This window comes from Esox lucius, chromosome 19 (genome assembly GCF_011004845.1).
Source record: "Esox lucius isolate fEsoLuc1 chromosome 19, fEsoLuc1.pri, whole genome shotgun sequence".
NCBI lineage: Eukaryota > Metazoa > Chordata > Actinopteri > Esociformes > Esocidae > Esox > Esox lucius.
In genome coordinates, this window is record NC_047587.1 from 8151260 (window position 1) to 8394509 (window position 243250).

Genomic DNA, 243250 nt, shown 5'->3' on the forward strand with positions numbered 1-243250 from the left:
TTATTCCTGATATCCTTACACAGCTCTCTGGTCTTGGCCATTGTGGAGAGGTTGGAGTCTGTTTGATTGAGTGTGTGGACAGGTGTCTTTTATACAGGTAACGAGTTCAAACAGGAGCAGTTAATACAGGTAATGAGTGGAGAACAGGAGGGCTTCTTAAAGAAAAACTAACAGGTCTGTGAGAGCCGGAATTCTTACTGGTTGGTAGGTGATCAAATACTTATGTCATGCAATAAAATGCAAATTAACTATTTAAAAATCATGCAATGTAATTTTCTGGATTTTTGTTTTAGATTCCATCTCTCACAGTTGAAGTGTACCTATGATAAAAATTACAGACCTCTACATGCTCTGTAAGTAAGACCTGCAAAATCGGCAGTGAATCAAATAATTGTTTTCCCCACTGTATATGTGTGTGTGTGTGTGTGTGTGTGTGTGTGTGTGTGTGTGTGTGTGTGTGTGTGTGTGTGTGTGAATTAGAGAGAGAGAGAGAGAGAGAGAGAGAGAAAGAGATAGGTGTTAATAAAATTTCTGAACCTACTGTTTTCATAATTCTTGGTTAAAGCATTAGCAACAAGAAGAAGCACCGCAGTGTGTGTGTACAAAGGAGAGGAGGACACAGCACACATGCAGAAAATGCAAGAAAAACATCTGCAACACACACACACACAGTAAGAGTCATGTGTGTAGACTCATTTATAATTTCCATAAAATACTAAAATCTATCCTTCCAATTTGTTCACATCAAAGCAAAACATCATAGTGATGAAAACCTTGTTTCATTTATATTTGTACAATATAAATATGATGTATTCCACCATGTCTTAAATGCAGTTCATTCTTTTCACAAAAATGTATTGCACTTTTATTGATGAATGGGATAATAGCAGAAGTAAATTGCAAATACTGCTTGTAATTGTGGCTCAAAACAAACATAAAAATATGAAAATGTGAACAAAAATATTTTTACTAAGAAAGGTATGGTTTTAAAATCCACATAATGTTGTACGTCCACCAAACACACAAACATTGAGTGAATGACGAAGATATGAACCCCACACAAGCGTTGAGATCATCTCCAGACACAGGCACACTGATACATTCCAGACTTTCAGGCTAAAAGTTGGTCTCACAAAGCACTGAGGGAAGTGACATCCCCCCCATTGGGAATCTGGGATAATTTACTTTGAAGGAACAGAGAATGTCATAATTTAGTATTCCGATCCACATTGACGGAAGAGAAATAGTGGATACTGGCGGAAGTGTGAAAAAACTATGATGTGAGAGAATTATGGAAATGTTAGGAGTGTTTTTCTGTTTCGGGGACTTCCTTTTGGGAGATGAAGAAGACCTTACCAGTTCACTGGTAGCTACTGTAGTAAATGTACTACAGAAATAACAATGTAAGTGTCAGGGCTGTGCAATCTACAGCTGAGTACGTCACAGCCAGTTAGGTAACCACAGGGTATGAAAAGGACCAGGTCTCAGACTACGATCTAAGTCTACAGTAAATCCAGTATGGGAAAGCAGAACCTGGCTCCTCGAGGAGAGGCTGGTCAATACAAGGCACGACATTACCAAGCAGCACTCTTTTATTAAGGTATAGTATGTTGTATTGACTTGATAACCATTACGAATCTCCAGAGAACCCTCGAGACATAGCAAGGGCCATTACTGTCAAGGCGAGTAAAGCATCAAACTCAAAAACACCTCGTTTTCTTCCATTTGAGCAGGGAACCCGTGAGCTCGGGAACATTTTTTGGTAAGTCATGACTAACTTAGGAGTGCTTGGACTGCCATAAACATATAGAAAACCAACACTATTAAGTCACAAGTGTCTCTCGATTGGTCTTAAGTGCATGGCTATAAGTGCGGGCATATAACACAGCGACTCCTGTGTTGTTGTGCGTACTGAAACATTATCATACACAGTATACATTTGCATAGTATAAATGTGAAATCGTGGAGTTAGTCATTCTTATTTTGCCATCTCGAATCTCACCATAATTGGAAGACGCTTTGAGTCGTCATGTCCTTTCAACTTGCGATGAACAGTCACACCTCAACAGGAGTTGATCGCAAGGCTTCGACGCTGTGGACAGAAGCAAAGCTCTACTGTCCCCTAGTGGAAGTTGGCGTTACCATTCACAACTGTTACAGTATACTTTCCTGACACAAGCCAAAAGAACAGTTTGAAACTGCAACTATAATGATGAGGTTATGAATTGCAAAGTGACACAAGTTATATGCAAATCAGGTTTTTGGGAGTTGTTAACCATGTTAACCAGACATATCATTGATGTTGTTTAATTTACAGCAGACTTACAGAGACGCACAAATGTTCTAGCACAAGCAACCTGTTTTGCACCCTACTTCCAGGTCAAGTTAAACACCTGACTCAATTTCATTATTCAATTGCATTCGTAATTAATCATTAGCCTTTGAAGAGCAAATGTGGTTTTTGGATTCCTAATCCATACAGCACCACAACCTGGACTGTTAACAGGAATTTAATAAGAGTAAAACTAGCAAAACTCTCACACAAAAACACATACATTTACTGGACTGGATACATCTACCATGCCAGGTCATCACAAATAAATTTTTACTCTAGATAATGTGGCGCCACCTACTGGTAGAAACAAGGTAATTTGTGTTGGAATCTCTGACCCTATTGGCAGAAAGCTAACTTAACGGGATAAAAACACATGGAATAACTAGAAGAAATATATTCAGCGGCAGCGTCTGTTCAGAAATTGGTCTGACTTCTTCAATATTTATAACATCTTAGACGTTTTAACCTTTATAGTTTTGTATTTTATCAGGTCTGGAGACGTGTCAAAGGCCCATCTGGATAATATTAGTAGAATTCTCTCTCAGAATAACTTGGACCCAGAGCCTATTGGATCCACAACCTTCTGGAAGCGTCTCACAGAACAACTAACAGACGCCCCTGAAACTAAACCGCAATTCTCTAGGTTCAGAAACTGCAATTTCTGAACCGAATTCTCTCGAAAAAAGGGCAATTTTTTATTCTGACACTTCAAATAAGTCCTATACGCCTGTGTGTGGGTGTGTGTGTGATGTACACTTGGCTGTGGACCCTGCTCTTCCTGAGCATGAACATGGGGCTTGCTCAGAGGTCCACCCAAGAAGCCTTCATGCTTCAGTACTTTGAGAGGAGGATTGCCCAACTTGAGGTAAGAAACCAAACCGAAGTTCTGAGGTTTTTAAACTGAAAGTTTCCTTCATTACACAGCATGAATGTGTTGCTTTGTGCTGAAGTTAACCAACTAATATCCTATAATACACTATTTCCAGGTTATACTCGAACTCATTGTTCAGTATTCTTTGTGTAGCCTATGAATGGTAAATAGGTGGGTGCTTGCATGTGTCCTATTTCACAGAGGTACATGGTGTGTTCCACAGTTTTGGCTTTCCAAGTCATTCATACAGCAACTCTGGAGCTCAACTTGTAAGCTCAGGGATGTGCACTAGCAGCCTGTCAGTTACTTTAGCCCACTTGCCTCCCATTCAGTCTCACGAGGCCATGCATCTGAAGGGATGTTGTTCTTACAGGGAAGCCTGCTTTTCATAGAGGCTGAACAGAAACTATAACGAACAGGCCTAAGGACGCCAATCTCAAAATTAAAGGAACTGGTAAAACATCCTTCTACACTTTAGTGTTGTCGCATCAGACAGTATTTCCCGCCAGTGTTTCCATCCTGATGACTTAGACACTTGAGCTATAGTAGTGATAGAAAAACTCAGTGGTAGAAAAAACACACAGCACAGTGTATCAAAACATCCCCACAAACATAATCTACAGTCAGCTTAGGTCTTTGCGGGCCAATCTTAACATTGGCAGGTAAGCAATACTGTGAAACAGAGCCATTCAACTGTCAACACTATCTATTATGAATGTCTTGTGAAAATAATAGGCAAAAAGTGTAGCATCTTTTAATTGTAAATTATATAGATTATATTATAAATTATATGTTTAGTTGCTTTTTAATAATCTTGGTATTGGATTTTAGATTCAAGTAGCCTAATGTTAGACCTCAGTTTAATGGTCATTAGTTCATGAATTGTTCAAATGGGATTTAAGAGTTTCTATTAACTGATCCTGATCTGTGATCGCTTTCAAACAGCTGTTACACATTAGCAGTAATTGGCAAAACTTTCTTTAGCCCTGCCAAATTGTACTCAGTCTGTGTCCAGTTGCAAGTGATTTGTTTGAATTTACTTGAAGTAGTCCAAAATGTTTAAGCTGTAACGTTTCTCTTTCAAATCTTCTCCCAGAGAGGTGGGTGTACACCTCAAAACTGGTAGGTGTACATCCAAAAACAGGTGCGTGTACACCCAAAAACAGGTTGGTGTACACCCAAAAACAGGTGCGTGTACACCCAGAAACAGGTTGGTGTACACCCAAAAACAGGTAGGTGTACACCCAAAAACAGGTGGGTGTACACACAGAAACAAGTGGGTGTACACCCAAACTGTTTTGTGTTTACATTACCACAAGTAATGTGAACTTCCAGACTGAGGAAGGATACCTTAGCTCAGAGCTACGACAGCTAACCATATAACTTTCTAATACATATTCAAACTGGTTAAATCAGCCTGATTCACTTCATTCCCAGTCTGTCTTACAGATTGTAATTTTTAAAATTAGAAAAAATTTAAATGTCTGCGTGTCTAAGAAATATTTATGGTTCCACCAAAACATCTGGACCTGAAGGCCCAGCAAATAAATCCTCTATGTGGCACCTGTTTCCGTCCAACTCATGTTGATTTGTACCCCTTGGCAAGACAGCCAAGGGCCCACTAGCTTATGATCACACTGTGCATCATGACACACTTCCTCATCTCTTGCACAGGAGCGTCTAATCAAATGCGAGCAAAACACCCTGCGACTGGACCAGAAGATCTACGACGTGTCGACAGAAGTGCGTAGCCAGCTGGCTGGCGTGGAGGTCCACAGGACAGAGATGAAGAGCCAGGTGGACAGTGTAGCCTTGCGAGTGGAGCGGATTGAGAGGGACGTGGAGTATCTGGAGACTAAGATCCCCAACCAGCCACACATCCAGGTGCAAGACGATCTGTTGGAACAGCAGATTAAAGAAGCCCAGAAGAAGAAAGTGAAGTTTACACTGGGGATAGGTACTTGATTATTGCTTGGTTTTCTGTTCCTGACTGAACTACACTGAACAAAATTATTAACGCTTTTGTTTTTGCCCCCATTAATCATGAACTCAAAAGATCTAAGATTTCTCTAATCTGTATAAATCTGTGTCAGTGAGCACTCCTTTGCCGAGATAATCCATCCACCTCACAGGTGTGGCATATCAAGATGCTGATTAGACAGCATGATTATTGCACAGGTGTGCATTAGTCTGGCCACAATAAAAGGCCACTCTTAAATGAGCAGTTCCATCACACAGCACAATGCCACAGAAATGTCGCAAGTTTTGAGGGAGCGTGCAATTGGCATGCTGATTGCAGGAATGTCCACCAGAGCTGTTGCTTATGAGTTGAATGTTCATTTCTCTACCATAAACTGTCTCTAAAGGCGTTTCAGAGAATTACATCCAACCGGCCTCAAAACCGCAGACCACGTGTAACCACACCAGCCCAGGACCTCCACATTCAGCATCTTCACCTCCAAGATCGTCTGAGACCAGCCACCCGGACAGCTGCTGCAACAATCGGTTTGCAGAACCAAATAATTTCTGCAAACTGTCAGAAACCGTCTCAGGGAAGCTCTTCTGCATGCTTGTCATCCTGACTGCAGTTTGTCGTCGTAAGCAACTTGAGTGGACAAATCCTCCCATTCGATTGCGTCTGGCACTTTGGAGAGGTGTTCTCTTCACGGATTAATCCCGGTATTCACTGTACAGGACAGATGGCAGACAGCGTTTATGGCGTTGTGTGGGTGAGCGGTTTGCTGATGTCAACGTTGTGGATCGAGTGGCCCATGGTGGCGGTGGGGTTATGGTATGGGCAGTCCTGTGTTATGGACAACCAACACAGGTGCATTTTATTGATGGCATTTTGAATGCACAGAGACAGAGATACATCGAAACTGCACATTTAAGAGTGGCCTTTTATTGTGGCCAGCCTAAGGCACACCTGTGCAATAATCATACTGTCTAATCAGCATTTTGATATGCCACACCTGTGAGGTGGATGGATTATCTCAGCAAATCAGAAATGCTCACTAACACAGATTTATACATATTTGTGAACAATATTTGAGAGAGAGAAATAGACCTTGTGTGTACATAGGGAAAGTCTTAGATCTTTGAGTCCATCTTATGATAAATTGGGGCAAAAACAAAAGTGTTACGTTTATAATTTTTTTCACGGGGACAGAAACGGGGACAGAAATTATCCTAAACTTTGGTTAAATCAGGAAAAGCTGACCAATCTCGACATGTTTCTGGTCCCTATTTTGAACAAAGTTTTTTTTGCTTAAGTGTTCAGTTTAGGGCAGAAGTTACAATTTCAGTTAGGGCTAGAATTAGGATTAGGCATTACCGTTTAGGATTAGGATTAGTAAAAGTAGGATTTCTTTAATGGCAATTTTGGTGTCCCCATTAATATATCTACGTAAATGTGTGTGTACTGTGTGTGTTTCTAACTTAACTACAGTAAATAATCAGGATGAAAATGTCTATAAACTGTGGTTGAATCAGAAATAGTTGTCGGGAGCAAACATTTTTCATGTCCAAAATTTAAAAAGGGCAATTACATTTTCTTAAGTTGTTTAAGATTAATTTTACAATTGGTGTTAGAGTTAGAATTAGGGTATTTTTAAGGGCAGTAAATGTGTGCCTGTGTTTGTGTATGCTTGTGTGTGTGTGTGTGTGTGTGTGTGTGTGTGTGTGTGTGCCTGTGTGCGTGTGTGTAGGTGGTGGAAAGGAGTATCAAACTGCAGAGGTATGTGGAACTGTGCATGACAGTGTCTGTAATTCATCTGACTCTTGTCTTTTCCCAGACTGCAGCACAACTTTGACTGGTGTTAAATCCATGAAGATAGTGAAGAAAGCAGAGAACGTATATGGATCCTGGCTAAAAGACCCTACAAAAGGCTCCGTCAAAATCTATGTATTCAGCGGGAACAAGAATAACACGTTGTTGGAGTTCAAGTCCCTGAAGAGTGTCATTGAAGGGAGGCCGGCCCAAGCTCGTCAAATCCATCTCCCGTTTCCCTGGCAGGGCTCTGGTCACACTGTTTTCAATGGCTTTGTGTACTATCACAAGGCAGACACACCCAACCAGATCCTAAAGGTGCATCTCCTCAACCGCACGGTGGCTGACAGCATGTTGCTTCCCGGGGCTGGCCGCCTGCCGGTGTACGCCCTCACCACCCACACCTTCCTGGACCTGGCAGTGGACGAGCTGGGTCTGTGGGTCATTTATGCCGACCCAGAGTTAGGGGGAAACCTGGTGATTACCAAGCTGGACCAGAGCAGCCTGGCAGTGGAGCACAGCTGGGACACCTCCTGCAGGAGCCACAACGCAGAGACGGCGTTCATGATCTGCGGAACGCTGTACGTGGTGTACAACTCGCGCCACGGAGGTCGTTCCAGCATCGACTGCCTGTACGATATCCACGACACCATCCACAGCCAGGAGAGCCCCGTCATGTTCTTCCCCAAGCGCTACACCAACCACTACAGCATCCACTACCACCCGAAAGACAAGCTGCTGTACGCCTGGGACGATGGCTTCCAGACCATTTACAAACTGGGTGTCAAGAGCAAGCAAGACTGAGACAAGGCCATTGAACGTAATGTGTTCCGAAGTTGAGCGAGGACACGTTGTTTATCCTCAAGGTTGGATCAGATGTTGTTAGTAAATAATAAAATCGATGAAGTCAAGATGTTTTTAAATCTACAACCATACATGTATCCAGTACAAAAGATAACAAATAAAAATGTGCATATTCTTGCTGAAATATATTTAAGCAGAGGCACGTATTTCCTCATTACCTTCTGCAACATAATATAATAAACTGCATTTTCAAAGTTGTCTGTCTGAACCTTACCTGAAGTGAACTGTGGTATTGTTGGGCATGTTAATTATAAGATAATACAGTTATACTGTGCTGCAATCTTACTTCAATGTTGCTGTAAGTGATGAATTCAACTGAGTAGGTGAGAAAGCTGCACTGGCTCAGCGACACAGTTCCCCACCTCCCTTTCTCCCTCTGCATACCTGTGTCTGTAGCCTCTAAAAGTCATGTCATTAAATGAATACTCTGTTTATATATATATAAAAATATATATTCATATGGTGCCAAAATAGTTTTGAAACTCTCTGTCTCCCTCTCCCTCTCCCCCTCCCCCTCCCTCTCCCTCTCTCTCTCTCTCTCTCTCTCTCTCTCTCTCTCTCTCTCTCTCTCTCTCTCTCTCTCTCTCTCCCTCTCTCTCTCTATATATATATATATATTTATATATATATATATATATAGTTTGTAAACTACAGTGTCCTTTTGTATGGTTTCATGACAAAATATTTTGGTTCAAAAACTACGGATTTCGTCACCAGTAGAATAATGTACACATGCTATTGTCATGTGTGTTCATTTACAGGGAATGTCCCGTAGGAATGCGGGCTACTCTTTGGCTGGAGAAATATCTCGTTTCTGACCCAAAAAAAGGTATGTCACGTCGGAGCTGCAGTCGGCCAAAGCTACACTAATCGCTCCTTAACTCTACTTTTGAGTACACTCAGTACCTGTGAGGTAGTAACTTGTCTAGTGCGTTAAGAAAGAACAGCATCTATATCTACTCACGTGTGTGAACTGTTTTAGTTTGATGGGATGGCACACCCCTGGAATCATATGACAGGTCATTGGATGGAGACACTTCTTTATTTTGAACGCACGTTCGTGCTAGGCGCTGAGCATCACAGCGAACGCAGGAAACATTTTCACTGCAAAGGACATTTTCAAAGTGTGAATAGCGTATTTGGCAAATTGCAGGGAGGGATACCCGTTGAAGGTCAAGTCTCCGAAGTCGAGGAATATTGTAAGTAATATGCCAGAGATCATTTTTTAGGTATTGTTTACGCCGATTTCGAGTTAAGTATTGGTATGCTATTTGCAGGTGGTTATGAAACCAAGAAGATTAGATGTAAATCCTATCTGTATAATATCTCAATAAAAATTATTTAATTTATAATATACTTTATTTCAGAATGTGTTCAATATAATGATTTGCATACGGAACAGGTGTATTAGTGCAGGAAATGTGACTGTAGAGTTCTACAGAATAAAACTTGTCCAAACATGGCTTTGCAGTTTCACTGGTTCGCTTATGTGTCACGTCGTTCCACATGGTTTCACATGTTCTACCGTAGAACCTTATAGCACTAGTCATATAGTACAATAGTCTAATTCAAACAGTAGTCTTTTTATGTACTTGCAGGTTCTTCTACACTTAGTAGTAATATTATATTGTTTTCAGTTTTTCATTATAAGCAATGTACTGTAGTCACAATTCCCGCATTTACATTGCTTTCTGGTGTCTTGACAAAAAGATTGCCGTTAGTGAAGTATCACTGCAATAAGTGGCAATTCAACTGCGTATGACGGCAGTATGTTGCAAATAATGTGCTAAAAACAATATATTTGTACCACTAATTATGCTGATTCTCTGCAATTACTGCACCCAAAATATTACAGTTAATTGCAGTTACTGCATTTTCTTTTACCTGACATATTTTATTATATAGGTCCTGTTTATTAAATAGTAGTTCTGTTGATGTCACTATGGCAGGCAATAGGAACCTGTTTGGGGGGAAACATGCTGCAGCCTATTTACCAGAATTTAATCTCAGACAATCCATTCTGGACTGCATGACAAGCAGCTAAATATTTCTTGCTGTGAAAGACATGCAAATTTCTGAATATCAAGGCTTTAGAGCGCACAGCTGTGTGTGCTTGCCATCAAACAGCATATATGATTCATACAACAGAAACGCTTGAGGGTCTTGAATATCGATTAAGAGTTGGAGGGGACAGGCACCCAGGTTACTGATTGTATTTTGTTGCCATGCTTATCCAAAGTGGAACATAGCCGGTTAATCTGACTATGATTCTCCCTGAACATCAGCGTTTAAATGGTTTCCAAACTAATGTAGAATGCTGTTGTTATGAGTACATTTTATATTCTTAATCCTTTGGGTATACCAATTATTTTGATAACTCAGTTCATGCAATATGCAACCGTGGTGGGCCTTGGATTGGAGTATCAGTTTGGAGTTCAATTTCAAGTGGGAATACACATTTTCCAGGAGAAAAATGCAACATAGAAGTGGTAGGCTACTCAATATTGAGAATGCATACATTTAATGTCGTCCTGCGCAAAGTCTCAGAATGGGAAAGAAAAGACACAAACATAGTAGCAGATCAGGCCATTATACTCTGTTGATCAAAGAGTGAGTTTAATACCAATAGGAGTAGCTCTCCTTCCAGTCCAAGGTTCAGATAATTATTCTGTCAGCTCCAATGGCTGCGCTCCTTTGAGTCATCTGCAGGAGGTAATCCCAGTCAGATACTGGATGTCAGAGAGAGGAGGGAGCTTACTGCTCCCAGGAGGGTTTGACAAATCAAAGAGGATTTCTCAAGTTCTTCAGTGATGATGTAGCACCTTGGAGTTAAGTTATATACTATTTTCTAAATAAAATGGTACATGTTGTTGCTGCTCTGGTTATGCCTCCGTTAATGAATGTTCTACACTCTAGAGCTCCTGGAGGATCTTTTAGGGGTTCCCGTATAAATTATCCTGGAGGATCTTTTAGGGGTCCCCGTATAAATTATCCTGGAGGATCTTTTAGGGGTTCCCGTATAAATTCTCCTGGAGGATCTTTTAGGGGTTCCCGTATAAATTCTCCTGGAGGATCTTTTAGGGATTCCCATATAAATTCGCCTGGAGGATCTTTTAGGGATTCCCATATAAATTCTCCTGGAGGATCTTTTAGGTGTTCCCATATAAATTATCCTGGAGGATCTTTTAGGTGTTCCCATATAAATTATCCGGGAGGATCTGTAAAGGAACCCTGTATGAATTCTTCAAAGAATAATATAAAGGTTTATTTCAAATAACTCGTTTTAAATAACATTTTAGGGCTTTGTTTGAGAGGGAATGTTCTTTAAATGGTTCTTTGAGAGATAAAATTGAGGTGCTATTCAAAATACCCTCTTTGTTTGTGCTTTGAAGGACCAACAGTTTCAACAGAGAAGCCCTAAAGGATCCTCCCTATATACGTATGTCCCTATAGTTGTTTTTAGACGTTACCAGAGTTTGGTCCGTGTGTAATACTCATGGACAGCTCACTGGCTGGCGTATGCGTGGTGTTGCATGGACAGCTCTGTAATAAGATGGCAAATAAGATACCTAGAAAATGAAAAGCCAGTGATCAGCGTCTGTTGTGTTGGTAAACGTAATGTAGTCATTACAGTACATCGGTGGTCCCACAGCTTCAGTGTTAATTTCCCTTGGTAATGAATGTGTTGTAGGCAGACAGAAGAGCTGGGCTCTGTGGATCATGCGCTCAGACAAATGGATAAAGCCCGTTATTTGTCCTCAGCTCTACTTTTTGCCACTCCCCAGACCCATGGGAAACAGTATGTGATTGTATGTCTTTGAGATTACATACCATCCCGAGACCCAGGCCAAATGCATGAACAGACATAGCAATTGTTTAGCAGCTTCCCCCTCGGCACGGCTGGAAATGTTTCATTTCAGCGGGACTTTCATATTTCCACGGGCATTTCGACCGTTGCCTAGGCAGGCGTTCTGTGTGGACGTCATTAAATATCCATGCTGTCTTTTCCTACGCTGAAGTGTCTCGTCTTTTTAACGACAACGTTGTTACGTAAGTTGAATGACACCGGGGTGAGCCAGTGGCGTTGGTTCACTTGTGTGCTACCCCTCCACGGTGATGAGAATTCAGCAGACAGAGGTAATTGACCTCCACTAGGCCAGGACATTTACTCTCTCTCTCTCTCTCTCTCTCTCTCTCCTCGCTTGACAAAAAGGTTTAAAGCTCCTTGGCCAAAAGAAAAAGTCAGAACACAGTCAGCCGGAAGCCAAACAGTGAGTCTTGAAATGAGCATTGTTTTAATCTGACAGAGTAATACGACCGTCGCCTTGGGCAGAGCACGGGAGACTGGAGCGGGGAGCTACTAGGTTATGGGAAAAAACTGTGGGAGTAGTTGGGTGGTTTTCAAAGCAAGTTTGTGGTGTTCCAGTGATCGGTTAGCTCATGAACTAATTAGAGGCCGAGTAAAGAAGTGTACAGGTAAGCCAAGTGAATGTGTAAGTGAGTTTTTCTCGTTGATCTGGTTGTCCTCAGACATTAGAAGATGGCACTATATTGTAATTACGTTGTTTTTAAAGTAATCAGTAACTGACCAGTAACTGAAAAGTTCCTAGATTTTTAGGCAGTTACCCCTTATTTCTCCCAGGCTGTTTCTCTACATCAGTGTCTCCCAACCTTTTTCAGTTACTGTACCCCCAAAATGTTTTTGCACTGCTTTCAGTACCCCTGAAGTACCCCCTCATGTTAATTTCACTAGTAAGTCTATGGTGTCATGAGTGTTTTCAAGTACCCCCTGTGGAGAGACCAAGTACCCCCAGGGGTCCTAGTACCCCTGGTTGGGAACCACTGCTCCACATGATAATGTATTCTCAGTCAATTTACCTGATCAAACAAGCGTAATATTTGCTCAATATGACAGCCACTGCCACCGTGTAAGAACCTGGTAAAGTAATTTCTCGATTTATAGAGATGATTTTCAATTTTTGACGGCTTTGGGAAGCCAGAGGATAAGGTCTCAGTTGCGTGAGCCCCACTCTGCCTGACTCTCAGAGTGGAGTGGAATAGCTTCCTGGCCTTTTGTCTGATGGTTGTGACACACTGATGTGCACCTGGTCGTGGATGACATTTCTCCGGTCCTGCGTCCTGTACTCGCCCTGCGTAACAGCTGCCAGCTGAGTAATGAGCGGGCAGGTGAGCTGTCAGAAAGTCAACCCCATCCAGCTCATTGGACCAGACTCACCACAGTTCAGAGCTCTGGTTTGAAAGACTCACTGAAGATAAGTTGTACCAACCTACAGCTAATGTAAGGACTTCATACTTGCCTTCCATAATATACTCTCTGTATCAGTCTCCTTATATGCTCTTCAAATGTGTTTGACTCCTTGACCCATCCACTTTACAATAGGAGGTACATAAAGTCAGAGTTTAAAAGTGATGTATCCTGGACTAACAGTGCAGCATGTGATGTGCTGATTTAATTTAGTGTTTACCCACCAAACGTTGCCCACCGTTTATGAGACACTTTGCACAGTGTGACTGTAACATCATCCTGTCATTTGAACTGGGTTTGTTCTGGTTGAGCTGGCTTGTGGGTTAAGATTTTGACACCATGTAGCCTTATCATGTTGTGTATCTGGAGTCATGCATTGTATAGAAAGGAGTCCAGTCTGTCAGCCATTTTGAATTAGTTACTGTTGATCTTTAGTTCTTCCAACAAGGCAGAAGCACCAAACACATAAACACTTCGTCTGTCAGTGGCATGTTCGGCCCTCTGCCAGCGCTGTGACAATGAGGCCTCCTCGATTATGCATCAGATCACCTTTCATCACGCATGTGCCCAGTGCCACAGACACAAGACGAGAAGTACTTCTGTTTTGAGGACAGCTTTTCAAGCGCCTGGCCGAAATGGAAGGTTGTGTAAACTGAAGGCCCACAGGCTGCAAGACCCTTCAGATGTTTCATCTTGTCGACTAACACATGACCACATGTAAGTGGCAGAATGGGGCTCTGATAGGACACTGGAGCTGTCAGTGGGGCTCTGGCTTTGATGTGTACATATTAAGCTGTGTTGACATGCTGGTCCTTTTGGTCTGCTTCCTATTGCTGACGCTGGCCTTTGTGCGTGCTGGTTTCACGGCCTCAGGCTTAACTCGGTCCAACATGTCTAAATAATTGTGTGGAAAATGCTGTGCATCAATTTGGCTTTGCTAACCTCTTGCAACATGTTGGCAGAAAGTTGGTGAGAGCGGTTGGAAGTTTCAAACGCGAGATAAATGTTTGTTAGCAAATAATAGATGTTTAGTTTTGATCATAAAAAGGACATTTGGTGTTTTGTCACAGACAATTGTAGTACGCATAGACTGTGATTAAAATACTTTCCTGCTTCTCTGAGGTAGTAAAACCTGAAACCTGCATCTATGTGTCTACACATACTCTCTCAGGGGCCTCTTAAATGTAGAGTATGGTAATAATGATGTACTGTTTATGGCTACTGTTTTTATAGATTTCATTTATAGCACTCAAATCCTAAATATTCCACTGAAAGGAGCAATGCAGTTGTGAGGGGTATAGAATATCACATTTGCTTGACATGGTCTCAGTTCTGATTGTGCTTGATTGCTGATAAGAGGATGACATTGGCTGCCAGGAAGATTATACTCAAGTCGCCCGATGTTGACATTTTGGAGAGCTAACAAAGCTTCGCCAGTGAGGGGAGAGGTGCAATTGGCCAAGGGCATATTAGTCAAGGAAGATATATCTCTTTCCCTAATGTTAGATTTTTTTTTACGTGGGTCACTTGTTCCTCCCCCATGTACTCCTCATAATAAAGTTGTTTATGTTAAGTTTCAAGCGTTACAAGCGGAGTGTGTAAGATACGCAATTTAAAGCTTTTTTTCTGGCTAATAATAATAATTTGGCTCACATTTTCTTTATTTTCAAGGCTTTATCTAACCAGCTTTGCAGGAAATGCTGTGAGGCTTGTTGTGGCTGTGTGAAAATCTGATAGTATTTTAAAGCTATATAAAATGACTGCAGCCCCTGACATAGTCATCATACAGTAGTATGCTGCAGGAGTTTGTACCCTGTTTTCTGACTTTTAACATTAGGAACAAGACACAGAAAAGGTTTTTAGGTAATGTGATTCACATCTTTTTAATGTGTGATGTTATGTCAGTTCATTAGTTCATCAACTGTCTCAGAAATAAATGTTTGTGATGTCTTTGGTGGGGAGACAGACAGGCAGCAGGTTAGGACAGCATGCTGCTGGGTAAAGGCTTTTTTGAAAGCTGAGTTTGTTTTGTTGTGCGCCCAGATTTGATTCAGTTCATTGTTAATTCCTCTTTGACCAGTTTAGTGTTTGTAAATAATGTACGTATTTTTTATCTGACACCTCTGTCTAATGTTTCAGAGGCTATAAGGCTAACACGCTCTTCCCCCTCAATCTAATATTTCAGTGGCTATAAGGCTAACACGCTCTGCCCCCTCAATCTAATGTTTTAGAGGCTCTAAGGCTAACACGCTCTGCCCCCTCAATCTAATGTTTCAGAGACTATAAGGCTAACACGCTCTTCTCCCTCAATCTAATGTTTTAGAGGTTATAAGGCTAACACGCTCTTCTCCCTCAATCTAATGTTTTAGAGGTTATAAGGCTAACACGCTCTGCCCCCTCAATCTAATGTTTTAGAGGCTATAAGGCTAACACGCTCTTCCCCCTCAATCTAATATTTCAGTGGCTATAAGGCTAACATGCTCTGCCCCCTCAATCTAATGTTTTATAGGCTCCAAGGCTAACACGCTCTGCCCCTCTCAATCTAATGTTTCAGAGGCTATAAGGCTAACACGCTCTGCCCCCTCAATCTAATGTTTCAGAGACTATAAGGCTAACACGCTCTGCCCCCTCAATCTAATGTTTCAGAGACTATAAGGCTAACACACTCTTCTCCTTCAATCTAATGTTTAAGAGACTATAAGGCTAACACGCTCTGCCCCCTCAATCTAATGGTTTAGAGGCTCTAAGGCTAACACGCTCTGCCCCCTCAATCTAATGTTTCAGAGACTATAAGGCTAACACGCTCTTCTCCCTCAATCTAATGTTTTAGAGGTTATAAGGCTAACACGCTCTTCTCCCTCAATCTAATGTTTTAGAGGTTATAAGGCTAACACGCTCTGCCCCCTCAATCTAATGTTTTAGAGGCTATAAGGCTAACACGCTCTTCCCCCTCAATCTAATATTTCAGTGGCTATAAGGCTAACATGCTCTGCCCCCTCAATCTAATGTTTTATAGGCTCCAAGGCTAACACGCTCTGCCCCTCTCAATCTAATGTTTCAGAGGCTATAAGGCTAACACGCTCTGCCCCCTCAATCTAATGTTTCAGAGACTATAAGGCTAACACGCTCTGCCCCCTCAATCTAATGTTTCAGAGACTATAAGGCTAACACACTCTTCTCCTTCAATCTAATGTTTAAGAGACTATAGGGCTAACATGCTCTGCTCCCTCAATCTAATGTTTTAGAGGTTATAAGGCTAACACGCTCTGCCCCCTCAATCTAATGTTTCAGAGGCTATAAGGCTAACACGCTCTTCCCCCTCAATCTAATGTTTCAGAGGCTATAAGGCTAACACGCTCTGCCCCCTCAATCTAATGTTTCAGAGGCTATAAGGCTAACACGCGCTTCCCCCTCAATCTAAAAGTTTCAGAGGCTACAAGTCTAACATGCTTTGCCCCTCTCAATCTAATGTATCAGAGGCTATAAGGCTAACACACTCTTCTCCCTCAATCTAATGTTTTAGGGGTTATAAGGCTAACACGCTCTGCCCCCTCAATCTAATGTTTTAGAGGCTCTAAGGCTAACACGCTCTGCCCCCTCAATCTAATGTTTCAGAGGCTATAAGGCTAACACGCTCTTCTCCCTCAATCTAATGTTTTAGAGGCTCTAAGGCTAACACGCTCTGTCCCCTCAATCTAATGTTTCAGAGGCTATAAGGCTAACACGCTCTTCTCCCTCAATCTAATGTTTTAGAGGCTCTAAGGCTAACACGCTCTGCCCCCTCAATCTAATGTTTCAGAGGCTATAAGGCTAACACGCTCTTCTCCCTCAATCTAATGTTTTAGAGGCTCTAAGGCTAACACGCTCTGCCCCCTCAATCTATTGTTTCAGAGGCTATAAGGCTAACACACTCTTCCCCCTCAATTTAATATTTCAGAGACTATAAGGCTAACACGCTCTGCCCCCTCAATCTAATGTTTTAGAGGTTATAAGGCTAACACACTCTGCCCCCTCAGTCTAATGTTTCAGAGGCTACAAGACTCACAATCCTGAATTCCTCTTTCTAATGTTTCAGAGGCTATAGGGGCCACTCTCCAACCCCTCTTTCTAATGTTTCAAAGGACATAGGGGTCACACTCTGACCTCTCTTTCTAATGTTTCAGAGGCTATAGGGGCCACTCTCCAACCCCTCTTTCTATTGTTTCAGAGGACATAGGGGTCACACTCTGACCCCTCTTTCTACTGTTTCAGAGGACATAGGGGCCACTCTCCGACCCCTCTTTCTAATGTTTCAGAGGACATAGGGGTCACACTCTGACCCCTCTTTCTAATGTTTCAGAGGACATAAGGGTCACACTCTGACCCCTCTTTCTACTGTTTCAGAGGACATAGGGGCCACTCTCCGACCCCTCTTTCTAATGTTTCAGAGGACATAGGGGCCACTCTCCGACCCCTCTTTCTAATGTTTCAGAGGACATAGGGGCCACTCTCCGACCCCTCTTTCTAATGTTTCAAGGACATAGGGTTCAGATGCTCCCTCTTTCCAAGATTCAGGTTTAGAAAGTAAAACGGAAATTCATTTTCCCCATACAAATATCAACAATATCGCTGGTTGGAATCATTCCAAAAATTACAATCATGTATATGGCAAACAAAATATTTGCAGCAACTCTGTAGACACAGTGTTGATGACTGTTTTGTAACGTTACCTTTCCCAGATATACTATCAACAACTTCTTTTTACCAAATAGGTTTCTTTATCTATTCAATGTTTGGAAGCATGTGAACAGGCGATGTTTTGGAAATATGTATGGAAATAATGACAGGGCATTTAACTTCCTGACCTGAACCATAGTGAAGCCAGAGCGTGTGAGCACTATTGATGCCACCACAGTAGTTACAACAACACATAACAAAGTTCTACTAAAAGATACAATGAAGTCTAAGGACACTAGTGTTTGACATTATTTGCCCCCCCTCCAAAGCAAAACAAACACAAGGCCAGGGCATGATTTCCCACATGTTGAAAGTAAATCAGTTAACTGAAGGTTAGTTATTTATTTGGTTAGTTATAGAGTAATGTATGTTGTAATCATCTGCCAGACTCCCAAAGGGAGAGTTTCGGTAGGATGTTGTTGTGAAATTTGATAATTGAATGCTCATGACTCATGGTTTTAATTTAACCTGTTGAGGCATATTAAGTGGATGCATGCTTCTGTTGACCTGCAAAGCAAGAGTATCATCTGTCTGTCTGAGGTTTGTGAGGTTTGTCTTTCTATGGTCTGTGGTATATTAACTGTAGGCATTGCGTGGTGTGTGTGTGTATGTGAGTACTTTTTCCCCAATGTAATTTAATGCAGTTGAGGTACAGTATAATTCAGATATTCACACATTTTGAAGGAGCCTTTTTTCCTGTAAGCATTAGTTAGCATGTGAAGGGTCTCGCCAAGTTCAGACACAGGGAAAGGAAAGAAAATCCATAAATGTCAGCGCCGTCATCCTCTGTTCATCTCTTCTTTTGTGGGCTTGATACTTCTGTTTCCTGCTCAACCTCTTATATTTGCATTTATGCCAGGCAGGCCTCCAGGGTGTTCTTTACCAGCATGTTCTGCTAATCCGAACATGCTACTGGAGAGTCTATGAGGGAAAAGATAAACTCACACCCCTCTTCGTATAATGCAAGTTTACATGCTCTGGCATCTCCATCCACATTTACCACCAGACCTATGGTCTGTATGACTACTTAGATACAGACATTGGTGGTCGAACTCCTGAGAATAGAATATAAAATGCTGATAGCTGCATCACACTATTTGATAAATACCTGGGAGGAGATTTAAAGATTCCTGGGCATATTTTAGGAATTGATGCATAAAACAATGCTTGATTTGTGCTGTGCAACCATCTCATCTTAAAACTGTACCACCCAATTAAAACTGGATCATTAGAAGATTCTGATAAGGCCTCTGCATCAACAATCAACATTCATCTGAAATAATCCCTACAAATAGCCCTGTTTAGGGATTTACAAGCCATAGTTAATTGATGAACAACACAATAATACTCTTAGAAAAGGTACATACCTCAAATGTACCTCAGTTTATCAGAAACATTGTGTTGTGTGCAACTGTTTTTACCCTAGTGCAGTATATATAGTACACTACACTAAAAACACGTAAAAGGATTTGCTAAATTAATGAGCGTTCGTTTCTTTAGAACAAAGATACTTCTGTACTCTGAGGAGGTGGATTGCCAACAGGACAGTCAAAAGACAATAACGATAGTGGAACAAGCAGCAGCTCTCCTGGTTGGGTGCTTGTGTGACTTGTTGTCATGTGAAAGAACAAGACACCGACGATGGCTGTAACTCTACCCAGCAGTCCTCTGTTTGTCTGCAGTAAAGCATGACAGGCTGCGGGCCAGGACAACCTGGACAAAAACAGGAGCTTTATCTGTACTGGGACTGCCTGACATCAAGGGGTATAGTACGTTCTGATATTAAAGGTGTCATAAAGGTGTCTTTTATCTAGGAACATTGACAGGATTCTCACTCCTATAGCCTCACCATGAGATAGGGTGCAGGTCAGGCCGCAAGCTGTTAGCCAGCCTGCTAGCATAGTGGAGTCTGTCGATAGCATAGCCAGAGTAGTTAGTACAATTTTACCTATTGTCACTGTGACTCGTTCCAGGCTGAGTAAAGTTAAACAAGGTAGTGCTAACAAAAACAAACTTATTAAGATAAAGCCTTCCTCCACCTCGGTCACAAATAAAAAAAAAAATTACTGTATCACCTCGCATCTCAAAATGGGACTCCTAAATGTTTACTGCAACTGCTCCAAAGGCAGTTACAGTAAATTAATTCATCTATGATCATAAACTAGATGTTATTAGTTTATGTGAAACGTGGCTAAAGCCTGACGAATTCATTGCCCTAAATGAGGCCTCTCCTCCTGGTTATACTATTGATCATATCCCTCGTGCATCCCGAAAAGGAGGGTGTGTTGCTAATATTTATGACAGTAAATATAAATTTAATCTCAAACACATCACTGATTTTCATTCTTTTGAAGTTTTACTCATGAAAGTTAACCAGGCCGATAAATCCTTTTACATAGCTACTATTTACCGGCCCCCCGGGCCATACACAATGTTCCTCAATGAGTTTCCAGAATTCTTGTCTAACCTTGTAGTCATGGCAGATAGTATTCACATTTTTGGCGATTTCAATATTCATATGGAAAAGTCCAATGATCCTCCTCAAAAAGCTTTTGAAGCCATAATTGACTCAGTGGGTTTTATCCAACATGTCTCAGGTCCAACACATTGCCACAATCACACCTTAGATTTAGTCCTGTCACGAGAAATAGATATTGTAGATCTAATAATTTCCCCCCAAAATCCTGGATTATCGGATCACTGTCTTATTACATTTACTGTCAAAACAAGAAATTCACTTGCTCCGCAAACAATGAGTTTTAAAAGCCGTACTATAAATTGTTGTATAAATTGAGGCAAACAAAAACAATCCAAAATGTATCTTTGATACAGTTGCAAAGTTAACAAAAAAACAAAGCTTAGCAAGTGAAGTGGGTCTTCACTTTAGTAATGAATACATGAACTACTTTGATGAAAAGATCATTACCATTAGAAAGCAAATAACTGACCCCTCCTTAAATGGTTATGGTCCTCAAAATCTCAGTTGTCCTAAAAAAGTCCTGAATCGCCCTGACCAGGTGTCAATGGGGACACTTGAATTTTTTGATACCATATCGCTCGACACATTTACTAAATTTATAATGAGTTTTAAACCCACAAACTCTCAGCTAGACCCGATTCCAACAAAATTACTTAAGGAGCTATTTCCTGTGCTAGGTCAGCCAATGTTGAGCATAATAAATTGCTCCCTTTCCTCCGGATGTGTACCAAACTCATAAAAAATTGCGGAATTTAACCCTCTTCTAAAAAAATTATAATCTGGATCCCGACATATTAAACAATTATAGGCCAATATCGAACCTCCTGTTCCTCGCAAAATCTTAGAAAAATGTGTTTCCCAACAACTGAATGCCTTCCTAAAGACAAAAAACATTTAGGAAATACTCCAATCCGGTTTCAGATCCCATCATAGTTCTGAGACTGCATTCGTGAAGGTAACAAATGACCTTCTAATGGCCTCAGACAAAGGTTCTGCATCCGTCCTGTTGCTTCTTGATCTTAGTGCTGCTTTTGACACTATTGATCACTCCCTTCTCTTAGAGAGACTTGAAACCCATATTGGGCTACGTGGACATGTTCTATCCTGGTTTAAATCTTATTTATCTGAAAGATATCAGTTTTTTAGTGTGGATGGCATATCCTCTGACAAGTCAAAAGTATGCTTAGGTGTTCCTCAAGGCTCGGTTCTGGGCCCATTATTGTTCTCACTATATATGCTGCCTCTGGGCGATGTAATCTGAAATCACAATGTATATTTTCACTGTTATGCTGATGACACACAGTTATATATTTCAATGAAGCATGGAGAAGCCCCAAAAGTTGCTACTTTGGAAGCATGCGTTTCAGATATTAGGAAGTGGATGACAGATAATTTCTTGCTCTTAAACTCAAGAAAAACAGAAATGCTCGTTTTAGGACCCAAGAAGAGCGTTGTTAGCAGATCTCACTGTGAACCTCGACGGCTTGGCGTTACCCTTGACCCTGACCTCTCCTTTGAAGAACATATAAAATATGTCTCAAGAGTTTTTCATCTTCGAAACATTGCAAAAATTAGGAACTTTCTGTCAAAAACTGATGCAGAAAATGAATCCATGCTTTCGTTACTTCTAGACTAGATTACTGCAATGCTCTTCAATTAGTGCTGCACACGGCTGCTAGAATCCTAACTAGAACAAAAAAAATTTAACACATTACTTCTGTCCTGGCATCCTTACACTAGCTGCCTGTTAGGGTTAGGGCTGATTTTAAGGTTTTACTGTTAACCTATAAATCAATACATGGACTTGCTCCTACTTACCTTGCTGAAATGATCCAGCCATACATACCTACACGTAACCTTAGATCGCAAGATGCAGGTCTTTTAATTGTACCTAGAATTTCTAAACAAACAGCTGGCGGCAGGGCCTTTTCTCATAGAGCTCCACTACTGTGGAATGATTTGCCAAATAAGGTTAGAAATGCAAACTCAGTGCAAACTTTCAAGTGTCTACTAAAAACTCATATCTACAACATGGTTTATAATTAGGTGTAGCCTGGCCCGGGGGCGTGAAGGTGACCAATAGGCTTGATACTGTCCACCCTTGCCAGGTGGGCTCTCGTCACCACTGGGATGCCCTCCCTCCAATGCCTTTCGGGGGAAGAGACACTGGCTTGTTGTCTCTCTGTTGCGCACTTGTGCAATTGGGCTGTACGCTGCTGGCAATACTCGGCCCTCTTTCAGGGTGGTTGCGGTTGGTGGGTGTCCTTTTGGTTGATGCTTGGCAATGTGGGTGGATTGATTTCCTGCCTGTTGGGCCGTGTCCGGGGCCTCCCCCGGGTAGGGCCACAGTGTTGCCGGACCCCCCCTTCTCAGTTCCAAGGTGTTACACTGCTATATTACTGTGCTGTGGGATATGAGGAATGCACTTTCTAAATTTTCTCAGTCTCCTCCAGTTTTAAACTTTATTAGGATATGAGGTCCTGGTCCGCACCTGCGGAGTACCTGGTTTGGGGGGCCTGTTGCTGTCCCTGTCCTTGTCCACCTGGTCATACTTTTGACCTAGTCTAAAATCAAAAAGACTCTGGATTTAGCCCAGATAGATTTATTAATTATTCCAATTGGACTCCTAATATCTCACCCGGCACAGCCAGAAGAGGACTGGTCACCACTCTGAGCCTGGGTCCTCTCTAGGTTTCTTCCTAAAATTCAGCCTGCTTAGGGAGTTTTTCCAAGTTTTTCCAAGGTTTAAGGCTGGGTGTCTCTGTAAAGCACTTAGTGACAACTGCTGTTGTAAAAAGGGCTTTATAAATAAATTTGATTGATTGATTGATCATATACAGTACACAGCACAACAGGCTGTTGGATTCGGGTGTTGTTGTTAAAACGGTCCACCCAACTCAACAGGGTTAACAGTTAACTGAGCCCAGTTTTGAATTTTCCCTTTTGGACTTTGCGTTGTGGTGGGTTCATCATTAGGCCTGTGTTCCATGGTGACAGTAAACTGCTGATTAACAGATCACAATTGACCATCACTGGTACATTTTATGATGCATGCAATTAATGTAAAAAAAAGTACTTGACAAAGTGTCATTAAGCCTTATACAATGTACAAGCCATGCGGTAGCAGCCCAGACTAAGAACATGAACATGGTTGAAGATGTCATCAGGTATAGTTACGGCACAATTATTGAGCCAGAGACATACAGAGGTCGCCTGAGAGTCTGACTGGCATGAAACCTGCTCCCTCTCATCATGTTAGGGTCACAAACACGCCACCTTTGTAGGTCTGGACAGAAAATAATTTGGAAATAATCTACTAGGAATTTGCTAAGTAACATTCGGGCTCCTACAGGCGAGTGTTGTACCTTTTTAGGCATGTCCGTCATCATCCTTATCAGAGTTCTGTGAATGGATGATGTGGACGAACCAGATACACCGTTGATAGTCTGTAATGTATTTAGGACACTGTCCGACATGGGAGTTTTTTTTTTTTTTATGTCACTAATCATTTTACTGATAGCAGCAGAAGCAATCAGCTGTGTGGTGACTCTCCAAACAGTGGGTGGTTCAGAAATGCACTTATGCAAGTCACTGACTGAGCAGCAGCACGGAATACGGCTGCAGGACTGTGGTGGAAACAGAGGTTTGACACTGTACGGACAATACAGTACACGGGTGCTGTGGATTTATTCAATTGGGTCAAGGATCTCTTGGACAGGGAGTTATAGAGTTTATTTTTACAAGTGGTAAGGAACGAATAATACATATTTGTTTTCTTTTGTTTTAATGGTTGTTTTTGTTTAGAGCAGATTTAATCATTTCATCAGTGTAACATGGATATTGAAATTTGACTCTATTAGGCTACAGATGTAATTTGAGCTCAGGGAGGTTAAATGGCGTTGTCTGTTAAAGTAATTGTTTAAAAAAAATCACTGGCATCTCAGTTTGGCTCAGCATTCAAGATCAAGGATGTGATGCATTTTATGTGGTTCTAGGAGTTCAAAATCCTGTATACCTTTCCCAGGCTGCTATACATTGTTGTTTTCTACTTTGACAGATTTAGACATTGCTGAAGTGCTGGATTTTTTTTTATGGAAATGCTTTTTGATTGCACTGGACTGGATTTCACTTTTTGTTGAGTCAATGGCTTATCCAGCCAGGAGCAGGTCCAGGTGTTTGAATGGAGACCATCAAAGAAAGGTGCTGACCCATAGATAATTATTGTGAGAGACTGCAAGACTGCACTGTCAGTTGAGCTGACAGAAGGACAGTCTGAGCACTTCTGGCTAATGTTATCCTCTCCAAACAGACTCTGCCTACACTTCTCTGTGGGAGAATTCCTGGGATGGATCAGGTTAAAGGCGGGCTAAATAGAAGGCTTTAAGTGTGTCTAGGTGCTGTCAGGTTTTGATTGGTCTTTCTGCTGTGTTATTAGTCATAATTCTGTCTGCAAATCCCTTATGCTTTTTTGACAGCTGGAAAAGTATAGGACCTAGAAGAAAATGTACTTGTTTTAACTGTTGTCAGGGCCGGGTGTAGCTAGTAAGAGGAACAAGACTTGTCAAACTTGTTATTCTGGGAAAGGTGTGTGAAGAAGGCGTTTCTGCTTTTACTTAAACTGTGAGTAACCTAATGATGTGTAAATGTATCCTCTCATTAATGGTTTTGGGATGAGAGCGTCTGCTATAGCTAAATCACTTCATATAAATGTATTAGATAGTTTCAGCTTGTTTATGAATACGAGGAATGTATGACAGAACACAATCATTTTCTAATATTATCATAATAAATCTCCAGTTTGTTTGTAACTTTATGTTTGGTGCAGCATGTACAAATTTAATTGACACACCTCAACAACGATGGCCGAAAACAAGTCACAAGTTGTGTCAATGTGCTTTCATTTTTGAGACATACATTTGATTGACCAGCAGCGGACAGGCTGGCCTGTCTACTGGAGCCCTTCTGTACCAGGGAGTCTTTATCTCCCCGTGGCCTTTAACTGCAGCTTTTAATTAGATTTGTATGATCAGGCATTCAGGCCGATTATTAGAATACAACTGTCTGCTGTAACCCAGACAAGCTGTCAGGACAGAGGTCCTGAATGAATGGAGCCATCACCCTCCGTCGTGACCAGCTAAATCTGAACAGCCACATAATTAACTGGGTTTACGCCTGGCTCCTTTCAGCCCCCTCCCCCGTCTCCCTCCCTCCCCCGCCTCCCTCCATCCCTCAGTCCCTCCATCCCCGCCTCCATCCCTCCCTCTCTCCATCCCTCTCTCCATCCCTTCCTGCCTCCCTCCATCCCTCCTCGCCTACCCACCTCCCTCACTCCCACCCTGCCTCCATCCCAACTCCCTCCCTCCCTGCCTCCATCCCTCTCTGCCTCCCTCCCTCCCTTCCTGCCTCCCTCCATCCCTCCTCGCCTACCCACCTCCCTCACTCCCTCCCTGCCTCCATCCCACCTCCATCCCTCCCTGCCTCCATCCCTCCCTGCCTCTCCGCTTGCCTTTTGTCTTTTGATAGGCGAGCTTTATGTGATGTGTTTCCATCTCACAGCCATGGAGGATAACTTCAATATTATCACTTTCTGTCATGTGATATTATGGAGTTAGTGGGTGAGATTGAAAGAGTTAAGTAGTCATTGTCCTGTTTGGGATATTTGTAATGACTCTGATCTTTGGAATCCTTCAAAAGTCGATGAGACATATGTTTATTTTTTTGCGGGGGGCCACAGCCACCAGCCACAGACCTAGGTCCCTCTGAAGGATCCTAACTAACTCATTGATGATTGTGTGGAATCGGGATATAGCCCACTAACCCTCCTCTCTGTCTGTCGGCCGCTGACCCACAGAAGGGCCGACCTCCTCAGTGTGTTTAGATCCCGTTACCTGGGGTGTTGGGCAGGGACGCTGTGTTCCCTCTGAGGTTGAACCCCGGGGGCTGTAGGGCTGGGTGACAGGGGAAAGAGACCCCGCTAGGAGGCTCCGAGGCCTCATTAAAACAGTCCTCCACTGTACAGTCACAGCGGGAGGAGGGAGAGCCCTTAAGCCATACTCTGTCCTCCTGACCGGGGAGACCCAGGGAAAATGCTACTGGTTACCATATCTAACCAATCCAGATCACAATGGAATGTATGACTTGAATCCTGCCGGTTAGACGTCAGGGACATGTAGTATCTGAACACATACAGATGGATAATACCGTATCAAAGCAATTTCACAGCTCACCCTCAGTACTCAATTTAGGCATTTAAATGTGGGTCATTGTGTTCACAGGTAACCGATATTAGATTTGGAATCATTTTTCCCCAGGACATCGGGTACCGAGGCTGATGCTGTGATCGGTTGCCATGGCCTCCGATGCAAGTCACATGTTGGAAGCGGCCTTGGAGCAAATGGATGACATCATCGCAGGTAAGATTTCATTTTGAGATTTCCTCCTAATACATTATTAAAACATCAGATCAGGCCTGTCTGTGGACATTCCCTGTTTTCACTTTTGGCCTCAACTATAGACACTGAACTCAATAAGGCTTGTAAGATGTAGCATTTAAAAATATTACTCATAGTGTGGATGGATATCTCCAGCGAATGCATTTAGTAGCGACATGCCAAATAGACTCCACACCAGGCCGCTGTTTGGAAATGCTGAGTTGATGCTGAACAGATATGGATGAGTGAACTAGCTAGCATTCAAATGAGGAATCCTCACCGGCTTACGGTATGTCGGACCTCCGTGTAATTTCAGAGTGTGTTTGTCTTGTTTTTCGGTGTCCGTGTTTGTTTAGGTGTGTGCGTGTGTGTTTGGTTGTTAAATTAGAGGCATCACCTGCAAGAGTTTGGCCAGGAGGTCACATTTCCTGAAGCAGGCTTAGCTACAGCCAACATGATTTAACAATGTAAAGGAGGAAACATTTACTGATACCGTCAGTCAACACATCACAGAGTGGGTTGGCGGAGTCCAGCGTGCCTTTTAGTGAACGGTGAAAGGAAGGACAACCCGACAGACAGCGGATTCATCATGGTGGTTATCTGGGGCAATGTCACTGACTATATATGAAATATAATAATAAAATGTAAAATGTTATTACCGTGAGGAATCTCAATCATCAACAAGGAATTTGAACAGCTATCGTCAGGCCTTTTTTTGAGCTGATTACATTTCTGTATTAGGACATCGTTTTCCAGTCTCAGCATATATGCTGGATGCGTCCGTGAAAGGAGCTAGACATTTGGAACAGGTCATTTGGCGTTGTAATGAGTTGCTGCTGTTGTGTGGTGGTCTTGAGAATATGCCACCTGCTGGTTGTTATTGGAATGTCCGCATGAGATAAGAGATGCTTTTGTGTTATAATGATGTGTAAAATTATTTGTTAATTTAGGTTTGATCTCATTTTATGTTGATTTTAGGATAATACCGAATGTTTATTTCGTTGTTTTCAACCTCAACGGGCTCCAAACCATGCTCACACAAACCATAGAGCACACAGTGGCTTCTGCATCTAAGGAGGTCTGGGAACTTGTTCCAGGCATTTTATATGCAAACTGTTTTGTAACAGTCTTGTGGTCTAAATAAATCCCAGTATGTACTAGATATTAGGTGAACAATGGGCTACCCATGGTCATGATATTTCTGGAGAGATGCAGTTGAACATGCGTGAATAATCCATTCCTCTGAGTTTCTACACCCCCTGGCCCTCAGGCGAGCACAGGAGTATTTACAGAACATCTCCACTCTTTTTGTCTACATTGTTTTCTTGTTCAATTTGCCTCAAAAGTCAAGCCAACCAAAGCATGCAGTCAACCTAACAAAGTTTCCCCAGCTAGTTTCTCTTTCAAGTGGTTTATTTGCTAATGGACTAATCTTAGGTCCGTTTGTTTTCTGAATGCCGTGATATTGACCGTAGCAGTTCAGCATATCTGGAATAAGTACTACCAAACGATCAGTTTGTTTGGCTGTTTTAGGGGGGACTGGGGGGGCAACACCTTGAATGATTTCTAACAGAAACAAGGTTCTCTACTTGCCCTCAGCTGATTATCTCACTATTGCACGTTTCTATGAGAAATGTATGTTTTTTTTAAGGCGGAATGCTTTTCAGCTGTGTTTTATTCCTGTCATCCTGACACTTCAGTCAAATTAGCATAATTGTCATTACTATGCCTAATTATTACCATTGACATTCACTGTTGCTGTCACTTGAGGTTTTGTCACAGCTGCCGGGGTTCGGGGGGCAAATGTAGAAATGACCTTGAGCCAAGCTGCCAAATTAGGAAAACGCATGATTTTAAAATTAATTCATTTATTAATAATATACATTTAAGATAACCTTTAGTTTGGTGTAGTATGCGATATGATTTGTAAAAAGATAGCATAATATGGGCACCTTCAGAATACTCTATTCAAGATGCTTCGAGAGGAATTGATTGGCCATGCACAAACTGGTGTTAAATATTGTATACTTACATAATCGTGGAATAAAAGAAAAAAAAAATCATATTTGGTAAACGTTCCTGTTTTTTCAGTTGTGAGTTAGGTTGGTTGAGTTATTTGACACCAAGCTACTGTTACAATAGCCTCTAATATGGGGTGAAATAGTACATCCAGACGGTGTGATCCTGTCAACACTGTGACCTGACTATTTTATAAACAGACATATACTTGGTGATATCGTCAATATTTCTAGTTAATGAAATAAAGGTGTCGTTGATGCTTTTATTCTGAGCTCAGGGGGGAAAACAGAGTTACACAGCGTAATGCAGCATGGCTGAATCCCCCCTTCTGAGGCATATAACATAATAAAATATATATATATATATATACACACACTCTTCTAAGATAGAGTGACTAGAAAAGATAAAGAACAACGGAATGCACTCTACATAAGATGTATAAATCACCTGCCAGCACGTACATTCATGTACAGACTTTAAGAATAACAGGATTTATATACAGACCATGGAAATAGCAAGAGACATCTGTTTCTCATTGTCCTACATATGAGAAATATTTGTGGATGTTTCTTTTCTCCAATTGCTGACCATTCAAGGCAGTTTAACAAAAACATTTATACAGCCTCTATTCTTATCATATTCTAGATTTTTGGATCACAGTGATTAGGAGACCGGTAGAATTGTTTTCATTAATTTCAAATTAATTCTCCCATGTCACCCCACTCTTCCATTCCCTCTTGAAGCTGGGACACCAGAGTCCCTGCTAATTTTCAGAAAAATGTGCTACCTTTTTAAAAAGTATCTACAACTCTTATTTCCTCTTTAGCCCTATCCAACTTTTCTTAAACAGTTTGGCATTTTCAATCTGAAACAAACAACATTATGATGGCAAAACAAAGGAAGTGCCTGTTTTGTCTTAATCTGATGCAAATGTGTACAGTAGGAAAAGAGAAAAGAGTGTGGAGTGTGATGCAGTGTTAAGAGGTCATGATAATAAATCACTTCTCTTTCTGATCGGGAATCATCTGCCAAAAGGAAGCTCTCATTTTACACTTTCCATGTGTTGCTTTCAAGTGGTCTTCAACCCTGTTCCCAAAGAGCTGGCCTCCTGCCGGTTATAAAGATATGTTACCGGGGCTTTTATTTTTTGTGCTTTTATTGTTGGAGGAGAGACGGTGTTCTTAAATAGCAGTGGGCTGGAATTGAACCCATGCTAAGTTGTATAAGCATACCAGGGGTAGTGCCTTTGACCACCTTAGACCGCATTAGACCACCTTAGACCACCTTAGACCGCCTTAGACCGCCTTAGACCACCTTAGACCGCCTTAGACCACCTTAGACCACCTTAGACCGCCTTAGACCACCTTAGACCGCCTTAGACCACCTTAGACCACCTTAGACCACCTTAGACCGCCTTAGACCACCTTAAAACGCCTTAGACCACCTTAGACCGCCTTAGACCACCTTTGACCACATTTGACCACCTTAGACCACTCTAGACCACTCTAGACCACTCTAGACCATCTCAGACCTCCCTAAGCCACCATAGACCACTCTGGCATGTGTTTACATTGTCAGGGAAGTATGGTAAGAAGGCATTCTTATTTACAACAACCGGTTCCCTAGCCCAAAGCTCTTGACCACTAGCTTACCTTGCTCCAATCCTACATGTTTGTTTTGTATTAATTAAGCAATCTAATTATCAGAACAAGATCAACAAGATTGAGGTTGAAGCAGAAACCTACAGGACGTAGCTCCTGGAACAGGGTCCGACAAGCCTGTTCCTGACCGCCTCAGCGTAGAAACGAAAAGGGGACCATGTCACAGTGCTACTGTAGCCAGCAGGTTCTTTCCAGTTTATTGATTTTGGATGTCTTCAGTGGAATCCATGATCGTGCAGTCTCCCTGCTGCATGCTTCAACTAACTGCCAACTGGCTCCAGATGTCTAGGCGTTTACAGCAGGGGTTTTCACTTGCTCTGCGGCTCATCGAGAGAGAAGCTGGTGCTGATGAGTATTAGCTCAGTGAGCCGATCCAAAAGACACGTGGACGTAGAGTACAGAGCCTGCAGAATCCAATCTGGACCTTAAAGACGGGCTACTTGCTTTGTGTCTCTCCCTGTAATCGGGGCCCGATTCACACCTGGGATACCTGGTCGATGCATTAATGCTCAGATAGGACAGATAACCCGCATTTCACCTGACTTTTGTAGGGTGAGGTTTGAACCCCCCCCCCACCCCCGGAGAAGGAGCTGAGTGGGTCTGGTGCGGGGGTGTGTCCCCCTGTGTTCTGATCGCCGATGTCCTGTCCCCCCCCACCCCCCCCCCACCCCCCCCGGCAGGTTCCAAGGCTGCGGCCGAGTACACCAACGGCCTGTTTGAGCTAGGCTCCCCGGGAAGCTCCGGGCCCCTCCAGGTTCTGCAGCTGGTGGAGGACCTGAGGCTGGCTCTGGAGCTGCAGCCCACGGAGGAGGACAGGGACGCCCTGAGGGCCCGGGTCTCCAGCAGCACCACCCAAATGCTCATGGACTGGCTGGACTCCGGGGGCTCTGACAGGGGTTCGGTGAGTAGCGGGGAGCACCTCCTGGGTCTGTACAAACCAGGTGCCATTCATTCCTTTTGCAAAACCCTCACAAGAAACTGTCACGTTAGCCAAGCATTTTCTAGCATCCGCGATCGTGCTTCTGTGTTCATTAGCGGTGCGCTCTGTATGGTCATCACTGTTGTGTGTATGTGATATTGTGGTTGTTCACTGGCCAGCTTGGGCCACTGAGAGAAATCTATGGAACGTCCTGGGTCCTGGTTTACTAACACTCAGGCATGTGGTTTCTGGGGTTTCACAGCTGTGGGAGGACATTATACAGCCCAATTTGTCGAAAATGTTATTACGTTCAGCTGTATGCTGTCAATAGCCATTTTGCTATAAAATGTTTTCTTTGTAATATTTTGGCTTGCTGTTTAAAAGAGGGAGGGTTGATTAGTCTCAGCAGCTGTTTGGGAGTGTAAGACCCGGGACTATTCTTGGGTACTGTTCGGTCTTGGCATGGTTATGTCTGGGACTCTGTCTAGCTGGGACTGTCAGGAGGTCTTATTTTGGCCATGATTGGGGAGTCTTTCACTGGAAACTAAGGCTGGCCGTGGTTAAAACAAACCCAGTATGCTCCACAGAGACTCCTAATAGGGCTGAGCTCAACTTCCTGCTTTACTCCCTCTATTGGCCTCACAACTTCTCCCCACTCTCCCTCCCTCTCCCCACTCTCCCTATTTCTCTCTCTAATCACTCCTCTCTCCTTTTCCTGCTACTCCCACACTCTCTCCTTCCCCTCTGTCAGCTCAGTATTATGTCTGCCCGGTCACCTCAAGCCATGAAGCTGTCTGTGGTAGGAAGGGGTAAGTTGAATCAATTCACTCTTGTTCACTGTTCGGCAGAACCCTGAGTTCCTTGCCAACTGATTCCTTTATTTAATTTATTTCATGTGAATGTCACGCTACATCCAGAGTTGGTACTCTTTATTGTCGGCTGTCTGTGAATCTCATGACCAGGTTTACTAGAGTTTGCAGCTCTCTACTTGTCCGGATCACGTTGAAACATATGACCAGCACATGATCATACCTCTACCTGAGCTGGGCCTTTATTCACAGGGCAGTGACATGAATGCTGGTCCTTGTTAACGGAATACGCTGTTCGTCATGGATTTCGTCAGTAGACACCTGTTGGCCGGGCAAAGTGGCCAATGAAAGGCTCTTGTTTTTCCCTTCGAGGGGCGTCGTTCTCAGTCTTTACGGTAGGGGTCTCACGTTCCCCTCTTCCTCATCCTCTTCCTCCTGGTTCCATCGCCTCTTTACTGGCGCGGAGCGGGATCAAACACACGCTCCTCATTTACTCACAACATGCTGCTCTCTGAGGATCTGAGCCCCCTCCCCAGAGGAAATGTGATAAAGCCCCCCCCACCCCCGTATGCGATTGGCCGGGAGGTCAGAGACCCTGTGTTACTCTTTATCGCTGACCACATTGTGACTGTTGATTGCAGAATGTCAGAGGAAAAAGAGAACGCTCGGTCCCTGTGCGCTGAGTGCGCTGAGGTTAAGCGACATGCCAAACATTCCGTTTTTTTCAGGTACAGCCATTGGTCACAAGGAACGGGTTGTTGGGCGATGTAGAATGGAGAAAACAGCAGAAACTGAAACAGGGATGGAAGCAGAGAAGAGGGAGGTGAAGACAGTTATCCTGGTGTTTGTCCAACTGTCAACCAGACAAGCGCAGGACAGAATCCATTGTCAGCCACTCCAAGCCATGCAAGCTGAGACTGTAGCTCTGTGGCAGGGGAGTAACTGGAGCACTCAGTTTCCTTGTTCCAGGTCCAGAATAGGACTGGGAAATGGGAATAGGATCAAAGCACATGCACACAAGATGGATGACCCAAGTGTTTTCTCTTGTTGCATCTGATGACACTTGCGTGATCTGCATCCCTAACAATATGCATGTATCCCTGACGATATGTATGTATCCCTGATGATATGTATGCATCCCTGACAATATGTGTGTATCCCTGACGATATGTATGTATCCCTGACGATATGTATGTATCCCTGACGATATGTATGTATCCCTGACGATATGTATGCATCCCTGACAATATGTGTGTATCCCTGACGATATGTATGTATCCCTGATGATATGTATGCATCCCTGACAATATGTGTGTATCCCTGACGATATGTATGTATCCCTGACGATATGTATGCATCCCTGACAATATGTATGTATCCCTGACGATATGTATGTATCCCTGATGATATGTATGTATCCCTGACAATTTGTATGTATCCCTGACAATATGGTTGTATCCCTGACGATGTGCATGTATCCCTAATGATGTGCATGTATCCCGGACGATATGCATGTATCCCTGATGATGTGCATGTATCCCTGACGATGTGCATGTATCCCTGACGATGTGTGTGTATCCCTGACGATGTGTGTGTATCCCTGACGATGTGCATGTATCCCTGACGATGTGCATGTATCCCTGACGATGTGTATGCATTCCTGGCTCTGTTCGCACCATCCGTGTTTCAACAGAGAACATTTTGTTTGTCCTGTGGTCTCATGGACCCCAGCCGCCCACACTCTTTTTCTCCCTGTCTAAATGTCTCAGTTTCTCCCTGTGACTCAAGCAGGAAATGCCCAGGGTGAGGAATGGCTGAAGTAAAAAGGGTTGATCTTGGATCTTTGTAACACACTCTACCCTCTGAGGGTGTTAAGTCATGGGATCACTGGAGGAGATTAAATCTCTTAAGTCACACAGGGAAGTCTGATTCACTCTAGTCAAGCTTTGCAAGGAACATGATCGTTCTGAAACAGAGTTTACTAACAGTCTGAGTTACAGCCTTACTGACTGTTGCCCATGATGAGTTGACCTCTGTGAGGAGGAGCCTTGTTGCAGTGCGTCCTCCATACATGTTTATGACTATGCCCTGTGAAGTGTCTACATGAACCTGTCAGAAGCAGCCAAACGGTTCAGTGGGGAGAGGGCTGAGTTAGCTAACGGGTCCCGCAGACAGGAAATGGGGCGTCCAAACAATGACTTCCAGGCAGTGCAGAGGATAGTTGAGGGGCTGTTGCTACATCAGTGAGTCTAAAGAGATATGAAAAGGCACTGAGAGGGAAAAGAAGAAAAAACGTGAGAAATAGAGTGAGAGAAATATATATTTATATATATATATATATATACATATATATATATATATATAGAGAGAGAGAGAGAGAGAGAGAGAGAGAAAGAGAGAGAGAGAGAGATGTCTTTAAGTGGTACCCCTTTGCATCTTAATCCACTTGGCTTACGTTGTGACTTTATTAGCAGAAACGAGAGGGAGAGAGAAGAGAGAGAACGAGGGAAGAAGAGAATGAAGGATAGAGCATTGGCATGGTTTGTGTTGAGGCTGTCATTTGAGCCTGTTGCTCTGTGTTGTTCTGCCCTGTCTCAGTCAGAGCAGATGGGGGGGGGGGGGGCTATGGGGCCCTGGGGAGGCCTTGGGGGCCTGGCTGCGGCAGACAGCTCTCTGTCTCTCCTTTCTCTATCTTTTCTCTATCCCTCCCTCTCTGTCTCCCCCTCTCTCTATCCCTCCCTCCCTCTCTGTCTCCCTCCCTCTCTATATCCCTCCCTCTCTCTGTCTCCCCCTCTCTCTATCCCTCCCTCCCTCTCTGTCTCCCTCCCTCTCTCTTTCCCTCCCTCTCTCTATCCCTCCCTCTCTCTGTCTCCCCCTCTCTCTATCCCTCCCTCCCTCTCTGTCTCCCTCCCTCTCTCTATCCCTCCCTCTCTCTATCCCTCCCTCTCTCTGTCCCTCCCTCTCTCTGTCTCCCCCTCTCTCTGTCCCTCCCTCTCTCTGTCTGCCTCCCTCTCTGTCACCCCCTGTCTCTGACTGGGTGGCTGGGTTTGGGCAGTTGGCTCACCACGTCAGAGAGGAGGGTGAAGAGGGGAGCTGCTCTGAGGCTTCGGTCTGCAGCCTGATTCAGGGAGACCTGGGTAATAAAACCTAATAGAAGGCAGCTGAGCAGCCAGCAGCACAGGGCTGCCTACAGCCTCATGCATCCAGGCTGCAGCTCTGCAGAGCTCTGAACGGAGCTGCACTCACTCCAGGCAGCCCTGAACAGGATAGACCACTCCAGAAACTAGACGAGGTGCAGGCAGCAATGGGCCGACACCATGGAGAGTGATATTGACTTCTACAAGCATTTCAGTTGGCTTAAAAGGGTGAGTGGGCCTCATCGGTAATGTCTGTCTCGCTCTTCTACCTTCCTCAAGACAGTTGGAGGGATTGTACTTGTTGAGGTTTTCTCCATTCTTAGGGTTTTGCAGGCAAGAATGAACAGTCAGAATAAACTGCTCAAATTTAGAATGGACCTTATCCTGATCCAATCGTACTAACGATAATATATAGGTTTTCCTGAAGAATAGTTTATTGTTGTGTTGGGTGGTTGCATGTCGCGTCGAAGTGTTGTGTTTGGGAACATGTTATCAGATGAGATGACAGCCCCACCAACCAGCCCGACACTGTCTGTACTGTTGTCCCTCTGTCTCCATGCCTTGTGATCAAGTGATCACACAGCACAGGGCCTCCATGCGAGGTGGAGAAAAACGAACAAAGCCTTAATCATAGTCTGAGGTGAAGACTTGAGAAGGTGGGTTTGGTCTGGTGGGTTTTCCCACAAGCAGACTTTTGAAATTTAAATGATAGGTTGAAAATGTTTCTGCAGTGTCGGAGTGGATGTCAACAATAGAGTCAATTTAGTGGCAAGCCTGATCATGGTTAATGGGAGTTGTGAGGATGTGAATGGAGCTAGGTGACTAGGAGTTATGTCAAGTATGCAGTACAGGTCAAGAGTTGGAACCACAGCAACATGCAGCCATAGAAAGTCGCTCATAACTCCATAGAAATAGACTAGGATCTATATTAACAATAGCGTGCAAAAGAAACCTTGAAGTCCATTAGAAATGGGCAGAAGCACACAGACTCTCTTACTGCACTGGACTGGTGAATTCTTAGACAGTTGGATGCTAATTTGGTCGTTTTGGATTAGTCTTTCACTCTTTCTATACACCATGCTTTTAAGAGGCATCAAACAAGCCGTGAAGCTTGTGGGATGAGGGAGGAGTTAAGGGAAATTCCATTGTGGCTTGGCGTAGTCTGGGAAAGAGGCCTCAGTAGTTTCCATAGTGAACAATCGGGGCTTACTTGCTTCCATGTGTGTACAGTACATTACAGCATATGTGCCCTGTTAAAGAGTCCTGTTCATCAGTGCAAACGGTGACAAAACACTTTGCAACAAACCAGCACACCGGGCATTTCTTATTGTACCAGTTCAGGTAGTCCCATCTCGTTTCAGTCATTTTTTGTTTTATTGTGATGAATGAAACTATGGTCTCTGTAGCATGTCTAGCGTCCAGATAAGGACGGGAAGTGGTCGTTTGTCTGACACACATCGGGTGCTTGGCTCTTCTCCACTTTGGCTTTTGTTTACACACTGTGTGATGGCTCTAGTCATCACCATGAGAGAACTCCATATGGACTCTGTCAGGATTCAGGAAGGGATGTAACCCACAGCTTTTTGAACTCCTTGACGTCTAGAAGCACAGCAGTAACCTTTGTGCCGATTTTTCTTTCTTTACATGTAAATACAATTACAAGTATGACGAAGCATTCGGTTAAGCGGGCTGACAACAGCGAGTCTATCTTCGTGTGGAGTTTTTCGTCCACATTGCCAGGTCCAGCTGACCTTCCCTCTCACCCCCCCCCCCCCAGCACACTGAAGGGTTGGACAAGCTACATTTGAGTCTCTGGGGAGTCAACCCTAGAGGACACTGAGTGGGCGTGGACATGCCCTAGCTCCAATGACGTCAGTGATGGAAGTACTTTCTGGGTGGACAGCCCTTCCCGATGACCTCAGGGGAAAATGCTTCAGACGTGTGTGTTGTCAGTTGGAGGGGGCCTCAGAACAGCACTATTTAACACCGGACTATCTGAAGCCCTAGTGAGAACTGGTCACTCGTCACATTGTTGTGAGATTGATGAGGATTATAAACCGGACCCAGATTCAGACACATGGCAAAGGGGGGGGGGGGGTCTGGGTTCTGTTCCGCCACAACCTTAACATTGGTCTACTGACGTCTGTGTTCAACCAGCTGCCTTAACATTGGTCTAGTGACGTCGGTGTTCAACCAGCTGCCTTAACATTGGTCTAGTGACGTCGGTGTTCAACCAGCTGCCTTAACATTGGTCTACTGACGTCTATGTTCAACCAGCTGCCTTACATTATTGGAGCAGAAAATGGAGGCAGTTGTCATGGCCTTTGTCTCCTACAGCCTGTAACGCTGTGTCCGACACGGAATGAAGCCTGGACAAAAGCGCCATAAAATAGCATTCCCGTATCGGGATTCGAACCCGAGTGCTCACTGTGGCTAATCATAGGGGTTAGTGCATGGGAATCATCCCATGGTTAAGACTCAGCTGACAGAACTCTTCACCTCTTCTCCTCCCATCTCCTCCCAACCTGCTCTCCTTTCCATGGCTCTCCTTCTTCTCCCCTTCTCTGCTCATCTTCGCCTCCACTCCTCTCTTTTCATCCCCACCTTTTCTTCGCCTTCTCTCATTGTCCTCACTTCTGTCCTCCCGACCTCCTCCCGACCTCCTCCCTGTCTTTGACTCCTCCTGTCTCTGTATTGTTGCAGGTTAACCTCCTCTCACCGGGGAACAATGAGAGCTATCAGGAGCGACTGGTGCGCTTAGAGGGGGACAAAGAGTCCCTGGTGCTTCAGGTAAGGTGCTCCTGTCATCGCTCCCTGCCACCCTGGCAGGATTAGAGAGTAGCTTTTAAAAACTGAAGGCAGGAAAAGACAGACAGACAGAGAGAGCGAGCGGGAGAGTTGGGATTCAGGAAGTAGCATGAATGAGAACAAAGTGAGAGAATCTGTAATATTGTCCGGAGACCCACAGGACATGGTGTGGTCACTGGGTTCACAACCAGGTGAGTGTGAAGATAGTTAGGAGACCGGGACATGGGACGTCTCCGTTACTTGGTTCCTTCGCAGCATCGCTGTGAAAACGGAGACACCACTATATCGCAGAGATGTGACACTGTGCAGGGCAGACTAGGGGGCAGTTGTTTGTAGTACAGGCCCTGAGGCAGTACTAGTACTTATCTTGTTTTTCCCAAACAAACGTGTCCGGACAGTGCCTTAATCCTTTGTTGTATTGTAAATATCAGGCTCAAGTGATTTGTCAGGATGCTCCTTGATATTTTTTTATAATCTCTATAATTGGTAGCTTATACATCTATAATCTAGTCTACGCAGTGTATATTTATATTTTCTCTCCTTCGGGCTCTGTCACGTCTTGTCTGGCTCAACATGTACTGCTCATAACTGGCTGTATCTCTGCCTTGTTCCAAAGTAGCCTTTCTTTTGCAAACGGCAGCACATTCCGCAAGCCCCGAGAGAGAATCGTTGCTGATTGGCCGATGGGCTTGTGTCGGTTGATAAAATGAATGGCTGTTACCTCCCCCAAGGTGGTTTGGATATGTTGCTTTCCCTTTTACCTGTTCCTTGTCGGAGTGGCCCGATTTGCAGTTGACTTAGACCAGAGACAAAGATTAAACATTTACTCAAAGTTTATTCAGCTCCGTAAAGCGTGGGTTTTCTATTACCATGTTTCTCATCGGATGTTGACATGTTCAACTCGGAATTAAGTAGAACTCCCAGTGTGTTGTCAGAGGATTTAGTGGCATTAGCATACTGGCTGCACCAGTCCAGAGTGGGAGGAAGTGTTGCTCAACCTGAGTGAGTCGTCTCTGCGTTGTCTTTGTTTGCTTTAGGTGAGTGTGCTGACAGACCAGGTGGAGGCCCAGGGGGAGAAGATCCGAGACCTGGAGAGCTCTCTGGAAGAGCACCACCACAAACTCAACTCCACTGAGGGAATGCTCCAGCAGGTAAGAGAGGGACGCTAATACCAGTACCTTTGCCCTGCTCAGCCTCTCAGCTCGGAGAGCTACTCGTGGCTGGACATTGTCAGCCTGAACCTGTTTCCCACATCAACGTTGTATATAGTCTTTAGTTTGTAGCGTGTAAGGTGTGGTTTCATTCATAACTTCAACATGAAAAACACACATTGCACACAATGTCACTTAAGAAAGTGTGTGTGTGGGGGGGGGGGGGTGCAATGTAGATTTCAAAGGTCGCTTCCTTGACGGACTCCAGAGCAAGTGTAAATCTGGTATGATTTTGAAATGTTTATAAGTGTAGAGGGTTAAGAGAAGAGATATTACCGTAGTATGATTTATAAGACAACACTGCAAAATCTTACAAGAACTACAGAACATTCTTTATGAAGATCGAATACAAATGAACAAATGTCCTATTGAGGCAAATCACATTTAGATGCAGCCATTTTACAGAGGAAACCCTGTATGTACCAGGACAGGCTGCCGAACAGGCTTTGTCAGGAGCGTAGAGGGTCTGTCTTTGCCTCAGGTCCAGTAAGGACAAAGAAAGCACTAGTAAGTAAAAGTCTATAGGTCACCTATCAGAAAAGACCGGAAAACAAATGTCGTGTTGCGAGTGTCAACTCTGTGATTCAGAACTTGTAGTCAAAGTTTGGCATGAAGTGAATATTATCAAACAATGTATTTATAAATCATTGCACATTTTGAGAAATTTCCCCTTACAGTATGGGAGGTTCCTAAGTGACATTTTGGTTACAGTTGTTATACCAGTTTTCCATTCATGCCAAGCATCGCTTTCTACCGGTCTGGAGGAATCCCAAAATTATGTGCAGGGCCCCCGATGTGCAGGGCCAGTAAAAAGTCGGGACTAATAAAACTAATCTGGCACACGCACACATAACTACCTTGCAGTTCAGCGTGCGCTGTTGTACAGTCAAGAGTTGAGCAGTGATGTGACGCGTGGATGTCTGGTATTGTTTTTCAATAAAAAAAATTAAAACTTGCACAAATCACCCAAGTAAAGAAGGCTGTGAAAGATAACTATGAGCTCAAACGAAAGCAAAAATGTTTACCTCAGTGCAAAAAATTATTTCGCTTTTTTGACTTCGATGGAACTCAGATGCACTGTGTTGTCTGTCGGAAGTTCCCGGCTGGAGCGGACAAATGTGGTTCTTTTTACAAAGACACTAACAACTTTCAGTCCCTGACCAGCCATACCAATAGCAAACAGCACCTGGTCTGCATGACAGCCAAGCCGGTGGTTGACAATCCGTCTTCAGGGCCCTTGACCGTACTGGTCAGGAATTTAAATGCAGATGCCCATTGGGTGATTGCATGACTTATAACAACCGCATACCTAGTAACTAAGATGGACCAGACGTTCACCTTGTTCCCCCGGGAATTAATGAGTAAGTGTTTTGTTTAAAATTCGAATGTTTGGTTCACTGTTTTCATTTATTTTTATAATTAGAAATGTGATGAAAGAAATATAAAAATATTTTTTTGATGTTTTATATATCCAGAATGCATTTCATAAAGGATTAAACATGTTAAGTAACAAAAGTATTTCATTATATGTAGTACCGCTGATTAATTACAACTTTTGGAAGGAGGCACAGTAAAATATTTTTTGGGGCCAGTACGTTTCAAACCCACTGGCTCCACTGGGCCAGAGTCAAAACATGTTTATGTTGAGCCCTGATGTGAAAATAAGGCACAAAAAGTATTCTATCTGTGATGATGTTCAGTTGAAAGGTTGGTCAACATGATCAGTTAAAAAAACATTGATTGTATAATTGTTTTACATTTTTTAGTCATAAAACATAAAGCAGCATGACAAACAGAGTCCAGGCTTTTTAAAACAGAAGCCAAGGCATGCATGTATAGTTAATCACCATGATCTCACATCAACATAAAAGTGGCCTGAGCAATTTCATTTCTATGTCAAGATGACAAGCATGTTTTATTTCTAAAATAACCCAATTCTGATCTTACATGTAGTGGAGAATGGGCCGACTGATTCAAGCTGATAGAAGAGCAACTTTGACTGAAATAACCACTTGTTACAACCGAGGTATGCAGCAAAGCATTTGTGAAGCCACAACACGCACAAGCTATAACAGCAGAAAACCCAACCGGGTACCACTCATCTCCACTACAAATAGGAAAAAGAGGCTACAATATGCACAAGCTCACCAAAATTGGACAGTTGAAGACTGGAAGAATGTTGCCTGGTCTGATGGGTCTTGATTTCTGTTGAGACATTCAGATGGTAGAGTCAGAATTTGGCGTAAACAGAATGAGAACATGGATCCATCATGCCTTGTTACCACTGTGCAGGCTGGTGGTGGTGGTGTAATGGTGTGGGGGATGTTTTCTTGGCACACTTTAGGCCCCTTAGTGCCAATTGGGCATCGTTTAAACATGACAATGAGTGCCTCTTGAACATGACAATGAGTTCACTGTACTGAAATGGCCCCCACAGTCACCAGATCTCAGCCCAATAGAGCATCTTTGGGATGTGGTGGAACGGGAGCTTCATGCCCTGGATGTGCATCCCACAAATCTCCATCAACTGCAAGATGCTATCCTGTCAATATGGGCCAAAATTTCTAAAGAATGCTTTCAGCACCTTGTTGAATCAATGCCACGTAGAATTAAGGCAGTTTTGAATGCGAAAGGGGGTCAAAAACAGTATTAGTATGGTGTTCCTAATAATCCTTTAGGTGAGTGTATATTGTAAACAATAATGGACCCAAAATCAAACGCTGGGGAACTCCTTTATGAACTGCAATAAATTTAGATTCACACCTATCCGAAGCAACTGCTCGAGTCCTATCACTAAGATAGTTCTGAAACCATGAACAATAATTCATTTTCATGCCCAATGACAGCAAGACAGCATGGTCAACAGTGTCAAATGCTTGTGAAAGGTCAATAAATAAAGCAATACAATTTAGTTTTGCATCCAAGGCCTTAGCAATACAATCTACAACCAACATGGTCACAGTAATAGGACTGTGCCCTGGTCTAAAACCAGATTGAAATTTGTTCAATACGCCATTTTCAGTTAAAAAAGAACACAACTGTATGTTTAATAGTGACTCCAATATCTTAGCAAGACAAAACAATTTGGAAATAGGTGCATAATTATCAAGGACACTATGTCTCCACCTTTATGTAGAAGCAACACATGACATTAGTGTCTCCACCTTTATTTAGAGGCAGCACATGACACTAGTGTCTCCACCTTTATTTAGAGGCAGCACATGACACTAGTGTCTCCACCTTTATGCAGAGGTGCACAAGTGCAGTTTTAAAATCATTGGAATGATCCCAGTTGACAAAGTTATATTAAATGTGTTATTGTCCCTTAGATAAATGGTGCTGCCTTGACCAGTAAGCATGGGTCTAATTTATCAGGACCTGAATTCCTAGCATTTATAGTTATCAATGCATCGAGCACTTTTCTGAGAATAGTATAAGGGAAAGATCTTGATTATTATCAGAAGTTTTCCTGCTTATACTGTATATCCAGTTATCATATGGGGCAGTAGCCGAATGTTTTTCAAAGAGGTTGCCTGCTCTAATAAAGTGGCCATTAAAATCAGTAACTATAGTGTTCTGGTCAGTAATAGAGTAGGACCATTCTCTAAGAATAATTTATTTTGGTAAGGTGTGTGAGCTGTACTTCAATGATTGAACTGTTTTCCAAAATCTTGCTGAATTTCCATTACATTCTAGTAAAATAGTTAGGTAGTAGTCAGATTTGGTATTTCTAATAAACTTAGTACATATATTTCATAGTGGCCTAAAGGCTAGCCAGTCAGAGCTTAAATCAGTTTTCCTAGCCTTGGCCCAAGCCACATCTCCATTATAAATGGCGTCAAATACATCAGCATTAAACCAGTGATTTGATCTATTCCGTAATCTTGCTCTTTTGAATGGGGCATGCATATCAGCAATAGAATTAAAAACACTAGTAAAACACTCTAGGGCAGTCTCTGCATTAGTAAAATCACAGATGTAATCTATGTTCAAGATCTTTAAAAAAAGCTTGTAATTAAATATGCAATTTTTATATTTCTTATTGCACATTGTTGGCATGAAACTCATCCACTTAATGAAGCTGTCACTTAGCAGTTGACAGCGCTAGCAGTTGTTTCCGTGGTAGCACTGGACAGTAAGGCATTGGACCGTGTCTGTGGTGGATAGGCGTGGAGGGAGATGAGTTGTGCTTGTATCGTCCGTGACGGGGTGAGTTGGAAAGGCTGAAGATCCATTGATCTGTCTGCTGATGCCTCTTATCGGGCTTTGTGTGGAAGCACTGGCACACAAAGCTACTCAACTTGGAAATCAACAAGCTCTGTTTGGGCTTTTCAATGCTCTTCTAGATAGTGATGTCTCTTCTGCTTCTTTAGCCACCTATTGTTAAAGAAAACCTCATGCAGGCTTTGTGATTTAATTAATATCATTTGACTTCTGAAATAAAACCTTTGTGTTTTGTTTAAATTGTGTATATATATATATATATATATATATATATATGTGTATATATATATATATGTGTATGTATGTATGTATATATATGTATATATATATGTATATATATATATATACATACACAGTGGACAGAACAAGTATTTGATACACTCACGATTTTGCAGGGTTGCCCTGGCTGTGTGTTTTGGGTCGTTGTCATGCTGGAAGACCCAGCCACGACCCATCTTCAATGCTCTTACTGAGGGAAGGAGGTTGTTGGCCAAGATCTCGCGATACATGGCCCCATCCATCCTCCCCTCAATACGGTGCAGTCGTCCTGTCCCCTTTGCAGAAAAGCATCCCCAAAGAATGATGTTTCCACCTCCATGCTTCACGGTTGGGATGGTGTTCTTGGGGTTGTACTTATCCTTCTTCTTCCTCCAAACACGTTTAGACCAAAAAGCTCTATTTTTGTCTCATCAAACCACAAGACCTTCTCCCATTCCTCCTCTGGATCATCCAGATGGTCATTGGAAAACTTCAGACGGGCCTGGATATGCGCTAGCTTGATCAGGGGGACCTTGCCTGTGCTGCAAGATTTTAATCCATGATGGCGTAGTGTGTTACTAATGGTTTTCTTTGAGACTGTGGTCCCAGCTCTCTTCAGGTCATTGACCAAGTCCTGCCATGTAGTTCTGGGCTGATCCCTCACCTTCCTCATGATCATTGATGCCCCACGAGGTGAGATCTTGCATGGAGCCCTAGACTGAGGGAGATTGACCGTCATCTTGAACTTCTTCCATTTTCTAATAATTGCGCAAACAGTTGTTGCCTTCTCACCAAGCTGCTTGCCTATTGTCCTGAAGCCCATCCCAGCCTTGTGCAGGTCTACAATATTATCCCTGATGTCCTTACCCAGCTCTCTGGTCTTGGCCATCAAACAGGTGCAGTTAATGCAGGTAATGAGTGGAGAACAGTAGGGCTTCTCAAAGAAAAACTAACAGGTCTGTGAGAGCCGGAATTCTTACTGGTTGGTAGATGATCAAATACCTATGTCATGGAATAAAACCCAAATTCATTATTAAAAAATCATACAATGTGATTTTCTGGATTTTTGTTTTTGATTCCGTCTCTCACAGTTGAAGTGTACCTATGATAAAAATTACAGACCTCTACATGCTATGTAAGTAGGAAAACCTGCAAAATCTGCAGTGTATCAAATACTTGTTCTCACCACTGTGTGTGTATATATATATATATATATATATATATATATATATATATATATATATATATATATATATATATATATATTAAAATGCTCCAGAAAGAATTAAGAGACCACTACACCTTTTTCTAACCTTTCCAAAAAAGGAAAGTTTTATGTGTGGAACAGAAGTGTTCAATTTGCAGTGGTCTCTTAATTTTAACCTTTCTGTTCATCACTCAAAACCTTCCTTTTCAACTATTTTGGAAAGGAAAAAGGTGCAGTGGTCTCTTAATTTCTTCCGGAGCTGTGTATATATATATATATACATTTCAACAACCTTTATAATTTGTTGTTCATCTGTTTATCTGTTTTTGTTACTACGTCATCTCATTACATATTCATGCACAATATAGCTGCTTGTCGTGGTTACAGAGGCCCCTGCTAGGCGTATGTGTCAGGGCTGGGTAGTGGGCGGGGGGGGGGACCCTTGTGTTTGACTTGCATTGATAACCAGGCATTCTCTGTCTTCACATGGCCCCTTCGGACAGATCTGGCCAAACATTGTGTGAGGTGTGATAAGACAAGGTCAATGTTTTTCTCCTAAACTGAAATGGAGATAGCCGCTTTCAAAGAGAATACTTATCAGTGTCTGCCACCAGTGAAAGGTAATGGATTAATGTGTGGTGTAGAACATTTCCCCAACAGACTTATCAGGCGTACAATCCCTGAGAGCGGAATGCAGTGAGGGGGTGGCCGTCAAACAGGCTTCTCTCCATCGCTCTCCTTCTCTCTTTCTTACTCTTTCACTTCCTGCCTCTCTCTCTCTCTCTCTCACACACACACACACACAAATGGATTCATTCTCACATACACACACACGCACACACACACAGACACACTGTACACACACCTCACGCATAAAACTGTTTGATCACCACATATAGGGTCACCTAATTAGGACTGTTCTTCCTTCTACATGGTTTTACTTAATGAGCACTCCACTTCCTGGCCCAGACTTCCTACAGTAGATCTGATGGGCTGTTTAGCCAACTCCTATAGGCATTTAAACTGTAAAAGATTATGTACTTCTTCGTTTTACATCACTAACCAGACAGTCTACAGTCTACCTGCTGCATTCTGACACCCTGAAACATCTCGGACTCTGACCAGGGTAAAGGATGAGCTCCTGTTTCAGGTGGAGAAGAGTTGGAGGTGACTGAGGTAATGTCTCTGAAAGCCTGAGTGGCATTTTGATGTAGTCAGGCTATGGCACAGTGCTCTGTCTGAGAGACTATTGTGAGGAACACAGTCCATTCCAACGCAGATAAACAGATAGATGGATATCAGAACGTCACAGCCTGCAGATCTGGGTTGGAGGGGCTGATAAGCCTACATTTGTTTTACTTCTTAATTAGTTCAAAGGAAAGATTTTAACAGGCTCAGTTAGCTAGGTACAGTATCAGTTGCTGGGCTTTAATGGAAATAACCTTCAAATTGCTTTAAATGCTCGTCTGATCCAGCACTAAGTCATCTCAGTTTTGAGTTTCAGATGTCACAGGGTGCCATAGGTTATCCTACAGATTACATGTTCAGTGTATTTCCCCTGAGCTTTTGGTAATTATAGGGTTTCCATTCCATCTGTTTGTCTGTCGGCTGCTGTGCACTCGCTCTTTTCCCTGTGATGTCACTTAGTGTCCCGTAATTAACTTTCCAAATAATTTAGCCGTCAATAGGTTAGTGGTTTGGGGTGTTTTGAACAGCTTTTGGCAGATCATTTAGACTAACGTGAAGGACACTTTTTTCAGAAGCATGAACAGAAGTAATTTTGCCACTGTGGAATAATGAAGTCTCGTCTGTAGTATTGAAAGTATGACCTATCTCTGGAGCAGGAACAGGAAATCCAAAGAGCATAAGGGAAGTGTATTTACTATGTGTCACAACTCACACACCCACCTCCTCCTCACAAACACAAACACACACACACACATGTACATTTCTCTCCACTGTGACTACAGTATGTCTTTTGACCATTTACAGACTTTCATTTTGTTCTGTTTGTTCTATCTCTCTGCCTTTCTCTCTCTCTCTTTCTCGCTGTCATTCTCTACCTCTTTCTTTTTCTCTCTGTCTTTCTCTCGTGCTCAAACCTTTTCATACCCCCCCCCCGTACCCCCCCACCCCCCACCTCTCACATGTCGTGTCAGACAGAGGAAGTAAGAATAGAGCGACTAGGCGTTGTGTATATTTAGCAGTGCTGGGTCCCAGGCTTGCAGGCTCAACTGTTGGTTCGGGGAACTCTGTGTCCACTGGAGCGGCACACTGGCTGTGCACTGCGCTCCGCTAAGGTTGTCCACTGGATACGGCGTGTGTGTGTGTGTGTAGCGGAGTGTTAACGTGTGTGTCCCCGTGGCTGTAAGTGTGTGTGTAGCGGAGTGTTAACATGTGTGTCCCCGCGGCTGTAGGTATGTGTGTCTCCCCGGCTGTGTGTGAGTGTGTAGCGGAGTGTTAACGTGTGTGTCCCCGCGGCTGTAGGTGTGTGTGTCTCCCCGGCTGTGTGTGTGTGTGTGTGTAGCGGAGTGTTAACATACGTGTCTCCGTGGCTGTGTGTGAGTGTGTGTGTAGCGGAGTGTTAACACGTGTGTCTCCGTGGCTGTGTGTGTGTGTGTTTAGCGGAGTGTTAACACGTGTGTCTCTGTGGCTGTGTGTGTGTGTATTTAGCGGAGTGTTAACGCGTGTGTCTCCGTGGCTGTGTGTGTGTGTTTAGCGGAGTGTTAACGCGTGTGTCTCCGTGGCTGTGTGTGGTACAGGAGCTGCTGTGCCGGACGTCGTTGGAGACCCAGAAACTAGACCTGATGGATGAGGTTTCCTACCTGAAACTCAAGCTGGTCGGCATGGAGGAGGAACAGAACCACAGGGATAGCAGAGAGGACCAGCAGAACAAAGCTGAGGTATAGAATCATAGCACGGGCCAAGAGGGGAGAGGATGTGTGTGGAACAATCCCAGACTCTGGGCTTGTACACCGTAAAATTGGACTTAAGCTAATTGTCTCTAAAAAAGAAACTGAGAACTGGTTTCTCCACTCTGGGATTTGTGTGGTGTCACTGTTTATCCGCAGCTGTTAGCAGGAGTCTCACAGGGTTCTATGGTGTGAGACAGCACAGTGTCTTTGTTCAAACATGACAGGAATGTGGAGTGAAAAACAAACATCCTTCCATCAGCAGTGAGCATGATGTCTCACCCCTCTGACCCCCAGGTTGTGGTCTGTTCTCACCGCGTTCAACTCCACCTGTTGTGCCCTTTGACGCTGGAACGTGATCAGGGGAATGTGCGTTTGATGTGGCCCAGACCACAGCGTGTCGTCGGGCCTATCTAGAGCTGTCAGATAGTTCAGGGGACATGGACTTGGAGGAAGTGATATGGAGACACAGACCTTGAGTGTGGCAAAGCAGACAATGCCTTGCTCACGGTTTTTGAAGAGTCACATGGCTTGGGCAGAGTGACTGCAGAAGTAACGGACGTCCATAATAATAACAACACAAGTTAACACGTTCTGTTACTTAAAACCTTTTTATTTATATTAAAGAGGAACTGAAGGTTTTCAGAGCATGGGACAACCTGACAAGATCAAACACTCCCCCAGACAAAACAGATTTCCTGGGCAGACAGGCTGGAAAGATCCCTTCACAGAAGTACCTCTTCTGTGGGTCTGTCAGAACCTATATGTTCCTTTTTGTTTCATTAAAATTGGCATTATTTAACTCGTTAATTACTTCAATCATAGTAGCTTGCTATAAAATGGCCAAGCTGGCTGCTTGTTTACATGCTTGATTAACAGGCGTGTAAGGCATGATATACTGAGTTATATTTGTTCTGAGGTGGAGGAGAGAGATGGTTGACGTGAAGACGGCTTGGCTTGAGGTGCTGCAAATTATGATGTGATACCTATTATGTTATGGCTATTGGCATCTATACATAATTGAATTACAGAATGGGTAGATACTTGTGCAGTAGTGGATACTATGTGAACTGAATCACAGCATGGCTAGATACTTATGGAGTTGTGGACACTATGTGAACTGAATCACAGCATGGCTAGATACTTATGGAGTTGTGGAGACTATGCAGGAACTCACAATGCCCTTTGAACGTCTGGCAGGCCAAATATGGGAAGGAGACTTATGTGAGTGTTTTGCGTAGACGCTTTGTTGCATTTTCGTGTGTCTAGGAAAACATTCTCGGGAATGCAAAACAGTCGGGCTTAACGGGTTCCCGTGCTTTTGAAATTATGGTCCAGATGCGGAACACTAGAATCCCTTTTGTTCCAGTTCAGTTTCTGTTCCTGAAGATGTTCTTTTGTTGCTTTCTGTTTTTCAGTTCTGTTCCTTAAAACACTTCCACCCCCGGCTCTGAACACTGCTGGTTGGCTGATATTAGTTCCTCTATCTAAAGCCAGTCAGGTCCCACCCATACAATTGCTGGATTTCACATAAGGTCAAATGTTGCGTTATCCCTCTGGAGAATGGGCAGTCTTGTCCGCAGTCAAATTAAATCCAGAAAGCTGACAAACAACCCCAAAACAAACACCCCATTCCAATTCCACGGCACCTCGGACTCTGCTCAACAAGCCCTTTGTGCTGCTTTGTTCATTGTATCACACCCAGCTGCACTTATGGCACTGAAACATGTGAGTGTAAGACCTTGAGCAGGATAGGGCACGAGGAGAGAAGAGATAAAACAGACTTATCCTGTGGCGTTGGCAGCATTTAAACTCTGCCTGCATGGCTGTCACAAGAGAATCAGACCCGACACAACCTCCAGACTGTCTGTACAACAAAGGCTGGCCTTGTGTTAAATAAACAGGGTTTAGGGTTGTAGACATGATGAAGCCTAGGAAACCAAAATGGCCCACTGTCCTAAATGGTTATAGGAAGGCTGAGAAGAGCCAGAAGTAACCAGAGAAAAAGTCAGTGGGGCCTAAACAAAAGCTGCTGCCACTCAATGAGGCCTGAACAAGAGCTGCTGCCATACAATGGTGATGAGATGCAAGGGGCAGAAGGGAGAGGGCAAATGGCTGGTGAGACATAACGTGGGGCAGAAGAGACAGGATAAGAGGCTGGTGAGACATAACGAAGGGTAGAAGAGACAGGATAAGAGGCTGGTGAGACATAACGAAGGGTAGAAGAGACAGGATAACGGGTTGGTGAGACATAACGAAGGGTAGAAGAGACAGGATAAGGGGCTGGTGAGACATAACGAAGGGTAGAAGAGACAGGATAAGGGGCTAGTGAGACATAATGAAGGGTTGAAGAGACAGGATAAGGGGCTGGTGAGACATAACGAAGGGTAGAAGAGACTGGATAAGAGGCAGGTGAGACATAATGAAGGGTAGAAGAGACAGGATAAGAGGCAGGTGAGACATAACGAAGGGTGGAAGAGACAGGATAAGAGGCAGGTGAGACATAACGAAAGGTAGAAGAGACAGGTTAAGAGGCAGGTGAGACATAACGAAGGGTAGAAGACACAGGATAAGGGGCTGGTGAGACATTACGAAGGGTAGAAGAGACAGGGTATCAAAGTGTGCCTTGCAGGTTCATGCTCTCCGACTCTTTCTAGAGCATGACCTTACCTCAGACAAGAACATTATACTAGGACGCCACCGTCTCTCGTCAAGTCTTCTTAGACAACCTCTTAAGTAGTCCCACAGCCCTCTCCCCCACACATCCCATTAAAAACCTAATTAAAGAAAAAGTTATCTTGCCTTGCACTAACTAACACTGTACTTGACTTTTTCTCCCAACTTCTAGATTAGACTTTTGCTGATAGCTACTACGTGAAGTGCAAATGTTCTTGCTCTTTCAACTTTGTGTGTTTGTCCTACCTAGCAATCTTAAGATAGAAGACTGAAATGTAAAGTGTAATGATCTCAGTGAAGAGCTGGACTCCGTGCCGGACGTGGTGCCGTGGAAACATGAAACCAGTCTGCATTTGTTTAATCCACAAACCATGTCCCTGGGAGTTCCAGCTGCCAGGGTCCATGCAGCAAAGGGGGAAATGGCAGAAATGTATTAGGAACATTCCACAAGTGCAAACACTTTCCCTGCGGAGACCTCCCGGTCAGGACCGAGCGCAGAGTGTACAGCTATATATAGTGGAGGGACATATGTCTTATCTTTAGAAGTACTATAAGTGTAACATCAACTGGGACTTTCATATGAAACTTCCTGTCTTCGCAGGCCATGCATTTCTGTCAGTGTGTCCAAGATTTGGACATTAAAAACCCACACCTGTCCTCCTTTCCACTCAGGATATGAGAGTTGAATTCATCCTACCCGGTATTTGAGTCAGAGTGATATTAAAACATAGTTCCCGCTTACCCTAATTGTACATTTTGTATATTTACTTTACAAATGATATAATAATATTATAGTTGCTTTGATCCCTTTCTAAATCATTGGTTATCTCCACCTCCCCCGTGGAGTAAAGGGATCTTTTGGACAGCACCCAGACAAGACAGTCTTCACATTTGCACTTTGAGAATTGCAAAGTAGGTCAGGAACTTGGTTTACGGTCTGGCAGCGGGACAGTTTATCCATGTGAATGATTGGCACTGTTCAAATCAGCCCTGAGGCTCAGAGGACGCTTTTCTCTCACTCTAGTAGTAAACACTTCCACGTATATGTTACATAGAAAAATACAGTGGGGAGAACAAGTATTTGGTACACTGCCGATTTTCTCCCCACTGTACAAACATTGCATGTCATTGTGAAACTTTTATCCTCTTTCTGTTTCCCCCCTCCCTCTCGCACAGTGTGTGGTAAATCTGATAAGCGAGCTCCAGGAGCAGATGTGTAGGTTTCAGGAAGAGATCCACACCCGCATCATGGAAAAACGGGCTTTGGAGGCCCAGGGGGAGGCCCTGGGGGAGAGTGGGTCCCGCGAGGCCCACGACCAGAGCCCCGACGTGGGCTTGGGTGGCTCTGACGTGGAGGAGGTTTGCTGTCGCTGCGGTGGACAGAATGTAGGCAGCACCCCCATGGACGCGCCTCTCCCCACCTCTGCTAACCACCGTGTTTCAGACCCCTCGGGAGTCACTAACATTAACCGCTTCTCCTCAGAGGCCCCGGGGCTCTAGTTTGGCTACAGTGTGGGAAGCCAGTGGGTTTTCCTCCATATATGGGTCTTGTCTCAACCTGGGTTACTCATTCTAACTGGTGTTTTTATTTTTATTTTTTTTGCATGATCGTGGTTCACCTTGTTTATGCAACCAGGGTTCAAAGGTTACTGTCTCCAAACACTGGTCTCGGTTGATGGTTTACGCTTCTACCCTGTCTCTGAATACCTTCAAATCTGTCTCCCTTCAAATCTATCTAGTTTCTCGATGTTGAAGTATTTTATGATTTTATGAAATTGGCCAAGGAAGATGATATGGTTGTTGCCAGTTCATTATAAAATGTAGCCTTTACAGAACGTTTTGAAGTGGACCTAATGTTTGTTGAAACAATTTGGCAAACAGCTGATGTGTAATGGACATCAACATTGGTCCATTTTGAGAAGCCTACGCCATCACCTTATTGCTTGCTCTTTGGGTTTTAAGCTGGGCATCTGTAGAAGCACTTTGTGACAACTGCTGGTGTAAAAAGGGCTTTTATAAAATACAGTACATTCGTTTGATTGACTGATCACTGCTGAATGAAAGACAGGGTACGGACTCACGGATCACGTGTTAAAATATTCACCTGCTGTATTTCCTGGGATGTAGCGGTTGAGCTTTCCATGTCTTAACCGCACTGTGTTCTGCCTGTTGTGTCCCCGTTTGAAAACCTTGAAAAGTAATGTTTGTACCCCAGCACTGTTTTTGAACTTTGGAAGAAGTTTTCTTTCTAGTGTGGATGGCAGAAGGAATAGCATGATGTTTTGGGGCTGGAGATATTACTACAAATAATTGTTTTCATTGACAGGGTTTACTGCAAGAACTACGTCTTCTTAAGAGTAAAGTGGATGAGCTGGAGGGGGAGAAATCACAGTATGAGAGAAAACTAAAAGCCACAAAGGTAAAAACATTTATATACATTCTCTTGTTGTAATGTGTAATTTTGTCAGCTTTCTTCTACACAGTTGACAACCTTGTCAGCTTAGTTTACTCAGGCTTTAAGGTGATGTCCGCTTGGTTATGTTCAGTTGCTTGCTTTCACGCTTAATATTTCTAGAAAGATAACATAATTAATTGTATTTGGTTGCTCTTGGAGGTAATCTGTGCTGCTGTCTCCCAACTTACTGTCCCCCCCCCCTCTGGCTTTCTCTCCTCTAGCTCTCTATCTCATACTCTCTCCATGTGTGTTACCAGTCGCTCATGACCCAGCTCTCTAGCCTGAAGCTCACTGTAGAGCACACCCAGGTAGAGAAGCAGCACTGGGAGGAGAGATGGCGGTCCGCTCAGGTGCCTCTTCTTCCTTACCCTGTGTCTTCTCTTCACCCTCTTCCTGCTCCTGCTCCTGTTGTTTTCTGTTCCTCCTCCTTTTCCTTCACTCCTCTTGTTTACCCCAGTTGTGGAATCTCATCCATCCGTTCCCTCACATGTAGGGGATGCTATTGGGATCCTGAGCTGTCTGTTCTCCGTACAGACTCCAAATGAGAAGCACTGTCAGTCCTCTGGTCATGTTTCAATATGGATCCCATGCCCTTTTTATTTCCTTCAAACCTAGATGTTTTTGTTTGATAGTAGGGAGTGATACATAGTAGGATATAAACGTTGTTATACTGAATATGAGGACAGAAAGACAAAAAACGATGATGGTCGCTGATTATCAAACATTCCCCATATTTTCCTGTGAAGGAAAAAATACAAAAAAACACAGTCAAAGTATTGGTCCTAGATTCATTCTGCAGTTAAAGTCTTGCTTGGTTCTGGAGTCAGTCTACAGTTAAAGTCTTGGTCCTAAAGTCAGTCTACAGTTAATGTCTTGGTCCTAGAGTCAGTCTACATTTAAAGTCTTAGTCCTAGAATCAGTCTACAGTTAACATGACATTTTTGGACGACACAAGGGGGTGTCTGCTTCCTGTGTGCAGTATGTGATACAGGATAATAGGGCAGAGAGAAAGAGCAAGCGATGCTCTTAACACTGACTCGGTCTGACAGCCCAATAGTTTTTTCCCATCCTCCTCAGCCATTACCTAATAACACAGAGAATTCAATGTACGGGTTCTGCAGGAGGGAGTGGACTCAGGTCCGGGGAGGGGGGCGTGGTGGTGGTGGGGGGGCACTTACGTCTCAGGCTGCTGGCAGGATGTCCACGTGTAGAAGATCTAGCAGCCTGTCTCTTCGCGGTGCTTATCCAGAGGAGACGAGTCACAAGTGTTTGTTTGTGTGGGTGTGAATGGTTGATAGCAGACTTCCGTTCAGTTCAGTGACCACTATGAGTCTCTACGGTCACTGACTACCACCCACTCCTCGGGCATGTAGGCCCGGGTTGGGGCTCAGTCAATCACCGTGCTCACCTCCAGCCTGCCCCGTCGGTTACAGCAGGTTTTTGTGAGAGTCTCTGTTTAATGTGCATGTGGCCTTTTGGCTTCGTACTGCATCGGTGGCGCGAACTGCTGCGATCTCATCTCGCCTCAAACTCCAGTTCCATGTCTTCTTCAGTTCCTTCTTTCCAGCCCCCGCTGCTGCCCATGTCTCTGTGTGGGTGGATCCCTTGTGTTTGCTGTGTAAGAGTTTGTTAGAATAGGTGGCTTTGAAGGGCAGTTTTGCACAGCGCTCTGATTCTAACTGAGTGGATCAGGGTTTGCTCATTCTCGGGATGACACTTAGGATGCAGGCATTAAGCACTATGACTTGGTCCTGTCAACCTTGTACACCCATACCTCATCCCATAGGTATCAACCTGTACACCCATACCTCATCCCACAGGTATCACCTTGTACACCCATACCTCATCCCACAGGTATCACCTTGTACACCCATACCTCATCCCACAGGTATCACCTTGTACACCCATACCTCATCCCACAGGTATCACCTTGTACACCCATATCTCATTCCATAGGTATCAACCTGTACACCCATATCTCATCCCATAGGTATCAACCTGTACACCCATACCTCATCCCATAGGTATCAACCTGTACACCCATACCTCATCCCATAGGTATCAACTTGTACACCAATACCTCATCCCATAGGTATCACATTGTACATCCGTACCTCATCCCATAGGTATCACCATGTGTCACTGGTAACACTTTATAGATGAGAAATACCATCTGTTAGACCAGGTGTTAAAATGGGGGTTAGGAGATGTTACACCGGGGGTTAGAATCAGTGTTATAACAGGTGTTAGACCAGGTTTTGTAACAGGTGTTAGACCAGGTTTTATAACAGGTGTTAGACCAGGTTTTATAACAGGTGTTAGACCAGGTTTTACAACAGGTGTTAGACCAGGTTTTATAACAGGTGTTAGACCAGGTTTTACAACAGGTGTTAGACCAGGTTTTATAACATGTGTTAGACCAGGTTTTACAACAGGTGTTAGACCAGGTTTTATAACAGGTGTTAGACCAGGTTTTATAACAGGTGTTAGACCAGGTTTTATAACAGGTGTTAGACCAGGTTTTATAACAGGTGTTAGACCAGGTTTTACAACAGGTGTTAGACCAGGTTTTATAACATGTGTTAGACCAGGTTTTACAACAGGTGTTAGACCAGGTTTTATAACAGGTGTTAGACCAGGTTTTATAACAGGTGTTAGACCAGGTTTTATAACAGGTGTTAGACCAGGTTTTACAACAGGTGTTAGACCAGGTTTTATAACAGGTGTTAGACCAGGTTTTACAACAGGTGTTAGACCAGGTTTTATAACATGTGTTAGACCAGGTTTTACAACAGGTGTTAGACCAGGTTTTATAACAGGTGTTAGACCAGGTTTTATAACAGGTGTTAGACCAGGTTTTAGAACAGGTGTTAGACCAGGTTTTACAACAGGTGTTAGACCCGGTTTTAGAACAGGTGTTAGGCCAGGTTTTACAACAGGTGTTAGACCAGGTTTTATAACAGGTGTTAGACCAGGTTTTACAACAGGTGTTAGACCCGGTTTTACAACAGGTGTTAGATCAGGTTTTATAACAGGTGTTAGATCAGGTTTTATAACTGGTGTTAGACCAGGTTTTATAGCTGGTGTTAGATCAGGTTTTATTACTGGTGTTAGACCAGGTTTTATAACAGGTGTTAGATCAGGTATTATAACAGGTGTTAGATCAGGTTTTATAACAGGTGTTAGATCAGGTTTTATAACAGGTGTTAGGTCAGGTATTATAACAGGTGTTAGACCAGGTTTTATAACAGGTGTTAGATCAGGTTTTATAACAGGTGTTAGGTCAGGTATTATAACTGGTGTTAGGGTTAGCAGATTTTACATTGTACTGCTCCTCAAGGGTGCGCGTGTTTCTAGCTCCTCAATGGTGCAGTACAATGAGACCAATTGTAATAACATGGTTATACACATGCAGTACTGACCCAACTGGACCTCTCTCTACAGGGCGAAATAGAAGATCTCCAGCGGATATTGGCCTCCAAGGACACTGAGATCAAGGCTCTACATAGCCAGCTGGTCTCCAGAGGCCCAATGTCCAATGAAATCTCAGACAGAGGTAAACACACAACATACCTCAGTAGTACAGAGGAGCCAGTCATTTTAACCCATGATATCTTCATTTGCCCCAAACTTATTAGCATGAATTATATACACCGATCAGCCATAACATTCTGACCACTGACAGGTGAAGTGAATAACACTGATAATCTCATCATGGCACCTGTCAGTGGGTGTGATATATTAGGCAGCAAGTGAACTTTCTGTCCTCAAAGTTGATGTGTTAGAAGCAGGAAAAATGGGGAAGCTTAAGGATCTGAGTGACTTTGACAAGAGCCTAATTTTGATGACTAGATGACTGGGTAAGAGCATCAGAACTGGACCACAGCGCAATGGAAGAAGGCAGCCTTATCTAATGAATCACGTTTTCTTTTAAAACACATGGATGGCCGGGTGCGTGTGAGTCACTTACCAGGAGAACACATGGCACCAGGATGCACTATGGGAAGGAGGCAAGCCGGCGGAGGCAATGTGATGCTTTGGGTAATGTTCGCCTGGGAAACCTTGTGTCCTGCCATTTATGTGGATGTTACTTTGACACCAACCACCTACCTGAGCGTTGTTACAGACCATGTGCACCCTTTCATGGCAACGGTATTCCCTGATGGCATTGGCCTCTTTCAGCAGGATAATGAGCCCTGCCACAAAGCAAAAATTGTTCTGGGATGGTTTGAGGAACACAACAACGAGTTCAAGGTGTCCACTTGGCCTCCAAATTCCCCAGATCTCAATCCAATCGAGCATCTGTGGGATGTGCTGGACAAACAGGTCCGATCCATGGAGACCCCTCCTCACAACTTACTGGACTTAAAGGATCTGCTGCTAACGTCCTGGTGCCAGATACCACAGCACACCTTCAGAGGTCTAGTGGAGCCCATGCCTCGACAGGTCAAGGGTGTTTTTGCGGTAAAAGGGGGACCTACACAATATTAGGCAGGTGGTCATAATGTTATGGCTGATCGGTGTTTACATGTCAGTCTATTAGCAGATGCACTTGTACTTACAGTGACATAGTTGCCTTGCTCAAGGGCAGTACAATAGCCTTTTCACCTTGTCAGTTAACGGATTCAAAACCCCAACCTTTTACCACTAAGAGACATGAGGCCCACCAATACTTATCCAAAAATTATCATTGTACTATATAGGCATGGGAAATTTAAAATACAAACTAACTATACATATTGAACCCAAGTTATGAGCTGTGAATTTGTCCTGAAGCTAGGCCTCTGCGTGTGTGACGTCAGGTGTGATGCCTCATTAAGTCACTACCTAACAAATGCACTCTCTCTGCCCCCTTTTCTGTTGTCTCTTCACTCCACGCTGCCCCCTGCTGTAGAGGAGTTGTATAGGAGGCAGCTGACGGACAAATGTAAGGCTGTAGTCATAAGTCTGTAGTTGTGGCTCTGCTGTGATGTTGCTCCGCTGCCACTGCCTCTCCGTTCTGCTGTCTAATCCACGCTGGCATGCTGTCATGTCTGTCACACCCATTCCATCAGACCCAGCAGCTGCAGAGAGACGGGGGGAGGGGAACGCGGGGAGGTGGGGGGGGGGGGGCGGGGGGCGCTCTGCTAGACTGACACTTCCTCCTTACTCCACCACGCCAAGGGGAAGACCTTAATTGCATAGTCCTCGCATCCTCTGTCCTCATATCCTCGAAAACCATTGGGGGAGAAAGCTAGAGGTTCCCGGCACCTTCCGACCTTCTCTTCCAAATGGTTTTGAAGGAGAGAGGACACAAGGTGTATGAAACTGAGAACAGTCACTCCTCGGTCCCATAGGGCTGTATGCATCGCTCTCATTTCGTCATCTATGAAGCTAAGGCCAACAGGCGCAGTGGCCACTTTTATTACGGAACTTTATAGGTGCAGTCGGCAATATTTAGGCTACAGCTGGCTAATATCATGTTTAGTTAATGAGGATATACTCATTGAGGTATATAACTTATGTTCTTCATTGGGCAAATCACTCAAGTGAAAAGTGATGTAAGCCAAGCTGTAAGTTCATGCTTTAAACATTTTCATTTTTAATTTGCTGTTTTCAGACCACGAATTCCAAAGTTTGAAAATGGGAATGGAGTCTTTGTTAGCAGCGAATGATGAAAAGGTATATTTTTATTTTGCTGTGAGCACTGGTTTCCGTTGTACAAAATGATGGTATGTTCCTAAAGTCTTCCTGCATTGTCAGGACCGTCACATAGAGGAGCTCACTATACTCCTGGGTCAGTACAGGAAGATGAAGGATGTGATCGCCCTGGCTCAAGGTAATACACTCACACACACACACACACACACACTCAGATGGAACACACTCACCGCTTTTATGTGTGTGTGTCTTTAGTGTCTAGTGAGAAGCTTCTTGTGGGGAGCAGTGAAGAGGAGCTGAATGGAAGTCTGAGGATGAGGGCTGTCACCCATAAAGCCCATTCAGACATCATCCAGTCAGAGGTAAGAGCGCTGCGTGAGCATCCTTTATGAACCTCTAAAGGCAGAATGGCCCTGTATATCTCTAGCACTGAGTTCTGGCCTTGCCTCCTATGTGACTCTGAGGATCTGAAGCGCCGTGTAGGTGTCCACTCACTGCCTCCGCCCTTACATACCAGGCCGGTGTGTGAGTGGACTTACTGTGCTCACTCAATGTGTCTGCTGGCCTAAAGTGCGTCCCTTGTGATCCCTCTGTCTGCAGATGTCTTCCAGAACCTCCTCCCCATTGTTAGTGTGCCCCTCGTCCTTTCAGAAAGAGCTGGACTCCAGGTGAAGAGACAGGCCAGATGGCAACAGCTCCCCAAGGGAGCTTGTATTGTTGTTGTTCCGATGACATGTGCCCCTGCCAAAACAAACATGCTGTCACGCTCACTCTCTGACCCACGCACACACACACACACACACACACACACACAGACACCCCTTGCGGCGCTGCTACACGCCCTGATGTTTACTAAGTGTTATTGAGCGTGTGACCTGTGTGTGTGTGTCCCAGCTACCGGAGCGTCCACGCGCCCCAGGAGACGTCGGTGGTAACGGTCTCCCCGAGCGACCCTGGTTGTTTCCCCAACGGACAATGGCAAGTAGGACTGGGTTTGTCTGGTGTGACGGGTTGTCTTTCATTAGGGGCTCGCTGAAGTGGCTGCGAGTGACCCTGTCACTACAATGTCTTCACCTGGCACAAACAACCCCTCCGCTCCCCTCATGGAGAGCTCGACCTGTCATATCACATTACCCACAATCCCCTCTGGGACATAGGGCATCCCAAAGAGCACACACCACAGCCAACCACTTCCGACTCTGAACACTGGCACTGTGGAAGCACTGAACCATTCATTCAAGCTGACTGTTTTGGTGCTTGTTTGGTTTCAGTATTGTATTTTCTTCTTGACAGGTCCCAACCACGGATGCTTTCCAGTAGCCTGGAGGAGTTACCAAGCGGATCCTTGCCAAAGGTTTCAGGATTTGTCCGGCATCGCCCGGGCGTTTTGATTACATTCAAAGACGATAACGCGTCCACCTCAGATTTGTGATTTACCCAAGACATCATGCTACCAATCACGTGCCTCTGTGACTGTTGTCCTAACAAAAACAACGATGTATTTTCAGATCCTGCTTGTTGGGTTGATTCTGCCGACACATTACTAGACTAACAGTGTGTATGTTCTCTTTGTTACATGCACGGTCAACCCTCCCGTAGCATGTAGGTGGTCAACCAGTTGAACCGCTTTCAGAGGTATATTCACTGCATGAACTCACCGTGGCTAACCTTTAACCTCTCCCGAGATTACCTGACGTGAACGGAGTCATGGGTTCATCGGAAACCTGCCGAATGTACTAGTCATCATGGGTCTAGTTGGCCCTCAGGCTCTCGAATCTGCCCTTTTTCTGTTGTTTCCTGAACGCTCGTGACTCCAATGACAGTCCAATCGAATTAGCACGGATTTTGTCGTGAGAGGAGAAAAAAGCAATCCTTTTCTTAAATTCTATTTTGTATTGCAGTAGCATTTCCAACTGAAATCAAATGTCACCAGATGCCATTTAATTCACTTGACCGTAACCATGATCCTCCCCCAACAGAATCAACACATGGAAATGAACAAATATCAGACGCTGCCGGGGAAACTGTTTCGACCCAACCTGAATGGAGATCGAGATCAATATTCCACACCAGTCCAGCTGTCCCCCGACGATAGCGAGGACAGTGAGTTTAACCTAAGTAAGTCACATCTTCCTGTAAAGAATGTTATAAATCAACGAACACGCGTCTGTGGTTTCAATCTTCTGCCATGTTGTGGTTGGTTTGCATGGGGTGGCTATCCTCTCCCTTAACCTCACTCTCTTCTAATCCTCCTCTTGGGTTGCACTATTTTCTGTTTCTCCCGTCCTCTGTTTTGCTTTGCGTGGCTTTCTGCTTGTCTTACGGCTGAAGACCGAGGCAGAAGCGCCAGCGCTCCAGCTTTAGGTACCGTACCACCCCAGTCGGAAAGATGGTCTGTGCATGTCCAAGCAGCAGCCTACTATTCTTACTTTGGATTCAGTTTGGGACAACTCTAGCCTGTACTGAGTCAGAGGAAAGTGTCAGAGATTATGCACCCTTCCCAAAGCTAATATAACCCTCAAAAGTAGCTACAAAAAAAGCTACTTAGGCCATGTGAGGTGATAATTGCATCCACAGGGATAGATTGTGGCTGAACAGGCTTAGCCATATGCTGCAAACAAATATTGACTCGATATCCCATTTCCCTAAAGCCATAATTTTCATGTATTAAATGTTGTAATTAGAGTAATTTCCCTTAAGATATTTTTATAATAACTTTAATAATAATAATAACAACTAATTGTACAGCACTTTTCTAATACAATTACACAAAGTGCTTTACACACAATAAACATAGAAATACATAAAAATAATAATAATTATTATTATTATATATGTTTACTTCCTTATAAAAAGAATAAACAAAATATAAAAAATTGTATTGGCAGCCCTTAAACGTCGGAGCACGGTTTAACGTTTCCCTTTACTAATGTTTGGCACAGCAGGACCTCATGGAAAGCTTGATCCATTTGAAATGTCTGAGTCGAGCATGAATGAAACTCAGCGTAGGCCTGTGCTTTAGGCCCTAAAGAACTGAAGAAAGTCACAGTGATCCTTAGCCTGACTTGCATGACTTGAATGAAGAAAACCATAATTGAAATTATGAAATGTTAATATGTTACAATACTGACTAAACCTCCCATGTTACACCCGTAGGGAAGTCAGAACGACTGGATGAGTCCACGTTGTCTGACCTGTCACCTCTGTCCTCTGGAGTGGACTCAGGACAGCAATCACCTGTCTCCCCAGAGAACAGGAAGAATCACCGTGGCATCAAGAAGCTCTGGGGCAAGTGAGTACCTATGCAATGAAGACACACACACACACACATAAACACACGCACGCATACACACACACGCACACACTGCTGAAGATCCCTGTTGAAGAACAACTCGTTAGAAGAAAACATTATCAAGCATACAAAGTCTTCCTCTATGTCTCTGCTGTATAAACAGCTCCAGAAAAAATGAAGAGACCACTGCAAAACAGTTGAAAAGGAAAGTATTGAGTGAGAAATAGAAGCATTCAATTTGCAGTGGTCTCTTACTTTTAACCTTTCTTTCCTTTTTGGAACGGTGGTCTCTTAATTTTTTCCGGAGCTGTATCTGGTAGTAGAAAAGATATGTCTTCAAATCAAAAGTTTCAACTGATAGTTAGACTTTAGAGAGCGGGCTAAACATCAGCTAAAATACTTCTCATCCCCGTTGCTGTGGATTTAGGTGTTGCGATGTTGACTGCTAGTTTGACAAATTATCCTACAAGTTAGAAAACAGCTAGAGTGTGTAGTCATCCAACACCATGACTTTGTGGATGCATGATTCTCTGCAATTCTAAAATGAAATCACAACACAAATCATGTCTACCACTCTAACAAATTACATTCTTTCAGGAACAGCACCAACAGTCTATATTAACTGTTTCCAAACAACTGTAGTTTTAAACAAATTTCCCATCAAATTAAACAAAACATTATTGATTATGAATTCTCAGTCTATATCTCAGGTATTCAAGTCTGGAATCAGAACAGATGTATTCTATCTACCAGTCACAATGAAAATGTGTTTGACTGTATCAACAACATTCATTATGGGAACATCCTCTCGGTTGGCTAGCATTTATGTTGTTTCATGTTGTTGCAAAAACAGCAGGAGCAATACTGACTTCAAATATTTGTATGTTTATTTGTAACTAGATTTGAAATTATCTTTAACAGTCGTTACAAGCACAAATCCAATAACTACCCGACTTTGCACTAAATTGAGGCTCAACGCGGACTGGTCACAAACAGTCATGTGGCAGTTCACTGGTTTACATTGCAACATCATCCATGCTAACTCTGCGTGCTATGTGGCTAATGTGCTTCCACTGGTCCTGGGTCAATGGCATCTTTACCCAGTACTTGGACATTTTAACTTGTAAATCTCCAATCTGCAGTAGCCCACAGGTAATGACTGTGTCAGGTGTCTTGGTCCTGATGTATTCTATTTCCTCTACTCCAGGATTAAGAGGAGCCAGTCAGGTGGTCTGCAGGGGGGAGACCCTGAGCCAGGAGAGTTTAAGAGGGGGGGGGTGAGAGCCACCGCCGGCCCTCGTCTTGCCCGGACCGGAGAGACGTTAACCTCTGTTCGGTATGGGACGACCATTTTCAACAAATAACGGGATGCAGTTTATTCTCTGCATGTGACAGACACATCCGGAAGTACAAATCTTCCACTCTACATGATTCAGTCTGTTGCCTGTCCTGTGCCCGCAGGGATCTGAAGACCCCCTTTTCCAACTGGACTCCTGAGCAGGTGTGTTGCTGGCTGGAAGAGTTTGGGCTGGGCCAGTATGTGATTCTGTCCCGACACTGGGTCAGCAGTGGACACACCCTCCTCTCTGCCTCACCACAGGATTTAGAGAAGGTACACAATGTAGAGTGTTACAGTTTTACACTGTTTAGTTCCCAGTGAACACTGTTGGTGTTGATCTAACAGCACACTAATCTCCCAACGTTATGGCTGTCAAAGCAATGTCAAGGCCCCCCCCCTCCAATTTTTACTTAGTTCTACCTGTCCAGTCATTGTTTGGCCAGATCATTCTCTTCACCATTTAGTTCTACCTGTCTCGTTCTCAATACCCCATTACGTTCCGCATTCATCATATTGGTCAACCATTGACTTCCTTGTTTAGAGCTGTTTCAGATGTAGCTCCATCCATGGTGTGCATTTGACAGGTTCTCACATTGAAATAATGTATGTAGATTCTTTCAGTCTCAATTAGAATTGTTAAAAAGTAATTTGCAGCACTTATTTTGTAGTACGGGATTGTGTGTATAACGTAGATGAATATTTATTTTAATCTTGGCATTAGGAGATGGGGATTAAGAATCCACTGCACAGGAAGAAATTGTTGCTGGCCCTCAAGTCTTTCAGCACCAAACTGACAGAGAAATCTTCCGAGCTGGACCACATCTGGGTAACACGTATGTATCAGGACACAGTAAAAATCAGTTACAGCTTGAAATGCACATTCAAATAACTTTCATCTTATCTGTTTTTTACTGACGTTATCATACTGGACAAATGCACATGGAACACAAAGATGCACTCCAGCCACTAATTATTGATCCTGCCGTGCAGATATACAGTCTTTTGTGGATACATATCCACCAAATCATCGCTCTTTAAACAACAACCCTGTTTCCAAAACATTTGAGACACAGCCTAAAATGCAAATAAAGAGAGAATGCAATGATGTCCAAATCAATGTATCCCTGTATTTAATTAAGAAATATTACAAAGACAACTTGTGAAATGTTGAAACTGATGTTATTGTTCTTGAAAAAATACATGCTCATTTTGAATTTGATGCCAGCAACATGTTTCCAATTTCTTTGGACAGGGGAATATTTACCACTGTGTTGCATCACCTCTTCTTTTAACAACACTCTGTAAGCGTTTGGGAACTGATGAGACCAATTGCTGTAGTTTTGAAAGTGTTCTTCTTGCTTAGTATAGGATTTAAGCTGCTCAACAGTTTCGAGGTCTCCTTCATTATATTTTTCATTTCATAATGCTCCAAATGTTTTCAATGGGGGACAGGTCTGGACTGCAGGCAGGCCAGTTTAGCACCCAGACTCTTTTACTACAGAGCTATGCTGTTGTAATACATGCAGAATGTGGTTTGACATTGTCTTGCTGAGATAAGCAAGGCTTTCCCTGAAAAATATGTTGTCTGGATGGCAGCATACTGTATGTTGCTCCAAAACCTGTATATTAATGTTCAGCAATAATGGTGAAAGTCTTCACAGATGTGCAAAAAGGTCAGCAAAAAAGTATTCACAGATGTGCAAGTCACCCATACCATGTGCACTAATGCACCCCCATACCATCACGCATGCTGGCTTTGAACTGTGTGCTGATAACAAGCCGGACGGTCCCTCCTCTTTACTCCAGAGGATGTGACATCCAAAATTTTTTTGTCAGATCACAGGATAGTTTTCCATTTCGCCTCAGTCCTTAAATGAGCTCGGGCCCAGAGAAGCCAATGGTGATTCTGGATCTTGTTTAGATATAGTTTCATCTTTGCATGGTAGAATTTTTACTTGCATTTGTGGATGCAGCGACGTGCTGTGTTCACAGACACTCAGAAGTGTTCCTGAGCCCATGCAGTGATGTCCACTACAGAATCGGGTCTGTTTTTAACACAGTGCCGCCTGAAGGCCCAAAGATCACGGCCATCCAATATTGGTTTTCGGCTTTGTCCCTTGCATACAAAGATCTCTCCGGATTCTCTGAATCTTTTAATGATATTATGTCCGTAAATGATGAGATCCCCAAACTCTTGGCAATTTTACATTGGGAAATGTAATTCTTAAATTGTTGCGCTATTTGCCTGTGCAGTCTTTCACAGAGTGGTGAACCCTTCCCCATCTTTACTTCTGAAACACTCATCCTCTCTGGGATGTTCTCTTTATACCCAATCATGTCTCTGACCTGTTGCCAATTAAACTAATTAATTGTCAGATGTTTTCTTTTGCATTAAACAACTTTTCTAGTCTTTTGTTGTCCCCGTTCCACCTTTTTTTAAATGGGTTGCTTGCATCAAATTCAAAGTGGGCATATATTTAATATATTTATGTCTTTGAACAATTTTCTATTGAATATAAGATTTTAATGATTTGCACATCATTGTATTCTGTTTTTTTTTACGTTTTACACAGCATCCCAACTTTTTTCGAAACAGCGTTGTAAGAAAATAAGAGAATGAAGGAGCCAAATGAAGGCCTCTTTTCACCAGTGCAATTTGGGTTCCCAGCTTTCACCAAAAACTGTTCAAAAAGAAAAATTACTTTGCAGACGAAACAATCACTTGTTGCCAATTAGGATTCTCTCAAAGCTGCAGTGGTAGATAATGGAGATGCCCTATTTAGCTGTTGGTTAAACTGCATCAGACGTCGCACTGGGTTCGGTTCAATCGATTCTTTTTTTTTTGATTGGCTGTTGTCTGGCTTGTCCTACAAGGTTGGCTTGATGACATCGGCTTGCCACAGTACAAGGACCAGTTTCACGAAGGGAGGGTGGACGGCAGAATGCTCCAGTACTTGACAGTGGCAAGTACATCCATTACATCCATTAACGTCCAGTGTGGTGTCTCAGCATCTTTGTCCTGTCGGCATTGGGCTCTCCATTGAAATGCACCTCCGTTCAATAATTTTCCCCTCAGAACGACCTGTTGTTCCTGAAAGTGACCAGTCAGCTGCATCACCTGAGCGTGAAGTGCGCAATCCATGTCCTCCACGTGAACAGGTTCAACCCCTACTGCCTGAAGAGAAGGCCTGGGGATGAGGTGTGTGTGCACGCTCGCACTGGCGCCTGTGTGTGTGTGTGTGTATTGTATTCGCTCATATATTTGTGTGCTACATTTCCCGGCAGAACCAGACCTCCCCCTCTGAGGTGGTGCAGTGGTCCAACCACAGGGTGATGGAGTGGCTGAGGTCCGTGGACCTGGCGGAGTACGCCCCCAACCTGAGGGGCAGCGGGGTGCACGGGGGCCTCATTGTAAGTGGACGGGCAGTTCCTTCAAATCCCCTTGATCAAGGACAAATGGACAACTGTGTCAGACTGTCCACACATTGATACCTATTCCCAAGAGACTCTTTCTAATGATAAAAAAATAAAATAAATGTAATGCAACCATTCAGGTATTCTCCATCGTAGGCGCCTTTACACAGCCTGTCTCCTCCTCTGAACCTTCTTTTGTCGCCTGTCTAGATTCTTGAGCCTCGTTTTAACTCGGACACCCTGGCCATGCTGCTGAACATTCCCCCACAGAAAACCCTGCTGAGACGTCACCTGGCCACCAACTTCAACATGCTGGTGGGCTGCCAGGCTCAGCAGGAGAAGAGGGAGTACATGGAGTCTTCGGGCTACAATCCACTCAGCACAACAGCCAAAGTCAGGGTGAGAGATGTTCAGAACCGCCACCCTGTAACAAGCCCTCTTCTTACTTCCTTTCCTGCTCGTTGTTCTCTCCCTGTTTCTCCCTTTCCTCTCTCCCTCTTTTCTCTTCGTGTCCTCTGTCTCTCCCTATGGCGCCCTCCTTCTCTCTAACATTCCTTAGGGGAGATGGGCGACACCGTAATGCTGGGTTTGACACCTCAGTCCTGGCTAAGCTCTAAGACCCGAGCTGCTCCGCCCAGCAGCTTTGGGTGCAGCTGGCTTTTGTAGCCCGAGCACATCTCTGACACCATGTTTTTTAAGCCCAACAGAAAATGTGCTTAGGAAAGAATGGTAGATGGTATAATGGTCTTAGTCAGCAGGGCTTACAGCAATCGCTTATAGCAGCACTACTATACATTGTACAGGTTTTAGAAAGCAATTTTCCAATGATGAAATGATCTACACCGCATTGCTCCCGGTCTAATCGTAAAGCATGTTGTCTCTGTGATATCTCCCGCTCAGCCAAAGAAGTTGGGCTTCTCAAATTTCGGCCACCTGAGGAAGAAGAGGTGTGACGACGCAACAGACTTCATCTGCCCCCTGGAGGTGGCGCAGGCCCAGGCGGGGCTGAACGGGGCCCACCGGCCCTACTCCGGCTTCAGGGGCCTCAGCCCCATCCTGGACAGAGACCCGGACAGACGGGAGCAGGTGGGGCCAAACAGCTGATGATGTCACGCTACTGTCCCTACCTATCTACCCATCACTACTCAGCTTGCAGCCAATAACCCTACCTCCTCCTGCAATGCCCCCCGCCCACCAGCCCTTCCCCCCGCCCACCCTCCTCATGTGCCATCTAACACCCAACCACCAAGCCTGGCCCCGGCCATGACCTGGGCACTCAGAGTGGGAGGGTAAGTGGGACAGCCTACCCCTCCAGGGTTCTCTGGCGTTCCAGCTGTGATACATCACCTCGCCTCTTTAGATGAATCAGGATTACGCCACTATCACAGACAGCACTGTGCGTCATTTTAATTCTTTTAACAAGTGTATTCACCCTAATGGTATTAATCCATTGTGTTTTAAGATATTCCTGACCAGTAGAAAGTGATGTTGCTGTTTGTCGGACAGTTACAAAATGAACTTGTGCAATATTTGCATATGGAGGAATACATTTAATATATTCATGTTGGTGAGTTTAAAATACGGAAGTACAATGAGATTTTTTTAACTGTGCTAATTTTGACAGATCCTGTTTGTGATTATGCACTGTTATTTTCATACAGTATATGACTGTTATAATATTTTTATAGTTGAAGAAAACACTTCAATCAAGGAAGCGCTGTTGTTGTCATTTATTGTAAATAGCCTTATCCAAATCCATCAATAAAAATCACGTGTGACCAAGACGTTTTATTCTTCCTGATAAAGGAGACAGTAGTCTTCTCTCAGTTTTATGACACTTTTATGACAGCGGCATAGGGACATCATTAATTAACCAGTATCATTCACTAACTGGCTCTCATCAATGCTTCTTATCATCATGATTGACCATGTGTGCAAGATGGAGGAGTGCATGTTGGAAAAAGGACCATCCCATCATGCACTTGGGGGTGGGGGCTCAACCAGCTGCAGGTACAACTCTATAATAATGACCCACCGGCATAAACTTCCAGGCCGTTCCCATTGCAGACACCTTGCAGATCTCAGAGACTCGCCGACATGTACAGCACATATCCACATCTGATATGTCACGCAATCATGTGTTCATGTGATGCAACAGCTGCAATGAGGTTAGCCTGGAACGCTAGCTGTGGTGCATGCTCAGCAGCTAGGTCCTACCACCCTGCCATCCATCATGCATGGAAGTACATATAAACTGTGAACACTGTTCCGTCACTGATGTCCTGGCCTGTAGTGTAGCAGCGGTAGAGTTTCATGAAGGGCCTGACTTTGCAGATGGCGGAGACAGAGGGGACCGTTCTGCAGATAGAAGCTCTGTCAGAGGGAATTAACCAACTCACAGTAAGTAGCTCGTCAAGTCATTCTCATTCAATTAACAAGCTTTTTCTATAAATATTTGTATCTGTTTAAAGCAGCACTGGGTAGGATTCTTTTCAGTAAAACCTTGTTAACGTTAGCATAGGGTTCCTGGTTGCTAGCGATAGAGAGCTGGTCTTATTTTGCTTTTTTGTGGTTTTCGTAGTGTATGCTTCTTATGGTATAGTTATCCTATATATATATCATTCAGGGAAAATGCCTGTTCACAAAGCAAGCCAAGGGGGAAGGCCCACCTCACCAAAGGTGATTGGCTGGAAGCCTCACCTTGCAGAAAGCAATTGGCTGGAACGGGATTGCTGGAACAGAATTTGCTAGAAAGTAGCGGCACTCTCCAAACATTATAAATTGACATTCCACTGGCACTGAACTGTCTGTGTTGCTAAACAACTCTAAGAGGGCCTCATCAGGTTACAAAACATGTTTATATGGGACAAAAATTCTACCTGGTGCAGCTTTTATAATGAACTAAGCAAGTTGCTAACAAAGTTTTTTTCTGTTAGGCTGTTGGTTTGTTTTTCTGATTCTTCTCAATGCAATATATCATGTGGTTCTTTTATTTGTTGACAGTGTGGTTAGCAACTGAACATACCGGCCTGAACAAATAGTTTATATAACTTTGCTGGGAGAATACCCTAAAGCCTTTAACTGACAACATTGCAGCCTAATGCTTGGTGCTAACCCCAGGCCCTTGGCCCTCTTGCTTCCAGTATTTGCTAAGCCGAGACGAGGTTCTGAAGGAGATGAGACGGGCACAAACAGCACTAGTCTGAGAGGACACTACGCTGGCCAAACTAACCAACACAGCCAGTCAACCATGGGAAACCCCTGCCTGCCTCTAACTAACCGATCATAGCGGGCACAAAGAACATGCCGGTATCAGTACCCACGTCCGTTTTTCAGGGGTCTTGCATCCCTGCGAACTGGATGTTTTCGGTGTCTTCTGGCATCGCTGAAGGGTGATGAAGGCAAACGACAACCTAACGCAGGAAGTTATACCAGCAGCCAATTGAACCGTCCACAGCTTTACCTCAGCATAATGCATACCCCTAATCAACACTGCTTCTGTTTTTAGCGACAGAAACACAATGTTGAAGAAATTCTGTCGCATGTGTCATTGCTGTGTAGCTTTTCCCCCGAAAAATAATAAACTGTATTTTTTTGTGAAAGGTTTATGCCTACCATGAGACACCTGAGCGTTGAAGTACTTTACCCTATGCAGTCTACCCTGTAATATGGACTACGGTTTGTTCCTTTGTGCTAAACACTATTTTTCAACTTGTTGGATTTCTTAGAGATCATGTCAATATATCCCTGAAGCTAATGCAAACATAAGCATTACATCATACTGCAAGCAAAAACACACCCCACTTAAACAGCTCATTTGCATTGGAACAATAAGAAACTGGTTTCCCCACCTTTCCACATATATTTGGCATATGTGGATAGGCTGAGGTAAGTCCCTACAACATGTAACCAGATTCGATGATCCTGTATGAGTGGAGCGGCTGAGGGACGCCTGCTCTCTGGGAGGGAGGTAGCCAAGTGAAGTGTCAAAGTCCACGCACATCCCTGTTGAGGATCCTACTGCAAGTTGTTGTTTTGCTTCAACCGAGCACATCCTAATATCTCAATAGGGTTCCAGAGAGGAGAGAGGGGCTGGAGGTGATCCATCTACCAGAGGCAGACCCGTACTGGTGAGTTTGTTTGGGAATTTACCTTTCCCATTCAGAAACAAGCACGGCTAGTAAGATAAAAGTTTTAACTTCTTGTTTCGTCTTAAATGTTTCATACCGGACACCCTAATGTAAACAGAACTGTTGTTAACATGTTCACCCGTACAGGTTATAAGGGAAACCACCCTCTGACCTGGTCCTGCAGTCATGGGAAAGGTCGAGAGCAAGCACCCAGACCCAGACATCCCCAAGATAATCGCTGCCTGGTGGAAGACTATCGAAAAGAAGCCACAACGACCAACCCTGATCATTCCCAATGTCCACTTCACGTTCCCCACGCTGTGGGGGAGCCGAGGTGACAGCCCACCAACCCCGGACTACAGCCCCACTGTATTCTCCACCCTGTGGAGGACCCACGAGACCCCCAACAATTTTGTCCCCCACTTCAGTGACAGCGTGGGTCGGGCTGCAGCCAGGACCCAGGAGTACCTTCTGTTCGTGGACCCGGAGGGCAAGTTCAAGCCCAGCCCGGCGGCCCTTGGCGAGGTCTTCCTGATGACCTACGTCTCCCGGAGCAGCCATCTCCACATGACCGACTCCTTCAACTGCACTGCCATGACCAAGCAGCAGCGGGTCCTGCTGGGGGCTGACTGGGTGTGGGCCGTGCTGGAGAGGCCCACTAAGAACCCCTGCATCCAGATCGCCGTGCAGATCCTGCACCTGTCCGAGAATGACAGGGGGCTGGCCGAGGAGCACCCAGAGGTCTGCGCCGAATCCATGGAGATGGCCAAGATGGAGTCCGCCAATAGGAACAAGGCGGAGAGGATGGTGGATTTCTGCGCCTCCGTCGGTAGGGACTGCTATGCCCTCTTCCTTCTGTTCGGTCGCAAGGGCGACCCGGGCAACATTTACGGGGTGCTGAGCAACAATTTTAGCGCGGCGACAGGGAGGACGAAGATCAACCGGGCGCTCATTGAGAATTTCTTTAAAGGGTCCCGGTACTTGCACACGCCCGCTGGAATGCTGCAGGCCATCATCACCAAGAGACCTGGGGACCCTTTAACTCTGCTCATCAAGTTCACCTGACCCGCGTGGGAATGACCTCGCCACCACGTCACATTACAGGTGTCTGGATTTACTGCAGCGTTTTGAATAAGGGGAGGAGACTAGAGATTGGCGGCTTCGTGCTTGACTTGGGACTCAGGGACCCGGTCTGCTGAAAATGTTCTTTTGGGGACTATGGATCTGTGCCTGTTCATAGCTGCTCACACGTGACTTAACACTTAACACTGGCAACGCATCATGCATATGTCTACCCAGTGACAGTTTGGATTACATTGACATAGCTACTCTAATATGACATTTCTGACAGACTTTATTACATCGTTAGTACCGTTAACTCAGGAGAATTAGAATTATGATTAAGTCAAAGATGGTTCATTTGATTATGGTCTTTTTATTTATTTTTTAAGTCCACCGAAAAAAAGAAATCACTACAACTGTGTTTCAGAAAATGTATGAAATGCGTATTTCTGGATGTCTTAGGTATCTTGTTTAGAAAAGGATGCTATATGTTGAGGATTGTGCTCAGTGGTGAGTACTGTAGCATAAGGAAAACAAAGGTATTTCAGTTTTAAAATACACATTTTTAGATTGTAGTGAAGTACAAAGGGTAAAAAACTATTTTGATTAGAAGTGATTATGTAAAGATGGCTTTAATGTGTAATGAAATCAAATAAAACACTCACAAGCTTTAGATTCAGAACTTAGCCAGAAAAATACTTAATGAAACAGTTTAAACAATCCTAAAGTGAACCAACCTTTTACAGTCTCTCTCACACAAGGTCACACAGGTCTAAACTGCTCTTTTAACATGTAACATACAAATATGACAATATCTTGAACAGATGGTCCTGGTGTTTTTCTTACTGTAAGTACTGAATAGTTGTATGTGTCTAGTTGGAGGCCTGGGCATTATCAGACTAGTAAATGAAGGTATTTTCTGTTTTGTGGCCCAGTTTGGAGAGGTTGGGTAGGCATGCGTGCTGGATCATGGGGGGGGGGCCACACATGACAATGAGCACATCGCTGGATGCCGGTGGAAGGTGCTCTTTCATCATATCCGCATTCACAAACCCGGAGCCGTACTTCCAGGCTGGAATCAAAGGAAAACACAGGAGACGGATCCGGCCTCTTAATCAACCGACAAGAATCAGCCCGACAGGGCAATGAAACGATCCCACCCTGTTAGTGAAGACGTGTTTTCTTTGTGTGGAACAAAATGGATGTGTGCCAAGATTAACAATTAACTGGAGGCTCATTTGCATACTGTATTAGACTAGGACACTACAGTATAGCTGGCGGGTCACATGACTAAACTTAATCCAAGTTGAACATTTATATTATCTTGCTGTTGAGTTACAGGAGAAAGATTTCCATTAATTTGGCTTACAGCAAGTAAAAATGGATTCAGGTTTAGTTCCTGTCAGCAGTCAGTACAAAGGCTCTGCCTTGGCAGCAGGCCAAGATAACATTGTACTTTAATTCACTCTGCACAAGACGGCGCACATAAGAGAAAGACATAAATGTACTTAAATGTCTTGGTCATTACAGTAAATCTATTTCGAATGTTTACGACAGTTGTTTCGGCTGTTATTACATTCTGATTCCTGTCCGTCTTACCCGGCGGAGGCTTATCCAGAGTGTACCACAGGTTCAGTTGGTCAGGGTGACTCTTCAACACCTCTTCTAGTTCCTTCCGCAGGAGGATATCCTTCTCAGTCTGAATGACCAGAAACCATCATCAGATCAGCAGTTACTCTGCATGCTAAATACTGTCGTGGGAACGCATCTGGGTTATGTGAGACCATGTCAGTGATTTTCATTCAACTTGTTCTTTGGCGGTTTGTTACAGTGTTTTGTGAGTTAGGGCTCAGATTTGGACAGAATTTCACACTCGACTGTTAGACTGACCTGGTTGGCGAATATGAGCGAGCACTTGGTTTGGTCCGCTGGGTCTGCTGTGATACTGCGAATCAGCTGCAGCATGGGAGTGATGCCTGAAACAGCACCAACCCATTAAAGACCATTACCATGTTTACAGAAAAAAAATTACACAATTCTTAGACCCTTGAGGAGAAAAGATCCTTCCCCCAAAGGGGTGCTACTCACATATTTAGTTGTATTTATTACAAGGTATTCATCTCAAAGAGGTTCCTACCTGTTCCCCCAGCGATCATTCCCAGATGTTTAAATTTACGGACCTTGGCCTCAGATTTCTTATCAGGTCGAATGGCAAATTTACCTTAAAAAGAGGAGAAACATTTTTAAATTTGGTTTGAAATGAGCTGAGTGGGTTGTCTGTATTACACTGCCCTCTACTGGTCACAATATGATAATGCCGTGACAAAGCACAGCATAGAGCAGGTTCAACTTGGGCCCTTGAAGACAGTCCCACTCCATTTTCTCATTGCAACACCCTAATAAGGGACTTATGTAGACCTAAGACAACAGGTGGTTGGCACTAATGAGGAGGTAGAACTGAAAACCAGCAGTCTACGGACCTCAGAGGGTAAGAGCTCAGAGGGTAATACCCCTCGAATAGTGTCCATGGAGAGTAATACCTTACTACCCTATGAATAGAGAGTTACACCTTCATAATTTAATAAATGCACCCAGAGTGACTTACAGGAGCGATAAGTGTTAAGTGCTTGCTCCAGTGCACAACAACAAAGTGTTTCCCTCGTCAGCTTTGGGATTTTAACCGGTTAGTGGCCCAATACTCTAACCACTAGGCCAACTGCCGCCATGCCTGTGAACACTCACCATTTCCTGTGTACACGAGCAGTCCGTTGGGCCCTCTGAAGTCTATTTTGTCTCCGATGCTCATGGTGTCCAGGTGCTGGGACATCTTGCCTCCCTCCGGATAGCTGGGGTGAGTGTTTTTGCGGTATATCTGGGGGAAACCGTGACACAAGTCATGCTATCCACTCCCCTGATTAGCGCTAAAAGTCATTCAGCAGATTGAAATTCTAACCATTAAATCGAAACCCATCAGAGTCTTGCTGTTAAATTGATACGAATATTACATTACTGTAAAATAATAACATGAAAGTATTCATCATGTACTTTGACCACCAGGTCCACAAAGCCCCGGTCCTGGTCGCTGGAGACAGGAGTGTATGCCCGTATCACCAGGCTCCCATTCACCTTGGCCGACAGGTACACATGCTGTCCTGGGTGGGCGGAGACGATACATGGTGTGAAAGAGGCAGGGGAGAGGTAGTACTGGCCCCAGATCAGCACCTATCTGGTGTGATAGGGTAGAGGCGCTCTTACACCGCCCGACTAATGAGATGAATAGCATCAGTACCTATTGGCAGCCCAAGGATGTGTGTGGGAGTGGGAAGAGCGAAGCGAAACCGTTTTGTGTCGTGACTTATGTCCTGCGAAATGGGAATACTGGAATTACTTTGCGGCAATTTCAAAAATCTCTTTGGATCAGAATATCACCGGCGGACCAACTCGATTGCAGCATGAACTTGCATGAATCAGTGACTAATCGTACAGCCTGGCAGGTGTAAGATCACAGCAGCTGTAAGTACGAGAAGGAAGACATGCGACTCTCTGCCTACCTCTTTTTCAGTGAGTGGCAGGGAATATTTAACCGTGGAATCCAGCAGTGTCTTCGGAAGCTTCTCGCCGCCACCTCGGAGGAGGAAGTAAAGCACAGAGAGGACCACCACAGACGCGGCGACCACAACGGAGACTGTCTGCCAATCAAAACCACAGACATCAGATCACGAAGACCCTGCGGTACACAGACACGGCCGGTAAAAAGGAACATCTCCTCACCAGACTCTCCATGCCAAACGACGGTGTGTTGCTCTCAGGCCTCCACCGCTGTGTGCACAGTGGGATCAGAGTCTATGCGGCCCGTCGAGTCTGAGCTTGGGTCCGGCCCCCTGGAGGCTGACCTTTGCACCCAGGCTGCCTAGGGGAAGGGAGGGCCAGCTGGAGGAAAGGTAATGAAGGGGCTGATGGACCAATAGGAAAGAGGAACTCACCATGACACAGCAATGGGAAAGCGCCGCTGTGATCCACACGCGTGGAGGAGAGTAGACCAGGATCACGCCACTGTATGGTCATTCCGGGTTGGAGAAGTTGTTTTCCAAAAGAAGTAGTGTGAAAGAGTATGTCCGTGGCTCGGGTGTTTTGATTGGTTGGGTGACAGCGCATGTGTGTCTAATCAGTGACAATATGTCCATGCAAGGTGAAAACTTATTGAATTTAACAGTAATGCAATTGGTTCCAAATTACATAAGGACAGTTGTCTACAGCAGTGATACTAGCTAAAAATTATATATTTTAAGATAGTAGTCTATAGCAGTGATATTAGAATTAAATTATATGAATAAAGACAGTAGTCTATAGATGTGATATTAAATGTAATTATATAAATAAGGACAATAGTCTATAGCTGTGATATTAGTATTAAATTATATAAATAAAGACAGTAGTCTACAGCAGTGATATTAGTATTAAATTATATAAATAAGGACAGTAGTCTATAGCAGTGATATTAGTATTAAATTATATAAATAAAGACAGTAGTCTACAGCAGTGATATTAGTATTAAATTATATAAATAAGGACAGTAGTCTATAGCAGTGATTTTAGTATTACATTATATAAGGACAGTAGTCTACAGCTGTGATATTAGTATTAAATTATATAAATGAGGACAGTAGTCTATAGCAGTGATATTAGTATTAAATTATATAAGGACAGTAGTCTACAGCTGTGATATTAGTATTAAATTATATAAATAAGGACAGTAGTCTATAGCAGTGATATTTGTATTAAATTATATAAGGACAGTAATCTATAGCTTTGATATTAGTATTACATTTTTTAAACAAGGACTGTAGTCTATAGCAGTGATATTATTATTACATTATATAAATAACGACAGTAGTCGATAGCAGTGATATTAGTATAAAATTATATAAGGACAGTAGTCTACAGCTGTGATATTAGTATTAAATTATATAAATAAGGACAGTAGTCTATAGCAGTGATATTATTATTAAATTATATAAGGACAGTAGTCTACAGCTGTGATATTAGTATTAAATTATATAAATAAGGACAGTAGTCTACAGCAGTGATATTAGTATTAAATTATATAAATGAGGACAGTAGTCTATAGCAGTGATATTATTATTACATTATATAAATAAAGACAGTAGTCTATAGCAGTGATATTATTATTACATTATATAAATAAAGACAGTAGTCTATAGCAGTGATATTAGTATAAAATTATATAAGGACAGTAGTCTACAGCTGTGATATTAGTATTAAATTATATAAATAAGGACAGTAGTCTATAGCAGTGATATTAGTATTAAATTATATAAGGACAGTAATCTATAGCTGTGATTTTAGTATTACATTTTTTAAACAAGGACAGTAGTCTATAGCAGTGATATTATTATTACATTATATAAATAAGGACAGTAGTCTATAGCAGTGATATTAGTATAAAATTATATAAATAAGGATAGTACTCTATGGCTGTGATATTAGTATTAAATTATATAAATATGGACAGTAGTCTATAGCAGTGATATTAGTATTAAATTATATAAATAATTTCAGTAGTCTATAGCTGTGATATTAGTAATACATTATAGAAATAAGGACAGTAGTCTATAGCAGTGATATTAGTATTGAATTATATAAATAAGGACAGTAGTCTATAGCAGTGATATTAGTATAAAATTATACAAATAAGGACAGTAGTCTATAGCTATGATATTAATATTACATTATATAAATAAGGACAGTAGTCTATAGCAGTGATATTAGAATTAAATTATATGAATAAAGACAGTACTCTATGGCTGTGATATTAGAATAAAATTATATAAATAACAACAGTAGTCTATAGCAGGGATATTAGTATTCAATTATATAAATAAATACACTAGTCTATAGCAGTGATTTTAGTATTCAATTTTACAAATAAGGACAGTAGTCTATAGCTATGATATTAGTTTTAAATTATATAAATAAGGACAGTAGTCTATAGCAGTGATATCCCACAGTAAACAGATCATTGCGAGGTTCAGGTCCCGAAAATGCTGCCAGCAGTTTTTAATTAATATTATATTCATGAATTTCTTTATTAAAAGAAAATTACAATGCCAGTACAATTTTGTTACATAATCATTCCGGCTGAAGTCCATGGAATTTATGCTGATTAAATCTTCCTTTTTTAAGCTGGATGGTAAAACTGTGTCTTCTCCATGTCTGTGCTGTAAATGCCAGTAACAAAACACTCCTTGGCTCCAGTGGATTAACATGTGGTCACACAGGCTGGGTGGGTCTAGTCTAACCGGCTTCTCCAGATGACTCAACCCCAGAATCATTATGGTCATCATCTGTGAAGGACAGGTCCGCCGGCCCCTCATCGTCCCACTCTGGAAGGGTCCTAGAGGAGTCAACTGGGTCTTCTGTGGAGAAAACCCCTGAAATACAAAGACATACGTATTGACCCACACTGAAAACACACTAACAAATATTTATACACCCACTGGAAACACAGACATATACTTATAGACCCAGTGGAAACAGAGAAATACATATAGACCCACACTGGAAACACTTCAATACAAATAGACCCACACTGGAAACACAAATACAAATAGACCCACACTGGAAACACAAATACAAACAGACCCACACTGGAAACACATAAATACAAATAGATCCACACTGGAAACACATAAATACAAATAGACCCACACTGGAAACACAAATACAAATAGACCCACACTGGAAACACAAATACAAACAGACCCACACTGGAAACACATAAATACAAATAGACCCACACTGGAAACACAAATACAAATAGACCCACACTGGAAACACAAATACAAACAGACCCACACTGGAAACACATAAATACAAATAGACCCACACTGGAAACACAAATACAAACAGACCCACACTGGAAACACATAAATACAAATAGATCCACACTGGAAACATATAAAAACAAATAGACCCACACTGGACACACATAAATACAAATAGATCCACAGTGGAAACATATAAAAACAAATAGACCCACACTGGAAACACATAAATACAAATAGACCCACACTGGAAACACATAAATACAAATAGACCCACACTGGAAACACATAAATACAAATAGATCCACACTGGAAACATATAAAAACAAATAGACCCACACTGGAAACACATAAATACAAATAGTCCCACACTGGAAACACAAAAATACAAATAGACCCACACTGGAAACACATAAATACAAATAGACCCACACTGGAAACACAAATACAAATAGACCCACACTGGAAACACATAAATACAAATAGATCCACACTGGAAACACATAAATACAAATAGACCCACTCTGGAAACTCATAAATACTAATAGATCCACAAGGGAAACACAGAAATGCATATTGTACCATACGGGAAACACAGAAATGCAAGTAGACCCAACACTGGAAATACAGAAAGACATTTAGAACCACACTGGAAACAAAGAAATACATGGAGACCGACACTGGAAACACAGAAATGCAAACAGACTCTAACTGGAAATACAGAAAGACATGTAAATCCCCAATGGAAACATAAAAACAAATAGTCCCACACTGGAAATGGACATAAATACATATAGACCCACACTGGAAACATATAAAAACAAATAGACCCACACTGGAAACATATAAAAACAAATAGACCCACACTAGAAACGGATAGAAATACATATAGACCCACTCTGGATACATAAAAATACATAGAAACCCATAATGGGAACAGAGAGAAATACAGATAAACTCACACTGGATGTTTACTGATTATCTGTAGGAACATTAAAATAAATACACTGATCTTGAGTGAAAGGGATAGTTTACCAAAAGTAAAAAAGTACACAGTGGTGTGTTACCCTGAAGGCAGTCTATATAAATGATGGAAAACATTCCATGCTTGGGTTTAGAGGTTTCCTTTGCATTACCAGATATTTCCAGAAAATATTCTAAGAAAACCCAAGCCGATTATTAGTGCAAGAAAATGGCAACTAGCCTACTTCTATTATTCGGCTTTGTGTAACAAAATATATGACTCCATACGGCCTTATGTATGAAAAGTAATCTGGACACAGGTCAGGTTGCAGTGTGCACATCTCTATTTTCAAGCCCAAAAATCTCTCTCTGTCGCCTCTCATTACACACCAATGGAGACGTTATGAAAATTATATTTTCTCTCGTTAACACTATCTCCACAAGTCTATAAATGTCTCTGACATGGTTTCAGCATCTGTAACACTGGGATGTGTAACTGGGAGTGTTACACTAGGATGTGTAACTCTGGGATCACCAGTGATCAGGCAGCACCACAGAGCCACCTGGCATTCCTCCCTCACCGTGAAGTTGTCCCAGGATCCAATCAGTGAGCATGGGAACGGAGGTGTACACTCCTGGCTTCTGGAACTTTCCACAGCTGTCCCTTTGACTCCTCACTCCCAGGACAAAGTAACCAGAGCCCTCTGTCTGACACACCAGGGACCCTCCAGTGTTTCCCTGGGGGATGGACAGGTGATCTTTGAACATTCCTGTCGAACCAGACCGGGATGACCATGTATACTAAAGTATTGTGTCATATTAGGTGTAAAAGATTGTGTGAATGCACCCTACCATAACGGAGTGTGACCAAGTCTCAAATTAACATGATTGTAAACGACAGTTTTGAACATCACCACCAGAGGGCAATGTAGGATAACATTGTTGGCTAAAGTTGGGTACACTGCTGTTCTACCGCTATCACCAGCAACCATCTATCCTCTGTGTTCCTGTGTATACAGTGGTGCCATGAGCTCTCTGTTCCCCACCGTGCAGGTGTTCAGTCCATGAAGCTGTGGAATCCCAGCACACAGCATTCTGGGAGTCAGACTCAGACGACCGGCGTAATAACGTTCACAATCAGCACGGCTTACCAGAGGCACCTCTAGAGGGTTGACAGTGCCGCTCCATGGTCCACCTGGCAGTACAATAATCAGTATATGTTAGGTGACATCCTGAAAACGCACATACACACACACACTCTCACACAAACACATTTACATATTAATGACCATAAATCGATTAAAAACAACATCTATGTCCTTGAACTAATTATTTCAAAATATAGATCTTGTTTTATATTATTGAAAAATACAGATCTGACATTATTCAGGTCTTTAGTCCACCATACCAAAATACCTGGGATCAGATTTAACTGTGTGCACGAAATACAAAAGTTTGTTAACACCATCTGTGCTAAAACCTGTTCACCCTACATCACACAAAACCATCTCAAGTTGGAGTTTTTTGTAGATCTGCATCCACAACCTTTAAAATATAAAAAATAGTATGAATTTAAACTTCTGTGTGTTGTTATGATAATGAAATACCAAGATTATTTCTTAAATGCAGTGAGAATGTTCCAGAAACAAGTAGCTGCTCTATCCTGCCGCAGTCAAGGAAGTTGGGTAAAGGTTAGATAAAACTTGACCACAGTTGGATACAACTACAATCATTCTTGACTCACAGATAATGAAGATGGCTCATAATGTTCGTCCTAGATCAACTTTCAGCATTCGCACTGTCGAAATAGAGTCCCTGGTCACAGATCCAATGCTATTACATTTTTTTGTAGTATAAGCAAATTTACACCAGTTATGCTATGCTATCTGCGAGATACCCAAAAGTTGTTTCCATTTATTTGAAAACCCAGTTTTTTGGTCATGTACACTCTCATATATGAAAATGGTTCCTATCTGGGTCATGTTTGTACATACACACAACCCCTGTGTTCACATAAACAAGCTATTAACAGACTCAATGTGATACAAAAATGTCTTTGCTTTGTCATCATGCTGTCTTGTTTATTGAACACAGGATGGCATGGAACTGTCCGTACCTGTCTGACCTTCCCACCGGGAAAGCATGCAGACCTGGGAAGCTGGGACTTCCTGTCCCAATCGGGGCAGACAGACAGACTGGGAATGCTCATTGAGAAGCAGTGAGACATCCAGCTGTAGCAGGGCCACATCGTTGTCCTGGGAAGAGGGGTCATACTGAGGGTGTACTACTAACATCCTCACCCCCCGACGCTGCGGGACCCAGAAAGACAACACAGAGAGAGGTGAGGGAGACGTGGAGAGGGAGACAGGTGAGGGAGATGTGGAGAGGGAGACAGGTGAGGGAGACGTGGAGAGGTAGACAGGTGAGGGAGATGGGTGAGGGAGACGTGGAGAGGGAGACAGGTGAGGGAGACGTGGAGAGGGAGACAGGTGAGGGAGACGTGGAGAGGGAGACAGGTGAGGGAGATAGGTGAGGGAGACGTGGAGAGGGAGACAGGTGAGGGAGGCGTGGAGAGGGAGACAGGTGAGGGATATAGGTGAGGGAGACGTGGAGAGGGAGACAGGTGAGGGAGGCGTGGAGAGGGAGACAGGTGAGGGAGACGTGGATAGGGAGACATGTGAGGGAGGCGTGGAGAGGGAGACAGGTGAGGGAGACGTGGAGAGGGAGACAGGTGAGGCTTACGGGGGATTCTTCATCCTACCTGTTGCATTGGGCCTCCTGTCTCCACCAAAAGGGAGCTTAATGATTCTTCCTTCCTGTGTTTGTTTTTAGGGGGGAAAACAGAGGCCCTGAGGAGTTTTTCAATCAACAGTAAGCATACAACAAGAGTTTACAAACCTTTTAAAAATACCCCACAATTAATATTAAGGTATATTTGTGTATACACACGTCAATAATGTCTTATTGTTATTACCATTTTCCACTCTGAATAGTATAGTATGTGTGTGTGTGTGTATACTGAACGTACGGTTCATATAGATACTTCTAGGATAGGTCTATATGTTGATACAATACATACAGGCCAGGCAGGCAGTGAGCAGCAGTCAGGACCCAGTCTGGCTGGACGATGGCCCCGGTGCAGATGTCCTCCATGTCCAGGCTGAGGCGCACTTCCCAGGGCCAGGAATGCTGTGACGGTCCCTGTACCACCAGAGACTGACTGTGGGTGGAGGCTGCAGGAATATCAGGCATTCCACACGAGTCTGGGCGGTCGCACGCGCACACACGAGAGGTCACATGTGTCGGCGGGCGTAAGCACACACAGACACACACACACACACACACACACACACAGTTGTAGCTCTGTTGTAGCCCTGTCACGGACTTGGTCAACGCACACATATAATGATGGGATTATGAGTTCCTGCTCATAATCATTAGGCATTCCTATTGTTTAGTGTCTCTGATTCCACTATGGGACTATTGTTTTATAATTACCAGTTTAAGTTTAAGTTTGAGTAACATGTTAGTAACTCAAACCATAACGTGAGGACAGTAATCGGTAGGGGGACTGTGGCAGTTACTCATGTCCATTATAGCTGTTGGGCTATTTCTATTTATTTTATTTCTGTCACCTTTATTTTTTACCAATTGGGCCAGTGGAGAATAAATTCTCATTTGCAACACAAAATTACACAGTACTCAAAAGAAGCTATGTACAATGTGGGGCTGTGACAGAGGACCCTTTGGTACTCATGTTCCATTATGAATGCATTTGAAGCCAGAACATTGTGTAACCACACCGCGAAGGAAAGTCAGATCTGAAGCCAGACCCAGAACCGACCTGGCAGTGTGTGACGTATGTGAACATGATCTGCCTCCATGTTCAGTTCACGCCCATCCTCCTCTAGCAGGTCTGAGTGAGTGAAGAGCCAGAACAGTCAAGATGTGTGACATTACAGCTAAATCATTACAAAATATTAAAAAACTTAAATCATGCAACAGAAATAATATCTGTACTTATGGCTGTGGCCAGGAATATCCATCCTCGTGCACTATTTATACATTTCCAATTAATAATACCTAAGTATTATCACTGACGTCTCCAACTTGTCTTACCGAAACACGTGTTTATCATTGCAATTCAGAAAAACCTCAAGCGGCTTGGGGGCATCAGCGAAATCAACATGGACTTGGGAAACCTTGGGAATGTCTATGTTTGAGAATTACTTTGTTTCTGACTTCTTCAGACAGTTCTTTGGTGTTCATTATCTTCACAGGGATACAGGGAGCAGAACTTTCGGTTTTTTCACACACAAAAGCGCATTCGAGTGTTTCTGGCTCCGACTGTATCTAAATGTAGTCATACATGATCTGCTTGAAGGTTGTCATGATGACATTTTCTGCAAGGCCGTTATTTAGTGATCAGAATGTGTGGCTTGTGTGTGCTGGTTTTATTTAGATATCCCACTCACCTGCCTTGCTAATGAATGAGACGGTGGCGTGGAAGCCTCGGAAGGTAACCGTGCTGTCTGAGCTGAACTGAAGGACCATCACGTTGTCATAGCTGAGGACAGGAGGAGGCACAGTCCTCCCACAGAGCTTTGCTACAGAGGTAGACAAACATTACACTCCACTAATTGACTGCGGGTGAGTTTTTTTTAATTCCCTATCACTTTTATTCCCCCGGGCAAGTTGATCATGAACCATTTCATATTTTCAGCACCGACCTGGGTGAATACTAGACTGAGGGGAGGAGGTGCAGTCAGAAATAACTCTCCTGCTTAGGGGTAGAATGACAGATCTTTGACGAGTCGGGGGGATAGATTACCTATCTCGTCTCCTGCGTCCACATCCCCATACACGGTTAGAGAATCATACTTGCACAACTCCGACTGCTCCAGGTCAAAGTCATTGAAGTCAAGCTGCAAGATGAAGGAGAACGGAAGAAGATCAAATAAAAACCCCAATAAAATGTAAGGTGTATTGTATTGTGCTGTGGCTGTCAAAACCGCATCAGAGTGGATGTCACCAGTCAGACTTGATCTACAGAATTCTCCCTATGCAGGCGGAGGAAGTCAGACTCTCTCCGTGACACGGTTAATGTGTTCATAATCCCAAGTGGAGAGATCTGTGCGTGTGCCGCCGATTCCCTCCCCAGGGCCTACTTCACCGGCCACTACTCATAACGTCACCACCCGTAATGTGTCACCTTGACAACGTGACCCTCCGGGGCGTAGAGGACCCAGCGGCAGACGGAGTTGTTGCTGTAGGATCGTGGGTAGTCCAGACTGTGTACCGCCTTCTGTTCCTGGACCAGCGCCATGGTCACACATCCCATCGCTGCACACAACAGAAAAGAGGCATTGTTAGCTGCGGGCCCCGCCCACTCTGTGGCCCCGCCCTCTTGGTGGCTCCATGCTCCTGCCGTGGCAACGCTTAACCCCTGACAGGGCATTGCGCCTATGTGGAACACAGCGTGCCAGACGATTTATCACAGACCCTCTGCAACTCATTACCAGGTCACAGGACGCCCACGGGCCCCTTGGCTACTCTGCAGTTATGATCAGAGGGAGACCCATGATGAAGATGATGAAGATGATGACGTGTGTGTGTGTGTGTGACTGTCTAGCAGCAGTTGGATAGGGTGAGGCTCTGCTGGAATTTTAAGAGAGCGTTCAGGGAGCGGATTCCATTGTGCTGAAGTCAGATGGGCTTGACGCATCGTGTCAGAAGAGACGGACAACGGGCCTGGCACCACACAGCCCTGAAGGTCTCTGCCACACAACTGGTCATTCTATACACACTCGTTTAGGGTATAAACAGAGAGAACATGAGAAATATTTAGCAGAAAACAAACGCTATGAGGATCCATCCATCCCTGTCATCAACTGTTCACATGCAAAACCTCCTGAACTTCTTGAACACTAGTAGGACTCTGGGTCTCAGTGAGTTGATCTGTCTGAGGTGGGTGGGGTTAGGCTTGATAGACCAAGGAGGTGTGGCCTGATAGAGAGTTGATCTGTCTGAGGTGGGTGGGGTTAGGCTTGATAAACCAAGGAGGTGTGGCCTGACAGAGAGTTGATCTGTCTGAGGTGGGTGGGGTTAGGCTTGATAAACCAAGAAGGTGTGGCCTGACAGAGAGTTGATCTATCTGAGGTGGGTGGGGTTAGGCTTGATAAACCAAGAAGGTGTGGCCTGGCAGAGAGTTGATCTGTCTGATGTGGGTGGGGTTAGGCTGGATAAACCAAGGAGGTGTGGCTTGACATACTGGTTACTCACCAGGCTCAGAAATCCCTTGAACAGCTCGGAATCGAACAGCAAATCCACTTCCAGTTCCACTGACGTCAGTCACAAAGTGAATAGACGCACTGTGGGAGTCAATGAGCACTGGGGCCGGAGGCGCGCTGCCACAGAACCTCCCTAAGAGACAGCCAGTGGGAGGTCACTAAGTAAATGGGGAATTAGGGAGTCACACAGACTGTAAATGAAGCAGCATGATCTCTCACCAACAGGCCTCTCTGGGTTTGTACCCACAAATACTGTGAGCTGGTCACTCTGACAGAAGGTGTCATTCTCAATGTCAAATTCCAGGAATTCCAACAGAATACTCCTCCCAAAAGGAATGTTAATGGACCAGGAACATAGCCTATGAGAAGGGGATGTTATGGAAAATGAATCATGCATATTGGATGTCCAACAACTGTATTTTTTCATGATCTGAAATATGTTAGGCCAGTCTATTACTTACTTTGTGAAAAGCTGTCACAAGTATTCTGCCTTTTTACATAATGATTACATAATATTTGAAAATAAATCAAAGTATTTTATGAGAACATGGCGTTTAGCCCGTCTCCCCACTCCGAGCTCCGGGAAAGAGGCCTGTATACTGTCACTGGCTGACACCCACTCATTGTTGTTGTATAGACGACCTGGAAGACTGGGGTTTCTGATGACACCTTCACTGCCACTCACAGCCCCATCCATCACACTGCAAAGTCCTGAAGCACACACACAATACACAACACACACACACACACACAGAGAGGGCGTGGGTGCAGTGCAAAAGCATGAGTCAATGCACCGTGGAATTAATGAGAAGGAATACTTACTTGATATGGACCTTTGGTTAAGATTTGCATCTGCTGCTGAACAAAACACAACACAATATTGTAATTTCTTAGCCCATCTGTTGTGTGAATTCCTAAAACAAATTCAGACCTGAATGGCGTCACGGGATAAAACAGTGTGAGAAATGGTTTGACAACCTTCTCTCAGTTTTGTTTTGATCCAGGGCAGTAGCATCCTGACGTCAGTGAAAACCCCTGGGGAGCCTCTCTTGGCCGGGGACTTGGCCTTGTTGTTGATCCAGCTCCGACCACAGCCTTTCCCCCAGGAGGTGACGCCCACCACAGCCCAGTGGCCACCCTTCCTGGGGCAGATCAGAGGACCCCCAGAGTCACCCTGGAGATGGGAGAAACAAACATCATTTGATAAGTGTATAGACAGATGAACTGAAAAGGACCCTATTTCGTCCAGACATCCTCCACCATTGAACCCACTGAACCCATGTTAAATGGCCGTAGTATTTACATGCATTTGACTGTCAGAAAGTCAAATGCACGAGTCTCTACCTGACACGCATCCTTTCCTCCTTCCTCTGGTCCAGCACATAGCACTGTGAGGACCTGCTGCGTGGGTCTTAGGGTCTTGAGAACATACTTGCACTTAGCAGGCTCCACTAACTCCAGCTGCACCTCTCTTAGGACAGCAGGTAGACGACCACCTAAATATAGATACAGTGAGTTTCTGACCCCAGATCTGTTTGAGCTGTCTTTATAGGCATTGTGGCACCAAAGCCGATCTGGGAAACATCCAGAAAATCCATGCAAAGAGTAATGTGTCCAAGTTCGCGTATTGCTTTGGAATTAATGTCAGTCCAAAACTCAAAGCAGGCCTTACGCTCTTTTGTCCTTCCCCATCCACTCACAAGGCAGCCGGTTCTGGGCGGGAAGCTCTCCCGGGGCAGAGGCAGGCAAATGGGCTGAACGCGGGGGCCTACAGAGTACGTAAGCGCAGAACCTTCAGAAAATGTCCCCAAGCAAAGTCAACGGGAGACATGCTGTCCATAAAGAGTGGGTTGTATTTACAGAAGAGAGCATAACATCCTATGCTATGAAAGAGAGAAAACCTGCCAAATCGGATGTGCCCGTTGATTTCCAGCAGGGCTATGTCATAGCTCATAGGAGAAGCATGCCGATACTTCTCATGTAGTTGGATCGTCTTTACAGTGAAGTTCAGCTCCCCCTCGTCAGGAACTCTCTGGTCAAACTCCCCAATGGCAGCATTGAGGTTTCTCAGAAAGTCTCTACAGTGATAGGTTGTGTTAGGCACCAAACAGATGGACTGTCACCAAAACCTGAATTTGAGATTGGAAGGAGCTTACTGGGAGACGCTGGTGAAGCAGTGGGCAGCAGTCAGGATCCAATGGTCAGTCAGTATGGCCCCTCCACAGAAATGAGAACCCCTGAACCTCAACGAAACCTTCAAATCATCCCAAGAACCATGTCAAAGTGATATCTGTGAGCGTATATTTCTGCTATACTCAGAGCCAAATTTATTTTGTATGTGATACATAGAAAACAAATTCACTTGCCAACCAGGGGTGGGATCCATATCTTGCTTCTAACCCTCCAACGATTCTCAAAGAGTGATCAAGGAGGTTCCTGACCAGTGGAGTGCCACACTTTGCATCTGGAAGTGAACAAGGGTACGTCCAACAAAATGACGGAAGTAATTACATTATTATCGGTATACATGTCATAACTTACCAGAGAGATGATCTGAAATGCCCATGTTCAAACAGTAGCACAGACAGAACAGAACTTCAATGGTCTTCACCCATGAACCTCCCATACTGACTGGGGTCTGGCCGGCTCACCAACAAGGTTTATATGGTGGCTGGAAAACTGTGCAGAGTGGCTTGTTAACCAGACAGCAGGCTGTTGTAAAGAACAAAGCAGGGCTGGAGACAGACGATAAGACGGTCAAGTGAGACACGTCAGCCCCTCATACTGCTTCAGACAAGGGCTCCAGGAGACTTATGCACATAAAGTTGAAAAATAATTATTTCGGAAACAAACACACATGGATGTGTGTGTATTGTATGCAGTCAGACAATATCATATTCAGATATTTTGACCATGCCTGCATTTCTGTCCTTTTTAAACTGAAGTGGCTGTATTGTAATCAGACATCCAGGTATGCAGTCTGTGTCTTAAATCAAGGACAGGCTTAACCAAGTATAATAGAACAACAGAGTTCCCCTGCTGTCTGTGACGAAACAAGACCATAAAATGAACCAAAGAGTAAGGCGGGGACAACCATAAACTGTGCGGCACAATGCTGAGAAACCTCAGAGCTCCAAACTGTAAAAGGAACCACAGCCACGAGAGGATTGGCTTGAGAAATAAAGATATACAAAAATTGTAAACAAATGTCAAAAAGTATTTTACCAAAGTCAGATTTTCATCTTATTACTGGGCCATGCCGTGGAATAGGAAACTATTAGTAAACAAATCTTTTTTAACAGTGCAGACAGAAATGTAACAAATAGAGCATACAACAACATGTATCTTATTAAAAAGGTGTGTTGTTCTATACAACATAATCTGAGCGTTTCACTATGTTGTACCTTTTGGAATGTGCTCCAGGCTACAGTTTACAGCAGTTTACAGTTTACATCATTCAGCTCATGTACTGTATAGCACATGAAAAGTGGGTTATCTTTAAAGACATCCTCTCATGATGAAGTTAACCTTTGAAGCCGAGTTTATGAGACATGGGAACAAGTAATTTGACTTCCTGAGCTCTTCTGCCTTTTTGGATGAAGGCTGAAAGAATCTTTAACAGTGTTGAGGGGATACAGGGGCCATGAAATTATTATGATTTTGGAAGTTAGCTCAATGGTCTTTGTCACAAAATGTCAAGAACAGCAAAACATAAGAGGCTTGCTCAACTATCAAGGAACAGGTAAAATAACAAGTAAAATAATATATACAATTCAAATATGTGATTATTTGTAGAATAGTACTGTATGTGACTGTTGGTGTAATTCATAATAAAACTTTTGAGAAACCTTATTTGAAAAAAACTCTGTTGGAACATAACAAAAAACATGGTTTTAAGTGGACTCTCCCAAGTAGTTTAACAGTATTAAAATATCTCCCAAATGTTGCACTGTTGAGTCTCATAAGACTGAAAAGGAAGAGTCTAAAAACCTCTTAACAGTGGGTCTTTTTGTCAGAATCTCTAATAATCTGGTGTATAATCAGTCATGGGATGTCATGCTGACCTTGTATTGGACCATAGCTTCAGTGTTCTTTCCAAAGCTGCTATACCCCAAGACCAATCTCTCTCCAGCAATGAGAGGTCAGCGTCAAGGGTAACGCCAAGGTTTCTTACAGTTTTTTGGGATACAACCATGCAGCCTTCGAGGTTCACAGTGAGATCTGCTAACAAAGCTCTTTGTTTCTTGGGTCCTAAAATAAGCATTTCGGTTTTTCTTGAGTTTAAAATCAAGATGAACATATAAAAGATGAACATATAAAATATGTCTCAAGAGTTGCTTATTTTCATATTCAAAACATTGCAAAAATCTAAGACTTTTTATCAAAAACTGATGCTGAAAAAAGAATCCTTGCTTTTGTTACTTCTAGACTAGATAACCGCAATGCTCTTCTTTCCGGTTACCCTGACAAATCAATAAATCAACATCAGTTAGTGTTGCACCAAATTTTTTGAAGAAATTACTCCTGTACTAGCCTCTTTACACTAGCTGCCTGTTAGGGTTAGTGCTGATTTTAAGGTTTTATTGTTAACCTATAAATCAATACTCGGACTTGCTCCTACTTACCTCGCTGAAATGATCCAGCCATACATACCTACACGTAACCTACGATCGCAAGATGCAGGCCTTTTAGTTGTACCTAGAATTTCTAAACAAACTTGACTTGATACTGTCCACCCTTGCTGTCTTGCCAGGTGGGCTCTAATCGCCACTGGGATGCCCTCCCTCCAATGCCTCTCGGGGGCGGAGTCACTGGTTTGTTGTTGTCTCTCTGTTGCGCACTTGTGCAATTGGGCTGTACTCTGCTGGCAATACTCGGCCCTCATTCAGAGTGGTAGCGGTTGGTGGATGTTCCACTGGTTGATGCCTGGCAATGTGGGTGGATTGATTTCCTGCCTGTTGGGCCGTGTCCGGGGCCTCCCCCAGATAGGGCCACAGTGTCACTGGACCCAAGGTCTTACGCTGCTAAATTATTGTGCTGGGTGAGTAGGGTTAGTTCTCCTTCTCCACTAAGTTCTCCTTCTCCACTATAAATCTTTGTTGATATGAGGAATGTATTTTCGGAATTTTCCCAGTCTCCTCCCTTTTTGAACTCCCTTTTTGAGGACGTGAGGTCCTGGCCCACACCTGCGGAGTACCTGGCCTGAAAGACCCATTGCTGTCCCAAAGTCCTCCTGGTTATGTTGCCGACAAAACGATACCTGACGATTTCAGCTGCCACTGTGCAGACACCTCCCCCTCCCCTGTGTTGTCCCTGTACTTGTTCATCTGGTCATGCTTCCAACCTGGACTAAGTTTAAATAGACTCTAGACTCAGCCCACATGCATTTATTAATTATTACAATTGTAATCTTAATATGTTCACCCGGCACAGCCAGAAGAGGACTGATCACCCCTAAATGTTGGCATTCTTAGGGAGTTTTCCTAGCCACTGAAATTCAACACTACTGTTGTTTTCTCATTGGGGTTTAAGGCCAGGTGTTTTGTAAAAGCACTTTGGGACTGCTGATGTAAAAAGGGCTTTATAAATAAATTTGATTGATTGATTGATTGATTAGCAAAGAGTTTGGTCAACAGGTTTGGCATGGTCATGGGCCAACTAGTTCACACAATTCAGACACCAACAGGAACTCATGATTTACTCTAAAGAGTTTTTTAATAAATCATTCTCTACTAGGTGAGCTAATATGGAGCTTGCTGTAATATCTCATAAATATCTCATTTAGTTGAATGGTCCTTACAGTATGTGCAGTACTACAGGAATGTATCATCAGAGATTGAGTTGAAAAATTTATTCAGCGTCTATATAGGACCCGTGGGGTCGATCACTCACCAACCAACACTCCACAGAGGGACGAGGCAATGTGAACCTCCCGCCCAAACTACACAGTCTGATGTCACAATACATCGGTTAAAAAAATTACATTTACTGGGACGACATTTGAAGGGACACTTGTGTGTTTGGCATGCAATCCTGGGGCTTTGTGAACATGCTCTTTCATCTTTTTTAATTCTAAATGTAAATCTAAAATGTAAAAAATGGTATGTACAGTTCACTGTTGAAGCTTAAGCTTATGTACAAAATGATAGCCATTAAAAGTATATACACACACAAATAAACATAAAGTAAATATAACATGATCTAGGACATAATCATTTGAGAGTTTGGTATATATTATTAACAGATAGATAGTTCCCAAAAATCCGGAATATTTTTATAATATGATGATGCATTTACCAGCATTAAGGTTATTAAATGGACATTGTTTAAAATACAATGTAATCTGACGAACTGGTATTAGTTTGAAGACAATGACTTATGAAGACAACATCTTATTAAATGTGAATGCATATTTTCCCACTCTTTCTACCGCCCATACACCTTTGACACAAACCAAGACTGTCCTATTAAGCCAGATACATTTTATGTGACAGACCACTCAGGAGGGCTAACCTACCAGGAGCAGAAGTGTCTGGTCTTCAGGGAGGACAGAGAACGTCTGTGAGAACAGCCATAGGGCCAGCAACCTTGGGGAATGCAACTGACTGTCCTGTACTTTATAGACATTACAGATAAACCCAGTTTGAACACATTTTATCTATTATTGTAACATACTTATTCCTGTGTGTTTCCTACAACGGGGGCCAGTTGCTGTACTGTGTGTGTCTTGCGTCAAAGCAGGAGGGCATCCCTCCGTCTAAGCCCCTAAGCCTGTGGATCCTGTTTACACTGCAGATGGGGTCTAGCTCCCACTTGGCAGGCTTAGTAGTGACTCAGCCCTCAATGAACTACTGTCGCCAGGTGTTTCAGCTCAAGGCTTACCGTCTACCCAACATGCATCTGGTGATGCTGAGAAGGGGGGGGGGGGGGGGGGGGTGGGGGGACATGATTACACATCTTACAATTGCTACAAATCTCAGACTGATTTGGAGGCCTGGTGTTTCTTGTTAAGCAGTTGTAAAGTTGTATTTCAATTTTTATAGTTGCATGTTGAACAAGGTGACCAAGGCACACTGGAGAATTGTGACTATGGGTTTTGAGTATGGATAAATCGGGATTGTGTGAAAGCATCCTACAGTGGGTATGTATAAATAACTTTCTGATGTAATTATTTGTCTGAAAGTCAACACCATTGCATTCATGTTAGCATTGTCCAAGCTGAGCAGAGACTGAGGGCATTACTATTCATGGATTATTATGGTGAAGTTGGTAACATTGTCTCAATTTACTTACCAAAAAATTAATTGCCACAGACAAATTATTGTAGGGAAAAGAACAAACAAATGCAGTTTTAAACACACAGGTTCTTTCATAAAAACTGAATGGTTTTGTTGAAGGAGTCTTCAACAAATAACTAAGAAAGGCAACAGCAAAAGTCTAATCAGACAAATAAAAAGATATTGCATTTAAACATCTTATAAAAGAAACCTAAGACATTGGAAACTGTATTCCTTTAGGGTAAGCAGCATTTTTAAAATGTATTTCAGCCAAACAAGTACAGTAAATAGTATTTGTTCCTTTGAAGAATGCACATAAAATAAATCCTCCCCTGTGCTATTGGAATCACTGGGGTCAAGTTTCTTGGCAACAATGGTAAACGAAGTAATTGGCACAGCCAGAAGAAGGCCAGGTGAAGCTAAAAACACGTTCGATTCACTAGGGGAGCAAATCTCAGCAGGCTAAATTTAAGCTTAATTAAGCATCTGAACAGAAAAAAACTTGACACCATCTAGAGTGTGCTAACAAGGTGAGAGAGCGATTCAGCATTAGAAGCAGCTGGTCTGGCATCCAAGTACACTGCTCAAAATAATTAGGGAACATGTAACCAACACAGTATAACACACAAAGTCAATTAAACTTGTTTTTCACCTGTTTTGGAGCAAATGAAAGTGACAACAGATGCACTGGAGAGGCAACAGCAAGACAACCCCCAAAAAGTAAATGGTTTTGCAGGTGGTGGCCACAGACAACCGCTCTCTCCTTCCTGACTGATTCTTAAGTGTTGCATTTTACTAGTGTCCTTGTCACTACTTGTAGCTTGTGGCGGTACCTGCAGCCCATTCTGGTTGCACAGGTAGTCCAGCTCCTCCAGGATGGCCCATCCATACGTGACGTCTTAAGGGTGTCAACCCAAGGGCATCAACCCAACAGCAGGACCAGTATCTGCTCCATAGTGCAAGGAGGAACAAGAGGAGCTGGGCCAGAGCCCTACAAAATGACCTCCAGCGGGCAACTGATGTGCATGTTTCTGACCAAACTGTTAGAAACAGACTCCACCATGTTATGCAGCCTGCAACATCATCCAGCATGACCGGTTTGGTGGTAGGTCAGGGATGGTCTGGGGAGATAAATCCTTGGAGGGTCACACAGACCAAGTGCTAGCCAAAGGTACCCTGACTGCTGTTAGGTACTGGGATGAAATCCTCAGACCTTATGCTGGTGCAGTGGGCCCTGGGTTCCTCGTGATGCAGGACAATGCCCAGCCTTATGTGGCCAGAGTGTGTAGGCAGTTCCTGGATGATGAATGCATTGATGCCATTGACTGGTCGTCACATTCGCCAGACCTGAATCCAATTGAGAACCTCTGGGACTTTAATATATATATATATATATATATATATATATATATATACACACACACACACTGACCTAAAGGATTATTAGGAACACCATACTAATACTGTGTTTGACCCCCTTTCGCCTTCAGAACTGCCTTAATTCTATGTGGCATTGATTCAAGGTGCTGAAAGCATTCTTTAGAAATGTTGGCCCATATTGATAGGATAGCATCTTGCAGTTGATGGAGATTTGTGGGATGCACATCCAGGGCACGAAGCTCCCGTTCCACCACAACCCAAAGATGCTCTATTGGGTTGAGATCTGTTGACTGTGGGGGCCATTTCAGTAGTGAACTCATTGTAGTGTTCAAGAAACCAATTTGAAATGATTTGAGCTTTGTGACATGGTGCATTATCCTGCTGGAAGTAGCCATCAGAGGATGGGTACATGGTGGTCATAAAGGGATGCACATGGTCAGAAACAATGCTCAGGTAGGCCGTGGCATTTAAACGATGCCCAATTGGCACTAAGGGGCCTAAAGTGTGCCAAGAAAACATCCCCCACACCATAACACCACCACCACCAGCCTGCACGGTGGTAACAAGGCATGATGGATCCATTTTCTCATTCTGTTTACGCCAAATTCTGACTCTAACATCTGAATGTCTCAACAGAAATCGAGACTCATCAGACCAGGCAACATTCTTTCAGTCTTCAACTGTCCAATTTTGGTAAGCTTGTGCAAATTGTAGCCTCTTTTTCCTATTTGTAGTGGAGGTGAGTGATACCTGGTGGGGTCTTCTGCTGTTGTAGCCCATCCGCCTCAAGGTTGTGCGTGTTGTGGCTTCACAAATGCTTTGCTGCATACCTTGGTTATTTCAGTCAAATTTGCTCTTCTATCAGCTTGAATCAGTCTGCCCATTCTCCTCTGACCTCTAGCATCAACAAGGAATTTTCTCCCACAGGACTGCCACATACTGGATGTTTTTCCCTTTTCACACCATTCTTTGTAAACCCTAGAAATGGTTGTGCGTGAAAATCCCAGTAACTGAGCAGATTGTGAAATACTCAGACCGGCCCGTCTGGCACAAACAACCATGTCACGCTCAAAATAGCTTAAATCACCTTTCTTTCCCATTCTGACATTCAGTTTGGAGTTCAGGAGATTGTCTTGACCAGGACCACACCCCTAAATGCATTGAAGCAACTGCCATGTGATTGGTTGATTAGATTTTTTGCATTAATGAGAAATTGAACTGGTGTTCCTAATAATCCTTTAGGTGAGTGTATATACCGGTGCTAGTCATAAAATTAGAATATCATCAAAAAGTTAATTTATTTCAGTAATTCCATTCAAAAAGTGAAATGTGTATAATGTATACATTCATTCTATACAGACTGATATATTTCAAGTGTTTATTTCTTTTCATTTTGATGATAACTGACAACTAATGAAAACCCCAAATTCAGTATCTCAGAAAATTTGAATATTGTGAAATGGTTAAATATTGAAGACACCTGGTGCCACACTCTAATCAGCTAATTAACCCAAAACACCTGCAAAGGCCTTTAAATGGTCTCTAAGTCTAGTTCTGTAGGCAACACAATCATGGGGAAGACTGCTGACTTGACAGCTGTCCAAAAGACAACCACTGACACCTTGCACAAGGAGGGCAAGACACAAAAGGTCCTAGCTAAAGAGGCTGGCTGTTCACAGAGCTCTGTGTCCAAGCACATTAATAGAGAGGCGAAGGGAAGGAAAAGATGTGGTAGAAAAAAGTGTACAAGCAATAGGGATAACCGCACCCTGGAGAGGATTGTGAAACAAAATCCATTCAAAAATGTGGGGTAGATTCACAAAGAGTGGACTGCTGCTGGAGTCAGTGCTTCAAGAACCACCACGCACAGACATATGCAAGACATGGGTTTCAGCTGTCGCATTCCTTGTGTCAAGCCACTCTTGAACAAGACACAGCATCAGAAGTGTCTCGCCTGGGCTAAAGACAAAAAGGACTGGACTGCTGCTGAGTGGTCCAAAGTTATGTTCTCTGATGAAAGTACATTTTGCATTTCCTTTGGAAATCAAGGTCCCAGAGTCTGGAGGAAGAGAGGAGAGGCACAGAATCCACGTTGCTTGAAGTCCAGTTTCGACAGTCAGTTATGGTTTGGGGTGCCATGTCATCTGCTGGTGTTGGTCCACTGTGTTTTCTGAGGTCCAAGGTCAACGCAGCAGTCTACCAGGAAATTTTAGAGCACTTCATGCTTCCTGCTGCTGACCAACTTCATGGAGATAGAGATTTCATTTTCCAACAGAACTTCGCACCTGCACACAGTACCAAAGCTACCAGTACCTGCTTTAAGGACCATGGCATCCCTGTGCTTAATTGGCCAGCAAACTCGCCTGACCTCAACCCTATAGAAAAATCTATGGGGTATTGTGAAGAGGAAGATGCGATACGCCAGACCCAACAATGCAGAAGAGCTGAAGGCCACTATCAGAACAACCTGGGCTCTCATAACACCTGAGCAGTGCCACAGACTGATCAACACCGCATTGCTGCAGTAATTCAGGCAAAAGGAGCCCCAACTAAGTATTGAGTGCTGTACATGCTCATACTTTTCATGTTCATACTTTTCAGTTGGCCAACATTACTAAAAATATTTTTTTTGTATTGGTCTTGAGAAACATTAACATTTTCAGAGATACTGACTTTGGGATTTTCATTAGTTGTCAGTTATAATCATCACAATTTAAAGAAATAAACATTTGAAATATATCAGTCTGTGTGTAAGGAATGAATATAATATACATGTTTAACATTTTGAATGGAATTACTGAAATAAATCAACTTTTTGACAATATTCTAATTTTATGACCAGCACCTGTATATTTGTATTGGTGAATCCGCCGCCGCCAAGTACTGAATCCTCACAGACAGTCATTTTTTAATCCAGCCATCAATCGGTTGGGGATTTTGGTTTCCATTGATCGCGGTCACATCATTTTGTTCTAAACAAATTGCACAATGTACGGTCTTTTTTTGAGCATTGTATTTTTTTTTTATACAAATACTTTACAGCATTTTCCCACACCCGCTAAAAACATTTGCACAGTACTGTAGGAGTTCCTAAAAATAAACAATAAGAATTTCTTTAATATTTTTTTTTCATTGAGAACCTGTGTGATAGGTGTTCCCTTAATTTCTTTGAGGATTGTATCATAAACACTCTCAAACGTCAGACTGTACCAGCAACTTAAACTGGGTTATTAAAGCACAATTCCCAGATCCTCTTTATGGAGGACCGCTGCGCCAAAAAGTTAGGAAAAAAAAGCTACTGTGTGTCAACGCAGTTCCCTTTAAATATCACCACATATAGATAAATGCTAATCTTAAACAAAATACAGGATTCAATGAGGATTTAAGAGTTTATTCCTTTTTGGTTTACAAACAAAAGGCACCCATTGATAAAAATAAAAAACATTACATTGACTGTGGGGAAAAAAGAAAAAAAGTTTGAACCCTCTGAAAACAGCACATAATCCTAAGCTTTTATTCAGTGAGGCTACAGTATACAACAATTTAGTAACAGGAAGGGGCAAACAAAAAGGCAAGAAAAATATGTTCAACTAAATCCAATTCTGTCCATGTGGGCCTTGTGATATGATGCAGTAAAATGAGAATTAATGTAAAATGTTACATGTGCAATGCCCTTTGAATAGAAGACCATTAGATCCAGTAATATGATCCTTAGCTTACTTCATCACTGGCAAGAAATAGGAAACCCTGAATTCGCTTTTCCATTGCTTTTGTTAAACAAATGTAAATACTACAGAAAACCAAACGGCAAAGCCACATACCAGAAAGTCACACACTCAAAACCTTTAATCCAAACAAGGAACATGATTACAAAAGCAAAAGTAAAATCAAGGATCCCTTTAAAAAAAAAAAAGGTTGCGATCAAAACAGTTCACCACAGACATGACAACTTATTTAATATTCCGTACAAGCAACTACAGAATTACTGTACCTTGGATTCAGGAATCATAGGTTGCTTTTAAGTAAGCTGTGCAAAGAGTCAGGCTGTGTTAACTATTACATTCATAGAAAAATGTTACACATAAAAAAAAACTGACACAGAATTGACAGCTTTAACATGATGCAGTCAGTCACATATAAAGTAACATCCCATTGGGCACGAACACCAGTCCATTTGTTTGTCAACCAAGGTGAAATCAACTAAAAAGCAGCATGTCAGTGGATTTAGGTCTAAAGTTGGGTGAAAAGAACAGAGTACATTTTCAAGTTCTCTAACTGGTTTTCCACATTGATTCAACTTAACTAAATCGCATGTTGAAATGATATGGAAACACTGATTCAACGAACAGCTGCTCAGTGGGATGGTATACAGCAGCTTAAAGGACAGATTGACCATTTTTGAACAGGACCTGGATTCAATTTAACAGAGGCTTACTGGCAATCTCCCATCTGATTTTCAATTCATAATGACGCCCTGCTTATACAAGGTCGGAAAAGTGGTCTTCCAACAGATCCATATGGTAAACAAAGCAATTTTTTTCTGATTTGTGAGGAAAAAAAAGACAGATACAAAAATAAAATAATTATAATAATCTGTAACCAGATCAAAAACCCAGGAAAATTTTGCCTGCTTCTTCAGGCTATTCAGCCTTGAAAGTATGAAAATTGTGGTTTGCAAGGACAGGTAACAGGTATGTGTGGAAAACAAGTAAAAAAAAAACAAAAACAAAAGTTCACCCTCAGTTTGTGAATACAATAATGAGATGTATATTAATCAGTTCGTATGTTGGTGGCTAGCAGAACTTTCTGGCTGATAGCATAATAGCAGGTCTGGGTGGGACTGCCACATTCCATTCAATACTAACAGGGAGAATTGGAGCTTTTAAAAAGCAGTTTATCATTTGGCATTTCAGAAACCACAAAAAAGCTGAAATGCCCATTATCCGCTTTTAGGTGAAATCTAACCCTAAATCTCTGTTTCTGAGGAAAAAGGCGTTCTAGAGGCGTTCAAACTTTTTTTTTTACTTCATTTTGAGAACCTACATCAGCAACAGCCTTCTGTAGGTTCATTTCTCCAGTTATAAAGGCAGGGATAAAACATTAAGCAAAAAAAAATAAAGTATTTATAGAAACCGCAATGCTCTGCATACTAATGCAATCTGTTTTTTATGTTTTTCCTCATTAAATGGAGTCATTCCAATCTTCATCAGCAATGTAAAATTCAATTTTTTCACGTGCAAGCATGTGAAAGCTCTCACATTCCCATTTTGGTGATACAAGAAATGAAGAACCAGTGGTCATAAACACTGACACAGAATATGACATGGCTTTTCTGATATGGAACTCTGAAGTGTTTTAACTGAAACTAGTGTAGCTGGATTGCATGACATCAAACATTTTTATAAACCGGGTGGTTTGAAGCCCGATTGGCTGAAAACTGCGGTATGAGAACACGTGCCACAATCATGACATCACAACTTTTTACTGTAATAATTGCGTACGTGCTTCATAATAGCAAGCAACCTTAGGGGTTGGTTGTATATCGCCAACACAAGTGCTACATCCAGGAACACTGCAATACGCCATGCCTAAGAACAGCTCTTAGCCATGGTATATTGGCTAGAACACCCCCCCCCCATGCCTCATTGCTTATTCATAATCCTCAACACCTCATCTTTCAAAATACATAGCGTTAGTAGCTACATTAACAGCCATTTCCCCAAACAATTTATTTTTTTGCAAATCTTGTTCAATTAACAAGGAAGGATGGCAACTTGTACGGTCTTCTCATTTAAGTGCCTTTCGTTGGCATTTTCAGCATATATGCCGTATGACTGTAAAGTCAACTAGTCCTTTAAGCTGGTTTAGTTGAATTGGTTTCCAAGCTTTGCTTTAGTGAATAAACAGCCGTGCGGCCGTTCACTTTTTAATAGCATAAAAACACTCTGTAAGATTTCAATGTTTGTCTATCTAAAGATATCAGATCTGACTGCTATTTTTTTGTACATTGTTATAGACAAGTTCAGGCACAGTTCACACAAAGTACATATTTCCAATGTATAATGAAAAACTGATGAAAAGACCTCCCTACAAATTGGGCCAAACGCCAACGGTAGGTATAAGTAACAATATGGCAAAATGGACACTCCCAATGCACGTCACACAACATACAACCACAGAAAAATGCACTGTCAATCCTCGACAATTCCAATAGAAAACTAATTTAAGTGCACAACCCACCTAGGCAAACAGGAACCACCTCTGAGTGATACGTTATGGCAAGACACAAAGTGTTGCGATGGGAAGAGGAGACATCTCTCCTGTGCATTTCCCCAAAACACGACAACAGGCAAAATAATGTGATGCAAAAGCAGAATACAAAGCTCCAATCAGACACTCAGATCATTTTGTCTATGACGTCGACCAATGTGGGAAGACGGTTATAGACAGTTATAGACTAACCTAAAAGCTGTCCAGTGAAACCAGTGTAAAGAACCTCAACCCCCCCCAACATCAAGCCCTCAGACCAGTTGCCTGTTCTGAGCTACATGAGATGAGAGCTACTTAAGCCAGAATCATCAGCAAGACAATACAGTTAGAAATGTCTTGAATGCAAAACAAAGCAAACAATTTGCAAAAAACAAAAAACCAAAATGAAAGTAGACTGACCTTTCAGGCACCAAACAAGACCCCCCGTCACCATCCACCTGCCTTGATCATGTCATTGGGAGTTAGCCAGCTAAACAGCACATGGCTACCTTCATGCCCTAGTCAAGTCAGAAAATGTAAACTGTTATTAAACACCACAGCCTGACCACCCTTGGGGCTGTCAGCAAAACAGGGCGCTCCACAACCATGACGGCCTACCTCGGCATGAACCACAATGGCCTGACTGACCAGCATGGCGTAAGGGAGCATTAAAAGGATCTTGAGTCTGGCTAGATTCATGCTTATTACATCACAGTTGAAAGCACCAGGAGACTCATGGCAAACAGAAGGGGACATACAGTGGGATATGTCAGACCCTTGGGTGGCCCAAAATAGTCCAGGGATTTGCAGAGCTTTGTTAAATGCATAGCTACAGTATCTGAAGGCGGGCCAGGACAAAGGGAGTGAGGGCAGACAGGACCAGGGTCGCTCAACTTGACACAGGCAGATGGGGTCTGGGTGACCAGGTGGCCCTCAGTATTTCATGGTGCTGGACGCTCGGAAGTAGGACAGGAACTTGAAGCAGAGGCTGACCACAAAGTACCAGATGTTCCGGGCCATCTGGGATCGTGCAATGAAAACTCGCCAGATGAACACAACTAGCACAGTGTTGAAAGTGTAGCGAATGTTCCTCAACCTGAAATGCACAGACGGATTAGTTGGTTTTTCTATATTATGAACAGGAACTGTAGCTGCAACAGATATCCAATGGAGTTAAGTGAAGAAAGACTGTTCAGGGAAGCCTGCGTGTGAAGACGCTCTCACGTGCCATCTAAGGAGATTAATAAACAAGCTACACCCTATGAAAATTGTATCTGCTGGAATAAAATGTCAGATGAATTGGACTTTTAAATAAATCGTCACCTGATTTTTAGTTTTATAGATGTAACTATTTAATACAGTTAGAACTGAGCGACCTTTGAACAGAAGCTTGCTTCAAATATAGATACTTTATAAAGCCATAACCTTTTCTAGATTATGCAGGCATTTTTCCCATTAAGACCAACAGCTCCCATGAGAGGAAGGGACTTCTGTCTTACTTGTTGAGGTGTTTGCGTGCAGCTGGGAGGCCTGACTCAGCCTCGTTCAGAACATACTTCTTTGTCCCCATACAATAATTCTCCATGTACTCTGCCCAGTTCAGCTGGCGCACATCAAAGTTGAAAGTCTGGAGAAAAAAAAAAAAAAATATATATAATCACCAGGAGCATACAAATCAATGGGTAGGAGAAATGTCTGTACATGAGGTAAATGTTAACTTAAATGCTATAATGAAATGTACACCGTGCTATATTGGGGTTGGCGATACGGACAGTATAAACAGTATGCTGGTATAAATGTGCCATGGTGTGGATTTGCCCATACCGTCGATTCAGCGACATTCATCTAGAACATAAAACGCTACATCACAGAAATGTTGGCCTGAGGAAGACCACAATGGCAAAGAAATGGCTAATGCAAATTCATGGTGTTGCTTTTATTATTTTATTATATTATAAAAAATGAAATAAAAATTGCTCGCACAGTATTGTGAATTAATGTTATAAGCTTACAAAATTATTTCCTTAAAAGTATTCCTCCTTAAGACCTTCAATACTATTGTTCTGAAGTTTATTGCTTTTGTGACATTTGGCCAAACACACAGCATAGTTAACTCCTACAAGCAGTACCATCCCAGAGTCCTGTGCTCCTTAAATGTGTCTTTTATTGAAATTAAAGGGAAAACTGAAAATACTGTGATATATTCCGTTACAGTCCAAAATTTGTAAAACACTGTGACAGGGATTTGACCACACAACCCAGTCCTATACTAAACGAAGAGTTAAATCAACATCATTTCAGCCATGCCCTGACTAACCAATACAAGGACTCCATTCAATACCAAGCTGAATTATTCAATTGTTCGCCAAGTACAACGCAAACATTCGTTCAATAGCAAGACTGCCACTTCACTATTGTGTCCAGCACAGCTCCTACAGAAAGATTACACAACACTCACACTGTCCACATGGCCCTTAAAAATGTACGTCAAGGGTTTACTCATTTGTTCCACCTACGCTGAAAACTAACATAGATAAAACGTATACTTTGGAGCAGGATTAGTAACACGAACAAAACATTTTAAATAGAAAACTCCAAATAAATACTTAGTGGAAGCACCTTCAGCAGAGATTGCAGCTGTCAATCATTTTAAATAAGATTCTACCAACCAATAAGATTCTATGAATCTCTCAGGGCAACATTTTATGATCTGATTGAGACCTCCCTATAATCCATCCAATATATCCAATTTATACTCCTGTCCATCAACAACCACTTTGACAAGCACACTTCAGGATATGGAAGTATTGTTTCAGGCCGACCCATTTACACATCCTACTGGGTTTACAGTAACCTGAAAAGAATCCCTGCCATGATGCCTGCGACGTTACACAGGATAATGGGGCATATACACCAATCAGCCATAACATTATGACCACCTGGATAATATTGTGTAGGTCCACCTTTTGCAGCCAAAACAGACCCATCGAGTCATGGACTCCACTAGACCTCTGATGGTGGTGCCAGATACCACAGTGCAAGACATTAGCAGCAGATCCTTTAAGACCTGTAAGTTGCAAGGTGGGGTCTCCATGGATCGGACTTGTTTGTTGACCACTTAAAGATAGATACTGACCACTGCAGACAAGGAACACCCCACAAGGGCTGCGGTTTTGGTGATGCTCTGACCCACTCATCTAATTTGGCCCTTGTCAAAGTCGCTCAGATCCTTACGCTTGCCCACTTTTCCTGCTTCTAACACTTCAACTTTGAGGACAGAATGTTCACTTACTGCCTAATATATCCCATCCACTGACAAGTTCCATGATAACAAGATTATCAGTATAAATTCCCTTTGCAAGAACCAATGTAGGGTTGTTTCAACACAATACATCTAAATGAGGCCCACAGACCTCAGCAGTAGGCCATTGGTGCAGCTACCAGCTACCAGGCAGGCAGTACAGTAGCATTGGAACCAGGACACAAGGACTGAATGTCTCTACCCTGCACACAACCACATCTTAAAAGTGCACCTAGTGTACTGTATCAAACCGCGGCTGTAGTAAGCCAATAGGGGGCCGGGGATAGCCGCCATAGAGCTGCTCACATCGCCCGTGCCTGAGGCCAGAAACGACCGACGGATTTAAAGCGTACCCTCTTGTCGTCAGCGTCCATCTGGTTCATGAGCATGGTGACGTTGTCCGTGTTCCACACCCATGAGTGGCTGGTGAAGTACTCCAGGACCATCATGGCCTTATGCAGCCGCGTGATGGTCTTCATCATCCTGGCGTTGGCATGGGAACAGGGAAGAGGTGGCATTAGGGCAGAAGCAAGGGAGCCGGCACAGAGATTGAAGTGACGTGCTGTTTGCAACAAAGATTTTAATACATTTGTGGCAACCAAACACTGACAGGCGGGAGCACAGCGCAGACTTGTAGCGCAATATCGAACCCCAACTAAGTGGAGTCTGCTGAAAATGTGGAGCGGGACAGGGGTGGGGGATTGGGGTCTGCTAAGCAGACAAGAGGTCAAATGGAACAAAACTAGCATCCCATATTGAGTCTTTGGTACTGGGAAAACATTCTCGTCAAGCCAAATGGTGCACATGGTTTTAAAAGCAAAACATTTAGTGTATGTATCGTATTGAAATATCTGACCCCAGCTCATTTCACAGCTTTAAACAAAGTGCATGTACCTATATTTAATCAACAAGGCCCCAGGGTGAAAACAGCTAAGGGTTGTTCTTACACAACATAACACAGTGCCAGGTCACAGTCTTTAGCAGAGGTACCGGGGCCAAACAACCCCTGCTGTTAAAAACTGATTACCAACACAATAAGAACTCATGTGGTACCTGTGGTATACAAGCATCCTCTATACCACAGCGTTCAGACAATCAGAACTCCAATCACCCGGTTTAAAATAGATTAATAGAACACAGGCGTTTTCAAATTCTAGCATTCAAGGCCAAATCCCTTTGAGTCTTGACGGTCGACACTTACAGGGCTTCAGTCCAAATGGTTCGACTTCGACTCGAAGGCATTGGTTCTGAATAGACCCGGTATTATCGTTTACCCCCAATGGGAACAAGGAGCAAGACAGCCGTGAGACCATTCAGACACCAACGCAATTGAACATCTGACCTATACCCCAACAGGTCCATGATCAGACAAAACCAGATTAGACAAATTAGATTTATTTTCCCCACATAGACCCGCTTGGCTCTCGAGCATTAATTGACCAAAATTACCTTTACTTGACACACAGAATGTATGCATAGAGGGCTTGTACAATCTGGGAGGGCATTTGAGCACGTCTGATGGACAAAAGCTCAAGGTCTTGAAAACGTGCACTCATTACATGGTGGTTTTTAGGAAAACATCTAAATCGTATTTGAAAATATCAATGAACAAACTTGTTTGAGGATTAATGGCCATGCCAAATTGCCAACATGCTTCGTATCAGAGCTCAGATGCCCTCCATAAAATAGGTGAACCAATAGGCAGATAATCAAACATGCATGGTGGACAATTAAAATGTAAAAAAATTCAAAAGAAAAACTTTTAATTACTTTCCAGTAACCCGCACCATACAGTGGGCAGAACAAGTATTTGATAACCTGCAAAATCGGTAGTGTTTCCCACTTACAAAGCATGCAGAAGTTTTATCATAGGTACTCTCCAACTGTGAGTGACGGAATCTAAAATAAAAATCCAGAAAATCACATTGTATGATTTTTAAGTAATTAATTAGCATTTTATTGCATGACATAAGTATTTGATACATGAGAAAAGCAGAACTTAATATATGGTACAGAAACCTTTGTTTGCAATTACAGAGATCATACGTTTCCTGTAGTTCTGGACCAGGTTTGCACACACTGCAGCAGGGATTTTGGCCAACTCCTCCATACAGACCTTTTCCAGATCCTTCAGGTTTCGGGGCTGTCGCTGGGCAATACGGACTTTCAGCTCCCGCCAAAGAGTTTCTATCGGGTTCAGGTCTGGAGACTGGCTAGGCCACTACAGGACCTTGAGATGCTTCTTACGGAGCCACTCTTTAGTTGCCCTGGCTGTGTGTTTAGGGTCGTTGTCATTCAGGAAGACCCAGCCACGACCCATCTTCAATGCTCTTACTGAGGGAAGGAGGTTGTTGGCCAAGATCTTGCGATACATGGCCCCATCCATCCATCCCTCGATACGGTGCAGTCGTCCTGTCCCCTTTGCAGAAAAGCATCCCCAAAGAATGATGTTTCCACCTCCATGCTTCACGGTTGGGATGGTACTCATCCTTCTTCCTCCAAACACGGCGAGTGGAGTATAGACCAAAAGCTCTATTTTTTGTCTCATCAGACCACATTCCCTTCTCCAATTCCGCCTCTGGATCATCCAGATGGTCATTCGTAAACATCAGACGGGCCTGGACATGCGCTGACTTGAGCAGGGGGACCTTGCATGCGCTGCAGGATTTTAATCCATGACGGCGTAGTGTTACTAATGGTTTGCTTTGAGACTGTGGTCCCAGCTCTCTTCAGGTCATTGACCAGGCCCTGCCGTGTAGTTCTGGGCTGATCCCTCACCTTCCTCATGATCATTGATGCTTCCATTTTCTAATAATGGCGCCAACAGTTGTTGCCTTCTCACCAAGCTGCTTGCCTATTGTCCTGTAGCCCATCCCAGCCTTGTGCAGGTCTACAATTTTATCCCTGATGTCCTTACACAGCTCTCTGGTCCATTGTGGAGAGGTTGGATTCTATTTGATTGAGTGTGTGGACAGGTGTCTTTTATACAGGTAACGAGTTCAAACAGGTGCAGTTAATACAGGTAATGAGTGGAGAACAGGAGGGCTTCTTAAAGAAAAACTAACTGGTCTGTGAGAGCAGGAATTCTTACTGGTTGGTAGGTGATCAAATACTTGTCATGCAATAAAATGCAAATTAATTATTTAAAAATGTGATTTTCTGGATTTTTGTTTTTGATTCCGTCTCTCACAGTTGAAGAGTAACTATGATAAAAATTACAGACCTCTACATGCTTTGTAAGTAGGAAAACCTGCGAAATCAGCAGTGTATCAAATACTTGTTCTCCCCACTGTATATGCCCAAAACAATTACAATTTGTGTTGTATACTAAACAAAAACATTTCAGACCGAAAAACAAAAACTTTATATCAAATTATTTTACCTATAAACAAAATGTTCAACACTGCTGAAATGTTTCTGTTTTAATATCAACCTTTGGGGTTTAAGACCATAAACATCAGATACCAAACAAGCTCTCTGAACGCTGAACCTTCGCCTGGATGCTCAACAAGGCCAATAGACAGGGTCTGAACGCGGGCTCACACAGAAACTCACGGATACAGTCGCAGAGCCAAATAAATTACAGTCAAGGCTTACTTTTTTAACATTGTACAGAACAAAAAGCATAGAAATAGAATAGAACAGGCTCCCACTCAAGTCAATGACTTGTTCTATTAATTATTTCTAGGTAACTAAATCCTATGCCACTGGCAAACATAAGAAAAATAAACAGATGCCAGTGCATTTAATTTAGCCCATAATGTGCTTCAAAAAGCCTAGGAAAACGAGTAAGACTACCAAGAGTAGGAATGTTGAAGGGCCAGTTAATAAGAGACATGTCTGGTACCTGATGATATTCCCAAATGGTTCCCTAGTTTCTCAAAGTTTGGAGGATTACTAAAGAACGGAGAAGGATGAAGACAGATCACGGAGATCCTTTTAGAATACTTTATGGCATGGCTTAGATACACAAAAATCAAAAGTTAAATGGACCCATTCTGCACCTGCTTGGAGCCAAATGACTCAAACTGCGTCACAAATGATTAATGCAGTACCAGGCGAAAGGGGTCAAAACACACAGGGTGTGACAAAAAAAAAATATATATAATAATAATAATAATAATAATAATAATAATAAATATATACACGTTATTTAGGCATGCGTTTGACGGGAACCCATGCGTGTCATGACCACACAATAGCCCAACGGCAGCCAGCCGAGTCTGATGCCATGAAGTCGAGCAAACAGCCGGGCGTTGCTTCCTCCCCACCCACCATGCCCCACGACCAGCACCCCATGGTGGAGGGGAGAGGGGGTTGAGAGGGCGCGGGCACTGTGGCAGACCTTACCGGGGCTTCCGGCCCGTGGCCCTGAGATACCAGTCATAGAGCAGGGCGGGCAGAGTGTGACTCACTGCGGTCCAGTACTGATTGGTAAAGGGGTTGGAGCGCAGGTTAACATTGGGGCGCCTGAAAGCCTGCTCTAATGGGTTGGTCTTGAAGACGGTGTTTACACAGTACTCTGCAGAGAGAACATGACATCACAGGAGGGAGGAGCCCTTTATCAAGGACATTCAATGCCAGGATACATGGAGGTAAACACAGGGGGAGGGGGGGTGAGGGGTGAGAGTGCAGAACCCAGCAGCGGTAGGTCAACAAGCAGGTGGCTTATGCACCCTCAGCTCCCGTAACACATGACAGAAGCATCACATCACAGGTGCGTAACACATCGGGCTACACTGAGCGAGAACGCAGGGGGGGGGGGGGGGGGGGGGGGGGGGGACACTGACCGAGCAGGGCGTCATTTACCTGGGCTCTCTTCCTGTCATCCTGAGGCAGAGATCATAAAGGAAGGCTGGTGCCTTGTGGCTTACAGCGATCCAGTACTGATTGATAAGGTGATTGGTTGTGAGATTAACATTGGGCCGTCTGAAGGCCTGCTCGAGGGGGTTCCTCTTGAAAGTGGATATTACATGGTACTCTAAGAGACAAAAGGTAGGTGGGTTCAACAGTGGCACAGTGACTCATTTCTCCACAGTGGAAAGATACTAAGTAGCAAGCGGAAAAACACAGCAGCAACAAAGCCAGATGTTTGATTCGGACAGTATCTAAAGGGCTTTTTAAATCGTACATGTTGCTGCAGGTCCCTAGGGATATTACAGAGGTCCTAATGAAGGGACATAGGCACTGGAAATAGTTGAAAAGCATAATCTACAGTAAATGACAAACTGTACAGCTCCGGAAAGAGGGACCACTGCACCGTTTTCTTTCCTTTCCCAAAAAGTTGGAGGAAAGTTGAGTGAGGAACAGAAGTGTTCAATTTGCAGTGGTCTCTTAATTTTAACCCTTCTGCTCCTAACTCAAAACCTTCCTTTTGACTTTTTGGGAAAGGTCTTTTTTTTTTTTTTCCTGTGTTGTATTTGGACATTCACTATCAGGTTAGTACCTTAAGATGAACTGTAAAACTGCCATTAAAAAATCCCATTTCAATTCAGTCCACTAATTTAAACAGATCTTACACGGAGAAACAGTTTAATCGTTCCCTGTCGAGCGTACCAGGCATTTTAAGCATTCAGAGACTACAAAAACTGGAGCCAAATCCAGTAGAGGTAATTTAAACTGAGCTAAGAGCCTGACGAGCGCAGGAATAAACCGAACCTGCATACAATCTCTAGCGATAAGAGTGGGAGTGGCCTGAATTACAACAATCAAATTCTCAACGGCCTTCCCGAGAACAAACGCAGCCTTTGTGTATTTGGATAAGACGTGCTTCATACCAACTTCACCCCAGTGGAACGGGTTGATGCCGCCCGTGGTGCAGTTGTACACCAGTATGCTCTTAGGCCTGCGGAGACAAGACAGGACAAAATAGATTACCTGCCAAGATAGCACAAACACATTATCGTCCATCCATCGCCACACAGGGGCACCGCGGCGAGCCGGATTCGGGCCTACCAAATGCACCTAATGCCGTCCGGTGCGGGCCCTTGTGTCCGAGTGTACACCTGACATCTGGGTTTAAAGGTTTCAGACTGACCTGGTGTGTCTCTGGGAGCCAGAGTGCCAGGCTGCAGCCAGCGTGGTGTTGATGACCACGTCCACCGGCACCAGGTCAGCCACAGCGTTGTTGGACGCCCTCATGGTGCGCAGAATCCCCTTGCCAGCCTAAACCGGGCAGACATGCTCAGCTTATTACCAGGCTTACTACCAGGCTATTACCAAGCCGTTGACAGGGTAGTGAAAGCATCAGTTCTGGTTTCAGAATGCTTCAGAGACAAAACATTTCACCTCAGGATTTAAACATTTTTTTTTACCAAAGCACTTACCGCAATGAAAATTCCACTAGGTCCATTGAAATTATCAATCCAGCCCTAAGAAAAGTGGAAACAGAGTTACGATCAGCAGATAATTCCCAAGGACACAACCAATGGGGATTAGAAGAGGGCGTGCTGACAGCTTGCTGGTCTTACTGGGAAGGGCTCCTTCCAACTGGCCCCTACTATGGAGGGTCGGATGATGGCCACGTTGAGGTTTCCACACTCCTGCTGGACCAGGTACTCAGCCATGGCCTTGGTGTAGGTGTACGTGTTGGGCCTCTTTCCAATGAGCCCTGGGGTCATGGCCGAGACCAGCTTGTCATCCATCCACCTAACAAACACCAGGACACATTCAACACAACCGACAGCATCGGGTCAATTATCTGCCCTGGAGTTTGTGTACAAAGATATCTACTAAAAACTCGGGAGAGGCAGTTTTCCAACCCATGTACATCTTAAAATAATTCACACGTGCCTTTTGCAATACTTAGGGAGGAACATTCCTACGGGAAGGCAAGGAGGAGACAAGTTGTGTTACTGTTTAGAGGCAAGATACTAGACCATGCCAGGGTACCAAAGTCAGAAATGACAACAAAATCTATTTGTATATCCTCTTAAAAATAAGACCGTTGGTTACTTTCATCTCATCAAGTAGTATTATTTATACAGTATTCATCTTCCATGGCTTCCCGTTTTAAAAAGGGCCCCCCCCAACCCTCGATTGAGAGCCAACACACCATGCTTAGCCAGGAGTTAGAAATAAGGGTTCTGGACCGACAGAAATACTTTGAACTTCCCCCAAAACTGCAAAGTAGGTTTAGCTGGCCAAAGTACCGTGAACTCAAAGAAATGGACATTGACATTGTTGATTCTGTGATCATCTAAAGCGCTGTTAATTTATACTGTTAAATGGTAACAACAACAAAACTAACAAAAGTCCAACATATTAGGGACATATTCCAGGAGATAGGCGTGGTTGTGTTAAAGTCATACGCCATACACCACAGTACAACTGCAAAACCACAGAGAGTACACCACAAGAAAGCAATCACCATTAAGCCTAAAATAGCAGGGGAGAACAATGTGCCTGACTGGAAGCTAGAAAATAAAAAAGCCAGAAAATAAAAAAGCCAAATAATCTGCAAAACACATTACTCACTCCAAACTGGCAATGAGTTTCTTGTAGTCAACAGGAGGTGGATACACAACTTCCTCAATGAGCGTCCGATCACAGTTTGCATAGGCTGTAGACACGTGAAGGAACACCTCCAAGTGCTTCATGCTATGGGCCAAAACCACCATTTTCTGGGTGGCTAAGACATTAAGCTGCATAGCATCTCTGAGGGAGAAGAAGGACAAAAACACGTCACGGAGAACACACGTTTTTAACCTTAACCTACAGACAAGCACACAAAGAGTTACTTCTAGAATGACGGCCTAAACTTGGCAAGGGAGAGAGAAATAATATCTCAGCAGTAGAAGCAAGTGAGAAAAGTCAATGTTCCTTCCCCCTATGAACATGGGGCATTGCTGAACAAAGCTCTGGAGGGCCCGTATCTGGAGAACTCACTTGAGAGGCTCGTTGAATCGGATGGTTGCAGCACAGTGAAAGACTATGTTGACACAGTCAGCTAGCACTTCCTGGTCCTCCCTGCTCAGGTCGAGCTCTGGAAGGGTGAGGTCACTGTTCACAGCCACTATCTTCTTAGCAAAGTCTGGCTGCTCATCACGTAATCTGTCAAAAAGCTAAAAAAAATATATATATATATAAAGATGATAATGTTTCATGAAGACAATGCGTTGAGGCGACGCATTTTAGTTTGCAAGAACCCAAAGCACACAATCCTTTGTGTTAGTCTAGCCTACATAATGGGTCGGCCTGGCCCGACTGACCCTAGAGGGGGCTGTGGGACCATCACAGCTGCAAGTTGACAGGCAGCCCAATTCTGACAGGGTCACCAGCTGGATCAGATGGGGAATGTGTGGACGGGAAACTTAAGTTAAAAATAATATATATATTAACTTAAGTAAAAAATACCTTGTCAGAATTGGGGGGCATGTACAAACAGAGCCCACGTCTCCAGTATCAAGCAGATCATCAAACTGAAGATCCACCGCTCAAAATGACCAAGAGATCCTCTCTTGGCCGCCACACCATAGAACCTGCTCCACTCACCTTACAGTTGATCATATCTGCTATGCGGGCCTGGGGGGCGTGCCCTGATTTCTGCCGGACCAGGACATACACAGCTTTGACTCCGGGGCAGGACCGGAGCAGCTTCTCCAGCAGAACCTTTCCCATGAAGCCCGTTGCCCCGGTGATGAGCACATTCTTCCCCTCGTAGTACTCAGGAATAGTCACCATGTTGTCCCAGTCTTCCAAACCACCTCAACTCCAGCTTTAGAAGGAGAACGCCAGCATCGGTTACTGAAGATCTTACTAGTATGAAAGGTCATGTCTTTGTTACTCTAGTTACTGAACATCTTACTAGTATGAAATGTAATGTCTTTGTTACTCTAGTTACTGAAGATCCTGCTACAGTAGTATAAAGGAATTTCAGCAGATAGACATTTTAAACAACCCACATTTGTGGAAAAAGTGATACCAATCCATAGTTCCTGCCAAAAAGCCAAATCACTTACAGCCAGGGCTCTAAAGTGCCACTAAATATTTAACTGTACAACCGTTTGTTTTATTTTGGGAGCGCTGTGTCACAAAAAAATCCAAGGGATGTGTATCGTTCATGACGATTCAACAGGCATCCATATACAGGAGAACTTTGTTATATATCATGCAACATCTTCAGTAATTTGAGTTACGGTTCATATAAGGAAAACAAGTTAAATGAGCCCCAAATCTATAGATTTCACATGACTGGAATACATATGCACATGGGAAAAATATATAAAGTATTATACATAAAATAAGTTAGGAGGGGTGGAGTCAGTAACTATTTGTTGTTGATGGAGCTCATGAGCTGGGCATCAGATGACGCTGTGTGAGTGTAAATAAAATGTCTATACATGGAATGCAGGCAATACTGTTTCCCCATTGTCTGATTTCACCGCAAACCACAGGTTAACTTATTTTCTGCCGACTGAAATGTTGGAGTCAATTGAAACTGAAGAATTGGAATATGCCCGTGTCCCACTTCATTGGCTTGGACTTATCTGTATGAGATAGTGGCCGTGTGGATGGTACCTGACTGTTTATACAACACACCATTCAGAAAGATATTCTAGTTAATGATTCATGACAATGTCTTTGTTATCTTATTTCAATAGAAACTGATAGTATCCCATGTACATAAACACACTGATTGTTACCATATTCAATGCTGAAGTTTACCGAGCACATTTAAACCAGTTTTACTGGTTTTCAACAACAGTAGGACCGCATATGGGGACTGTTCTAATGAGCAGCAAAAAGGGCAGACAAAAATGCTCACAAAAACAAGTACTTGCTTTATTTTAACAATGCAGAGACACTAGACTGAAAACTTGACATGGCTGCACCATAACAGTCCTGTCAACGCGGTTGTCAAGATGGTACACTCACGGTTCTTCTACAGGATGAGTAGCATAGTAAAGGCAGATATTCTGGTTTTACTTTTACCCATTGACAACCACACACCAGATTGCATAGACGGCGAAACTAGGGCTTCATAGTTGAAATGGATGGGATCAGTGTTTGTCTTTTATTCATGTAGCAGAGGTCAGTGTTGCCAAATTGTAAAGTCTGGTCAGGTTAAATTGTTACTGCAACCGCAAGAAAATGCTTGGAATTCTGCGGATTCCGAAACACGTTTTAAGATCATAGTGACAATGTGTCACAAATGGAGTGAGCAGGTGCACACATGTGGGCCACGAGCTCCCAGCATGACTTGCATAACCTCCCCTTGTCATCTCCCTGAAGTGCAGCGACACGCATCCTAGCGTCCCAGAACTGGGCCACCAAATGTTTAAATACAGGCTACTGGTAGTTACCACAATATTCTGCTAAACAAAACAATTTATTTGGAAAGCATTTTTTCAAACAGAGCAAAAAACATTTGGCAATACAGTTATAACCCAGAATGAAAACAACCCAGGCAGTTCCGTCAACAGCCTCACACGCACGCATGCATGCACGCACACACACTAGCAAGAGCACCTGTGAATACAAACATGCCCCTCTCACCAATCAATGAGCAATGCAATACAACATGGTATCTTGATACCTACACATAGGATTTTTTGCTACAGTATACAAGTAACTTTTTGCCACTTGACTTGGGTCAAAGAGCTTTACAGCTACATTTTCTCCATAGCAATGGAGAGTAGGAATTAAAATGATTCCACCCCCTGTCATTACACATCCGTTAGTGCACAGGACACACTTTTCCAAGTTGTTAGATGTTGTGAACATCTCCTTGCGTCCCCCCCCCCAATCCTGCCTACCCTCTGACCCTCTTCTCCGACCTGTCCCATAACATTGTGTTGTAAGCCGGTACCCAAGTGTGTTGTTCCTCGAGGGGAAAGAGATCAAGACATTATTTCTGCATCAGGCAGGGCTCTAGTCAATAAAAGAGTGATAGACTGAATGATAAACAGCCAAATAACACCTAGCTTGTAGCATGGTCTACGCAAGTCAAGTCTCCACCTAAGCATATTTCAATAGCAAAATAAAACAATTTCCATGCTGTGCATAAATTACATATCAGCCCTGAATGAAGTTTGTAGGCAAATATCTTCAGCAGTCTTGCCTACCTTCCACATCTGCCCTTTATTCAAGTACCCGTGCATTGGGAACCTCATTCAATCAATTTAAGACTAATTTGATAAGACAAGTATTTGTTTATACTATTGAATCGAAGTCCATTAAAGGAGATATCTACTGTGTTCAGGCCCCCACCAGAGCCTCACTAACAACACTGTAGCCCAAACAGCAGTTACAGACAATACCTGGAAGAGCTTGCCCGATTCAGTTTTGGACAAAGTGCCCGATAGACAGGCATTTAGACAGTAACCTAACATGGTAGTTATTCTAATCGGGCAAGAGCAAAACGGTACAAGGTGGGATCAAATACGATGGCCCAGCAATTGTATTTTTGATTTACACGGCCTTCAAATAGACATGATACCCCTATTTTACTAAGTTAAATGTTTTCACAACTTTTTCTAAATTTACAGCAATGACCTGGATGCTTAGGGTTAACTGCCTTGTTCAGTGACAGGAAGACAGATTTCACACCTCAGAGTCACTGGAATTTGAGCTTGCAACATTGATCTTGCTAACTTTGGTTACTCAGAAATTACTTGTAAAAATGCATTCCCTGAATTTGTACTATAATTAACAAAGTGTGAGAGTTGTATAAAAGGCTCAGTGTCCATCAGGAGACAATGAATAGCACCCATAAATGCCCAGATCAATCAAAAAAAGAAAAAAACCAGTTTTCTTCATAAAACCAACCGTTGAGATCCATACAAACTTTATTGGTTAAAAACACCAAGCTTTATTTAAAGCGATTCAGAAACCACATTTGACACTAAATATGTTATTTACAGGGAAGGAAAAGCATAAGAATGACACGACTCAAAAATAATCAACTAGCTTTTCATGCCCGTTTCCGTGATTATTTGAGAAAGTGTATTGAAAAGGAAAGCACAAACCGGTGCACTACTTTGGTTACATTGGGCCAGGATTAGAACGATTGTTTTAGTCCATAGTGATGGGCAATATATGGAAAAGGCATGCCGAATTGGTTAAGTCATGTGACAAGACTAAAGATCTTCTGACCTGATAAAAAGTCTGACAACTACAGTACTAAGTACTAGTTACAGCATGAGCTGTCAATGCTTGATTATTTGCATTAAACTCCAGGGTCAATTTGGATTAAAAAGAAACTATGAATATTACAATCATTTCATAATCAGTCACTAGCTAGCTAAGCTTTTTTGAAGAAAGAATTGGCAGCGACTTGTGGCTGTAGTGTATGCTTGTACCACAAAGCAAGCGCAAATCAAGCTTGGCTAGTTAGCGTACAGTAGCTAGCTAGCCAGCTACCACGTTAGCAAAAGCCAAGTTCTTTGGTGAGTAATCCCTAGCTGACAACGTTAATAGCTGATAGCAAAACTACAACTAACAAAACTCAGATGTTACAACTTTGAAATGGATGGACGTGAATGAGCGAAGTTAGCTAGCTACACTTCCTGTATGGAAATAACTGCGCTAACTACCTAGCTAGCTACCCCTCCCTCTTGCGCATCTCTTCCGTGGCAATGGCATGTTGTCGCACGTCGTTAGGAAACACTAGACATTAGCAGTGTTCTCGAACATTTCGCCGATGCCAGCGAGCTAAATATAATAAAACCAAAGACAAATGTATGTACCTGAAATTTCGAAGAGGCAGATTTTCCTGCTTTAATTCAGTCGCTCTCCTCCCGGTTGCAAGTGCAGCCACAGCACCGCAACTGCTCAATTTCTCCGGGCTGGGAGAACAGGAAATGTGACGGATAGCCGATTTATTATTAGTAATGTGACGTCAACATCAACCAACGGTATCCAAATTGTTGTGGTCTGACTGTAGCCGGACTAGCTGGGTCACTAACTTGAGGTGTCCATTTCGGGGTGTCCGAGGTCAGTAACAGTACTAAGTAACAGTTTTCATTGCATAGTACATAATTAAAATTAAAGTTAAGAATCCCGCAACAATCGTTTACAAATTCTTCAGATTTTGTCCTAGTTTGAGTAATAACCAAAAAATTTGTCAGTAGAAAAGTCCAAATATGTTGCTATCTGGAACTTTTGCGAACAACTAACAATTTATTGAAATCTTTAGGATAGCTGGGTAACGTTGTTATACTCTGCTTAAAAAAATTAAGGGAACACAATCATCACAGTCTTACACCAAGTCAATAAAACTTCAGGGATATCAATCAGTCCAGTTAGGAAGCATAAGCGATTGTGAATCATTGTCACCTGTTTTGGTGTAAATGAAAGTGACAACAGATGCACTGGAGAGGCAACAGCAAGACAACCCTGAAGAAGGGAATAGTTTTGCAGGTGGTGGCCACAGACAATTGCTTTCTCCTTATCCTTCCTGTCTGATTGTTGTTTAGTTTTGTGTTTTACTAGTGTCCTTGTCATTACTGGTAGCATGAGAGTGGCGTAAGTGCCCGACATCCACTAGTGGGACCTGTGCTCACAGAACAGCACTGTGCAACTTGATGGGCATTTACCAGAGAACACCAGAATTGGCAGGTCTGCCATTGGCACCCCATTCTCTTAACAGGTTCACACTGAGTACATGTGAAAGAGTCTGGTGACGCCATGGTGAACGTTATGCTGCTTGCAACATCATCCAGCATGACTGGTTTGGCAATTGGGCAGTGATGGTCTGGGGAGACATCTTCAGAGGGTCGCACAGACCTCCACGTGCTAGCCAACGGTACTCTGACTGCTGTTAGGTACTGGGATTAAATACTCAGATCCATCATCAGACCTTACGCTGGTGCAGTGGGCCCTGGGTTCCTCCTGGTGCAGGACAATGCCTGGCCTCATGTGGCCAGAGTGTGTAGGCAGTTCCTGGATGACGAAGGCATTGATGCCATTGACTGGTCATCATGTTCCCCAGACCTGAATTCAATTGAGAACCTCTGGGACGTTATGTATCAGTGCATCCGATTGCACCAAGTAGGGCCACAGACTGTCCAGGAGCTCACTGACCCCCCTGATCCCGATCTGGAAGGAGCCCAGGACACCATCCGCCATCTCAATAGAAGCATGCCGAGACATTATCGGTAGTGCATACAGGCACGTGAGTGTCAGCCTCAATACAGCCCACAATCGCTTGGTGATTTTGCTTTCCATTGACCATTGTTAAGTCATTTTGTTTTCAACGAATTACACAATATACAGTAAATATTTTGATCTTTAATATATTTTATTCATTGTGACCCAATGTGTGATATACACTCACATAAAGGATTATTCGGAACACCATACTAATACTGTTTGGATTTGAAATGAAACAACCAAGATGCAATTGAAGTGCAGACTTTCAGCTTTAATTCAAGGGGTTGAACAAAAATGTATGAAACGTTCAGGAATTGCAACCAGTTCCAGAACTGGGCTGGCTTTTTTAGATGTCTTTTGGCAGTCTAATATGGCCTTTCTATTATTGAGGCTAATTAATGGTTTGCACCTTGTGGTGAACCCTCTGTATTTGCTGTTGTGTCTTTTCTTTATGGTAGACTTGGATAATGATATGTCTACCTCCTGGAAAGTGTTCTTCACTTGGCTGGATGTTGTTAAGGCGTTTTTCTTTACCATGGAAAATATCTTACGATCATCCACCACTGTTGTCTTCCGTGGATGTCCAGGCCTTTTTGTGTTGCAGAGCTCACCAGTGTGTTCATTTTTCTCAGAATGTACCAAACTGTTGATTTGGCCACTCCTAATATTCCTGCAATCTCTTGGATGAATTTTTTTTCAAGCCTAAGGACGGCCTGTTTCACTTGCATTGAAAGCCCCTTTGACCGCATGTTGTGGGTTCACAGCAACAGCTTCTAAATATTAATTTCACACCTGGAATCAACTCGAGATCTTTTACCTGCCTAACTGATGAAGGAATAACAAAGGAATAGTCCCCACCATGGAACAGCTTTTGAGTCAATTCCCTTGAAAAAGAGGGGGCTACATATTAAAGAGCTGTAATTGCTAAACCCTTCCTCTAATTTGGATGTGAATACATTCATTATTCAACTGGAACCTGAATATATTTTGGTAAACAGCCAAAATAAAATGTGTCATTGTCCAATCATTTCCGGACCCAACTGTATACATTTTCTCAATAAACCCAACTCCTTTAACCAGGCCATGCCAATTAATAGGATAACATTCATGGCAACAGAATGAATCCCCATTGAAGTCAATAATTTCTCTGTCTATTGAAAGACCATCCATTATATTTCTTTCCATACAATCCTATTCGATAATCAGGCCTTCCTAATCAGCCAATTAACTCAAAAATTATTTTACTTCATACCAACAGGAAAAGCATTTACACTGAAGCACCAAATTAGGCAACTATAAGCCTATCCTAAAATGGATTTGAGAGGAATCTTTGTTGCATGTACAGAGCCCACGTTTTCCATTAACTGGTACCAATTTAATTGATCAGATCAGCTAGTTTGCCAGTAATTGGGCAAAAGGTCTGAACTGGGCTGCCCTGGACAATCTGGATGGAGAGGCCTTCAGGGATGGGCTTGGAGTTGACCACTAATGTACGAGGAGTGGTGTACATTACCATAATGCTTTAAGGTCTGCAGTTTATCCTGATGTGGTAAAGGCCTGTTTTTCCTCGTCTTGCAGCTTTATGACCATTATTCTGGCTACAATCGGATATGCAGTGAAAAGGCCATGTACTACCATGACTCATCCAACCCTGGCTTTATGCACACTAACCCACCGGAGCCCTGAAATTTCCATTCTGTATTGTAGGAGGAAAACATCCCTGGATGAGACTTACAAGTGAGATTATTCGAAGGCACTAATGTGTCCTGTGAACATGGACAGTGTGCATGTATGTTTTGTAAAGCAGGTGTGAGTGTAAAACCAGATTAACCAGTGTACATTCAACAGGATACCAAGAGTCTGCAGAACTGCAGTTGAAATGTCAAACAGGACATCAATGGGTGTACCATGCTGCCACCTAGTGTTTATATTTAGCACTGGCCAACAACTCAATCAGTTGCAACGGCTGGAATGTAAAGAAATTTAAAAAAATACAATTGTCGCCATGTTTATTTCAATTACATCATGAGTGCTTCGTTTGGTTAGTTAATGCAACTGAGAACACATCTGTCATTTGGTTGGGCTATTGTCTGTCCAGCATGACTGCCAGATGAATACCAGAGCACAATCACTGGTTTTCATGAAACAAACAAGTTCTTAAAGTGTCAGCCTCTTCACTTTGTCTGGTTGTCTTCTAGGTCACACACAGTGGTCTGCGCCTGAAACAAAAACATTTCTTTGAGTAAATAAAACATTTGACAGACCCGCATGCAAACAAACACAGCACTCTGCGAGGGTTATAGATTATTTCACCCATTGGATTGGCAGTGGAGCCCAATAGCACAGGGGCAGTTTTCCCTTGGGCCCTCGAGGTCCCAGGATAGCATGTCCATAAGCAGGTTAGGGTGGCTAATGCACAATTCTCCCTTCTCCGGCCTGGGCTGGCACACTGGGAAGAGCAGCTCTGTACCACAGGGATGAGAGGGAGAAGAGGAAGTACGAATGGGGGAGACAAGGAGGGTGAGAGGGGAGAACGGGTGATGAAAGCAGATTAGTACATAGAGTGCTTAGAAATTCAGGCGTGCAATTTTGCTGTGGAACAGGAATTTAGATTTGGTAGCCCCAGTGTGCCTAGAAATATAACCCCTAACTGCAGATTCAACATTTACATTGAATTGCTTGAATTGGGCCTCTGCAGGTTGGGTTTGAGAACTGGGGCCATACCAATTGTATGTATTCATACATGACCAAATAATTTGTAGCACGAGAGTCTGCTAAATCACAAAGATATTAACTATTCACTAGTTGCTTACTCTTTTTTTATAAAAAACAATCAGAGATTTATTTCAAAAGGTAAGAACCTGTGAAGGCACCAGTGCTTCCAATTCAAATGAACTGTGTTTACCATTACCTAACCATACCTTCGACAGTTTCTTCAATGGATGCATTTGTGGGCATCAAGTGTGCGTGTGTGTGTTTTTTTGACCACCGGCTACCTTTGAGGAAGGCACAGCAATGCGTTGGCTTACAGTCACTCTGGTACTGACAGATGCTGCCCTCATCTCCTCTGGTGGCGTTCATAGTGCACTGTCCCCACACACACATTTGGTCTGAGCAACACTCTTCATCCTTAGTGCAGGTCTAAAAAACACACACAATGGAAGTGAAGACGAAAGGTTTTTGATTGGGACAAGTGTGGCCGGTGAGAGGTCTCTCCAGTTAGTGGTCAGCGTTGAAGTTTTTATTTATTTAAAAAAATGTTAATCCATAAAGGCATCTGCTTTAGTGATACAATGGTGATAACACTTCACGGGTGACAGATGTTCATGTTCAGAGAACCGCCGGTTCAAGCCCCACGTGGGGACGTCATAAAGCAGAGGAAGCTATACTGTTACACGAGCAAGGAAAGAGACGAAACCTTGACAAGATCAGAAATATCGATATATAGTCATCAGATATTGGTTTTTAAAAAGTCTCACCATATCAACAGCTTTGCAGGCTAGGCATCTGGAGCTTACTATCTCATATAGGCAGTAGCTGCCCTCACCACAGTCTTCATCAATCATGCACTCCTGGTAAGAGAAATCACATTCATCGGACAAGACAAACCAGTGGAGGATCCACACACACACACACACACACACACACACACACCATCCAAAATCTCCTCACATAGTTACACCCAAAATGGCTGCACGGGAAGAGCACGGACCTACAGTACACATGGAGCACAGAAGGAATGAATGGCTGTGGTGCTGCGCTTCCAAAACCTGGAAATGATCTTCATGTGATTCTGTAAACAATGATGTAAACACCCATCCTCTCTCGTCAGCCTCCAAAAATGATTCCTATCAACAATCAGCCATCTAAACTGTTATGTGGAGTCTGGAAAGCCTTACAAAAGCAAACACGCTAAGCTACAACGCACAGCTCCCAAGTCTGTCCGCAACTGGTTACTATGGACAGGGACCCGAACTGTATGTGTAGATATGCCTAAGAACCCACTCCCACACATACAGCGACATGAGAAGACAGTGCTTCACAGCACAAACAGTATCTGCTTCACATTAATAAACCTGAGCGTTTTGTATCCTTTAATAACGTTGGTTGGGTGTGTGATGTGCTCTATCGTGACCCAATTATTCCCATTGTGGGAACTGAATAGGTGGGCATACCCAGTTCCTGATGAGTGTTTGTTTCCATCTCTTTAAAACCCCTTTGACCCACAAAAATGTGTGGCTCAAATAGCAGGCAGGCTCAAACACACACCCATCTCCATATCAGCCTGAGCTAGTCTGGACTGACGTGGGTTATGTCACTAACAGCCACTTAAGTCTGGCAACCATCACAGACCATCCCCCTACACGCATGAAAACACACGCCGGAGAACATTATAAGAAAGTCTCGGCAAAGGCTTCATGGTGGCGGTCATTATTCCCCGTGGCTACGTGGGATGACTCCAGGATGTGGGACTGTTTGGAGACACTGGGGAAGACATGTTGCTCACCGACCCTAATAAATATGGAATTGGGTTGATTCATCGCAGATGTTCACGGGCATCGTACTGCGCCTTGTTATCTTCCTTTTATTCCAAAGCAGAACATTTACCATCCACAAAATATTCAGCTTAAAATGTGGACCAGCCTACACAGCAGCAAAAATGTAATATAAAAAAAAAAGCTGTTTTTAAGGAGTTGGAAGGTTCAAGTGTGACTCATTTGGGTTTTCCAGCAGGCAGCTTTTACATGCATTTTTCCAGGTCTATTAATTCAACCACATCCTGGAATGGTGCCAGGAAAGGAAAAAGATCAAAACATCTTAAAGTGAAAAAACACTTTATATTGGTGTTCTCATTTTGGTTAACTGTTTAAAGCATAGTGTGATCTCATTCACTGTAAAAGATGCTGACACAATCCATTTACACTGTCTCGTTCCTGCAGTTGTTGAGAATGGTTGTAATTCTAACTACAAAATGACTAGGAAAAGAACATTGGGTGGAAACTGGGTGAACCTGGAATTTAAGGTCAATAACATCTACATTCAGCGGATGGTTACAGAAATGAATTTTTCACCTTGTTGGCTCTGGGATTCTGTCCAACTTTCACTTAGTTAGATGCTCTAACTGCTAGGGTATCTGCTTTCTGTACTATTATCTTGCTTCTGTGCAAAGTTTCTGACCTCGTCAATGAACACTCAGGTATTTATTTCACCTGGAAATGTCCTGTTCCCTAGCATGAGCTTTTAGACTGAAGAGCACAGGAACATCTGTAATGGTTTGACACATTATTCAAGGCAAGTTATTCAGCAGGATTTTCTATTAAATGTTTTAGAGCAAATAGAAATGTAAAAAACAATTTTTTCCTAACACTCCATCCCAAACTTACTATGCAACTATCTTCCAAAATAATCTATATCAATTTACTTCCATTCCAGCACATTCAGACAGATCAAGAGGAGATAATTGGTCCAACAGTTTAACTTATCTCCAATAATATTATTAATGACCCATTTCATTTCAGTGGGACTTTCATAGCCTCCTGTTGCTCTTTAAAACAAGCAATACATCATGACAGGATGTATAGTCAAGAGGTCTTTCGATGTAGCATCCCACAGAGATGCCAGACAGCGGATGGTTGGTGGATGAGTAGAGTTGTTTCCTTACTATGTAAAGAAACATATGTACCACAGAGGACGGTAGCTGGGCAAGTCTGGGAAACAGAGTCTTACAGCTACGCTGGGGCTTCTGTCCCCTCCTGTGTGGCACCCACCCGAGTGATACCTTCGAAGATCTGGTGCACTAGAAAGCTCACCACCAAGTTCAGAATAGTGGCCCATTTTACAACTCATACAAATAATGTTGTAAAAAGATAAGGAACTAGCAGAGGTTGGGCAAGGAGTCCTCATGTGAGTGTTCCATCACCTGTCATATCCTGCTATTATCTACTCAGTGTTGGCACAGCATGAACACTTCTGTCTGTTCAAAAGGCCTGGATGCCATAAGTTCATCTGGCTTCAGGATTTCACTAGGATGCCCATTGGCCACTGCAAGAAGCAGCAGTTCCTCATCCTGAGGTCCGCACAAAATATAAAACATTACATGATAAATAATATGAATACATTGGTACGGTACAAAGATAGAATAACCTACATTTAAAATGACTGACTCTACAAACATCAATTTCCAGACATCCTAGTCTAGATACATTGCTTTCATAGGACTGTTTTGACAATCAGCTGATGCAGACTTAAGACACTGAAACACACCTATACTCAGAACGGGTTTGCATTCGAATTTTGCAGCAAGCATGTCAAATAATTATAAAACACAAACTCACATGATCAATTTCGTTCCATTGGCCATTGATCTCGATTTGTGTATGGAAGTGAGTCTCCCCGGTTTTTTTGTCTGTTTCCTAGAAGAGAAACAGTTTGCTTTTCTTGTCAGAAAATGTAAACATCTAATGGCCAAATAAGGACAACCACGATTGTCAAATTATCTACTAGAGCACAGCTGTCAAACCGATCCCACAGAGGGCTAGTCTATGCTGGTTTTTGGTTTTTCCTTTAAATTGGTTCTCAGTTCAGACCTAAACAACCAGGCAAGGGTAGAACCGAACCAATTATTGACCTAATCAATCAAGTACAATGTGAGAGGAAAAACCTGCAGACCCTCAGCCCTCCATGAAACTGGTTCGACAACGTTGAATCTAGAATATAAAACACCCAGACAAAATGCCACATTACAACACATCATCTTGTACCTGTTTGTAGTGCACCTACCTTGTCAAGCCTCTCCACTATGTGAACCGTGTGGTTTCTATCCTCCCCAGAGGTGCTGTTATGGTTGTTCGGAAGCACATTTTGTACTTTTAGCAGTGATTTGGCACTCTCGTTGACTATCTGGGGAAAAAAAGGAATGGAGGTATTATATAACCTGGGGATCTGAAAAAATTATAAGAATAAGAAACCTGGTAATAATTTATTGGCACGTCATTATTAAAGCAAACTAAAGTACAGTAGCCTAGTTGTTTTATTCCATAAACTGGTGTGTACCATGAAACACATCTATGTTAAAGCAGACTATACAGGCTAGTTCGCCAAGTATAAAACATAATAAAATAGCATTAGCCTTTATATTAAACATGTAATAACTTCTGTTTAATGAAAAACTCAATTGTAGGTCTGCTATTGAAAACAACAATTTAAATATCTACTTCAATAGTAAATCGCGTTATGGTTTATTACATCAGACATTACAGAACATGTACCTGGTCCACAGCCTCCTCCAATATATGCTGCGTGTCCTCCATCAACATCTCGACTTCACGGAACATTTCGTTGAGTGTTGTATGTCCTCGAGCTACATGGCCCTTCAAAACACCCGTTACCGATGAGTCCGGGATGGTCTTCTGGTTAGAAATTCCGTTCACAAAACACAAAAATAAAGTAAGCAACGCGACCTGCATCATTCTCACCGCGGAATCAGATATAGTTGTGCCTGGCAGCGCACTAGGATGCTGACGCACAGAGCATGCACGCAGATTTTATACTTAACTAAGGGTACAAAAAGAAAGAAACCGGAAAAAGAATCATGGTGAATTATAACCAGACGAAGGGATCCATGGCAATTATAAAGGTTCGTCATTATGACTAAACCCCGCCTATTTCGACAATTTATCCAAAATTAAAACGTGGTAATTATAAATATTGAGGGGTTTTTGTTCAAATGAAGAGTTAAAAATGAATACAATAACAGTGGGTTTTAGGGACTAATGAAACTAATGCAAACTAACCTGTAAATAAATCGTGTTTTGAAAAAGAAACGTCTACATGTCAAATTGAATTGAATGTTCAGTTGAAATACCAAAATAATGAATGGCTTTGTATGGTTCGTGACAATGTTGAAATGTTAGGTGAAAGTGAAAATATGTCATTTAAAAGTGAAACTGGCTATTAAACAAAGTACAATTATGAATTCAAAGTTTCATCATGTTCAAACAATAGTGTCAAACTTCCTAGTCTCAGCTTGGTCAACTGTGGTGAATGAGGTGGGGATTTCTTCAATCTTAGTTTGAATGAGGTGCGGCCTTCTTCAAGCTTCTTCTCAATGAAGTTGATGAAGTCAGTTTTATTTCTTTGCCCGATATTGCACTGTCCTCCAGTTCCATAGGTGTATGGACTCTTAGCTTTCAGCAGACACCCTGTTTAACCAGGTGTGGCCTACTGTTCTCACATCAGACTGAATTGAATTAACAGTTAGCCCAGACATTGGGTAGCCTACTATTGCAAGCATAATAGGGTACTTACTGTACATTCAAAGAGATAATGAGCTGTGCACTGGAGGACAGACGTCTTGATCTTTGACTCTCACAGATGGCAAACAGTTCATGTGCATTTTATGTGCATTTTGCAATAAAGAGCTGACCTATTTCGATTGCAAGTGTTGCAATTTTAATTAACTGAAATTCAGCAGAAATTCGCGTAACATCTCAATTGATATTAGAGGCACTGCATTATTTGTGACAAGTTCATGTTTTTTGTGCTGTTTGTGATGGCTTAATTACGGTGATTACATCACACCAGATGTACGCTGCTTGCTGTTACCTACCTGGCTACCTGCCAAACTTTTTCGAATTTACTCTATATGAACTAATTGGTCAAATTCTACTTCAAGAGGTAAAGTTAGTTTTATAATCAGTGCATATTCATATTCGCCCGTTAAAAAACCAACTAATTTAGGACAACGAAAAGGATGGGTTCTTGATCAGGTGAAGGTGAAATACAATCCACACTTTTCAATGTATCTCTAAGGGATCGCACAGCCACCCTGCGGAGAAAGCTCATTTCAGCCACCTGTATCCGGGATCTTGTCCTTTCGGGCATGACCCAAAGCTCATGACCATAGGTGAGAGTAGGAACGTAGATTGACCCGTAAATCGACTTTCTTCACCACGACAGACCAATACATCGACCGCATTACTGCAGAAGCTGCACCGATCTGTCTGTCAATCTCCCGTTCCATCCTTCCCTCACTAGTGACCAAGACCCCTAGATACTTAAACTCCTCCACTTAAGGCAGGCACTCTTCATCCACCTGAAGTGGGCAAGCCACCCTTATCCGACTGAGGACCATGGCCTCGGATTTGGAGGTACTGATTTTCATCCCCACGGCTTCACACTCGGCTGCAAACCGTCCCAGTGCATGCCGAAGGTCCTGGTTTGAAGGGGCCAACACAACAACATCATCCGCAAAGAGCAGAGACAAAATCGTGTGGTCCCCAAACCTGACACCATCCGGCCCCTGGCTGCGCCTAGAAATTCTGTCCATAAAAATTACAAACAGAACCGGCGACAAAGGGCAGCCCTGCCGGAGTCCAACATGCACTGGGAACAAGTCTGACTTAATGCCGGCAATGCGGACCAAGCTCCTGCTTCGGTCGTACAGGGACCTGACAGCCCTTAGCAAAGGACCCAGGACCCCATATTCCTGAAGCACCCTCCACAGGATGCCGCGAGGGACACAGTCGAATGCCTTCTCCAAATCCACAAAACACATGTGGATTGGTTGGGCAAACTCCCATGAACCCTCCAGCACCCCGTAGAGGGTATAGAGCTGGTCCAGTGATCCACGGCCCGGACGAAAACCACACTGTTCCTCCTAAATCCGAGGTTCTACTATCGGCCTGTTTCCCTCTCCTGAGGCGCCGGACCACCTGGGCTGCAGTCCGCTTGGCCTGCCGGTACCCGTCAGCTGCCTCAGGAGTCCCACAAGCCAACCAGGCCTGATAGGACTCCTTCTTCAACTTGACGGCATCCTTTACTTCCGGTGTCCACCACCGGCTTCGGGGATTGCCGCCTCGACAGGCACCGGAGACCTTACGGCCACAGCTCTGAGCGGCCGCTTCGACAATGGCGGTGGAGAACATGGTCCACTCGGACTCAATATCTCCAGCCTCCCTCTGGATCCAGTCGAAGCTCTGCTGGAGGTGGGAGTTAAAGATCTCTCTGACAGGAGACTCGGCCAGACGTTCCCAGCAGACCAGGGGGGCCGTTCCTCCCAATCACGCCCCTCCAAGTGTCACTGTTGTTGCCCACGTGGGCGTTGAAGTCCCCCAGTAGAACGATGGAGTCCCCAGTCGGAGCACTTTCCAGCTCCCCTCCCTGAGACTCCAAGAAGGTTGGGTACTCTGCACTGCCGTTCGGCCCGTAGGCACAAACAACAGTGAGAGACCTATCCCCGACCCATAGGCGCAGGGAAACAACCCTCTCGTTCACCGGGGTAAACTCCAACACATGGCGGCAGAGCTGGGGAGCTATAAGCAAACCCACACCAGCCCGCCGCCTCTCACCATGGGCAACTCCAGAGTGGTGAAGAGTCCATCCTCTCTCAAGGAGTGTGGTTCCAGAGCCCAAGCTGTGCGTGGAGGTGATCCTGACTATCTCTAGTCGGAACCTCTCAACCTCACACACGATCTCAGGCTCCTTCCCCTGTCCAAAGTCCTCCTGGTCGTGTTGCAGATCAAGACGATACCTGACGATTTCAGCTGCCACTGTGCAGACACCTCCTCCGTGTTGTCCCTGTACTTGTCCATCTGGTCATGCTTCCGACCTGGACTAAGTTTAAATAGACTCTGGACTCAGCCCGCATAAATGTATTAATTATTACAATTTGTAATCTCAATATGTTCACCCGGCACAGCCAGAAGAGGACTGGTCACCTCTCGGAGCCTGGGTCCTCTTTAGGTTTCTTTCAAAATCTTGGCCTTCTTAGGGAGTTTTTCCTAGCCACTGAAATTCAACACTACTGTTGTTTGCTCCTTGGGGTTTAAGGCAGGGTATTTTGCGACAACTGCTGATGTAAAAAGGGCTTTATAAATAAATGTTGATTGACTGATCAATTTAGGAAGAGTCAAAAAACCAGAGATTTGTTGAGCATACGTTGCTGTGCAAATAATAGTCTTTATGGATTGGCACTAGCGTTTTTAGTCCTGTAGATGGCAAGGTAGTCCTCTTTTTTGAGATGATCACGCTGTCAAGTTCAGCCATGGATTTTGGTGTAAAAACCCAAGAAAACCTTTTATACAAATGAAATTGCTAATTGAGAATTGTTTAATGATGTGTAACATACCTACATGTTTTTATAATGTATGTATTGTTAATGTATAGGATAACTTTCCATATGGTCTGTATTTACAATGTATGGGGATAACATACACTTAAACACTAACAAAGGCCTCTTAGGACCATTGACCCCATGTTGTGCTTAATGGCTTTCGTACTTTAGCATGCTATAACACACACAGGGAGGTTTGGCCACGTTGCAGGGTGTTTTATTGCACAGTGACAGCTGTCTTGGAGGGCTTTTGAGTTCCAGAGGCATATCAGCTTCTCACACAGTATGCAAAGCAATTCCTCTAGTGTAAGCCATTAGTGCTTCTGTAGGCCTATGACAAAACCAGCAACCCGGCAAAGGACCTAATGTAGATGACGATAGAGCTAGATTCGGTTTCCGACGGTGATGACAAATGGTAACACTACTGTCACAACACAACCCACTGACTATTTCTTAATATCATCACACGTCCATTCAAATGCTCAATGAGTTCTAAAAAGGATCCCACGACCAAGACCTGATATGTTAAACATTTGAAAATAATCATTCGAGGTTTGGAAATCAGTTCAAAGCTAAGCGTCCTGTAGAAAGACAAAAAAAAGTGTCCATTGGGAAGACCTTTGAAAGCTACAGCCTAATTAAAAAAAGCTGACCGTTGATCTGAGGATTCGTCTGGCTGTACGTTACGCTCTAAATTCATGCCAAACTTCTTATTGGACGTCATTACACTGAAGTACCGCCTCTAGACTTACCAGGCATTATGCACAGCTCCCGTTTGTCGGTGAAAAGTGAGAACATTTCGGTCGTCAACTGACAGATAGGTCCAACAGAAGTTGGATACTTAAAGTTAATTGCTCCGTGGAAACTTTGTAACGCTTGGACAAAAGTTCCTTCTGGATAAAACAAGCCGTCTTGATTAGGACAGCTGTCATTTTGAAGTTCGGTTCAATTGACAGACATACAGTATGTAAGTGAATGACAGCCTGTTTCTCATTTGAGCGTGAATTTACGACAGACCTAACTGGAATGTTATCTAAAATTGCATCGTATTCTGGTGGTTTTTTCCCCCCCGAACTTTTAGACATAAATTGCTTGTATTTTCTTTTCTCCAACTTTTCCTCGTATTATTTTTAATACATTTTGCTGTAATTCTAAGGTGACGCCGTCGATTCCGAATACTATATATAATTGTGGTTACAAGTTCCTGCTTTAACCAAACCATATACAGATGACATGGGCATCCAAGTCAAGTGTATTCTCTGGTGCGTGACATAGTATTTTAGACGCAATAAAAATAGTGTAGTAATTTAGCTCTTCACCATAAGCCAAGGTAGCTCACATATAGGTTATCAAATGTGTCACGCTGTAACCAAGACTGTCAGATTTGAGAAAAGATTGTGGCTCAGCCGGATTTGACTACCAGTATTTGATTACTATGGAAATGGTGGACAGATAGGCCTACCTCCATCAACAGATCAGAGGTGAGTGGACCATGTGCCTTGGCTGGCAGGTGGTGAGGATTGAAGTTAAGTGGCACACACAGGCATGTTTACTGAGCGTTTAGTAAGGCACACTAGGAAACCAAATGACACAGTGACTATGAGTATGTATGAACGTTTCCTCAAGTCATAGGCTTATCTGCCGGGCACATGTGTTCAGTTAATGTCTTCCTGTAACTTTTTTTTTGATAATGGCACAAGTAAAACTACCTGCACCCCTTTTTCACCCTAAGGCTCCATAATATGACTGTCTGTGAAACATGAAGGAATTTCAAGTCAAGGTTCAATATCAGGCAGACGTTTTCTGGGAACGTAGGCATTTTATGTACAGTACCGGTATGTCCTCTAGCGTATGTCTTTATGGCGGTACTTCCTGTCTATATGTATTTAATCCTGAGCCGTCTCAATGACCAAAGCATTTTTCTGTAAGGGGCTGAATACCGTTGTTAGAGAGATGTTAATCTTCTTCCTTTTCATGTGAGCTTTTTATAATAATCCTACTTGTTGCATGTAAAAAAAACGTTACAGCTACCCGGCACTACTTCCCGGAATAAGCCAGTGACATATAAGGCCTTTGCCTGCATATCAGCCCAGATGCCAGACAAAAATACACCGGTAGCTAGCAGTGTCACTGTAGTGCTGGGTGGGTTTCTGTCTGAGACTGGCACTTTTCTACTGTGGGTTGACTGAGACAGAAGGGTCCATGAGGGCAGAAGCATGTGAGCGGGAGACCGACCTTCTCCTTTCAAAGTATAATTATGATTTCTCATGCGTTTACTAGTTCACCTGCAAATAGTACATTGCAAACTGCAACATAAAATTCTTTAGTGAACGGCAGCTTTATAGCGGTGGACAACGCCGCTCGTCTGAGCTTCAAGTCCCTAGTTGGCGTCCACTCTGAGACCGTTCCCCTTTCTCCTCATTTACCCTCTCATTGATTCCTGGGCCTGCAGTCCCGCGGTCAAAATCCTGGACTGCAGTTGTGCAGTCCGCTTGGCTTTGGTCAGTCGTCGGTATGTAGGGAAACAGCAGACATGCTCGGTGCGGTTTTAATAATGCAATATACCTCCTGTTGAGGTAATTGGTGTTTATTGTTGAATTATTTACATGTTCTTGTCGCACAATGGAATAGTGTGGGAAAATTTAGAAACCAATGAGGTTTTTGACTGTGTCCAGGGTACCCATTAGAATAAACTCGCGTTTTGGCCGAGCCACATTTGTCATGCAGGTTTTCCCCTGTATGAAATGGTCAGAAAGTGACTTGCTGATCCTGCAAATCAAACCATTCTGGAGCTCTAGGTGCTCAGACCCATTTTGAATACTTCATACCATCAGACATGCTTGTCTTCATCACTGAAGAATCTTAATGTTTACTTTAAAGCGTACAAACAGGTGGCGTAGCGTTCTAAAGCACTCTGACCACCGCGGTCTATGTTCAAGCCTGAACTGGGCCACTAGATGGTGAGTGGCATGGAAGGCCTATGGATGATGGAAATTGTCCTGGAGTGAGCTTTGCTTGGGCATAGAACACATCAGCTTGGTACATGGCTTCTATTAAATACATTTTCAGATGGATTGACCTCAAAGATGTTTCCATACTGGGCCAGAAACCTAAAAATACACTTCAAGGAATATTTTACCCCCCGACAATATCTTAGTATCTTGGTTATTAATTCAGTGATATCGCAATCTCAAGAAGTGTGCATGTCAGCGGTCCAGTTTTCAAGATGGAGCCCTTCTAGTGTAGAGAAGAGAAGTGACCTGGTGCTTATCTGTCCTCTGTTCCTCTTCATTCTATGCATCACTTTCATGACTTAAAACACCAGGCCTGTTACACACACACACTAGGCATGTTACTATGGACAGAATAGTGTTGGTTGTGTGTGTGTGTGTGTGTATATTTAGGGTATAGTTTTCTACTGAAACTCATGCTGAGGAACATCAACCGATCACCATATCTGCACTTGCTGATGACGTCACACTTCCTCTGATCCTGCAGATTTCCTTCTGGGTAGATTTGCACTAATTACTGGTGTGGTGGGTCCTTCCCTCCCAACCGTTGTTTTGTATCCGAACAAATGGTAAACTATACGTCCATTTCCTTGCCGGCAGGCTGCTGGGACTTGGTAGCTTTTCAAACCAAAGGAAGAGGTGAATATCGAATATGTGATTAATCACTGGCTTTTTATGGTGTATTCTGCCGAGACTGGGTGTGGGTGTTCTCTGGTTTGATGTGGATAGATTTGGTCTGTAGATGTTTCTCCAGAGATGTAATTACAGCTTGCGTTGTAATGGGATGACCCACATTCCCTGGTCATTAAAACCAACGTACTGTATGAAACTATCCTTGGGCCGATGGTAAGACAAGAATTATAAAGTCAACTATAAAATCTGTAGTTAAAGGTAATGGAAAAATAACCGTGACTTAGTTGGACCGTGGTCTTTACTGGCTCGATGTGTATTTCCTTTCATGTTTAATCTAGGTTTGAATGTTGCTCATTTGTTTTTATAGTATGTTCTGTCCTCTGATTGTAGGAAAGGGACACAACTGACTGTAGGATAACATTTAATAAATGGCCTTTCCTGTTTTTCTCTCTTCCCTCATGACAAACATGCCTGTCTGTCCTGCAAGCATATCCACATTTTACATCTCTGACATTCCTCCAGTGGAGGTCTTCTGCCTCAGAGGAAACGAGGCTGGAGTTAATCAGCATCACATTAAAACCTAGATGTCACCAGCCAAATGCTTTGAATTCTGTGTCACCACATGTCTCTGACATGCCTAAATATTTGACTTTTTTAATTTGTGACCATTGGATTTTCCCCCAGTAAAGGGATGATTGTAGTTGTTATTTTCATTGCCTGTACTGTAAAGAGATCCATTTACACAGGCAGTAGTGGTCAAGTCCATTTGAATTGGTGCTCAGAACTAGTGAATCAGTCTTTGATGTGTTTTTTTAGGTGTTCCTGGCTCTTTCTGGCCGTGCACTTGTCGGCTTTCCTTTGATTCTTGTCTCACGCAGGGAAGGCATGACTCTCCCGGTCTCGTACTGTGCCTGCTGGACAGACGGCACCACTGTTGTCTTCCAATTAAAACGTAATATTTGATACCATCCCAGAATCGTCTCAAAGAGAAATTTCAACCATCCAGAACGGATGAACTAATAAATTACAACTTTTTAACATTTTCATGATAGTAAATTAGTAAATGCTGTTTTGCAACGCAAGATTAAGGAGTCATTAGTTTTTTTTTAAGTGCCTTTCTCAAGGGTTACCTGATCCAACCCTCTAGCTACTTGTAATTCTGTTATATTCTACTGTCAATATCTGTATAGAACCTATTTATGTCCTTCAGAGTGTAAAGCTAATATGCATGGGCTGCAACTGAAACAAGGGACCCAGATATACAATTAAACATCTCATAGGTCAACCGTTGAGTCGTGAATGTGCAACAATTATATGCCTACAGTATATTTCAGTGTCTTGCACTAATTTGCACATAAACATAAAAAGTGATGGATTATGTTTGTTCTTGTGTGTTTTAGTGAGAATTTATTTGTGTTACAAACAACACCTACTTTGTGCATTTCCTGAGGCTTGATTTTTGTTGTTTTTTGCCTAGACTCTGAAGCTGCTGTTTCATAATTACTTGAAGCCTAATACATCAGACATGGTTTCTGCATTTTGTTAGGGTTGAACAGAGTTACTTTGTTTTTGTGCCGACTGAGTGTGAAAATGTGTTGCAGATAATGTAGGTATGTTCGTTACATAAATAAAAAAAACACCAGTCATGTTTGATAAGGCAATCTAGGTGTATTAATGATTAAAGGGTTGATTCTGTCAAGATACCCTGTGTGCATTAGTTCAGGTCAAGGTCACAGGACTGCAGAGATAAAAGCCAATGTCTGTCATGCTACACATCGCACTTCCACCGCCTTGCAATCTTTAGAATCAGCATTTTGAATCAATCTATCCATAATTGTTTAAAAAAAAATAGATATTTGACATGTCATACCGGGTGGCAGCTGGCTTAATGCAGAGGACTTGACCAGCTGATTCTAGGGTTCTTGCTTTGGAATTCATATAATGCATGAAGTTGCTGTGTGTCCCACTGGCTTAATGGTTGGAGCATTTTACCAGTATCCAAAAACGTTGCAGGATAAAGTGAAATTAAAGACCTGCATTTATGTTCCTGAGCAAGACCCAAATTGATCCCGGACAGTCAAATTGAGGCCAAACCGCCCCCCCGACTCGGATGCATCTTAAAATGTTAACATTTATCTGCATTTTCTCTTAGAACTCAAATTTTTTTGTACTTAGAAAAAATACAATATTGCAGGGTCACCCTGAAGGCCTGTACAGGACAGTTTCAGACAAGTACTTTCTGTTAATGGCTGTGTTGTCGCTAGAAAATCCTGCTAACATTGTTCAAAACTAAATTCCGGATCAAACGAAAATGAATGAACTGTACTGTGCTTAATAAGCTCTCACACAGCCCCCAACCACAGCTGGTCTGGAATGATTAAACGCTTCAACAGCAGAAATATATGTAAAGTTTTATATGAACTATGAAGCTTTGTAAGTTGTTCCTTTCCATTCTAACTGCCTATTCAACGAATAGTTTGGAAGAATGCACATCGGACACACAGACCCGTTCTTCTTATTTATTGATTAGGCAGTACGGGTGTACAATATTTACCTAATATGTTTTCACCTGTAAAAAGTTATTTTACATTATTTGAAATGAAGGAGCTAATGAGCCGTTCATTTGCAGACACTGCTAGGTTGTAACGGTGTTGTGGAATAGCTGTCTTGGTACTGAGCAGTCTCTGGGAAGATAAAGTCACTTCATTCTAAAATGGTGATAAAATAATGTTAATACAGTAGCTAGTTGCCTTGCTTTCTTGAAGGGACATTGTATTCGATGTTGTAGACCACTAGCTCATACAAGCTTTTTTTTGTGTCACGAGGAGGCTCGCCTAGATAAAATGGACAAGTGTTCGTTAACGTGGTCAAACATCATTTCAGACTATGCTCACAGTATTTTCTTTTGGTGAGACTAATAGTTGAAGGGTTTATTCCCTAAGGTCACTCACATAGAATGCTATGGTCACTCCAACAAAGTACAACTTTTAAATGGTACTCTGTGGGCACTAGTTCTGGTTCTGCTCACTGTTGATAAAGATCAGATTTGGCTGATTTCTGGACACTGGTTCCATGAGGCACATTTACCCTGTGAGGGGTAAATGTATAGTGCTTCTATGTAATTGTTATACAATTATTTGCAATGAACATTGCGTTGACATTTTGGCACAAGCTGACATTTCAACACCACCCATGACAGTAATAGTATATTGAGTGCTCAGGATATTTAAATGACCAAGACGGACAGAAATATTTACCAAAGCTATTCTCTTCATGTGCATGTCTAAACAGAGTCCAGTGGAAACTCGGTTTTTCCTTCTCAGTGTTTATTTCTTCAAATGGAGAGAGATTGTGAGTGCGCTAACATGTTAGGCACTTCCTGTGCATATTCCCACAATGCACAGTGCTTCAGCTGGTTATTTATAGATTAGGCCATGAACTGTATGTAAGGTAGTTTGTGTCTTTAACCCCCCGAGGGGAAAGTAAATCAAGTCGTGTAGAGCTACATTTTCTTTATTTTCTTGACTGAATTGTCCCCTCCCATGAGTGTTGAGCCAGGTCAGCAGCTGTCTTTCTACGGCAGAGCCTCCATGCTAGATGAGATGTCACTTTTATCTGCCAAACTTGTTTAAGGTTTAAGAGATGTGACATCCCCTCTGGTCCACTAAAAGCAGTAGACAGACAGGCCTTGGCCACTACAGCCAGACTTCTCACTTGTTCAGGTTACACACTTGTGAAGTTTCCCATAGCTATTCAACTGATCAAAATATCAAAGGGGATCCTGTTTCAAGCCTCATGGAAACTGCATTCCTGTCAGGAGAAGACGTCCCGATGACTACAGTGCTTCCATATTGACGACTACAGTGCTTCCATATTGACGACTACAGTGCTTCCATATTGACGACTACAGTGCTTCCATATTGACGACTACAGTGCTTCCATATTGACGACTACAGTGCGTCCATATTGACGACTACAGTGCGTCCATATTGACGACTACAGTGCGTCCATATTGACGACTACAGTGCGTCCATATTGACGACTACAGTGCGTCCATATTGACGACTACAGTGCGTCCATATTGACGACTACAGTGCGTCCATATTGACGACTACAGTGCGTCCATATTGTGATTTTGTCCACTTTCTTTGACAACTCAAGTTTTACAATTCCAATTGACGTGATGACTAGACAAGTTACTAAGATAATGTATTATACATGGATAATGAATAATGTGAATAATAGATTTGATTTCTTTGGCTGCATCAGGTGAGAACATTAAGAAATCTCTTTCAGTGGTGTTTTGTAGGGCTTCGTGACCTGTTTTGATGTTCATTTGATAAAATCTGTGGTGGGTTTTCACTCAGTTTCAGAATGCTTACTTCGTGTTTCACACTTCCAATTTTGGATCGTAAACGCAGACACAAATGTTTTGACGTCACGCCTTTTTCAGTAGATACAATATGCTGCTTGAAATGAACACACACAGGGAATTAACTATTGAATGGCTGTTTAGTGAAACTCAACGTATGGTGTTCTATTATTCAAGCTGGTAATAGGAGATCATCAACTGAGCACTAGATCTAATCCTGAGGAATTGTGGTTTGTTTCCAAGCTATCACTGAGCTGATGAATATCTCACTATGCCATGTTGGTGTTTCTATTTCTTATATAAAAAAAAAAAGCTTCCCTACACTGTTCGTTTTCTTTTCACTGAAACAGAAATTGAGTGGACTGAATATCAGCCACCAGGAAATGTCTGAGGGATTTTATTTTGTCTGTCTGCTATTTTTCGTGTGAGGAGAGATGATCGTATTTCCTAGTAAGTGGGGAGAGGGCAGCATTTCCATTAGACATAAATGCATTATGCATTTTAGGATGCTCTTTTATATACACCAAATATCTTTTCTGGTGACTAAAGGTTGCAAAACCCTATCATTCCACTATTATTCTGTGCTATGCCCTCCTCGTATTATGGTTGTACTGTGCCATGCAGATTCCCCGGTTACTTTTTGGTCTTGGATCACACTATGTGCACATTTTTATGCAGAACAGGGTGCCAGGTAGCCGACGGAATGCACCGGAAGCGTCATGTCATATTTCCTCTGATCTCAATGCAGTTTAATTTTCCTAAACAGTCAAAACATTCTAGAAGGCCCCAATATTTCTCAATAGGATTTCAGTTTGACTCTACCCACCTTTAACGAAGTTCTGCCCGCTCGAACAGACTAACTTCACAACAGCAGCTTGTGTACTACCTGGGTTTTGTTATACCCATCTATGGAAATGCCATACATTTACCGTGTGACCTGTTGTTGTTGTTGGTTTCATTTGAAAATAATACAACGTCACAATCATTGTCTTGCTTGGACTTTTCCGAATAATTTTTCTGTAATAGTTGTAATTAACAAAAATGTAACATGGATCAGTTTGGTAGACCACAAAGTCTTGAAAGTCAAGAAAAGGTCTTGATTCTCTTTCTGTCCATACTGTAACACCGCAGTCTGACTGGGGATGAATGCTATAATAAAATCCAAGGGGTTTTCTATCTTTCAGAACCCACTGAGATGGCAGTTGGCTCATAACTCCCAGGTGCCTGGAAACGCGGACGGGGAGTGGCGGACGGGGAGTGGCGGACGGGGAGTGGCGGACAGAGACCCATGCAGAAGATGGGTGAAACGGAGGATGAGAGGACCGCCCAGGCAGGGCAGCTCTTTGAGAACTTCGCCCAGGCGTCCACTTGCAAGGGCACACTGCAGGCCTTCAGCATCCTGTGTCGTCAGATGGACCTGGACCCACTGGACTACAGGAACTTCTACAGCAACCTTAAAGCCACGGCCACAAACTGGAAGGCCAAGGCCCTCTGGACCAAACTGGACAAGAGAGCTAATCACAAGGAGTACAGTAAAGCCAAAGCCTGCGAAGGCATGCGGGTAAGATGCGAATCCAGGTGTAAGAGTACCTGATATGTAAAAAAAAAAAAAAAAAAAAGAAGGGGGGGAAAAAGTGCCTATGTGTTATTCAGAACCCATCACCTTCTCCACATTTTATTGTGATATACACTTAACTCATCATTGATTCCATCTTTTTCCCCCCATCATCTACGTACAATACCCAGTAAACGGGTTCCAATTTATTGAAATTGAAAAATATAAATGCTGCATGTAAATAAGAATTCCGGCTCATTGCCACAACACTCCAAATTGTCATATGAGCCCCTTTGATCATCATTGAGATGTCTATAAAACATGCCTGGTGTTCATTTGCGGCAATTTCACTTTATTGGAAATGGTTTATATTGGCACACTCCTGTCTATATACATGTAAGGTCCCACAGTTCACAGTGCATTTCAGATTGAAAACCTAGCCATTAAGTTCAAGCAATGTTCCGTAAACCTCTGAGATGCTGGAACTGTGTGAGGCATAGATCATGGGAAGGTTATAGACAAATTACTGCAGCATAGAAAGGTTCTCAGGAAGTTGTGAAAAGGTTGACGTTTGGATCTTCCAAGACTCAGTCTGGCCAAACTTAACCTCTGGATAAGGACTTTGGTCCGGGAGGTGACCAAGAGCCTTCATTAATGTTCAGTTTCTGTACTCCAAGTATCGAAACAAAAGACTCATTAACTCTCTCATTACTTTTGGAAGGCATTATAGTACATTATCAAAATACATTGTCATTGATGTCCAACTAATCACAGGATTTGGCGGAATATTTGACTGGTCGTGTCTTATCTTGATCTCTGGCTTCTTATATAGTTATGTTTCTTGGGATGTTACATAGTTCAGTGTGCCTTTTAATGCTTCAAGACAAGCTCAGTGCATATAGTTTGTTATATGAAAACTCTGTGTCAAAATACTTGCTTTTAATGTTGGCAAATCGATTGGTCCAAATTTTGTAACGGAGTGTCTTAGTATTAGTCTGTAATCTTACAGGATTGGACACTTAACAATGTTATGCTGGCAAGTAAATGTTTTAAATGCTGCCATGCTGGAGAACACATTGCCAGCATATACAAGGATATCTTGGACCGAAATCTGCCCTGCTCTGTGGTCACTGATAACGGCGGTAACTTGGCTTTTCTGATTTTGAAGACCAAACATCCTCTGGGGGAAAGGAAATGGATGGAGAGAAATGTCTCAAGAAAGTTCCACTGTTTTGATTAAAGGTGCCATATGTTAGATATTTACTGTACTACTGGCATGAATACAAGTATGAATGACCAGAAGACATCTGCCGTTGATGTTGTAAGTTGGAAATATAATTTCTCTACAAATTATTCGAAGTGCCCCAAGATGTTCCTCGTGTACACTTTCTTGCTGTTCCGTTTATCAGGTTCATTTACTTGTGATCTCGTCTTAATGGCTTTAGACACTTGCTGTGCTATCCTCCACTTGAATCATCCCTGGGCTGGATAATACTATCCCAGTCTCATTCAAGGGATGAGTTGAGGAGGAAGTTGTGTCAGTGTTGAAGTTCAGTCTTATAAATGTTTAATCAGGTAGGATTCTAGACGGTGTCCCTTTAACTTCACCTCCCACAGCCTGATGGATGATTTTGCTCACAGACTCTGCATAAGATGGTCTTACGTGATGGATGAGGATGACCTCATCACTCCATATTTTACTCCACTCCTCTGACATTCCGGGAATAAACGCGGTCACACGTTCAAAGAACAGAGTTGCTGCCGAGAGCCTTGGCGTCCCAGCATCCTCCACGCCTGTCGAGGGACTCCAGATTGGAGGGGGTGTCTTCAGAGGGGGTCACTGCTTTGATCAGACAAACATTTATTTCTGTAAATGATGGGCGGCATATTTTGAATGTCAAAATCGTAAAGCTGTTCATTCAAAACAAATACATAGTACATGAAAACAATTATCTGGAGAAATTAGCAATTCTCAAACACTTCCAACGATATCTGTTTGAAGTAACTGTAAAGCCTTTTTGGGCCTACTTATACCATAGAGCTTAGGAGATATAAGCTTATCCTGACGATCCTGTCTTTGGTCCTGTCAGGGTTTGTTACATACAAGCGTTGTGTCCTTATGTCCGTGGGGTTTAGGTCACAGATCGTATGTTATGTTGAGGTACGTAATATGACCACCCTTTCTGTGTTATGATGCCTGTGGCACACAGACTGATGCAGTGTCTCGTGTCCCTGTGTTGATAAGATCTGCTTGCACACCCAGCTGGCTGACGCTCGTCCTGGGAGACGTGTAAGAAGGCAACACATCGGGTCAAACAAACAAAGAGAGTACAATAAAACTCCTGGCATAAACACAATGTGTACCAGAATGTGTTGTGTTTTGATAGATTTTACACAGTCAGAGTTTTGGAGCAAACAATGCAGGCTGTTTTGACAAAGTGCTTTTGCGTTAGCCTGTTTATGACTTTTTTCATGGCATGTTTATCATCTAGTGTCGCATTTATTAAATCTCATTGCAAAAGATACGACTTCCTGGGGGAAGGCGACCCAAGTTAGATCTTGACAGTAGTGAGAAATTCAGGGTGGTCCCGTTGCTCGTGTGTTTCAGTGCTGTTGCACTGGAATAGCCTGGGTTCTCATGCTTAGACAAGTTTGTGTCAAACATATATTTCCGTTTTATATTCATTCAGAACGGCTTCCTATCTACACTGTTTCCTTACAACATACGGTCACATTCCATCACTTCAGTATGTTATTCATCACTATAATTACATTTTTGATCATCTGGACCTTTTAGTAACCCCCATCTGGGATAACCTGCATGTTATGGAGAGTTCATGTCTACCATACTTTGTGTTTCATAAATACATACTATTTTCAAATGCACAATAGTTCACTATATAACTCATACAATATTACTGGCTCACACACTAGTAGTCAGAACACTATGATAGTACTCTCTTCTCTGTAAAATGTACTTTGTTGATTTACATTGAATCTAAAACTTGCTGATTAAGTTGAATTTGGAATACATCAAATTCTTGGTGGTTTCTTTTAAATAGGTAAAGGATCCCTAAATGGCTCCATTTAAAAGCAGTTGATTTGGTGGGGTAGCTTTATCGTTTTTAAACTGGGATGCCTAAGGTTTAACTAAGTTTGTGGTCATATCCAGGATCACAGTCCAAAACCAAGATTAATACCATTGCACGCAACATGGTATAGTACAGTAGATTATGGGGAGAAAGTTGCAATCCTGGTGTTATTTATAGTGATGTCGCTTAATACTGCGTGTCTAAATGTTTTACTGTTTATTTCAAAATGTTTTTAAAGAAGCTATTTAAGTATAAAATCATGATCATTACTAACATTTCTGAAGATTTTGTAAACTAAAGTTCATTACCGTAAATTTTGCAACCCTATTTCTGACCACTTCTCTCAAACACTAGGAATGTTGGTCTGAAATTAAATAGAAGTCAGAGGTTAGGAAAAGCATCCTTGTTGTAAAACCGTCTTGTTTTTTTGAGTAATCCCTTATTCGGGCAATGTCTCTGAACAGCCCTGGACCCACCCATGGGATGAGCAGTCACCTGTTTCTCTCGGCTCCGGCTAAGCCAAACAAGTCTAATCAGTGTCATTAAAACTGGACCAAAAACAAACCTGCTTTTCACAAGAAACACTGCCTTCACGCTTGAGTAAACCGCTGAGGATTGGATCTGCCGGTGAATTGCAGGTCTTAACTCGTCATTCGATTATTATTTTTTTGAATCCAGTACAAGAGTGATTCAGTTGTTTTTTACTTAGTTGGCCTCTTTTATGATGCAATCTGTAGAAGCTTAATTACAAGCTCGGAACGCTGTACTCAACGTGGGCTTTGACATTCACTACTAATAGCAGAGAACAAATCTCCAATTGTACACGTCCTGTTGGCAGGAGAACTATGAGAAAAATGCTATTTGTTTCTTTCGTTGTAACAGTTAATTTTCACCTGCGACTATGCAGGTAAATATAATATTCCTCGAGTGGCTTCAATGACTTCCTGAAGTCAGAGGACCCCTTCCAGCAAAGTTGGTTGATTGTTGAGACAAATCCCCATAATGCATAGTAGACAGTCATGCACCATGTCCAGGGAGGGCAGTGGAGTGAGATCAGCCCATTCAGAGACACCACACCCCCCAGACTGGCCCAGGAACCCACAAATATATGACTGTGAAAAACTCCCTGTAATCAATGTTGGAATCAACTCTTTAAAATCACAGGGACGGAGGAGGATATTTTCTTTGTGCTGCTTCTATGCTTTTAGTAAAGGCTGAGGTCAGTGGATCACTGCTGAGAATAATTAAATACCGTGAACTATCAGTGGTCCTGTTTTATTGTAAGATACAGTATGAAATGTGATGCATTACAGGCCGTTAAAATTTCTATAAGATACCGTATTCACATGTTGTCCCCCTTTCACATTCTCCCATCAGGCCTTTAACCCTTTGCTCTTTCATGCTGTACACCAAAGGTTGCACTGTAATATAACATGTAGAGGGAATTGACTTTGATATAATTAATTAACATTTTCCCTAATCATACATTTCACCTCTAATACTTGGTTTATTCTGGTGTGCTTTTGCACATTACCTTCCTGGGTTTCCATGCTACACTTTGATTGAGGAAAGAGCAGTGACATGAAATATGGCCCCATATATAAACTGAATCGGGCAGAAGAAGATAACCTTGTTGGGAAGCAACTGAAAACTTCTCACACTGGCACCGAAACCGCTCTTCTATCGGCAGCGACAGCAGTTGTTCAGAGTGCCATGTTCGTTACCAGGTACACCGCGCTGTTAGTGAGGTTCTACATCCTCTGGGTCGGTGGTTGTGGTCAATGTGTTTCGCTTCACAATGCAGGAAAAAAAATTATTATATATTTTTTTTATTCTGTAAAACCATTGCAATGTAATGACGGCCCCTGTCTCCCTTTCCAGTGTCTAATCATCGGAGGGGGCCCGTGTGGCCTGCGCACAGCCATTGAGCTGGCTCTGCTGGGGGCCAAGGTGGTGGTGATGGAGAAGAGGGACACCTTCTCCCGGAACAACGTGCTACACCTTTGGCCCTACACCATCCACGACCTCCGGGGCCTCGGAGCCAAGAAGTTCTACGGCAAGTTCTGTGCCGGAGCCATTGACCATATCAGTGAGTGCCTCTGGTGTCCTTTTGGGCGGGGACGTTTGCTTCGTGATGTTCCTTCTTCCTTGCTTTGGAGTTCTGCTGCAAGGAAGTGGAATGTGACCGGGTGTTTTTATCAGATGCCGACATTGTAACGCGATATCTCTTCCCCTGCCACTCCAAGCTCTTCAGTTGTTTTTTCAGAATGTATCCGGGTTGCTCACCTGGTAATCTGATGATTGTGTGAGGGAGTGATACATATCCATGCAAAGTACTGCCAGTTTTTTTAAACCACTGCTGCCACATAAACTGACCTTCCATTGTCCTTTAACGGAACACTTGGCAATGAGGTGCTCTTTCCAATGAGTTCCCCAGCTTGTTCTTACCCTGTCTATATGCAGTCTTTTCTAAGCATCTCCTTTAGTAACAGGGTCAGAAATACTCAATAAAATGGTTGCTACTTCTCAGGTTGACTTATGAAGTTCAATCTGACTTGCCAGCTGCTAGCTAGCTACACCTATACCTTAGAATAGAGTAATGAGTTAAATTACCATGGATCTCTAAGTCCTGCAAGGCTATTGGTTACTGGAGGCTAATTGTGTGTAGCTGGATGCTTTTTTTAATTATGTCTATTCTGTGAAGGTATTCGCCAACTCCAGCTCATGCTGCTAAAGGTCGCCCTGATCCTGGGAGTGGAGGTCCATGTCAATGTGGATTTTGTTCAACTGCTGGAGCCACCAGAGAACCAGGAGAATGGAGGTGACTTGGTGTTTAGTTAGAGGATTTGGTTTCCCACTTTTTTTGTCTACAGTACGGTGACGCACGGCTTATCAGGTACAACATCAGCTTGTGGAAGTAAGACCCCGAGCTCGTGATTAGACCAATAAACACAGAAGACATGCTGAGTTTGCCGAAAACTGAGGTAGGATCTGGGGTTGCATAGAATCCCTCTCTGGCGCTGTGACATTCCTCACAGGGTACCTCAGTAGGATGGGATGTGTGTGTTGCGTGATTCTCAGCATCGGGTGCTGACAAGGAGAGGCCCTCGGTCTCTCTCTGCGTCATTGCCACTCGCCATGCTGCGCTGTGATTACCAACTCTAAGCAAGACTCCAGCTATTTATAGAGTTGGAAACATGTAGGTACATGTGGTCAGTGATTTGGCTTGCAAGTGCCCTCAAATCAAGAAGGACAAGTTGCAACCTTTTTGTGTACAACATTAGAACCCCAGTACAGCCCCTGTTTCTACGTTCTCCCCAAACCATCGTATGTGATTCTAATTATTAGCTGGATAACCTGGATTACCTAAATATTTATTGAAGTTTACATACCTGGAAAGAATAACATTTCGGCAATGTTCCTTTTGTTGGCGCACTAACATGGCTTTTCATTGGCTCTGTGTAATTCTTTTCCCTCCAGAGACTGGATGGAGAGCAGAGATCAGACCGTTAAACCACCCTCTCGCTGACTTTGAGTTCGATGTGGTGATTGGGGCAAATGGACGCAGAAACACACTAGACGGTGAGACGGACCTGTGATTGGGATGATCCCGACTTTACAGCGTGTTTGACTGGGTTAACACTGACCGTACTGCTAGACCCTGGGGGGTAGTCAAAAGAAGCATGCCTGAACCACACTCACCTGGTTAATGGCTAACAGTGCAGCCAAGTGCTGTCTTTGCACACTTTTTGCGGCTTTACAATTAAGTTAAAAATGGGATTGCATTGGATTTGTTTTAGAATAATAAAATTGTCTCCAGGTTAAGTTAAATGTTTTCTCAAAGGGTGAGACAGGTTTTAATTTTTGATGGGCTACATTCATATTTCTGCCGATGCCAACACCTCTGACCCTGGTGACAAGCATCCCATAATAAAAAAATATTCCAGGTCAGAAAAATCTGCTCTTCTCTGACCCGGGCAGCCGTAAGTGGCCTCCCTATCTCCTAGTCCTTTATTAGAGGAGTTTGACCTTGAATGGAACAGATTGGATCATAAACATGGGATTGGCTTAGAGCAGTGTTTCTCAACCCTGCTCCTGGACGGCCCCCCTGCCCCCTTACTTATTTGATTTAATTTGTTTGGCAGCAAATTTACTGTGTTGGAGTTTTCTAAACACACTGATTTGCTAGACATTTAATAATTATTTAAATGTTTAGTAGTATCATTATATAAGTGGGCACTGTGAAGAATCCTGCCTTACATGCTAGTCCAGGGTGGTTTAGGGTGGGGGGATTGTAATGCCAATGTCTAGAGCCAGTATGAGGACATTACAAGTCCATACAAACTGATAGGTGGCTAGATGGTTGGCATGGGGAATATGTCACTCTGATGTTGCAGTAAAAGATTATTTGAGACATTAACTTAAATCATTAACTGCAGATGTCTACTGGTAAATTTTTATTGTTTAAATGCTCGTAGCACCTATATTACACACATGCATACATATTGCCCCTTTAAAAACTAGATTACAAAGAATGTATGGCCGCTTTAAAGCTAAGATTCAAAGCCGGATTTGGGCGAGGTTGTGCAATTTTCTTTGGAGATTTAAATGCTTCCTTTCAGAGAATTTTGCCTCGAGGTTATACCTGGCAGCCTTAGATACCGTGTGCAGACAGACCCTGGTCATGCGACAGGGGTAAAAATCTATTACAGAATTGGTATCAGTCCTGATTATTTTCTTTACCTCAAAAAAGAAAATGCTAGGTTATTCATCACACCACATTCCGATGTAGTATTTTTGTGATGTTTAATCATTGTCTGAGCGTTAGGTTAGTATATCCTTACATCACCATGTAAAACATTATCAAACTGTAAAATATCTGCAAATCTGAGTAATACACGGTAGTTCAATCGAATATTAAACGTTGGACTTCCGAGATGTTAAGGGTTCTTAGCACGACAATAAAAGCACGGCTCCTCCCCCAGGGTTCAGGAGGAAGGAGTTTAGAGGCAAGCTGGCCATCGCCATCACAGCCAACTTTGTCAACCGGAACACCACCGCTGAGGCCAAAGTGGAGGAGATCAGCGGAGTGGCCTTCATCTTCAACCAGAAGTTCTTCCTGGAGCTCAAAGAAGAGACCGGTGGGAACACACACCTACATTTTGTTTTCTGTGTTTGGGTCAGTGGGAGGTGTTTGGGTCAGTGAACGCACTCTGGGGTTTGGTGTTTACGCTGACGTCCAGTAGAAAACAACCACGAAGGGTCCGGTGATGCCGATCCTCCTGGCCAGCGTGGCTTTGTGAGGACGTTTGACCCCGTCCCAGTCCCTAACGAACGACCGGCTCAGCCAAGACAACCACCATTAACCCACATAACGGCACACAGGGCTCTTTATGACTCTATCGACTGTCTTGTCTTTTCAGGGATTGACCTGGAGAACATTGTGTACTACAGAGATAACACGCACTACTTTGTGATGACCGCGAAGAAGCAGAGCCTGCTGGACAAGGGGGTCATCATTCACGTGAGTGGTATTGGTTTTGTCCTAGTGGTCAGCCACCCCATTAGGCTGTCACTCATCCATTTCCCAGCAGCTTCCCAACATATTTACTGCCATGCCATTGTGCCCACTCTGCCAGAGGGTGCCAAGTCTCTGCCTCGGCATTGAGCTGGGAATAAAAGAGCCGGACAAGATATATTGAGGTGTTGCTGGCTGAGAAGGAATCTGGCCCTTCTCTGGCAACGTGTGTGTTACCAGAACAATGTGTACCAAGGGGGCACCATCGATTACAGCCCTGCTTCATTAGCATCCCCAGAGAAGCCCATCACTCACTGACCCAGCATTTGTCTCCGTGCTGTACAGCGCCAATGAACACTGGTGCGTTGCCAGTGCAGTCAACAGTCAGTGGCCTCGTTAACATAACTCTCAGGGATGAGTATGCTGGAGGGGATTGTTATGCTACTACACGTTGAACGAGGAAGACGTGTATTAACCTGCACAGGCATCATCTCTGGGTTGATATCCACTGACTCTCTGTGGTCTTCCCCCGAGGCGCCCTTTCATTTTCTACTCTACCTCCCTCCTGCTCCGATTATGAACTTCTGTGTGTTGACTTGTTAATGTCTCATTACGACACTGCCACTGTGACCCCTTAGATGTGTGAGGAAGATATTTAATTACGTCTGAATTCCTACAAAAGAAATATGCTTCATTAGGTGATGATGGTTATCAGTTTATGATTGCCTGTAGGAGAGCTGATCTTTAACTAAAATGTCATAGAGGTGTAATCCCTGGATTTGGTTTACTCCCTGAGCTGAAATCATGCCTTTTGATGTTTTAGCAGCTGGAAACTGAAAATCCTTCTCACGTGTTCAGAAAGGTTGGACAAAGTGGTACAGGGCAACTGGGAGGTCATCACCCCCCGTACTCTGATCTTGTCAGAATCAACAGGGTCCCGATATAATAATTGGAGGAATAGTCTTGTGTTGGGCAGCGACAGTTCTAGCATTCTAGTATTTGTTTCCTATGGCTAAAATGAAAAGACAAAGCCGGCAGTCTCTCTGGTCTTTTACAAACCCACTGTGGGTTAAAGAAAGGGTTCCCATGATATCCCATCAACCCTCCCTGCTCTTTCTCTTGCCATCAGGATTACATAGAGACAGAGAAGCTGCTGGGCCAAGACAATGTCAACCAGGAGGCCTTGCTCTCCTACGCCCGGGAGGCAGCTGACTTTGGCACCAACTACCAGCTGCCCTCTCTGGACTACGCCGTCAACCACTGCAACCAGCCCGACGTGGCCATGTTTGACTTCACCTGCATGTACGCCTCAGAGAACGCCGCGCTGTTCAGGGAGAAGAATGGACACCAGCTTCTGGTGGCTTTGGTGGGGGACAGCCTTCTGGAGGTGAGAGGCTTTTCTTCAGACTGGATGTTGTTCTGTGGCCCAACCACAAATGAATTACTGGAAAATAAATCCACTTTTCTGTCTCTTGGCAAAATGTGTAGAATCACAGGAAATTGGCTTTAGAACTGTTTTTTCTTTTTCTTTCGTCAGTATACAATTGCGTCAGGGCGGACCATGTCTCATCAGGAAATTAAAACCAATTCCTTATTCTACAGCGTTAAAAGAAAGCAACTTGGCATGATCACGTCTATTCAGATAGCCACGATGTTCTCAAAGTAACCTCACCATCTTACACGCATCATTGCCAATCACAATTCCATTCAAAGTTAAATCATTTCTGAGTTGAAGCTGTGTGCCCACTGAGAAATGTGACACTTCCCCGTTACTACTTCTCTCGGCCTTAGTGTGCTCATCAAAACATCACAAATAAACCATGAAGTACAATTTCCTGAGCTCTACTCCTCTGAAACCATTCAACCATCCACATAAAGTTATGTCATCAAATTCCATATTTTCCAGCACTCCAGCTACTATAAAACAACATGGCGGCTACGTGTCGACATGAAGAATTTTTTTCCGAAACAGTGCCACCACTGGGCCAAACTGAAGGTGTACAGCTGGTCGTTTGTGGAGAGAGACAAGCTGCAGTCATTTTTAATGAGTTACAATCTGTCACTTTTTTTGTCCCTGATTTGTTTTCCAGGTGGCACATTTCAGATGGATGATCATGTTTTTTCCACTTCACGTTTTTCCTCCCTGTATGTCTGAATTGCATCTGTTAGAAACCAGTCGTTTTGTATGGTGGTTGAAATAATGATCGCTTGCCTTGTCGTCAAGGGAGAGAGTAATTCAATTATTTATTGAAGCATTTGACTGTCTATTGTTCATGATGTTACAGACTCTATACTACTCAGTCTTACAAACTCAATCTCACCTCCAAGAACATCCAGTCGTACCTCTACTTCACAGACATGGCAACCCACAATACACATCACAGTACTGTAAGCCCATTGGCTAATTACTGTCGTGGTTTGCCTGAACGTGACTTCCTGTGTACAAATGTTCTTTTGTAATCTGAATATAACAAGCATACATTCATACACATCTACACATTCCTTTTCACACTAGTACCTATCGATTTTCAAAGCTTTGTCCTCACATGTTTGTCCCCACGTGTTTCAACTAGTTTAAAGAATCAAGAGAGAAGCTCTCTTTGTGTTGGTATTCTTCTGCTTTTGGGCTGGTTACAATAGTCACCATGAGCTTGGTTATCACACACATGCAAATTTAAGTTAATTCCTACATTGCTTAGCGTTGTTATGGTATTACTGTGTCCTGCTTTGTACAAGTTCTATGTAGTGTGATGACCTTGTAGGCATTCTCTGTCTTCAGCCATTCTGGCCCATGGGGACAGGCTGTGCTAGAGGCTTCCTGGCTGCCTTTGATACAGTGTGGATGGTCAGAGGTTGGGCCCAGGGCAGGAACCCCCTGGAGATCTTGGCAGAAAGGTACTGTATGCCGACAAGTTGTGTTCTTGTCCAAGCACTCAGACATTGTAAATGGGATCTGCTTCAGGTGACGCTTCATCCAGGTTAGGAGAAACCAGTCTTAGTAGCTGAATAGCAGTCAATTGGCTAGAAAACATTGGGGTTACAGCCGTGTTGCCACAGGCTAGCTAATGTTTGGTTCTCCTACTCGTGGCAGTCCGGTTGCATCTGTATTGGTTGATGTCTTAGAGTATGACAGCTTTTAGTTTTTCAGCTTTTTGACTGAAAAAATTTGTGTTTTTTTTGTCTCATGGCATGTCCTAGGGAGAGTCTGTACCGACTGTTACCCCAGACAACCACAGAGAACATCTCAAAGAACTTTGATCAGTACACCATCGACCCAGTTACGCGTTATCCCAACCTCAACTCCAGCTGTGTCAAGCCACATCAGGTCCGTGTGAGATGGAAAATGTCTCACCTCTCCATTTTAAACAGAAAGGCTGTGTTGTCCTATTTAGAGTTAGAGTAGATTTGCATGCTTTTTACGTGTATTGACATGGGAATGTTAAGGTTGCCTAGAGCATGTAATTACTCTGTTTTTTTTATAGGCAGTATTTTTTTAAGCAATCAGACCTGAGGGCATGTCGTGTCCAGCCAAAACATCACTGCTAAGGGCTGCTTCTAGGCAAGACCCAACATGTAGTGCCTCTATACAGTTGTTAGCCCTGGTATATTGTCCCAACACCACAGAATCATGAGGTGTCTTCTCGGTTACTCCCATGACTAGTAGTGATTTTGTTTAATAAAGACAGACTCGTTTACCACAGCTTTCAGGCAATCAGTATTCAGTGGTCAAAGCGTGTGTTTTATAATATTTTGTATGGGTATGTTATAAATGTGATTCCTCTCCGCTTCTCTCTCAGGTGCGTCACCTGTTTATAGATGGGCAGCAGGACTCCGGTCTTCTGGAGTGTGGTGGACCCACACACAGATCTGTGAATCTGTCCAGACAAGGTGAGTCTGGGCCCTGTCAGTTCCTGGGGCTGTCATCTTCCTGGTTAATCCATGTCTGATGCACCGTCCTCTAATCATATCAGACCGGCTCAGACGTGGACACGCCCATGTAGGCCGTCACATAGAAATACAGTTACGGCTGCAGGTTCACCCGTAATGGAACATTGACTAGGCTGCGAATGTCTGTTCTGCTGTTCGCATATCTGCGGACCGGGAGCTAACCGCGAGGCGTTGAGATCTGTCACACTTGGCATTATGGCTTAGTGGCTCTTTATGAGGATCTGCTAATCTGATATGTGCTTGTCCTAATAAATGTGATTAGTAAGATGAGAGTTAATAAAAGAGCCAAAGGCTAATCAAAGTTCCAGAACGACACGCCTCTTACTTTGAGAACTGTGTTCAGATTACATGAAGCAGGGTCTGACATGCCCGCTTTAATGATGCTGGACTTCCCAGTTCTCTTTAAAAGGGCGGGATGTGTTTTTTTTTTTATTCTGTTTCGTGGTGTTGTGGTGCGTTTGTATGTGTTGTGATGTCGCAGTGCCACAACAGATGCTGTACTGTGTTGTGACGTGCTGTGGTGTGGTGTGACATCATTAGATGTTGTGTTCTCTGGCCTCTGTAGCCTCGGTATGCTTATCTTCCTCTGTGTTTGTCAGTCGGCGCGGATGATTGGCTAATTGCATGAGCCTTGTCCTCCCACAGAGTCTGACATCCGTCCTAGCCGCCTCCTCTTGTGGTGTCAGAAACAGACGCAGGGCTACCGAGGCGTGGATGTCACCAACCTCACCTCCTCCTGGAAGAACGGCCTGGCGCTCTGTGCTCTCATACACCGCCTCCGACCAGAACTCATGTAAGACACACACCCACAGTCGCCATCATCAAAGCACGCACTAACTCTCGTCCTGGCCGGGATATCGCACTTCCTTGGAATTTGTGTCTGCTGACAATGCAAAGAGAGACTAGGATTACACCGTGTAAAATCGAATGATAAACTGAAGGTGTTGGACTTAAAAGTTGAAACAGTAGGAACGCCACGGTGGCCCTGCAGTCTAGGGTAGTCTTTGGTAGCAACAAGCTGACCACCACAGTCTAAGATAAAGCCTTGACAGGGTGCTTCTAGCTGATGTGTGGCTGAATGTTTCAAGTTTTAAGGTTTATTTGTCAAATGCACCGATCAACACAGCGTCATCCTGCACAAGGCAATTCTTGTGACATGGCACCCGACAAATATGTAGTGAGAGTTAAGAGGAGTATATATGCAAAAATATAGCTAGACAGAAAATGGCAAAATAAAGCAACAATATACATAATACAATACACTAGCAATAGTTAAAAAAAAAAGTTAACTAGCAGCAAACTGGGTAGTATTATTGAACAATATAGGTATGGCAGTAATAAACAAGTGTGAACTGGCAGCAATTGGTCTTGAGTTATTGTATATTATATATACATATGAGTGCAATAAGCTTATGAATGGTGGCATAGCACACTGCAACTACATGGTGAGAATTAAGAAAAATGTACACACAGCAAAATGTAGCAAGAGGATAAAGCAATAATATGCATAACACTGTACATGGCAGCAGTTTAAAAAGAGTGCTGTAAACTAGCAGCAACTTTGGTAGTAGTATTGAATATTGTAGATACGGCATGTATGGCAATAATGTACATAGAAAAATGACAGCAGGGTTTTACTGGTCTCGTCCTCTTGAGACTTCCTCAGGAGACATGGGAAAGGAAAAACATCTTGCAAAAAAATATAGTGCAACAGTTCGCATATACTGACCTTGGCAGGCAACAGCGTTTTTCTGAGCAGAGAAATGACACAAACTACACAGGGAGGGAAATTAGTTTTCTGTTTTGGCTTTCAATACGCGCAGCCAAAGTTTACAAACGGTTAAACTTTTTCTTTACCAAGGACACTGTTGGGAACACCACGCCTTTATGCTTCCAGACGTCCTCATTGACAATGGTGCGTTTCATCAAACAAGCTGTGTCAATACGGTCTCATCCTGATGTGAGTCAATATGAGTGTGGGCTCAGGGTGCAGCTATGATGACCTCACCCCTCTGATTCTAGCTCCCGGTTGGTTCGTCTCTCCCTCCTTTCTGTGTCACAGGTAGATGTGATTTAGACGTTTGATCCGAATGGAGCCCCTTTCATATAGAAAAAGAAATGTGTTTACAGTGTGTTTGTGCCATTACTATGGGCTGTTACCAAGGGCAAGAGATCTCACCTTACTGATACAATTTCAGCACAATAAATCACCCTGTTTGTGACGAAGTTGAACCGATGAGCTAATTAACCCAAATCTCTCTTGCTAACTAATGGTAGCCCGATCACATGGTACTCCCTCCCATCCTCAGTTACTGAAATAAACAGGGAAGTTACCTTTTAAAGACTGATAAACAAGATCTAGAGAACTGTAAATAGAAACACACTAATAAACCTCACGCACTCTATCACACACACCGTCTGCCCACATTGTCTTTAGTTGAGATCTTATAGCTTAAATGTGTGGGTCCGTTCAGATTGTTTGTGTTATTTTTTTTGTGGACCCGGGGGAACAGTAGCTTCTGCTTTAGCAGGAGTTAATGTCTGTTCAAATAAAAAAAAGCATTTTTTGGCACTAACATTATACTTTCATGGGAGAAAACAACTTTATATTGAGCTCTTCTACCTTGTAAATCGTTCTTCAATCTCCGTCCTAGTGACTTTGACTCCCTGAATGAGGAAGACTCTGCCAAGAACAACCAGCTGGCCTTTGACATTGTTGAGTCTGAGTTTGGAATCCAGCCCGTGACCACGGGGAAGGAGATGGCTGCGGACCAAGACCCAGACAAGCTGATGATGGTGCTGTACATCTCAAAGTTATACGAGATGTTCCACAACTCGCCTGCGTCCGTCGCTGGTAGGCTGCAGTCTGGAGTCCTCTGTCCTGCTCTCACACCTCACCCAAGTCATCACACTGTGCAGAACGCAATGTCTTTCCACCTCCTCCTGTTCAGAACAGTTCCTGCATAGTAGGAGCCCTGAAGTTTAATGTTAACTACTGACCATACTTGTTGCTATACTGTTGACTTTTATACATGAACTACTACAGTTACATGCAACACTGGAGATTAGATTGAGCTTAAGCTTGATTCTGTAAGGGGGAACAGTGAAACTGAGCGGTGGAGACTTTTCTCCCTGTGGCGACGAGGCAGGTGTTTGCCTGTTACACCAGTCAGCTCTTGAGGGGGCGGTGAGAGATGCACATACGCCCCAGTTCAGGGAGCATTACAATGCCTCCAGCCCTCAGGCTTGTTCCCAGGTTCCTAAGCCTGCAGACCACTGTAATACCCTCACAAAAGTGTCTGACACTTTGCAGTTTACAATCCGTTCACAACTGCCGTCTTTATGTAGCTCCGTTAACTAGTTGGCCTGGTTGGTATGGTTTGACCTTAGCAGACCGGTTTACTACGCTGTGGTGTTACAGTATGTCATGTATGGAAAGGCCCAGGCTGACACACTGCTGTGGTGTTACTGTATGTCGTGTATGGAAAGGCCCAGGCTGACACACTGCTGTGGTGTTACAGTATGTCGTGTATGGAAAGGCCCAGGCTGACACACTGCTGTGGTGTTACTGTATGTCGTGTATGGAAAGGCCCAGGCTGACACACTGCTGTGGTGTTACAGTATGTCGTGTATGGAAAGGCCCAGGCTGACACACTGCTGTGGTGTTACTGTATGTCGTGTATGGAAAGGCCCAGGCTGACACACTGCTGTGGTGTTACTGTATGTCGCGTATGGAAAGGCCCAGGCTGACACACTGCTGTGGTGTTACTGTATGTCGCGTATGGAAAGGCCCAGGCTGACACACTGCTGTGGTGTTACAGGTACAAGAGGAATGGATGAGAACAACGAGCAGGTCTTATCAGAGCCTGTGAACTCCGTTTGCACCTTATTGAAGCCAACCCAGGCCAGAAAGAGAATCCCAAAGGTACAGTGTGTCCGCCCGCTTCACTTCCTCACACACCTGAAGACTTTGAAAGGAAAGCATTATATAGGCTGACTGTGAAGAAAACCTACACCTGTTAGGCAAGTTGCTGGCTAGTGGAGTAGAACAGTTAAGGAATGAAAAAAATAGCCCCACACTAGTATGCTCCGATGCAATGTTGAACGCCAATGTTTAGCGCACAAGCTGCCTTCACCTGGGGTGCGGTTATTTCTTTTATTTCCTTCATGTCCGCTTTGGTACATGTTTAATGTGGTGGAGGAAGGAATTCCCCATGCCACCGAATTGAATTAATTGAAAGATAGATTTGATTGGGTATAAGAATAGGACTGAGAGATCTAGATCATTCTTGCCAATAAAACTCCAACTTGATAACTTTTGACTGACTATAAATGAGGGGAAATCAATTGTGATATGATGGGTTTTTTTTTTGTCACACAATCTGCATAGGATGACAAGAAGCTGGAGGAGAACGACCCAATGAACAAAAGGCGCAAAAAGGGCAACAACTATTTAGATGAGGTGTGTATCTTTAAAAGGAAGGCCTTAAATGATGTCATGTAGTGTCCACAGAAGGACTCCGTGTTCATTTAAGCACTTCCTCTCCCTCAACATATCCAATCGTCCCCAGTTGTCCTGTCAGAGTGCCCCCCCTGCAGGTGAGGGTGGGGAGCAGAACAAGGTGCGCTCCATGGCAACCCAGCTGCTGGCCAAGTTTGAGGAGAGCGCAGCTCCTGGAGGTGCCCCTCGCAGTAAGGTGAGTTGAGTCCCCGGTGTACTGGTGCTTAGTCAGGGGTCAAGGTCCCCTGCACACTGTACCGCGTGGAGGCCGTAATATTCCAGTAACCTGTTCGTCTGCACTGAGACCCTTCAGTTCTGCTTTTGTGTATCAACCACACATGACAGAACCGTTGAGACTTAGTACGTCCGCTGTACGGGCCTGTGAGCCGTCTGCAAATGTCTGTTGTGTTTATGAAACGTGTTTTTTTTATGTTTGGTCATCTGCAGGTCATTGTTTATGCTGGGACTTGAGTTACAAGGAGAGGGGAGACTGTGTTGGGCTGTGTCTCGGTTTCTTTCCAACCTCAAACCGAATGAGCAAAACCTGCTTTCACTTCAGAGCAAAACATCCCCATGTATTCGCCCTGTTCTTACTGCGGTCATAATCCTGTTTGAATACAGCCCATTGTGATGTGATACTGTTGAATGGGACCTGTCCTCCCACTGCCATCGGGTGTACTTAGTCCACGTCCGAGCCAAACTAGTCCCTTTCGTTCTCGGAGAAGGGGTAATTTATTTGTGGTGGTAGTCAAGACAACCAAAAAGAGATCTACTGTATTCTTTTTATCTATTCTCAATAACATGCTTCTAGTATATCTGAGACGAGCAACCATAGTATAAGAAGAGAGGCTGTCCCTGGACTATAGGATTAAAAAGACCAGGTTGGGCCTTTGTTAATACAGTGTAATGTGCCTATGAGCCCTAGTAAAGGGCTGAATGGCTCTGTTTACAAGGCCTCCACTTACATGTTCACTTTTACTCTAAATGTCTTGAAATATCTGATCATGGCGTGCAACACAGAAAACAGTTTAATGGATGTCTGAGACGTGTGGTTTTTAATGGTAGTGGTAAAGCACAGCTGAAGGATTTGTTTCTTTATCAGATTTTTCCTTTTCTTCCTGCTTTGTCCTGCTTGACCCTGACCCGCCCCTCCCAATGTGTTGGCTTGTCTGTCAGTCTGATTGGGACTCAGGCTGTGACTCAGGCCGTTCGCCATCTCCTCCGATAATGACGGAGAGCCTTCGCTTCGCTAAGCCCAAGGAGCAGCCTCCTCCCCCATCTCCCCCCCCAGCCCCGAAGTGGCAGGTACCGTCGCGTCACAAAGCACCGTGTGGACACCACAAACGTTGGCAGCCACAGCATCCAACACCCGAAAATTACATTTGTAACATTCTCTCACCAGAGCGTCTGAGAAACCCCAAACCGCAATAGAAATGTTCCACATAGTCCAACTGACCAATAGTTAAACCATCTATCTCTACATGGAGGCCCCTGTTATCCTGCTCTTTGGAAACACGGACACCCCCAGGAGGCTGTCCTCTGACTGGCTGGAGGTCACCTCTTCCTCACACGTTGCTGTGTATGTATCTCCGCTTTCAGCCGTCCGTCTACATACGACTCTTAGAAGGGCCTGGGGCCATGGCACAACCCGCTCCCCTGTCTGTTCCCGTGGCGCTCCGGACTCCACCGGAGGAGCAAACTCTGGCCTCTCCGCGCACCGACTTTGTGCGACAGAGAGTGTGGATTCCGCAAACTGAGAGGCCAGACGATGCAGATTACCCAGAGTGCCCCTTTCCTGACCCCATAGGAATGGGCATGTGCCCAGAGAAACTGGAGGAGAAGCTGACCCAGGTGACTGGTGGGCTGCCTGTCTGGAAGCAGTGTGTTTGCCCAATTCACAGACATGCCTTTTCTGCCCTCTCACAGTAACAAACAAAAATGAAAGGGTTGTGTGGAAATGGGGTTTAAGCCCATTGAACAGTAAATCCAATTGTGCCTTTACCACAAAAGTCTAGCAGACAGCAACAACATAGCAACAAAAACACCATTGTTCAAAACGTACAAAATTGCTGAACGGTGTTTATACCCCACATCGTCGACTTTACTGTGGATTACGATTGGTGTTCACTTTTTACTTGCCTACTTCCTGCCTTTTCTCACTTCTAAACTTTGCTTTTTTCTTCTGCTTCTTGCTGTCCTTTAGAAGAAAGCACAAAGCCTAACAACTAGGGAGTTTAACAGAAAGAGTATAAAGGAGAGGGCAATTCTCCTGTCTTCTATGTTCCCTGGGGCCGACACTCCTCCAGTCAAAGAGTCCAAGGTGAAACTAGTGTGCTGCCGATCTAACCCCATCTGAGGAAATAAGCCAGAGCATGTTCTGTTTGACTGTCTCAGCCTGTTTACCAGAATAAAATGTCACCAGTCAAACCTACTCTTATTCACTGAGAGTGAAGCATGTTTTTGAAGGCTGGTAACAGCTTGATAATCCATTTTAAATCCATTTGTTGGCAGAGGTCGCTTTCTTGCGGCTTGTCTTGTTTCCATGGTTTTCCAGTTCTAAGAATTCCAGGTCAGGTGACCTCTCTCTGCATGGTGAAAGTAACCTGTTATGATGCTATTGACTGAATGCTCATATCTTAGACTCGATAGATCTTAGACTAGAAAAGGTATGGGTTGAGCTGTACCTCAGGCCAGTGTTTTTGGTTTGAGATGTGAAGGGCTGTGTTTCCTGGAAGATTCCTCTCATTTCTGAACCTTTCCTCTACAGACATGTCAATTTAGTTCAGCTCCGCACCCATCTCCCACTGTCTCTAAACCTCTGTCCACTCCAATCCACCCTGCACTTGAACCCTCTGCGTTTCCCGGCTTCTCTTCTCTTGCCCCAGCGTCTGCTGTGCCCCATGACAAGGTAAAGAAAGTCCCCGCTATCAGCTCCCCGTTGTGATCCTCAGTTCATATAAAAAAAATATATCAGCTCACCGTGACAATGTTTTATTTGGTTAGCGCAATGGAAGTGCTGCTCCAAGTAGACCGGTTGAAAAGCCAGGCGGACAGTCCATGTGTTATAAGTTGGATGCCTTCATGTTTGACAAGTGTGCTGAAGAGGTACCAGTAAGAGTTGTATGTAGGAACAGAGGAAAGACTCAACTTATCACTGAGTCAACTCACTCTGGCCGTGTTTTGATCGGATTTAGTGCCACAAGGATGCTGCATCAGGTAGATTAAATCTAATCTAAAAGCCTACTGCTCAATCTGAAAGTTGTCCGTATGAAACCTTGGCATTTGAGTTGTCAGAGTAGATCAGACCGTTGTCAGCTTATTCTGACCAGGTCTTATTTAGCTTTGAGGGTCATAGGAATCGTGAGTCTAGTAGAATAATAGAATCTAAGAGTTCTCAGACTGAACCCTTAAAGTCTGTCCAACAGCTATAAGTAAGCAAGCATTTGAAAAGAAAACCACAATCCTTTAAGAAAATGCGAAGAATCCTCTGAGTTTATGTGTAATAAATCAGCTTAGTCTTACCATGTTTGTCTTATTGATTTTAGTTCAAAGGAAATGCCGAACCAAGTCCAATTATTAACAGAATGATTGTACGATCTGAAAGTTGTCCAGCTGAACCCTCAAAGCCTGCCAAACAGGTATCAGTAACAACCTCTCTGCCAGAATGATTTCTGAATATCTTTTCGAGTCTGACTAGAAATGCATGTCTCTGTTTTCCTTCATTTTGCTTTTGGTTATTCTTACTTTTTTTTCCCCCCTCTGCCACTCTCTTTGTCTGTTTCTATGCCTCTTCCACCCTTTACATCTGCGACTGGGTTCTTTTAGCGGACAGTTGGGAAGGTGTCCTCTGCAATAGGTGCTAGGGCTGAAACTCTAGCCATCCTCTATGAATCTGACCACAGGCCGAATGCCTCACCGGTAAGCACAGTGTGACTGGATTGAGTTTTTGCCATCAAAGCACAGTGGAGATATAAATCACAAGACCTAATAGACACACACACACACACACACAAGGGTTTATATCTATTGCCACCCTAGGGTCTGTAATTCCTGCTTTTAGTGTTGGTAAACATCGTTGTTGGTAAGCAACAAGTCATGCCTACTCCTTTAGGATACTCGATCTGTTATCAGTAGTAAATAGGGACTGTGTACTGTGAAACACTGGCCTGAATCTGTGACTTCCCCCGTTATCAGCCCGGGTGTTTTGTTTAAAGGCCCCCCCAGGGGGAAACCATCATGGGAACTCCATACACTCATGTGGCTTTCAATTCCCGTAGGGTTTTTCACCACATCAGGTCATCAAGTCTAAAGCGGTAAACAGCGTTTTTGTTTTGCCTCCGTGTGCAGGCAAGGCAAACGCCAGATGCAAGCTTGTGTTCTGCCTTGTGAAGCTCCTGTATTCCATGACTTAAAGGGAAATACCAACAAACCTCTTCGATTGTCATAGTTCATGAATCGCCTAAAGTGATTGTTGGACTGCCTCTCTGCACACAACTCTCTCACTCCGGGAGAGCAGGGTCGAGCTAGCGTGAGTCCGCCATCATCTGGTTACATTGCTCTCCCCCCACTAATGCAATTTGATAGAACTTTGGGAAATGACAATTATCCATGTGAACACCAAATGTTCAGCTGCAGCAAAAACACATTTGGTTGGCAAACCCCAGCCATATTTAAAAAAACAGCAAGTGACATCACATGTTATGTTCACGGTGTGTCCCACAATCGATGGCGGTTCACCAATGTTGTTTTTGCTGTGACATTGGTAATTGTTGTTACTCAAAGTTCTATCAAATGGCACTGGAGGAGAGTGCAAAACCCCTCTGATGCTGCACTTGTGCCAGTTCTACCCTGTCCTCTCTGTGAGGGTAATGCATATGGACAATCTAACAATTACTTCAAGTGATTTATGAACATGGACAAATTGGTATATGTTCTTTGTCATTCCCCTTCAATTCTCGGCTATGGTCAATGGAACGGTTGATCTCTGATTCATTGTCATAATCATCTCTCTGTACTGAATGAACACACTACTAACCAAGCTTTTGTTTTACCATCCTACTACACGTGTAGAAGTTTAGATTAGCTTGGACCTTATATAGGGCTTATGTGTCGTTACTCATGGATTCTGGAATGTTCTGTGATGGCAGCTTTAGCAGAACAAGCTCAGTCGCACTGCCTGTGTTAACATCCCTGTTACGTGTTGAGCCCATCAGTTGGGTCAGTGGCATGGTTCTTTATAGAACCGCGAAGGCTTCAGTGACTGGCTTTTTGTGGCCCCCTCCTTGCCGATGACTGCACTGACGACGGGCTGCCTGTTCCGTTGTTCTCTGTATCCTGACCTGCTTTTTGTTTGTTTTTTGCGACAGTGTGTCGTGCGGAAGGAGTTCCCGCAGAACCTGGGAGGCAGCGACACGTGTCACCACTGCTCCAAGCGTGTGTACGTGGTGGAGCGCTTCAGCGTGGAGGGCTACTTCTTCCACAGGGAGTGTTTCCGCTGTGACGTCTGCGGCTCCACGTTGCGTTTGGGGGGACACGCCTACGACTCCCAACTAGGTATGACGCCGACCCTCCGGCCTGTTGCCCCCCCTCCCCCCCCACCCCCCCCGGGGCTACTGGACCTGTTGGTCAGCTGACTTTGTGTTCATTTCAGGTAAGTTTTACTGCAAGCTTCACTACTCACAGCGTCGACCCAGCCTTCAAAGTTCAAGCAGGTTCCAGAGGAGAACGGTAAACACCTTTCAGTAACGGCCAATCACCATAACGATTATTACCGAGCGCCACTTCATGATATTGGTGTCCGGTTGCCAGTTTCGTGTCTAATTTCAACGTTGTGTTTTGGTCTGTCCCGCACCTAGGAGGACGCGGGATGTCCGACGCCTTCGCTGGACGGGAGCGACCCGTACTCGGCCACCAGCAGCCTGCAGAGCCAGCCCTCAGGTACCCTGAGTTCCTTCCGTAAGAGAAGCGGGCTCCGCGCGGGAAGCGGGCCACGGCGGGCGAGCCAGGTGGCGTGGTGGACGCCCCGCCGTCTGTTCTGCCGGGTGCATGGGGTAGTCAGCCAGGTGGGGACCCACCTCAGGGATCGCTTGGAGGACTATGGCTTCCTGTATGAGCTGCTCAGCATAGGCCTGCCCCTGATGAGCGTTCTCCACAACCTCTTAGGACAGATATATACGGAGGCTGAGCAGCCCCATGGCCCGCTGCACTGGGCCCAGAGCGGCTAGGTCCCTGGTCCGCCCTGGGTCTCAGGGACCCAGTGACGCCACTGCTCTTTACTGTGGTGTAGTCGCCGCTGTAGTCGAAGCACTTGCTTCATAGCCTGCACATTGTACCACGCTCGACGTAGACTCTGAAAGGGTGCGTGTGCTTTCAAGTGTGTGCTTTTTCCTTTATTTGATTTTAATGTCAAGAGATGAACGGTCTTTGTGTGTATGAAAGTACAGCAAGTGGGAAGCATGGTCCTCAACAGGAAGGTCAGGCATCCTTTCAATTGCTTGATTAATTTTCTTCTTTTTTTTTTTTATTTTTTTTTATTCAAGTATTCCCATTCTTACGTTTTGGTTAAACCTGTTTTTATTTGAACTGAAAAAAGCATCCACTAAAAGCACTTGACAGAACTGCTGAGGCCTGGTTGTAGTGCTTGGTGTGCCTGTTAGGTCTGGAGTTACAGAGGCTGTATCTTAATTTGGGACAGTTTCACACAGAAGGAAAATAATCCTATAGCCACAGAAATATAAATTATGTGGGTTATAATTAAAGGGGAATTTTTCCTAGGGGTTGATTTACATTTTAATGAGGGCTGAACACGTCTGACATTTTAAAACTGGAAATTACAAACTGAAGAGGCCTATTTAAACATTTAGTAGAAGCCATATCATCTAACAGGGTGGTTTGAATTAAGATACAGCATCTGTGTGCTTCCTCAAACTGCACTGCTAATTTGCACCTCTGAGGCAGCAATGGAAAATGCCAAACAGTATTATTATTTTTATCTCACAACTATTTTCTGTAAATTAGATTTTGGAGACTATTTGGATGCAATTTTTTCATGTGTTTATTTTTGTGTTTCGTTGGATTTCAGTATAAGATGGTGCTTTCACACAGTATTATTTAGAAAAATGTGTTTATTGCAGTTGGATGAAAGGTGATAGTCTTCATGTTTAACTCCTACAAAAGGAACTGTAGCACATTCAGCCAAAGAGACTTTTATTTTTCTGTCAACCAATACTTATTTGCTTTCCCATACCTTCAGTATGACGCACATTTACAGAGATGCAAAGATGTTTATGCCAAAGTGCTGTATACATGCAAACTAAAGCTTTGGTAATAGTGTATTCTTTTTGTTATACTACGTATAAAGTCAAATTATACAGTGATATTTTAAGTGTTACAACAAAGCTTTTTATTTTATTTTGTGCTTTTGGGAAGGATGATCTTATGTTTTCTATATTTTCATTCCTCCATTCTTTCTTCCACTTTATATGTAGTCTATCTCAAGTTTCCAATGCTGCAACCTCTGATTGGCTGAATCCTGGAAGCAGGAAGGTGATGGCCTGCCCACTCGGGTCACATGGTCGATAGTGTTGCTTTGCATTCGCTGCCTCCATTACTCTCCTTATCCATGCAGTAACCATTCATGTTGAGAACGCGGCATGGGTCCTGTGTATGGCAATGGGTTAATCTGGTTAGCTACATGTTTCATTACTCAGTCTCTAGGTGTACAGCACACATCTCGGAAGCCTTTCATTCCTGCAAAGCTATCTCACCTAACAGACATGTTCCTTCTAATTGCTCTAATGCACAGCTTGTTGAAAGTCTGAGTGCCCGTGGGGTTTTTGGCATGCAGTTTTATCAACCCCCTTTTTGCTGCCCCATCTCTTTATAACCCCCCTGTCTCCTCATCTCTCTCTGTATGTCCCTCTGTGATTCTCTCTTGCAGAAGGCGCGTACCTCTCAGAAACCTTCTCAAGGGCTCTCTCATGTTCCTCCTAACTCAGATGAGCTGAGCTCATTGCTCATGGGAAGATAATCGTTTTTATTCGGCACATTTCTGCGAGTCAGCTTCAGAATATTTTGTAAAATTGTAGTTGTTTATTTGTTTGATCTCCTACCTTGTTTTGTCCCACAGTGAATAAATTGTTTAATTTATGATATTTAAAGCTGTAAGTATAAATAAATTTATTTGATAAGTTATTTGCTTCCTCCCTTTTTTAATCCGACTTTGCCAAATTGATCAGCCCCCCATCCATGACACTTAAGCTTGATCAACCATGACAATGAGTGGGGAATAGTTGTCAGATAGCGTCCCGTAGTTGATATACTCTTCATAGCGTGCCATTCTCACAGCTTTCAAATTAACAGCAGAATTAACCACTGTTTTTTTATACACCAGAAGCCTCACATTAATAACCCTGTCACAAGCATGACCTCTGTTCGTGAGAAACGTTATCGACTGATGATTTGCACATTCCCACACATTTACCCAGACCTGAATTTGTCCCGGATAATGACGCTCACACCTCTTCAGTCTCGAGGATGTCCGGTACTTCTATAGAGAGGGGTTTAAGGTTGACAGAATATATTTTTCCCCTAAGTGGCATGGCCGCTTAAATCGGTCACAACAAACCATACAGTAGACCCAATGCAAAAGCGTCTCAACTATGAACTGAATTCACATAATAGACCATTATCTTTTCACTTCATGGGTTTCTCTTTAATGTCTTTCCTCTTTCCTTCTGGGCCATCTTATTTCATTCCCGGGGGCAAATATCTTCTGCTATACAAGAGTTCTCACTGAGTGGTGATGTTTTTTTGGTTTTTTTGTTTTTGAATTCTAACAAAATGTGACAACACCATTATTTGGATTTAGCAGCACAAGTAGGTTGTTGTTCATGTAGAAGTGTTACATCTATGTTACTGTCACAATTACACACGCACAGACCCATACTATACTTCCTGTGCATAACCCAACCAATCCATTCAGTCTGTGATTGGTATAATACGTGACCGAACCAATCCATTCAGTCTGTGATTGGTATACTACATGATCGAACCAATCCATTCAGTCTGTGATTGGTATAATACGTGACCGAACCAATCCATTCAGTCTGTGATTGGTATAATACGTGACCGAACCAATCCATTCAGTCTGTGATTGGTATAATACATAACCTAACCAATTCATTTCAGTCCATGATTAGTATACCACAACCTAACTATCCATTCAGTTAGTGATTAGCATTTTACATAACCTAACCAACCCGTTCATTCAGGGATTAGTATACTACATAACATAACCAATCTATTCACTGAGTTAGGGCTGACAAACCTGACCCATAGGAAACACAAAGACTGGTTTAAATGATGGTTTCTATTAGCATAGAAGAGCTTTGTCACTGCCTATGTTGAAAAGGGAATAAAAGATTCAGACCTTTTATTAATATCTGCCATGGCATATGAGTTTCAGACAGACAAATGTCCCAAGAAATCATGCCAGAACATTGCCATTGAAATCTAAAGTTTGCAGGCAAAACCTTAGCAGCAGTTTTAGCCCCTTCTGAAATACAGTCTACATCAGATTAACCATTTAGACACCAGAGCGTGTTTTTTTTAATTAGTCACATCCTTTGCATGCAGTTATTGCCTTAAGTCTGCCACCAATAGATCTCACCATCATTTCCTGTTTGTTTTCGGGCCTTCTTATCTTCAGTGTTGTCTTCAGCATGTGAAAAACATACTCAGATTGGGGTGATTGGCCATTTAAGAACTTTGTAATTTTAGCTTTGACTCTGATTAAGTCATTTTGAATTATCTACCTCATGATGGCCAGCTTGTCCTGCATTGACAGATTGTTGGTCCTCGAGTTGTCAGATACCAGAAACAGACTCCAAATGCAAAGCCTGGAAGACTAGACTTTGACAGTTCTGTTGTACTGTACTAGTGCTGCAAACAAACACACTCGGCAAATAAGAAACCGTTCTGAAACCAATTGTCCCACTATTTTTGGTACCTTAAAAGGGAGGGACTATGTTCAGGACTGTCTTTAATTACTGGTTGCAATTTCTAAATAGTTCAGTGGTTTATCAAAATATTGTTAAATAGAAGCTGACAGTTTGCACTTTAACCCAATAGTAAATGTATAACTTAAAAACCGACCTAGAATACATAGCCAAAGAAAGAAAATTTCACTATCAAGTACTTTTGAAGTTCTCTGTAGGTCCTCGACGCCAAAAAATCCTAATTTAAACCTAACCCCAGTCAGGGTTGGGTAATTCAATACGAGTTACTTATTTGGATAACAAGCATGTCCAACACACATTTATACAAGCACGTCCAACACACATTTATACAAGCATGTCCAACACACATTTATATATAATTGTTTCCCTTTTCTTTGTGGTTAATAGTAGGAAATGTATGTATGTTGTCAACATGGCTAAGGTGTGGTTATGTGTGAAATCACCAGGAGAGTTACCTTTATATTTTCATAACATGATTTCTTTTTCCACAAAGTCGGTTCAAATCTAACTTATACATGGTTAAGATGTTTCATTCCATGCTGTCTGATGTAAATATATAAAGGAAGGGTTACACAGGAATGCAGCTTGTTAGATTCTTCTAGATGCAATTACAGTAAGAGTATTAGCTAGTGTTGTCTAAAAAATTAAGACCAGTAGCTTTGCAACTATTCTAGCTGTCCTAGTGAGGTTTTTGTGACACATAGCCAGAATAACATGGAAGAATGAAGGATGTGAGTAAAGCCTAAAAGGACCTTCTGATTTCAGGACATCACTATAAATACACAGGCCTAATGAATGGAGTGTCCAGCCGTACGGTACCTGAGCTGGCGGAGGAACCCTCGGACACAGTGGACCTGGGCATACAGGGCTCCAACAGGATGTGAGTCTGATCCACTGCTACAGCTCAGAACACGTTCTTATTCACATATGGGTATGCACATGGTAACCGCTGTAGCTCATTGTGTGTGTGTCTGTGCTTGTGTGTTTGTCGTCCATTACTATTGGCAGTGCTGACTTGAAGAAACAGGACCACTCCGATACCTCTTCCCCACCACAAGACTCAGCACAGAAGAAGAAAGGTGTGTGCGTGTCTCCCTGACGATCGATGCCATGTGAAACACGTAGCTTCGTGGTTTTTCCGTTAGTTTCAGGATTTTTCCGTTACCTTCATGATTTTCCCGTTAGCCTCATGATTTTCCCGTTAGCCTCATGATTTTCCCGTTAGCCTCATGATTTTTCCATTAGCCTCATGATTTTCCCGTTAGCTTCATGATTTTCCCGTTAGTTTCATGATTTTCCCGTTAGCCTCATGATTTTCCCATTAGCCTCATGATTTTTCCTTTAGCTTCATGATTTTCCAGATGTTACATAAATAGGTACTTTCCTGTTGTTGTTCCTCCTGCCCACAGTCTTGGCCTGATAGATGCTTTACTTTTCTCCAAGCTTCTTAACATGCATCGGTCTGGATGTATGGTTCTCAACTGGGTTTGCCTCTGAATCCAAACTGGACCAAGTTGTTTAGTCCAGAATCAGAAAGTTTAATTGCCAAGTAAGTTTCACACCAAACAAGGTATTTGATCGAGCCACTGGTGCAACAATTTTTACAAAAGGAATAAGCAAAGTAACACTGGATTCTGCATTGCAGGAAAAGAAGGCCCAAATTTCCAAAAAACATTCATGCTATGTTATGCAATAATGACAGTAACAAAAATCAGCACTGTATATGAAAAACATTCCCATCTTTTCCACAGTAATTCTATTGACAAACCCATTTGAAACTTTTTCAACCTAAATTTTGGCTGCAAACCCCCAGTTGAGAATTGTTGTTTTGGAGCGTGTAGGAAATTCCTGCATCCGTTAAGTGATATAGCCCCTGGTCCGCGGGGCTATGTGGTTTGTTTGTATTAGAGTCTGATTGAGTTAGGAGTAGCCCACTATGCCATTTCCCCAATGTGAGATCCCAGTCCTCCTTTGGAGGCTCTGAAAGCTGGGTGTGGCTGACTGCCATTCTCCCACATTCAGTGAATATTTGTCTTGGCATGTGGAGCGCTTGAGCACTGTGACTGGCTTGGACATTCTGTTCAGCTGCACTGATAGGGCTGTCTGCTGGCTGTCTAGGCCATAGCTGTGCCGTTCTCCACGCTGCATTTACCAGGCTCAGTTTCAAGTTTGCAACGCCACCCCGTGGCTGATTCAAATCTGTCTTGCACCCTGAGACTTTGCGAAGACATGTCCTCGTGACATAAGTGAAATGCTGTGGCGTCGTTCATTGTCGTTGTTGTGCGACAGGCGTATGAAGCAAGTTGAAACGTATACCGTGTGTGTTATTGTGATTTGGGTTACTCTCTATGGCGTCCTGCCTGACCCCTGCAGAATGTTCCGGTTCCATGTCATCCCTCCTTTCTGAAGAAAGCCGATGGAGGAGGAAGATCCGTTCAGGTGAGTCGTCTGCTGTTGAAAGACTGACAGGATTATGTCTATTGACAAGCATGATAATGACTTTAATAATAATAATGGCCATTCAGCTCTGCCATGTTGGGTTACTTTCACTCAAAGACCCATGGTTGAATTGAACGTAAATTCAGATGAATGACTTTCTATGCGGGAATTGATGTTATATGTCTTTAGGCAGGTTACATGCTAGAAAATCGTTAGACTAACTGCATTGAAGTCATAACTGAGATGCAGTTAAATAAAGTTTAATTGAGAAAAGCCGTTAGGTATTGGAGCTGTTCTCCACACTAGAGGGTGCTGGTGGTCTCTGGTAAAAATAGTTGTTTTTTTTCTGAGGTTGTCTGCAATATAGTGAGATTAGTTAGTGTTTGGAAAGTTTTTTTTTTTTAAACAGAATGACAACTATGTTCTCTTGCTGGTGATTTGGGTCAGGCTTAACTATTGTAAACTATTTGGTTTTTGAATAAAGGAATGTAACATTTCCCACATGATTGGTCGTTCATGCGTAATGACCCTCATACTATGGACAATGACAAACCAGGTTATATATATAGCCTATGCATGTTGATGTGAATGTCTCTGGGTATTGTTGTAAGTCTGGTCTTCAGCAATGCATGTTACCTCATGACCACTGCTGAATGCATTCTGTTTACAGTGTGTTACACTCTACTCCTTCAGCTCTGCCCCTTATCCTGGTGAAGCACTTCTCACGTGAACAAGCTGCCAAAAATGAGGCACCCACATTTGAAGAGGCAAACTCTGATTTTGAAGAGATTGAACCGCAGGTAAAGCGCAGTAATAGACAGCTTTCATAATAAATATACTGTATTTGCAGCAGAGCAATTAAGACGTTTTTATTTCCTCAGCAGGTCTCCCACGATGGTTCTGAAACCCCTGGAGATTCTCAGAATCCACAGACAACTAAAGAACAGTTTCCTGTCACTAAAACCCACCAGCAAGTGGAAGCAGTCAGCTCTTCTTGCCCAAAGAAGAGGCTGACCCTGTCCCTGTCTGAGAAAGAGAAGCTCCTTGACTGGAACCTGGGTCCTCCAGAGGAGGCTCATGGGGCTGCGGAAGGACGCCCGTCTAGACAAAGCCAACCGAGGGAACAGACCCCGCCGAAGGACCTGTTGTCTCAGGTAGAGCCAGAGGCAGAACCTGTCCCAGCTCAGGCCCAGCCGTCTCCATCTGCATTCCAGGTGTGGGCCAACGCCTTCAGGAGGTCTCTGGGGCTGACTGGGACAACAACACAGCCGGGTGCCGCTGTCACCAGGAGGAGCCACAATGGGCCCGCAAAGCCCCGGCCTCTGTCTGAGGGAGCCTTCAGCTTTGGTTCTCTGTTCGGGGCTCCTGTCCAAAGCCAGGAGGCCGGAACAGCAGGAGTGGAGCGGGAGGGCCAGCCGACCCCATGCCCTCACAAGGCATCCACGGGTGACAAATTGTCAAACCTGCCTAAACTCCTGGAGCATGTGTCCCTCGGCAGCGACAAGCCTGCCGAATCCACCAGAGACGACGTGGCCTCACTGCCGCCCAGGAAGCTGAACTTCTTCTCTTCCCTGAGGCTGAAGAAGAAAGAGGGGCCTGAGAGCGTGAGAGCGGGAGGTCAGGGGAAGGACATCAGGACCATCCTGTCCAACATCAGGAACAAAGGTCAGGGCCCAAGGGAGGACGTGATGAGGGTTATGTTAGATGCTTCTACTCCGTTGTCATCATTGTGTTTCACGTGACATTAATGACATGACTAGTGTTTTACGGCCTTAAGGCCACTGCTCCAGACTAATGTCATCGTGGTTCCTCGTCTTTACACAGCCTCCCCAGAACAGCAGAAAGACTCCTCCAACTCCTCAAGTGACGAAGAGCACATCCCAGCTAAACAGAAGGTGAAGGCCCTGTTCCAAAACACATCCTTGGAAGTGGAAAAGAGGGAATTTTTCTGGAAATGTGCCAAGTCAATCAGTAACCTACCAGAATCAATCTATATGTGATAAATGTTATCGCTAGTGACCCTTTTAGGTGCCTGAGACTATCACAGGTGTTTCATTATCTCTTTCCTTCTGTGTGGCCTTGAAATCATTGAATAAGATAATGTTCAAATAATAAATAGAATGACATAGCTGTAGACACAATAACAAAAATACAAACTAGCAAATATTTTATCCCAATGATGTTTAGAATTATGGTTTTGGCATGATATTTCCTCTATATACATTTTGTCAACACACATTTTTGTGAATGTTTTGGCATCAAACTGACAATTACAAAAAGTTAATTGTTGGAGGATTTGTAGAGTTCATTGGAAATAATTACGGTTCATTAATTAGGCTATTTTCTCAAACATGATTATCTATATACTATTAACACACAGGAACAGAGATATATAAGACATATTATATGAATGTTTATTTTTAAGTTACGATGATGAGAAATATGACTTTACTGTATATTTTTGTAACTTACCTGTAGCTTTGCAACATTGCTCGGAAATAATCACTGATTATGATATAATGGGTAAAAGAAATAAAGCGGAAAGCTTACCTACACCACTCTACATCATGTCAGATGAGTGAGAAGCAGCACTTGTCCAGGCTGAAGATCCAGAGGAGGCATGTAGAGCGATGGGTCAGGACCAAGGAACACATAATCCATCAGCCGTTAGACAGAGATTACTAGGAAGGCTGAAACAGCACATCATGACCTGCTCATATCGCTTTACATAGACAGTGGAAATCCCACTTTGGTATTGTAATAAGCCTGGGCGCACACACACCACCCACCATCCTCTCAATTTGACAACACTTTGTTAGGACCTGTTCTGTTGACCTAACTCTCCAAAGAAAGCCTTCCTCTGCTGCTAACAACCACCTCTGTTATTTGGGCTAGGTCAGGATAAATGCCCAGCCCAGACCTGTAATATCTGTGACTAAGATCAGATCAAATCTGCTGTGTTGTAACAGTTATGTGGCCTTGTGTTGTTTAGTCCCGAGGGAGCTTGGAGCGGCGCATGAGGAGGAGACAGGAGAACACCGTGATACAACTGGCCAAGAGAGAGCAGCTGAAGAGACTCCACCGAGCTCAGGTACAGCAGAGAACAAAACGACAATCCCGCCATGTAATAGTGTAGGTGTAGGCTTCTGTGTTTGCCTGCCCTTCATTCACATGCTGAGGATCCTTTCGTGAACTTGAATCAGTTGTGACCTCTTCAACAAAACCGTCCTGTATGTTCGAGAGATACACGGGAATTCAGATATCGTGTATTGAGCTGTATTGTAAGACCACCTCGGTTGTTTCTGTTTCATTGGTGTGAAGGTTATCCAGAGGCAGTTGGAGGAGGTGGGTGAGAAGCAGAGAGACCTGGAAGAGAGAGGTGTGACCATTGAGAAGGTCCTTCGAGGTGAAGCCCCAGGTGAGCAACGCAGACTCCCGACAACATGTGTTTCACGTTTAAAGAGCTCTGTATGTTTGTTACCACAAGCAGTGTCAATTCCAACTGCTGCATGACATCGAAAATCAAATGATTTTCTTCGGTTGAAGTGTATTTACAATACACTGTTTCAAAGGTTGGGGTCACTTACAAATATCTGTGTTTTGGAAAGAAAAGCAAATTGTTTTGTGCATTAAAATAACATCAAATTGATAAGAAATACAGTACAGTGTAGACATTTTTAATGTGTACACTGTATTGTAAATGTAATTGTATCTGGAAACAGCAGATTCTTTATGGAATATCTACATTGGCGTAGAGAAGCTCATTATCAGCAACCATCACTCCTATGTTTCAATGGCACATTGTGTTTGCGATTTCAAGTTTATCATTTTAAAAGACTAACTGATCATTAGAAAACCGTTTTGCAATTATGTCAGCACTATGGAAAACTGTTGTGCTGATTAAAGAAGCAATAAAACTGGCCTTCTTTAGACTAGTGGAGTATCTGGAGCATCTGCAATTTGGGGTTCAATTACTGGCTCAAAATGACTAGAAACAACTATCTTCTTCTGAAACTCATCAGTATATTCTTGTTCTAAGAAAGAAAGGCTATTCCATGCAAGAAATTGCCAAGAAACGTAAGATCTCGTACAACATTGTGTACTACTCCCTTCAGAGAACAGTGCAAACTGACCCTAATCTTAACAGAAAGAAAATTGGGAGGCCTCGTGCACAACTGAGCAAGAGAATAAATACATCAGAGTATCTAGTTTGAGAAACAGACGCCTCACAGATCCTCAGTTGGCAGCTTCAATAAATAGTACCCGCAAAACACCAGGCTCAATGTTAACAGTGAAGTGATGATTCCAGGAGGCTGGCCTTCTAGTCAGAGTTTTAAAGAAAAAGCCATATCTCAGACTGGCCAATAAAAAGAAAAGATTAAGATGGGCACAAGAACACAGACACTGGACAGAGGACAATTTGAAAAAATTGTTATGGACAGAGGAATCTAAGTTTGAGGTATTTGTATCACAAAGAATAACATTTGTCGGACTCAATGGAAGATGGTAATGTTATGGTTTGGGGGAACTTTGGTGGTGGTAAAGTGGAGATTTGTACTGGGTAAAAGGGATCTTGAAGAAGGTCACTCCATTTTGTAACGCCATGCCATACCCTGTGGACGTCGCTTGATTGGAGCCAATTTCCTACTACAACAGGACAATGACCCAAAGCACAGCTCCAAACTATGCAAGAACTATTTATGGAAGAAGCAGTCAGCTGGTATTCTGTCTATAATGAAATGACCAGCACAGTCACTGGATCTCAACTCTACTGAGCAGATGTGGGAGCAGCTTGACTGTATGGTACGTAAGAAGTGCCCATCAAGCCAATCCAAGTTGTGGGAGGTGCTTCAGGAAGCATGTGGTGAAATTTCTTCAGAACCTCAACAAAGTAACACCTAGAAAGTTAAAGGTCTGCAAGGCTGTAATTGCTGCAAATGGTGGATTCTTTGATGAAAGCAAAGTTTGAGGGACACAATTAATATTAATATAATAATATAACTAAAAATCATTATTTCTAACCTCGTCAATGACTATATGTCCTATTCATTTCAGTATATTTCCTATTCAAACTCATTTCATGGAAAACAAGGACATTTCTAAGTGAACCCAAACTTTTGAACGGTAGCGTACGACTCAAGGCCAGATCATTTTATTTTGTCATGACAAAGAAATGGAAAGGTCAGACACTGTTATGTACTTGTGTAAAAACGGATAGCTCTTTCAATCTGTTTGGCCAACACTTGTAACAACACTTGTCCTTGCATTGGATAGGCCTCTTTCTGAAGTAGAAAAACATAGACATGATGACTGAGCTGTGCTCAAGTGTGTTTAGACATAACGTACCGGATTTAGAATGACCTGTCAATTTAGTCCTGTTTCTATGAGTTTTGGCTAGTTTTAGACAGGGGCATCATTTTGGGGGGCGGGGGGGGCGGGGGGGGGGGGGTGTCTTACACCCCCCCACCCCCATTACAGGCAGGTAAATTTCCCCCCCTCTGAAATAAGTGAAAATCCTATGAACAATTGACCCTGACACCCAATGTGCGACACAAACCTATGCCCTTGGATACAATGCTTTTCTCATCATTATTTCAATTTCCATCAAGAGTAGTCTACCAAACTCTCTTTTTCCAAGGAAAATATATAATAAAACAGTAACAAATTATAGTGCATTTGCATTCAACCATAATAAAAATGTAAGTGGAAATTGTATTGAAATCACTACAGTGGCAATTGGCCTTGTGAAGAGAGGAAGGAGGAAAGCTTTCCCATGCTTCATTATGATGATATACAGTGCAATGCTGATGTACAAGACAGTATTTTTAGAATGAAAAACATCAATTTGTGCTAGACTTTTAACAAGTAATGTTTTTAAACCAGTAATCATATTCCTCAAAGGTAAATTGTGTTTTGCCAGAATGGCCAATTGGATTTTTAACACATTTTCCAGAATTGTGTCTTCAGATAAAGAAAAATTATATGTTTTCATAAGCATAATTAGCTATTTATTTTTAGTATAATTTCATTCAATAAAATTAGAATTCATTAAACGCAGAAAAACTTTTCTTTAAGTAAAGACAGTGCTCCTATCAAGTTATTTTCCTTCTGTTGTTAAATTGAAAGCACATCTTCTGTGTAAAGACCATTTGGAGCTCATGTTTTTTTTTTTTCTCCCCTCAATGTTAAAAACCTCCACAGAGACTGACTGTCTCCCACCTAAGTACCATTGAGACAGGGACATTAATAGGCAGGCTCCTATCAATTTGGTGAATGGCCTTTCAAATTATGAGTTCAGAACTATAGGGAGAGTGTCTCTTGTGATGCAGGTCTGAAGGGCAGTGGCGGCCATTGTGTGCCTGTTTACATGGCTTTTGTTTGGGTAATTGTACTAAGGCGGAGGGCAAAGGGCTCTTGGCTCAATAGGCCCCTTTGTTAGTTCACATTATTCAGACTCTGACTAGATGCAAAGAGGGCATGAGTAGGTAGCTGACAACGACCAGAGTTTGTGTGTGTGGCAAGATTCTGAGGATGAAGCAATTAGTTGTATCACTTTTTTTTTTTGTGCGTTTCTCCACTGTATCTGTCTTTCCTGCGTCAATACAGATTTCTCCTCTGGTCAAAAGAAAATACTTGTTTAATGGATGTTTGCCGGGATGTTTGTTGCTCATGGTCACTGTGTACACTGGCGTACGTTGCCTCTGCTCTGTCTGGTGATGAATGCCTGGCATAATGGTTCAGAAGACGCAGAACGGATTGGGAGGCATGAAGAGTCATTCAATCAAACACACTGCAGATATGCCCAGTGTTTCATAGCACTCAGTGTAAAGCTCCGTCTCAGTGTTAGTTTCTGAAACAACACGTTCGTTTGGATCCAGCCGTTCTCCTACTAACAAAAGCCCTTATACACTGCCCCCTTTCTACCGTTTTAAAAATGACACCTTGGTAGAGAAATGTTCTCATTCAGTCAAACATAATGTACTGTGTCTATTGTCTGCATGTCATTCTGTGATGTCAATACATTTTCCAAAAATTCCATTGTGATGATCCTCTAATAGTTAAGGAGCTCTGCTATAAGGTGTTTTAGGTTAAGTCAACAGCGTTAGTATTTCCAGTAGAGGCCCGTGTACAGTTGCTACAGGACCATTACCAGGTCCACTGACAGTTCAACCTGGTGACAGTGAGCCGGCTAAACCCCCCGGAACGTCATGGGGATTAAAAAACAAGATGATCCAACTTCTTGTTTCTGTGGTAGCTGACTGTGACCCTGTTCTCTCCCTCTGTCAGACAAAGGCGATAGTCTGTCAGATGAACATGAACTCCTGCAAATGTGGTTCAAGCTGGTCCTGGAGAAGAACAGACTGGCCCGCTACGAGGAAGAGCTGGTCATATTGTAAGTATACAAAGGCGCAGTGTATTATTCTCAGTCCCAGAGCGTCCGATGGATGAAATCCTGTTTGAAATGGCCTTGTGTGCTATTAGCGCTCAGGAACTTGAACTGGAGGACAGGCAGAGCCGACTGCAGACGGATTTGCGGAGCAGGATGTCCATAGATGGTAAGAGTTACAAACACAATTACACACGCATGGATGTAGGCACATAAACACACACACACGCACACCACACACACACTTTTCCTAGTTTTGCAACACTGATCCCTGAAATGAGACCGCCATGTACATCGGTCAATCAGTCAATCACGTTTGGTTTGAAAAGCCCTTTTTTTACATCTGCATTTGTCACAAAGTGCTTCTGCAGATATCCAGCGTGAAACAAGAATTGATGCACAGTGACTAGTTTAATGACGTCCATGTGTCCGTTTATCCTCTGCCTTTCTCTGCCGTGTGTCCTGTCCCGCTTGCCGTATCCAGACTCCAGGAAGAGCTCCGTCGAGCTGGCCGAGGAGCAGCAGATGCTGACTGAGATCATGGAGGTGGTGGAGAAGAGGGACACTCTTGTCAGCCTGCTGGAGGAGCAGCGGATACAGGAACGGGCTGAGGACAGAGACCTGGAGAGTCTGGTGTTGTCTAGGGGCTACCAGTTCCACTGGACCTGAACAGGAGCGGCCCTCTTGGGCAAGGAGAAGGCAACGTTACTATGCAGCCCCAAGATGTAAAGAGACTTTATTGTTAGCAACAGCATTACTAGTGATTTCATTACTAGTGATGTTGAATATGTATTTTGATGTTTTGAATATGTATTTATATATTTCTTGTCAATTCTTACTTGATAATCACACTTATTATGGACTGGAGGGCTTGGCTTCCAGTACGCCTAGTCTCTTGCATTCCTAGATAACTGCGACACTTCACTGAGAACATCTCAGAAGGTATGAAGCCTTATGAACTGAAGCAGTTAAATAGAATAATTAAAACACTTCCTTGCAAAAGAACACCTCAGAATATATGCTGCTTTTTGAACTGAAATAATTGAATTAAATATTCAACTGCTATCAGTTGTAACGAAAAGCACGTAGAAACCCAAAGATTCAGCCTATCAAATGTTTTCCCTCTTCAAGCAAAATGTGACATGTATGTGTTGGGATGTATGATATGTCTGTCTGTTGTATCGTTGCTTTTGTGTTGAAAGAACACTGGAAAAATAAAACGGTTTATTGTAAATGTATCTGCACTTTATAATCCAACACAGCATTTTGTCAGTGAAGGGAATAGATGTCTGTGTTTGAAAACATCCACAGGACTTCAGGACTTTCTGCATTTTGTATGTAGTCATACATGTTGAGACTGGACCCAGTCAGTGTGATTTCTTCACTTTAATTCGTTATTTTTCGTTGCTTCTTTCAAGTAAATTATGATTTGGTCTATTTGTTCCAAAATGCTAGTTTGACAAGACGTAAGGGGTCTCTGCTGAGCACTGTTAGTGCCTAAATGGACACTAAACTGTCGATGTTCATTGTAAATATGTTTGAGAATTAAAATGTGGTTGGTCATGCTTTGACATTTATATTTACCTGGTGTCATTTTTTTTTTAAGTAGCTTGGTGATGAACTTAAATGGGGCCTGTGTGTAATCATCCCTCAAATGTTTACAAGACTGAATTTAAACAATAACACAACTTGTCTCCTCTTCTTCCATTACCGAACAAAACTGAAATAGTTTTAGCTGTCCAGGGTGGTTTAGTAGGGGGATGGTAATGCAAGTCTAAAGCAAATATGAGGAGTCAACATCAATGCAAACTGAGAAATGTCAAATGGGCAATATGTCTGGCACTGACATATTTTGAAGGAAACATATTGAATCATTTACTTAAAATATTAATCACAGATGTCTTCTCATTTATGCTTGTATTTACACTGGCAATATGGTAAAATTCTTGGTAGATGGATGCAGATAACCTAGTGATTAGAGCAGAGCTGCCCAACCCTGTTGCTGGAGATCTACTGTCTTGTAGGTTTTCTCTCCAGCTGTAATTTAGCACACCTGATTCTAATAATTAGCTGGATGAAAAGCTTAAATCGGTTTAGTCACAAATGGGGTTGAAGAGAAAACCTACAGGATAGTACATCGCCACAAACAGGGTTGGGCAGCCCTGGGTTAGAGCATCAGATTAGTAACTGAAAGGTTTTTGGATTGAATCCCAAATCCAGCTAGGTGAGAAATATGTAATGCTGTTCTTTAGAAAATCCCTATTTGCTGTTGCTCTGGAAAACGCAGGTGCCAAGTGACGAAAATGTGAATGCAATGTGCAATAATAAAATTATCAGACGAGGCAAATAGTTTTCTCACTGCATTTATGGGTTTTGGGTGTAGTGCATACTTATTCAAATAAACTTGAAATCAGTGAACTATATTTTTATAGAGGTAGTTAGTTAATTCTGTTCTGTGTAACTGAAAGTAGTATGAATCATAATCTACATAAAACCATTCATTTAATCCATAGGTCATTTTTAGATGCAGTTGAAGTAAGGTCTGTGTTTCGTGTAGGTTTACCTCGCTTTCACCTCGGCATTTTGATAACTGTGTAAATACAGGGCAAAGGTGACTTTTATCAATGTTGTGTAAATACAAGCAAACATATTTTTCGTAGACCTAAAAGAAACATATGTTGACAATGTGTTCTGACGAAATGTACATGGTTATCAAAACGCCTAGCTGAAGGTGAATATATTTTAAAATACATTATGGGATAAATGAAACGCGAAATTAACAAATATCACATTTTGACGCTAGGTTTTATGGGTATTATTACGTGTCGGCTATATCAGTCGATTGTTATCCATATTTTCAAAATTGCGTAGCACTGGTTACGTAGCACTACAGTAACTGTTAACATTAATTCGTGTACATATATTTATGTACACGACCGAGTTCCGGGTCACGTTCAGTTTGCAATCCCTCTTGAACTTTTGAAACAAAAATATCATGAATAGTGCGTAAAGTGTTTCCTTATACCACAAGTCAGAGAAGCGTGTTTTGGTTCTACATTAATTATTTCTATTTGAACGTCCTAAAACGTTGCTTGCCGATGAATGCACCCATGGAAACAAGGAAGGGATTAGAGGAGGCTGGACGAATGTCTGGAATTCTGTTTCCGCTCCTGGGAGAAACCATTGATTTCATCCGACCGTGATTGGGAAAAACTTTCTAAATCACAGTACTTTTTGATTGTAAATTTGGCTTGGTTGGATCATGGCTTCTTCGCCGCAAAAATCGCCGTCCTCTCCTAAGTCGCCTACGTCTCCAAGTCCGAAATCACCCTCTTTTAGAAAAAAAGATGACTCCTTCCTGGGAAAACTTGGTGGAACTTTAGTAAGAAGAAAGAAGGCAAAAGAAGGTAACTTTTAGATCTAAACATTTGTAAACGTCACTTGCTAGCAGATCAGATAAGGCCTATAATAGTATACAATATTTTTTCTACATTATAGCTAGTTTAACCCATTTGAATTCGGTAGAGCCACTTAAGTGAAACAAAAATGTATTGTGCAATAAAATCACGACACGAAACAATCTGATCAGTGCATTATATTCTGTGCCAGCAGTTAGAAAGTCTCTTTTTTTTTTTTTAAGTTCAGGTCAACATAACGTTGCACTCTGACCTCTACACATCAAAATTAACTGTTTACGTATTGCTTTAAAATGGAAACCCTTGTTCATTTAAAACATTTGGTGTCCTAAAGGTAATTCATTTCACTTCTATATAAAAAAAACTTGAATGCACCACCTACAACTGGTCTTAAAATACAGCCCATATTGTACTAACATGAATGTAAAATGCATACACAGATAAAAAAATTTGATTTGTGGATACATGGCTTTCAAAGAATTCCGTCATTAACCTCTGATAATCAATTTTCTACTCTGACCACAGTTCTTAGATACATTTCCCATGACCACACCTGTATTAAATATGATTGTAGCATGGACTGTCATATCATCATAGTCATGTAAAACTAAATTAGCCAGATGTGCCAGATCTATACACACACACACACACACACACACACACTTATAATGTTCACAGAGTTGAATTTATTTTATGTGACAGTTATTTAACAAGGTTTGTCAGTCAGAAAACACATGACATGCTGGTCTAAGGCATTAGATTACAGGGGGACAAGGCAACACACAGAATCCCCAAAATGTACAAAATTAAAACACATTAACACTACCTACAGCGGTATTTACTATAAACATGTACACTAACACAGTAAGGGATGTACATGTTTGACGAATTGCACAGGTGCATTGATAAGGAGTCTGGTGTGATGCTAAAAAGGTGTTTTGGAATTTGTTCCAGTCTTTGGCGGTGGCGTTCCAGTCTTTCACAGTTTTTCCAGTCTTTCACAGTTTTAAGAGACCAGAGTGATATACATGTATCTTGCAGGTCACTTTTGGAATAGCAGATGTTAAGGAGTTAGCTAAGGTAGTAGGGGAATTTACCTAAACGGGACTTAAATATGTCTGTATCAGTGAGCCTGATGTTGTGTATGTAGTGAGGACCAGATCCCCAAAGTTTAAAGGACACAGTGATGAGTGTTATAAAGGGGGTGCTGGAGACTTAGTGGACAGTGGTGTGGTGAATCACATTTTAGTTTTTTTTTTTTTTTTAGACAAGCCCATGGACTGCGTTGTCGTAGACACGGATCGACGGGATGTTTGTGTTTACTGAGGTTGTCTTACTGCGGAACAAGATTTACATTCTGAATTTGACTTTAGACTGGTGTTGGATGATATGAGTAATGAGTGAGAGTAGTTAAGCCATATAGCAAGATATTTGTTCCCCCGATTCAGACCGATTCAGAACAAGGATATTTGGGTCGGTCGGGCAGATTGAAGTAGGCTTTGACTGAAGAGCATACATTCTGTTTTTGGTATTACGGAGTAGATGAAGGTCAGATAAGGCATTTAATGTAATTTCGGCTATATTGTAGAGTGGACAGCACAGTATTCAGTGAGGGAAGAGTTGTATACCATATAGGCCTAAGGTCATCGGCATTAAGCTTGATACCTTACCTATATCAAGCACAGCATTTAATACAGTATACACAGAGAATAGTGTCGGCCCGAGAATCGAATGGAGATTGTGTGTAGATGGGTGCAGATTTGTGCTAAAACTGTGCCCAACACCTGTCCAAATGCTGATTTCTGAAGATGTTTCATTGCTTAATTTTCTCACATTTTAAATGAATGTATCGAAATAGTCATAAATGTGGGATGATCAATATCATGCAAAATGTTATAATTTTAACTGTTTTCAGACTATAAATGTTAAAGTGTAGTAAAACCAAATGTCTTCAATAACGGCGTGCCTTCCCCAGTGTAAAATACATTGACAATATCAAAAGGGGGCCAAAATAGTTCTATTTAAGCTACCAGAAGGCCTATCTACACTGAAATAATTGGATGTGCGGCATATTACTGACCTAAGTTGGACTGCAGGTGAGGCTGGGGGCGCAGGCGCTACAGTGTATCGTTTCATTTACGCCCGTAGCTGCAGGCTATGAACACCATGTAGGGCATGCTAACACTTCAGATACAATTACTCAGGAATGAGGCAAGCTCTAACAGAACTGCTGGAGCAGCTGCATAGCTAGTGCCCATCCTGTGTGTCACTGTTAAAGGATTCCAAACCCAACCCCCACTCCTTAAGTTCATTGTCAAATAAATTAAAGCCTATGTTGCACATTTAAGTGGTAATGCTTCCTCTTGGTTAGTCCTGTTCCCAGAGTGCACTTGTGCTGTGATTGGATTGTGTCAATCAGGGAGCACAGGACAGAGTGGCCAACACAGCACAGCTGAGCCCCATCCTGTCTCACGCGTGCACGCACACACATACATCAAGAGGCTTGCAGTGACCAGGATGTCCACAGCGTTCTTGGTGATTTGATGGAAAACGTCTGAGGTCCCTTGTGGCGGTAGTATATTTAATTTGAAGCACTCTGATGGGGACGAAGAGAGAGGGAACAGCCTTGGACAAGCTTGTTGATTGGACCGCGCTGAGAGAGAAAGCATGTAGAGAGGCAGAGGGAGAGACAGTGTACGTTGAACAGACCAGGCTGGAGAAGAAGAGAGGATGAGTCAGTGATTTTCCCTGCTGGGAAGGGAAGATGAGGCAATCTCAGAGAGATGTAGATGGAGCATTCTGCCCGCCAGGTTAATACAACCAAGCATTCACCCAGCTACACACCATCTAAGACAACCTGTTAGTAATCACCTAGCTACACACCATCTAAGACAACCTGTTAGTAATCACCTAGCTACATACCATCTAAGACAACCTGTTTGTTTTGACCTAGCTACACACCATCTAAGACAACCTTTAGTAATCACCTAGCTACATACCATCTAAGACAACCTGTTTGTTTTGACCTAGCTACACACCATCTAAGACAACCTTTAGTAATCACCTAGCTACACACCATCTAAGACAACCTGTTAGTAATCACCTAGCTACACACCATCTAAGACAACCTGTTAGTAATCACCCAGCTACACACCATCTAAGACAACCTGTTAGTAATCACCTAGCTACACACCATCTAAGACAACCTTTAGTAATCACCTAGCTACATACCATCTAAGACAACCTGTTAGTTTTGGCCTAGCTACACACCATCTAAGACAACCTGTTAGTAATCACCTAGCTACACACCATCTAAGACAACCTGTTAGTAATCACCTAGCTACACACCATCTAAGACAACCTGTTAGTAATCACCTAGCTACACACCATATAAGACAACCTGTTAGTAATCACCTAGCTACATACCATCTAAGACAACCTGTTGGTAATCACCTAGCTACACACCATATAAGACAACCTGTTAGTTTTCACTAGGCAAAAGCGACATGATGGACCCACTAGTTATTTGCTTTGACCCATCCAGTTTCTTCAACAGGTCATCTGAAGGAGATGAGACAGGGAGACCTTATGTCTCCATAGCGGGTTTGTGCTAGGTTTAGCCGTTTAGCACCTTGCAGGCTCACAATGTTCTGTGTGAATCCCAGCAGGCCCAGAAGACATTTTGTCTTGAGTGGATGTAAAGAGAGGACAGTGATAATACCTCTTCTGTTCTCTGTAGACTAATGCTAATGCATGCAATTTTCAGCCGTCCAATTATTCCTGAGCGAAGGCATATGTCGTGCTGTTAAGACATGGTATTCTCTATATGGCGCTAGACAGGTGGTCCGAAGCAAGGCTGATGTTGGTGTTGATAAGGAGGATGGCATCCGCTCTGGGGAGGAGGGCTGAGAAATCTGGTGCCGGATGTTCACACCACTACAGGTGTCACTGACACACAGCAGAACGGTGAAATGCATGCTGGGGCGGGGAAAGGTTGACAAGAAACCAGGACATTCTTTTGTAAGATATTGGTTGTTAACAGGTTCATTTTGATTGTACTAACTGACAACAATACCAGTTAATACAATCTAAATTAATGTTGATGGGAACAGTTACATAGACAACCGAAGTGGTGCAGTGGGGTACAATATGGATGAAGAAATAATCAGTGGTTCTTGTTATTATTGACTAATAATAAGTCAGTTACAGAATAGATTTTAAAGTGGTGCTTTTAGTTTATAAATCTCTGAATGATTTAGGACCCGAATATATTTCTGATATGTTTGAAGAATATAAATCGAGCAGGGCTCTTAGATCCATAAATACAGGTCAGCTAGTAGAGCCCAGAGTCCAAACTAAACATGGAGAAGCTGCTTTTAGCAGTTATGCTGTACACAACTGGAATAAACTACCAGAAGATCTTAGATGTGCCCCAAGCGTATACGTTTTTAAATCCAGGTTAAAAACACTTAATCTTTTCACGTGCCTGTGACTGAGCTCTTAAACTTATCCACACTGTTTAGCCTTATAGCTTCCTATGTTTTTATTCTGTTTTTCTTTTTATATTTTATTATTCTTTTTTTATTATTATGTTGTTGTTTTGATGTTTTTATTTTCGTATTTGTTTTTATGTTATTGTATTTTAATATTTGTGCTTTTTCTTTGTAAAGCACATTGAATTGCTTCGATGTACGAATTGTGCTATATAAATAAACTTGCTTGCTTGCTAAAAATAAATAAGAATTTTCCCATTTAGAGCTCTCCTCTTGTGTGAAATGTAGCCTAAGAGGAGGGCCAGTAAATATAAGCTCTTAATGCATTAAGGCTGTATGTACGACATAAGAATGTCTTTCCTTGGACTTTTGATTAAATTGTTTTGAGATTGCCAATGTCCAGTAGCCTATAGGGAAATTCCATAATCCTCGAGGATAGACAGCGAACCAGGAAGTTAACCCACTGCAAATGAAAGAAAGTCACATGGCTCTACATGTTAGTCCATTACCCGCTGACACCGCCCCAGGTTAAAGGTCAATAAGGCAGCCTGGAAGTAAACACACCATTCATTTAGGCACAGGAATCATGTACATGGAGATGTCTAGAGTGGTGTTAGAGATGGCAGTGGAAATTATATTGAAGGTGGTTGTGTTTTTTGGTGATCCATACTATCCCACACATCCAGAGATAAGCCCAAGTGTTGTTGGTGCTTGCTAGTCTCTGTCACTGCCTGTTTGGGGTTCAATGGTGCCAGCTCTGACGGTCAGAAAGTTTCGTTTTAGTATGGTAACATGCCACCTTTTTTTTTTTTACCATAGTAACAGAACACCTTGGACCACAATGAAGAAAGCAAGGCCCAATTCTTTCCCTGTGTTAATGTAGGCTATTTGCACCAGATGGTTTTGACAGTAGTAGCTTCCATGTTCGTGGTTTGGGAACATTGTTATAGTGCTATCATGGGTTAGGAAGCACTTCAGAATAACTGGTATACATTTTAGTCCCTATCCAAGTAGTTGAATAGTCATTGTACTTATAAAGCATTTCCCGTGTAAGTGTTAAATGGTAAAAAATTTGTGCACATTAAGCATTGGTAATATTTCAGTATGTTTAATATTTTGCATATTCATGTTGGTTTTTGAATATTAGTCAATTAATGTAAAATTGTATATTGAAATCAAAATACAGCATATTTCAAAGCAAGCCGTTCAAGCTCCAATTGACACCACTTTATCCTTGGTAGAACATACAAATAAAACAGTAGAACAAATAAAACAGTATAGAGTCTGAAAGGACAGAGCGTCATAAATACAGTGAACCAACTTTGACATTTGTATCTAAATGCCTAACTGATAAATAATTACAATTACATTCCTCTCACCAAAGAACCATCCTTTTCTTCACTCCTCCATCTTTCTCTCGCTTCAGTGTCTGAGCTCCAGGAAGAGGGGATAAACGCCATCAACCTACCCCTAAGTCCCACCACATATGATCTGGACCCAGAGGACACCATGCTGGGTCGGTTCAGCACAGTACTGTACACCAGCTATTCCTACAGGAGATGTCCTGCCCCTTGACCCTGGCCGTATCCAACCTTTGTTTCTGTTCTTACAGAGGAGAATGAGGTCCGCACCATGGTTGACCCAAACTCCAAGAATGACCCCAAACTACAGGAGCTTCAGAAGGTGCTGATCGACTGGATCAATGATGTTCTGGTGGGAGAGAGGATCATTGTGAAGGACCTTGCTGAGGACCTCTACGACGGACAGGTTCTGCAGAAACTCTTTGGTGAGCAACTAGTGGTTACTTCCTTCATCAAACTAAGATGACTGCCATTTCCACTCTACTACTACCAATTACCTTCTCGATCTTAACAATTATTTCAGGGTTTTTGTCTCACTGACAGGAATGGATGCTATGCAACGCGTGAAATGCCTGTAGTCATGCTAAAGAAGAACGGATTGACGAATCCTGTCGTTGCTATGTGTGTTTGTGTCTCAGAGAAGTTGGAGGGTGAGAAGCTGAATGTGGCTGAGGTGACCCAGTCGGAGATTGCCCAGAAACAGAAGCTGCAGACCGTTCTGGAGAGGATCAACGATTCCATCAAGGTCTCCACCAGGGGTATCAGATGGAACGTTGACTGTAAGTGAAGCTGGAAACTATAAGGGCAGACCATTGCAAAATGTTGTTGAAGAGGTTTGGTGACCATGTTTCAGGCTGTTTTCCTCTGTTTGGTGTCTAAAGAATCCCATCCCAAAGTTATTGAATGTTTGGGTGATGTTCAGGTAGTTAAAGTCCATACTAGTTTCACAGGTCTGTGCATGCGATTCAGCTCTTTCTCTAATAAACAGGAAGGGCTGTTTAGGACTTACGTTTTGTCCTCATGTCTCTATGGGACATGGATCTCCCAAACATGCTTTTATAATAGCACTTAGAAATTGTCTTAGCCTAAGCTTGCATGTTTGTCTGAGAAAATGTGAGATAAAGGGATCAATCATTTTAAGTAGACCAGTAATATACATTTTCATTAACGTAAGAGGTTGGTTTTGAAAGCAGTGTGAATACATGAAATTACTACCTTAAAAATGAGAAACTTGTATGATATGATTGAGTGTTTGATCGAATTTACTGCAGAATTTGGTCGAAACAGGGCTAACTAAATCGATGGTTTAGGCTTTCAACCTGTTCTTTTAAGCTGGAAAACACTTATGGTAAACACACACTTCTCTGTTCTGATCCACTTAGAGGATCAAACGGATCAGAGGGCTTTTAGATGTTTCTCCTTTAATTTACCACTGGAAGGAATTAAAGCCTTGTTTTCTTCATTGATTGTCCTTTTAACCATTCATAACTTAAACAAATCAAATGTTGTGTCTGCCTCTTTCCCAGCGGTTCATGCTAAGAGTATTGTTGCTATTCTTCACCTGTTGGTGGCTCTCTCTCAACACTTCAGAGCACCAATCAGACTTCCTGATCACGTGTCCGTCCAAGTAGTAGTTGTTCAGGTACTGTATACTCTGGTCTGGGCTACGTCGGGGGTAGCCTGAGACTTGGGTTTATTTAAATTCTGAAATTTAGACCTGTGTGGGGTGTCATCCTGGTAGTAGTGGGTTTTAATACAGTACTCCAGAACTGTCTGTGAGGTAATTAGAAAAACAGCTTTAATACTGCAGTACAGGTTTGATTGAATTGAGCCTTAAGTCATATAAATGTTCTTATAACTTTGCTATACACTCTTATCAATGCCGGTTTAACAATGAATTGTAACACTACAGTAATAATAATAATAATATTAATAATAATAATAATAATAATTAATTCTTATTTGATGGTAATGAAACGGTGATACTGTTCAGATGGAATGGCCCAGTTAATGCTTGTCAGGTTATTATTTTTCATCTACCGTTTTGTCTTTGTTTTCTCTCAGAAAAGGGAGGGAATTCTGCAGTCTCGCCAAATCCAGGAGGAGATCACCGGCAACACGGAGTAAGTCCCCTCACATCCCCGACGCTCGGCTCTGACCAGGAGCTTTGTTTTGGCAGAAATCAGGGTAGACATCACCTTAACAGCACATCACTGGACAACACTGTCTTCACCCAAAACACAATACGGCCTTTTCTTCTAAACGACTTACTTTAATGCTCTCAAACGCCATCCCTCCGCTAGCCTATATGAAATAACTGCGCCCTATTGGTCGGTGTTCAGCATGAGCACCAAAGACCATTGTGTGGACGGGGACTGCCAGTGTGTCACCGCCACAGCTGAGTCTGGAGCGTTCCAGCAGGCCCACAGCAGCTGGGGAGATAAGTGGGCGAGAGGACTGCTCACATGACGGTCACGGTCATGGGGCTATTATCATAGGACCAGGACCGCTGCCCAGGCCGTCACTGCCATCTGAGATTACACCGTGACGAGGAGGAGCGGCCGCGCGTGCTTGTGTGTTCGGGGCCATCTCTGCTCGCCCTCCTTTGTGCAGTGGCTGCTGGGATGTTGCCTGGCTCCACTGACAATTCCACCAGGGACACGTCCATTGTATTTTGTGTATATGTTTAATAAGGTCAACCTCTTAGGTGCGCCACCGGCATTCCTCTATAACGAGAGATGCTTTTTAAGGAGTTGTAGAATAGAAGTAGCATGACAGAAATGTATATCGCCTTGCCGACAAAGGTGTCCTTAACGTTTCTTCCCCTCCCGCTCCTCCTCAGGGCTTTATCCGGGAGACACGGTACGTGTTTTAGTAGCACCACTCTCCGCACTTGACCACTGTGAAGCGTTTCCAACCCAGTTCCTCTGTGTAAAACGCTGTTCCGTTTTTTTCTGCCCCCCCTGAAGAACGAGACGCCTTCGACACGCTGTTTGACCACGCGCCGGACAAGCTCAGCGTGGTGAAGAAGGTAACGCGCGTTTCTCTGCGCAGTGTTTTGTCGTGCTGTTGCTACGGTGGCACACGCCACAGTGACCGCCGCTCTTTCCACAGACACTCATCACCTTTGTGAACAAACACTTGAACAAGCTGAATCTGGAGGTGGCAGAACTGGACACACAGGTGGAGAATTAACTAGAATGATCAAATTACAATCTTCCCATAATGTCTACTCTTATGAATCATTGCCCGGTGGGTTGTTTTTTTTTTCCATCTGTAGTTTGCTGATGGTGTGTATCTGGTTCTGTTGATGGGACTGCTGGAGGGCTACTTTGTTCCACTCTATCATTTCTTCCTGACCCCTGAGAACTTTGATCAAAAGGTATGTTCTCGTTTACTTTCCGTTGTGCCCGTTCATGTGTTTTCTTTGTGCGTTGTGCTTCTTTCACGTCCGTTTCACACGTTTTCCCGGCTACATATGACCTTATGGCCCTAGCTGTTGCAATCAAGAGGAGAATCCTTCAGAGTTATTACCCTTTACTGACATTAGTATTTATTAGCAGATTATTCCGTAGTGTCAGACAAAACAACGTGCAACCAAAAGCCTATTGAGGGCTATTCTTAGCAGGCTTTCTAAAGGGACGCCCTTTAGTGAGCCTGGGTCCTCTCCAGCAGGTTGAGCTGTGCCAGGCAGCGTGGGCACCCACCCGGCAGGCAGCATCTGTAATCTGCTCCTGCACAGGAAATCAATAAGTGGCCAGGAGATTAGCACTAATGCAGGGGGGGGGGGGGGTGAGGCATGGGGTCCTTTCAGGTACAGCTGCTATATAGGAGCGCCTGGTACTCGCCTGGAGGAATCCTCTGTTCATTGGTCTCATGTTTGTTCGCCACCAGCTGTCTCCTTTTCTTGCTAGCTCTACCTCTCCCGCCCACTCAGTCCTCTTTTCCTATTGCCCTCTGGCACTCGCTGTCCGGGCTTTGGCCACTAAAAACCTCCTTCCTATCTCCCAAACCTCCTTTACCTTCTAGACGATACTGACCCTTGTCGGCACCACTGACCCTTGTCGGCAAACTGCCTGTTTACAAAAAAACAACTCGACCTAAACCACGATAACAGCCATGTTCTGACAGAACGCTCTCCCCTCCCCTCCAGTGTTTCAGCTGGTGCGGCGCGGCTGTTTGTCCAGCTGGAAAAGGGCTTATGGGTTTATTGAGCTGATGTTTTCACGGCTTGGAACATGTGGCTGGGGAACAGTAAGGGCTCATGTTGATGAAATAGTTGTGTTTTGGTTCAGGGATGCGTTTCCCCACCCTGTAGGCCTGTCTGTGCGACGCCCTCTGTGTGATTTTTGCAGTCATTGTCATATCATGCAGGTGCACAATGTGTCCTTCTCCTTTGAGCTGATGGAAGATGGAGGTCTGGAGAGACCCAAACCCAGACCTGAAGGTCAGTGTTCTCTTTTCATTATGCCAATATGGTGGCTATATACCAAAAAAAAAAAATGGTTGACATTTTCAGCGAAGTGCATTTAGTGTAAAATGTTAATAGTTCAGTATATTCTGATTCCTGCTAGTATAATGTGTCTTTATTTTGATCTTAATAACTGTGTCTGTGGGAATTGTCTGGCAGTAAGCCCCTCAGCAGTATTCTCCCATGAAACCAACATTTTATTCTCCCAGTGAATCGGTTTTGTGCTCTTCAACTCCCAATACATAGTGAATGTCAAATGCAGCAGCACAGGCGTCAGACCAAGCCCCTTTGGCTTAACTCTCTGGCTTCTATGTGTGTTTACCAAACGCCTTTGGAAGTTTGTCCTCCGTATTATGCTGTGTGTCTGTGAATGCATTTTGAGAAGAAAACACATTCATGTTCAGTGTCCTTTTTAATTGGCAGTGTTATTGTTGTGACTGAATCAGAATGCTTTTCTCATGGTCAAAAGATTTCCTTTATACCGCACGTCCTGATGGAATTTTATTAGAAATATCTTTGCTTGTGTTGACGCCGTCCAAACATTTCTACAAACTCTGTTGTTATAAAGATGGCTGGGTTTATTGAGATTTTCTTATTTCCCAGATATCGTGAACTGTGATCTCAAGTCAACACTGAGGGTGCTGTATAACCTATTCACCAGGTACAAAAACGTGGACTGAACAGAAGGTGTTGTGGGGGCTCGTTTTACAGGGCACCATATACATAAAAGCATTTTTCCACAATTGTGTGATTCAAGGGAAAGCATTTTGCCTAGAGCACTGTGCATTAGTTCAAAACATGGAATTTGTCTGTAACGAAAGAACAGTAATAATACTTTTTGCCATTGTTAAAAGGCTTATTAGAGTAAGTAAAAATGCTAACATTAATCTGTAAAAACATATATGTTTGTGGTAAAAATAAAGGATGTATAATTCTAATTTTCTTTCTTAAAATGTAATCACAAAAGGTTGAGGGGTGATGTTTCTTCCACTTGTTTTATTTATTTAGTCAACAAATGTTCAATTACCTAATTTTATATACCTGTAATTTCTGTTCACTTTCTATTCGCTTTTATTGTTTATTTCTTATCATTGGTACGTGTCTAAATATGTGTTAAATATACTGAATGCCTTTACTAGGAAGACACCACCTAGTCCTGACTGTGATTAAATATGGTATTTTAATATCACCACTGTTTTACATGATTCATATAAGAAATGTTTTATATCCAAAATAGAATTGTTAAAACACTAAACTTGAAACTAATGTCTTAAAGGTGTAAATGTTGAGACTTGGGTTTTGTGCAAACACTGTTTTAAAGTGAGACACTACAAACCATAAACACTGTATTTAAATTTACTGTTGGTACATGAAAATAGTTAATTACAGATTGTGAAATCTTTAAATAAAACATTTGACCTTTTAGATATTGTGTTGACTTAAATCTTATTTAGTCACCGCAATGTGTTACTACATGTTTCAAACTCTCCTCTCCCTTTTCAGAACAGGATTCAATGTTTTCGAGAACCTGAGGTTTCATCAGAAGAGTTTGTGGCCAGTTTCAACCTCTTGGAAAATTGCCTGTCATATATTTCTACAATCAGGCTGAGTGACCTTTACAATACCATTAACTATAAAAGATGTGGGAGCAGATGGTTAGCGAAAGGGTAGCAGCAGGAAAGCCAGGTTCAAAACAAGGTTATTTCTGTATTTTAAGGTTAACATAACCTGTTGTACCAATATATTAGGAGCCTGCTACTCTGAGCTATTTGGTATTTGGATATGCGAGGGTGAAGCTCTGCTTTATTGTTCTCTTGGTTTGAAGGTAGACATCAGCAGACTTAGTATGACTGTACGCTCGGTCTCTGACATTTACTACTGAAATATTATCACTTGATTTAGGGGAGTTAGAGCTTTCAGTACATTGCAGTAAAAAAAAAAAGAACAGAAAATAACACAAGTAATTGACTGCTCTTGTATGGTGTCCTGACTCCAGAGCAATTGTGTTCCCCCCATTAGAGGGCAATTACCGTGCTGTCCCACTCCCCGTCCCTCCCTCCATTTATCTGTTCATTACCTGTCCTCACAGTAGAGCTAGGGGCTTGTGCATCTGCCAAGCCTTTCCCGTACGTACCTCACCATGAGCAGCAAACAGGCAGATAACCCAGCAGTTAAAGTCTTTGACGAGTAGCGGAAAGATTGCTGGACCGAGTCCTCAACAATAATGTTGTTCTGTCCTGAAGCAAAGAAGTTATGTTGTTGTGTCCCACTAAAATGTCAAATGTAAGCAGGCATGGAGATGGGAGAGGAATGTAGAAGTCACAAGGCAAAAGGGACTATTGGCATAGATGTGAAGATAGCGTGATACCACTGGCTTCCTTTATTTTCTTGCGAAGATTCCTAATTCATTTCTTGACAATGCTAAAAACAAGTAGGCTAAACACAATAATGGCTAAATAGACACATTGTTTGCTCTGTTAGGCCCATTTCGCCATTGGTTCAATTGACCTGGCTGCCCTCTCTTTGTAGTGTTCAAATCTTCATAGGATACTTAGAAACCATGTGTAAGATCAAAAGCTGAGGCTGCAACATCACGAGAAGCCCTGTGGAGTACGAATCAGAGGGAGGATTGTTGCTAAAGCATATCTGTGACGTATATTTATGTGTAACGTTAAGTAAAACTTTCAGTCATGACTAGCATTAAGTAAACCGTTGAAAAAAGAGGAGGACGTGATTGAAATTGCATTGATTTTGGTTGTGAATTAGTGGATTTCAATCTTAATTGAGATCAACATGCCTCTTCCTTCCCTACTATATTCAAAACTAAACTCTGCTTACAAGGTTTCAAATTGACAGCAGCTGGCAGGCATTCTTTCATTACTTTATTGAGTTCAGCGACAAAATGTCATCCGCAGAAATGTCAGCTTATATTTTCAATGCAATGTGTTCCGGAATATGCAGGGGGAAAAAAGTGAAGTTGCGCAGTTCATTGCTAAACATGGAAAACCATTTGCTGATGGGGAATATATCAAGGAGGCTTTCCTAACGAGTTTGAAAGCTTGATGGAGAAGACTACTCCAAAATCACAAACCAACAATAACAGAAATGCACTTACTTGGTGTGGCTCTTAGAAGAGCATAGATGTGAATGCCATTCCACATTCATCAGTTGCAAGTTATCGATAAATTTAACTGATCAATAGAATAACGTAATCTATCAAAACCAACAAAACCAGCAAAACAACATTCTAGTAGGGATAGGCTATTAAAACCACTAAAATAGTGACTACATTTCAGGCTGCCTTGCCAATTAGCCTGCATCAAAATAACCAGTGCATTAAACCCATTATTGTCAAGTCTAATCACATAGTGCCTTGAAATAAAGTACACGAAAGCTATGGTTAAAATAACAATGTTGAGTGCAAAATTAAAAAAATCTACATATGCCTTTTAATGTTCCCCCAGCACAGCCAGAAGAGGACTGGACACCCCTCAGAACCTGGTTCCTCTCTGGGTTTCTTCCTAGGCTTCTGCCCATTTTAGGGAGTTTTTCCTAGCTACTGTGCATCAACACTTTGTTGCTTGCTCCTTGGGGTTTCAGGCTGGGTGTTTTGTAAAAGCACTTTGTGACAACTGCTGATGTACAAAGGGCTTTATAAATAAATGTGATCAATTAATTGATTTTAATAGCCTGAGCCTGATTCAGCCTCCCTTAGGTTTTATTAGGCATGAGACAAGCTTTATTGGCAAATTAAGTTCTAATCAAGTAAGCCCATGACAGTTTTGTTGGATTAGGGTGTCATGGGCCTACCTACCGTCAAAGGCTTGGATCTGTTAGGGTGTCATGGGCCTACCTACCGTCAAAGGCTTGGATCTATTAGGGTGTCATGGGCCTACCTACCGTCAAAGGCTTGGATCTATTAGGGTGTCATGGGCCTACCTACCGTCAAAGGCTTAGATCTATTAGGGTGTCATGAGTCTACCTTCTGTCACAGGCCGGGATCTATTAGGGTGTCATGAGTCTACCTTCCGTCAAAGGCTTAGATCTATTAGGGTGTCATGAGTCTACCTTCTGTCACAGGCCGGGATCTATTAGGGTGTCATGAGCCTACCTTCCGTCAAAGGCTTAGATCTATTAGGGTGTCATGAGTCTACCTTCTGTCACAGGCCGGGATCTATTAGGGTGTCATGAGCCTACCTTCTGTCACAGGCCGGGATCTATTAGGGTGTCATGAGTCTACCTTCTGTCACAGGCCGGGATCTATTAGGGCGGAGCTCTGGGTCAATAAATGGATAGCACCTGTTTGGTTTAATCAGGCTGGCGGTAAGACATGCGCATGTGAAAATTATAACTGGCACGCAGATGAGTATAAATGTTAGTAAAAAGGCATTCCGCATGAAGAAGATTGCTGACTCTTATCTTAGTTTAATTACCTGTTATTTGGTAACACAATCCCTGAGATCAGCCACAGTCATCTAATGAATGTACATAACCTTCTGTGAATGGCCTAGCCATCACTCAGAAAATCATTTGTAATATATGAATGCAGAGATTGAATTCAGACTCCATTTTAGTTATAGAAAGATTGGGTCATATGATAGATTTTACACAATTATCACAGTACTGCTTAGGCCATAATTTATTTTCTTATTTTTTTTAAAGTATTAACCTAGTCAGACTGACATCTGTCATATGCCTCCTCAGATTACCTTCTGGTGTAACGACGGAGTAGTCATTAATGCACATTTTATTTTATGAATGCAAGTTAATTAATGTTGCTAGGAAGAAATTACAAATTGCATTATTCTTAATCACTGTAGGGCTCAAATTAAATTTACTGTCCCAGAGGCTCAATTGCCAATGACCTGAAAGCATTTGGACGTTCAAGCATCGCCACAACCCTTTCTGTCATTCTATTGGCTCCCATCAACAGTCCTTTCCTGTGACCACTAGATGGCAACTGCTCCCATGCTGAGATCTGATTTACCAGCTCTTCTTCTCATGGCAAATGATGATCTAATCAAGCAGTCACTTTATGATACTAACGCCAAGGGACTGCCAAGGGCCAATGCCGAGAACACCCACTGGACATTCTCACAATGTTACTTGGTAAAATAGTGCTAATTGTAGACAATATATAGCGACAGAATGCACAGAATCTACACAAAGTTGATTTACAATTACACACAAATGAGTGTGGAACACGTATCAAGGAGATATGAGCAGTGGGTGTACACATTCTCAATATCAATAGAGTACCTGTAGATGCAGGAAGAAGGACAGATCTGAGTTCAGCAGCTGTTTGGTCTAGAGCCTGGAGGTGGCTTGATGTGGTGGGAACAGCCACATTAGTCTCTATGGGATGTATGAAAGTGGAGCAATTTTTTGGTGGCGGTCCTCCATCCACCATGGAGTCATGGAGGAGCTGAACCGACGGCTGCCAACACCTGGTTACTCTTTCTGCGGGGCCGTACAATGCATGGCAGATTAAAACCTATGAAGGAGGTGAGGATGGACTCTACCATTAATACGTAAAGAGATTGACAGGGATATGGTTGGTTTGTTTTTCAGCTACAAGTGGTGCATCTGCCAGTGATGGTTTGGAGAAGGGACAGGATCAGCTCCCACAGTCCAGAAGTTAGTTTCTATTTAATAGCCATGTCCAGTTAATTTAGCTGCCGTGGGCGATGGATGAGGAGAGGTTACAGGATGTATAACAGGCTAACATAACCACTGACCTCAGGTTGGGACAGGTCATGTTAGCAGAGACATTATCTGTCATTAACAGTGACATTCATGATGGAGAAGCATGGAGCCCTCTGCTTGAACACTTTTTGATAATTTCTGTTCACTGTGAAAATAGCACGTCATGCACGAACCTCATATCCTTTGTGTGTGTGGGTGTGCGTGCGTGTGTGTGTGTGTGTGTGTGTGTGTGTGTGTGTGTGTGTGTGTGTGTGTGTGTGTGTGTGTGTGTGTGTGTGTGTGTGTGTGTGTGTGTGTGTGTGTGTGTGCGTGCGTGCGTGCGTGCGTGCGTGCGTGCGTGCGTATGTGTGAGCATGAATGTGTGCGCGGGTGTATCGCAGTGAGTGATTTGAGAAATGGGGAAGACAATCTTATCTGTCCCCTGCCGTAGATGAAGAGACTCTGCCACTAAGAGGGGTCAGGATGCCCTCTTGGTGACTAGTTTTGACTACTCAGTCAGGTCGTGACCCAAGAATACCTCTTGGCTTTGTGTCAAAACATTACCCATCAGAAGACATGGCTGAAGAGGCCCCGGGCTGAAACCAGAGCTGAGATTAGTTCAAAATATAACTGCCAGCATCAGTGTTCACCCATTCCTACATGTGATACGTCTAAGGAGGCATAAACGTTTCACTGAAAACATTTCCGTCGTCTCTTTTGACAATTTATCTCCTTTAAAGAAACAGGTTGTGGTGAAGCACACCCGGTTCATTTGTGATTTTACACCTTTTGCAGTTTTTAAAACAATTTGGATCCACACAGGTTTCGGTTCCACACAAGAGGGAAGGTTAGACTTGACACACACAAGAAAACAGTGACAAGGGTTTGATAAATGTTGATGTTTTGCAGCCACAGTCAAGTGGATGGCACAGAAGGCAAGAGAGGTCCAGGTGCTTTAAGAGCAACGGATCAAGATAGAATCTGCCACCATCATCAACCATCTACGATGCGGCATTCAAAATCTTGGCCTGAGTTGGCTGGCCTGAGGAAGGAGCCTGTAGTTTTTCTTTTTATTTATTTTGTACCTTTAAAAGGGGCACTGTGTAGAATCCTGCCTCTAACCATTAAAAAAATGAATTTCAATTAATCACATGCCTTGAACCAGACCAAAATAGTATTAGCTAGTCCATGTGTAAATTTAACAGGTTTAGGGAGGGGGCAAATAGTACTGAAAGTGTCTAAAGCAATTTTTTGTTGACTCCAAAGTCAATGCAAACTGGTAGAGTGACTTGTGAGAAAGTTTCAAACGGGAATCTCAGGCACTTTGAACTATTTTGTAGATAAATGTTTGATTAACTTAACACATTCCCTGCAGATGTCTTCTGGTCATGCATGTCGCGATACAGTACACATCTTACAAACCGTGCCTTTAAGCACAGTGAGATACTATCAGTCTTTTTTTAATTTTGTTTGATTTAAACAGTAAAAACAAAAAAAAAACGTTATTTGAATTGAGTTTCGGCCCACTAGTGTTCTTTTGTTGAATGTAGGTCTACAGTCCCACCCACCGGTCTGGCTCAGTGGCTTGAGAGTTTAGCATGACGCCACTCATGCCCCGCCCCGCAAACTCAATCTTTGCGTTCATTTAATTCCTGCTCTCATTCCACGCATACTTCACATCCCTGTAGATATGCGGCGAATTTTACGCACTCAGCTGGCTGGTTTGTAAAAAAAAAAAAATCCTAGGCAATTCTGAAAATAACCTTACGGCCCTTCAACTAAATCGTGATACAGCGAAAAATATCACAATTTACCATTATAGTGGTGCTTAAGGTAAGTTTGCAACTATTTTGTATGATAAGGTATTGTGATACGTTTCTATGCTACTGGGAAATCAAAGTAGTCTAATTTTATCGCTAAATACATTTTCAAGGTTGCCCATTACGCTTCTATATATATATTTTTATCTTATAGAATTAGCGGTCACTACTGAAAAAGAATGTAGAAACTATACAAGCGTGCCATATTGGCTGGCTGGACTAGCCTACGTCGGGGATCTGTCGCTTTCACTTTGTCCGTAGACATCGTCCGACATTGCATGAACATCCTTGACATTTTTTACATTTTTCTTAAGACTCCGTTGGATATTGCCACGGCGCAACAATGTATCCGTAATTACTATAGAACACATGTATTGTTAGTTCAACATGGGTGTGAGTTACTCGGACCCACTTGATTGATCAAAATGTTTGTGTTTTCCCCCCATAGGCAGGGAGTTGCCAACAGGAATATTTTGCTTTCCGACTCCGAGCTCAGGAAAACATACAAGTCCAGAGGACTTGTTGCATCCGTGGGATTTCATTTGGCCCTTCGATAGTATCTGTAAGTAGGTTACATTTTTTTTGGTTTCAAAAAATAAACTAGCATCGCAATGATTAAAACAGATGTAAAAAGTAAATAGTAGTTAATAGTCTGTATCGCTTAGAGAATTATTATTTTGGTGAAACATTTCTGTTTACAGTATTTGGATTTGTTAATAGTCTGGTAATAATTATTCATCACTTAAGGGATATACTTCGAGATGTTTTTTTTTTATTCCTCATGAATAAAAAAAATCTTCAGTATTTTCACTATCTGGCGCTTTTTATGTGGGAAGGAGAAAGTCCATATTACGGAGGGCCGTTGTTAATGATTCATTCAACTAGATACTTGTGTGTAATACCACACCAAACCCTGCTGTGATTTCATGAATCCAGACAAGCTACAATATGCATGATCATCTTATAACTAAAACAACTTTAGTTATTAGGTCCATGAATGAATGTTTTTAATAGAATCACATATCAGAAAATAATATGCTAACAACTAGCCCATGGTCTAATGTTTTTTTTTAATTCTGCTTAATAATTTTTTACACAGCTTATTTACAAAATAACCAGCTTAGTATAATTATTTTGACACCATACTGTGAAACATCTAAGATAAAATATCTAAGATTTAAGATGTTTTCCCTGCATTAGGTTATGACATTTTTTTTTCAATCAGACCATTTGTATGTGAGTAGAGTTAATGTGATCACTTTACTAAAAAGTTGACTCTTTTTTAGTTTTTTTCTTCACTTTGAACTAAGCTTTTTATTATTTGAACTCAAATAATTTGTCTGCCAAGTGAGGCGTCAAATCTATTTTGAAATCACAGGTGTGAGGTGGGGGTGTGTAAAACTGACTAGTTACTTTGGGGAGTGTTGGACTGTGGGCAGCACTGTGGGAGGGAGGGCTGGAGGGAAAGGGGGGGGGGGGGGGGTCATTTTATTGTCTTTGCTGTGTTTAGGCTGTGAGCGTATGGGGCTGTTGAATCACCATGGGCAAACAGTCCTATTCTCCAGTTCATTGACATCTGGTTTGGTGCTTCATGCACCTGTAGAGGGAAAAAAAATGCAAATCTAGACGTTTGCTCTCGCCCCTCTATGCTGCAGAAATGCCGACTAACGACCATTTGTTCGGCTGTGTTTGCCACACTGTCTAGGCCGGCCTATTGTTATGCCTGCAACAGGCGGTATTGGCCGAGGCACCATATGGCTCTTGTGTGCCTAGTCGTTGATATCTGTCCATTTAGCTTATCAATGGCCTTATAATATGGTTGCTGGCTATTTTCTATTATGTTTTGGTACTGTGAAGAGGGTAGGCCAAACAGACCGACGCGTTGACGGCCTTTTAAAGTCATTCGGATAGGTTACGTTTATTTGTCAGGTTGGCTTAATGTAGTTTGAATGTATATACGCTACCTGGACTTTTCCCCCAAAGGTGAAACATTATTTACATGTGTTTTAAGAATCTGCAACAGGTGACTCATAGCCTAAGTGGGGGAATGATGCATGGCTTTTTGAAACAATAGTGTCTCATCGTTTCATCTGATTATTAATAGAATTCCTGCTACTATTCTAAAGAGGGTTCATCTTAAACAGCCATTTTTAACAATTAATAGAATCCATGGAAACTAAATAATATGTCAGTGGAAACTGGGTCCCTGTCTTCCCTTTCTGTGTCCTACTCTTGGAGTAGTGACTATTAATGCTGAGAGATTGCCTGGGAAAATGTCTTCTCTGGCCTGATAAGATTCCTTGTTATCTGATACTCGCAGGACAAAAAAAAAAACGCTCAGAGAAAGGCCGTATTTTGGAAGGGGGAGCCAATTCAACAGAAAGTGTACTTTCTGCTATAGCAGACATGGAGTGTAAAAGAGAAGAAAGAAAATTCACATGTAATGACATTTGGGAGCGCGTTTGTTAGAGCCACAATGGGTGGCGCGGTGGTCCTGTGTGTAGCAGTGCCGGGGCAGGGGCACGGGGGGGCGGTCTTTGTTTGGAGAGCAGGGGAACAATGGGCGTCCTCCCGGGGCCTGGCCACGGTTCTGCCAGCCTGTTCTCCGGGCCTCCCTCGGTGCCCTGAGGTAAACCCTGTGTCACAAAGAGAACGTTTCAGCACGGAACCGCCGCGCTGTACGGCTGCAAACGGCCCCGCAACGCAGACGGGGGGGTGCCACCAAAACTGTACAGCTGGCGCCCGGCCGGTGACGGGTAGCCCGCGGCCACAGGGAACCTCTGCCCACCAGGGCTGTCGTCGTCGTCGTCCACCCCCCCCCCCCCCTCCCCCCCCCGACACCAGGGAAACTAGGGTTACCTAGGAAACACAAGACCACAGGGCTTGGAGTGTAGAGCCGCTCGCATGCTAGCTCAGGTTATACATTTTTATAATTAGAAATGTGATGAAATGTTTTTTTATGTTTTAAATATCCAGAATGCATTTCATAAAGGGGTTAAACATGTAAAGTAACAAAAGAATTTGGTTATATGTTGTAACACGGATTAATTAAAACCTTTGGATGGAGAGACAGTAAAAAAGAAAATGTTTCAAACTCACTGGCCCCACATTCAAAAAAACATCTACATGGAGCTCTGCCATCCAATACCCAGGGGTACTATACAGTTGACTAATCACAGACAAGAGGGGCAGAGGTTGGGTAAACAAACTTTGGAGACTATTTAGACTACATCAATGTAGATAACATTTGCATAATGTGTCAATAAAATGTTAGTTTCACATTGGCAATGAGAAACTTTCACTGCACTGCAAAGCATAACACATGGTTTTGGATTGACCCCTCACCTGGGAGGCATATAAACTCACTGACAGTGTTGCTAGCGTGGTAACTAGCATGGCACTCTCCGTCAAGCAAGTACTGTTGCTGGTCGTAGTAGAATTGTCTCAGTGTCAGTGTGAGAAATGTTTAATTGCTTCCCAACAACATTATGTTATTGTTTATGGTGCTGGAAGGACTTAAATAAACAGACTTCCCTACGTCACCACTCGTTACCCTTCAATGAACATTGAGCGAGACGTCTTTAGACATCAGCAGCTGCATGGAGTATCTGTTGGGAAAGTGGCCAGCGTTACACCCGGAAGGTGACAATTGACATTTTCAGCCTTATAAACTAAAACTAAATATACCTCTGATGCAAATCTGGCATTGAAGTTTGTTCATGTGAATAAAACTACTGTAGTGTAAAAACTCTTCGGCTCACCTCAAGAACATTGGTGCATTCCCCCAAGAAAAAAGAAAACTGCTGAACAACAAAGTAGTATCAACGGCCCTGAATTAATAAATAACACATTTTAGAAGTTGAAATGTATCATCTATTTAATCAGTGGGATTAAATATATTTTTTCAGAAACTAAAGGAAAATGTATATACCATTTCATACCACTTACTTACTTAAATAATTGATTTCCAACAGCCATGGGGATAAAATATCCTTTGAAGTTAAATCACCCATAAGTATTATTTACTGATTACTAAAAATCATAGCTAGTAGATTCACCTTGACTAACGGCTCTTTAAATAGTAACTTGTCATGCAACATGAACATAGTGAATAGGGTCAACACTCACATTGAAATCACCACATGATGGTTTCACAGATTATGAATTTTTTATCCAATAGTTAGTCAGGTCAAATGGAATTGAGAGCACACTTCATCAAGATAACAAGCTAGTTCATCGTTGAAGGTTTCAGTTAAAACCGTTTAGGATGAGGTCCGGGTACTTTTTGTTAAATATATTTACTGCCATATCGTGATCAAGTGACTCAGTGAATTGAAGACACTGGTATACATTTTCAGGGGTTGCCAGTATTTGGCAGCCATTTCAATCAAATTCAGATTTGAAAAAGTGCTTTTACAGAAAGTGTTCCTGCACTATTCATCCATGCTTTGCTAAAGACTTCTCTAGCCAGTGACTAGTGAACATTAGACACAGCTGAAACCGGAAATCTATCAGGATATTTGCATAGTATTAACTAAGGAAACCTCTAATTATATTTGCTGACACGTTGCAGTCAAATTTTGGCACTAGTAGATTCCTAGTAATGTTAACCTTGCCCCTCTGCAAACACGCCTTTCTTTGATGTTGGTTACAAAATCAGTCGATAATGCTGTTCAGGCTACAGATGTTGGAATCCGCGGCCGATGTCATGAGAGTAGTGTGCAACTCATCCATCATTATATGACTCAGAAACTGAAACAAAAACAAAACTCAACGTTCTTGGCCTCTGTTGAAACTGGAAATTCAGGCTCCAACTACTTCCTTTCCCTGGACTGTGTAATTACAGTGGTAGTGGCAGCATGTACTGCTAATACCACAAGTGAAGTAAAATACAATGTTGATTTTCCTTTGGCACAGTGGTGCTGCTTTAATTTGGCTACGTTACTGCAGCATTGGTTTGGTGCCGCCAGCTCTGGTACAGGAAATCAGATAATTTCAGTGGAATAGATATCTTGTCTCTTTGGACCACACACACTAATGTAGAGGAAGTAGGATGAACTCTATAAAGAAAATATCTCCTCTCGTGTCTAAGATGTACCCCCGTCCACCAAATAAAAGGTGTTTTCGACTAATTCAATGGGACAGGGCCAAAACAATATTGGTTGGTACATTTCATTAGGTGGAGCTGAATGGGCCTCTTTGTTGAGCCCTGAGCACCATGAGTGTTATTTAAGGGAGGTTGTATCAGTGGTTAGCCCAGGATCACGCAGGGTTCACAGCCCCTCTTTGGAACCATGTGCTCCCGCCCTGCAGAGTGTCATGAAGGCATTGGACCCATATACGCTCAGCAGGTTCCTCTGGAGTTCACACTCTTGGAACATGTTGATATTACTCCCACAACCAGGCCTGTCTTTCCAGATACAGCCTATTGTTCAGGGAGAGAGTGACGCTCCAGGAAGACGACAGATCTTAGAGAGGTTTTGACTCAGCAACGCTGTGTAGCCAGCTGCCTGGGCCAGAGTGGGAGCGGTGCTTGTGAGTGTCACATTTTACGGCCTTTTGCAGTTCATTCCAGTCGTTGTCTGCAGAGAACTGAAAAGAGTGACTGCCAAATGAAGTATAGATTTTAGGAATGACCAGAGTGTGGTGTCTATGTGAGGTTAGATGTAAAGACTGAGGAGCGAGCTGAGGTAGAGAGGTGCTCCCAATCAACTGGTACCAGTGAGTTTGGCGTTGTGTGTGTGCAGCGATGGCCGGTTAACTAGAGCGTAAAGATCACTGATGAGTGTTGTATTGGGCACTGGTAACAAAGCAGATGGCACTGTGAAAAACAACATCCAGTTTCTTATGGTGACTATTTGTGGCAAGCCTATAAATTATGCTGCCAAAATCCTGGACTGTTAAGATGGTCATTTTTTTGCAAGAGTATGTTTTTCAGCGTTGGTGAAGGAAGCTTTGTTGCTAAATGGGAAACAATACCTGAAGGAAGTCAGCCTGTTCACAGACCTATGGACAATACACAGTGTTTTTGGTGTTCCTTTGAGTTCTCTAATAGAACATTAAATGTTCACTATGCAATACGACAGTGTGACTGCTGACCCTCTCTGCCGTTCAAGGACACAAGCCTCACTTGAACCGGTGCATTTGGGAATTTGCACTGGCTGGCTGTCGAATGGCGAACAAAATAGTTTCCAAAGGATTGCATTTCACGTCTGTGTCATTAGCACTAGGTTGGGAGGAGATGACACAGATGGGAAGCAAACAACAAGCACCCTCCTATCCCGCTCTGGTAGTGGGACTACTGAAGTAGCCTGGTAACTGTCACACTGGGCCTGAATGTTAAAAGAGTTACGCGGCTGGAGTTGGATCACCCTGGCTACAGAACTGTAGATCTGGACACTGTCAACATTATCAAGAGTTCAGAACTACACAGGGGTCATAGGGATTCTGTATATAAAATACATGGGTTGGATATCAGTACTTTTCTACGTGGTAGGGTTGTTATTAAAACCTTTTAAAAGTAATATTGAAATGGGTTTACAGTCCAAAAACCATTGGTAACCATTAGTGTTGGCTACTACTACTGCTTTTGCTTTTTATATCTGAATTAGTCTCTTAGTTTCTCTCAACAAAATGTTCTGTTTTTACATAATCCTTTTATGAAACATTCATAAATTAAGTTGTTGCCTGGAAACGGCTACATGTTTTTTGCTTTAATGCAGTCAAAATTGATTTCCCATTTGTGTGTAGGGTTTGTATTCCAAGGAAATTCAGCATCCCAGTGTTTCAGCAATAGGTTCTGTAACAAATCGGTTTTGCTACTACACGTTTCAGAATGATAAAATTTGACATCAGTTTTGTTGTATTTGAGTGAAGTGGTAAATACAGTATGTAGGGTACATTAATAAGCTGTTGCACTGAATAGAATACACAGGGCTTCAATGTATCTGGAGTTTCACTGAAGTGTAGCTCACCTTTTAAACTGAATAGCACTGACTGAACTTGAACTGTTGGTGACTCATCACGGTACAGTTTTATTTTTGCTGAGCTCTAAACAATAACTGACATGGGACTCTGGAATGACTAATATTTGTGAACTTCCTTTGAATGGACGATTCTGCGGAGTGACTGCTGTTGTGTTGCCACGGCGTCCACCCTGTCAGCCGTCGTGTCACGCCGGGTCACAGCTCAAGCCCCTCTTAAACCCCCGGAAGGCTCGTGCTCCTATGGCTCCCCCTTTATGTCACTAATAAGAGCATTTCCATGGTGTGCACTCGGAGGGCTTGTGGTATGTAGTAATCTGCTCAGAACGGACTGACAATTCCTCCATTCACAGCCAGTGATAATTAGCCAGTGTGTTTTGTATTCGGGGGAAATCTCGGCGCGCCACTCAGTGACTCTGTGAATAGCCTGGTTCTCAGCCTGTGTCTCTTATTAAGGAGCGTGGCAACAGTCCTCAATGACTTTGTCACGTCTGTCTAGTTACCGCCGCCTGACTGGAACAAGCCACCTGGTTGAGACTGGGTTTCGGTGAGGTTCTGGCTGGAGCCCATAGTTCCACCTCTGGAACCAGTCCTTTTAATTTCTGTGCATTTAATCGTGTCTGTGAAAATTCAGATGGATAACTTTAGAAGAATCGGGCCCTGAGGCTGGAGCCCTTCTAGCTTGGTCTCACTGATGGCCAGGTTCGTCTGGTAAAGAGGAATGCCATTGTCAGGTGAGAGGGCGTACTCGCGTCAGTCAGACGTCCAACTGTCACTTTCAACAGTTGGACGTCACTCTTCAGTCACACACCTGCTATGAATGTTACGTAACTCAAATGACATAAAATGCGACGCCATCTGCAGACAGCGTGGCCAACCTGGAAGGGGAAGCAGAAGCCAGCTTTTCAGAAATATTCCTGCCTTTTCATTTTTCCAATTACGAGGCGACAAAGGATGAGTAAACATCCATGGAGTAGTAGGTTGGCAGAGCCGTTCAGGTGGAGCTATACTGGCGCTGTGGTAAGGCCTGAGAGAGATAAAAGACCTGTGTCTCACGTTGCCCAACGCTGCTGTGACACACTGAGCAACATGGGCACACTGTCACAGACGCACAGACGCATCATGCTATTGAAATGCAAAGAGATATTGCGCATAAAAAAACATGAAAGGTTGGATTGTCAGGTTATCCCTAATTGAATTTCCAGCCTCATGATAGACTCATCAAGTAATAACGTGCTTAAGTAATTCATGTTATCAGTAGAAATGGACTGAATAGCTGGGGATAAAAGCCTTTCTTCTCAACACTTGTGTGTTAGATGTTAAAAAAAAAGATCTAAGAACATAATTCATTGTTAGCCTCTTGTAGATTAATTAACCCTTTTGTATTAATTATTATTCATTATTACACCTCAAATATCATCATTATGAAATGCTAAATAGCATGAATAGACTTGTCAGTCAGTTATTAGAAATATGTACAGGGCGGGCTTTGTAACAGGCATCTGTCTCTGCTTCTATGGCTACTTCAGAAAGCCTTATTTCTGTAGAGTCCAGTTCTCGTTTGATGGTCAGTTTAATTGCAGAAACGTCCTGATACACATCTCTCTGTAGGTTTCAGTTATGGACATTATCTATTTAGCAGCGTTTCTTGAAGGGGTTTTCACATCACCTCTGTGGGGAACAGCTTTCTTAGAAATGGACGATTATTGGATGCCAAGGAGGCTCTGGTAAAACACAATGTTCTTGTGTTTTGGCTGCACTTTAAAGGGGTGCAGCTTCCAAGAGAAGTAACATGTCAGTGATGCAGAGGAGGACACCACTAACATGATCAACCACCTACCAACATCACCCCTTGGTGATGCAAGCGCTCCTATAGGAATAGAATTACATTTCATTACAACACACGCTGTCTGGCCACCTCATTGGTTCCCTGCCTGAAGCTGTGCACATTGCATACACCGAGGCAGTCCCTGAAGAGCTGGCATTAGAGGAGGAGAGCGAGGGGGGGGGGGAGGGAGGGAGGGCGGGTGAGAGACACTGAGACAGCTGCCGTGTGTATGGGCGAGCGTGTGTGTGTGTGTGTGTATGTGCCCCTGGTTTCTGTGGAATCACATTGATGCCATGGTGTTTGTTTGGAAGGCTTTCCCGGGCCTGAAGGATGAAGTGTAGTATAAGTGTAGCCACAGTATATTGTGGCGTGACTAATCTCCCTCTCCCATCTGCCACCGCGGCCTCAGACAAGCAGTCCCACTCCAGCATCTCTCACGGCCATATTGCACCAATAACAACATTCTGGATCCCGCGCCCCCCCCCCCCCCAGCCCTGGAGTGGGTGGAGCAAGGGCCGGTTTGAGCTGAGACATTGCCCCACATTGTATACCGTTGCATATAATAACACAGCGACTGTGTGGACACATCTGATTCAGATGAGGAGGTCCAGAATCTCCAGTTATGTCTAGTTATTCACCCGTAAAACACAAATCTTCACTGGATGGTCTCATATGTTGATGTTGTTCTGCCATGAGTCTGGATTACCGGACAAGATGTAACGCTAAGAAAAAAAAGACACTTGGCTTATTACTTAATCCAACTGTGCCCTCTTACCCCCCCCCCCCCCACACACACACACACACACACTCCCTAATCAATGGATTTGTCTGCAAAGCTTTCTGTGATGTGGTATATCGAGGTGCTTTCATCTTTCCCAGTGGCCCTCTGACAGGAAACAGTCGAGGCATTGGATGCAGATTAGGGAGGTGATACATTTAAGCCCAACGAAGGAGTTAATTGTTACTCCTTATAGGGACATGTGACTACAGGACCGGGGTTCTGCTCAATGCCAATTCGACACCAGAACCCTAATCTGGAGGGATTTGTTCCGCGTAGAAAACGTCCCCACGTCACATGTTAATTCTCATTCTGCGTCGTATGTTATACAAAACCCTGTAAAAACATGTACACATAAGCACTTAACCACTGTGTGTTTCCCAAAATGTAAAGTATTTGGACAATAGGCAATATTACCATGGTTACCACAGGTCTGTACCGGACAACAGTATGCACTAGAGCTGGGACAAGAAACTAGAAATGATCGACACTGAACGTACAGTCTACTTACCACTGAAATTTGCCTGATGTTGTTTACTGGAAATTAATTGCATTTACAGTGAATAACCGGCTGTTACATATCGTATATATATATATATATATATATCATATACTTGTTATAGCGCATTAGTTAGAATGTTGGGCCAGGAACTGAACAATCAGTGGTTCATATTCTGGACCTGGCAGGGTAAAATAAATGTTTTGTGCCTTTGAGCAAATTCCAGCTTTGAGTCGGCAAATTAATAAAATGTATAGGAACATTTTTCTTAGTTTTTTTCCCCTTTTGTACCTTGATCCCAAAGTTTTTAAACATGGGTTTGGTTTAAGCCAATGTTACAGCCAGTATGTTTTCAGCACCCTTTTTTTCCCCTCCATGACTAATTGTGAAACTGTGGTTAGGTCATAAGGTCCCTGACAATTCCCAGCCCTGGTAAAGAGCTTAATATTTCATCAGGTTAGGTGCGGTAAGCCCCTCTCTGCTTCCAAGAAAGATGGGTTCTGGGAAAGCCACTTGTGGGAGTGAGGAGGAAAATCTCAGCTCCACAGATATCCTGCTGGGCAGGGGGCAGTTTTGCTGGACATCCCAAAAACATGTCTGAGTGTCAGTGTTGTCTTTTTCAGAAATGCGCCTGTCAACCGTGCCAAAGAATCCCATTTAGTGAAATTTCTTGTTTCTACCCAAACTGTCCCTGTTGTCTTGTTCCTAAACATGCCACTAGGTCAAGCTAAGATATTTTACATGAGAGTGCTGAATAAAATCACATTTATTTAACTGTCGAAGTACTCCTTTCTCCCATCTGATAACCTCTGTTTATCAGCGTGCTGTTAGTGATTACTCACTTGGTTCATAATTCAGTCAGGGGGAGAGGAATAAAAGATGGTCGTTTAGCGGTTGGAATGGAAGGTTCCCCCTACTAGCAGTAGTTGGTTGTGCAGTGTCAGCGCTCGACACACAAAAAACTAATTCAGTCAAAGCTCCGCCTGCTCTGTGGGAGATTCTTTACCAGCAGCCCCCACCTCTGTCAACCGCACGCACAAACACACACACACACACGCATGAATGCGCACGTGCACACACACTCGCACACACAGATCCTTCAGTGTACTGACATTCTAGAGGAAACATATGCTGCTAGTCGCTCTTTACAACAAAGCGTGCTCCATGAATAGGATCTTGTTTGAGAGGAAGGAGTTGCTGCTCAGCAACTGGAGGGGGAGGGGAGGGGCAGCTGTGTGTCCCACTCCACAAAACCCCAGGGACTGAAGCACATTTCAACTGTACATGTATGTTATCTGTTGGAGACGGCGTACGTGTTGGGTTGGACGTCACGTGAGGCCATTTAGAAACTTTAGAAGATCCAACGTCCGCGTTAAGACTTGAAAATGTCATGGATTTTGTTTTGAGTAGTTTGTTGTGAACATAGACTAGTATTTTGGGAGCTCTGTAAAGCCATTTTACAGTGACCTCTCTTTAGGAAGCCCACACCGGCTGAAGAGCCTGCTTGACAACCCGTATGTGCAGTGTTTTAGTGGTAACTGACTGCGATGGTGGTTTCAATGTGGATGGCAGCTGTTCTGGATTAATGCTGGCCCAGTTCTTCCCTTCTATTAGCTCTCAGCTTGTACCTTCCATTTGCCATTTCCTTATATAGCCTTTTTATTGTGTCCACATGTTTGTTTTGGGGCCGGATCACTAGATTCTGTCTCCAGGTGTCTACAGAATTAAGGACCCCCCCCCCCCCCCCCCCCCCCCAGGATCCTGGGAAACGTTGGATCATGATAATGGGAACAGTCCCTGTGCCTCAATCTTGGCGACAGTCTTTGGATGTTCTCAAACTTAACACTTGTGTAAAAATGACCAGCGTGGGGCATTGGCCTGTCGAACTCTCTGGGTGAACATGGCTGCAGTCCCCCCGGTCTTCCTGTTGGCCCGGGCCACAATGAGCCTGGCCTGCATGCGTTTCCTCAGCGCTTGCGCTCCGTGGCCTCGCCGGGAGCCTCTCTGACTGACTCACCGTCCCTTTTTTGTTTGTCCTGCCCGCAAACCTCCAGGTCCCCTGCATACTGGGCTCCGGGCCTGGGCTTGGACGAGCCAACCACCACCATGGACCCCAGCAACTGGAGTGGCAGCGAGAGCCCTGCCGACGACATGGAGAGGATGAGCGACGAGGCGGACAAGGGCATGGACGGGGACCCCGAGGGGGTGTGGAGCCCCGACATTGAGCAGAGCTTCCAGGAGGCGCTGGCCATCTACCCCCCGTGCGGGCGAAGGAAGATCATCCTCTCGGATGAGGGCAAGATGTATGGTGAGTACAGAGGAAAGGGGGTCAGTGACAGGGGGAAAGGGCCAGGAGGGATGTGGCCAGCGAGTCTTTTCCTCGCGGCCTGGGAGGAGTTTAGAACCGAACGCCAGTGTGAACCATTAGAGGGGAGCAGATGGTCGTGCGGCTGCCACCAGCTGCGCTGTACACTCCCCCTCCCCCTCCTCAGTTGCACACACGCACACACTCCCTCACTCTCTCTTCTTGGGCTTGGCTGGTGGTGTTGGGAGTGAAAGGGCACCTCCTCTGAATATAATAGCTGCTCACAGTGCAGTGGCCAGTGGCTGCTCTCATTAACCCCTCCACTCAGACCCAGTCTGTGTCAAACTCCGGCCTCTGACCGAGTCACAGTTGTGATGTAAGACAGATTATATTCTGGAACAAGAAACTGTGTCAGGGTCCCTAGTAACAGCACTGTGGAACTTTTAGTGGTTTTAGGTGTGTAGGCTGTACACACTCCTGTACGCAGTCCTGTACACACTCCTGTATGCAGTCCTTTACACACTCCTGTACACACTCCTGTACACAGTCCAGAGGAAGTTTAAAATGTTTCCTTGGATGTCGTCGACGCCGTTCCCTCTCTCTTGCTTGTGGGAACAATAGAGGCACAATGAGTGAAGTGTATTTAAGCTCAATATGTAGATACAACTGCAAAACGTCAAGGAGTACAGCATTCAAGGAATTTGTCTGAAGGTGTCTGCAGATGTCATCGGACTCTCCCCTTGGTTCAGGAACCATACTGGGCCTGTGTAGAACACAAGAGGAAACCTGTGATATAAGGCAGGCAGAACACCTTTTCTTATCAGGTGTTAAATGAGGTGAAAAGGAGACTGGACAATATGCCATCATTCTATAGATTTCTGCTTAGAATTCAATACACGTATGTGCTGTGCTATGTCTTCAGGTTATAACTGGACAAACAGTGGAGTCAAACACCGGTCTGGGTTTGATCCTTGACTGTGCTGCTAGCTGTTGAGGAAGCTCCGTTGGTGACACAAATTGGCCAGCATCGCCCAGGGAGTGGGGTGGCATTGTCAGCAGGGACTTCCTTGTCTCATCGTGCTCTGGTGTTTTGCGTTTGCGTATTGGATGCCTGCAAAGCTAACAGAGGTCTTCAAGTGAGGAGTGCCCTCGTTCAACGACCCATGTCACTTCCTGTTTGGAAAAGCAGTTGGAGGGGAAAAAGCAGAATAGCTTGCCTAGGAGGAATGATTCCCATAATCTTCAGCTCTCCCCAAACTTTTTTGGTGTAATTGCCATAAGACATAGCTGTACATTCTATGTGGAATTGGGGAAGGGTTAAAAATGGGTATGTTTCTTTTTGTAATTTTTTTATAAACATAGAAACAGTCATTTACAGTGATTAGGGTATGTATGAATTAAAGGTAGTCATTTACAGTGGTTTGGGTATGTATACATATGAATCAAATTGAGTCATTTACAGTGGTTAGGGTATGTATACATATGAATCAAACAGTAATTTACAGTGGTTAGGGTATGTATATGTATGAATCAAAGGGAGTCATCTACAGTGATTAAGTATTTGTTTATTTAATTTGGTCAGACTAGGACAATCCCTTGTGTTGGCAGACGTGTGGCCTATGATTCAGAGTTGGGATGTATTGACCGGAATCAGACTGAGTAGACCCTCAGTATTGAATTTGTTCCAGACTGCGTTACTTGTTTGCTTTCTTTTTAACACATAACCACAATCTCTCAGGGATTTTACTCCAAAAACACTTCAACTGATGCAAACTAACACATTGATCAGTAAATGAATTGGACACTAATTGTAATGTATTACATAGTTAAATGTAATTTGTGGATTTTAATCTTGGTATTTCACGTGAGGAGGTTGAAAGAGGCCTGTAATTGCGGCTCTTACTGGGCATGTACAGGAACTCACTCCAACCTCTCCTCTCAGCCGTCCGTCACTTTGGTCCCCTTGACTCTGATTCAGAGGTGCAAGTAGCCTAGTGATCAGAGCACGAGGCTAGTAACCGGTAGGCTCCTGGTTCGAATCCTGGGCCATCAAGGTGAAAATATCTGTGACTTTTAGCAAGGCAGGAAACCCATTTTGCTCCGGGTTAACATTGTCCCAAAATGGAAATGTATCCACAGGTTAAAGGGTAAAGTAGCAGGATATGACACACACTTATCTGTCGACACTGAATATCCCCCTCACAGCCGAATGCGAATTCGTCTTTCCACTCTGCTCCTGTTGGCCTCCACAGTGTTTCTGCCCCGGTCCTGATGATGAGAAACAGATAGAGAGGATCTCCAGCCTGATTAAGTGGGCTGATTGCTAGAAATACAATGCTGTGCATTAGTTAACATTGGGACCACACAGATGGCCGGTATTCAATAACAACTTAATTTACTGTCCGTCGGGCTGCATCCCGATCAGTCAACAGCCACTGGCTGAGCACTCACAATACGAGACATTGTCTGATGAGAGCCGTGCTTTACGGTATGGGCCGGCGTTGGCCTCTAACCACTGAGAGGCAGGGCTTTACGGTGTGGGCCGGCGTTGGCCTCTAACCACTGAGAGGCAGGGCTTTACGGTGTGGGCCGGCGTTGGCCTCTGTAACCACTGAGAGGCAGGGCTTTACGGTGTGGGCCGGCGTTGGCCTCTAACCACTGAGAGGCAGGGCTTTACGGTGTGGGTCGGCGTTGGCCTCTGTAACCACTGAGAGGCAGGGCTTTACGGTGTGGGCCGGCGTTGGCCTCTAACCACTGAGAGGCAGGGCTTTACGGTGTGGGCCGGCGTTGGCCTCTAACCCCTGAGAGGCAGGGCTTTACGGTGTGGGCCGGCGTTGGCCTCTAACCACTGAGAGGCAGGGCTTTACGGTGTGGGCCGGCGTTGGCCTCTAACCCCTGAGAGGCAGGGCTTTACGGTGTGGGCCGGCGTTGGCCTCTAACCACTGAGAGGCTGGAGGAACGGTGCGGAGTGAGACAGAGTGAGACAGAGTGTGGCCCAGGTCCCTTCTGAGTGCCCCTCTTCAGTCCTCTGGTCTGCTTCCTCCGCTCAGTGCAGTTAATTAGCAACTGTCTCTATAGCAACAGCCTATTGCCTCTAAACAATGTGTATTTTTCAGAGCTCATCTCTGTGTTTACCTGTAGGGCTCTCGGGTGCTGTGAGTCTTCATGGGGCCTGGCGTGGTGCCAAGCCCAGCCTGTGGGAGGGACAAGGGGCCGGGTAGGGGCACCCTCCTCTCTGTAGACCGCAGGCTGCTCTGGAGCAAACTGCAATCACATATAGAAGTCGAAGGAAGTGACATGACCTCAGCCTGGCCAACAATCCCACAGACTTGACTTATCACAAAACTGGCCACCACATCCTGGATCACTGCTTCACTGTTACTCCTCTGGAAAGAGCCTGCGACGTCATCAGACACACCTGCCTAATCCAGTTCTGTCAAGAAGGCGACGCTTTCCTACTGTCGTCATCAGGGGCCTCCTTGCCCTTGTTTTGTCAGAGCAGGAAACACCAGAGAGAAATCAGTGTTTTTTTAAATAGTATTGACAGTGTCCTGCTGGCTTGGGTGATGAGCGGGGAGGCTCCGTTCTGCCACCATTTATTCTGTGAGCGGAGAGGCCTGTCATGATTCCTCATCATCATTAGACCATAGCAATCTGCCGTCTCTGTTGGCCAGGCCAAATAACGCAGCATGGCCGAGCCGGACCAGAGGATAGGCTGATTGTGTAGCAGCATTAGAGACACGGCCGTTTGCCCTTAACCGCTTCCCTGTCCAGTGACTCCAGGATCTGATTCCCTTTCAATTTAGAAGAGACAATGTCAGTGTGAAATGCAGTGTTTTAACGCTGCCACCAACAGTGATGTAATGGAGAGCAAGTCACGTCCGCCTTCTGGCTATAGTGGACAAGATCCGGTGCAGCTAAGCAGGCACCATGGCCACTTGGAGACCGAGACGTTCCGTCGTCGTGCCCTCAGGGGAGCGGTGAGGCATCCTGCCTGATTCGAGTCATCCCGGGTTCTCCTTCAGGCTGTCCTCCTTCTATGGTGTACACAGAATCGTGGAGCGACAATAAGGATGCCTCAGAGTCAGACGCGTGCTGTACTGACTCAATTCATTTGTTTAACGCCTATTTTTGGTGTAAATTTATGCTGGTTTTCTGATTCGTTTTTGGGCCTCAAGCACACTTTGCCTGGGATATGCCTCTTACGAGTGAATCTCATTCATCTTAATGCTCACGAGGCCCTAGGCCAACTGGGGGGGAGAACCAAATTCAGTCAGCGGGTTGGGAACAACTGGACTACTCTTAGTCCTGTAACAGACAGTCCGCTACTTTTCTGTCAGCCAACACACACACATGCCAGCTTGCTGTGTGCAGGACAGGACCTCTGTTGTCAGTTGTGGGGCAGGGCTGTTATTGGGTCTGAGCTACTGTCAATCTCCCTGGCACGGATCTGTAAAACCCCCGGGACAAGACCCACCTGGTCCCCACGAGAACAGCATGTAGTCCTCCTCTGTACAGATACGCCTCCTATTTCACATATATTGTCTCGAAATAGGAATGTCCGTATTGCTTACATGTTCATGGTTTCCTTGAAAGTCTGTCGATTGGAAACGTTGTCATTTTATTTCACGGTCATAACATTGTAATATTAGCTGTCACCATGGTGTCAGTTGATGGGAACCTAAATATATAAACGCTAAAAGTATCAATCTTCAGGGAGTTTAATCAAAATGTTTCTTTGTATTTCCTTTCTTCTACATATGGCTGCATAAGCTGGGCATGAATTTCAAAATGAGTAAAACCAGAAAACGTGTTTTTGGAGTGGAGTAGTTTATTGTGTAGGAGGTGTTTTTGAAGAGAATTTTCTGTAGGTTTACCTAGACATTCCCGGCCAATTACACACGCCTCCCTCGGGAACCAATCCGTGAGCAGGATTCAAAACACGGACGCTTTTCCTCTCCAACCCAGAATCACGGACACGCTGACAAAAGACATTCTTGCTGTACTGTGACAGACTGTGCGGTTGGATGAAATCTGTTGTTATAAGATGAGCGACAGCAAGACACATAAACAGCCACAGGTGTGGGATGGTCGGAAGAGGAAAGTACAGAACGTAATGTGAGCCTGCATGTCCCTAACAGGGTGGAGGCTGTGGTGCTGTGACCATCCAGGGCATGCCTGGGCCTGTCATCGCTGACACACACACACACACAGCGATGAAACCAGAATATCCATATAATGACATAAAAGACTTGCCTATTATGCATAAACAGAGTTTGATGTAAGCAAATCTTATTAAGGATTCGCTGGCCTTCAGGGGCTGAAATGTGTTCCAAACAGAGCCTCTCATCCGTGGCGTGGCTGTCTGGAGTGTACTTGATCTGTAGGTTGTGGTTCTAGTTTCCCTGCCTGTAATGTAATTATGCCAGGAACAAATAGTCTCTTCTGAAAACGAGATGGATACATGGGACTTTGTGTGAAGGCCGGGCTCACGCAGATAAAGAAACACTGAGGTAATGATGAAAGAAATTGTTGTTGAGATAGGAGAATGTGAAAGGTCACAAAGCGGATCCACGCTCACTCTGCCCCTTCCTTTGTCTCTGTCTCTGCTGCTTTCTTTCCTTTTTTCTCCCTCTCTCTGCTTTTCGCTCTCCCTCTCTCTGCTTTTCGCTCTCTCTCTCTCTCTGTTATCTACCTCTCTCTTTGCTTAACTCAGTCTCAAAACCCAGACCCTAGGCAACAGTGACTAGGGTCTGGTATCAGTGATGGACTGTTCTGGTAAGGAGGAACTATGTCACTGCTGACGTTGTGTTTTAAAGGCACATGCCAGGTAACTTTCTGAACAGACCAAATCTACACAGAAATATGAGTTATAGACCTGTGATTTTCGTTCAAAGCTTTTACGGTTAGGCCTTTGCCCATGCTCTATTTCTACGATTTCCATCAAGTCAAACAACAAAAAATATATTTCGACATTTTAGAAATTCCCATTTCACTGAAGTTTGGACGGTACAATGACTCCATACACAGTGCTTGTGTTTTCACCAACTGAACGTGGTCTCCATTTTTATTTTATTGTTGTTTGGTTAGCCATGTGTTTAAAGTTACTGTTACGTTTAGGTTTAAGTGTTATGTAATTTAACGAGTACATTGAGCAGGCATGGTTTATCAAGTTTGTCACAACAGAAGCTGATGACAACTGAAGTTTGCAGGCAAAATCCCTGCAGGAATTTTTTTGGAAAGTTATAAATGCAAACTAGCCATTGCATTCAACATAATTAACCTCTGCTATCTCTTTACTAGATTCCATGGTCAAAGACCAGATGTCTAGGCAACGAACTGTAGAAATGGGCAGGGTTTACGCTGTGGCTATAGAAGCTAGTGACGACTTGCAAAGTTTTGCTACATATTGCAACATTCTTCCCTGTCTGCCTCATGATTCGTTGGGAGAGTTGTCTGTTTGAAGAGGACCCTCCCCTGTGACATAATACAGGTCCTTCTTGCCAAAAATGTCCATTGAAACCAGACCCTAGTCACAGTTGCCTAGGGTCTGGATTTCCAGATATTTTCTCTCTCTTACAGTCTCTTTTTGTCAGTTTCTCAGTCTGTGGGTGTCTCTGTACAATATATATATTTTTTTGGATTGCCTAAGCAATTTGGATATACAACACAATATGTTGCCTTTTTTGTTGGCTAAGTTGAAGTGAAGCTTAGAAGACAAAAACATCCATCAGGCAGCAGGAGGAGGTCTCTGGGGAGGTCACTTGGATGGTTCCATTTTTCCATGTGTGATTTCCAGCATGTGGGTGTAATATTTCTGTAGAACACTAAGAGGTCCCAACACACAAGAAGGATGTCTAATTAGTCCCATTTAAACCAACACACGGCTTCAACCAGCCAGCACCTTTTACTCACACTCACCTCCTACCTAGACTTTAGATTCAATGGTACAGGCCATGAGTTGTAATGGCTAGATGTGATGAAAAGCATGGTATTTGCTTTAATGCTACACAGATTCCTCTCAGCCTCATGGCAATATGTGTTGAATAGCAGAATTACCGCTGATTGTTATGCGCCCAATAGAAATAAATCAATAGTTAATGATATCATTGTGGATAAAAAAAAAAAAAGAAGTTGCATGCAGATCCAACATTATATCCCCAAGATATGTTATTTATTTATTGATGTATAAAATATGTATTATATATATATGATATTATACAACACATTTAAAATGAATAAGGCTGTTTGTGTAATGTAATATGTATGATTGCATTACAAACACACAGCCTCTTTAATTTTGAAAAATGCAGTGAATGGACATTTCCTCCACCAATCCAGGAAGTGGTTGTCGTGGTCTGTGGCCACTTCGGGGTTTTACCTACTCCAGCTCATCAGAGACGGGGGTTGAAGTTTGGAGTCAGTCTGAAACAACTGAAGTGCTTCATTGTTAGTAGAGGCTACCAGCATCTGGTATACAGCTGCCTTCCTAAATATCATGCATTAACAAAACAGAGATGTGTCTTTGAAACGGCGCGGCCTGTAAGCACCCCCTGAAATGGAAATGGTTCTGCAAACAAACGCCCCCCAAAGAAACCTCTGCGTGCCTACAGCAGGGGGCCGTAATCAGTGGCTTGCCATCGCTTCTCCTGCTGTTTGTTTCACGCATGTGCATCACTGTGCCGAAGTCCGCCAGAGACAGCCGACGGAGCAGCCAGTGATGGCTGACACTCACCGAGTGCGTGCGGGGAAGTCGCATGTGTTCTGATGCGTGCTTGGCTGACCGGCAGGCTCCTCGTGTACGAGGGGGTGTGTTTGCGATTGGAGCGGGGTTCAGACGTCCATATGGGAGGGCTGGAAGGGCTGCGTTGATAACAAGAGAAGCCGTCGTCACGGCTACAGACCATCTGACATTGGCCTTGAAGTCCTTCTCGGGTCCATTGTCTAAATGGGGGTGGGGGTTGGGTTGGGTGGGTGGGGTGGGGGATCATAATGTACCCTGTTAAGCCATCTTGGGCAGCTGGTCGGGGATGGAGTCAGATGTCAGCCTGCCAGGGGAGAGTGTGTGTGTCTGTGCGTGTGTGTGTGAGGATTTATTTGTCAGAAGGAGTGACTCTCTCACCCTTTGAATACTCTAAGGAAAACACCTGCATTGGAGCTGTAGATGGTATCAGACTGAGCCCTCTCAGAGCTAGGGATTGGGTCAGATCAGGACCGTCTGGTTTAGAAACAGCAGGCTAGAGGTTTAGCTTACAGCTCCAGCTCTCTGTCCATTCAGGCTTAAAAGGTCCAGAAGAAACAGTCTTTCTGTTGCAGTTAAGTTGCTCAAAGTTAAGTGGCCATTATCCAGTCACCTGTGATCTTTCTGAAACGTATTAGCTGTAGTTGTTTTGTGGAGCTTCAAGGTGTCTACTCTCTCATTCCATCACCCAAGGCCAGACCAGCCAGAGTCCTGGGAATGAAGATGGAGCAAACCTATAGCAGATTTAGACACTGTAGTCTTTTGATGTGTAATAGCCATAGAAGACTTGACTTGGATGTAACGTGTCTCAGCATGGACATTGCCATTGCGGGTTTCCACTATTTTTAAAGTAATCAATGGACCTGGACTTCCAACTTCATTGGCTGGTCCCTTCTGATGGCACTGTTTGAGTATCCAATCAAGTCTTCGGGTGGGATTAGAAAATGTGTTGTACTTATGATAAGGAAATGTACTACTTCAAAATGGAGATTTCCATCTTTGGTGTTAGCCTTGCTTTGATTATGCTATCCATCCATCCCTGTGGTTGTGTCTTTACGTCTTCTCCCCACTCTGCCAAGCCAGGGACCTCCCACTGAAAGGCTCCATATTGTTAGCTCAGACCTTTGTGATGTTAATTTGTGCCTGAGACCCTCGAGTCGTCCATCATGGCTGGATGGGACAGCCAGGCTATTGTCCAGTGGATTTGGGTCTCTCCTGCAGCCACCCTGCTCCGCCGGGAGACGGGGGCCTGCCTGGGGCCCAGTGCATTCTGGGATGGGGGAGTGAAGAGCGGAAAGGATTAGGGCGCCTGTCGTTGTGTAAATATGGACCAATCAAAGGGCAAAGGAAAGAGGGTGCCGGTGACCAAGTTGAACACAGGACCAATATAAAAGGCATTGGTTGTGGTTACATGGATATCTTGTGATTTGTAATCTTGAAGTGGATTTTTATACATTTGAAGTCTTGAAAGTACAATATTCATGGCAATATTCAGTTGGTTCAAGATTATTTCATTTTATATGCTGTAGAACGTTTGGTATTTACTCCGTTTTTGTTTCACTAATGGAATAGAAGGAATTTCTGGAACAGGCCAAGTCACAATTGACTTTCCCGAAGTTTGTTATTCACTATGACACTTGGTTTTCTGTGTTTACACTTGTAACATTTGTAACAATGTGGCCACAGTCAGAATAATGGACAAAAAAAATCAGGATGAAGGCTCAATGTTGGAACAGATTATAAACTAGGCTGGATACATGCCTTTAAGTCCTTTGATTTGATGTCGGAAACCAGTCATATTGCCTGGCAATAGAATCCTATGGAGGAACATTGATGAAGAGGATGAAATGAGGATGCCAGTGTTGTCCCGGTTCTCTGACATCACCCTGCGTGTAGAGCAGTGTGGGCGTATGGTCAGCTGTTCCTGGAATCCTTAATGGTTACACATACACATCGGTTTTGCAATATTGCACCAATAAAGACGTTACTGCAGAGAATGAGACTGTTTTGCCTGGACACACTGATCTCCCCCAGGGCTCCCCGGCTTGTTTGTCAACAAAACAACAACAAAGGCTGAGCGGGGCACTTTGTCCCCCACTGCAGAGTCCATCTTGAAACACGAGGCAGTCAATTTTTTATTTTTTTTAATACCATTACCGATTAAAATATACATTTTTTGGAGCCTAACACAGACTAACTCTGGGGAGTGGGTGTCTCGTGGTGTGTCGTGATAAAGTACCTATGCCTTTTGTCTTTGACCCCTGACCTCTAACCCATGACCTGCATCACAGGGGCACTGGGGCCGGGTCACAGTGGGTCAGTGTCCTTTTCCGTACACCGGCCTGTCCAGTGGGAACTACCGGTAGAATAGAGACCTGACCACGATAGCGGTCAGTCTACCGGTAGAATAGAGACCTGACCACGATAGCTGTCAGTCTACAGGTAGAATAGAGACCTGACCACGATAGCGGTCAGTCTACTGGTAGAATAGAGACCTGACCACGATAGCTGTCAGTCTACAGGTAGAATAGAGACCTGACCACGATAGCGGTCAGTCTACCGGTAGAATAGAGACCTGACCACGATAGCGGTCAGTCTACCGGTAGAATAGAGACCTGACCACGATAGCGGTCAGTCTACCGGTAGAATAGAGACCTGACCACGATAGCTGTCAGTCTACCGGTAGAATAGAGACCTGACCACGATAGCGGTCAGTCTACCGGTAGAATAGAGACCTGACCACGATAGCGGTCAGTCTACCGGTAGAAGAGAGAACTGACCACGATAGCGGTCAGTCTACCGGTAGAATAGAGACCTGACCACAATAGCGGTCAGTCTACCGGTAGAATAGAGACCTGACCACGATAGCTGTCAGTCTACCGGTAGAATAGAGACCTGACCACGATAGCGGTCAGTCTACCGGTGGAATAGAGACCTGACCACACACTGTCAGGGGGTCACATCTGCGTTCAGTCTGCTGATCATCTTAAACCAGAGCAGTGGGAGATCTAACCTGCAACCTCTCCAATCCACACACAGATCCTACATGTTCAACCCACTGAACTCCAACCTGTTCATCCCTCGCTACCGTTGGTGTAATGTAGAACCCATAGACCTCAGTCAGTAGGTCCACCATGATTTAATGCTTTAAGGAATAGCCTGTGAAAGGTGATATTGTCCAGTTGATGTTTAGCTTGAGGGATTTGCGAGGCCTTTGAATATTTATTTATTTCTAAGTGTTTTCGAGGGAAAGCTATTTGAATTTGTACCTGTTTGACGGCTGGGTCTATAATTACCTTAAATGGGTGGTTTACCGAGGAAAACCAAAACAGCAGGGATTTTGATGGACCTGGTTTTGAACAAGGGTTCAGAAGAAAGCAGAGAGCAGTGTTACCGCTTCTAAACATAATGAGACATTTGACTGATAATGTCCATCTGTGCAGATGCTTCTCGCTCTCGTCTCTCTACTTGCTGTGCAATATTTCTGTCCAGCTCTAACAAATAGATTACTCACCGAATAGGCTCTGAGTCCAATGGGGGAGGGGTTTCCTGGTTGGTCTGTTAAGTTCAGCGTCTTTAAACTCGTTCTTTTAACGTCTCTTTTCTCTCCTCCCCTTTCTGTTTCCCTCTCTCCAACTCTCTCTCTCTCTCTTTCTCTCTTCCCCTCGCTCCTTCTCCCTCTCTTGTTTAGTGCGCTTGCCAAGTCCTGCTGAGCGTGTTTTCAAGCTGGTGAAAAGAATGAATTATTCAGCAGTAAGCATGCTTACAGCTGGCCGTTTGGGGGCCTTTGATCTGGGAATTGGGCGTCTGCATGAATGCCTGTATTGTCGTGTTATGTGTACACAGTGTGTGAGTGATTGGGAGTGGGGAGGCCCCAGCATGGCCGATGGGAGATTACAGTGTGTCCATGCTGGGAGCGGGTCGCACCACTAAATCCCCCAGATGCTGTTTGTTCGGCCGAGGTCACATGTTGTCCGCTAGTCCGTGGGGCCTTAACAAAATGGTCCCCTGGAAGCCATCGAGGGGTTTAAGGTTGGTCTTGGCCCCCAGAAACCCTCCACGCACTCATAGGGAAACACACACACCTGTCTGAAGTGGACAGAATGCCTGTGAGGCACAGTTGCACAAGGCTGCTGACCTGGCTAACCTCGGGGCTTTGTTTCTTCCCGCAGGTCGCAACGAACTGATAGCAAGATACATCAAATTACGAACGGGGAAGACGAGGACAAGGAAACAGGTGAGAGTAATTTGTCTGTGAGTCCCGTGGACTAGCTCACTTTTCAGTCCTCCACCTTGACCCCCAGAGGGCGCTGAAGGTCACCTGGCGGCACTGGCCAAGCCGCGGCGCCGACCTGTGTGGTCACGCAGCGGAGAATCACAACAGCTGGAGGATTTAAGAGATGCTTTAGAAATGTGCCGAGATGCAGGGCGATGGCTGCCGTTGTCGGGGGAGGGGGGGGGGGTGCGGCACCGGCTGGGTTTAGGCCCCTTTTCCTTTCATCTCCATGGTAACTGTGTGTTCTCAACAGGTCTCCAGTCACATTCAGGTCCTTGCCAGACGGAAATCTCGTGAGTTTCACACCAAACTAAAGGTAAGAGTGGCTGGACCTCTGTGCACAGTCTGTGTGACTTCCTGTTGCCGTGGTGACAGTTTGGAAGCCTAATGTTGTTAACTCCTGTATCCTAGATTCATCACATCCCATGTTTTACATTGCATGGGCTAGTCCTACACTTTTCCTGCTCTTAGTTCACCTCTTACCATCTTTCACTGATACATTTATTTTATGACACGTAATATTTCATCACCTTGCAAGAAAACACTGTAACATTTCAGTGATAGTATCAACATTTATAAATATTATTCTGGAGAACAAGCTAGGACTGTAGGCTATAGTACTTGATGCCTGAGGTTAGGACAGGGAATGAGGGCAGACTGCTGGCAAGATGTGCTCTGCTGTATATTTTAGATGAGCAGCTTAATGTTCAAGACAGTAGTCAGCTAGAGGCCATGACATTGTCATAATTTAACACCAAAGCTGTTTTAGGTACGTACGTGTGTGTGTGTGTGTGTAAGTAAGCCTGTGTCTGTGCGTGTATACTCTGTCGTGTTTCTCATCCCACTGTCCACACCTCGTTCCATCCCAGGACACGGTGGTTGTTCTTGTGATAGTAGTGTTGTTCAGCCCAGGTGTGTATGGGTGACGATGAGTGGTCTGTAAGAGTAAAACCACTCTAATCTTTTTCAATTCAGGTTACTTGCATGGTAAGTACCACCCTCTTTTAGCTGTGCTGAAGGCATCTGTGCTGTATAATGGATGTCTGTTGTGTCTGTCTAACAGCAGCAGCTCCACCGTTTCCAACCCCACTCCATCTCAGTGTGCCGTCTGTGCCAGCATGTTTGTCCTCTCCCAAGGCTTCTTTCCCTCAAATGGCAGTGAGGCTGTCCATTAACCCATGCTTGCAAAACCAAAATACACATGCTTTTCCGAAGGTTCTGCTAAAACGGCCGATGTAGAGAATTCAAGTGCCCGAGTGGGTCTTTCTCACAGTGTAGCGCACACTAAAACCTTTTCCCTGATGTCGTTGGTGTTGGGGTTCTTTCACGTGGTGGTGTCACCTGTTTGGGCATTGTAGTCGTCTCATGCACTGTTCTCACGCCTCTGGACGATGAATCCATGACATGATCCACCAACGTGTTGTGTGTGTGTGTGCTTTCATTCTCCGGTACAAAGCTGTAGAATAACGTCTTTTTTTTGTCAAAGTACACTCTGCGCCTCGGCGGGCCTGGACATCCTGCGGCCTGCTGGAATCACCCGCGTCTTGTTGTTCTCTAAGTGTGTCTGTTTGTTGCTGGGCCGCCACCCGCTGGCTAAGGCATTGTGTTGTGTTCTGCTGAAGGACCAGAGCGTGAAGGACAAGGCTCTGCAGAGTATGGCCTCCATGTCCTCGGCTCAGATAGTCTCCGCCACCGCCATCCACAACAAGCTGGGCCTCCCGAAACCCACCTTCCCCGGGGCGGCTGGGGTAAGACGGCCCTCGCTAAACCCACATCTCCGTTGACGAGTGATCTCTCTGTGCGTAGTCCACTCATTGTCCTCTTCTTCCCTAGTTCTGGCAAGGCATGATATCTACTGGCCAGCCTGGTTCCTCACAGGAGTAAGTAGTCATAATGACTCTGTCTAATTGTACATGGCCCTCAGTGTGTTAGCCTGAAGAGATAACTGCCATAGCTGGCAAGATAAGTGTTGCTCACCTGTGTCAACCATCTGATTCGTGGTGTTTTCTCTCATCAGTATTAAGCCATTTGCCCAGCAGGCCTACCCCATCCAGACAGCATTAACGACCACCATGTCAGGTGAGGTCTCCCTGTTACCCGGTTTCTAACTCTCCTGTTCCCTTGCTCATCGGTCCGGCAGCGTCTAGGATTGCCAGCACTGTTACGTGTTGATATGGTGTTGACAGCATTGATTACAGGCGTGGTGTTAATGAATGTTGGATAAAGACAACTGCGGACAGTGAAGTGACTGTGTTGCCCCCCCCCTCCCCCCACTCCAGCATACGAGCCCCCCACTGCCCCCGCTCTGACGACCCCAGCATGGCAGGGGCGGTCCATTGGGACCACCAAACTCAGGCTGGTGGAGTTCTCCGCTTTCCTGGAGCAGCAGAGAGACCCAGACTCTGTGAGTACCTGCACTACTGTATTTCTCCTAATCCAGGGCAAACTAGTGGCAGTTTGTGAAAGGTCTAACTCCTCAAACTGCGGCATATCTTCACACACACTCGCAGAAGAAGTAACTACGAGGACAATGATGCCAGAATCCCTCAAAATACCAAAGGGACTCTGAGCCTTGGCACTGTCAATTTGTCACTTTTTTCTTGCAAGACCTTTTTTTCTTTGTATTTTATGACAGTAGGCATTTATCTTTGAGTAGTGAAATCTCTGAAACCAGTGTTTATTCTGCCTTCTCTGTTAAAATCTGTGACTTTAAAACAAACCGGTCAAGAAAATGCTCTGTTCTGATAGTGTTGTCAGCTAACACAAATTATGTTAAAGTAATTTTTATAATACGAATTGAATTAAAAGCCTTACGACACCAGTGACCTTGTCAGGACTGAAGAACTCATAGATCTGGTTCCCCTAGACACGCATTACCTTTTATTTTCTGGATTAAAGGGCTCTAAATGGAGACGTTGTAATCTAAGAGATTTGCTTAAAGCCGTTTTCTCTCTCCTCAGTACAACAAGCACTTGTTTGTGCACATTGGCCAGACGAACTACTCGTACAGTGATCCTCTCCTGGAGTCGGTTGACATTCGCCAGATCTACGACAAGTTCCCGGAGAAGAAAGGGGGACTGAAGGACCTCTTTGGAAAGGGTCCTTACAATTCCTTCTTCCTGGTTAAGTTTTGGGTGAGTCCTGTGGCACGAGTGAGTGCCTTTTAAAGGTAATTAACCTTGGAAGTGATCATGCCTTTAAAAGTTGCTACTTTATAAGGCACCGTGAACCAGATCCATTGGCCTTTATTGTCCACCCGGTTTGGCCTCCTCACGGTGACGTTACACAGTCTTGACAAGCAGTGTATGCATCACGAATGCAGCATATGGGTGTGTGTTGTTGACTGTGTGTGTGTGTGTGTGTGTGTGAGTCCCAGGGGGCTGATGAGGTTGCATCAGGGCTTTGTTTGAACACCTGCCTGCCCCTGATAGGTGTGAGAGATCGGGGTAAATTGGGAGATTGCTGCAGCTCCCTATCAATGGTCTCCATCTCTCTCCTTTCTTTCGAAACATAAATATGGACTGGTACCTTTATCCAAGTCTTTACTTAGTATCACACCTTATAGAATCTACCGGACAAAGGAGAACTGTATTTGGTTTGTTCTTAGAAGCAAAATGATAATGTTGCGACTACAAATATTAATTTTTTCCCCCATCTGTTGGTTACATGTACGATGGTTCTGTATTAGCTTTAGATATTAAATAAGTATGTATTTTATTATATAGGAAAATACTTGTAATTTATAGTCAGCTATAGGATTTGAAATGGACTATGTTATTACAAATAAACATTAATTTTATTAAAGAATTACATTTTGGAAATTCTCTGTTCAGACACTGCTTCTGATTTCCCAACACGGGCACGTACCTTTTAAATAATAGCCTGCCTCTGATCACAACAGGTCATAAACAGCTTACTTAATGAAGGAGCTATTTATTTTTAGTTTTTTATTAGAATTGATTGACCTATTCAGCAAACTCTTATTACATTGTTCACTTTTAAATCCATTCAGGACATTTCTTTAATCATTTGACATGAATAAAAGCCTCTATCGGTCTCATTTGAGATACTAAAACTCAAGCGTTTACCAGTAGAATTGAACTCTACTTATTGTCAGTACATAGATATAAATATACAAATAATGCAAGTATTACCATTTGCCACTAGAGGGCCTCAATGCCCTAGTAACCTTGACATCGTATTGCCTACCTTGAGTTCGTTTAGTACCGTTGACATTAAAGGAAAAGGATAATAAATATGAATGTGTTAATAACACATTATTGTCTTACTGGTGTCAGTTAACGTTTACTTGCCAATATGTAGAGTTGAATGCTCAAACACCCAGCTCCATGCACATTCAGGGCCATGCCCTAACCCACTCTCTAATATCACTCAATTACTAATAGAATATTGACATTCAGTTTTGTTTGAGATTTGATTAAAAAAAAATTGACACCCAAAATCAATTATTTTATGGTGACTTTGGTTTAATGTCTGGAGATTATTTTTTTTAGGAAAAGGAAAAACAGAAATGTTGCTTGCATAAATATTCAAACCCCAAACATTCAAATTTAGCAGAGCCACCATTTGCTGCAATAATGTACAGCCTGACCGAAGATCCCTCAATGGTGGGTGTTTTATTTAGAAAATGTGATTGTTACTGTTAAAGGTAAATGTGATTGTTACTGTTAAACGTAAATGTGATTGTTACTGTTAAACGTAAATGTGATTGTTACTGTTAAACGTAAATGTGATTGTTACTGTTAAAGGTAAATGTGATTGTTACTGTTAAAGGTAAATGTGATTTTTACTGTTGAAGGTAAATGTGATTGTTACTGTTAAAGGTAAATGTGATTTTTACTGTTAAAGTTAAATGTGATTGTAACTGTAATGGTTCACAGCAAAATGTGTCAATTAGTCAGGGGTTTGTATACTTTTGGAAGGAAATGTATCCAGCTCCCTGCCAGAGACCAGGGCTCAATATTCGTGTTGTCCTTATGCAGGCGGACCTGAACTGTAACATCCAGGATGAATCCGGGGCCTTCTACGGCGTGACCAGCCAGTATGAGAGCTCGGAGAACATGACCATCACCTGCTCCACCAAGGTGTGCTCTTTCGGCAAACAGGTGGTGGAGAAGGTGGAGGTGAGTCCTACTCCTTGGTGGGAGAGCAACCATGAATAACCACCCCAAGTGACTTGCAGGCGTACATCATTCTGTTTGTTTTACAATTGCTTCCGTGAGCTTTACAACCTTGAATTACTATGGTCTCAACTGTCATTTAATCAGAATGGACACTCTCCCCCTCGTGCCTTGTTAAGAGCTTTCCTCTGTTTCTCCCCAGACGGAGTATGCTCGCTTTGAGAACGGACGCTTTGTCTACAGGATAAGCCGATCTCCCATGTGTGAATACATGATCAACTTCATCCACAAGCTGAAACACCTGCCTGAGAAATACATGATGAACAGCGTCCTGGAGAACTTCACCATCCTATTGGTGAGAATACCTCCCCCTCGGTTCCCTCCCTGAAAATGTCCCAGAGGTCCTGCTTTAGAACAGTGGTCGAGTACGACCTCCAACCTCGCATCACACAGGCAGGAGCGCTGGTACTTATCCGGGCAACAGTCATCACCCTTTTGGACGACTGTCGGTACACTTGTGCCGACAAACCCCCTGCAACTTACCCAGAATGCCACATCCCTAGCCCCCCCCCCCCCGTGAAATCCATATCCTCCCCCCACTCCACTGGCACCCGGTTGAGGCTGTCATCGATAACAAAACCGTGGCTCTTTCCTACGGGAGCAGCTAACGGAGCTCCCCCTCCCTGCCTTCAGGCAATGACCAAACCTTTTTACTCTCTTTGTCCTGCTCCCTCTGGTCTCCTGGCTGTCCCACACCTACAGGAGGGCAGCGCCCCTCAGCCTAGTCGAAGCTGGTTTTCTGTCTTTGCGCCCAGTGGGGACAGCTTACACTTACACTGGCACAGCACAGTTACACTGTCAGTAAGGCGCTTGGATATGAGCGTCTGCTAAATTACTCAAATGGAAAATGTAATCAGGTTGTTTACTGATAGTCGGCAATCTGTTTTAGTCCAGAGGTAACATTTTGCTTAACAAATACCTATGTATGTTACATGGACTCATTCAGTGAAATGATAGGGATTTAGGCTTAATTTTACTGCCCCTTTCTCTGGGTAGTGATATAAATTCGCTGTGTATCTATATACCTCATCTGTAAGGTCCCTCGGTCATGTATTAAATTGTGCCCAGACAGGATAGTTAGCACGTCTCACACTGCATTTGTCTTGTGTTGTAGGTGGTGACCAACAGAGACACTCAGGAGACACTCCTTTGTATGGCGTGCGTGTTCGAGGTGTCCAACAGTGAACACGGAGCCCAACATCACATCTACCGGCTAGTCAAGGAATAAGACACTAACTTTGTGGTGACATGCTTCATTCAGACTGGGAAAGACAGAGACCTACCAGGGCATGTTGCTAATGAAGGACAGAGGGACAAAACTAAACGACCGTCCCGGAGTTTTGACAGAGAGAAATCACTCCTGTGATTGGGCTGGTTGCGGGAGAGACTTGAGGCAACGGCCCAGCGAAAAACACGCCTTCGGAAAGACTGAATGACAACCTCATGGAAAGTGGCTGTGCCTCTACGCAAAATCCACCCACAATGCCCTTTGGTTTTTATTGGGGTGATGTCTATCTCGGATAATATATCCTTATATTTTTGTCTTTTTAATGTATATTTGTATGAGTGCCATGTGTTGTGTCATTTTCCCGGACTAGGTGATGTCTGTGATGTAGATACTGTACAGAGGCGGAGGCATTGTGGAACATAGGACGTTCTGTGAATTACATTTGGAAACTTCTGTCAGTTTCCTGCCTTTCATTCATTAGTCATCACCGGTATGACCCATTTTACAGATCACCATAGCCTATCTTAATTAGATGCATAGTAAAACTATACAGACCATCACTACATAATCATGTGAACGTCACTATAACAATTTCCAAAGAGAAAGTATGTAGTTTTAATATTCTGTACATTTTGGAATAACATAGATAGCAAATATTAAACTATGAAGGAGACAGATTATAGATATAATTCCGGGGACACTGAAACTATAAGACATGAAAAAATATGCCAGAGAGGCACCACTCAGCGGCACAGCGCTCTATGGAAGTGGAAAAGCACTGTGAAAACCCTACAGCACCACAATGGACGTCAGAGTCCAGAGATTGCTCGTACGTTGTCTTTTCTCTGAGCTGCTAAGGTCCCCCCCCCGTATGACAATAAAACAAAAGAAATCACAAAATCTCCGTATTAAACGTTGAGTGGGGAAGTGCTGTACAATGAGCACCCATCACAAAAGCACTTAGCCCCCCCCCCCCCTGCATAGTTATTAGGAGTGGGCTTTACCTTGTTGAATGAACCCGGTTCCTTCAGTGGAACCCTAACCCTGCATCGCCCTGGCTCAGCCCGTCTGTGGGCCCTCGCTACGGGGTGCCTTAGCATTGGTGGTTGGCTGTGGGATCCTTACAGATGCCCCAGCTGGCATTCAAGCTGTGAACTCTCCCCCAAGCCGGAGGACGGCTCAGTGTTGCGCATGCAGTGCCTTAATGAGTACCTTTTGCACCAGATTTGTTCGGGAAGAAATGCATCCCATAGGTGTGGCACGGTGCCTGTCATTACACTCGACTGTCAGTGGTTTTACCTGTACTCTCTGTTTTACCTTGTTTTACAAAATCAGCGTGGTTAAGTCATAGATTATTAGACTAAACAAGTTCCACATGTCATAGCAGTAATAACTTTATCTTGCCTATCAAAAACCAAAAAAACCTGGAGACATGTCAGATGTGCAATTGTCCCCTGCACTGTATCATAAAGTGCCTTTGCTTATGACTCTGCAGCTTAGAGAAGGTTTAAAAGAAGCAAAACCAAAAAGTACAAGAAATGGCAGAAAAGATCACCAGAATGCCTTTCCCTGTAGAACTCATTAATAGAACAATAACACTACTTCAAAAAAAACAAAGATTGGACCCCTGGGTACATGTTCAATGTAAAGTATTTTCAATAGTTGGAGGATCCATTATACCCCTGTGGGGGGGTCTATCAATCACATCATTTTCACAGGGAGTGGAATGTGTCATCATAGCATTATACACACACTAACCCACTACAGTCCAGGAAACAGAATACTGTATACTTGTGTTACATTGTTGCTGAAGACAATTGATCAGGGTTCATGTTGTATCTGGAAGACCTTGTGTTCTTTCTTATAATTGTGACTAGATTCTGACGTGAACAGCACAGTCCACCATTGCAGTAGTTTGTATTTTACAGTGCTTCTGTGATTGCAATTTAACCAGAACCAAGTCGGTTGGTTTCACTGCTGGGCTCTCCGTATGTCAACCTGGAATATAGATTTTACATGATAACTTTGGAAGATGCTATTTCACATGGACACAAGAAGAATTTTGACGCAAACATCAGCAGCAAAGTTCTGGGACAATGCTCTTTGTATATAGGTACTGGTACCTTTTTGTCCTATCTATTTTTCAAAATTGGCTTTGAGTTGGGATCGCATTCTCAGAACATTTTGTGCAGAGATTTTAAAAGGCAATTTGTATAAAGAAGATAATGTATTCTGAGATTTCTTGGTACACATGTTCAATTTTCTTAAAGATTGTGAATTTTTGAGATGAGAATATGAGAGAAACTGACAATATGTGTGTTGTTAAAGCACAGGGTCTGTTCTTTGCTTAGTAACTTTTCTTCATTGCTAAAGTGTTAGATCTTTTATAGCTTTCTAGAAACTTTGTATGCATATAATATCCCGTTAAAATAAATGGTCAATTCTGTTTCTGATTGATATCATTATTTCTTGGTGAACTTGGTGAATTGGCTTAATTGTTTCAGTTGATATTGCTGGAATGAAGCAATACTCCCAACAAACACCAGAGGACGGTATACTCAAAATAATGGAAACCGGTGATACTTTTCTCCGGTTCACGCACACGAATTAACTCCAATTCTAAATGTTCCCTTTTTTGTCGACCGGATATTGGAATCCACTTTTAATAAATCTCCTGTCTGTGCGGATGTTGGAGAATACCTTACTGCTTAGGGTTTAACGTAGGCCTAGTATTTCATCAACTGTCAGGGTCATAGGTGGATAAACGGGCCGCTTTTACAACAACAAAAAATATTGCAATTCTGTAACTGCAGGTGGGTTGAGTATATTATTTTGCGCGAGGTAATGGCATAATAAATGCAGCGTAGGCCTACTGCAATTCTAAGTTAAACTACATTCACGGTAATTAGCAAAACGACAGCAGTATAAAAAAGTTGTTCATTTGGACGCAGTAGGCTATATGCAGCATACTGCAGTAGCCTAAAACAATGTAGGCCAATTGAATTAAATATTCTTTCCAATGGGCGGTTTAATGACAAGCTGTAAATTTGACCAGGAGAACATTTCCCATCCACCGTAGACCTCTGCAATATTCTCAGATACGTCCCTTTTTTTTAGATCGTTGTGAGAAGCTGTTTTGTTGTAAGGTTCATAACTAAATGTCTAGATGAAATTTATATTTTGAGTAGCTTCAATTGACTTGGCTTTTTCATATAAGACCAGATCAGAAATCAATGTAATTAGCATCCATTTATACATAATGGGCCTATAGCTGTAGCCTAGTTCAAGAGATAAAATGTGCTCTGTGTGGGCGGTTGGGTTAGGGCTAACAACATTCGAAATTACATTTCTGGTTGGAGCAGGTTTGCTGGAGTTTTAGTGTCATGTGATTCACTGAGACTGGGGAGAGTGGAGAGTGATCTTCCCGATGCGAGCAGAGGGCGTATACTTTAGTGTTCGCACAGAATTGTACCCACAGTCCGTTTTGACTGAGAGGAAGGACGCATGTTTCTGTCTCTGTTCAGTTTTCATCGAAGAAGTCTTCGGGGATAATGTGATGCCCCCCTCTGAACAACTTCAGGGTACCTATGAATCGGCCGCGGGAATAATAATAAATGCAGGGAAGTACTGCGCTTTTTTAATGAGAAAGATGATATGCCTACACGAAAATAAAGACCCCTGCATACGAAGGTAGGAGTCATACTTCATACGCCTGAAAAGTGGGACCGCTCAGTCGAGACGAGATCTGAAACCGATGAGCAGTTGAGCTTGAGGTTTTTCCAGTATGGAGCAGGAAGAATGCAAGGTGTCGGTATGGGTCTGTCGGGAAGAGAAGCTGGTCTCCGGGCTTTCCAAACGCACCACCTGCGCCGATGTTGTAAAAGTTCTACTGGAGGACCAAAACTTGCAGCAAGGTGCGTCAGCGGCGATGCTTTCCGGGACACCCCAGTCCTACTGCATAGTGGAGAAATGGAGAGGCTTTGAGAGGTTTTTACCCAATAAAACTAAAATCCTGCGTCTATGGAGTGCCTGGGGAGACGAGCAGGAAAATGTGAGGTTTGTGTTGGTAAAAAACGAGGCATCCTTACCAAACAACGGACCTAGGAGCGCCGAGGCGCGTGTGGTTCAGAGCAAAGACAGCCCTTGCGTATTCAAGGGAGCAGCCAGGACCACAATGGCTTTCTCACAAGAAAAGCAGCGACGGATTGTTAGAAAAGCTTTTAGGAAGCTGGACAAAATTAACAAAAAGAGGGAAGAGACTGTACCTAAAGATGAATCAGCTGTGGAGAAAATGGAAACGTTGGTGCACTTGGTTATATCACAAGATCACACCATCCGCCAGCAGATCCAAAGAATCAAAGAACTGGACAGAGACATAGAGAGGTATGAGGCCAAAGTGCACTTTGACAGAATTAAGAGACATGGCATTAATTATGTGCAAGACACGTACATGGTGGAATCGCGCGCCGAAGCAGATAAAAAAGAGGACGTTCCATGTTCGGCGGAGGCCATTGCGCAGTTTGAGGAGTACGCACTCAGGTGCGAGGAGGTGCTGCGACTTCAGGAGGAGTTGACAGAGCGCGAAGTTCTCGTGGACTGCATTACCGGTGAAATTCAGGAGGAGCTGAACCAAAGGTGGATGAAAAGACGACAAGATGAGTTGTCGGGCAAAGACACAGACAGTGTTGGAGAGGGCCCTGTGGGTGAAGTAGATTTACAGGCAGGCGCCAGCGCTACAGAACCAGACGTGGACACAATATCAGAAAACGAGTTGGTGTTAGAGGAGGAAAGAATCAAAACGCAGCTGGATACCAGTTTATATATTGGTCTTCGTCTCAACACGGATTTAGAGACAATTAAGGGTGATTTGGACCTAAGCCAGGAGATGTGGGACGCGAAAGAAAAAGAACTGCTGGAATTGCTTGCAATAATTGACTCTGTGGAATTGAATGAGAAGTTAACGGAGGATGACAAACAACATGCTGGAGTCAATAATCCTAAACTGCTGCCTTCCATGGAGAAGAGTTGTGGATGGGTGGAGCAGGCCAGAGGTCTCTCAAAAACCTGCAACACGAATGATGAGGACTCAGATACAGGGCTGAGCTCTATGCATAGCCAGGACTCCGACAACACACCGGTGTGTGAATCACTAGTGTAGCTAACTGTACTGAAGCGCTGAAAATAATGCAATGCAAACTCAGGGACACTGGAATTCTATAAAATTAGCAATATGATTAACCTTTTTCCCAAAAGGTATCAGCATGGACACTGTAAACGAAACCTATTATTGTCACCTTTATTAACAGTATGCTGTCTTGAAACAGACCACTAACAGACATTCAGTCAGTATAGACAAGCAATAGATTTTAGGGGTTCATGCCAGTTCTGCTAAAATCCTGACAAAAGTTATGCAAAGTTGTTATAGCTTGCTATTTTGTTTCTTTGTGTCACAAGTATTATTTATCTTAAAATGTTTAGAATTAGGGAAAATGACGAATGCATTGAACTGCAAAATCCCACATCATTATGATGATTCAGCTATAAACATGCAAGTTACTCTGGATGTAAAGTATTAAAACATTTTATGATCTGTTTGATTTAGTAATTCCATGAATAGGAAAAAAGCATTGGCCATGCAGCCACACTTTTTTTGCGCCAGGATGAGTTTCACCTTGTGAGAGGTTGGAGGACATCCTCAATGTTCTGTGTTCAATGGTAACCCTCTTTGCCGTCTCATGCAAGGCTAACCTCTCGTATTCAGAGAAAACAATTGGATGATTCACATTGAATGTGGAGGCATCGCACATTCAGTTCAAATTGTCTAGACTCACGGTCACCTGATCCGCTCACCGTGTAATTCATCCATGTAGCCGATCCACTTGCTCTCTGGTTTCTTGGCAGTGTGATAATAGTATGGTACCTAGTTAATGTCCGCGACCTCGTCTGGGACAGTACACTTTCCAGAGACAATCATCCTCATGGGCCTGGTTGTTTTCTTGGTTTTCACTTTACCAGGACGACCAGGAAAGCTCTGATCCAAATCCGTTCATCGGAACATGGTAACGGAAACCACAGTATATATGAACTTCCTGAAGTCCGGGCACCACTTACGTATGCCCTCTACCACACGTTGATACTATATAGTGTACATTATGGAGGAGTGAGGAACACGAGACACACAGCACCAGAATGTACAACCCTGTTTCCAATAAAGTTGAGATGCCACGTAAATGTAAAATGAAAACAGGATGCAATGATGTGCAAATCATTTATCCCTATAACGAATTGAAAATAGTTCAAATACAACATATACAATGTTGGAACAGAGAAATGTAGTGGTTTTTGGAAAAATGCATGCCCATTTTGCATTTGATGCCAGCAACAAAAAAGTTGGGACAGGGACATGATTACCACTGTGTTGTATCACCTTCTTTTAACATCACTCTGTAAGCATTTGGGAACTGAGGACACCAATTTCTGTAGTTTTGAAAGTGAAATGTATTCCCATAGTTGCTTGATATTGGATTTCAGCTGCTCAACAGTTCGGGGTCTCCTTTGTTGTATTTTTCATTTCATAATGTGCCAAATGTTTTCAATGGACTGCAGGCAGGCAGGTTTAACACCAGGGCTCTTTTACTACGGAGCCATGCTGTTGTAATACGTGTTGAATATGGTTTGGCATTGTCTTCCTGGAATAAGGAAGGCCTTTCCTGAAAAAGACATTGTCTGGATGGCAGCATGTTGCTCCAAAACCTGTATATTGTTATATTGTTCAACATTAATGGTGTCGTCACAGATGTGCAAGTCACCCATGCCATGTGCACTAATGCATCCCCATACCATCACAGATGCTGACCATTGAACTGTGCACTGACAACAAGAAAATGGTCCCTCTCTTCTTTAGACTGGAGGATGTGGCATCCATGATTCCCAAAAATAATTTCATATTTTGATTTGTCAGACCACATGACAGTTTTTCATTTCACCTCAGTCTCTTAAATGAGCGTGGGCCCACAGAAGGCGACGGTGGTTCTGGATGTTGTTTATATATGGTTTCTTCTTTGCATGATATAGTTTTAACTTACATATGTGGATGCAGCGATGTACTGGTTTTCAGAAGTGTTTCTGAGCCCATGCCGTGATTTCCACCACAGAATCGTGTCTGTTTTTAATGCAGTGCCACCTGAGGGCCAAAAGATCCCAGCCATCTAGTAATGGTTTTCCGCTTTGTCCCTTGCATATAGAGATTTCTTTCTTTCTTTATTTAACATATATATATATATATATATATATATTTTTATAATTTCATGTACAGTAGATGATAACATTCCCAAACTCTTTGCAATTTTACATTGAGAAACATTATTCTTAAGTTGTTGCACAATTTCCCTGCACATACTTACACAGACCCATCCTCTCTGGAATGATCTTTTATTACCCAATCATGTTACTTACCGATTGCCAATTGATCTAATTAGTAGTGTGATATTCCACCAGGTTTAGTTTTTGAGCATCACATATATTTTCCAGTGTTTTGCTGCCTCTGTCCCAACGTTTTTGAAACGTGTTGCTGGCATCAAATCCAAAGTGGGCATATATATCTCAAGAAACAATAAAATGTCAGTTTCAATATTTGAAATGCTGTCTTTGTACTATGTTTCTATTGAATACAGGGTTTTAATGATTTGCACATCACAGCATTCTGTTTTTATTTAAATCTTACACAGCGTCACAACTGGGTTTTCTTCGTTTTTTGTTTTTTTTTTGGAAACGGGGTTGTGTGTGAGACCAGATAGCAGCTGACCCGTACACATCAGTCTGTGATGAAGGCTGGACGGGCATCCTGTGTAGGGTGACCTGGGACACGGTGGCGGGCGTGCGTTTCCACACACCTAGCTCAGTGCCGCTGTTACGCTTCAGACAGGGCCTTTGTTAAGAGGGAAAGAGAGCGGGGGCACGTATGAAGGAATGCAGCCTCGCAGGTGTCCGTGTGGACAGACGGGCATCGCGGGCTACGGTGCGGCGGCCTGCATGGTTTGGGCCCAAGCATTTACTGCGAGCCCACAAACACAACAAGGGGGACGGAGGATGAGAGGGAGGCGACAGAGATGGAATACAAATCATTTTTAAGTGAAACAAAAACACTGAGTGAATGAATTCCTGTATTCATGAAACAAGGCGTTAGTGGTCTGGATTTGACTGCCTATGTGAACATCTGGACGGCAGTGAGTGTGTGAAGCAGTCGGGCCGTGGCGGGTCAGGCCGTCTAGATCTTCAGAGAGGAAGTAGACAGGCTGGTATGGGTTTATTCCCTACTGGAGCCAGATCCACAAGAGACATCAGTCATACTGAATCCTAGGACACATTCAGGCCGGCCCAAACAAACGTGCCCCTGAAGTGCGAGACAAGACATCACTCTTCTTTTATCTGCGAGGTGATTTAAATGAGCAGAGAGTGATGATTTGGTTCTGTCAGAGGTCCTAGTCAAGTCTTTTATGAACCCGATGAGCCAGTTTAGTCTGTTTTGGGGTCGGTCAAACTGTGATCTGCCTGAAAAGAACATGGCGAGGTGCCAACCAGGGTGTGGCCTCCTGTGTCTCTGATAGCAAGAGCTCAGCAGGCTGTGTTCCCATCTGACAGAGTAATTACACAGAGACTGTCACCTCACAGGTTACTGGCATGAATCAGTCAACCTCAGGAGCATCTCGGAGACACTGATTTATAGGCCTTCTATGGATATGGATGGGACAGCTCGTCCTGCACGAAACCAGAGCATCTCAAAATGGTTGTTCTAACATGCAGGTCCGACAGTACCAATTAATGTCATGTTATACTAAGGGCATAAAACAACTGAGTGTGTTCAAAGACTTACTTACTTTGTTATGGTCACAATCTGGTTGTGTACAACTCCGAAAACAGGCATGTTAAAAAATGCCTATACAGATTTTCTTTGGAATTACAGTTGTGCTCAAACGTTTGCATACCCTCAGTGAATTGGTAATATATGTACCAATTGTAATGAAAACATGAGTGAGCAGGCAAAACATGTCTTTTATTTCTTATGGGATTCACATTCAACTGTAGGTCATAACAGAATGGCACAGTCATAAAACAAAACATGGCAACAAAGAAAAAAATGAACTGACCCCTGTTCAAAAGTCTGCATACCCTTAGTTCTTAATACTGTGTATTGCCCCCTTTAGCATCAATGAGAGCATGCAGTCTTTTGTAATAGTTGTCTATGAGGCCCCGAATTCTTGCAGGCGGTATAGCTGCCCATTCGCTCACACACCCCCAAAACATAATTGAGCCATAATCTTGCTTCACAGTGGGGATGGTATTTTGCTCACTACAAGCCTTGTTGACCCCTCTCCAAACATAGCGCTTACGGTTGTGACCATAAAGCTCTCTTTTGGTCTCATCACTCCAAATTACAGTGTGCCAGAAGCTGTGAGGCGTGTCAAGATGTTGTCAGGCATATTGCTTTTTTGTGGCATTGGCGCAGTAAAGGCTTCTTTCTGGCAACTCGACCATGCAGCTTGTTCAAGTATCGTCATATTGTGCTCCTTGAAACAACCACACCGTCTTTTTCCAGAGAAGTCTGTATTTCTCCTGAGGTTACTTGAGGGTTTTTCTTTGTATCCCGAACAATTCTTCTGCCAGTTTTGGCTGAAATCTTTCTTTGTCTACCTGACCATGGCTTGGTATCAAGAGATCCCTGAATTTTCCACTTCTTAATAAGTGATTGAACAGTACTGACTGGCATTTGCAAGGCTTTAGATATCTTTTTATATCCTTTTCCATTTTTATAAATTTCCATTACCTTGTTATGCAGGTCTTTTGACAGTTATTTTCTGTTCCCCATGCCTCAGTATCTAGCCTGCTCAGTGCATCCAAGTGAGAGCTAACAAATGAACTGACTATTTATACACAGACACTAATTTCAATTTGAAAAGCCACAGGTGTGGGAAATTCACCTTTAATTGCCATAAATCCAGAATTTAGACCAGCAACTCAACCCAGGGGATAGGGATAGTTCGTCCTGATCCACTATCCTACAAGAAAATACATTTTCTTTGCATTATCAGTAATATTTTTAAAAAATGCGCTGTTGTGAACTTATTGAGCTGAGCGCTGTTACTCTTGCTTGAGCTGGCTAATGTTAGCCAGTCGCCACAAATGTGTTGTTGCATGATCACTTCTGCATACCTGGGGCCTTCGTCTCCAGTTTACTGAAATCTATCTGCTTAGAATATTACCTATATTGGCTCTGCCAGTTCACATGATTATATACCCTCTCATTAGCTTGAAATATCCCACCTGATCTTGCCTCCTCTGCCTGCCGTCTGATGAGATGTACAGTGGGGAGAACAAGTATTTGATACACTTTCGATTATGCAGGTTTTCCCACTTACAAAGCATGTGGAGGTCTGTCATTTTTATCATAGGTACACTTCAACTGTGAGAGACGGAATCTAAAATATAAATCCAGAAAATCCCTATGTATGATTTTTAAATAATTAATTTGCATTCTATTGCATGACATAAGTATTTGATCACCTACCAACCAGTAAGAATTCCGGCTCTCACAGACCTGTTAGTTTTTCTTTAAGAAGCCCTTCTGTTCTCCACTCATTACCTGTATTAACTGCATCTGTTTGAACTCGTTACCTGTATAAAAGACACCTGTCCACACACTCAATCAAACAGACTCCAACCTCTCCACAATGGCTAAGACCAGAGAGCTTGGCCATTGTGACATCAGATATCAGGGATAAAATTGTAGACCTGCACAAGGCTAGGATGGGCTACAGGACAATAGGCAAGCAGCTTGGTGAGAAGGCCAAAACTGTTGGCACAATTATTAGAAAATGGAAGAAGTTCAAGATGACGGTCAATCTCCTTCGGTCTGGGGCTCCATGCAAGATCTCACCTCGTGGGGCATCAATGATCATGAGGAAGGTGAGGGATCAGCCCAGAACTACACGGCAGGACCTGGTCAATGACCTGAAGAGAGCTGGGACCACAGTCTCAAAGAAAACCATTAGTAACACATTACCCTGTCATGGATTAAAATCCTGCAGCGCACGCAAGGTCCCCCTGCTCAAGCCAGCGCATGTCCAGGCCCGTCTGAAATTTGCTAATGACCATCTGGATGATCCAGAGGAGGAATGGGAGAAGGTCATGTGGTCTGATGAGACAAAAATAGAGCTTTTTGGTCTAAACTGCACTCGCTGTGTTTGGAGGAAGAAGAAGGATGAGTACAACCCCAAGAACACCATCCCAACCGTGAAGCATGGAGGTGGAAACATCATTCTTTGGGGATGCTTTTCTGCAAAGGGGACAGGACCACTGCACTGTATTGAGGGGAGGATGGATGGGGCCATGTATCGCAAGATCTTGGTCAACAACCTCCTTCCCTCAATAAGAGCATTGAAGATGGGTCGTGGTTGGGTCTGCCAGCATGACAACAACCCGAAACACACAACCAGGGCAACTAAGGAATGGCTCCGTAAGAAGCATCTCAAGGTCCTGGTGTGGCCTAGCCAGTCTCCAGACCTGAATCCAATAGAAAATCTTTGGACAGAGGTGAAAGTCCCTATTGCCCAGCGACAGCCCTGAAACCTGAAGGATCTGGATAAGGTCTATATGGAGGAGTTGGCCAAAATCCCTGCTGCAGTGTGTGCAAACCTGGTCAAGAACTACAGGAAACGTATGATCTCTGTAATTGCAAACAAAGGTTTCTGTACCAAATATTAAGTTCTGCTTTTCTGATGTATCAATGTCATGCAATATAATGCAAATTAATTACTTAAAAATCATACAATGTGATCTTCTGGATTTTTGTTTTAGACTCCATCACTCAAAGTTGAAGAGTACCAATGATAAAAATTACAGACTCTAGATGCTTTGTAAATGGGAAAACCTGCAAATACTTGTTCTCCCCACTGTATTTCAATAGTTGGCCACTCAATTTGTTAATATATTATGGAAAATTTTTGGACAAAGAATACAATCACAAGTCAGGTATTCTCTGTGACTAAACTCACCAACATCTCCCCAGTGACTCAACATGTTCCCATGATTAAACCTGGCCTCTGCTACGCTCAGAGTTTGGGACATACAACTGCGTGGGAAATGGAGTTGCAGAGAGACAGTCGGTGCCGCTACTCTGAAAACGTTGGCTGGTTTAAACATTAACCAGAATACTTTTTTGACCTCGGCCTCCGCGGGCCTGTCCAAGGTAAACACGGCTGTCTGTGTAGCAACCACTTTCAATGACCTAGTGTACCCCTACACACCTGTGTGTACTACATGTACGCACGCTCCCATTGTACGACATATTCCCACACGTCATCCATGCCACTGAGCCCCGATGTCAACTGAACTAGAAAAGCGAGGACCTTGACTCCTTGCTTTTTTCCATTGATATCAAACATAGGCTCTAAACCCGACATCCATACGCAGCAAGCGGAGCTGAAATATCCTTGGGGAAAGGTTGGAGTTGTTATGTGTCCATCTGTCAGCCATGGTGGGTGAAATGAGGGAACCAGGTCACAGCACTTAAACGGGTTCTCACAGGAGACAGTCATGACACTTATGCTGAGCAGGGAGTTGTTCTAGTGCTACTCAACAATACTCATCTATTATGCAGGTCTTAAATTAGGCCTGCTAATGTTACCCTTTGTTCCTGTGCACAACAGCTTCATGGGACTAGAAATGTGTATGTGCACAAAGCATTGGTTTGAGGTCGTGAGAATTAAAGATCTCACAACCCAGATTTCAGAGCAGTTTTGTACTAAATTCTTTGCTCATAACCAAAGGATGTCTTCAAGTGCAGAGCATCAAAATCACCTTAATCCATCTGCATTACTGAATCGTGGATGGAATCTTAATGTTTCCAAAATGTCAGTCTGTTTAGGAATGAGGTTCTATCTGTACAAACTGTAACAATTATTTAAATACAAACATAGAGACATTTCACGTAGAGCTGGAAAATGCCGCGATCTAATAGTACGAAACTATCACTACTTAAGTGCCAGTATGCATCTGCATTTATTATGCCACAATACTCTGAGTTTATTGCTCAATCCCCGTTATGTCTGGTGCAGAGAAGTGATGGGAGATGAGTCTTATCGGGGAGACAAGAACCTACAATATTATTATTGTATGACTAAGAACTTTCTACTATGAGGTTTGATCTGTATAATGTATGCTATTTTTCAAGTCCCAAATTTCAGAAAATGTTTGTGATGTCTTCCCCTTTCTTGAGTCAATGAATGTCACCGTCCGACCGACCGCGGCCGACCGAGTTAAATAGGGTAGTGGTTAGGGAAGCGGACCTGTATGCTATATGTCCCACGATCGACTCTCCACGGTCAAAAACAAAAGCATTTGTTGCATTAGGCCTTTTCACACTGCATTGTTCAAAGTCCTGGGTTAGCTTAGCCGGTGTTCACTCAATAGTTTGTTAACCCTAGGCTAAGGATTCACACTTGTGTTCCCAAGCCCTGGGCTAACGGACAAATACGACACAATACCATTTTACGTTCTATTAGCTACAAATGTTACATTCTCTCTGGCATGCAAATTATGTTACCGTAGCCTACATCACTAACAAATTATCAATGTATTTTTTTCAGTTTAACACAATCTTTATTTAATTTTTTAAATATATATATATATATATTGAACACACAATAACAGACATACAAAAACTCATGGAGAATACGGACATAAAAACATAAAATAGAAACAGGGGATTTATAGGCTAGAAATAAGTAAATCACAATACTCAGGCAAAAACAATATGCAGGCACAAATATTAAGCAATCATAAAATTGTGAGGAGAAATACAAGGGGTATAAATCAAAAAAGTTAAAATTGTGAAATATCTTTACAAATGTTTCGTGCAATTTTACGGGAATATATTTTTTTAAGAGTCAAGATTTTTTTTTTTGAAGTCATTTAAAGAACATACAAACGAGGGCTTCCCATTTCGTACAGTGAATATGATATTTACCCATAAGGATGATCATGTTAACCATGTCTGAAACAGAGGAGTTTAGATTGTCCATATAAAGTAAGATATGAGAGATTTGGGAAAGTTGGGATGCCATCAATCTTAAGTGATAACCAATTAATAATATCTGGCCAAAATCTTTTGGACACAGGGCATGAGAAAAAAAAGTGTTATACTGTTTCATCTGCCAGGTTGCAAAAGGCACAAGATTCTACATCAAATTTAAACCTTTCTTTAAGAAATTGCACAACTGCGTAAACCTTATGGATTATTTAGAAATGAGTTTCTTTGGCCTTAGGGGAAATAGGCCACTTCATGAATTTAGACAAAGGTTGCTCAGCAATAACTCTATTGTAAACATGAAACACTTTTGACTTCAAAGCTGCACAAATATATTTGTCATTACACTTAAGATCTGTTAAATTGAAACCATTAATCTCTAGATTTGGCAACACAGATTCAACATTAGAGTACAATTAGGTATTTTGGATTAACTGAATCAACAAAAGAGGGACCGCTTTACATATCTTACTGAACTCTTTACGAGTGCAATTCAAACTAAATCTATGAAGGCCTTACAGTCCAAAAGGTCACTATTGTAGTCCAGCAGATCACTAACAAACAAAACGCCTTTCTTATACCAATCCCTTATAAAAAATTACTTTTTATTAATTGTAATCACTCTATGTTTCCACAAAGTTGATCCATGGGGAGAAGAATTATGGGTAAATATCATCTTCCAATTTTGAAGAACATGTCAGCTTAATAGGGATCTTATTTGCCTCACATTTTATAAGAAACTCAAGCCCCCCTATTTTATCACACAAGAACCTCTGTATATGAAACCACATTGAATTTGGCTGAGTCAGAAAGGCTTTTAAAACCACTTAATCTTAAGTGTACCAACCATTGATTCAAATTCTAGTGCCTTGACAACACCTTTATCGTAATCTTTAACTAGCTGTGATCTTTTAATATACTGAGTCTTATTTCTCCATAGAAATTGGAAAATAATGGAGTTGACTTTTTTTTATATTATTGGAGGAAACATACACAGAGTGGCATGGATAAATTGCTTTGGAAATACCTTCAGCTTCAGATAGAATATTTCTACTAAAAATAGTAAGGTCTCTGCGAAAGGACAAAAGTTAGCAGAGTGAAAGGACCACAACAGATGGAGCTGTGGGTAATGGCGCGCATCACGAGCGTATGTAAATTAAGTGAAAGGGCAGGTTTTGTGATTGGACAATA

The 243250-nt window shown here is 43.2% G+C and overlaps 11 protein-coding genes across 54 annotated transcripts; 7 read left to right on the forward strand and 4 right to left on the reverse strand.

Moving 5' to 3' along the window:
• The first annotated feature begins 2959 nt into the window (after positions 1–2959).
• olfml1 (olfactomedin-like 1) lies at positions 2960–7957 on the forward strand. Its single transcript, XM_010883528.3, has 3 exons — positions 2960–3200; positions 4881–5163; positions 7001–7957. Exons 1-3 carry the CDS (start codon positions 3084–3086, stop codon positions 7777–7779), a joined length of 1179 nt encoding a protein of 392 aa, XP_010881830.1. The 5' UTR covers positions 2960–3083; the 3' UTR covers positions 7780–7957.
• Positions 7958–8901: 944 nt separating this feature from the next.
• On the forward strand, positions 8902–71089 carry ppfibp2b (PPFIA binding protein 2b). Of its 21 annotated transcripts, none has more exons than XM_034288514.1 (31): positions 8902–9038; positions 26576–26713; positions 31092–31312; positions 37980–38066; positions 39122–39235; positions 47747–47887; positions 51749–51958; positions 52899–52991; positions 53249–53377; positions 56472–56583; positions 57922–57954; positions 58627–58688; positions 58770–58845; positions 58923–59029; positions 59268–59335; positions 59562–59645; positions 59961–60021; positions 60267–60302; positions 60647–60785; positions 61824–61959; positions 63167–63295; positions 63421–63571; positions 64020–64131; positions 66173–66261; positions 66375–66497; positions 66584–66709; positions 66923–67111; positions 67613–67798; positions 69047–69112; positions 70783–70842; positions 70990–71089. In XM_034288514.1, the coding sequence occupies exons 2-31, from the start codon at positions 26650–26652 to the stop codon at positions 71011–71013; spliced, it is 3228 nt and encodes a 1075-aa protein (XP_034144405.1). In that variant the 5' UTR covers positions 8902–9038; positions 26576–26649; the 3' UTR covers positions 71014–71089. The 21 variants fall into 21 exon arrangements, with proteins under 21 accessions (XP_034144405.1, XP_034144404.1, XP_034144409.1 ...); XM_034288513.1 differs by having other exon boundaries at positions 26612–26713; XM_034288519.1 differs by having other exon boundaries at positions 8903–9038; positions 26612–26713; positions 53285–53377.
• Positions 71000–72725, forward strand: rep15 (RAB15 effector protein). The gene has a single exon (XM_020040264.2). It carries the CDS (start codon positions 71029–71031, stop codon positions 71905–71907), a length of 879 nt encoding a protein of 292 aa, XP_019895823.1. The 5' UTR covers positions 71000–71028; the 3' UTR covers positions 71908–72725.
• Positions 72726–72803: 78 nt separating this feature from the next.
• Positions 72804–75989, reverse strand: LOC105018252 (NADH-cytochrome b5 reductase 2). Its single transcript, XM_010883531.4, has 9 exons — positions 75676–75989; positions 75456–75593; positions 75194–75266; positions 74950–75056; positions 74647–74776; positions 74042–74125; positions 73795–73880; positions 73504–73603; positions 72804–72976 (listed from the first exon to the last, which is right to left on the reverse strand). Exons 1-9 carry the CDS (start codon positions 75685–75687, stop codon positions 72804–72806), a joined length of 903 nt encoding a protein of 300 aa, XP_010881833.2. The 5' UTR covers positions 75688–75989.
• A 1858-nt stretch (positions 75990–77847) lies between these two features.
• On the reverse strand, positions 77848–90203 carry LOC105018253 (ovochymase-2). 9 transcript variants are annotated; one of them, XM_034288042.1, is made up of 19 exons: positions 88544–90203; positions 88365–88466; positions 88159–88256; positions 87908–88080; positions 87675–87770; positions 87347–87498; positions 86981–87176; positions 86623–86860; positions 86222–86361; positions 85995–86135; positions 84925–85055; positions 84544–84637; positions 84188–84319; positions 83557–83628; positions 82792–82975; positions 82474–82561; positions 81829–82021; positions 80759–80907; positions 77848–78356 (listed from the first exon to the last, which is right to left on the reverse strand). In XM_034288042.1, the coding sequence occupies exons 2-19, from the start codon at positions 88386–88388 to the stop codon at positions 77871–77873; spliced, it is 2787 nt and encodes a 928-aa protein (XP_034143933.1). In that variant the 5' UTR covers positions 88389–88466; positions 88544–90203; the 3' UTR covers positions 77848–77870. The 9 variants fall into 9 exon arrangements, with proteins under 9 accessions (XP_034143933.1, XP_034143939.1, XP_019912155.2 ...); XM_034288048.1 differs by having other exon boundaries at positions 86623–86713; positions 86825–86857; positions 88365–90203; XM_020056596.2 differs by having other exon boundaries at positions 86623–86713; positions 86825–86860; positions 88365–90203.
• An 8366-nt stretch (positions 90204–98569) lies between these two features.
• On the reverse strand, positions 98570–117034 carry far1 (fatty acyl CoA reductase 1). Of its 2 annotated transcripts, none has more exons than XM_010883538.4 (12): positions 116899–117034; positions 112703–112925; positions 112097–112272; positions 111686–111865; positions 110680–110857; positions 110536–110580; positions 110247–110374; positions 109987–110054; positions 108560–108731; positions 104563–104692; positions 102408–102535; positions 98570–102004 (listed from the first exon to the last, which is right to left on the reverse strand). In XM_010883538.4, the coding sequence occupies exons 2-12, from the start codon at positions 112889–112891 to the stop codon at positions 101842–101844; spliced, it is 1557 nt and encodes a 518-aa protein (XP_010881840.1). In that variant the 5' UTR covers positions 112892–112925; positions 116899–117034; the 3' UTR covers positions 98570–101841. The 2 variants fall into 2 exon arrangements, with proteins under 2 accessions (XP_010881840.1, XP_010881839.1); XM_010883537.3 differs by lacking the exon at positions 108560–108731 and adding an exon at positions 109019–109190 and having other exon boundaries at positions 116899–117032.
• Positions 117035–120295: 3261 nt separating this feature from the next.
• On the reverse strand, positions 120296–125891 carry dkk3b (dickkopf WNT signaling pathway inhibitor 3b). The gene is made up of 7 exons (XM_010883539.3): positions 125572–125891; positions 125084–125203; positions 124639–124716; positions 121783–121875; positions 121300–121444; positions 120617–120767; positions 120296–120522 (listed from the first exon to the last, which is right to left on the reverse strand). The coding sequence occupies exons 1-7, from the start codon at positions 125770–125772 to the stop codon at positions 120498–120500; spliced, it is 813 nt and encodes a 270-aa protein (XP_010881841.2). The 5' UTR covers positions 125773–125891; the 3' UTR covers positions 120296–120497.
• A 4242-nt stretch (positions 125892–130133) lies between these two features.
• On the forward strand, positions 130134–177468 carry mical2b (microtubule associated monooxygenase, calponin and LIM domain containing 2b). 12 transcript variants are annotated; one of them, XM_020040369.2, is made up of 37 exons: positions 130134–130383; positions 138617–138993; positions 143961–144168; positions 144784–144900; positions 145560–145661; positions 147065–147220; positions 147503–147603; positions 148727–148984; positions 150377–150492; positions 150796–150922; positions 151395–151485; positions 152191–152338; positions 154200–154399; positions 155367–155470; positions 155936–156007; positions 156117–156242; positions 157223–157351; positions 157646–157897; positions 158250–158366; positions 158814–158954; positions 159592–159684; positions 159872–159964; positions 160324–160359; positions 161413–161599; positions 161697–161773; positions 161902–161983; positions 166831–166945; positions 167074–167144; positions 168439–168504; positions 169198–169304; positions 169386–170169; positions 170329–170399; positions 171497–171595; positions 171826–171922; positions 175792–175897; positions 175987–176060; positions 176376–177468. In XM_020040369.2, exons 2-37 carry the CDS (start codon positions 138721–138723, stop codon positions 176558–176560), a joined length of 5181 nt encoding a protein of 1726 aa, XP_019895928.1. In that variant the 5' UTR covers positions 130134–130383; positions 138617–138720; the 3' UTR covers positions 176561–177468. The 12 variants fall into 12 exon arrangements, 11 of the variants coding, with proteins under 11 accessions (XP_019895928.1, XP_010881842.1, XP_010881844.1 ...); XM_010883540.4 differs by having other exon boundaries at positions 169389–170169; XM_020040370.2 differs by lacking the exon at positions 130134–130383 and adding an exon at positions 131648–131665.
• A 1414-nt stretch (positions 177469–178882) lies between these two features.
• parvaa (parvin, alpha a) lies at positions 178883–191059 on the forward strand. 3 transcript variants are annotated; one of them, XM_010883547.4, is made up of 12 exons: positions 178890–179298; positions 185227–185316; positions 185413–185586; positions 185800–185940; positions 186688–186803; positions 187226–187284; positions 188004–188023; positions 188131–188192; positions 188276–188344; positions 188442–188543; positions 189536–189608; positions 190236–191059. In XM_010883547.4, exons 1-12 carry the CDS (start codon positions 179154–179156, stop codon positions 190310–190312), a joined length of 1128 nt encoding a protein of 375 aa, XP_010881849.1. In that variant the 5' UTR covers positions 178890–179153; the 3' UTR covers positions 190313–191059. The 3 variants fall into 3 exon arrangements, with proteins under 3 accessions (XP_010881851.1, XP_010881850.1, XP_010881849.1); XM_010883549.4 differs by lacking the exons at positions 189536–189608; positions 190236–191059 and adding an exon at positions 189315–189529 and having other exon boundaries at positions 178883–179298; XM_010883548.4 differs by lacking the exon at positions 188276–188344 and having other exon boundaries at positions 178887–179298.
• Positions 191060–196269: 5210 nt separating this feature from the next.
• On the forward strand, positions 196270–230422 carry tead1a (TEA domain family member 1a). Of its 2 annotated transcripts, XM_010883550.5 has the most exons (14): positions 196272–197150; positions 197586–197699; positions 209280–209533; positions 221444–221508; positions 221801–221863; positions 222523–222534; positions 223170–223295; positions 223381–223427; positions 223565–223626; positions 223827–223951; positions 224508–224681; positions 226551–226691; positions 226891–227043; positions 227863–230422. In XM_010883550.5, the coding sequence occupies exons 3-14, from the start codon at positions 209332–209334 to the stop codon at positions 227974–227976; spliced, it is 1284 nt and encodes a 427-aa protein (XP_010881852.1). In that variant the 5' UTR covers positions 196272–197150; positions 197586–197699; positions 209280–209331; the 3' UTR covers positions 227977–230422. The 2 variants fall into 2 exon arrangements, with proteins under 2 accessions (XP_012994276.1, XP_010881852.1); XM_013138822.4 differs by lacking the exon at positions 222523–222534 and having other exon boundaries at positions 196270–197150; positions 227863–227976.
• Positions 230423–231359: 937 nt separating this feature from the next.
• On the forward strand, positions 231360–233570 carry rassf10a (Ras association domain family member 10a). Its single transcript, XM_010883551.2, has one exon. It carries the CDS (start codon positions 231761–231763, stop codon positions 233132–233134), a length of 1374 nt encoding a protein of 457 aa, XP_010881853.1. The 5' UTR covers positions 231360–231760; the 3' UTR covers positions 233135–233570.
• The last annotated feature ends 9680 nt before the right edge of the window (positions 233571–243250 follow it).

What these genes read in the sequence shown, in the direction of transcription:
- olfml1 (XM_010883528.3), top strand. Translation starts at nt 3,084, where the DNA reads ATGTACACTTGGCTGTGGACCCTGCTCTTCCTGAGCATGAACATGGGG. An exon ending in GGAGGATTGCCCAACTTGAG is followed by an intron (nt 3,201 to 4,880) that starts GTAAGAAACCAA and finishes TCTCTTGCACAG; the next exon opens with GAGCGTCTAATCAAATGCGA. An exon ending in GAAGTTTACACTGGGGATAG is followed by an intron (nt 5,164 to 7,000) that starts GTACTTGATTAT and finishes GTCTTTTCCCAG; the next exon opens with ACTGCAGCACAACTTTGACT.
- ppfibp2b (XM_034288514.1), top strand. Translation starts at nt 26,650, where the DNA reads ATGGCCTCCGATGCAAGTCACATGTTGGAAGCGGCCTTGGAGCAAATG. An exon ending in CTGAGGGAATGCTCCAGCAG is followed by an intron (nt 39,236 to 47,746) that starts GTAAGAGAGGGA and finishes TGTGTGGTACAG; the next exon opens with GAGCTGCTGTGCCGGACGTC. An exon ending in ACCCGGACAGACGGGAGCAG is followed by an intron (nt 67,799 to 69,046) that starts GTGGGGCCAAAC and finishes CTGACTTTGCAG; the next exon opens with ATGGCGGAGACAGAGGGGAC.
- rep15 (XM_020040264.2), top strand. Translation starts at nt 71,029, where the DNA reads ATGGGAAAGGTCGAGAGCAAGCACCCAGACCCAGACATCCCCAAGATA.
- LOC105018252 (XM_010883531.4), bottom strand. An exon ending in GCTCGTGTACACAGGAAATG is followed by an intron (nt 74,126 to 74,646) that starts GTGAGTGTTCAC and finishes CCTCTTTTTAAG; the next exon opens with GTAAATTTGCCATTCGACCT. An exon ending in AATGATCGCTGGGGGAACAG is followed by an intron (nt 73,881 to 74,041) that starts GTAGGAACCTCT and finishes GTGCTGTTTCAG; the next exon opens with GCATCACTCCCATGCTGCAG.
- LOC105018253 (XM_034288042.1), bottom strand. Translation starts at nt 88,388, where the DNA reads ATGGATCCCACCCCTGGTTGGCAA. An exon ending in ATGGGGAAGGACAAAAGAGC is followed by an intron (nt 87,499 to 87,674) that starts GTAAGGCCTGCT and finishes ATCTATATTTAG; the next exon opens with GTGGTCGTCTACCTGCTGTC. An exon ending in CGGAGGGTCACGTTGTCAAG is followed by an intron (nt 84,638 to 84,924) that starts GTGACACATTAC and finishes TTCATCTTGCAG; the next exon opens with CTTGACTTCAATGACTTTGA.
- far1 (XM_010883538.4), bottom strand. Translation starts at nt 112,891, where the DNA reads ATGGTGACTATTCCTGAGTACTACGAGGGGAAGAATGTGCTCATCACC. An exon ending in GTTGGAAGGAGCCCTTCCCA is followed by an intron (nt 110,581 to 110,679) that starts GTAAGACCAGCA and finishes CACTTTTCTTAG; the next exon opens with GGCTGGATTGATAATTTCAA. An exon ending in CTAGTGGAATTTTCATTGCG is followed by an intron (nt 110,375 to 110,535) that starts GTAAGTGCTTTG and finishes TGCCCGGTTTAG; the next exon opens with GCTGGCAAGGGGATTCTGCG.
- dkk3b (XM_010883539.3), bottom strand. Translation starts at nt 125,772, where the DNA reads ATGATGCAGGTCGCGTTGCTTACTTTATTTTTGTGTTTTGTGAACGGA. An exon ending in TTGCTGTGCCTTCCTCAAAG is followed by an intron (nt 120,768 to 121,299) that starts GTAGCCGGTGGT and finishes CCTGTGGTACAG; the next exon opens with AGCTGCTCTTCCCAGTGTGC. An exon ending in CTCCACTGCCAATCCAATGG is followed by an intron (nt 120,523 to 120,616) that starts GTGAAATAATCT and finishes TTTTTGTTTCAG; the next exon opens with GCGCAGACCACTGTGTGTGA.
- mical2b (XM_020040369.2), top strand. Translation starts at nt 138,721, where the DNA reads ATGCAGAAGATGGGTGAAACGGAGGATGAGAGGACCGCCCAGGCAGGG. An exon ending in CTGGAGATCTTGGCAGAAAG is followed by an intron (nt 150,493 to 150,795) that starts GTACTGTATGCC and finishes GGCATGTCCTAG; the next exon opens with GGAGAGTCTGTACCGACTGT. An exon ending in GCAGGTTCCAGAGGAGAACG is followed by an intron (nt 161,774 to 161,901) that starts GTAAACACCTTT and finishes TCCCGCACCTAG; the next exon opens with GAGGACGCGGGATGTCCGAC.
- parvaa (XM_010883547.4), top strand. Translation starts at nt 179,154, where the DNA reads ATGGCTTCTTCGCCGCAAAAATCGCCGTCCTCTCCTAAGTCGCCTACG. An exon ending in CCCAGAGGACACCATGCTGG is followed by an intron (nt 185,317 to 185,412) that starts GTCGGTTCAGCA and finishes CTGTTCTTACAG; the next exon opens with AGGAGAATGAGGTCCGCACC. An exon ending in TATCAGATGGAACGTTGACT is followed by an intron (nt 185,941 to 186,687) that starts GTAAGTGAAGCT and finishes CCTCTTTCCCAG; the next exon opens with CGGTTCATGCTAAGAGTATT.
- tead1a (XM_010883550.5), top strand. Translation starts at nt 209,332, where the DNA reads ATGGACCCCAGCAACTGGAGTGGCAGCGAGAGCCCTGCCGACGACATG. An exon ending in GGATGAGGGCAAGATGTATG is followed by an intron (nt 209,534 to 221,443) that starts GTGAGTACAGAG and finishes TTCTTCCCGCAG; the next exon opens with GTCGCAACGAACTGATAGCA. An exon ending in AGAACTTCACCATCCTATTG is followed by an intron (nt 227,044 to 227,862) that starts GTGAGAATACCT and finishes CTTGTGTTGTAG; the next exon opens with GTGGTGACCAACAGAGACAC.
- rassf10a (XM_010883551.2), top strand. Translation starts at nt 231,761, where the DNA reads ATGGAGCAGGAAGAATGCAAGGTGTCGGTATGGGTCTGTCGGGAAGAG.